Genomic DNA, 279875 nt, shown 5'->3' with positions numbered 1-279875 from the left:
GATTCACAGCAGACTCCATGCGGCTTGAACTCGCAAACTTCGAGATCATGACCTGAGCCGAAGTTGGATGCTCAACTGACTGAGATACCCAGGCATCCTGGAAATTCTCTATTCTGAGAAAGACAGTTAAATGTGGCAAACCTCTAAGGCCCAGATTTTTTTTAATTTTTTTAATGTTTATTTATTTTTGAGAGAGAGAGAGAGAGAGAGAGAGAGAGCATGAGCAGGGAAGGGGCAGAGAGAGAAGGAGACACAGAATCTGAAGCAGATTCCAGGCTCTGAGCTGTCAGCACAGAGCCCAATGTGGGGCTTGAATTCACGAGTTGTGAGCTCATGACCTGAGCCAAAGTCAACCCTTAACTGACTGTACTACTGAGGCGCCCCAAGACCCAGATTTCAAGTAAAGTTGACTAGTGTCTTAGTCAGCTTGGCTTCTATTACAAAATACAATAGATTGGGTGACTTAAACAACAAACATTTATTTCTCACAGTTCTAGAGGCTGGGAAGTCCAAGATCGGGGTGCCATCATGATCAGGTTCTTGATGAGGGCCCTTTTCCTGACTTGAAGATGGCTGCTTTCTCACCATGTCTTCACATGACAGACAGCAAGAGTGTGACTGAGAGAGAGTGGAGAGAGAGAGAGAGAGATAGCACAAGCAGAGCATACTCTTCTTCTTCTTATAAAGATACTTATCCTATCACAGGCATCCCATCCTCATGACTTCATGTAACCAAATTATCTTCCAAATTTCCCACTTCTAAATGCTATCACATAGGGGATCAGGGCTCCAACATATGAACTTGGAAGACACATTCATTCCATAGCACTCCCTCCATGGCCCCTCAAAATTCTTGTCCTTCTTGCATGCAAAATACATTCTTTCCATTCCTACAGTCCCCAAAGTCTTAACTAATTAAGTTAAGAGTCATCAACTTTAAAGTCTAAATTCCAAAGTCTCATCTAAATATCTAATCTGTGTCAGGGGTGCCTGGGTGGTTCAGTCAGTTAAGCGCCTGACTTTGGCTCAGGTCATGATCTCACAGTTTGTGAGTTCAAGCCCCCAGTCAGGCTCTGTGCTGATAAGCTCAGAGCCTGAAGCCTACTTCAGATTCTGTGTCTCCCTCACTCTCTGCCCCTCCCCTACTCATGCTCTGTCTTTTTCTCTCTAAAAATAAATAAATATTAAAAATTTAAATATCATCTATGTCAGATATAAGTGACACCTGAGGTATGAATCCTGAGGCAAAATTCCTCTTCAGCTGAGAACCTATGAAACCAGGTAAGTTATATACTTCAAAATGACAATGATGGGGCAGGCATAAAAAAAAATTCCCATTCCAAAAGAGAGAATTGGGAGGAAGAAAGGGGTAATGAGTTCCAAGCAAATTGAAAACCTAGCAGGGAAAATATCACTATATTTAAGGCTCAAGAATAATCCTTACAGGTTCAGGGCTCTGCCTTCCAGATCCACCAGGGCAGCAGTCTCTCCTCTGTGGCTCTGCCAAACAGGTGGCATCCTGAAGTCTCCAGAAAGTCCTGCAGAGGCTGCCCAAGGCTCCAGGCCCATTGAAACCAAGGTAATAGGCACCCCCTTTGAAACTGAGAAGACAGCTTTGGTGATCTCTGTATCAGCTTTAGGGTCATTCTTCACTTGTCTTGCAGAATAGTGCACATTTGTAGCCAAGTAGCTCTGTGGTTCAGTCCTATAGGATCTTAGAAGTCTAACAACCTTCCTTCATTTTATCCCATCTCTGTCCCCTTCAATGAAAGTTGTAAGTGTTTTTGCTCATGTCCCATAAGCTCTTTATCAAGTCATAATCCAGCCACATTCCTGCTGTTCTCTTCTGAACACACTTTTTTTTTTTTTTTGCAATATGGACAGGCTGAGAATTTTCCAATTTTTTATGTTCTTATTCCTTTTTGCTTAACAATGCCTTCTTCAATTCATCACTCCCTTCTTGCATTTTATTATAAGAAGTCAGGAGGAAACAAGGCACTCCTTCAATACGTTGCTTAGAAATATCCTCAGCTAAGGACACTTGGGTGGCTCAGTCAGTTAAGCGTTCAACTCTTGATTTCAGCTCAGGTCATGATCTCATGGTTTGTGAGATTGAGCCTTGAATCCAGATTTGCAGTGACAGAGTAAAGCCTGCTTGGGATGCCCTCTCTCCCTCTCTCTCTGCCCCTCTCCTGTTCATGTGTGTTCCCTCTCTCAAAATAAATACACTTAAAAAAAAACTGGCTTTGTTTAAAAAAGATCTCCTCAGCTAAATATCCAATTTAATTGCTTACAAGTTCTACCTTCCACAAAATGTTAGAACACGAACACAATTCAGCCAAGTTCTTTGCCACTTTATAACCAGGATCACCTTTCCTCCAGTTTTCAATAACATGTTTCTTGTTTCCATGTGAGACTCATCAGAAAGGCCTCTACCATTCATATTTCTTCTGACATTATACTCATGATTATTTATGTATTCTCTAAGAAGATGGAAGCTTTCTCTACATCACTCCCATTTTCTTTCTGAGTTCTCACCGGAATCACCCTCAACATCCACATTACTAGCAAAACTCTTCCAGCCTCTACCCACAGCCTAGTTCCAAAGCCAATTCCACATTTTCAGGTATCTGTTACTCATCACCCTACTTTTTGGTACCAAAATCATTACTAGTCAGCTTGGGCTGCCATAACATGACACCATTGACTGGTTGGTTTAAAATAGAATTTATTTCTCACAGTTCTCCATGCTGGGAAGCTCAAGACCAAGATGCGGGCCAATTTGGTTCCTAGAAGAGGGCTTTCTTCCTGGCTTGCAATCTGACAACTTTTCATTGTCTTCACATGGGACGGGGGTGGCAAGGTGGGAGGGGGAAAGAGGGGAGTGGAGACAGAGAGAGAGAGAGAGAGAGAGAGAGAGAGAACACACTCTGGTCTCTCTTCTTATAAGGGCACTAATCCCGTCATGGGGGTCCCACCCTTATGACCTCCTCTAAACCTAATCAGCTCCCAAATGTCCCACCTCCAAGTACTATCACATCAGAGATTAGGGCTTCAACATATTAATCTAGAGGGCGGGGACACAAACATTCAATCCATAACAAGTTTTAGCTTGATTTCTTCCTCATTTTTTGCTTTAATCTGGTTTCATGGTTTTTTGCTTTTGTTGTTGCAATCAACCATTAACAAAAATTTTCAGGCTTCAGTATATCACTTGTCATGTGAAAAGCAATTTACAGCAGTTCTGTGGTCCATTCTTAGTTTCAGTTTTTTCCCCTTTCTTTTATTTCTAAGTTTATTAGATAGCTTATCCTCAATAAATTTATTAGAAGTCTGCCTATTATGTCCTATTATGTATTATAGTAAAAATGCCACTATCTCATGAATTAATCTAGAACTAAATATTTTTATTGCAAGGGTGATGAAAAACATTATTTTTTCAGTCAATCTTAACCATCTCTCTCTCTCTCTCTCTCTCTCTCTCTCTCTCTCTCTCTCTCTCACACACACACACACACACACACACACACACACACACACAAATATAAAGGTAAATGTGTTGACACTACACAAGATGGCCAGCTGCTGAACTGAGAAACTCCCAATGACCATGAGATAGTGATTTCCTAACCACCAGCCTACACCTCCAAATCCTGACAAGAACTCAAGGCCCATTTGAGAAGAAGGCTGGGAAGAGCATGGGACCAATGATCTATCATATTCTACACAAATGTGCTTTCCCCTAGGTACATTATGGTGGGTTTTCACAGACCTTGTGTTGGGCATCTTTATCAGTTTTTCCTCTAATATTTGCTGATGTTGCTTCCTGATTTTGTATTTTATTTTGTGTTTATTGTGTTATTTTCTCTCGTAATAGATACACAGAGACTGCTGTTTGTCCTTTACTGCCTTTCCCTTCTCTGTGCCCTTTTTAGAGATGAAAATGTAGCTGAGCGCTTGTCCATCCATGCAGAAATGGCCTTTCTGAGCTGTGCTGGAGTAAGGTGTGACATGTGGGCCATGGGCAGAAGGAATGTGTGCATCTTCTTAGTGTGTCCTCAAAGTTTCACATTTTCATTTTCCCACTGGACATGGTAAATGCATCATGTTTGGCCATAAAGGTGCTCTGAAGAGGGTGGAATCCTCAGGTAGAAGAGGCCTATGACCCTCCAGCTTCAGGAAGACAGCCACCACACCCATGTGGACCATTACAGGAGACCCTGTGCCTTGTTAAAGCCAATGTTTGTTTTGAGCCTCTTTATATCAACTGAGCTTTATTCTAATTCAGAACTTGACACCTGGGAGCAGAGTGGTGCCAAAACAGAACCTAATACATGTGGAATTGGCTTAACGATCAGCCAGTCAGGACAGAGATGTTACAGGTAGAAAGCTAGTGACCCTTGATATGCATGAAAAAGCATTTGGTATGACTCTTGCTTGTGGTGTATTTATAGCCCTAGAAGAAATGGTTGAAAATAGTTCAGAATATTGGCAAGTGTTGGTTACTTCTTGACACTTTCAGCAAAGCCCACCTAGAGACTTAGGTAGAGAAAGGAAGATGGACGAGACTACAGCTGGACAAGTGGGTTTTCTTCTGCCTGTGGCCTGTGATCTGTAAGTCTGTTAAGAAGGCCCCATAGGTTGAAAATACCAGTTGCTTCTGAACCCCACATGAAGCTTTGAGAAAGCAAGGCTCTGAAAAGGCAGCCACATGTGTGCCCCACATTCCTCTCAAATCCTGAGTTCTTAGCCAGATAACAGGGGTGGGTCCAGCATTAAACCAAGTGCTAGTCCTTCCAAGCAGAGGGCTCTTCTGACTGCACCAGATCCAATACTCGTGAAGACAACCCAGTCAAGAGAGTGGGCCTGTGTCTTGCTTGTGGAAGGTCATTCTGCAAATATTTGAGGGACAGTTGGCGGTGCAAGTGGCCTCAAGGTAGCCACCTTGAGCTGGAGAAGCAGAGAAGGATGATGAGCATATAGAGACCAACAAATAAAAGACAAGAATCCTCAGGCTTAAACCCATGACTAGATGAGGCCTTTGCATGTGGAGCTGAGTGGGAGTATGTATGTAAGAAGCTGACCGAGGGACCCAGCTGTCAATCAGGAAGCCCCTGCAAAGCTAGGCAGCTGTGGCTAGGGCAGCCTCTCACATTCCTTTGCAGTTGACCATGAAGATTATGGACAAGGACACACCCCAGAAAGTAAAGTCAGACCTAATGAAGCCCAAAGTCCAGGGAGTTCCTCCCAGCTGAGTTTGGGTGATAGGGTTCTGTCCAGAGACAGAAGGAGACAGAGAATTCAAAGTAGGCTCTGTGAAGTCAGCACAGAACCCAATGTGGGGCTCAAACTCACAAACCATGGGCTTGGGCTGAAATCAAGAGATACTTAACCAACTGAGCCACCCAGGTTCCCCTACACAGTTTTATTTAAATAACCACGTGTCAGACTTACCTTGGACAGTGCCAAGCAGAGTTTGAATGCTGCTGTGTGTTTCCTATTCTTCTCCTTTTCCACACTCCAGGTTGGGGGAGGCGGGGAGGGCGGCACACAACTGGCCCTTCAGTGATAGAACCTGTTGGAGAGCCTGTACCTTGTCCAGAGGGACTGGACTGAGCTGCATTGGGGATTGGACAGAACTTTGGGTTTTTCCTCTTGACCAGGGGCTACATCCTGGTGCAGCAGGTGACCACATGGAAAGACTGTGGCAGAAGCAGCTCATTATCCCTATGATCTGTTCTTCTCCTCTCCTCCAAATCAGCGGGCAGAACATCCTCAGGGGAGGCACTTGGGTCCTTGATCACTGCCTAGGGAACCTGCCATAAAATTTGTGATTTTACATAAGAGAAAAATATTTGAACCTCAAGTGCTAACACTAGTGTGATCCAGGCTTCTAAGTTCTCCAACCCAGCAGTATGAAGTCATATCTCACTGTCATTTATTTGTCTTTCTCTGATAGCTGATCAGCAGAGCATCTCTTTCATCCCAGGGTTTCAAAATATTTCCTGTGTAGTTTTTCTGCTAACCTCATTTCTGTTCACATCAGGTCTTTAATTCATTTAGAGACTAACATTGCACGTGTTGTTAGGTAGGGATCTGGTTCTGTTTTTCTCCATTGAGTGAGCTCATTTTCTCAGTACCTTCTACTAAAGAACCCACCCACCCTTTTGCCATTGATTGTGGTGCCAGAATTATCATCTATTGAATTTCTACCTCCACAAAAGTCTGACACTGATCTCTTCACTGTCCTGCTTCTGCTGTCTGTGTTTTCTTCTGTCAATACTAATAGCACATCCTCCTCTTTCCCTTTTTAGGTTGATTTGGCTATTCAATGATTTTTCTTTTTCCACGCACATTTTGAGTTTCCTCCTAACCAAGTAGAACTTTGACTAGATTGCAGTGAATTTATAGGTTAAATTGGGGGTGGGGAGGAATTTACATCTTTGAAATATTAAATTACCTGATCCAAGAACAAGAAATACCTCTCTATTGACTAAGATCGCCTTCTGTGTCCTATACTACAGTTTCAAATTTTTTTTTTCAACGTTTATTTATTTTTTTGGGGACAGAGAGAGACAGAGCATGAACGGGGTAGGGGCAGAGAGAGAGGGAGACACAGAATCGGAAACAGGCTCCAGGCTCCGAGCCATCAGCCCAGAGCCCGAAGCGGGGCTCGAACTCACGGACCGCGAGATCGTGACCTGGCTGAAGTCGGACGCTTAACCGACTGCGCCACCCAGGCGCCCCCTATACTACAGTTTCAAAGTGTTCACCAGACGTCTTGAGTGCTCGTTAATTACCAAATATTTTATGGTTTTTGTTGCTATCGTGGAGTACATTTCATTTTTTGTTACATTTTCTTGTTGGTTATTGCTGGTACAATGTATTATTCCTTTTTCTAATTTCATCAAATACACGCAATATTAACAAAACTTTTAGAATCTCTTAAAAAAAGCGAGTTTTATCTGAGTCCAAATTAGGACAGCTGCCCTGGGTACACAATATTCACAAAGAAGAGAGTCCTCCAGGACACCTGGGTGGCTCAGTCCGTCAAGCCTCCAATGCTTGATTTCAACTCAGGTCATGATCTTACAGGTTCATAAGTTCGAGCCCCACATTGTGCTCCACACTGTCAGTGCAGAGCCTGCTTGGGATTCTCTCTCACACAAAATAAATAAACTTTTTAAAAAAAGACAGTTTTATGCCCCATAACAACAACGACAAAGAAGAGAGTGCTCCTGGGAAAGAACATTTGGTGCAGGGCTATATACTTTTTTTTTTTTTTTTAATAAGAAGTTAGTTACAAACCATTGGACAAAAATCATTTCAGAAAGTTACAGTTACAGTTATCTTTTTAGTATATCCCATAAGATTAAGTATGACCTTAATCTTATGGGAACTGGAAAGGTTTTGGTTTTGGTTTTACTTTTCTCTTTATGTTTGGAATGCTTCCTTTTAGGTTATTTATAAATGAAGCAGACTATGATGTGTTCAGGGTAGAAACTGAGCTCATGCTTTGAAGTTTTGATGACTATGATGTTAAAATATAGCTTCCATGAGAGTCCATGCAGGGCCTACAAACATTAAAACTTGACAATTTCCTTTTTTTTTTAAATTTCCTTTATTTTATCAATACATTATATATTTTTCTCCGAAAAATATTCAGTGAATTTTATATCTTTTACACGTTATACTGGGTCCCATAGGTTTGAGAATTAAGTGTTTCGCTTTTCGTTGCTTTATGCATTATCTGTACTTTTCTAGCTAGTATCATTTTTTATTAAAAGGTTATGTAGGCTGTTTGTAAATTCCAATACTTACGTTTTTTAAGTCAACTTTATATATTTCTAACTTCGATAATTGCCTGTCAAATACATACCTTAAAACTCGTATTCTTAATGTCTAAGTGTATAATCAACTTCTGTAAATGTTCCATGGACACTCCCACTAAATGTGTATTATCTATGTAAGGAATTTCAGTTTTTCCATCTATCTGCCCCATCATTTACTGATTTAGGGATTCAGTTCTACCACGTGCGCCCTCATGTTTTCATCAAGCTGCAGTCTGTTTGATTCCAGGAATTGGGCATCCAAGTCTCGCTACAGCGGCACGACTCATTCTTCTGCATTTCTAACCGTCGTATTTTCACGTTTAGTCGCCACCGCTCTGGTGGCTCGGTCGACTCTGAAGCAGGAAAGCTAGGGAGCTCCACCTCCGCGCCGGACCAGGGGCGGGACCACCAAGTCGCTCTGGCCTCCGGCCGCCTAGAGCGACGACGTTGGCCCGGAAGTCGGGAGAGGGACTTCCGGGGTCCGTCTCGGGGCCCAGCCGCAGTACTTCTGCGGCGGTGCCGGGAGAGATTACCCAGAGTGGGGAGTTCGAGCCGGCGAAACCCCCACGTTTTGGACGGCGCTCCCGCGTGACTCCGATACCCCAGCGGTGGGTGCCGGCCACGGGTGGTCTAGGCGGGGCGTCGTGGGAAGAGGGGCAGGCGGGCGGCTCGGCCTGGGCGGGGTTGGGGCCTCGGAGGCCCCTCCCCGGAGCGGGCCTGAGGGGCGCCCTCCAGAGGGTGCCCAGGACGGCCGATCCTGACCCGCCCGGGAGCCAGCCTCAAAGCTGCGTGGCGAAGCTGCCTTAGGCGACGGGGCAGGTGTGCGGTGTCTGGCGCATGGGGGTTGGGGTTCAGGAGAGGCCTCTGGACTTGGATGCGAACGTCAGAACTGTACTGAGCTGCATGAGAAGTGAGGTTGTCGCTTGTCGCCTGGAGGCCTCGGGTGATGGATTCACTCTTCAGGTGGCGAAGAAGCTCTGAGGAGAGAGGAATTTATTCTCCTCCACGTGAGTGGGGCTGAGGGATGAGCCATGTCCATCCTGTGGATGCCTGCAGTGGGCTGCTGTCTGCTTGTCTTTCCCAGTTGTCTCTGCTCAGCACCCTGTTGGGCTCTTAGCTGAGAGAATCTGCTTCCAGGCTTGTTGGCAGAATCGAATCCTTTGGGGTTATTGCACTGAAGTGTCTGTTTCCTTGCTGACTGTCCTTAGCTCTTGAGGTCCCAATCTTTGCACAGAGACCTTGCATCTCAGAGCCAGCAAGGGCTTATGTAATTAGATTGGGTCCACCAAGCTAATTCTCTCTGCAAAGTCTCTTTTGCTGTGTAGTGTATCATATCCACAGGTTCCGGGGAGTGGGATGTGGACATGGGTGTTGAGGGACATTCTGTTTACCATAGATTGACCCCATAGATTGGGTTTATAGCCTCCTGGGCAAGTTCCCACATATACTGAGGTGAGAAAAACAAGGTGTAAAATGAGCATAGACTATTCTGGAAGGATACATTAACAACTGGGAAGGGGAACTCAGTGGCTGGCCAGGAAGTTCTTTTTTGCCTGTTCATATTTGAGCCATATTATTGTGCCTCCATTCAGTGACAGTGATGATAATTTCAAGAATTTTATTTTATTTTTTTAAGTTTATTTATTTATTTTGAAAGCAAGAGAGAGCGAACACATGCATAAGCAGGGGAGGGTAGAGAGAAGGAGAGACAGAATCCCAAACAGGCTCTGCACGATCAGAGGAGACGCCAGTGCGGGGTTCAGACTCAGGAACTGTGAGATCACGACCTGAGCCTAGATCAAAAGTAGGATGCTTAACCAACTGTGCTACCTAGGTGCGCCTTCAAGAATTTTAAAATAAAATGAACTGGGGCGCCTGGGTGGCTCAGTCAGTTAAGCGTCTAACTCTTGATTTCAGCTCAAGTCATGATCTCAGGGTTCATGAGTTCAAACCCCACATCAGGCTCCATGCTAACAGTGCGGAGCCTGCTTGGGATTCTCTCTCTCCCTCCCCCTCTCTCTCTGCCCCTCCTGCATGCAAACTCTCTTTCTCAAAATAAATGAACTTTAAAATAAAGTGAACTGAATGAATATTGCAAATGACTGAGTCTCCCCTTGGAAGAGGGAGAGTGAAGCTTCCCCCCATGGAAGCAGCATCTGCTCTGTTCTGCTGCTGCATAGACAAACACCTTAAGTCAGTGCTGTCCCTGCTTTGAATCTTGTCTGTGCCATTCCCCTGAGCACCAGTGTCAGGTTAGTTCTGTCTGTCCTAATACAGAAATGTGGCCGGTGCCTCACCACTCAGGCAGCCAAGGGCCCTAATAGTCTCTATCCCAATGACCCTGCCTCTGAGCTCTTTCCACATCTTTGCCCCATCTTCTCCTACCTCTCTAACCAGGCATTGCCTAAGCCCTTTTCCCTGGGCCTGGTTTAAATGCCTCCCTGCCCCAGGGTGCTGCTCCTTCCTTGCTTCCTCTGTTTCCTGCGGTCTCAGCCTGTCAAAAACCAATGATTTGGTTGGATCAACCCTTGGGGTTCTTACCTGCAACAAAAACCATCAGGAAACTTTCAAAACAAGGGCCTATAGATTAGCACACCTGGAGCCACACAGTGAGGTTGCAAGTAATGAGAGAGAAAGGTGCATGGGCCTAGGCTTCTGCTTTTATTGGAGTTGAGGGTGGACACCTAGGGTTTTGTAGGCTACTCTTTATTGGTGAATTTAAAACATAAGAGTGGGAATTTAAAGTTCAGGAAGAGAAAAATGACGAGTGACCCAAATGACCAGTTATCAGAGTCAACCAAGATTGCTAAAAGGAGGCTCAGTCAGGGGAGGCATCCAGGCTTTTTATCTAGTCCAGTGGCTGGCAATGCATTTATTCTCCAATAACCATCTTTGAAATCGATGCCTCTTTGCAGTGGATGCCTCAGCAATCAAAGCTTAATTCAGGCATGTGCCTTATAAAACAAAACAACACGACTGGGAGGGCTGATACTTCCCACTACCCAGTAGGCAAGTAGTGTCCACAGTGGGCTTCTGCCAGCATTTCCTGATTTGTCTTCTCAGTCTCTGAAGGACAGAGGGGTCATTATAATCTATCAATGGTTCAGTGTGAATAAGGGGCCAAGGGGTATTGCCACAAACGTGTGGGCCACTGAGCAGAGCATGGTGCATTTGAAGAGACAGGGCAGTGGGAGCGGTGGGGGAAATCACTAACTCGGACCCATCATGTGTCATCGAGAATATTTTATCTTCTCAGAAGGAGCATTTAGAGCTGGAGATGAGCCCAAGCTTGGGAATCTTCACATAAGGGTCTTGATGCCTTCCTTAATCAAAGAAATTGGTATAGGTTCAAAAGTGAACCCTGGGGTAAGAACATGAAGAGGGAGATAAGGAGAAGCCTGGGAGGGAGCCACTGGTAGAGTGGGAAGACAGGGATACCCACTGTGGATGCTGCCAGGAGGACACAACTCAGATACCATGGTGGTCCGCCATGAATGGATCAGATGGTCCACCTTCAGGACATTGTGTCAGGAATTAGGGGTGGGCCCATGGTGGGCGCAGGTTTTGTGGGACTATTCTATCATGGCAGGATCCCTTCTAGGGGGACACTGTGCTCACCTTGCCCTGGGGTCAGCATCTTACCCCTTCCTGAAACCTAGCAGCAGGCCCTCCTCTGGTCTCAGTCTGTAGGAGTAGAAAAAGACACCCCTACCTGGTGGGAGGATGGATCCCTGGAGCTAGGCCCCCTGCACATTCACCTACACCCTTGTTGGTCTCCAGGTCCCAGCCATGCCCAGCCTCAGAGCTCGCTCTGAAGAGGCAGAAATGGAGCCCTCAGTTCCTAGACCATCCCCTTGGATCCCTGCAGCCCAGGCGTGTGTGAGTGATGCTCCTGCTGTGACCCACCCTGGATCAACACTCCGTGATCCCCACTGCTGTGACTACACCGAGCCAGGAACCACCCCTTCTCACCATCAGCGGCCAGGTACTGGGAGCAAGGCCCCCACTGGTGCCCTCATTCTAGAGGGACTTTATCCATGTCACCCTGTGCTTACCCCTAGAAGGCAACCATGTCATCATTAGGGATAGGGTGCCTCATGGACTTGAGGGCCAAGGCTAGAGATCAGAACGGAATTTGGCCTGGCCCCAGGCTGTCTTGGTGCCAGAGCAGGACACGTGTTTCCCCCACCTGACCTAGAGGGGTGTGGTATGATGGTCACCAGCTGAGGCCTGCCCAGCCCAACTTCCAGGCTAATGATGGTTGCCTGCATTCAGGCAGGTAGGTACTGCCTGATTCAGTTACTGCCCTACCCGATTCAGGTACTGCCCTAATTCAGGCTTTCGTCCTGCTCCCTTCTGGCTGTGTTCACACTGCTCAGCCACTCTCATCCACTTCAGAACACTGCTAGAGTCCTTTTCCAAAGAGCCCTCAACTAGCTTGCCTTTTTCATGGACCTCTCAGCAGTGATTAGGGTGGATAGTAGTGTTCACTTTCCTTACCGGGATCTGATGTTGGCTATTTTACAAAAGGCACTCTTAAATACAGGGACCTATGGTCATTCTCAGGACATCCAGGCAATGTACAGACTCTGTATGACCAGGGAAGGTTGGGATAATGGCAGTGTTGGTTGACAAACTTGACAACTAACTTCCTGGGTATAACTTAAACTGGCCCCTATACATGGAGGGGAAGGAGAAGCTGAATAACAAGGCAGGCCACCCCGATTGGTAGGTGGCAGCTTAATAAGCAAGAGAACTTACTTAAGAAGCTTGTCATGAGTGGCTGCAATACAAGTAAATCCCACCACCTGCCTGCCAAATCTTAAAAGTTGATATAGTGGCCTTAACTGGGTTTAGTCATATGTACTGTCCAGATGGTCTCAGCACCATATCACTGTCTCAAGGCTCTGTCCTTGGGGCAGCTTCTGGGAGCAGGGAAGGCAAGCAGTATGTACATCCAAGGACAAGTGAGAAGATGGGGGGCCTCCAATTGCCTGGATCCAGCTCGTAAGTCAACCAGTGGTCGCATCCTCTCAGTGACCTTCCCCAACAAGCAGAGGTGGTACAAGGCAGTCCTGGGTGTTTTGGAGCAGGAGAGTGTTAGGGGATGAGAGACATGATGAGGTCCCAGGAAGTAGAAGTAGCCCTGAGAGACAGGTCTGCTGACTGTCCCACACAGAGGCAGAATGTGAACCGAGTGGTTAAGGGTATGCTAGGCAGAGAATGGTGAGCGAGGCCAAGCCCTGCTCCATTAAAAAAGAACAGATTGATGGTAACTTATGTTTTAAATTTTTTTTAATGTTTTTATTTTTTTTTTGAGAAAGAGAGTATGAGCAGGGTAGGGGAAGAGAGAGAAGGATCAAGGAAAGAATCTGAAGCAGACTCCAGGCTCTGAGCTGTCAGCACAGAGCCCGATATGGAACTCCAGCTCACAAACCACAAGATCATGACCTGAGCCCAAGTCAGTCGCATAACTGACTGAGCCACCTAGGCGCATGTTTTAAAAGCCACTGTGGGGGGAGGGGAGCCTCAGTGGCTCAGTCGGTTAAGCATCTGACCCTTGATTTTGGCTTAGGGCATGATCTCATGGTTCATGGGATTGAGTCACATGTTGGGCTCTGTGCTGACAGCATGGAGTCCTGCTTGGGATTCTCTCTTCCTCTCTCTCTGCCCCTCCCCTGCTCACTCTCTCTAAATAAACAAACACTTAAAAAAATAAAAAGCTACTTGTGGAACTAAATGGTGGAGTAGGTGGTTCCAAATACCCAGTCCTCCACAAAAACAAGCAGAAACTGCCAGGACCAACTTCTTCAGGAATCTAGACAATAGGTTTACAGCAACCAAGTGAATGCCAAATCAAGAAAAAGGCAACTTAAAAATGATAGGAAAGCTCTGTGGTGTTTTTACTTGCTCATGTCCCCAAACATCCCCAACAAGCTCAGTAACAGTCTTAAAGTGAGCAGCTTATGTTCCCAGTGTGTGATCATGGTCCCTGATTCCAAAGGGAGCAAAAAAGACCTATTTAGAAATTATTTTGTTTGTCCTAAGCTATGTGGGGTAGGATAAAGTATTGATGCAAAGTGCTTGTCTCTGTTTTGCCTAACTCAGAACTTACTCAGGGCAGAAAAGTAGTGGATTCAAAAACATTCTAAGGGGAACTACCTTCCCCAACCACCTAGGATATCGCTTAACAGTACAGTCAACCACCTAAAGCCTAGGAGGAAAAGCTGGGGAAATGAGGACTTTCAGAAGCACCCCAGTATATCAGGGAATGTAGAAAGCCACATACATGCCCAAGACAGGAAATGTGCTCTGAAAAGACCTCTGAAGATCATAACTTCACCTCTGGATCATCTCTAAGTTCAGTAAAAGCAGAAAGCTAAGATAGTTATATATAGTATTCAAATAGTACCCCAGCATAAAAAATGGGAGAGTGGTATTACTTTTCTTTTACTGTTAGCATTCAAGGAAATCTCTGTCAAAAGACTAGCTGAACACAAGCTAAAGAAACAGAGGCCTCAGTGACCTCACATGACAGACTTGTTTTAGTTTGCAAAACTTGTTTGAAAAGTCACTAGATGAACAGATGATTGTAGCCTCAACAATCAGGAATAGCAAACCCTGGAGGAGGGAGAGACTGATTTACAGAGTTATCACAATAAATATTCAAATGTCCAGCTTTTAACAAAAAATTACAAAGAATACAAAGAAAAAGGAAAATAAGGCTCGCCCTTCAAAGGAAAAAAAATTAAGTGGCAGAAAGTGTCCCTAAAAAAGCACAGATACTTGACAGACTGTAAACCAACTATCTTTAATGTGCTCATGTAACTAAGAGAAACCAGAAAAACAATGTGCAAATAAAATACCTAGAGGTTTTAGATTTATATAATTATACAATATATAGTTACATAATTCTAAAAAGAAACAACAGAAATTCTAGAGTTGAAAGGTACAATAACAAATGGATTCACCAGAGGGTTTCAACAGCAGATTTGAGCAGACAAACCTGAAGAATCAGCAAACTTGATGGTGGAACCGTTGAAAGTATTCAGTCTGAGGAGCAGGAAGACTAAAGGTTGAAAAAAAGTGAACATGGCCTAATAGACCTATGGAATACCATCAGTCAAACCAACATACATATTATGGAAAAAAGAGAGAAAGGGGCAGAAAGAATATATGAAGAATTAATGGCCAAAATGTCTCAAATTTGATAAAAGATATGACTATATACATTCAAAAAGTTCAACAAACTCCCAACTAGGATAAATTTGAAGAGATTCACACAAAGACTCATAATCATAGTGTCAAAAGACAGAATCTTGAAAACAACAAAAAAAGTGACCCGTCCCTTATAAGAGATCCTGAATAAGAGTAGTAGCCAGTTTCTTATCAGAGCCCGTGGAGGTTGGAAGGCAGTGGGATGACCTATTTAAAGTGCTGAGAGACAGAAAAAAACTGTCAACCAAGAATTCCATATCTGGCAAATTTACCCTTTAAAAAATGATATTCTCAGATATTTCCAGATAAAAGCTAAGGGTGTTTATTACCAGTGGACCTGCCCTATAAGAAATGCTAAAGGTCCTACAGGTTAAGATGAAAGGACACTGGGTAGGGACTAAAGGCTATATAAATAAATAAAAATCTCTGGTAAAGGTAACTATATAGGTAATTATAAAAACTATTATTGTATTTTTAGTTTATAACTCTACTTTTATTTCCTAAATGATTTAAAAGACAAATTTGTAAAAATAATTATAAATCTGTGTTATTAAACACAACGTATAAAGATACATTTCTGACAATATGAAAGTAGGGAACAGAGGTGTATAAGAGCAGAGTTTTTGTATGCTGTTGTGGCTAAGTTGATATCAGTTCATACTTGATGGTTATATTCAGGGGATATTATGTACAGCATGGTGACTATAATTAACTATATTCTATATTTGAAAATTGCTAAGAGAGTAGACCTTAAAAGTTCTTACCACAATAAAAGGGGTTGCCTGGCTGGCTCAGTCAGTAGAGCATCTGACTCTTCAATTCAGGGTCATGAGTTCAAGCCCCACATTGGGTATAGAGATCACTTAAAAAAAAAAAAAAAAAGATAACTGTGTAAAGTGACGGATGTGTTAACTAACCTTATGATGGTAATCATTTTACAGTGTACATGTATCAGTGTACAAATAATCACATTGTGATTAAACTTATATGATGATGTATGTCAGTTATGTTTCAGTAAAGCTGGAGGAATAAAAACTAAAACAGCTGGGAAGGGGGGACCATGCTACATTGCTTCAGGATATTAGGATGTTAATTGTCCCCATTGTACAATCCCCATTGTACCACTAAGAAAATATCTTTAAAATATACATAAAAGGAAGAAAGAAGAAAATTAAGATGGTACACTACAAAAAATAACACAAAAGAAGACAATAATAGAGGAAACAAGGGACAAAAAAAGGTGAGATACCAAAAATAAATAGCAAAATGAAGTACATCCTTCCTTATCAGTAATTATTTTAATTGTAAATGGTTTAAGCTCTCCAAAGGCTGATACTAACACAGTGGATGAAAAAGCATGATCCAGGGGTGGGAGGGAGGGGCGGGTGGGTGATGGGTATTGAGGAGGGCACCTTTTGGGATGAGCACTGGGTGTTGTATGGAAACCAATTTGTCAATAAACTTCATATAAAAAAAAAAAAAAAAAAAGAAAAAGCATGATCCAACTATAATGTCTACAAAAGGCTTACTTTAGATCCAAAGACACAAATAAGTTTAAGGTGAAAGGTGAAAAAAGATATTACATGCAAATAAATAGTAACCAAAAGAGAGCTATGCTATAATACCACACAAAATAAACTAAGTTAAAAACTGTAAGAGAAAAGAAGGAACTTATGTTTGGATAAAAGAAATCAATTCATCAGGAAGATATGTTATAAACTTCTACATGCAAAAAGAGAACTCCCAAATATATGAAGCAAATATACATTTGAAGGGAGAAATGGATAGTTCTACATTAATAGTTGGAGACTTTAGTACCTCATTTCCAAAAATGGATAGAACATCTAGACAGAAGATCAATAATGAAATAGGGTACTTGAACAACACAATAAATCAATCAGACCTAACAGACATATATGTACACACCACCCAAAAGTGCACATACTCTTCTCAAGTGTATATGGACATTCTCCAACATAGACCATATATGTTAGGGCCAAAAATAGATTTTAATAAGTTGAAAACAGTTGAAGTCATGTAAAGTATTATTTCCAGTCAATAACAGCAGGAAAATTGAAAAATTCACAAATATGTAGAAATAAAACAACATACTCTTAACCAGGGGGTCAAAGAAGAAATCAAAGGAAATTGGAAAATGTCTGCAGACAAAACAAACAAAAAGTTACAGTATGCAAGGAAGGTAGTGCCAAAGGGGAAATTTACAGCAGTAACCTAATTTGATATCTTAAGGAACTACCAAAAAAAAAAAAAAAAAAAAGGAGGAAACTAAACCCAAAGGTAACAGAAGGAAGGAAATAATAAACATTAGAGCACAGATGAATGAAATAGAAAGTAGAAAACAGTAGAGATTCAACAAAATCAAAAGTTGGGTTTTTTAAAAAGATTAAAATTGACAAACCTCTGACACAAAAATTTAAAAATTCAGAAATGTACATTATTACCAATCTTACGAAACAGGAGTATAAAAGAAGACTGTTAACAGTTCTACACCAACAAATTATATAGCCTCAATGAAAAAAATTCCTAAAAACAGAAAAAAAAAAATTACCCGAGTGACTCAAGAATACATCCCATGACCAAGTGGGATGTAACCCAGGAATGAATACAAAGGTAGTTTAACATGGGGCACCTGGGTGGCTCAGTCATTTAAGTGTCCAACTCTTGATTTTGGCTCGGGTCAAGATCTCACGGTTCGTGGGATTGAGCCCTGTGCTAGGCTCCATGCTGACAGCACAGAGCCAGCTTGTGATTCTCACCCTGTCCCTCTCTGCTCCTCCCCCACTCTCTCTTTCTCTCAAAAATAAATGAACTTTAAAAAAATGTTTAAAGGTAGTTTAACATAACAAAACCAATGTCACCACATTAATAGAATGAATAGAACTAATAGAATGTAATCATCTCGATGCAGAAAAAGTATTTGACAAAATAAACGCTCTGTGATTTAAAAAAAAAAAAAGCAGAAAACTCAATACAGGGGAACCTCCTCAACATGTAAAAAGGCATTCGTGAAGTACCCACAGCTAGCATCATTTAAAGCATCAAAAGAAAAAAAATACCTACAAATAAATTTAACCAAGGAAGTGAGAGACTTGTGTATTGAGAATTACAAAGCCTTGACAAAAATTAACATATACCTAAATAATTAGAAAGACATCAAGTCCATGAATTGGACTTAACAGTGTTAAAATGTCCATGCTATCCAGAGCAATCTACAAATTCAATACAAATCCTAGCAAAATTCCAATGGCCTTTTTTTTTTTTTTGCAGTAATTGAATAGTCCTCAAATTCAGATAGAATTACAAAAGGCCCTAAACAGTCAAAACAAGCTTGAAAAGGGAGAACAAAGTGAGAGAACTCATACTTACTAGTTTCTAAAATTACTACAAAGCTGCAGTAATCAAAACATTTTGGTCAATGGAATAGAATTGAGAGCCTAGAAATAAACCCAGACATCTATGACAAATTGATTTTCAACATGGATGCCAAGACCATTCAGGGAGAAAAGATAACTCTTCAACAAAAGATGCTGGGACAAGTGGATATCCACATGCAAAAGAATAAACTGGGACCCCTACTTCATACTGTATACAAAAATTAACTTAAAATGGCCCACCAACCTAAATATAAGTAATAAAGTCATAAAACTCTTACAAGAAAACAGGTAAATTTTTACGACCTTGGGTTTGGCAATAGATTCTTAAATATGACACCAAAGCATGAGCAGTAAGAGAAAAAGATGGGTAAGTTGGACTGTATCATAACTTAGAACTTTTGGGTATCAGAGGACATTATTGGGAGGCCTGGGTGGCTTAATCAATTGAACATCTGACTCTTACTTTCATATCGGGCCATGATCCCAGAGTCATGAGATCAACATGGAGCCTGCTTAAGATTCTCTCTCTCCCTCTTCCCATCTCCCCCACTCATGCATTCTCTCTCTCTCTGTCTCTCTCTCTCTCTCTAAAATAAAATTAAAAACAAAACAAAACAGGACATTATCAAGAAAGTAAAAAGATATCCTACAGAATGGGTGAAAATTCTGTGCCAAGTGTATTTCTGATAAGGGTCTAGTACCCAGAATATATAAAGAACTACAACTCGGAGTGCCTGGGTGGCTCAGTCAGTTAAGCATCTGAGTCTTGATTTTGGCTCAGGTCATGATCTCATGGTTTGTGAGATTGAGCCACATGTTAGGCTCAGTGCTGATGGCATGGAGCCTGCTTGGGATTCATTCTCTCTCTCCCTCTTTCTCTCTCTCTCTCTCTCTCTCTGTCTCTCTGTCTCTGTCTCTCTCTCAAAATGAATAAACATTTTGAAAATAATAAAGTCCTAAAATGTATTTAAAAAAAAAAAAAAAGAACTCTTACAACTCAACAATAAAAGACAACCCAATTTTAAAATGGGCAAAGAACTTGAATAAACACTTCCCAAAAGAAAACATGCAAATGGCCAAAAAACATATGAAAAGATGCTTAAATGTATTCAGTCGTTTAAGAAATACAAATCAAAACCACAACAAGATTACCACTTCATATCTACTAGAGAAGTAGGCTCCAAGCTGTCAGCACAAAGCCCGAACCGTGAGATCATTACCTGGGCTGAAGTCAAGAGTTGAATGCTTAACAGACTGAGCCACCCAGGCAGAGCCTTTCTAGTGTGATGAGGAACGTTGTGCACATTTCTGCCTTCAGAAAGATGGACACAGCAGCTTAAAACATTGTACCAGGGCACAGAATTGTCCAGCTAACGCCGGTTAGAATTGCAGCTTTTAGGGGGTAAGCGTTGCTTTGGCAGGACAGGGCTCAGTCTCTGAAGGCCTCTTTGTTAACGGGACAGAATCTGATATTTTAGGCAAGTCCCTACTGCAGTTCTTAACCTACTATGCAATCAGAACCACCCTTGCTTCTCTGTATGGAACAGGTCCCTCTGCACCTACCAGCAGAGAGCCTGCCTCTCTGTACTGGTGACTTCTGAGGCAAAGCCTGAATGCCATTAGTTGGTGCTAAGAAAACAAATACTGGCCCAAGAAACATTGTGGGAAAGAAAAAACGGTAGAGTGTTTAACAATATAGCATAAGGCATGTAATGGTGGGAATGGTGAGTGCCTGCATTTGAGGCGCTCCAGGGTAGAGCTCACAAGACTTGCTGATGACCTGCTGTGAGACAGGAAAGGGACAGTTGAGGGGCGGGATTTTGGCCTGAGCCAGTAGGGGGACTACAGGTGATTTCCTGAGATATGGGTCAGGGGAATGAGGGTCAGTCTTGTAGGTTGAATGCCCTGCAGCCTGGTCCCCTCAAAGCCATCCCAGCCCCCTCTGTGGCCCCCTTGAGAGATCTAGGACTACCACCCCTAATGGGTCCCATGTTCCCAGATGTGTCATCTGTATTTTCCTGTTTCCTTCCAAGTGACTGTGTTTGTTATTTCAGATTGGGACACCAGGACTGAGGACAAGGAGTTTCTTCAGAAGAGAGAAGTTTCTGAGGATTTGGAATCACAGGCAGAAGTATCAGAAAACTATACCAGTGATTTTTCCCAGGCTTCTGAGTTTGGAGAACTCTGTGAGGATGTTCTGGAGGGAGATTGGGCAGCCCCTGACAATGAGAAACGGGTGCAGTCCCACTACCAGGAGCGGGGCTTCACACCAGTGGCAGTGCTCCTCAGCAGCACCTTAGAGAAAGAGCTAGGCTGTAATGACTTTGTGAGAAGCTTCAGTCTGAGCCCAAACCCAATGGCATCTCAGGGAATTCCTACAGAAGAGAGAACACATATGTATGACATGTGTGGCCACAGCTTCCAACACAGTGTGGAGTTAACTAGCCATGAAGGGCTTCACGTAGCCGAAAGCCCACTCATATGTAATGATTGTGGGAAAACCTTCAGAGGAAACCCTGATCTTATCCAGCATCAGATAATCCATGCTGGACAGAAGTCCTTCATATGCAATGAATGTGGAAAATCCTTCAGTCAGAATTCATTTCTTAAAAGTCATCAGAGGTCTCATGTGAGTGTAAAACCCTACCAGTGCAGCGAGTGCAGGAAAACCTTCAGTGTGCATTCTAACCTCATTAGGCATCAGATTAACCACAGTGGTGAGAAGCCTTATGTATGCAATGAATGTGGAAAAGCCTTCAGCCAGAACTCAAGCCTTAAAAAGCACCAGAAGTCTCACATGAGTGAGAAACCCTATGAATGCAGTGAATGTGGGAAGGCATTTAGGCGGAGCTCAAACCTCATCCAGCATCAAAGAATTCATTCTGGAGAGAAGCCGTATGTGTGCAACGAATGTGGGAAGGCCTTTAGGCGGAGCTCAAATCTCATTAAACACCATAGGATTCATACAGGTGAGAAGCCTTTCCAGTGTAATGAGTGTGGGAAAGCATTCAGCCAGAGCTCACACCTGAGGAAGCATCAGAGAGTTCACACTGGAGAGAGACCTTATGAGTGTAATGAGTGTGGCAAACCATTCAGCCGGGTTTCCAACCTCATTAAGCATCACAGGGTTCACACTGGAGAGAAACCCTATAAGTGCAGTGACTGCGGGAAGGCCTTCAGTCAGAGTTCAAGCCTCATTCAGCATCGAAGAATTCACACTGGAGAAAAACCTCATGTGTGTAATGTGTGTGGAAAAGCCTTTAGTTACAGCTCAGTGCTCAGAAAGCACCAAATAATCCACACAGGAGAGAAGCCGTATGAATGTAGCATCTGTGGGAAGGCCTTCAGCCACAGTTCGGCTCTCATTCAGCATCAGGGTGTGCACACGGGTGACAAACCCTATGAGTGTCGGGAATGTGGAAAAACATTTGGTCGGAGCTCCAACCTTATCCTTCACCAGCGCGTTCACACTGGGGAGAAACCCTATGAATGTACCGAATGTGGAAAAACCTTCAGCCAGAGTTCAACTCTCATTCAGCATCAGAGAATCCATAATGGATTGAAACCTCATGAATGTAACCAGTGTGGTAAAGCCTTCAACCGAAGCTCAAACCTTATTCACCACCAGAAAGTTCACACTGGCGAGAAGCCATACACATGTGTCGAATGTGGTAAGGGCTTCAGCCAGAGTTCACACCTTATTCAACATCAGATAATCCACACTGGCGAAAGGCCATATAAGTGCAGTGAGTGTGGGAAAGCCTTCAGTCAGCGTTCGGTTCTCATCCAGCACCAGAGGATCCACACCGGCGTGAAGCCTTACGACTGCTCTGCTTGTGGGAAAGCCTTCAGCCAGCGGTCCAAGTTGGTCAAACACCAGCTGATCCATGCTAGGGAGTGAAACAGAACTCCATTCCCGACTCCTGGCCATGTCCCAGCCTCACCCACTTCCCAGACTTGAAGCCAGGCTCACTTGCTGCCCTGTAAACCCATATCCCACTGTCCAAAAAACCTCAACCCTCCTTCCCCTGTCATCATTCCAGCCTCCTGTGACCTCTTGTTTCTTGTTTGTTTTGTTTATACATTTTGTTATCAGACTGCCACATTTAATAGGAGGAAAAGGATGATAGAAGGTGCATATTCATGAATAGAGTTTATTACTATAATCAAACAGAACCAAAAAAGTAAACTGACATTTGGTTCAAAATAACAACAGTAATTCTTTTATTTGGTAATTATTCATAGTGAGTTCTTTTCTATAGTTATAATGATACTCTGTTTACATATATCAGGTCGAGCTTTTCAGTTTGAATTATAGTCATCCTTCCGAGAAGTGGTGTGTAGTCATCACCACCAGTTCCTCACCCTTTCTTGACCCTCCCATACAGTCACTGGATGCAGGACCCCTTCGCCCCCCTTGCCCTTGTGCCTGAGTCTGAGGTCATGCTTTCTGCTTACAGTTCCACTCGGGGTTGCTGCACAAGTACACATGCAGGTGTTTCCCAACTTCCCAGCTCTGTGCCTTATGGTCCTGGCTGTTGGCCCCACAGAGGCCTGCTCTCTCCATGCCCCTCCTGTTCTCCCCACAAGTTCCCAGGTTGTTTTCTCCCAGGCCCATTCATCACCAGACATTTATGGAGGACCTGTGAGTGCCCCCAGTAGGTGGGGACCGGCCTCCTCAGTTTCCCAGAGCTGTGCCCTTCTCCGTGAGCAGGGGGAGTTGGCCCAGAAGCAACACATCTGCCATGAGAGAGGCCCCTGGGTGCCAGCTACCAGGTCTCAATTTAGGAGTATCCTAGGATGGGTGGACAGAGAAGCACTTCCCTCATGGTTCAGGAGGAAAGGCATTAATGGGCAGATGTAGTCAGGTTTGCAGTTGAGGTAGGAAGATAAGGGCTTGGCTTCTCTGCTTTCAAGGATGTAGAGGCAGAGTCATCAGTTGCAAATGAGGAGGGAGAGGTTTGAAGAGAGAAGTATGTGAAAGTTGGATCAAGGGTGCACAGGTTGGTTCCATGGGCTTGGGCTACAGTGGGCTGCCTACCCTTCTCTCAGAGGCCATCAGGGTAGCCCATCACTACTCACTCCCCTCCACTTCAGCCCTGTTTTCCCAAGGCAATATGCTAGATAACAAACTGTCACACTTGCAGTTTGGTGACAGCCTTGCTCTGTTATCCTCGCTCATCTTTCCACTCCATGGAGACCTCCATCTGTTAACCCTCATTCTGTCTCACCGTCAGGCAATCCTTTCTGGCTTCACATTCCCCATTGTCCAGCCTGGATTCCACAACCCCACCCCCACCCCCCAGTGAATACTTGTGAGATACTTACTACATGCCATTCATAGGAACACAGCAAGAAACAAGTCTGTCCTTGAGGTCAGTGGGTAGAGAAAAATGGCCTAATGGTCATGGTTGTCATGAGGTGAAAGGAAAGCAGGAAACAAGGTGTGGGTGTTTTGGCAGATTCTGTTTTATTTTTTTTTAATTTTTTTTTTCAACGTTTATTTATTTTTGGGACAGAGAGAGACAGAGCATGAACGGGGGAGGGGCAGAGAGAGAGGGAGACACAGAATCGGAAACAGGCTCCAGGCTCTGAGCCATCAGCCCAGAGCCTGACGCGGGGCTCGAACTCCCGGACCGCGAGATCGTGACCTGGCTGAAGTCGGACGCTTAACTGACTGCGCCACCCAGGCGCCCCAGGCAGATTCTGTTTTAAATGGGGGCTGTCAGAGCAGGCCTTGCCACAATGCCCTTTGAGTGAAAACTTGAAGCAAATGAGAAAATGACCAGTGAAAATGGGGGAGTGGGGTTGACAGCAAGAATAGCTGGTTTTGTTGGGAAGCCAGATCTGGGGTATTAGGAATGTGCAGATTATGACTGGCTGAGGTGGGACTCACAAGCCACCCACACGGGTTGGCAGGTAGCTCTCTCGTTATCCAAGCTCCTGCTTTGGGAAAGTGAAAACCCAGAGTCTTTTTTGATTGAAGGCACAGTTTCAATACACTTACACAAAGGGAGTAAAGTCACAAGATTTGCTACACACACATCCCAGAAGCAAGGGAGCACAATGATGGAGGGCAGTCCATCATCCCAGGTCATGAGCAAGCAAGAAATAAGAGAACAGGGTAGCAGGCACCTATTACTTAGGAAGTGGTTAGGGTGGTGAGCACTGAATTCACGTTCTTATCTAAATGCCCAGACTCTGATAATAGGGTTATCATACAGTAAAATGCCTAGGCAATAACTGGGAAAAACAACTTTTGTTTTTCCATTCACACAGTACAAAAGCCCTGAGCAGAACAGGTCTAGAGTGTTCAAGAATCATTGGAGTTCAGTATGGCTAGGAGTTGAGTGAGCAGAGGGAGAAGCAGATGGGATGGGTAGTAATGGGCCATATCACAAAAGTCCTCATGGCCATGACAAGGACTTCGGCTTTTACTCTGGGTGAAAGGAGATGTTGGAGGATTTGGATGACTTACATTTTAACAGGGCCACTGCTGTGTGGAGAAGAGGTTCTAGGGGCAAGCATGTCCTCTGTATCACTCCCTCATCAACTCCTTTTGCTCCTTCCCCTGGCCTCCACATTGTTGGGAGACCCCTGGGGCTGAGGCATGGCTGTGGGAGTCTGGAGACAGGAAGGAGGAGTGAGTGTCAAGCTCTACTGGACCCTTGTCCATACCCAGTGTCTGGGCAGAATTGACCACATTTAGGGGCCTGCTATCCGCAGCCTGAGAGTTTTGATTTTGGAATGTCACATTTCCAAAGAGAAAGTCTGGGAAACAAATGGTCAGCCACAATTTCTTTCTTTTGACTTTGATGATGTCCTTGGAAATGTTTCTTGGGAAACGGGCTGAGAGAGAAGCCTGAGTGCCATCCCCTTGGTGCCAGCAGATTTCAAACCATTCAAGTCCCACTCAACAGGAAATGAGCAGTATGTACTGCAGCCTCATCCCAGGCACAGCAAACACCCAGTTCAGTGCCCTTCCATCATTCCTTAAGCCACTTTGGGCCTCCCCAAGGAACCCTGCCCTGCTCACCTCAGTTACGTGAGTAATAAACCATCTCATGCCCTCTTGGTATGTGTGGCATTGTCAGTCTTGACATCTGAACCAACTTTTGGGTGGGGTCCATCCACCATGCAGGTGATGGTAAAAGTTGGAGTTGGCACTGTGAACAGGACATCTAGACAATGGCGTCCACAGCCTTTCAGCCAGTTTGCCTTCACCTCTGAAGGAACATGATATATCTTTACTAGGATGCCCGTAGGGTGCCTCAGCAGCCTCACTGTCACATACAGTCTTTTTTTTTTTTTTTAATTTTTTTTTTCAACGTTTATTTATTTTTGGGACAGAGAGAGACAGAGCATGAACGGGGGAGGGGCAGAGAGAGGGAGACACAGAATCGGAAACAGGCTCCAGGCTCTGAGCCATCAGCCCAGAGCCTGACGCGGGGCTCGAACTCACGGACCGCGAGATCGTGACCTGGCTGAAGTCGGACGCTCAACCGACTGCGCCACCCAGGCGCCCCTGTCACATACAGTCTTGACTGCATCCACCTTCCTCTGGGAGCACAGATGTGACATTACATTGATGACATCCTCCTCCAAGGTGATTTAATTGGCATTCGTTTGTGTGTCACTTATTCAGGACATACAGATACAAAGCAGCTCACCAAAGGGAATGGGCCATTGCCCCCAAATGTAGTGCAAGGCCCTGCCACTTCTGTTAAGTTGCCAAAAATGTTTTGTAAACCAAGGACTGCTCCATCCTTGAAGCTTCAGAAATAATCAGTGTCCCTATCAGCACCCACAACTCTTTTAGATCTTTTGGGGTTTCTGGAGGCAACATGTTCCTCATCTACAGATTTTACTTAACCCCATTTATGTTGCGACTTGCAAATCAGCCCACCTTGGTTGGGGCCGCCTCCAACAAAATCCTCTAGAATCTGTCCAGCTTCCAACACCACATTCCCATTACTGTCCCTCCCACCAAGACTTTTCCATCACAGGGGATTCAACAACCTCCTTTCACATCTCCCAGAGTCTCCGGACCACCCATCATGGCCATAAATTGTCCAAGGGCTTCTGATCCAAGAAACTACCTTCCTTGCCCTATACTACATGCTACCAGAGCTGCAATTGCTGGCCACATACTGGAACCTCCTAGAAATGGAGGCTTTCACAGGCCCTGAGTCTGTGACTTTATCTCTGTACCCAGCTGCCCATTGTGTTCTGGGTTATGGAAGTAGTACACCATGAGCTCAATACAACTGCTGAGGCCACCTTGGTACAATATAAAGCCAAACCTGGGCCCCCTGGTATATTCCACCTGCAGAAGGGGCAGCCTCCTCTGTCCTCTGTCCCTTGCCAGATGCCAGGGTGTTGGAGGGCAGCCCTCCCCAGACCCTTTGGCTACCTGGAGAGCCACCTGGGATGAAGTAAGTTAACAGCAGAGGGAATCCACAGACTATACAAGCAGCACTGCCAACCATCATAGGTGATGGAGCGCAGTGGGGAGCTACTGTTCCTTATTTCTTAACCAGGACTTCCCTAATAAAGAACCAGATCCAAACGTCAGCACAAGTGGCTGGGCTGAATTTCCAGCAATTATCTTAGCACTGGATGGCCTAGCTAATGAATAGCCCCATCTCCACATTTTTACAAACTTTTGTGCCATTGCCTTAAAAGTTGCCCCCTTTAGGGTAAAGAACTCTCAGAACCTCTTACCCCACAGATAGATGCCCCAAAATATCAATCAAGGTCAAGATATCTCTCTACCTATGCTCAGGCCTAAGTAAAAGGTCTCACCAGGACATCCTCATCCCCTCTGGAGTAGCTGAGGCACTCATGTCACTTCTCAGAAAACACAATGCTGGACTCTTGAAAAAGCAATTTAGTGGGACTTTCATCTCCCTCACCAGCCTCAGGCTGCAGGTTGCAGAGAGTGCCATATAGTTTATTTAAACGAGTACTAATTCAATTAGTGTTTCAGTCATCAAACATCAGGGATGAATTATAATGAATGGTCTGGTTCCATTTTTTAGTGTTTGCTGATAGCTTTGGAACCTCATCCTCCTACTTCTCCATGCCCACATTTGGACAAGCTGATAAGAAAGCTGGTGCTTGGGGTGTCTGGGTGGCTCAGTCAGTTAAGCCTCTAACTCCAGCTCAAGTCATGATCTCACGGTTTGTGAGTTCAAGCCCCACATAGGGCTCTATGCTGACAGCTCAGAGCTTGGAGCCTGCTTCAGATTCTGTGACTCCCTCTCTGCCCCTCCCCGGCTCGTGCGTGCTCTCTCTCTCTCTCTCTCTCTCTCAAAAATAAACATTTAAAAACAAATTTAGAAAGAAAGAAAGAAGAAAGAAAGGAAGGAAGGAAGGAAGGAAGGAAGGAAGGAAGAAAGAAAGAAAAAGAAAAAAGAGAGAGAAAGAAAGCTGGTGCTCTCTCTTTTGACACCAGCAGGAGATTCAAACCACACAAGCCCTCACCTATGCTTGGCAGTCCTCCCACCCACCATACCTACTGACCACAATAAAGACCCAAAGTTAACATCCCTTACTTGCTCTCTTAAGCCATTTCAGACCATTCTGAGAGGCCTTCCCTACTCTCCCAAAAGACCTCCATTATGTAAGTAATAAATATTTCCACACCTTCAAAAATATATAGAAACTCTTTGGCCCCCACACCTTCTACTCTTTGGTTTATGGACATAAACAAATTATTCTGTGTTGTGACTTCACTGAAAGCTTCCTTCAGCTTCCTGTTCAAACTAAAACCTGGTTGCCCCCTGACACATGGTCTCCTGAAGCCTTCTCCCTCCCCCATGTACCACTGGAACCAGAGATTAGATGTTCTTTTTGCTCTTTATTTCCACTCCCAGATATTATTCCTACCTTCATCCAACAAACCCAATTCCTTTAATGGGGTGCCTCAGTTGGTTCAGCTCAGGTCATGATCTCACAGTTCATGGGTTTGAGCCCCGCATCAGGCTCTGTGCTGACAGCTCAGAGTCTGGAGCCTGCTTCGGATTCTGCGTCTCCCTCTCTCTCTGTCCTTTCCCCACTCGCACTCTGTCTCTTTCCCTCCCAAAAACAAATAAACATTAAAATTTTTTTAAAAAAGAATAACAAGCAGCCCTAATAGTTGGTAGCTGGCTTGGTACCAACTGTGCCAAGAGATTCATGTGCTTGGTAGAGTGCTGGGGGATCCCCTTCACAGAACCCCACAGTTCGTGCCCCACGAAGTGTTTCCTGCAACTTCTGGAGTTAAATCGGTGAGGGATTAGAGTGTCCCCCAACATCCACAGGCACCCCTCCACACAAGGTGATGCAGGGAAACTGTGGAGCATGGTATGTGCAGAAAAGGGCCAGAATCCCTGCCAATCCTTAAACCTCCATGGATCTGGTGGGAACTCCCGAATCTGAGGGGAGAACAGGGACCTGATGGCTGAGGACAATGCACTCCATGCCAGGACAGTTGTGACAGGAGCAGAGTCTTACCTGGACCATTCTCCTAGGGAGATTGGCAGGCATGGGGCAGACAATCGTCACTGGCCACTGGGCTTCCCTGGAAGTAAGATGAAGGCCTGGGGGCATCCTGGCTCCTGGGTACCCCATGTGGTTTATTCTGTGTGCAGGGTCTTCTTCTGTGTCCATGGGATAGGCTCTGAGCATTTCCACATGTTAGAACATCAATTAGAAGGCCACTCCTGGTATGTACAATATCCAAACTACGGACAGAGCCCAAATGTCCATCAACTGATTAATGGATAAAGAAGAAACAGTATATATATACAATGGAATATTACTTGGCAATCAAAAAGAATAAAATCTTGCCATCTGCAACAATGTGGATGGAACTGGAGTGTGTTATGCCAAACGAAATAAGTCAGAGAAGACAAATATATTTCTCTCATATGTGGAATTTAAGAAACAGAACAGATGCATATAGGGGAAGAGAAGGGAAAATAAGATAAAAACAGAGGGAAGCAAACCATAAGAGACTATTAAATACAGAGAACAAACTGAGGGTTGCTGGAGGTGAAGTGAATGGGATGATGGGCTAAACGGGTGATGGGCATTAAGGAGGACACTTGTCAGGATGAGCACTGGGTGTTATATATAAGCAATGAATCACTGGGTTCTACTCCTGAAACCAATACTACACTACATGTTACCTAACTCGGATTTAATGTTTTTATTTGGTGAGGGGCAGGGGGGGAGGCAGAGAGAGAGGGAGACACAGAATCTGAAGCAGGCTCCAGGCTCTGAGCTGTCAGCACAGAGCCCAACACCAGGCTCAAAACTCACAAACAGTGAGATCATTACCTGAGCCAAAGTTGGACCCTTAACCTAATGAGCCACCAGGTGTCCCTAACTTGAATTTAAATAAATAATTTTTTTAAAAGGAAAAAAATATGCAGAAGGACCAAAGGAGCAGTAGACCTTTTGAAACTGTTTGACAATAATATAAATCATTGTTTTATTATTATTGAAATAATTTCACAAATTAACTCTCTTTGAAGAGACTGGCAATGTAGATGCCTCACAATCAGATTATATAAAACACAGACATTATAAAAAAGAGAAGAAGAAGAAGAAGAAGAAGAAGAAGAAGAAGAAGAAGAAGGGGGAGGGGAGGGAGAGGGGGAGAGGAAGGGAGGAGGGGGAGGAGGAGGGGGAGGAGGGGGAGGAGGAGGAGGAGGAGGAGGGGGAGGAGAAGAAAAAGAAGACCACTCCTGGGATGCCTGGGTGGTTCAGTTAGTTAAGGGTGTCTTGGTGTCTGCTCAGGTCATGATCTCACAGCTTCATGAGTTCAAGCCCTGTGTTGGGCTCTGTGATGGCAGCATGGAGCCTGCTTGGGATTCTCTCTCTCTCTCTCTCTCTCTCTCTCTCTCTCTCTCTCTCCCTCTCCCTCTCTCTCTCTCTCTGCCTCTCCCCCACTCGCACTGTCTCTCAAATAAATAAACTTAAAAAATTATATTTGGCACAAAAACAGACACTCAGATCAATGGAACAGAATAGAGAACCCAGCAACGGACCCACAAACGTATGGCCAACTAATCTTTGACAAAGCAGGAAAGAATATCCAATGGAATAAAGACAGTCTCTTCAGCAAGTGGTGCTGGGAAAACTGGACAGCGACATGCGGAAGAACGAACCTGGACCACTTTCTTACACCAGACACAAAAATAAACTCAAAATGGATGAAAGGCCTAAATGTAAGACAGGAAGCCACCAAAATCCTCGAGGAGAAAGGAGGCAAAAACCTCTTTGACCTGGGCCGCAGCAACTTCTTACTCAACACGTCTCCAGAGGCAAGGGAAACAAAAGCAAAAATGAACAATTGGGACCTCATCAAACTAAAAAGCTTCTGCACAGTGAAGGAAACAATCAGCAAAACTAAAAGGCAACCGACAGAATGGGAGAAGGTATTTGCAAACGACATATCAGATAAAGGGTTAGTATCCAAAATCTAGAAAGAACTTATCAAATTCAACACCAAAAAACAAATAATCTAGTGAAGAAATGGGCAAAAGACATGAATAGATACTTCTCCAAAGAAGACATCCAGATGGCCAACTGACACATGAAAAAAATGCTCAACATCACTCATCATCAGGGAAATACAAATCAAAACCACAATGAGATACCACCTTATACCTGTCAGAATGTCTAACATTAACAACTCAGGCAACAATAGATGTTGGCGAGGATGCAGAGAAAGAGGATCTCTTTTGCATTGTTGGTGGCAATGCAAGCTGGTGCAGCCACTCTGGAAAACAGTCTGGAGGGTCCTCAAAAAATTAAAAATAGAACTACCCTATGACCCAGGAATTGCACTACTAGGTATTTATCCAAGGGATACAGGTATGCTGTTTCGAAGGGACACATGCACCCCAATGTTTACAGCAGCACTATCACCAATAGCCAAAGTATGGAAAGAGCCCAAATGTCCATCGATGGATGAATGGATAAAGATGTCATATATATATATATATATATATATATATATATATACACACACACACACATATATATATACATATATATACATATATATGTGTATATATATATGGAGTCACTCATATGATGACTTTAATACAGAACAGATGAACCTAAGGGAAGGGAAGCAAAAGTAATATAAAAACAGGGAGGGGGACAAAACATAACAGACTCTTAAATATGGGGAACAGAGGGTTAATGGAGGGGTTGTGGGAGGGGGGATGGGCTAAATGGGTAAAGGGCACTCAGGAATCTACCCCTGAAATCATTGTTGTACTATATGCTAATTTGAATGTAAATTTTAAAAAATAAAATTAAAAAAATTTTTTAATTATATTTTAAAAAAGAGAAGACCATTCCCATATGGAAATTTGATATAAGTAAAAGGTAGCATCTCAAATCCATGGGGAAAGGATAAACTTCAAAATATGTAGTGTTTTGGATAACTAGATAGCCATTTAGAAAAACAGTAAAATTAGATCCATTCTTCACATCATATAACAAAATAAATCCTGTTTAAAAAAATCTTTTAACGTTTTATTTTTTATTTTTTGAGAGACAGAGGGCAAGAGGGGGAGAGGCAGAGAGTGAGGGACACACAGAATCCGAAGCAGGCTCCAGGACCTGAGCTCTCCACACAAAGCCTGACGCGGGGCTGGAACCCATGAACCATGAGATCATGACCTGAGGCAAAGTCGGACACTTAACCAACTGAACCACCCAGGTGTCCCTAAATGATTATTTTTAAATTAGGGCTTTATTTTCAACAAATGGTGCTTGGACTATAGAATAACCATATACCAACAAACTGAACCTCAACCCTTACGCCGCATCATATATAAGAATTAAAATATATCGTCAACCAAAAATGCAAAGTAGAAACTTCCATGGGACACCTGGGTGGCTCAGTTGGTTAAGCGTCCCACATCGTCTCAGGTCATGATCTCACGGTTTGTGGGTTCAAGCCCTGCGTCAGACTCTGTGCTAACAGCTCAGAGCCTGGAGCCTGCTTCAGATTCTTTGTTTCCCTCTCTCTCTGCCCCTCCCCACTCATGCTCTCGCTCTAAAACAATAAATAAATAAATAAATAAATAAATAAATAAATAAATAAACAAACAAACATTTTAAAAATTAAAAAAAGAAACTTCCAGAAGAAGACATAATAGAAAACCTTAGTGATCTTAACTTTGGCAAAGATTTATTGAATAGGATACAAAAAGGCATGAAATTTCAAGGAAGGAAATCAATGAACAGGACTTCATCAATTTTAAAACTTTTGCTCCTCAAAATGAAATAAAATGAAAAAGCAAAGCACAAACTGGGAGAAAATATTTGCAAAACATATATCCCAACAAATGACCTGTATCCCATGCTATAATGAAGTCCTGCAACTCAATTAGAAGACAAATGATCCAATAAAAAATGGACAAAACATTTGAATCAGCACTTCACCAAAGAATATACGCAGATGGCTAGTAAGCACAAGAAATGACACTCAATATCATTAAACATTAGAAAAATGCAAGGTAAACGGCAAGACACCACCCCACATCCCCTAGAATGGCCATTTTCAAAACAAATGACTCCACCAAATGTGGGCAATATGTAGAGCAACTATAGCTGTCACATCTGCTTGGGGAGGCAAAGTAGTAAAAACACTTTGACAAGAGGTTGGTAGTTTCTTAAAAAGTTAAACACACATCTACGATACCACCCAGCCAAGCCACTTTAGATGTAAACCCGAGAGAAGTGAAACATAGGTCTACACAAAGATTTCTACATAAATGTTTGTAGCAGTTTTAGTTGCAGTAGCCAAAAACTGGCAACCCAATGTCCATTAACAGGTAAGTGGATAAATGGATAAACAAGTTGTGGTATATTCTTACAATGAAATACTACCCAAGAGTAAAAAAAAAAAGAAAAGAAAAAGAAAAAAACTATTGCTATATACAGTAATAAGGATAAAAATCAAAATAATTATGCTGAGTGAAGAAAGTTAGACCCACACATCCCCCCAAATATCTACTTTGGGATTCCATTTATATCTAATCAGATATACAGGAAGTGCAAAATAAGCTAAAGTGACAGAAAGCAGATCAATCACCAGCAACACTGGGGATGCACTTAGGGCTAATAGATATGTTCATTATCTTGATTGTGGTGATGGTTTCACAGGTATATATTTATGTTGAAATTTTCATCCAAGTGTATACTTAAAGTATTTTCAATTCATACCTCAATAAAGCCATAAAAAAGAAAAACAGCAGTAAATTTTTTTTAAATATTTAAAAAATATTTTTGCAATTTTTAAAATATTTTAAACAACATATTATCGGCTTTATACTGTATTTTCCCCTAAGAAATTTCCTCTGCTCTGAACATGGCATTTCTAAGTATCCTGTAAACTATGAACATTAGCTACATCGAGGATGAACTGAATACTGATAGTTAATGAAATTACGTTAAGATAACAGAAATTAAAATGTAGTTTGAAGACTATTCTTTATAACCATCTCTCTGGTATCAAATTCCTTATTAATTTGTTGGGTTGCATCAAAAAAGACTATACAGGGCTTATTTTGTAATTTTTAATCTTAACTGATAAATTGGTGCATTGATAATAGAGTTTTATAAATATCTGCAACTTATGTCACAAAGGGTTAACATAATAGCATTTCTAAAACCAGAGGGAAGAGACCACCAACTAAGAAAAGAAGCAAGTTCACAGACAAATAAGTGAAGATGATGCTTAAATATATGAAAAGATGCCTGACTCCACCCACAAAAAAAAAAAAAAAGATGCAAAAGGAAACCACACTGAGATGCTATTCTTCTCAGATAGGAAGATTACATATATTTGACAAAATACTTGGCTTACAAGGTTGTGAGGACACATCACAGTGGGAATGCAAGATGGTGCACCCCTAAAAAAGGGAACTGGGCAACATACAGCAAAAACAAATTACAAATGCCTGCTGACCAGGCAATTTCTAGGAATCTAACCCAAAATTAAACTGGCAGAACTATACAAAGATCTGCATAAGACTATTCACTGTAGCACTAAGTTTAATAGGAAAAGACAGGAAACAACCCACATGTCCAGTAATAGCTGACTAGTTGAATACTCTATGGTACATTCACAAAAGAAGGGAGTTACAGCTGCAAAAAGGAACAAGGAACATCCCTAGACACTGCTAATGAGAGGTCTCCAAGATACTGTTAGGTGCAAAAGTCAAAATGCAGAACAGTAGATATAGGCGGAGTCTGGGTGGCTCAGTCAGTTAAGCATCTGACCTCATCTCAGGTCATGATCTCACAGTTCAGGAGTTTGAGCCCCGCACTGGGCTGTCTGCTGTCAGCACAGAGCCTGCTTTGGATCCTCCATCTCCCTGTCTCTCTCCCCCTCTCCCACTTGCAGTCTCTCACAAAATAAATCAATACACTTAAAAAAAAATGCTTACTGATAGGGAGAGGAAGGTAACAGGTGTGTGGGGACAGGGAGAGAAGTCAGACTTCTCTGAATGTACATTGTTTTGTAGACTTGACTTTGGAGCCATATACATGTTTTACATAATCATGAAAAAATTTTTATAAAAACCTGAAAATTTGGGGGCACCTGGCTGGCTCAGTCAGTGGAGCATGCCCCTCTTGATCTCAGGGTTGTGGGTTCAAGCCCCAAGTTGGGTGTAGAGATTGCTTAAAAATAAAATCATAAAAAAAAAAAAAAGACCTGAGGGGCGCCTGGGTGGCTCAGTTAAGCATTTTGATTTTGACCCAGGTCATGATCTCACTATCCAGGACATGGAGCCCCACATCAGGTTCTGCACTAACAGTGTGGAGCCTGCTTGAGATTCTCTCTCTCCCTCTTTCCCTGCCCCTCCCCTATCATGCTCTCTCTCAAAATAAACATTTTTTTAAAAACCTGAAAAACTTAACCCTAAAGAGCATAAGCAAAATGAAACAAATGAACCAGTATATATAACCCCACAGAAACAAATTATTTTCATTGATTTTAAAGTTTTATATCTATTTTTGAGAGAGAGAGAGAGAGAGAGAAACAGAATGCAAGCTGGGGAGAGGCAGATAGAGACGGAGACACAGAATCTGAAGCAGGTTCCAGGCTCTGAGCTGTCAGCACAGAGCCCAACGCCGGGCTCAAAACTCACAAACCGTGAGCTCATGACCTGAGCCAAAGTTGGACGCTTAACCAACTGAGCCACCCAGCCGGCCCTTAATTTACTTTAAAGCATGGGATATAACCTAACAACAGAAAGAACTGCAAAAGAATGTTACACTTTTCAATAATCATATCATTAGTAATATTGGCATTGTTATTCTGACATAATTATATATATATAAATAATAAAGTAAATCCTTGTGTTAAGATAATCAGGATCCAAGATTTTTTTTTTTTTTTTTAATTAGAGACAATGCATGTGCAAGTGGGGGAGGGGGGGCAGAAGGAGAGACAGACTGAATCTTAAAGGACTCCTTGATTAGGGTAGAGACTGACAGAGGGCTGGATCCCGCCACCCTGGGATCATGACCTGAGCTGAAACCATGAGTCCTATGCTCAACTGAGTGAGCCACCTAGACGCCCCCCAAGATTCTAAATATGAGGGGGAAAAAAGATACAAACATAAAATTTTAAAAATTAATAGCCACCTAGCTCTAAATTTGAAATATCACTGTAAACTCATGATGTATTTTTACATTTAAAAAAAGAGTTTCCTACATTTGATAATAAAGGATAATCATTAACACTCACGGGTGATAATAGCTTTGTAATTACGTTTTTAGGGGCCCTTATCTTTTAGACAAATATGAGAATAATTATTATATAAAATGACCTCCTCTACGGGATTGACGAAAGAAATAACCAGAGAAATAGGTGAAGACACTGCCCATTTCAACTGTTTGATGGACACATGGGGTTCATTCATTACACTACTTTGTCTACCTTTGCCTATCTTTGAAAGTTTCTATAATAAAAAGCTAAAAGGAAAAAGGAAAGAGGAAAGGGTGTCACTGTTGAGGGACTCTCTGTCCCCTCCTCAATTTTTCTTCCCATCCCTGCCTGAAGTTAGGGAGTCCTACTCCCAACCCAGGGTCGCTTATCAGAAAAGGCGAGATGGCCAACTCTTCCTCCAGCTCCCCAACCGCTCCTCCAAGAAAGCCCTCACCGTTCTAGTTTTTCTAGAACACGACTAAGCATTCCAGCCGTGGCTGTCTCAGCCACCTCTCCCGGGAGTTGCTACCGCACCGTGCAACGCCCTCACGGACCGAGGCTTCACGGCCCCCCCACCCCCCCCCCCGCCGCCCCCCAAAAAGTCCGTGAACAGCAGTGCAGGTGGTTGAGGAGGCGGTCACTGTCACACGTGACGATCACCGCTAGGTCCTCGGCGGGTCCCAGGGCACAGCAACGAGGAGGCACGTTCAGAGGGGGTGGCACCCGGCTAGGAGCGGAAAAGGAACCCGCCTGGACACAAGCCTGAAACCCGACTCTACAGGCACTAGGTGGCCCGTGGGTCCGATGCTCGGAAGCTTCACTAGAACTTTCCACAGGACCGCCGGAAGTGCGGTAAATGCGAGGCCGGAGCGCGGTGTGGCCTCTCTAGGCGCGCGGGAGATCTCGCCTCTCGGTGGCTCCGCAGAAAGCGGCCTCGCTGTCAGTCAGGAAAATGGCGCCGGCGGGGAAGGCGGGGACGACTGGGAGGTGTCCGCTCCAGGAGTGGTGACCGGGGGCGTGGGCGGGGACTGAGGAGGCGGGGCCCCCAGGGATTGGCGGATGCGCAGACCAGGCGGGGCGTCCCCTTTGTCTGAGTGCGTTGCGGGCGTCCGTCCCTTCGCGCGTGAGGCTGCGGCGTGGAAGGTGAGTTGGAGGTGCGCGTGGGCACTGGCGCCCGGGCACTTCTGCCAGCACGCGCGCTGGAGCCGGGTCGTCCTCACGGACAGGGCACTTCCCCGCGGGCACGCTCCGCTTCCGCCCCTCCTGCCGGGTTCCTCCTGCGGGCGCGCGGTGGGCTCCTTCCCCTCCTCGGACCCCACTCTGAGCCCCCTCTCCCCCAGCGTTTTGCCGCATCCCAGTCCTCTCTCCGCTCCTCACACCCGGGCTTCTCCCGACCTCCGCCCCTCGGCCCCTGCCACGCCCCAGAACCCTCTCCCCTTACCCTTGACACACACCAGGCTGCCTGCGACCCAGTCTCCGGGCCCTCAGCCCTCCGGCCCTGCCACGCCCGGAATTCCCCCCCCCCCAGGCCCTGAGACACCTCACCGCCCCCCTCCGACCCCCCCGGGCCCCCTCCCCCGCGGACGGCGAGCGCTGGCAGGAGGTGGAGGTTTGCGGCAGGGCCGCGGCGAAGAGAACGGCGGCGCGATTGCCCCGGGAAGGGTGGTCAGCGACCCGCGAGTCCCCGGCTCGCTCAAGGTCTCCCCAAAATACAGAACCAGAGGCTGAGAAGCCCATCCGGACCCCGCGGCGGCAGGAGCGCCTGTGCCGTTCGCAGTAAGCCGTTTCTCCGCATCCGAACGGCGTTGGCATCTCGTTGGTTCAAAGTACTTTCCTAATTTTACATCCTTTCTCCATGTTTCTATCCGTGCTCTTCTGCTCACTACCTTGTAAGAGCCCCTTTTTAGTGAACGAGACCAACCTTTTCTAACATGGTTTGCAAATATTTCCCTAGTTTATTATTTGCTTTTTAAGATTTCAGTAGAAAATAACATGCATTTTTTAAAATGTTAACGTGCGAGAAAAATAGAAAAACTGGAAATCGTCGTTGGGAACAGCCTGCCAGTGTGCGCAGAGGCAGCACTGGCTGGTTTCCTTTGTACCCTTTCTGGATTTTGCGTGCGCTGTTTTCTGTTATTCACCTAAAAGGGAAGCTCGGGGGGCAGAGGGGTGGCCATGCTCTATCGGTCGATACTTGTTAGATTTTTCACTTGCAAACTGTCTTCGTGGCGGTGCGTTCCGTCGGTTTTGTACACCCGGTGTGTGCAGGGTGGACTCGGAGGCGGAGTGAGGGGGAGGTTGGGGCCTTAAGACCGCCCGCCCCGCATTGTTGTCACATGGATGTTTTAATTTCCGTTCCCCGATGACTGGTGAGGTTGAAACTGTTCGTGTGCCTTTGTATTTCCTTTTTTGTTTTCCTTTGTATTTCCTTTGTGATCTGCCAGCTCATACTCTTTTCCGTATATGTTGAAAACACCCTTCACAAACTGACATTTGACTCCAGTTATGGTGCTTTGTTCTGGTTTGGGGTTTTTTGAAGAGATTTCAAGTTTTTAATCGTAACATATTTACTCCGAAGGCTTTTGAGCTTTGCTATGTCTTAAAAGGCTTTCCCCACGCCAAGATTATTTTTAAAATAGACTCTTGTTTTTCTCTGGTACTTGTGCAATGCTGGATCCATCTGGAATTTATTTTGGTGTGGGGTGAGTTGGGAATCCAGCTTCATTTTTTTCCTTCTGTGCTATTTCTAACACTACCTACTGAATAATTCATCTTTCCATTGATTTGGAAAACCAACTTTGTCATGCATTAAATTCTTACATGTCTTTGGGCCCATTCTGGAATTTGGTGGCTTTGATGTGCATAAGGTATTAATTTTCATGCAGCAAATGTGGGAGTCTCTGCCCAGCAGGTTTCTGCTTTTGCTATTTTGCTTAGAACAGCCCTTCCCACCTAAAATAATACAAATGTATCTATACTTGTATTCAAGTCCTTAAAATGTGATCTAAAATTTCAACTCTTACTCATTAGTTAGCCTAGTGGATTTATTAGACTGAGATGATCTAATTTTTTCTGGCCAAATTTTTTTGTTTGTTTGTTTAAATCTCTTTGCCTCCCTCTACTTTCTGGGAGATTTGTTGAATTTTATGTAAAGGCTTAATTTTGCTTTTCCTAAAGCATTTAAAAAATTTTGTCTTCGCACAATTTATTGAATCATCTTTCCTGAGCAATTTGAATTGTCTCATCTGTTCTTCATTTGTTTATACAGACTTGGCCCTGCTCTGCCCCGTTCGGTAGCCACTGCTTTTCCTCCAGGCCCACCGGTTCTAGGCACCTTGGTTTTGTGGATACGGTGGGCAGAATTAACATCACATTTCTAAAGTTCATTTTAAGCTTGTTCCTTGTTGCCATTTATGAACAGAATTTTCCCCCCATACGTTTTCTGACTAGGTGTTGCCGGTGTATAAGAAAGCTGTTGGTTTGGATGCTTGATCATTCACTATGGAAGATTGCAGGGTTGTGCTTTGTGTTCGCAAATGGCTTGGAGCTGCCCTTTGTGAAGATGCTTCCACCGTGGAGGTGGGGCAGGGCTTTCCACCAGGAAAGCCTGTGGGTGAGGATGGTGAGGACTGAGGGAAGAAGATCCCGGGAGCCTCTCACCCCAGACCACGCACGTCTGGTATGCCCATGCTAGCCTGTCACTGTGTGCGAGCTCTTTGGACAGACATGCGTGTTCTTTTACATCAGATCTATCAGGGATTACAACAAGGGTGATTAAGTTCCTAAAGCTTAGCTTACAAAACAAAACAATAATAGTAAACTTTAAACTCTAAGCTTTTTGCATCTCTGCAGCCCCTTCTTTAGTTCCTGTCCATGTAGCTGGCTGCTCAGTCATCATGAGAGCTAGATTCTGTTTGGCTGAGTGTCTCACTGCAGTGTGGCTTCTGTCCCATTAAGCATCCAGGGCTGCTGAGAACATGGATCTGTTCTGGTTTTGTTTGGGTTATTCCCTGAGGAGATTTCCAAAAATGGAATTCCTGCATCTGAAGAATGACTGTGATTGGTGGATGGACGGTGCTCTTTGTGCTTGCCTCTTTGTGGGGGTGGCATGGCCTTGCTCACAGTCTGTTAGGGGACTCAGTGGTGGTGATTCTGGCTTGGGGGGTCATCCAAACAGGACTTGTCGTGCCCACCTGTTCTCTCTTCTTGTCTAAACTGTGTTTTTCTCACAGAGCATCTCACAGGGCATCAGAATCATGGAGGTCAGGGTTGGGGAGAGGGCGGCTTGTTAAAAGCCAGTTTGGGTACCCTGGATGACTCTGTTTTCCTGCCTGACAGTTGTTGGTTTTGAGATGTACAGTGTTTTGTACGTCTTTGCTTGAAGTCACAGGCTTGTTCAAAATTAGTATCACTTCTTGTGTTTATTTTGTTCTTTTTTTTTTTTTTTTTTAATCAGAATACAGTCGGGGCGCCTGGGTGGCTCAGTCGGCTGAGCATCCAACTTTGGCTCAGGTCATGATCTCGCGGCCCGTGAGTTTGAGCCCCGCGTCGGGCTCTGTGCTGACAGGTTGGAGCCTGCTTCAGATGCTGTGTCTCCCTCTGTCTTGCCCCTCCTCTGCTGATGTGCGCTCTCTCTCTGTCAGAAATAAATAAACATTAAAAAATTTTTTTTAAAAACAAAAGAATACAGTCATCTTGGTTCCTCGGGCTTCCAGAGCAAATTACTGTAGACTGGGTAGCCTATAAAACAACAGACATTTCTCAAAGTTCTGGAGGCTGGAAGTCCAAATTAGGGTGCCAGCATGGTCAGGGGAAGGCCCCCTTCAGGTTGCAGACTTCTTGCTGTGACCTCACGTGGTGGAAAGAGTGAGAAAGCTCTGTGGGAGTCTCTTCTTACAAGGGCACTAATCCCATCATGAGGACTCCAGACTCATGACCTAAGCACTTCCCAAAGGCCTCACCTCCTAACACCATCCTACTGGGCATTAGGATTTCACCATATGAATGTTGAAAGGACACAAATCTTCAGATCGTAGTAAAAATACTGTGTGATAGTATAACACATACTATGTGATATGCTTTTTTTTTTTTAACTTGGTAATGTGTGAAGGTCATCTAGGTAGAGATCCTTTGTTTCTGTGCTTTTCTAGGACTCCCCCCGCCAGGTAGGAATCTTTTCCTTTGCCCTCTCCACCCACCTCTGTTTCTCACTCGTGTTGACAGCCTGGTTGTTTGGAGTTAGTCTAATCGAATGAGATAACACTTGGTCCAGCGGCATCTGACTCTGCGCCCAGTGGTTCTGAGCACTGTCTCCTCTTGAGGCCCACAGAGGAGGGATGTGATCTTCCTGTTTTACGGGTGAGGACAAAGCACACACATACCCTTCATGGCCCTGGAGTCATTGTTTCTGAAAGAGGAACATTTTGGACATGCTCTCTGTGTCCCATGGTGTCATTTCCCTGTCGTCTATCTAGCACAACCTAAATCTTTCTCTTAGTGGGTCTGTGACCTGTGTGTGGAAGGACTGTGGGTTGGCAGTCACACCATCCTCATCCATTCCAGCGGAGTTCCCACTGTGTAATGGCATGTCTGGTTCATCTACATAACTGTTAGGTGGCTTTTCTGAGACAGGGTGTAGAGTATGGTCTCGTCGATTTTTTAATTTCATTCACTTACTCAGCAAACATTGGCCTGATGGCTGCTTTGCTGAGACAGGAAGGGAGAAGGAGGACTGGGCAAGGCAGAGGCCCTCAAGATAAGGGGTCAGGAAGGGCCTCAATGAGAAGGTGATGTGGCCAAGCACCAGCTAAAGGGAGGGAGCCTCCCTGGCAGAGGGGAGGTTCAAGCAGGGTTCTGAGCAGCCTCATAGCCATAGAGGGGCCGGGAAGTTAGTTGAAGCCAAGGACAGTCGCTATTCCCATGGAAGGCAGATGCATGACCCTGCTGTAACAGGGCCAGGTTCTGGGTGCACTAGGAGAGTGGATTTGGAGTAGACTGTGAAAGAATGAGGAGGAAAGGTAGTTTCAGGATCAGGTCTTGGGTAGAGGTGCCCAGACCAAGCTGGAGGCAGAAATAGGAGCCTAGTGTTAGATGTTAAGTATCTGAGATGCCAAAGAACATCTCCATGAAGATGTTGAGTTGGAGGGAAGGGGATTGCCAGTTCAACTGCACCAAAAAGGAGACCCTAGGCTCCACTGAACATTCAGGCTCGTAGGATAACCATGGCCAGTGCCAGATATGTGCAGGATGTGGGGCAGGAAGAAGCACGGGCAGGAGCAGGAGTTGGTCTGGCTTAAGGCCTTATGGCCACATGTGCCACATGCCTCCTGTGTCATCTGTACCCACTGGGAAGGCCCTGAATGAGGTTCCTATTGGTGTTTATCGTTGGATCCTGGCCTAGTTGCAGTGGGGCCATAGTGCCAATGACTACTTCTGCCAGGTTCCCATAGGACCAGAGCTGTATTATACATGAAGGTCAAATTCTCAAACAAGTGAGGATGGCTGGAGGCCTTGGCTGAGGGAGCAATGTCCAGGAGACTTGGTAGAGACCAACTTGCAGGAGCACAAGAGACCAGTGTCATCCTGTCAACAGGGGGCAAGGATCTGACCACATGGAAGTCATGGGAGACCCTGACCAGGGCCACTTTCTGGTGGGGTGGGGGTACGGAGACCTCTCATGGAGAGGTATCTGGACGAGACCATGGGGAAGATGACTGACAATGAGAGATGGCAAGTCTGTGAGCTGGTCGAGTGGATATGGGTGTTGGATACACTGCCAAGAGGGCAGGAGGTCGAGTGGGTGGTGGAAATGGCTTCCTCATCTTTGTTCTGAGATCTGGTGAGGCAGGCCCACCCTGCCTCACACCCATCTTTTTCAAATTTTATTCTTAATCTATTATCCACCATCTATCATTCATGTGAATTCAAGGTAGTTTTACTCCTTTAAAAGGCACCTGTTGGAATCCTAATTAGAGTTGCACTGACACAAGCACACACAGATTTGGGGGGAATGGACATTCTTGGTGAAGAAGTCCACCATTGTGTTCCGCAGAGGCAGCTGCAGTTGGGAGTTCAGGATTTGTATTCCCGAAAGTTGTCCATGCAAACTTACACATACATCTGATATTCTACAAAGAAATCAAACAAACAGATGAAGCACCCTGTTTGTTGAGGTACCTGCTGAGCTGCATGCATGAGAAGGTTGATCACCATCTTGTACCATTTTTCCTAGAGTGATCTGCCCACTTGGCTTCTGTGTCCCTGTTATAGACACCCTTTGGCACTCCAAAAGATGTGAACCCCATTCCCCCATTAGGAGAGCCTTTGGTCCCCCTTTTTTTCCCCCGTATTTTGAGTATGATAGACATCTCAGCTTAATTTAGCCTGATAAGCCCCCAGAACCCGCTCACCCCCAGGCCTCCACATCAGGTGTTCAGACCAAATCCCTGGGTGACTCTGTACTTAGTCCTCCAGAATCAACCATTTGTCCTGCCTCCGTTCCCAGTCCCTGGTGGAGCCACCACCAGGCTGATGACCCCAGCCTCAGTGGAGCATCAGGGCAACTGGGGCACAACCACATGAGACTGAGGCGTCAGTGGGGCCACAGGAGTTACGGTCAAGCCAAGCATGCCAGACCTGGGGTGAGGCCCCCACAGGAGTGTGGACCTTGAGGAAAGCCTGTCTTCACTGGGAGATTGTCTGTGGAGGCAGCCTGGCCTGGCACCCACACCAGACCTGATGAACATTTCACACCTATGTGAATGCTCTGGCATGGGCCCTTGTGCCTAGACTGTGGGCCTGAGCAGGTGCCTCAGAGTCCTTGCTAGCTCCCTAGCTGATCATAAAGACCCCAGGTCTGGAGAGCAAAACCTTGTGGCTGGGCCCATGGGAAGAGTTCACAGTGGGGGCTGGACTCCCTCAGAACTCAGGGTCTGTGGGGGCAAGGGTGGGCCCCTCATGTGCTCCCTCCTCTTCCTCAGCCCCACAGGCTCCTCTGACTTCCACCTTCCTTGGAAACCTCAAGGGATCACGCGATGGCAGCAGCCAGGCTCCTACCACCACCAGCAGGACCCCAAGTGAGCTGCCTCCAAGGCCTTTGTTGCACCCCTGGATTTCCTCACAACCCTCCCATGCCCAGGGTTCTGGGTGACAGCCTGAGTGTCACTGTATCTCCTGAACAGTGTGGCCCCTTCCTGATGCCACCCATATGCTCGCATGTGTTTCCCCTCCCCCCGACCCAGGGCATCTCCACTCCCCCCACCCACATTGCTCCATCTCAGACATGGAGACTCAATCCAACCTTCAGCAGCCCCTGTCATTCCAGGCCAAGGTGACCTTTGAGGATGTGGCTGTGCTCCTCTCCCAGGAGGAGTGGGACCGCCTGGGCCCTGCTCAGCGGGGCCTCTACCGACACGTGATGATGGAGACTTATGGCAACGTGGTGTCACTGGGTATGGCCCCTCAGCAGGCGTCTTCTGTGTCTCTGTGCTTGGCCAAGGGCAGGGACCTGGGGTGGGGGGTTTGGGGTTGCCTCCAGGTGTTACAGCTCTAGAGGGACGTCACACCTGTCTGTCTCATGCCTACAGGTCACTCAGGTGGGGTAGGGGTGTTCACAGATGTTGTGCTGACAAAAGGCCTTCCTTCCCCATGAGCAGGACTTCCAGGATCAAAGCCCAACGTGATCTGTCAGCTGGAGCGAGGAGAAGAGCCATGGGTCCTGGATGGGCAAGGGGCTGAGGAGACTGGGGGCTTGGGCATTGGCCATTCAGGTGAGTGAAGGGAGCTGGCCCTCCTTCAGTTGGACTGATCAGCTCCTGGCAGCTGTGCACACTGACAGGTGACAGACAGCAAGAGTAGCTTCCACCTGGGGCCTCTTCTGCCCGAGGAGCCTGTGGTCTTAACTCTGTGAATTGCACTTACCTGCTGTAACAGCCAGTGGAGGAAGTTCCTGCTCTTTTTTTTTTTTTTTAATGTTTGTTTATTTTTGAGAGAGAGAGAAATAGAGTGCAAGCAGGGTACGGACAGAGAGAGAGGGAGACACAGAATCCTAAGTAGGCTCCAGGCTCTGAGCTATCAGCACAGAGCCCACCACGGGGCTCGAACTCACAAGCTGTGAGATCATGACCTGAGCTGAAGTCGATCACTTAACCCAGTGAGCCACCCAGCTGCCCCAGGAGTTCCTACTTTTAAAAACTGTTTTGTTCTCTCTTAACTCTCTTTTCTTTTTGCAGATAACTCCAAACGTGACCACATGGCAGCTTGTAGGCAGCAAGACAGTTCACCCTGTCCATGGGGTAGGTGTATGTCTTATCTTTTTAACCCAGTACAATCCCTGAAGGTGTTAATGCTGATGGTTCACGAGAATGTAAAGAAATTCCTGGGGTTCTCTGATGCAGAATGTATGCTCTTGTTATACAATATGTACACTCTATACAAAATCATGGAGAGGGGTTTTTTAAATTAAAAATTTGTTTCAGTGGAATTTTTTTTTCCTTTGTTTTGTCCAATGTAAAACATTCTTCCTAGTCTGTACTTGAAACAACAGCTGAAGCTGTATTGTTCTGAAAGTGAGGGCTCTGCTCTTGCAAGTTTGGTCATGTGTTGCTTTTATGCCATGGATGATTGAATAACCTTTTGTACAATTATTTATTAAAGTCATTTTGCTCATCTCGTTACTTTGGCATCAGGAAAGACACTACCTATTTAGGAAGCTTCAAACAATAGAAGAAATACTTTTCAATGGAAATGGGTAATTATTTCTTTGGCTTGCTAACTTTATGAAGATGAGGCTTCTTAAGTAAAAAAAAAAAAAAAAACTAAACCATGTGTTCTCCAGTTTAAAAAACATATAGTATAACTTTTAAAAAATGAGATGTGTAAAAATTTTATTGGCCATAAACCCAGATTTTTTAAATGAAGAACTTATTGGTATTGCCATTTTTCAAAACAGTGTATACACTTAATAATTGCTCTGAAGAGAATTTAAAAAATGCAGAAATATCAAATAAGAAAAGTGGGCACAAAACTTGAACAAGTTCTGATAGAGGAGGAAATCAAAGGGCTAATAAATGTGAGAACATGCTCAGCCTCATTATTTATCAGTGACATGGAAATTAAAACTGCTGTGATATACCATGTTTGACCTTCAGTATCAAAAAAAAAAAATAGATCTGACATTATCAAGTTTGGTTGAGAATATAAAGCAGCTAATGATGATGTAAACGTGCACATTCACTTTGGAAACCAGTGTGCCATTATCAAATGAAGTTGAAAATATGGATCCCTATGGCAGATGTTCCACTCTTAAGTGTACAGTAAGGACATTTGTGTGTAAACCCCAAGAAACATGTACAAGAATCTTCAAAGAAGCATGTTTCAAGATAGAAAAATCTGGAAACGACCCAGGTGTTCATCAGCAGTAGACTAGACAGATAAATAAGCTATGGTGTTGTAATAGAACAGAATGTACTGTAGTGAAAGGGATTTGATAACTGTTGTAGAACAATATAACGAATCAGGAACACAGTGTTGAGAGGAAATTAAGTTGCAGAACACCAGGTAACACAAAATTCTAGAAATCTCAGAAATATGCCTAATTAAGTTATTGGTTAGAGATCCAACCTTTAATATAAAACTATTAAAAAACCCAGCAGCAACAAGGGCTTCTACTTGCAGCCAAGATGGAGTAAACAGAGATGGTAGTTACCCTCTCACTTGAAACAACTGAAAAACTGGACAATGTATATGAAACCTCGGCTCTCAAGATGTTGGACATCATTCTCTCAGTGGAAGTCAGTCAGTGAAGGAAAGTAATTCCCAAAAGACAGGAAACAAAGGGATGATCCCTACAATTGTCCCAGCTCACCACTTGGAGAAGATCCCAGTGTAAGGAGGGGAACCCTGGCAGAGCCCAGTGGTGTCCCAGACTTGAGGACATTATTGCCAGGAATCCAGAGATGCCAGGGAGGCCAGAAGTCCCACAGGGGAGTCTGTTTGACAAAGAATTCTGGAGATCTGCAGGAAGACTTCTTGAGTATTAGCAAGGAAATCCAAAGCCAGGAAAGAGCTGCCTCTTTAGAAGGAGTAGTAGCTGTGGTAACCAGGATTTAAGATGGTCCTCATAATAGAACGAATTTTTGTGCCCCTCCCCCATTCATATGTTGAAGCCCTGACCCCCGGTGTGAATGTATTGGTGATGGAGGCTTTATGGAAGTAATTAAGTGACCTCATAAGGGTAGGACCTTGATTTGCTATGATTAGTGTTCTTAGAAGAGGAAGAGAGACCGGAGCTCTCTTTCTCAGCACAGGACCTGCCCTGCCTGCATAATCCCCAAGATTGTGAATGTGGATTTTATTCTCGTGATTATGTTACGTTAAGCTTTTGCCTTTAAGGAATGGAGAACTCTTTAAATCGGGGTCTGGGGGGTCTGGGGGTTGGAGACCGAAGCCAGATTCAAAGAATGGAAAGAAGGATTTGATGCACCATTGCTGCCTTGAAGGTGGAGGGGGCCACATGGCAAGGAATGCAGGTAGCAATCAGGAGGTGAGGGTGGCAAAGAAAACAGTCCTCTTAGTCCTGTAGCTACAAGGGGCTAAATTTTGACAACAGTAAGAATGAACTTTGAAGTGCATTTACTCCCTGAGCCTCCACATGAGTATTCAGACTAACACTTTATTTCTCAGCCTTGTGATACACTGAGCAGAGAACCCATATGGAATTCTAGCCTGCAGAGCTATAGGCTAGTAAATACAGTGCCCAATGCTCACATAAGGCTGGGAATGCTATCTGTTCCCAACAGCAAGAGTGGGAAACTTGTAACTCACAGGGAATCCTTAATTAGAGAACTAATGTGTGTGTGTGTGTGTGTGTGTGTGTGTGTGTGTGTGTGTGTGTGTGTTGGGGGGGTGGGGGGAAGGCTGGTGAAAGAGCCCTAAGCACTATTCTGTTCTGGTCTAACAAAGTTCAAAGGCAAGAACCATACATGCTACTTCCAAGTAACTTAACCAAGAATACTTAAGTTCGAGACAATTTCTAGAAATAAAAAATATCCAACATGAAGCAAGGTAAGATCCATAATATCTGGCATTAATAAAAAATTATCAAGCATTCAAAGAAGTAAGAAAACAACCATAATTAGAAGAAAAAACAGTCCTGTTAAACGGACCAGAAGTGACATCAGTGATAGAATTGGAAGACCAGGAGGAGTGCCTGGGTGGCTCAGTCTGTTAGGCATCTGACTTAGACTCAGGTCATGATCCCATGGTCAGTGAGTTCGAGCCTCGCTTTGGGCTGTGTGCTAACAGCTCAGAGCCTGGAGCCTACTTTGGTTTCTATATCTTTCTCTCTCTCTCTCTCTCTCTCTCTTTCTCTCTGCCCCTCCCCTGCTCATGTGCTGTCTTCTCAAAAATAAATATTAAAAAAATAAAAAGATTTGGAAGACCAGGACATGAAAACAAAATAAATTTATTCTGTATGTTCAAGGACTAGAGGGAATATTCAGCATGTTAAGTAGAGTCTTGGAAGATACATGAAAGGCCCAGTTCTGATCTCTAGAGATGAAAACAATGCATGAGATGAAGAGTTTACTGGGTAAAATTAGTGACAGGTTAGATATTGCATAAGAAAGGATTAGTAAAACAAAAATCCTAGAAACTACTGAAAAGGAAAAGGAAGGAAAAAAAGACCACAGGACATTAGTGAGCTGTGGGACAATCTGAAATTGCCTAATATAGCTGAAGCCAATAAAGCAGAGGTGGGAGCATCAGAAAAAATATTCTAGGAAATGATGGTTGAAAACTTTCCAAATGTGATGAAAACCATAAACTCACAGATCTAAGAAACTCCAGTGAACCCCTTACATAATAAACTTGAATAAAATCACTAAGCTATATCATAATCAAAAGAAGTGTTAAAGCTAAGAAGCTGGGGGCGCCTGGGTGGCTCAGTCGGTTGGGCGTCCGACTTCGGCTCAGGTCATGATCTCGCGGTCCGTGAGTTCGAGCCCCGCATCGGGCTCTGTGCTGACAGCTCAGAGCCTGGAGCCTGTTTCAGATTCTGTGTCTCCCTCTCTCTCTGACCTTCCCCCATTCATGCTCTGTCTCTCTCTGTCTCAAAAATGAATAAACGTTAAAAAAAAAAATTTAAAAAGCTAAGAAGCCAACAAAGGAGATAAGATAGAATCATGAGAAGTAACTTAATTTTTTTAAAGGGAGAAAGAAGAGAGAACAAAGAACAGATGGTTAGTGGCTGCCCTAGGGTTCACAATATACATCTCCAAACATTCAAAGAATGCAAACACCATTTCATATGTGTTAGAAGACTGTTGGGGTAGCATACTTGTTTATTGGTCCGTTCAGGCTGCCATAACCAAGCCATGCCATGGGTTGAGTGACTTAAACATGAAAAATTTCATTCTCATAGTTCCCTAGGCTGGAGGTCCAAGACAAGAGTGAGTTGGGGCGCCCGGGGGGCTCAGTCGGTTAAGCGTCCGACTTCGGCTCAGGTCATGATCTCGCGGTCCGTGAGTTCGAGCCCCCGTATCGGGCTCTGTGCTGGCTGCTCAGAGCCTGGAGCCTGTTTCAGATTCTGTGTCTCCCTCTCTCTCTGGCCCTCCCCCGTTCATGCTCTGTCTCTCTCTGTCTCCAAAATAAATAAACGCTAAAAAAATTTAAAAAAAAAAAAGTGAGAATTTGGTGAGGGCTCTATTCCTGGCTTGCAGTATGGCCGCTTTCTGTGTGTTCACATGGCCTCTGTGTGCCTGTGGGGGGAAAGTGAGTAAGCTCACTGAGGTCTTTTCTTAGAGGGCAGTGATGCCATCATGGGGGCCCCACCCTTGTGACCTCATCTAACTCTCAATTACCTCCCAAAGTCCCCACCACCAAATACCATCACATTGGGGGTTAGGGCTTCAACATGTGAATTTGCGGGGAGAGACACAAACATTTGCTCCATTACAACTGTTTTTTTCAGGTTTATTTAAGTAATCTCAACACTCAACGTGGTGCTTGAAGTCATGACCCCAAGAGTAAGAGTCCCATGCTCTTCCAACTGAGCCAGCCAGGTGCTCTAGTGTGTAATCATTTTTGCTTTGGACAATTCTCTTAGAGTGATTTAGAAAACCGTTTTACATAGTCTTTTATATTTACCTTCATTTTAACCATTTCCAAAAGCCTTCATTTCTTGTGTAAATCCAGCTTTGTCGGGTATATTTCTGCAGCCTGAAGAATTCCCTGTAACATTAGTTTGGATTTGATTGTTGGATGTTCTCTCCATTGGTGTTTGTAAATTGACTTGTTTTTTCTTTTTCTGCCCTTCAAGGGTGTCAGTCCATTGTTTTCAGACTTGTTTCTGATGAGGAGTCTACTGTAATTCTTACATTTGTTCCTCTGTGTTGTATGTGTTTTTCCTCTACCTCTAAGATGTTCTCTTTGGTTTTTGGCAGTTTGAATATGATGTATCTAGTCAGGATTTTTTCTTTTTCTTTTTTTTTTAATGTTATTTTTGAGGGAGACAGAGACAGAGCATGAGCGGGAGAGGGGCAGAAAGAGAGGGAGACACAGAATCCAAAGCAGGCTCCAGGCTCTGAGCTGTCAGTACAAAGCCTGATGTGGGGCTCAAACTTACGGACCTGTGAGATCATGACCTGAGGCAAAGTCATATGCTCAACTGACTGAGCCACCCAGGCGCCCCTCTAGTTGGTATTTTATTTTTTTTTTTTTTTTTTTTCAACGTTTATTTATTTTTGGGACAGAGAGAGACAGAGCATGAACGGGGGAGGGGCAGAGAGAGAGGGAGACACAGAATCGGAAACAGGCTCCAGGCTCTGAGCCATCAGCCCAGAGCCCGACGCGGGGCTCGAACTCACGAACCGCGAGATCGTGACCTGGCTGAAGTCGGACGCTTAACCGACTGCGCCACCCAGGCGCCCGCTCTAGTTGGTATTTTAAAAACATGTTTGTAGGGCGCCTGGGTGGCAGAGTTGATTGAGCATTCCACTCTTGATTGCGGCTCAGGTCATGATCCCAGGGCTTGGGAATTGAGCCCCATGGCAGCATGGAGCCTGCTTAAGATTTTCTCTCTCTTCTCCTCCCCCTACCTGTCTCCCCCACTTGCACTTGCGCCCTCTCTCTCTCTCATATTAAAAACAAAACAAAATGTGTGACACTAATATCTTGAATCTGTGTTATGATGTCTTCCGTTATTTTTAGAAAAATCTCAGCCATTATCTTTTCAGATATTTTTACTTCCCTGTTCTCTTTTCTGCAATTCCAACTACATGCAGGTTAGGCCATTTGATATTGATCCATGTCAATTTTATTTTTATGTTTCATACATTTTTGTCTTCGTGTTTCTTTTTGGGTAATTTCTGTTGACTTACTTTCAAGCCCACTGGTCTTTTCCTCATCTGGGTTGAGTCTGCATTGAGCCTCTCAGAGGCGTTCATATGTTGCTATATTTTCTACATCTAGCATTTCCAGTCCTTTCTTACAGAATCTATCTGCTGAGGTTCCCCATCTGATCATTCACATTGTTCAACGTATGGGTCATCTCTAATTCTGGTTCTGTTGGTCACTTAGTCTCTTGATTCTGTGTGTGTGTACACACAAGCAGTCTTTTTCCTTTCTCTTGGGTGTCTTATAATATTTTATTGAATGTCAGCTATCATTAAGACAGGAGATATAGAAGTAAATAGTATATCTGTCTGGGAACATAGCCCCTCCTACTAGGTGGTTAGTGTGAAAGCCTGAGTCAGGAGTTTGGCTGGGTTCTGTTCCCATAGTTGCCCTCAGTATACCACTGGATTCCCGTTCTTCTGGCGTTTCCTTGTGCATAGGGTGGGGACTTTCAGTCTTCCAGATGTGCCTGCAAGAGAGGGTTTTCCTCTGTGCTCTGGCCACCAGCACCCCCCACCCCCAGCAGAAGTCTTCTGTTGCTTGTTACTCAGTGCTTGCTGGCCTTTTCGATACGAGCAGGAGGAGATGACCGCGTGCTCCACTGTTCTGATCATCCTCAATTTTAGGCAGGTGTTGTATTCTTGGGTCACAGCCCTTCCCCTAGTTGAAGCAGACTTCTCAATGTCTGGGCTCATGATCATTTTCCTGCCCCTCCTTCAGGAGTAAAGGGTAGTTTTCCCTTCCCAGCCATTGGGATGTTTGTCTGTGCCCTAGAATGAGAAGTTTGCTTTCCTTTGCCCAGTGACTTGCAGCTTTCATTCTGTCGAGGAGAAGGGTTCAGGTGGGTGCTTGTGCTCTCCTCTTGCAGTCCTGAGCCACCAAAGGAGGCTTCCTCTGGATCTAGCCCCTAGGGGGAAGACCATGGACATGAGCCCCTGTGTCGAGGTGAAGAACTCTGAGTATCTGTGTCCAGAATGCTGCTGAATCTGGGGTGGGTGTGGAGAGCAGGTTAATCTAGCCTGGAGTGGGACCCCAGCCTCTACAAGGCCCCTCACACTTGGGAATCTCCCAACTTCCCACTCCTGCCTCTTCTCAGATGACCCTCTGCTGAGGGTTTGCTTCAGTCTGGCTGCTACCAACTTCTACAAGAAGTATTAACATTTGGTATGTCTTTGTCCCTCGAAGGTAACCATTCCTTGTCTGTCAAAAGGCAACATAAATTAAAACAACTGTATTTTATTTATTTAATTTCTTGTAGTCCTAATTTTTTTTGTAAGTTTATTTTTGAGAGAGAGAGAGACCGCATGAGCAGGGGAGAGGCAGAGGAAGAGGGAGACAGAATCTTAAGCAGACTCCATGCCCAGCGCAGAGCCTGACATGGGACTTGATCTCATGATCATGAAATAGTGACCTGAGCCGAAATCAAGAGTTTGACGCTTAACCAGTTGAGCCACCCAGGCACCCCAAGCATATTTAATTTATGGGCCACCTTGGCCCAAATCTTTTTCTAAACATCAGTCAGAAGTCGTTTTAGAAGGTCCCTTGGCTTGGGGTACCAGGTGACCCACTATATAGCATATGTCTTCCCAGACCAAGTTAGGAACTTACTAAAAAGTGAAGCTTATATCTCAGTAATGCTGTTACCAGCAAGGTGGGGGGCTTATTGGACTTGAAAATATCCTTATTACAGATAGGACACAATTGGAAAATCATTGGTGGTCCACATCATTTCTGGTAAAGAACCCCGGAATGAAGCATACTTGCCACCAGATTCAGGTAGGGAAGGACTTACACAGGCCCCTGTCTTGGAAACTACTACCTCTGTAGGTCTTTGAACCTGAAGGAACATTGCAAAATATGGTTCCCTAAGCTGAGAATACCCAGTTCTTACCCTCATGAACCAGTGAAAAAGTTATTCCACCTCCCCTGGAGAGAAGGGAGAGCCAAGAAGCAGTTCATATGCACAATTGGATGCCATCCTAGCTCAGGATCTCTGGGTACAGCTAGGTTGGCATTTGTAAATTTCCCCTCAAGGCTGCCCCCCTCCCCCCCCGCCCCTGCCCAGAGGGATTCTTACTCTGAAATTCCATTCAAGTGCAGCAGTCTTTAACGCTGTTCCTGGCAGAGGTCTTTGGGAAGCTGGGGTGGCAGCATGGTGTGAGGAGCTGGCCTCCTAAACTGCAGGGTTGAAATTGGATTGGGCACTTGAGAGTCCACAAGGAGGCCTGGCTGCTCTCATGCAGAGTCAGCTCTTGCTTATGGGCCTGACACCCTGTTGAGCATCCTTGATGAAGATCACTCCATGAGCACAGCCCATCCTCCCACAGCATCCCTGTACACCCCTGAGAAGTTTTGGTCTTTGAGTGGCATCTTGTCATCTCAATGGTTTGGTTTCCGAGATTTAAGAAACCTGTTCTCAGGGGCACCTGGCTGGCTTAGTCGGTAGAGCATGTAGTCCTTGGTCTTGGGTAGTGAGTTGAAGCCCCACATTGGGCGTAGAGCTTTCTTAAAAAAAAATTGGGGTGCCTGGGTGGCTCAGTCAGTTAAGTGTCCAACTTCAGCTCAGGTCATGATCTCATGCTTTGTGGGTTTGAGCCCCACATCGGGCTCTGTGCTGAACGCCTGCTCGGAGCCTGGAGCCTGCTTTGGATTCTGTGTCTCCTTCTCTGCCCCTCCCCTGCTCATGCTCTGTCTCTCAAAAATAAATATATGTTAAAAAACTTTTTAAAAAAAGTTATCAGCACATCCTGTAGATCCCCCAACCTGGTACTAAAAACCTCTACCCTAGTCTTCTCTGCAATGCTCACTGCTGCCCTACAGGACTCCTCTCCAGCCTAGACATGGCAAGACTCCCATTGTGTCTCGGTTTCATCTTGCCCCCCAGTGCCTTCTCCACAGTCCCCCATGTATAAGTCTTCTGGTCCTGTGTCTGTTGGACATGCACACAAGAGTTCACACATCTACCAGCCTGACACTAGGCTTCTCTGTTCCTGTGTTGCTGTCAGCCCCACAAAGCTCCTTGCGGTCATGGGTGGGGTCCTACGTGTATTCCTACCACAAGGACTCCAAGGAAGGCGGGACTCAGGTGGTAATGGGCTGTAGCCCTGCTGCTGTGTGACACGTGCACTTCACACGGTGGGGGGCGGGGGATGACTCAAGACTACAGGTCACACCTGTCCCTTAAACTGCCCTGTGAGCCTGGGCACATTTCTAATTATTGGACACAGTTGTGATTTTTCTGCACTGCAGAAAATGTGTAGCCATGTGCGTTCAGGGACCGCACCCCTGATGGCCACCTGTTGTCAGCTAAACACCTTCAGGTTGCACTTTGCTCTGCTGTTTTGAGTGGGTTGACATTTGAGTTAATATTTTTACTTTGGTTTTGTTGTTTCAGAATATGAAAACAAGGGAGAGAACCAAAATAGGGACGTGAGTCGGAAGCCATTTATTTCAGAGGAAATATCGGTGATCCTGGGGAAAGCACCCAAAGGATGGATTGATCAAAAAAGTTATGAACCTGAGCAGAGTTTCTGTGTGAGTCCAAGCCCTGTTGGCCCACCTGAAGTTCAGGTCTTGAGCCAGAGTGTGCCTCTCTCTCAGAATCAGGCTGTTCCTAGTGGGGAGAGACCCTACAAGTGCACCGAGTGTGGGAAATGCTTTGGTCGGAGCTCCCATCTCCTCCAGCATCAGAGAACACACACTGGAGAGAAGCCCTATGTGTGTGGTGTGTGTGGGAAGGCCTTCAGCCAGAGCTCTGTCCTCAGTAAACATAGGAGAATCCACACCGGCGAGAAGCCCTACGAGTGTAACGAATGTGGAAAGGCCTTTCGAGTGAGCTCAGATCTTGCTCAGCATCACAAGATACACACGGGAGAGAAGCCACATGAGTGTCTTGAGTGTCGGAAGTCATTCACTCAGCTCTCGCATCTTATTCAGCACCAGCGGATCCACACGGGAGAAAGACCCTACGTGTGCCCACTGTGCGGGAAGGCGTTCAACCACAGCACCGTCCTGCGCAGCCACCAGCGGGTGCACACCGGGGAGAAGCCACATGAGTGCGCACAGTGTGGCCGTGCCTTCAGCGTGAAGAGGACGCTCCTCCAGCACCAGCGGGTGCACACCGGGGAGAAGCCCTACACCTGCAGTGAGTGCGGCCGGGCCTTCAGCGACCGCTCCGTCCTCATCCAGCACCACAACGTGCACACTGGGGAGAAGCCCTACGAGTGCGGCGAGTGTGGGAAGGCCTTCAGCCACCGCTCCACACTGATGAACCACGAGCGCATCCACACAGAGGAGAAGCCCTACGGGTGCTATGCGTGCGGGAAGGCCTTTGTGCAGCACTCTCACCTGACCCAGCACCAGCGGGTGCACACCGGGGAGAAGCCCTACGTGTGCGGCGAGTGTGGACACGCCTTCAGCGCCCGCAGGTCTCTGGTCCAGCACGAGAGGATCCACACAGGCGAGAGGCCCTTCCGCTGTGCACAGTGTGGCAAGGCCTTCAGCCTAAAAGCAACACTGATCGTGCACCTGCGGACCCACACTGGGGAGCGGCCCTACGAGTGCAGCCGCTGCGGCAAGGCCTTCAGCCAGTACTCCGTGCTCATCCAGCACCAGAGGATCCACACGGGCGAGAGGCCCTACGAGTGCGGGGAGTGCGGGCGCGCCTTCAACCAGCATGGTCACCTGATCCAGCACCAGAAGGTGCACAGGAAGCTGTGACCTCTGCCACTAGGAGAACTCCCCTCCCCTGCCCCCCCAGCCCAGGAGAAGGTTCTGGTAGCTCCGTGGGATGCCATTGTTTGGTCATTTAGTGTCACAAGTAACTCCAAAGAGAAGCACTGAGCATGTTCCTATGGAAGAATGACAGAGCATGCCTGTTTTGTTTTTCTCCACATCTTGAAGTTATATTGAAGAGTAAATGACACAACTATGGTAAATTTTGGTAAAGACACCCATAATTCTTTAACATTAGAAAGTTTATTGGAAGAAACTGAAGGAATTGAAGACATAAGGATTACTATCACAATGAAACTTTCTTACATTCTAAATAAAGATTTTGCTTAGAATATTACATGCCTTTCCTAAAAACAGTAACTATTCTAATTATTCCCTCTAAAATTAGAATTGGATTATGTGCAGTATTCTGTGAAAACACTAAAGTGTATGGATAAAATGATATAAAAAAAGATTGTCATCAAGTATCATAATGTAATATGGCTAGAAATGCTAAGTGTGTGGAACCACTTGTTTTGTATGAAAAAAAGAAAAAGTCTAAATATTAGTGAGAAAACACTTCACCTGGTGTTTGAACTTTATTCAAGATGAGAAGGGATGTCCTAACTTTTTAGTGAAAATTCAACTCGAAAATGGATGCTTGCCTCAAAACCCACCCTTATGACTTACAGACCTTACGCTCTGGAACTCATAGGATGTCTTGGGTTTCTGGACCCCATGTGGGTAGGAAGGGAGCTTTGCCCTCAGAGCCCAGACCTTATAGCTGCTACACCAGCTGGGTGCCTCTTTACACATTGTGGTGTTTCCCAAAAAAGTTTTACTGAAAAGACCGTTCTTTGATACATATTTTTTATGATCTAAAATTTTCATTCCTGTGTTTGAGGTTTTTATTTTTTTACATGCCAAGAAGACTCTGGTATACATTATCATATACTAAAATGAATCTAGTTTATTCATAATTTTTAAGTTCTCTCTCTCTCTCAAGCTTCTCAGGAGAAATGAAGGACTAGAGTTGATCCTCGAGGGCACGGCAACACACTGACACTGATAAAAGCTCCTTTTCCCCTCGCTGTGATACTGCTGAGACGATAACATCACAGGTGAAACTCTGGAAGTTGAAGTAGCTGGTGTTACCTCAGCAAGGAGATAGGCTCCTTCTGAAAGGGACTGATGTCACTAACATGTACTGCAGAGCAGTTGGGATCACTAAGGCGTATGTTAGGAGATGAGCTCACTGAGGTGTCCCTTCACTGGAGTGGAGATCACATGGGTGTTTCTTCAGAGATGGCTGAAACCCCCAAGGAGAGACTGTAGTGGAGTCTGAGGTCATGGGGCAATTCAGAGGAGCTGATCACTGGGTGGTTACTTCAGAGGAGAGAGCAATAGTGTCACTTCAGGGAAGCTGAAGTCCCTCAGATGTTACTGCAGACAGTAGCTGAAATCACTAAGATGAAACTCCAGATCAATAGAGTTCACAGAAGCATTACTTAAGAGAGGAGCTGAGACCAGTGAGGTGCTAGCTCATAAATTCCCACAGAGGGAAGCTTCCGCCCCGTGCTGGTTGAGTTCCTAGCTGGCATCTGACTCAGTGGCTGCCCCTCAGAGCCCACCACTACCCGGGTACAATTCCTAATCATGTGGAAGAGTTAGAATAAGAAATAGGCATATTCCAGTCAAGATGAGAACAGGAGTTCAGTTAAATACAATGTAGAGAAATACTGTTTGGGAAGATGCTGTGTATCACAGGACAACATAAATTACACAGTACAGATCTTTCTGGATCACTAAATCCAAATAATCTAGGGTTTTCAGGGGGACCAAAATGTATAGTTGGCTTTTTTACCTTCTTAAGTGAACTTAATATTCTGCCTTTGCTTGCTATCAGCCGCCATTGACCCACTGGTGAGTATAAGGCTCAAGTGTCTGCAGCTGGGAGGTGGCTTCAGTGCCCTTCTCCCTGGGGAGGATGCCTGGGCCATGCATTTTTGCCACTCACCTCTCCAAGGACCAGGAGGTAGTATATAACCTGCCAGAACATATGGTCAGTCTCCCTTTTTTGGAAGTGGTATCAGGCACCAGAATGACTTTGGGGTCCTTTCACCCTGTTAATCGCCATTCCCTCCCACCTCTGACTGGTTAACAGTATTCCACACTTACTTTGGATTTTTTTTACTTTTATTTAGAAGTTTTTCCATTTTATGCATTTAAATTTTTATCTTATTTCTCCTTACTGCTACCAAGAATTTAACAGTTCTCAAGTTTTCTGTTACTTAGAAAACACCTGGAACTTTATTTCTGTGTACTGTGTATAATCAGACATATTTTCCAATAAAAAAAGAAATGACTAGAACACCTACTTGTGGGTGAAGGAAGATCAGTAATTTTGGCATAAGGATCAACTACAAATCAGTGGGCAGAGGGCATGAGCCAGCTGTTCCCAATAAGGGGAAATACAATAGGGAAAGCTTGAAAAAGGCTAAAGCACACCAATTTCAAACAAAACCATGTCCCCTCTTCTGATCAATTAGGAAAGATTATCCTGTAATACAGAGCTATGAAGGCATATTGAGATGGGTGTGTTCGTGCATTGATGACAACCTGGTCAAGTGTGGGGGCATAATTGCATGATCCATCACTTCTCTGCAGGAAGTTGACTGCACACCAGGACCCAGCTTGGCTGAGGCCGGGCAGTCCAGAGGTGGCCCTAAGGGAGGCAGGAGCACTCCTGGAGGGCATGCTGGAGAAGCTCAGGCCACTCTGTGTAGAGGGGCTAGTAATAAAACCCCAAGAGGATCTTTCCCAGGAGTTGGGCTTGCCCAGAGGAAAAATCACCAGTTGGTGGGGACAGCATTACTCTGGCCCATCTGGGTGAGTTTGGGGAACACTTGGTTTCATGCATAAAAGTTCCTGAGCTAAGAAATGCACGTGAAGTACAGGGGTCCCCAAGACTGCCCACCCCTCTGACACCAATAACAAATTTGGGGATTCACAAGATCACCCTCAAGTTCAGTAATTTGCTACAAGGACTCCTAGAACTCACCTTGAAACCTGATACACACATGGTCACAGTGTATTACAAGTGACAGACACACGTTAAATTCAGACAAGGGATTGCACAGGGATAGAATCCAGGAAAAATACCAAATGTTGAGCTTCTGCAAAGTCATGGGCAGTATTACTTTCCTGGCACTGATGTGTGACAATGTGCATGGGGTATTGCCAAGAAGAGAGGCTCACCTGAACCTTAGCATTGAGAGTTTTTACTGGGGCTTGGTGACACTGACACACATGACCACCTGCACGACTGACCTTGATCTCCAGCCTCCCCACAGATTGAGTAGATGCCACATGGCCAAAAGCGCCTACCATAAACCATAATGTTACCATAGACTGGCTCTGAGTAAACAAAAACACTCCGGGAGGACACTCCAGCCACCCAGAATCCTAGGGCAAAGGCTACCCCTCTCCTGGTGTCAAGTTAATCCTTTCTGCACAAGTGGGTCTTATCCTGGGCCCACTTCTATCTGTTCTGTGACCTTGATCCAATCACATCCCTTCCTTAGCCTTGGCTTCTGACATGTAGATGAGAATATCACCATCCACATCACAGGGCTACCTTGAAAATTAAATGAAATCTACAGGAAGACCAGCCTAGCACTCAGTTCTGTCTAGTCTGTGTTGGAAGTTAGTACAACTCTGAACAGGTGCAGCTATCATGGGAGGCAGGGGACCACAGAGAGCAACAGGCTAGGGGAGCTGCTCACCCACCACAAAGAGACAGAAATGCTCCCCAACCCTAAGTGATCATGGAGAAGCTCAGCCCACAGTCACGCAATGCGTGCAGGAAACAAGCTGAGGCAGGGTAGGGCACAGCTGGTACCGAGCGAGGACTCATTTCCCTCCTCAGCATGAAAGGCCACACAGCCACCTCCAGCAGGGACTCATGGACAGCCTAGAGGTCACTAAACTCAGGGGGCACCCGCAGACTGGTCCAGCCCTTGAGGAAGGGTGGGAGGGCCCAGATCCAGCTCTCAGTGGCCCTCTGGCTCAGATCTGATGCCCTGCCTGGGTCCTTCTGCCTTAGGGGTATGTACAGGGCCACCCACAAAGGTGTGGGCATGGGTACCACACATGCACACTGTGAGCATAACCTTACCCAGACTTACCATGACCTCTGGGTTAGGTGCTATTACCTATTTTACCTGGGGATACTGACTCAAGTCTTCCCTAACAGGCCAGGGTCCTCAGCTGTCTGATCCTCTGACACCAGTAGTTCATCTCCCTGATAACTGCCCAGAGCTATTAACAATTATTAATAATCACCCTGTGGTCTGAAATGACATTGTTCCCAAAGGCCCTTTGCCATCAGCAGGCTGACAACTGTTTCTAATCCTGTGAGCTGAGGAGGCAATAGGACACCTGCAAGGAGTTAACCCACCAGACACCCAGGCATGACTGTACAAATGGCCCAGTGGAAACATCCAGAACCAATGAGTCCCTTTGCCTGCACTCCCTCTCATTCTTAGATGGGCTTGACACTTGGCCCCTGTGAAAATGTGTCACCAATTCATGTTGCCAGCCCTCTTAAGCCAAAACCAAACAGCCAAGAGAACTTGTCAAACCAAATGTTCTCTAGTTTTGCACAATGAAAACCACCAGCATCTTTTTTTTTCCCAGGCATTTCCATTAAATATGCTTCTTCAGACTACACTGCCTCACCACACCTCCCTGGCCCCACTAGCCCTCCCACCCAGAGCTTTAATGCTCCCTTCCAGGCCACAATCCTTTGGGGGTGCCACTGGTTTAGAGGACATTGACACTGATGGGAGGAAGGACCCCCAGAGCAGGGGTTCTTAACAAACAACCCAATGAGAAAACATCTGAGCCACAAGCAGTGACAGGGCAGAAGATATGAAAGGAGAAATGGTTCCTATAAAAACCAACACAGAGAAATACAGGTTTCCTGAGTAATCAGTCAAATGCAACACTAGCCAAAGTCATGCCTATTTAATTAGCAAGCAGAGGTTAAAATTACAATATCCTGTACAGGGGGGATGTGTGGAACTCAGGCATGCTCTACTCAAATTTACATCCTGACACAGAAGGTAAATGTTTACAATGATTCAGTGCTGGTGACATGGTATATTGGGTCAGCCACCCTACTTATATACATCAGTGTCCATGTCATGCAGGAATCCATCCCTCCACCTAAACAGCTATTTGGCTGACAAGAATTGTCTGAAGTAACTATTCTGGAACACCAGAGTCTAGTCAAACACTTATGTGCAGCTTCCGGGAGTGAGCCTGATGAAGACGGTAGTAAATTTCAGCAGATTTCAGTGAAATTCCACCTACCATGCCCACCTCTTATCCCATGGCATGCAGCCATGTGGATAGCAGTCTGCATTCCTGGTGTGGCTTGCTGGAGCCAGGATGGACAATAAGGGCCTGGTCCTCCAAATATCAGGGTTGTGTGTTTTGATGGTTTATTGCCATTTTTTCAATCACTGAGGGGCTGGCATAGGTTTAGCTGCCATTGTTTTAAATGCTGAAATAGTTTCTGGGAGAGAGTAGAAAGATTAGAGATAATGCTTGTTTCTTCCATTTTTGGGAGACAGACACCTAACAAAATCTTTTTCAGGATGCTGGATGACCACACACATAGCAGGACAGAACAGAAACATCAGGAGCCACACACATCAAAGAATAAACACTTTGCAAAAAAATAAATTGAAAAAGTCACAGATGGCTCTAGCCATCAACAAGCAAGATTCATCAATCTCTGACAGGTGGGAGACTCAGAATTTCAGAATGCTCAAAATGTCCAGTTCTCAACAAAAAATATTACAAAATATACAAAGAAACAGTGAAGTATGGCCCATTCACAGAGAAAAAAAATAACTTGACAGAAAACCCTCCTGAGGAAGTCCAGACACTGGAATTATTAGTCAAGGATTTTAAATTAATGGTATTAAATATGTTGAATATGCTAAAAGAAGCTCTAGAGAAAAAAACTAAAGGAAATCAAGAAAATGATATATGAATATTAATAAAGAGACACAACTTATAAAAAGAAACCAAACAAATTCTGGAGCTGAAAGTACAATAACTAAAATGAAAAACTCACTGGGGCAGTTCAACAGATTTGAACAGGCAGAAAAAAGGATCAGTGAATTTGAAGAAAGGACAACTGAAATTACCCAGTATGAGAAGAAGAAAACATAATGAAGAAAAACAGATCCAAGAAACCTATGAAATGTGATCAAAAGTACCAAAGTACACATTATACAATTCCAAGAAGGAAAGGACAGAAAGGAGCAGAAAAAGGTATTTGAAGAAATAATGGCTAGAAACTTCAAAATCTGAGGAGACATGAAAATACTTGTCTGAGAAATTCAGTGAACTCCGAACAGTATAAACTAAAAGAGACCCACACTGAGACACATTATAGTCAAACTGCCAAAACCCAAAGATAATGAAAATGTTGAAAGAAGCAATAGAGAAACAATTCTACAGGCACAAAGGAGCCTCAGTAGGATTAACAACTGATTTCTCTGAAGCCAGAAGGTAGTGGAGGGGTGGGGGGTGGGGAGGTATTAATAAACTTGAAAGGAAAAAAGTTGTCAACCAAGAATTCAATATCCAAAAAAACTATCCTTCAAGAATGAAGGTGAAATGAAGACATTTCCACATAAAGGAGCGCCTGGATGGCTCAGTTGGTTGTGTCCGACTTCAGCTCAGGTCATGATCTCATGGTTTGTGGGTTCGGGCCCCACATCAGGCTCCATGCTGACAGTGTGGGGGACTGCTTGGGATTCTCTCTCCATCTCTCTGTCCCTCCCCCATTTGCACTTTCTCTCTCTCTCTCAAAATAAATGAATATACTTTAAAAAAAAAAAAAAGGAAATGATGGGGCGCCTGGGTGGCTCAGTCGGTTAAGTGTCCAACTTCAGCTCAGGTCATGATCTCACGGTCCATGAGTTCGAGCCCCACGTCGGGCTCTGCGCTGACAGCTCAGAGCCTGGAGCCTGCTTCAGATTCTGTGTCTCCCTCTCTCTATGACCCTCCCCTATTCATGCTCTGTCTCAAAAATAAACAAACATTAAAAAAAAAAAGGAAATGAATTGTTTAGAAATTCTGGAGGTCTAATAACTGTTAGGGAGAGGAAGGAAGGAAGGAAGGAAGGAAGGAAGGAAGGAAGGGTGGGAGGGAGGAAAGTTGACAGAGCTCATTAACAGTACACCTGCTCTACAAAAAATACTTTTCAGGAGGCGCCTGGGTGGCTCAGTCAGTTAGGCGTCCGACTTCGGCTCAGGTCATGATCTCATGGTCTGTGAGTTCGAGCCCCGCGTCAGGCTCTGTGCTGACAGCTCAGAGGCTGTAGCCTGTTTCAGATTCTGTGTCTCCCTCTCTCTCTCTGACCCTCCCCCATTCATGCTGTCTCTCCCTGTCTCAAATAAACGTTAAAAAAATTTTGAAAAAAAAACAAAAAATACTTTTCAGGCTGAAATGAAAGTACATTGCACAGTAAATCAAAGCCATAGGAAAAAATAAAGAACACTAGTAAAAGTAAATAGGTAACTATAAAAGATAGTATTACTTCACTTCTGTTACGGTTTGTAATTTTTCCTACATGATTTGATATTCAACTGCATAAAATAATAATCATAAGTCTCTTAGTGGGCATAAAACATAAATGTGTGATCTATGACCATAACAATGTGAAGGGGGAGGGTCAGCGTTAAATATGAAGAGTGTTTATAGTATTAAAATTAAGCCAGTATTATTCAAACTAGGTTGTTCTATTGGGGCACCTGGGGGGCTCCATTGGTGGAGTGTCCAACTTCGGCTCAGGTCATGATCTCACAGCTCATGGGTTTGCAGCCTGCGTCGGGCTCTGTGCTGACAGCTCAGAGCCTGGAGCCTGCTTCTGATTCTGTGTCTCCCTCTCTCTGCCCATCCCCTGCTCATGCTCGCTCTCCCTCTCTCTCTCTCTCAAAAATAAATAAACATTTAAAAATATTTTAAAAAACAGGTTATTATAAGCTTAAGATGTTAATATAATCCCCACAGTAACCACAAAGAAAATAACTAAAAATATAAATATACAGAAAAGGAAAGGAATTAGAATGGTACACGACAACACACACACAAAGCAAATAGTAATAGAAAAATTGAGGAACAAAAAAACCAAGACATAAGACACATAGAAGTCAGTCTCTCATCAGTAATCACACAAAATATAAATGGATTAAATTATCCTATTAAAAGTAGAGGTTGGCAAACTGGATTGAAAAACATCAGGATCCAACTACATGCATCTATGAAAGACTTCATCTTGGGGCGCCTGGGTGGCGCAGTCGGTTAAGCATCCGACTTCAGCCAGGTCACGATCTCGCGGTCCGTGAGTTCGAGCCCCGCGTCCGGCTCTGGGCTGATGGCTCGGAGCCTGGAGCCTGTTTCCGATTCTGTGTCTCCCTCTCTCTCTGCCCCTCCCCCGTTCATGCTCTGTCTCTCTCTGTCCCAAAAATAAATAAACGTTGAAAAAAAAAATTAAAAAAAAAAAAAAGACTTCATCTTAGATATAAGGACACAAAGAAGTTGAAAGTAAAAGGATGAAAAAATATATTTCATGCAAATAATAACCAAAAGAAAGTTAAAGTGGTTCTAATATTTTCAGGAGACATTTTGAAACAAAAAGGATTAGAAGAGACAAAGAAGGAAATTATGGACTGATAAAAGTTTCAATATAGCAAGATATAACAATTATAAATATACACCTAACAGTAAAGCTCCAAAATATATTAAAGCAAAAATGATAAATTTGAAGGAAAAAAACCCCAGTTCTATAAGGATTGGAGACTTCAATACTCTACTTTTTTTTTTTTTTTTAAACAGAGAGAAAGAGAGCAGGGAAGGGGCAGGAGAGGGAGAGAGAACTTTAGGCAGGCTCCATGCCTAGGGCAGAGCCCAATGTGGGCTCTTAGCTCATGACCTCGAGATCATGACCTGAGCCAAAATCAAGAGTCAGATGCCTAACCTACTGAGCCACCCAGGCACCCCAACTGCACTTTCAATAGTAGATACAACCAAACAGAAAATCAATAAGAAAACCTGAGGTGCCTGGGTGGCTCAGTTAGTTAAGCAGCCAACTTTGGCTCAGGTCATAATCTCATGGTTTGTGGGTACAAGCCCCACATCAGGCTCTGCACTGACAGTGGGGAGCCTGCTTGGGATTCTCTCCCCACTCTCTCTCCCCCTCCCCAACCCGTTCTTTCTCTTTCTTTCAATATAATAAATAAACTTAAAAAGAGAGAGAGAGAAGCTGAAGGACACTAAAACCAGCTAGACCTAACAGACGTCTACAGAACGCTCCACCCAATATCAAAATACATATTCTTCACAAGTGTACCTGGAGCATTCTCTAGATCATACTATAGTCTACAAAACAAGTCAATATATAGATTTTGTTTGTTTGAGAGAGAGCGAGCACACACAAGCAGGGGAGGGACAGAGAGAGGGGGAGAGAGAATCCCAAGCAGGCTCCGTACTTTCAGTGCAGAGCCTGATGCAGTGTTCAAACCCACAAACCATGAGATCATGACCTGAGCAGAAATCAAGAATTGGATGCTTACCCATCTCAGGACCCAGGTGTCCTGAGAGAATCTTTTTGTTGTTGTTTTATTTATTTGAGAGAGAGAAAGAGAGAGAGAGAACAAGCGGGGGAGGAACAGAGAGAGGGCAACAAAGGATCTGAAGCAGGCTCTGTGCTGACAGCAGAGAGACCTATGCAGGGCTGAACTCACTTAACCGTGAGATCATGACCTGAGCCAAAGTTGGACACTTAACTGACTGAGCTACCCAGGTGCCCCCAAGTCGTAATATATTTTAAAAGATTAAAATCATAAATTATCTTTTCCAATCACAATAGAATAAAACTAGAAATCAATAACAGATGAAAAACTGGAAAATTAAACCAAACTCTTAAACAACAAATGGGCCAAAGAAGAAATTACAAGAGAATGTACAAAATACATAGTGACAAATGAAAACAAAAAAACACAAAATACCAAACCTTATAGGATGTGGTAAAAGCAGTGCATTGAAGGAAATCTATAGCTATAAATGCACACATTTAAAAAAAAAAAGTTCTCAATAACCTAACTGTACAACTTAAGAAATTAAAAAGAAAAAAAAAGCAAACTAAACACAAGTTAACAGAAGGCTAATTAATAGTAAAGATCAGAGTGGAAATAATGAACTATAAAATAAGGAAATAGAGAAAATAAAAAAAACTAAAAGTTGGCTCATTAAAAAGATCAACAAAATTGACAAACATTTAGGCTAATAGAAAAAATTCAAATTAATAAAAACCAGAAATGAATGTGGGGACATTATGACCAGACTTAGAGAAATAGAAATTATTATATGAGAACACTAAGATGATTATATGCTAACAAAATACATAACCTAGATGAAATGGACAAATCCCTAGAAACACACAGTCTACCGTTGACCCATGAAGAAGTAGAAAATCTTAATAGACTTATAACTCTAAGAAGATTGAATCAATGATCAAAAACCTCCCAACAAAGAAAAGCCCAACACAGATGCCTTCACTGGTCAAGTCTCTCTCTTTTTTTTTTTTAAGAGAGAGAGAGATTGAGAACACTTGAGCTGGGGGAGGGGCAGAGGGAGAGAGAGAGTCTCAAGCAGACTCCATGCTTATCGAGGGGCCTAAGGCGGAGCTTGATCCCACAACCCTGGGATTCTGACCCAAGCTGAAATCAAGAGTCAAATGGTCAACAACTAAGCCACCCAGAAGCACCTTCACTGGTCAATTCTACTGAACATTTTAAAAAGAAGAAACACCAATCCTCAATATCTTCCCAAAAATTAAAGTGGAAGTTTTACTTGCCTAATGAGGTTAGCCTAATGCTAAAATCAGAGAGACAAAGACAAAAACTATGGACCAATATCCCTTATGAATATTGATTCAAAAATCCTCAATAAGGGGCACCTGGGTTGTCAGTCGATTGGGCATCTGACTTTTGGTTTCAGGTCAGGTCGTGATCTCACGGTTTGTGAGTTCAAGCCCCACATCGGGCTCTGCACTGATAGTGTGTAGCCTGCTTGGGATTCTCTCTCTGCCTCTCTCAGGAGAAATAAATAAGCTTTGAAAAATCCTCAATAAAATACTAGCAAAATGAATTCAATAGCATTTTGAAAAGGATTATACACTATGACCAAGTGGGGTTCATTCCCAGAATGAAAGAATGGTCAACATGAAAATCATTGTAATAGATCCCATTAACAGAATGAAGAAAAACCCCATGGAAACTTTTCAATTGATACAATAAATAAAATACTTAGAAATAAATTTAGCCAAGGAGGCAAAAGACTTGTACACTGAAAAACAGCAAAGATCACGAAGTTAAAGAACATATAAACAAATGAAAATACATCCCATGTTCATGTAGTGGAGGACTTGACACAAGTGATCTACAGATCCAACGCAATCCCTATCAAAAGCTGTGATTTTGCAGAAATAGAATAACTCACCCTAAAACTCATATGGAACCCCATATAGGAATCCCAAATAACCAAAAAGATCTTGAAAAACAACAAAGTTGGGGTATCTGGCTGGCTCAGAAGAGAATGCAACTCTTGATCTCAGGATTGTGAGTTAGAGCCCCATGTTGAGTGTAGCGATTAAACATAAAATCTTTAAGGGGCGCCTGGGTGGCTCAGTCGGTTGAGTGTCATACTTCGGCTCAGGTCACAATCTTCCTGTTTAGGAGTTCAAGCCCCACAATGGGCTCTGTGCTGACAGCTCAGAGCCTGGAGCCTGTTTCAGATTCTGTGTGTGTCTCTATCTGCCTCTACCCGTTCGTGCTGTCTCTGTGTCTCTCGAAAATAAATAAACATTAATAAATAAAATCTTAAAAAAAAAAAAAAAGAGGGCACCTGGGTGGCACCATCAGTTAAGCAACAGACTCTTGATTTCTGCTCAGGTCATGATCTCACAGTTCATGGGTTCAAGCCCCACATTGGGCTCTGCACTAAGTGTGGAGACTGCTTGGGATTCTCTCTCCCTCTCTCTGCCCTTCCCCCTCTCACACGGTCTCTCTCAAAGTTAACTTGAAAAGAACAAACAAGTTGAAGGACTCATTTCCTATTCTAAACTTCCTAGAAAGCCACAGTTATCAACAGTATGGTGCTGGCATATAGGCATATAGATGAACTGAACAGAACCCAGAAATAAACCCTTGCACATATCATCAATTGATTTTAGATAAGGGCACAGACCATTTGTTATGAACTGTTTGTGTTCCCTCCCCCCGTCCCCATTTAAACATTGAAGCTCTAAGCCCCAATGGGACTGTATTTGTAGACAGGGCCTGTCAACTGGTGATAAAGTTTAAATAAAGTCATAAATATGGGACCTAATCTGATAGGGCTGATGCCCTTCTAGAAGTAAGAGACATCTGAGATCTCCTTCTCTACCATGTGAGAGCACAGTGAGAAGGCAGCTGTTTGCAAGCCAGGAAGAAAATCCTCACCAGGGTTGAATCAACCAGCACCTTGATCTTGGACTTAGTCTCCAGAACTATGACAGATTTGTTTTTGATAAATTTGGTTTTTAAGCCACCAGTTCTATGGTATTTTTATGGCAGCCTGGGCCAATACAGGCATACCTTGTTTTCTCATGCTTTGCTTTATCGTGTTTCTTACAAACTGAAGATCTGTGACAATCCCATGTCAAGCAAGTCTATTGGCAGTATTCTCCCAACAGCATTTATTCACTTTGTGTCTGTCACATTTTGGTAATTTTTGCAATACTTCAAACTTTTTCATCATTATTACATTTGTTATGGTAACCTGTGACCAGTGATTATGATTCACATGATGACTACCATTTGTTTGAAATAAACTGTTCAAGGTATGCACACTGGTTTTTTAGACATGCTATTGCACACTTAATACGCTGTCCCGTAAACTAACTTTCATATGAAATGGGAAACCACAAATTCATTTCACTTGCTTTACGGACATATGTGCTTTATCACAGTGGTCTGGAACTGAGCCCTCAAGATCTCTGAGGTATGCCTATACACCATTCAATAAGGAAAGCCAAGTCTTTTCAAAAAATGTTGTAGGATGGGGCGCCTAGGTGGCTCAGTCGGTTAAGCACCTGACTCTTGGTTTTGGTCATGATCTCACAGTTTGTGGGTTCAAGCCCCACATTAGACTCTGCGCTGACACACAGAGCCTGCTTAGGATTCTCTCTCCCCTTCCCTTTGCCACTCCACAACTTGTACTCTTGCTCTCAAAAATATATGAATAAACTTTTAAAAACAATGTTGTAGGGAAAATTGGAGGTCTACTTCCAAAAGAAGGAATTTGGACTCTTACCTTATACCATATTAAAAAATTAGCTTAAAATGGATCAACGACCTAAAACTACAAACTTCAGAAAAAAACAGAGGGGCAAATCTTCCTAACTTCGGACTTAGCAATTTCTTGAGTAGGACACACAAAGCACAGGCAACAAAAGAAAAAAATACACTGAACTTCATAAAAATTAAAAACTTTTGTGCAACAAAGGACACTAATAACAATAGACAGAACTCACAGAATTAGAGTAAATATTTCCAAATCATATACCTGGTAAGGGATTACTACGCAAAACATACAAAGAACTCCTACACCTCAACAATAAGAAAGAACCCAATTCAAAAGTTGGCAAAGGACTAGGACAGACATTTCTCCAAATATGATATACAAATGGCCAATAAGTGCCTGAAAAGATGTTCAACATCATTAGTCATCAGGGAAATACAAACCAAAACCACAATGAGATACCACTTCACACCCATTAGTATAGATATTATTTTTAAAAATGGAAAAATTGGGGTGTCTGGCTGGCTCAGTCAGAAGAGCATGCGACTCTTGATCTCAGGGTTGTGAGTTCAAGACCCATGTCGTGTACAGAAATAAATATATCAACCTTTAAAAAATGGAAAATAACAAACGTTGGCAAGGATGTGGAGAAATCAGAACCTTCTATTCATTGCTGGTGGGACTATAAAACGGTACAGCCACTGTGTGGAAAAGTCTGGCCGCTCCTCAAAAAGCTAAACGTGGAATTACCATATGATCCAGCAATTTCACTCCCAGGATTATACCCCAAAGTACTGAAAGGATCCAAAAAATACTTGTATACAACACCCAAGTGCCCACTAAGAGATGAATGGATAAATAAAACATGGTATCTACAAATCAAGGTCATATTTTTCAGGCATAAAAAAATGACATTCTGATACAGGTTACAACATGGATAAATCTTGAGGACATTATGCAAAGCGAAATAAGCTAGATATAAAGGGCAGATACTATATGACTCCATACCTGAAGAAGCCAGAATAGGCAAATTCAGACAGAAAATAGAACAGACTGTCAGCAGCCGAGAGAAAGGGAGAGTTATTATTTAATGCGTACAGAGTTTCTGTTTCAGGTCATAAAAGTTCTGGAAATGGTGGGGATGGTCATACAACATTGTGAGTGTATTTAATGCCACTGAGCTGTACACCTAAAAACGGTAAAAACGGTAAGTTTCAGGTTATGTGTATTTTACCACAATATCACCTCTATTAAGATACACGGAAAAGCATGAACATTAGGCTAATCTTTTTAAATTACAATATGTAAATATGTAGAATTTTTCCAGTGTGACTTTTCTAGGATCGAGGAAATAACAAAGGAAGATCCTCTGTGCTGCAATGACAAGCACGCAGTATTTTCTTTTGACAACGCGCTGAACTGTGTGAAAGGAAGCTTATGCTAAATCAGCAGTAATGGATTCATTTTCTAAACGGAGGGAATCACAAGAACTTCTTTTTGCCTACCTCTCTCTCAATTTCTCTAAAATGAACATGCACAGCTTCGGGATTAAGGAAAGAGTTGCGTTTGTTTTTAATTAGAAATGCCCTTCATCTGTGACAACACTGTACGGACAATAAATAAAGGGGTGGGGTGGGTCATATGGAGAAGTGCACAGCAGAACTCATGGGCCCTCGTCCACAGTCACCTCGCAAAGTCCTCCCGGAGGTGAATCCTCTGATGCTGGCACATGTTGGAACTGTGCCGGAAGGCTTTCCCACACTTGCTGCACTTGTAGGGCTTCTCCCCCGTGTGGATCCTCCGGTGCTGGATGAGGTAAGTACCCTGGCTAAAGGCTTTCTTGCAATCGCTGCATTTGTACGGCTTCTCTCCGTGGTGTGACCTTTGGTGGTGGATGAGTCTGGAACTGTTGTGGAAGGCCTTCCCACACTCACTGCACTTGTACGGCTTCTCTCCCGTGTGGATCCTCTGATGCTGAATAAGGTGTGTGCTTTGGCTGAAGACTTTGCCACAGTCATTACACTCATAGGGCTTCTCTCCAGTGTGGCTTCTCTGATGTTCAACCAGTTTGGTTTTTTGGATGAAGGCTTTCTCACATTCATTGCATTTATAGGGTTTCTCCCCAGTGTGAATTCTTTGATGTTGGATAAGGTTAGAACTTTGGGTAAAGCCTTTGCCACATTCTTTGCACTCAAATGGCTTCTCTCCAGTGTGAGTCCGACGATGCCGGATGAGGATTGAGCCATCACTGAAGGCTTTCCCACAGTCATTGCACTTATAGGGTTTCTCTCCAGTGTGGATTCTCTGGTGGTAAATAAGGGAAGAATAGGCACTGAAGTGTTTCCCGCAATCACCACACTTGTAGGGCTTCTCCCCGGTGTGAATCCTCTGATGCTTCATGAGGTTGGGCCTTTGGTTGAACGTCTTCCCGCACTCACCACACCGGTAGGGGATCTCCCCTGAATGCATCCTTCGGTGACTGATGAACTCGCAGCTCTGGCCGAAGGCTTTCCCACACTCTTCACACTTGTAGGGCTTTTCTTCGCTATGAAGCCGCTGGTGCTTGACGAGGTTAGCACTGTACCTGAAGGCTTTCCCACAGTAACCACAATGATGCAATTTTTTCCCAAGAGGAATTATCTGAGCTTCTTTAGCCAGATTTGCACTGAAGAATTCCCCAGAATCATGGACTACATTTATCTTTTTTGTCCTGTGTACACGCTTATGGTTATTGAGGTATGATCTCTGTTCAAAACTTTGTTCACATATGTCACATTTGTGAGGTCTCTGGTCAGAGATCGGGCTTGACTGGAAGCTGAGGCTCCCTGCAGACTCCTGGATGCTCTCCTCATTAGTCCATGGGACTGGCCTCAGGCATCTCTGTTCCACAGGCTCGTCCAGGCTGTCCTCTGGCTCCCGGACACACGCACGGGCCTCTCCAGGCTCAGGTCCCTGGGAAACGGCACTCTGGCGCCGATCCAGTTCTTCCCCATCAAGCATTTCTCCTGAAGACAACTCACTGTACTCAGTCCTGGTCCCAAGAGCTGAAACAACAAACACATCTCTGGACCACCTGTTCTGACTTCAGAAGGAAGGTACGAAGATGCTGCCAACCATCGGTGCCGTACCGATTCCACCACCTCCAGGGTTACAACGCCTTGCAGAGAGGAGAGCTGGTAGCTCAGAGGCTTAAAGAACTCACCCAAGGCTGCAGTCATATGGCAGTGCAAGTATTTAAACCAGGCCTGACGAATTCTTCCTGCCCGCCTTCTGCCCACAAAACCTTCCTAAGTGCGGCTATAGGGCGCAGGTCCTCATTACAAAGGGACAGAACATGGAAGCTTCATGCCACCATGGAGACCAGGGGGCCCTGAGAGTCACAGAGGACATCTGACAAAGAAGTGAGTCTGAGGCCACTTAACAACAGCTAATTCACCCCAAAATTCAGGGCAGGAAAACCAGGTGCCTCCTCAGGACATCAGAAGGCCAACCTCGTGCCAACCATGGGCCTTGGTGTCCCTGAGCTCCCCCTCGCAGGCTATACCCATTCCTGTGTCTTTTCTCAGGGGCCTGAGAGGCAATTACCAGCCCCTTAAACTCAAGGTGCCACACAGAATGGTTCCTGATACCCTCAAGCCTCCTCTCCTTCCTGCCTTGACCAGACATTCATACACCAACTCCCCTTGCAGAAACATACCACCAGAAAGGTACTTTCTGTGAACCAAGAGAAACATCCACAACGACCCCAAAACGGGGACAACCAAATGTCAACAAGAATGGGAAATATCTTGGAGTGCCTGGGTGGCTGTCGGTTAAGCATCCAACTCTTGACTTCAGCTCAGGTCATGATCTCACAGTTCGTGGATTCGAGCCCCACATCAGTGTGGAGCCTACTTGGGATTCTCTCTCTCCCACTCTTTCTGCCCCGCCCCTGCTCTCTCTCTCTCAAAATAAATTTAAAAAAAAAAAAGAAAATAATTTGTGGTAGATTCACATGGCAGAACATCATGTGGCAACGAAAGAGAACAAACCGAGTCCACCACAGCAGCCCTCACAACGTTCAGATGCGTGAGACAAGACACAGAGCTGAGGGGCAGAGTGCCGTCCCCAGGAGTCAGAGAGAAGGGTCCTGTGAGGAGCAGTGGGAAATGACAGGAGGCCCAGTGGGCTCCCAGGGAACTAGAAAAGTTCTACATCTTGATCTGGAAGAGGATTTTTATAAAAATTCACTGAGTTATAAACAAGATTTACCCTGGTTCTAGAAGTATTTATATTTGAATAAACAAATTTACAAAAGAGAAATTCAAGTCCTTTGAACCAAGAGTTGCTTCTTAGGACATCACCAAGACGTGCAAAATAACGCTTATCAGAGTTGTTCATGGCAATGAAACTACAGAGCACCCTTCCCACTGGCACTTCCAACAAAACCAGTGACTGACTTGTGCATAAAGATGGACACTCATTGGGGCGCCTAGGTGGCTCAGCCGGTTGAGCGTCCGACTTAAGCTCAGGTCACAATCTCACAGTTCGTGAGTTCGAGCCCCGCGTCAGGCTCTGGGCTGACGGCTCAGAGCCTGGAGCCTGCTTCCGATTCTGTGTCTCCCTCTCTCTCTGCCCCTCCCCCATTCATGCTCTGTCTCTGTCTCAAAAATAAATAAACATTAAAAAAAAATTTTTTTTAATAAAAAAAAAAAAAGATGGACACTCATTGAGTGAAAAAGGAGGTGACAGCAGTACACTTGGGAGCACTGCATCCCTGTCAAGAAGCAACATTCGTATGGGCGTGAAACAGCACGAGAAAGGGGAGAGTAGGAACACACTGGTATCTGGGTGATGACATATTCTCTCTTTCTTGTAATGGTCCGTGATTGCCAAGTGGCAATTTTAGTAAAGGAGAATGAAGCGATGGTCTCCATACTATGGCCCTGCCTGACCCTCCTCACAGGGCATGAGCTCTGGAGGGCAGGGCTCCATGAGGTCCCATGGACCCAGCCTTCCCTCACAGCATACCTGAATGCCCTTCCCTCTTCTCCTCTGCCAACAATGCCCCCTCTCACCCTCCTAGAAGATTCAGCTCAAGAATTACCACAATGAGGTACTCAGAATAATGCTGCCCCAATGCACCTTGTTCTCAATTCCGGAACCATTAACCATACACCCTGGACTCCAACAGATGCCTGTTCAGCAGCTGTTGGGGAAGAGGCCCCCTTCACGCACCTGAGACACTGACTCTCGGTCGCCCTTTCCCTTTGGCACCCTGTGCATCCAGGACCCATGGTTCATCCCCTCGCTCCAACTGTGTGATCACCCCAGGCTTGGGACCTGCACGTCCAGCTCCTAAGAAGAAAACAGGGCCTGGGGTTGGTGCCAAGGAACAGGGCTGCACTGAGCATGATCTCACAACATCTCCTTCCTGTGGCAGGAAGAGAAGCACAGGCAAAGTGGGGTGATGGGGAGTCTGGACACTCTGGAGGGCTGGGGGCAGTCGTAAAGAGGCAAATTGAACACAGGGAACAAAAGTGCAGAGGGCTCTCTCTCCTCTTGGAAGGTACACAATCCCTCTGGGGAGGGACCTGTCTCAGGTCTGGAGCAGGAGGCACTCTTATCTGGGAGCTCAGAGTCAGATGACAGAAGCACAGACCCAGCCCTGCCTGGCCCCTCCTCTAGCAGACCAGGCCTGCCCAGGACCAGGGGGAAGAGGCCCCCAGCCCAACCCCTGCTGAGCCCTCAGTTCCCGGGGCTGTTCCCTGAGCTGCATCCTAGTGAGGGGCCTTACCCAGGGAGACCAGATTCCTGTAGGTCTCCAGCATCACGTCCCTGTAGAGGCCCCTCTGAGTAGGGCCCAGACGGCCCCACTCCTCCCGGGAGAATAGCACGGCCACGTCCTCAAAGGTCACCTCAGCCTGGAATGACAAGGGCTGCTGCAGGCCCAGGTGCGACTCAGCGTGGGCCCTGGGGGCAGGTGCCGCAGAAGCATTCTAGGAGCAGCAGCACAGGGGCAGCTACAGGAATGATCCCCCAGCATGACCCAGGGGAGTGGCCCGGGCCCTTGGCTGCTAAGCCAGCTAACTAAGGAAGGCCAGGGGAATCCCAGGGTCACTCCTCCTCTGCTCAACGCCCCAGACCAGACATGCCTCACAGTGCCTGCTGAGGCAGCAGAAGCAGGAAAGCCCTGTGTGGAGACTTCACACCTCCCAGGGAAAACGGATGCTCACCTGGGGCAGGGCAGACAGGTGCAAAGTTGCCATCGCCTGGTACCCTGGGCTTCCAAGGGGAGGAAGTCAGCAGTAAGCCACACTGGTGCTGAGGGAAGAGAAAGGAACACGTGGAGGCCCAGCCTGGCCTCTCCTGTGGGCACCTTCAGGACCACGTTCATCCCCATCAGGGCACAGCTGGCCTCCCAGGCTGACTCTGCTCCCTGCCTGGGGCTACCCTGCCCAACCTGGCACCCAGTACACGGACACGTGCACAACTCCTCGGGTCATCTGCTCCCCTCAACCTCCCTGACACGCCAAGCTGTCTCATTCAGGAGAAAGATGGAGATACCCATTCACTTTACATGAAAGAGTAAAGACAACACGTTAAGTATCGAGAAGAAAAAGAAAAAGAAAATCAACGGAAGGCATAGAACAAAGTCAAAGTACAGACGGCAAAAAATACAACAGCAGTCGAAACAATTCAGTGGATGAGTAATGATAAGAAATAAAACAATTAAACTCACCTACTAGAAGCACAAGACTCTCCAACAGATGCACACAACGCATCTACATAACCTAAAATAAAGTAACACAAAGGCTGAATATAAGACAGATTAAACAAACACTAATTAAAATAAAGCTGTAGAAGATATATACCTTTTCTTTGCCTTTAAAGCTCTTTATTGAAATATGACATTTATGAAGAAGAGTTGAAAAATCCTGAACACACAGCTCCAGAGGCAATCACAAGGGCCCACACCCACAGAACCAGCACCAACGTCAGCCCTCCTGCCCCTGCAGGCACTGCTTCCTCCCTGCACGCCCAAGAGTGAAGCTCTACCCTGAATGCCACCACCACAGATCAGCTGTGCCTCTGGTGAGTTTTTTATCAAAGGAAATAGAAGCTGTCTATACTCTTGACTTCTTCCCCTCATTCATGATATTTGTGAGCTTTTAATATGCATTGCTATGTGTGGATCAGCATTTATTTAAACCAATTAAAACAGAACTGAAAGCAAAAATTATAGGAACAAAAATAACAATACACGTTAATAAAAGGAAAATCCACCAAGAAGACGTAATTACAGACATGTATGTATCTACCAACAAAATCCAAATGTAGAAAGCCAATGCTCTAACTGAAGCAGCAAAGAGGAACCTGGCAAAGCTCCACTGGAATGAGAGATTCTAACACATATCCCTCAGAAGCAAGAGGACTGAGTAGAGAACAGCCACTTAAAACATAGAGAATAAAGTGTCTACTTTCCAAGATGCACATTCAAAACTATTAAAATAACATCATGAACCAGGCAACAATGAAAGTTTCAACAACTTCCAAAGGCTGACATCATTTGGGAAAACATTCTCTCACCAGACCGCTGTTATGCTGGAAATATATGCTAAAAACAAGTACCCCTTTCCAGAAAACCATAAAAATGGAAACAAAGGCCACCTAACAAAAAAAATACATTCTTTAAAAATTTTGTTTTAATGTTTATTTATTTGGAGAGAGAGAGCACGAGCAGGGGAGGGACACAGAGAGAGAGGGAGACAGAGAATCCCAAGCAAGCTCCGCACCATCAGTGCAGAGCCCAACGAGGGGCTTGAACTCACCAAACAAGAGATCATGACCCGAGCTGAATCCAATAATCAGACATTTAACAAACTGAGCCACACAGATGCCCCGAAAAATGTGCATTCTTTTTTTTTTTAATTTTTTTTTCAACGTTTATTTATTTTTGGGACAGAGAGAGACAGAGCATGAACGGGGGAGGGGCAGAGAGAGAGGGAGACACAGAATCGGAAACAGGCTCCAGGCTCTGAGCCATCAGCCCAGAGCCTGACACGGGGCTCGAACTCACGGACCGCGAGATCGTGACCTGGCTGAAGTCGGACGCTTAACCGACTGCGCCACCCAGGCGCCCCGAAAAATGTGCATTCTTAATACACTTATTTTAGCATAAGAGAGACTGAAATAAACTATCTAAACATTCAATAAGAAATTAGACACAGACTGAGAAAAGTGGATTCAAAGAAAGATTAAAAAAAAAAAAAAAAAAAAAAGAACACCACTCAATTTAAAGAAACAAAATAATATCTGGGGCACCTGGGTAGCTCAACTGGTTAAGCGTCTGATTTGATTTCAGCTCGAGTCATGACCTGACCTCACAGTTTGTGAGATTGAGCCCGAGATGGGCTCCACACTGACAGTGTGGGAGCTTGCTTGGGATTCTGTCTCTCTCTCCTCTCTCTGCCCTGCACCCCCCCTTATGTGTGCTCTCTCTCTCTCTCAAAATAAGTAAACATTTTAAAATACATAAAATAAAGAAACAGAAAATAACACTGGTCCTTTAGAATGCTAATAACAAATATCTGGCAAGTCCAATGAGGGGGAGGCAGCAGAAAAGATAGAAAAAGAAATACTATTAAAAACAAAAAAGTCAGGGAGGGGGGCACCTCGGTGGCTCAGTCAGTTAACCACCCAACTCTTGATTTGGGCTGTCATGATTAGAGGGTTGTGGGATCAAGCCCTGTGTCAGGCTCCACACTGAGTATGGACCCTGCTTAACATTCTCCACCCCCCCCGCCCTCTCTCTCTCTCTCTCTCTCTGCCCCTAGCCCCTCTCCCCTACTGACGCTCTCTGAAATGAAATGAAATGAAATGAAATGAAATGAAATGAAATGAAACACAACTCTACATACCATGCATTCAACAATGGCCATCAAGTGTTGTCCAAAATGCCAGGGACAAAATGGTAAAACTTCACTAAAGGACATCAAAAAGACCTACGGAGAAACAGACAGTATTCATAAATAGGAGGATTCGATATCATAAAAATGTCAGCTCTGCTCAAACAAACCTATTAATTCTGTGCAATCAAAATTGCAACAGGACATAACACGAAATCTGACAAAAATGACTAAATATCAAAATAATGATCCACGATTAACTAAGACAGTGCCAAAAAAGAAGTAAGGTAGGCAGAGGCATGCCCTACCACCTATCAAGACTTACTGTAAGGCTATGGTAATAAAAGCAAAGTGTAAGCAAAGTAAAGAAGATAACGAATAGAGCCATGCATATGTTAATGACATGCTATTCATAATGGTACCAACACAACTGATTTTCCTTAGGAAAATAAAATTCAATCCCTGCCTCCTATGGCCAACAAAAATATATTTTAAGCACATAGAAGCCCTAAATATATTTTTTTTCAAATTACAGCTATTCTAGGAAAATACACAAAATACAGTCCATAGAGGAGAAGTTGCTTAATTTTACTCCAAAAATTTTTCTGTACAAAACACAAAATTAAAAGACAAGATGCAGAGTGAAAGATATTTGCAGACATAATACATAAGAAAAGATACACAGAATATATCTTAAAACACACACACACACACACACACACACACACACACACACACACGGACAAGACCATTCATTTAAGAAACTAAACACAGAATGACTTGGTAAGTCACAGATGATGAAATCAAAGAGTCCAATAAACATTTGAAACGATCTTCAACGTCATTGAGAATTGGAGAAATGCAAATTCAAGACTTCTCTCCCCACAGTTTGGGAAAAATATAAAATGCTTCGCAATATCAAGTGTTGAAGACATAAAGAACAATGAGATTCTCAGGGTCCTGCGGGAATATAAACTGGTACAGTCACTCTGGAAATCCACCTGGCACCACCTGGAAGAGCTGAAACCCTGTAAATTCAGTCAGGAAACCTAATTCTAGGTATGTGCCCTATAAAAACTCTTGCTAATGCACACAACAAGATACACAAGAATGCTACCATGTGGCTGTGTGTACCAAAACAAACAAACAAAAAAACACCCCAAAATCAGAAACTTCAGTATCTACTATCAGGGAACAGTCACGGTCACAGCGATTGAAAGAAATGAACCACATCAATGTCAGAGGCAATACAAAGCTATAAGGTTGAATGAAACTGTTAAGTGCAGGATATCAATAGTACATAATGTACGGTATGCAGACTTTTAAACACAAAAACTCTAGTGGGTATGTAAAGGTATAAGAAAATGTGTTGACAGCAAAATAATAATCAACAGAGTGAAAAGGCACCTAAGGAATGGGAGAAAATATTTACAAACCATGTATCTGATAAGGAATCAAGATCTAAAATATATAAAGACCTCACACAACTCCACAGGTTAAAAACCAAAAACCCAACTTAAAATGGGCAAAGAACCTAAATTTCTCCCTCAAAGCATACAAATGACCAACAGGTACATGAAAAAGTGCTCAACATCACCAGAGAACTGCAAATAAAACCACAATGAGTTATCACCTCACACCTGTCACAATGAGCATTATCAAAAAGCAAAAGATAAGTGCTGGTGAGGATATGGAGAAAAGGGAGCCCTTGTGCACTGTTGGTGAGAACGTAAATTGGGGCAGCCATTATGGAAAACAATGCAGAGGCGCTTCAAAAAATTGAAAATAGAACTAGCAAATGATCCACCAATCCCACATCTTGTTATATTATCCAAAGGAAATGAAATCACTCCCTGAGAGATCTGCACTCCCATGGTCACTGCAGCATTATTCACAATAGGCAAGACAAGGAAACAACCTAAGTGTCCAACGATAGATGTAGGGATACAAGATGTGGTACATATACACAATGGAATGTGACTCAGCCACAAAGAATGAAATCTTGCCATTTGCTACAACATGGGTAAACCTGGAAAATATCATGCTAAGTGAAATAAACCAGACACAGAAAGACAAATACTACATGATCTCACTAACATGTGGTATCTAAGGGCCCAAATCATAGAAGCAGAGAGTAGAATGGTTTGGCTGCCAGGTTGGGAAAAATGGAGACATATCCATCAGAGTACAAACTTTCAGTTGCGCTAGATGAGTAAGTTCTGGAGATATAACATACAGCACTGTGACTACAGTTAACATTACTGTATTGTAACTCTGAAACTTGCTCAGAGGGTAGATCTTAAATATCCTCACCACAGAATAAACAAAAAAAGGGCACCTGGGTGGCTCAGTAGGTTAAGCATCTGACTCGATATCAGCTCCAGTCACGATCTCACTGCTAAGATTGAGACCTGCGTCGGGCTCTGTGCTGACAGCAAAGAACATGCTTGTGATTCTCTCTCTCCCTCTCTCTCCGCCCCTCCCCTCCTAGTGCTCACTCTCCCTCAAAACGAAAAAAAGAAAACAAAAAAAGCAAATGGTGCCTGTGTGAGGTGCTGGATGTGATTATCTCACAATGTACACCTGTATCAAAACATCAAGTGTACATTTAAAACTTCCACAATTCCTGTTTGTCAATTACACCTCCATAAAACTAAAACAAAATAAAAAACTAATGAAACTATGTCCAAACTAAGGGTTGCTTTGGGAAGCAAATGGGACTGGGGACCCTGCCTCTAAGGGCAATTTCACTTCAACAGCTTTCTTAAAAAAATAAAAACAAAAACTAGGAGCGCCTGGCTGGCTCAGTCAGTGGAGCATGCAACTCTTAACCTCTCAGGGTCATGAGTTCAAGCCCCAGTTCAAGACTCTCATGGAGTCTACTTTAAAAAAAAAAAGGAGGGGGGGATGCCTGGCTGGCTCAGTCCCTATAGTATGCTACTTCCTTAACCTTGGGGACACAAGTTCAAGCCTCACATGGGGCATAGAGATTGTTTAAAACAAATAAATAATGTATTTTTTAAAAATTGAAAGCTTGAAATACACGTGGCAAACCTAGTCACTAGTGTTTGCTAATCTATTCTCCATATTTTTAAGTTTTCTCTAAAAAAGATTTTTTTTAATGTTTTCAAAGCACAAAAACATGGCGTATTTTTTTAAATACATTTTTTAAAACGTCTTCAGTTCCTGACCTTGAATAGAGGCCTCTAAGAAGACACATAAAAACGTGGCTGCTAGGGGAGCCTGAGTGGTTCAGTCGGTTGGGCGACCGACTTCAGCTCAGGTCGTGATCTCACAGTCTGTGGGTTCCAGCCCCCATCGGGGCTGCTCCGAGCCTGCTTCGGATTCTGTGTCTCCCTCTCTCTGCCCCTCCCACACTCACGCTCTGTCGGTCTGTCGGTCTGTCTCTCTCTCAAAGATAAAACAAACATTAAAAAAATTTGAAAAAACAAAAACAAAAAGCGTGGCTGTTAAGAGAAGGCCTTGGAGCGCCAGAGGCAAAAGAGGATGGTTAGGAAGGTATATCGGTGGGGCAGGCATTTCGGGGAATTGCTAAAGGCAAGAGGGAAGCGAGGGGCACGGGAAGGGGGATGGTAAATGGGAAGGACAAGAGCCGAGGAGAAAGAGTGTGTTTTGGCATTAACTGACCCAAGCTAGAGACCTGGTGAGGAGACAGATGGGGCTAGGGACAGGGAACAGGACGACTCAGTGGAGAAGCGGGGGGGGGGGGGGGGGGGGGGGGGGGGGGAGAGAGCTGGGGAGGAGTGGGGAATACAACCTGGACCCACATGCGAGGGAAAGACTCGGCTCAAGCCGGGGGCTATGGTAGCGGGGTTTATTTGGAGAGCTGGCTTACCGTCTGCGGGGTGGAGAGGAGCTGGCAAGGAGAGGGCCTCGAGTCACCAGGCCATGAGGGTCCCGGGCATCCCGGGACGCAGCCCTCTAGGGCGACCTGGGAAGAGGAATGCAGTGGAGAGACGCCTAGGCTCCCGGAGTCATAAAACCCGGGAAGGGGAGTCTCGGGCGGGGCAGGGGCCCGGCAAGGAAGGACTCCCGGCCAGGGCGATCGGAGAGCGGGACGCCAGGTTTGGGGAGGACACCAGTCGGGGTTTGGGACCCATCGGAAAACGCCGGAGCAGGAACAGGGCTTTTCGTGAGGACTCCGAGAGTGGGGAGGGAGCCTGCCCGAGGGACGCCGGGCGGGAGAGGTCGTCGACAGCGGGGTGGGCCCCGGCCCGAGCATCGCGTTGCTACAGGGAAGGGCTGGCACCCGCGCCCGGGAGACCTCGCGGTCACCGCCGCCCCCACCCAGCCACACTCACCTCAGCACCGCAGAGGAGCCGCCGCCGGGCCAGGCCCCAATAGCCCCACCCGCTGCAGCACGGCAATCCAACCGGAAGTGACCTCCCCACCCCGCGTCTGAAACCGGAGGTACCCTGGGGCCGCTCTGGGAAACGGACTCCTAGTCTCTGTAGTTAGTCTCCCTAAGGAACTGTAAACTCCGTGCCGGAAGCCGGGAGCGCTGCCACTGGGTGGCAGCCTGGAACCATGACCCCGAAGCTTCAGATCTGAGGCAAGGGGAGGCTTAGGAACCCGTTTCGAAGATTAATAAACTACAGCAATTTTCAGGGGAAAGCTCTCTAGTAATTCCTCAAGGCACTGCCACCAACAAAAGAACAGGTCCTTTCCTTTACAGAGAATGGCAGAGAAGCCACGTGATGACCAAGAAAGACGCTTATTGGTTAGAGCCCCCTTAGTTCAGCACACTGAACGCAAGCTGCGTCCACTCTAACTGGGATAAGGGGTTCCCGGGTGCTTGCTAGTAGAACAAAGCCTCCCTGGGGCCACTTCTCGGCCAATGATCCAGACCGCTTTATCCAGAAGGGGAAAGCAGTGACAGGCAGGTTATTCTACAGATCAGGTGACCAAGCCTAGCCCTCTTTCGTTAAAGAGGAAACCCCAGCCTCCTGTATGTTCTACCCATTACCAAGGCCTGGCCCTGCTAGGTTCACTGTCTAGGTGTGGTGGGTGGTCAAGAGGCCAGTGGAGACTGGGAAAGCAAGACCTGTGGGCAAGGTTCATGCTAGAGACAAGTGCAGACCCCACCAAGAAGCCACCTGGCAACAACCAAAAGGTCTACTCTCTGGTGGGAGACGCCTGACTGCACACAGCCTCTCGAAACAACCCTGAGGTGACTGGTTCTGATGCACTCTGGGAGATGGTCCCCAGGAACTCTCAGTCCCTTGCCTTCCTGCCTGTGGTCTGTACAAGGAGTGTTCTACCTCAACCAGCCACCAACCTCTCTGCCCCCAGCCTTCCTGCTTCAAGGTATCACTTATAGCCCCTGCTTTTTACACAGGTTCACAAAGGGAACTACTGGGGCAGGGAGCTCTGGGAAGCAAGTGTCCCGGTACTGAGGCTGCCATTACCGTCTCTGCGCCAGACTGGCTCAGCATTACCTGCCTTGGATCTACCACCTTTGATGAACTGTCAAAAGTTTGGGACAAGGTACCATGAGCCAAACAGGGAGCCCATTTGTCCTGAGAAGCTAACCTATCCTGGTCCTGGCTTCCCACTGTAGGATGGCTTCCTGGCTCTCCAGCCTGCAGCTTCAGGAGCACCACTCTCACCCCAAAGAATCCATACCCTGACCTAGATCCTCCAAGCACTCGAGAGAAGTTAACACAGATGTGGGCAGAATTCTCTGCTCTGTGTACTGCACGGCACAGTAGTTTCCAGGAATCAAGTTGTGAAGATCCCTAGCACCCCACCTCTTCTTTCCAGAGCTTTCACTGTTCACTGGTGCATCTAACTTCATCTTCCTTCTCCTTACACAAAGAGCTCCATGGAGGTCCTCCTGGCAAAGACCCTTCCCTCTGAAACCACAAGCAAGCACAGCTTAGTGGCAAAAGGACAGATTTTATTGAGCTCCTCATCCCTAGTTTTCTTTCTCCTGCACAGTCTTGGTTCCCCGCAGACGCCCGGTCCGGCGGGCAGCAATAAGACCCACTTTGCGGCCAGCAGGAGCATCTCTGCGGATAGTAGAGGGTTTGCCAATGTGCTGGTGGTTGCCACCTCCAAAAGGATGCTCCACAGGCTGCAAGCAGAAAAAAGTGGTATTAACATAGGGATGTGGACCCCATCTACCTCAGGACTTGGGTAAGAGCAGGATCAACTGACATGTGCCAACAAACCGTAACACAAAAAGGCTCACGTTACGTAACCTCTACCAGAGAGGAGACACTCCAGGAAAGCACCTGTCCATCCAGCCTCCCAGCCCCCAAATCCCTCAACACCCCAACTGCCCGATTTCTGGGTTACTTACATTCATGGCCACACCACGCACACGTGGCCAACAATTCCTCTTCGCCTTATACTTGTGGTAAGCACGCCCAGCCTTCAGAATGGGCTTGTCGATGCGGCCACCTCCAGCCACCACACCTGTTGGGGAGATCAGGCACCTGAGGGAGGTGCACCATACCCTCCCAGAACTTCAGGACCCTATCAGGCTCTGAGCATCCTTGCCAGTACCCCACCCCCACACCAACCACCCTCTCACAACAGTCCTACACCATCACACAGTTCCCAAAATTTCATTAACACCCCAAAACTACCACTGAGCATTAAGACCCTTCGCAACCCAGGAGCCAACATTAAATTTTTCTGGATTTCTCAGGCAGCCAAACCAAGCCTTTCCCCACGTCATCTGTAATGTCGACCTCAACCCATGATTCTCCAGGGAAGCTCCCACTTTGCTGTGTCGGAGCGGATCACTCAATCTAACCTCCAAACACCAACAGGATGGCTAACCCAGCCTGACACACACATCTTGGCCAATTTTGCTTACTTCGTAGTAAACATACACTCAACAGCATCCCTTGAGTTTGCCACAAGAATAAAAAGATATTGCCCAAATAGCAAAGTGAGCCAGGGGTCAAATCTTCCTTAAAGCATTTCCTAGTAGCTTAAAAAAAGTTACACATCCCTGAAAAAGCTCTTAACTACATGGACGTGACAGCAGGAATCACGGAAGGGCAGATTAGGCCACGCTACAGACAAGTCTGACCAACAAGTCCCAAAGCCCAGCTCTAGCTGTTGACTTCACAGGCACAGTGTTCAACTGCTGCCTGCCACTCACCAACCACAGCTCTGTTGGCTGAAGAAATTACTTTCTTTGAGCCGGAAGGCAGCTTCACTCGAGTCTTCTTGGTCTCTGGATTGTGGGAGATGACAGTGGCGTAGTTTCCGGAGGCTCGGGCCAACTTGCCCCGGTCACCAGGCTTCTCCTCCAGACAACACACAATAGTGCCCTCAGGCATAGTGCCCACCGGGAGCACATTGCCTATGTTGAGCTGGGCTGCAAGAAGCACCATAGGTCAGTACAGCAAAGTGGTCCCCCTTAACTACTGCTGATCAGAAGCAATGCAAACCCAAGTCCCCAAGAAGGCCAGCACAGCCCACAACATCCAGCCTCCTCCTACACAGCTCTCTGGGCATCCCCTCTAGTGTGTTTAGCCAAACAGCTCTCACTAGGTGAGACTTCTGCCTGGATGTTCCTCCTGACTTACGATGTAACCCTCCTCCCAGCAACCACAGGTCCAATCCCCTCCCCATCTCGACCTTCCACACCACACGCAAAGCTTACCCTTTAAAAAAAAAAAATTTTTTTTTTTAATTTGAGAAGAAAAAGAAAAAAAAAAATAAAAACAAAAACGTGCGCGCAAGCGAGTCAAGGGCAGAGAGAGGAGGAGAGAGAAAATCCCAAGGAGGCTCCACACTGTCAGCGTCAGCGCCACCGCGGGGCTCGACGCCTCCAACCGAGATCAAGACCTGAACCGAAATCAAAAACCCGACGCTTAAGAGACAGGCAACCCAGGCGTCCGCGAAGCTTACCCTTCTTGCCGCAGTACACGAACTGGCCGGTGTGGATGCCCTCAGCAGCGATGAACAGCTCCGTCCGCTTCTTGAACCGGTACGGATCCCGAAAGACTACCTTGGCGAGGGGTGCACCGCGACCCGGGTCGTGGATGATGTCCTGCGGACCGAGGTGGCATGAGTGGCGGGTCCCGGCGAGGCGCCCCGTGTCCCCACCCGCCCGCACGGGATCCCCGTACCTTCACGATGCCCTTGATGTAGCCGTGTCGCTCAGCGAAGTCCACGGCTCGCAGACGCGCAGCGCCCTTGCGGTGCTTGACGTGCGCGCGGAACACCGAGCCGGCGCCCTTTCTCTGCCCACGGATGACGCGGCCCATGGCGGCTGTCTGAAGGCGGCTTACGGTCAGCGCCCGGGCGGCCCAGGCAGCCCCACCACCCTAGCTTCAGAGTCCCGGGTCCCCAGGATCCTCCCTCCAGGTCCCGACCCTTTCCCACCCCCATCCCTGGCCCTGCACCCCATCTCTCTCTCAGGAATCCCGCCGGGGTCCCTAGCTGACCCCAGGGCAGCGGATGGCGGCGGATAATGCCAGAGCCGCCACGCCACATACACGTCCTACCTGCTGCCGAGCGCGGCCGGAAGAGGAGACACGACGGAGGAGAGCCGCCTTATCTTCCGGGGCGGGGCCGAGAGCCCCTTGACCTTACGGCACGGCCGTGAGCCCAGTGCAGGCCGGGATTTGTAGTCATCCCGCGGGTGCCCGCGGCCCTTACCCGGCCGCCGGGGCGCCAGGTCACGCAGGTGACCGGATGTCCTGCAGCGGGGTCCCTGTGGACGGGGCCCGGGAGGAGGCGGGAGGGATGTCCGGACTTCACAGAAGTCTCACGGAGGACGAGCGTCGCCCACTGAGCGGCCGAGGAGACTCCCCCCTCCCCCACCCCCCCCCACTCCCTCCCCCCCCACTCCCCCGAGAGGTTGGGTGACTTTCCAGGGTTACGCGGACCCGGATAGAACGACTTACTCCGGGCGCGGAGTCGCAGGGGTCCTCTCTTGGCCTGGCGAATGCCCCCTTATATAGCTAGAGCTCCTTGCAAGGTTACTGGCTCCCGTCTAGGGCAACGGCCGCTTTCTAGGGTGAGGCCCTTCCTTGTAGGGTTGTGGGCCCCCTTTTAAAATGGGTGGACGGTTTGGGGGAACGTGGTGGCTTACAGAAGACGGGGGTCTGGACGAAAAATAGCAAATGTTCAACCACCGCGGGTGCGGCCGCTCCGGGCACGTTGCGACTCTGTGCACTGATAGGTTTTCGGAGAGGTCAGAGTGGCCGTACCCGGATGTGGGTATTGGGGAGAGAGACGGGGGCACCCTGGTCTTTGCTTGGACGACCCGGGCAGGGCATGGTTGGCGACGGTCGAGGAGGCTGCCACGGACAGATTGGGCGACAGTAGAGGTGCGGGAGTTTCAGCTGGGATGGTGGGACCTCCAGGGAGGAGGAGTGTCGCCCTCCTGCTCCCTACACCACTCCCTCCCGGGCACGTGGAGGAGGGAAAGTGAGGCCAGGAAATGGAGAGGGCAGAACTGGTGGCTTGGGAAGGGGGAGAAGAAGAGAGTGAACCATGTCACCGCTGCGAGAATGAGGAAAGGGAGACTGGACAAATGACCCTGAGGTGAGGGAACACGATGAGCCTCCTCAGAACCCTATAGGGAGGGGTGGGTGAGGTTGGAGTTGAGAAAGGGAACAGCTGGTGGGGGACCCTTGGAGTGTGAGCTGGAGATAAAGATCAAGTCTACCAGGGCAGGGAGCCCCCAGCTGGGCGTATGCTGCTGAGTGAGGACTTTTCCGGAGTTCTGCCCCAGAGGAGTGGGAGGAGCCTTCAGGAAAGGGTGCCAGGGGTTAAGACCTGGGGGTCAGACAGAGTGAGAACTGCCCACAGGCAGGTCCAGGTAGAGCTTCTTGACTAGGGCTGTGGGTGTGCAGGGGAGACCGGTAGCGGGAGAGGTCGCAAGGTAAGGGGAGTGAGGGCAGGGGTCCCAATGGACAGAGACTTGCACTCAGGACTTTGCAGTAGGGTGTTTGCTAGCAGCAGTGCAGTCAGGTAGGCCTTGGAGGGGCGGTGACAAGAATGACATCGTGAGAAAGTAAGAAGGGGGCCACGTGGCCACATGCTGAAGCGAAGAAGCAGAGGGGACTGGTGAGGCCCCAAGAGAGGCAACAGTTGGGTCAGCAGGGTTGGGGACTCAGGAGGCATCGCAGCCCTGGCAGGGCCAGGGGCTGAGGGTGAGATGGGAAACAAAGGCAGAAGGAAATGGCAGATAAAGTTAAATTTCCTTATAACCCACAGCCCATTGGCAAATACTTGAGGCAGGCAGAGTAAAATGTTTCTCCTTGAACTCCCTACTGTCTTAATGGTAATGCTTTGCTAGAGGGAAAAACAACCTTAGTTTGACAATAGCGGGGCCTCCAATATCCTGTGAGTCTTCTCTAGCATATGAAAATCTCTTTGGGAACTTCCCCTGGACTCTACCTCCCCTGACTCCATGGTATAACCAGTCTCTCATGGTTCCCAGGACAGCTCTTTCTGCCCACGGGTCCTGTCCCCGTGCTTTAATAAAATTACCTTTTTGCACCAAAGACATCTCAAGAATTCTTTCTTGGCTGTTGGCTCCTAACCCCATGAACCCCATTATCACCCCCAAAAACCTCATCAAGGGGCACCTGGGCCTCCTTGGGGCAGAGTGAGGGGTTTTGAGGTCAGCCCAGGATAGGCTCAGAGGACCAGAAAGGCACAGGGAGTGGCAGGGAGGTGGGGACGGTACTTGGACACTCAGGCTATGTGGTCCCTAAGAAGGTCTCAGATCTCTGGGATGAGATATGGTGGAGGAGGGCCCCCCACTTTCTCTTTGCCCTAGAGCTCAATGCAGCCAGAAGGTGGCTAACCAGGCCTACTGCAGGACATGTGTTCAGAGCCTTGCCATAGGCAGATGGTCAGTAATGCCAGCCCAAGAGTTCCAGGGGATGAATGGCAGCTGTGAGCCCCCAGTGAAGGTTCTGGGCCCAGGGAAGCCTCAAGAAGTGCTGTTGGGAGCGGGGGGAGGCTTGCTTGCTTGGATGCTTCCTCCTGAAGGCCCACCTGGAGATGGCAGGCATGGACTGACTTAAGGGAGGGCAGCCAGTTCTGGGGCTCTCTGAGGTGCAGACACTGGCCTGATATTTATTGTGCCCCTGCCTCAAGCTCAGTGCATCTGTCCTTGCAGAGCTGGGGATCCTGGCTGGTGCCCTCCCCCTTCAAAGTCCAGAGACCTCTGACTTGCCTCCATCTCGCTAGCCTGAATGTTAGTCCCCATGTGAGGGGCCGCCAAGTCCGGCACACAGCAGGGACTCCACAAATCTGGGTCACCTGATGATGGGGACCTCTCCAGGGGCAGCCACACTGGGCATGGGGTTCTCAAGCCTTCAAGAGGGGTCCATCTGCCTTTGCTCATGCTGGTGAGCCAGCCACCTTTCCCATGCCATCCAAGGTTACCTCTTCCCAGCATTTCAAACTTTATTCTTAGCTCTTTATTTCCTTTTAAAGTTGCTTTTTAAATATTTTTTTGTCATGTACACACAAGAATAATTTGGTTTAAAATTTTGTTTTTTAACATTTATTCATTTTTGAGAGTGGGAGAGACAGAGCATGAGCTGGGGAGGGGCAGAGAGAGAGGGAGACACAGAATCCAAAGTAGGCTGCAGGCTCTGAGCTGCCAGCACAGAGCCCGACACGGGGCTCGAACTCACAGACCGCGAGACCGAGACCACGAGATCACGAGATCACGAGATCATGACCTGAGCTGAAGTCAGACGCTCAACCGACTGAGCCACCCAGGCGCCCCAAGAGTAATTTGGCTTAAACATGCATGACCACGACTCTCTTCTGTCTTTTTGCACTTGGCTCCCCGCCCCCACATCAGCTGCCCTCAGGCAAATAACAACACTATGCTTCTATTCTTTGTGTGGGAACAATAATACTGTCTTTCATACGGTTATTGTGGGAGTTAAGTGAGTGGATATACACCAAGGACATAAAGTATGCCTACAAAAGTCATCAGGGCTAGAGAAGTCAGAGTGGACACACTTGGACACAACCAGAGAGGTGTTTTGAGAGCGACCCGAAGAGAGCCCTAGGAGGCTTTGAGGTACCCAGACAAAATCAGCTTGTTGACATGGGTGCTAGCTTCACAGGATATTCAGGGTGTGAAAATTCATCTGGCAGTATGCTAAAGGTATTTGTGACTCCTTCCTATGTATTCTACTTTTAAAAATACTGTTTTTTTGTAAGTGTGCATGAAAACTAGTAAAAATTCTTGGGATGTCTTTAGACCTCCAAAAGCTGTGGAAGGGGTGGTGTCCAACTCTGTACCTCCAAGCAGAAAAGGGGAGCCCAGCTAATACCTGGGGTAAAATTGGAGTAAAGGATAATTCTTATATATAAATATCCAAAGCAAAACAAAAATGAAGGAAAATATACATGTTGAGACAAACCAAACAAAATTTAAGTGAAAAAAAGAAGAATCAGTTCTTTCATGCATGTTTTTAGTATCTGAATATATGCGCTGAAAGGTTCTAAGTGTATGTAAACAGGCATACCTCACTTTATTTTTTGCTGATACTGTGTTTTTTACAAATTAAAGGTCTGTGGCAACCCTGAATTGGGCAAGACTGTTGGTGCCCTTTTTCCAACACCATTTGCTCACTTATGTTTCTGTCACGTTTTGGTAATTCTTGAAATGTTTTAAACTTTTTCATTATTATTTGTTATAGTGATCAGTGATAGGACTTGCCGAAAGCTCAGATGATGGTTAGCATTTTTTAGCAACATAGATATAGATACAGATATACATACACATATACATATATATACATATACATATAGTTATAAGTTATTTATGTGAGAGGGAGAGCACAAGCTTAAGCAGAGGAGGGGCAGAGAGAGGGGAGAGAAAGAATCCCAAGCAGTCTCTGTGATGTCAACGTGGATCCTGATGTGGGGCTCCAACTCACAAACCATGAAATCAAGAGTCAGACACTCAACCTACTGAGCCACCCAGGCACCCCTAGCAATAAAATATTTTAAAATTAAAGTATGTATGTTGCTTTTTTAGACCTAATGCTATTGCATGCTTAATAGACTACTGCATAAACATAACTTTGTTATGTACTGGGAAACCAAGAAATTCGTTTGGTTTGTTTTATTGTCATTATTCACTTTATTGCAGTGGTCTGGAACCAAACTTGCAATATCTCCAAGGTATGCCTGTATATATATGTAAATTTATTTGTATCCTGCAAAGTATTTTCATTTTCTTTCAATTCCAAGTATGATTTTCTCTTCCTCCCATGAGTTATTTTGCAGGTTGCTATTTAGTTTCTAAGCATATTTTTTAAAACTATTTAGCCATATCTAAATGCAATATCTTATTTTCAGATAATGTAGTTTGTATGATGCCAATTACTTGCAATACAGATGCCTCCCGGGGCCCCTGGGTAGCTCAGGTTACCATCTCACGGCTTGTGAGTGGCTTGTGAGTTCGAGCCCAAGGTCGGGCTCTGTGCTGACAGCTCAGAGCCTGGAGCCTTCTTCGGATTCTGTGTCTCCCTCTCTATCTGATTCTCCCCCACTCGCACTCTGTCTCTTTCTCTCTCTCTCTCATAAATAAATAAACATTAAAAATATTTAAAATATAGATGCCTCGGGGCGCCTGGGTGGCTCAGTCGGTTGGGCGACCGACTTCGGCTCAGGTCATGATCTCGCGGTCCGTGAGTTCGAGCCCCGCATCGGGCTCTGTGCTGACAGCTTGGAACCTGGAGCTTGCTTCCGATTCTGTGTCTCCCTCTCTCTCTGACCTTCCCCTATTCATGTTCTGTCTCTCTCTGTCTCTAAAATGAATAAACGTTAAAAAAAATTTAAAAAAAATATAGATGCCTCCTTTGCTGCCTTGTACATTTTGGCTCTTGTGTCCCTCTTCAAAAAGGTGGTCTCTGCTTTTGTCCCCCCTCCCCTTTATAAAAATAAGAAAACATTTAAAGAAAAATATACGAGATTTCATCGCATAAGACTAAATAGTTTTGTTTAAGTTCTTTTAAAATTACTATATGTGTAAGCATTTATTCATAAGCATAGATTTGTGCGTGTGCTGGGTCACACTGTAAAGCATTTTTTACCGTGTCACAAAAGTTTGAAAGACACGATCGTAGAGAAGCTTTTTCAACTGTAGGGGAAGAGGGTGAAGGACACACAGGACCTCTCCGTACTGCCTTTGCAACTTGCATGATTTTATAATTATCTAACAACAAAAAGTTGAAAGAGAAAGGACACTGCCTCAGCACCCGGTTGCCTGGAATGATGCTCGACTTTTCCATTGGCCTTTCTCGAGGTCTCGCGTGGACGCGTCTGCTCTCAGGCTTGGGGGCTCTGCGCCGGGATCCCCGACTCCCGCAGCGGGCTCGCCCCTCGGATTTGGGAGTTCACGGGAGATCAGGTCCAGAACAGCGCCCCGCCCTCAGCGGCCCTCTTCCATCACCAGCCTCGCGCCGTAGGAGCCAAAAGGCGCCCACCGAGGCGCGTGGTCCTCCGAGCTTCCTAGAGCGGCGCTGAGACCCGTTTCCGGGGGCGGGCCGGAACCGGACCGCCTGCTCCCGGCGCCCTCTGCGCGCGGTCCGGGATAGCGGCCCAGGGTGAGTAGGTCCTGGCCGCGGGGCGGGGACCGGAGTGGGGGTGAGTGCGGCTCTCTGAACCCGGCCTGGCTGAGGCTGTGGTCCGCACAGAGGCCGCGCTGAGCACCGCGGGGCGCTGACCTGCAGCCGGCGCCGCCCCCTCGCTTTTCCTTCGTTCTGGGCCTTAGGGAGGGTCCGGAGTCCGGTTCCCACCGGCTGGCGCGGCAAGTGTGCGGGCCGGTCCCGCAGAGCCTGGGTGGCTGCGCAGAGCTGAGGCTGCAGTGGTGGGAGACCTGGGAGGACCGGTTCTGTCCGGGTTGCGTCCCCCTCGGCCTCGCGCCTGCAGTTGCCTGAGCACACCCGCTCGTGAGCAGCTCGTGCCGGCTGGCCACCCCATGCGCTGCCTTTCCCCTGCACCCTCGTTTTCCAACCAATTGTCAGCCCGACGCCCTTGCTTTACCCTGTGCGGTTCTTCGCCCCCGCCCCCTCTTCGCGGAGTTGCCTCATTCATTGGACAACTAGCGTTCGGACAACTGGCATACTTACCTTGTCCTGACGACCCTTCTAGTGCTGGGGATACTGCAGTGAAGGGGTAACATCCCTGACTTCATGAAACATCTGTTGTAATAGAAGTGAGGCATTAATGCAATAGAGGCAACAAACAAGAAAGTAGTTTTTTTTTTTTTTCAACGTTTTTTTATTTATTTTTGGGACAGAGAGAGACAGAGCATGAACGGGGGAGGGGCAGAGAGAGAGGGAGACACAGAATGTGAAACAGGCTCCAGGCTCCGAGCCATCAGCCCAGAGCCCGACGCGGGGCTCGAACTCACGGACCGTGAGATCGTGACCTGGCTGAAGTCGGACGCTTAACCGACTGCGCCACCCAGGCGCCCAAAAGTAGTTTTTTTTGAGAGAGAGTGTAATCGAGGGGCAGAGAAAGAGCATCTTAATTAAGCCAGCTCCATGCCCAGTTGTGTTCAATCCCACCACCGTGAGACCTTGACCTGAGCTGAAATCAAGAGACGGATGCTTAACCGAGCCACCCAGGTGCTCTGAGAAAATAGTTTTTGATGATTTCAAGGGCTATGAAGAAAATGAACCAAGAGGATAGGTTTGTGAGAGTTAAGGAGTTAGGGGTGGCTGTAGGTGAGCAGGGAAGGTCTCTGCAAGAAGTTAACATTTGAACTGAAACCTGGTGGCTGACAGGCCTTGCTAAGCCCTTGTAGGCAAAGGAAAGTGCATCAGAATGGCATTGGCTAATTTGAGTAACAGAGAGAACGCCAGCTTGGCTGCAGTGTAGTACGCAAGGGGGTAGGTGAGGGAGTGGAGCAAGGTGCCCCAGTCCCCTGAGGAACAGAGGTTTTATTCAAAATTGGAGGGAAAGAATGACTCCTGCTGGTCCTCCAGGCCCCAATTAAATGTAATCCCCTCAAGAAGCCCTCCCTGAACCCCCATCTAAGTTAGCGCTCCCCTTCCCCTTGATATTTTCTCTCAGGACTCCGAGCAGGAACCTGTTTTGTTATCATTGTATCCTCTCCTCCACTTTTTTCAACTTAGCGCTGTTTTTCTCACATTAAAGACTTATTCCCTGGCTCCAAAGATAGGACTAAAATCAGGTCTTTTTTTTTTTTAACAGATTTTTTTTTTTTCAACGTTTATTTATTTTTGGGACAGAGAGAGACAGAGCATGAACGGGGGAGGGGCAGAGAGAGGGAGACACAGAATCGGAAACAGGCTCCAGGCTCCGAGCCATCAGCCCAGAGCCCGACGCGGGGCTCGAACTCACGGACCGCGAGATCGTGACCTGGCTGAAGTCGGACGCCCAACCGACTGCGCCATCCAGGCGCCCCTAAAATCAGGTCTTTTCCCCTCTAACCAGGTGGCCCCTCCCTGAGGACATGCATTCCCCAGAAATAAGCAAAGAGACAGGCATGGTAACTTACCCTCCTAACTGTGGAGAGCGGTATGTGTTGAGTTGACAGCCAGGTCTTCTCCTGAGATGCTCCTCCTCTTAAGATGCTGTGGCTGTCTTGTCGGGGTGAGGAGGACAATAGCTCTGTCAACAGGGGCAGCAGCAATGGTCCGCGCAGACTGCCCTGGACAGACAGCCCAGTGCCGTGTCTAGTAGTGGTATGGCTCTGCTCTTTGCATTTGCCGTTTGTGCTCTCTGGGCACAGATGACTCACCAAGCCTCTCAGATCATCCTCTGTAGCCTGTTATACTCTCACATGTTAAAAGGGCCTTCCTGCCAGATGTTACCTCGTAGCATCATAACTGCAGGATTTCTGCTGTTGCCAAAAGGGACATCGCTTTACAAAGCGGCAGCTACTTAGGAGGCTCAAGCCCCACAGAAAAGGGTACTCTAGATACCTCCACCCAATACACAGGAGCTCAAGTGTCCATTGAGGAGGGGACACGGAGACCAGAATCTACTCTGAGCACCTAGCCAGAGCAGATTGTATTTACTGGCTTTTATAAATAATTTTTCCTCAACTGTGACACATATTTGAAAAGAAGCAATAAGTCTTAGAGAAATCAGAAAAATGAGAAGAAGGAAAATAAAAACTACCTTGGAAGAAACTAAGGCTAATGTGCTGGGGTATGTGCTGCCGGATTTATTTTTTTGCTTAGAGTCTGCTTATTTCACGTGGTAATGCAGTAACAATGTTTTCTGGTGTTCCACAACATGGTTTTACTGGTTGCAGAATCACCCACTGTCAGGGAACCACTCATTCATTCCACAAATCCTTGCTGTGTATCAGGCCCTCCCCCAGGCCCTTGGGGTACAGCATGAATAACCAGACTGCAGGCCTCATCTCATGGGGGAAGGTGGATAAGAAGCAAGTAAGTTGACTGCATTATGTCCGATAACAGGTGCTATGGATGAAAATAAAACGGAATGAGGATAGGGAAGGAATTCTGCGGTGGGGATGGCATTTTGTTTATTTATTTAAGTTTATTTTGAGAGAGAGCACACATACATGTGAGGGAAGGGTAGGGGGGGTGGGGGGGTGGGAGAGAGATAACCCCAAGCAGGCTCCAGTCTGTCAGTATGGAGCCTGACTCAGGGCTTGAACTCACAAACTGTGAGCTCGTGACCTGAGTGGAAATCAAGAGTCACACTCTTACCTGAGTGAGCTATCCAGACACCCGGGAATATCATTTGAAGTAGGATGGTCCCAGAAGACATCCCTGGGAAAACCAGGAGTGAGAGGTGGAGGCTTGTGGGTGAGCAGGTCTCAGGTTGTGGCTTCTTGGGATGTGAGGGGTCGTCTGGGCTGACCGGGATGTGCTTGCCTCATGTCTCACGCTTTCCTGTCTCTTCTGTATCTGGGTGGTCCTTCTGGGAGACAGGGACAGGGGTGGATGGGCCTTAGGCCTGGGCTCTTCCTACTCAACACTCACCGTCCCCAGCGCCTGCCTTTCCCCTGAAGGGGACCTTGGAATGGCGGTGCCACTTGCGACGCCCAGACTCCAGGTGAGTGTCCCCTCTGAGCCTTTAGGCTGCCTTCATCCCCATCCTCAGCTTTTCAGCCCCGAGGACCTTCCCAGGGGGCCCCAGGCCCACCCATGTAGCTCCCACTCCTGCAGGTGGGTCACAGGGATGGATTCTGTAAGCCAAGGGTCAGCCTCCTCCCTTCGAAGACTCACAATGGCTCTGTCAACTCCTTCCTGAGGCTTTGGGCAGAAGTAGGCTGCCCGCAGTCTCCTGAAGCCCCTGAGCTTCAAGGGTCAGCAAGCAAGGTCAGGGGCCCTGTCCCTCCCCAGCACCTGCCTCCATCTGGTGTGAATGGTCAGACCTTCTTGGTGCACACAGCCTTTGGCTTCTCCACTAAGAGCAGAGAACCAGAGAACAGGACAGGAACTCTCCCCACCAGTGTGGAGGCTCGGCCACCAGCATCTCGAGGGTGCCCCTACCCAGGCCAAGGTTGAGACCCTCACTTCTCCCGTGGCTTTGGCAATAGGGCTGTTCCACTTTTCCTTGGAGAGTGTTGAGGTGTACCCCCTCCCCCCCCATGCCAGGCCTTAGGAATGCAGCAGTGACCATACAGAAGCCTTGACTTCCCAGAGCTGAACAGGCGTCCTAAATATCCCTGACATGGTCTCCGCATCTCCTGCCCAGATAGCCCCAGACAGCAGAGTTTGTGGTTGCAGGAGGCCGTTGTGTTTGAGGACGTGGCTGTGTACTTCACGAGAATAGAGTGGAGTTGCCTGGCCCCCGACCAGCGGGCACTGTACAGGGACGTGATGCTGGAGAACTACGGGCACGTGGCCTCACTGGGTGAGGCTTCCCCTTCCATCCTGGGGCTGGGCTCAGACACAACCCTGCTTCTTCCACCGGCCTCCTGGGGGAGTTGGTTCCTTTCCAAATTCAAAGCCTAACATGTTCAGAGGGGAAGTTGGAGGGGTTCCCGCTCATCTCTCCATGGCCACCCAGCTGCCCTGCTCCTGGGAAAGTAGGTATTCCAACCCACCCCAAGTGTGTGTCCTCTGAGGCCTCCAGCCAGGCAGCCAGACACCCTTCCTCCTGCTCCCTGACACGTGCTGCTCTCCTCCCTGCATGTAGGCTTTCTCGTTGCCAAACCAGCGCTGATCTCCCTCTTGGAACAAGGGGAGGAGCCAGGGGCTTTGATTCTGCAGGTGGCTGAGGAGCAAGGGACTGTGGCCAACCTGTGCCCAGGTAAGTGCAAGGCACAGCAAGGCCTGGCCTTCACACAGCTCCTTGTAGCCCCCTGGTGCTTGGAAGGCTGTGCATTTAGTTCCTCACAGCATGGCCAAATTTCTTACTAAACACCTTGCTTGTCATCCAAGGTCACCCAGGACTAACTTGTACAAGAAACCCAAGTGCATGAACATCCTTCCTGGTGCCCCGAGGTGTCGGGCCAGATCTGTGGGGGCAGTGGGTGTGTGAGGAAGACCCAGCAGGGAAGACCCTTGAGCTGCTTTGATCCTTCCAGCTCCCCGTGGCTCACATGCCAAGGCCTGAGTTTGGGACTGCAGAGGCTGCAGAAAGGGAGGAAAGGTGGCCTGCAGTCCATGGGGCCTGTATGGGCAGGACTCTGACCTGTCTACTGAGTGGATGACCTGTGAGTGAGTGCTGGGAGGAAGAGGTGAGCAAAGGATAGCAGTACCCCACACCCTGCAGGTCCCACTCCTGCATCAGGCCTGCTCCCTACCCCCCAGCCTCTGCCCCAGTACTTTGGGCCAAGCTGTGCCCTCCCCTGTCCTCCTGATGCCCCTCCCTGGTCATGAGTTCCCCTCTTGAGCTAACCTCCCACAGTGCTTAAGCCCTTAATGAACCTTCCTTTGGGTCCTCTTATACAAACCCTGATTTTACAGTTTCTTTCTTGCAAGAAGTTTCCAAACCTCTCTACCACTTTGACATGAGGATTCTGCCTTCAAATCAGAGTTCCTTTTGTGAACGTAGAGGCGAGGTCACCTTTCCATTTTCTGTTCATTCTTCCAGATTCTAGGATGGAGGCCGGGGTCAAGGAGTCATCTCCGGGGAGAGTGTCCTCTAAGCAGTTAGGACTGTTGGGCACAGTTTGGGGGCGCCTCCCCGAGGAGAGGAATGGCCGTCCTAAAGATGGGTCAGATAAACGACAACTCGACCCCCAGGCAGGCGGCCTTGGTGGGGAACTTAGCACATCCCTGGGGACCCTGGAGGCAAAACAGCCAGGTTTGGGCGCTGCAGAGGCTGCTGGGGACAGAGTGTACAGGTGTGCTTGCGGCAAGGCGTTCAAGTACAACTCGCTGCTGCTCAGGCACCAGGTCATCCACACGGGGGCCAAGCCCTACCAGTGCACCGAGTGTGGCAAGGCCTTCAAGCAGAGCTCCATCCTCCTGAGACACCAGCTCATCCACACTGAGGAGAAGCCCTACCAGTGCAGCGAGTGCGGGAAGGCCTTCCGGCAGAGCACTCAGCTGACCGCACACCACAGGGTCCACACGCGGGAGAAGCCCTACGAGTGCGGCGAGTGCGGGAAGGCCTTTGGCCGCAGCTCCCGGCTCCGGCAGCACCAGAAGTTCCACACGGGAGAAAAGCCGTACGAGTGCGGCGAGTGCGGGAAGGCCTTCTGCCGCAGGTTCACCCTCAACGAGCACGGCCGCATCCACAGCGGGGAGCGGCCGTACACGTGCCTGCAGTGCGGGCAGCGCTTCATCCGCGGGTCGTCGCTCCTCAAACACCACCGGCTGCACGCCGGGGACGGCCCCCGAGAAGACGGCGGCCGCCAGGACCCCCAGCCCGGCGGCGCACAGAAGACCGCCTCGGGCGCCAGGCCGTTCGAGTGCCCCGTGTGCCAGAAGCCCTTCAAACACAACTCCTTGCTCCTCCTGCACCAGAGGCTGCACACGGGCGAGAAGCCATTCGAGTGCAGGGAATGCGGCAAAGCCTTCAGCCGGAAGTCCAACCTCACTCTGCACCAGAAGACCCACACCAAGCAGAAGCCCTTTGCCTGCACGGAGTGTGGCAAGGCTTTCCGCAGGAGCTACACGCTGAATGAGCACTACCGGCTCCACAGTGCCGAGAGGCCCTACCGGTGCCGGGCCTGTGGCGGGGCCTGCGGCCGGCCGTCAGTCCTCATCCGACACCAGAAAGTCCACGGGCCCGCGTGTTCCCGGGAGGGTGGGGAGGACAGACGGGTGCCCCACTGGGCTCCCCGTTGAGTTGATGAAAGGCGGAGAACTCATCCAGGAGGGGGCCCCAAGGCAGAAGGCTGTCGGTCCTCCCCGCTTGGCTGTGAGAAGGGTCAGGGCCAGGGCTGTGGTCGAGCAGCCCGAGGGAAGGGCAGGCAGTGAGGAAGGCTGAGCCAGAGCGGGTCCCCCCACAACTGCTGAGCCCAGATGCCCGCGGGAGGGCGGCATTTCTAAACCGTCCAAGTCTGCGCCTGGAGGCACACGCGGGCTCCAACACAAGGGGGGGGGTTGGGGGTGGGTTTCGTTTTCTCTTTCCACTCCTCGGTTTTCCAAATATTGACTTGTGATGGGGGGAGGGGAGCGGAATCTGTTGGCTTTTTTTTTTTTTGGATGTTCATTTGTTACTAGAATTGACCAAGATCAGACTGTTGCCAGGGGACCCAGCCACCTAGTGGGGCAGAGGACTAGAATCCACACAACACCTGCCATGGAGATGTTGGGAACTCTCAGGTAGACCCAGGGTTTGTTGACAAGCCACGGCAAAGCTGGAGGGGTAGTGGTGGCTGAAGTAGGACTCGGGAGTGGGGTCTGCAGGCTCCCAGGCAGTGCCTTGGGAGCCCCAGCCAGGCTAAGTGTGATCCCTCAGCAGGCCTGTCAGCAGAAGGTATTCACTGGGGAGAAGCTTCCCTGGGTGGCCGCTGGTGAGAGGGGCCATCTCTTAGTGACCCTTCTTCTTCATCAGCCCCCCGACCCCAGGAGCCCTGAGAACACTGAGGGGCTTCTACAGCATCTTACAAAAGGTGTGCCAGAAAGGAAGCCGCCAGCCCCAAGGAGAGCTACCAGTGAATGTGTATTTTTTAATCATTTTTCCCCCAAATATAAATTTATTTTAGGACATTTGGGAAATGCAAGAACTTAGAAATGTAAAAAACTGCCCTTTGGTCTCACTCTTCAGAGATCAATACAGCGATGTTTGGTGTGTTTTCTTAGCCTCTTTTTTAAAATTTTAATGCTTATTTATTTATTTTGAGACAGAGAGAACATGAGTTGGGGAGGCACAGAGAGAGGAGAGAGAGAATCCCAAGCAGTTTCTGCGCTCTCAGCAGAGCTCGATCTCATGAATCACAAGACATGACCAAAACCGAGATCGAGTTGGACAGTTAACTGACTGAGCCACCCAGGCACCCCCTTAGCCTCTTAAAAAAAAATTTTTTTTTAATGTTTATTTATTGTCGGGAGACACAGAATCTAACTCAGGCTGCAGGCTCTTGCTGTCAGCACAGAACCCCGACGTGGGGCTCGAACCCACGAAACTATGACCTGAACCAAAGTCGGATGCTTAACCAAGTGAGTCACGCAGGTGCCTCCCCACCCCCTGACTCTTTCTAATGCACACGTATGGTATTTGTTTTACAAATCGGGGTTTACTTTGCTTAGAACCGTGTCCCTGCTGACTGGTTTAGGTAGCAGCTTCCTTACTGTCACACATCTGTCCTTTCCTCACACCTTCACTGTATTTGTTGGCCCCGTAGCAGACCTGTGCACATTTGCTTGTGGCTGAGGTGGACTTTCCCCATCAGGGTTACAGATGTGGAGGGACTGTTTTTAACCATTTGATTAATCATGAAAAATGCCAGTCTTGTTTTTATATTTCTTGGCCTTTTCGTGAGTAAATTCCCTGTAAGCTCTTGTACCTATTTTTATTAGGTTTTTAAGCCTCTGTGTTGAGCTCCAATCCCTTTCCCTTAATACCTGTTTCTTCAACTGTGATACAAACCACAGGTCTTTTGGTGGTGGGTGAGCATGGAAGAGATGGGATGGAAACTGCGTCATACACTTGAGGAAGTGATATATTACAAATATTTTTTCCCAGTTCCTTATTTGCTTTTAGTTATGAGGTTTTTAATAAGAAAAATACATGTTCCCTATGGGCAAAACTGTCTTGTTGTGATTAGAAAGGCCTTGTCCACCCCAGGATTTTATAAAACACTTTCTTTACTTTGGTTAAGTTACAGAAATACTACATATTTGCAGTAAAACAGTAACGAAATCTCAATACAAAAATAGGAAATATTTCCCTCTTCCCTTGTCCTACATTCCCACCTTACTCCCCAGACATACACCTGTTAAGTCTGGGTAGTTCATTCCAGACTTTTTTCTCTACATTTCAAATATTCAGCCTATGTGTGCCTGTGTTTTTACAAACAGGATTACTCTAGTGTTTGAAATGACTTTTAGTGTGTCAAGTCACCGGGCTAAACTGCCCCCAGAATTCCCTTTCAGCTGAATTCCTGAGTGGCAGGCTATGCAGGAGGAAGGAAATGGTGGTCATTTGTAGCTCACACACCTACCTAATACTTAGACACTAACCCAAAGGCTGTTGTGAAGTGATTTTGCAGATGTGATTAAAGCACCTCATCAACTGATTTTAAGTATCCTGGTGGGTCTGGAGTAATCAGTTAAAAAGCCTTTAAAAGCTTAGGTTGGGGCGCCTGGGAGGCTCAGCTAGTTAAGCGTCCAACTCTTGATTTCAACTCAGGTCATGATCTTGGTTTGTGGGATTGAGCCCTGAGTCAGGCTCCAAGCTGCCCTTGCCCATCTCTCTCTCTCTCTCTCTCTCTCTCTCTCTCTCTCTCTCTCTCTCTCTCATTCCTCTCAAAATAAATAAATTAGCTAACTAAATAAGCAAGCAAGCAAGCTTAGGTTTCCCTATGCCTCCAGCCTGTGGAAAAGCATCAGCTGGTGATCTTGTCAGCAAATCCTCGAAGTATTTGCAAAATGTGGTTTTCTCACTAAGTAAACTAAGAATATACTTGAAGAGGTGCCCTTTTTCAAAGCACAAAGCCAGTTTTCAGCCCTGACTTTTTTCCAAAATTTAAAAAAAACTGTGGTAAAATATACACAGTGTTTGCCATCTTAACCATTTTTAAGTATACAGTTTGGTGGTATTAAGCGTATTCATACGGTGGACCCATCACAACCATCCATCTTGAGAACCCTTTTCATTTTGTAAAACTGAAACCATTCCCATTAAACAATTCCCCGTTCCCTTCTCCCAGATCCTGGTAACTACCATTCTACTTTATGTCCCTATGATTTCTGACTACTCTAGGAACCTCATCTTAGTGGAGTAAAATAGTATTTGTCCTTTTGTGACTGCTGATTTCACAGAGTATAATGTCCTCGGAATTTATCAATGTTGTAGCATGTGATACAATGTCTTTCCTTTTAAAAGGTTGAGTAATATTTACTATTGTATGGTTGGACATTTTCCTTATCCACTCATCTGTCATGGAGACTTGCATTGCTTCCACCTTTTGGCGACTGTAACTAATATTGCTGTGAACATGGGTGTACAAACATCTCTTCCAGACCCTGCTTTCAATTCCTTTGTGTATTCACCCAGAAGTGGAATTGCTAGGTCATAAAGTAATTGTGTTTAATTTTTTTACTGTTTTCTACAGTGGCTGCATCATTCTACACCCCAACCAGCAGTGCACGAGGGTTCCCTTTCTCCAAATGCTCGTCAACACTTGTTGTTTTTTGTTGTTTTGATAGTAGCAATCCCAATGGGTGTGAGCCCTGACTTTTTTTAAACAGCAGTATTCAAATGGACACTAACAGGAAGCAGCTCTCCTCTGAAAAAGAATTCAAAAGTATCAGTGACATCTGGTAGAGTGAATTTTGTAAAAGGCGTATCTCTGAGTACCACTTCAGCCGTATTTCAGTTCCATTCTAATTAAACTTGAACTCCCGTTCTGAGTGCAGGAAATCCACGTAATTTTTGGAAATCCTATTTTTCAGTTTTTATGTTCCTTTAAAGAAAAATAAGTTTGCTGACTCAGGTTACTCAGTCTTTCAAACAGGTTTCTATTGAGCATGTGATCCTTGTTGAGCACAGAAGAGATGGATGGAAACATCACAGGCTCTGCCTTTGAGGGACCGGGGCCTGAGTAGGAAAAAAGGAGTCACACAGGAGAGGGAGGAGATGGGGCCTCAGGAAGAGCCTGGTGCCAATAGACAGCCCAGGAGGGGTGGGGACAAGGTCTTTCTGTGCTGGACACAGGCCCTTGTCACCAACCTCCTCAGGCCCTCTTGGCCCTACTTCCAACTCCCTTTTTGTTCTCAGGATTCCCAGCTCCTGACCTTCTCAGGCCGGGGGATTAGGGAAATTCTGCTTCTGTGCAAGGCCCTTGGGTCTATTGGTTCCTCCCACCAGCTTTGGAGCCAAGCAGGCCTAGATCCAAAAGACATTCCTAGAAATAGCAAACAACCCTTTAGAGCAAGGCTTTGATACAAGCCAACAAATCCAGAGCCCACACTCCCAACTATCTCCTTTATCAAACTCACACACCAAGGCAAAGCTCCTCCTGCCCTAATTCATCCCAGAACCACTTATCAATTAGAAATCACATTTCTACCCTGGAGCTTGCTGAAATTATTCAAACTATCTGACCCTAATTTTACTTAGTGTACCTGCCCTGCATTGCCCATTCCTTCCTGCAGAAACCCCAATAAAGGCTCTGGGCCACACTGTACCCTCCCTCTCTCCTGCCTCCTGACCTATGCTGGTGCTTCCCAGTGTGGCCCTTCATGTTGTACCCTGCCTTCTAGGGAAACAGTATAATTATCTTCCTTCATGACAATCATTTCCAAGTCTGCATGTCTTACCATACCAGACTAAAACAAGCCCTAGGTATATTGTAGTATATCATGAGACTCCTGAGTGCCCAAGGATGGCCTGTGGAGAAGCTCTGTTCCAGTTTGTTGAAAGTATTATTGCTCTGGGCTACCTACTAGGATACAGAAAAAGTCCTTAGAAACACATCTTCTTGTAAGTGATTAAGGTAACGACTTTTTCCCTAGTTACATTTATGATGTGGAATCCTATTCCCAGGCTGGAAATAGCTGGAAAGCAATCTGGGCTGGCTCAGAGAAGGGACACACTGACCATTCATAGTGTTTAGGCCTCTGGCCATGAACAGTTGGTTTGTTTGCTCATTGGGCCCAAGGTTCAGTGAGGATTGTGGGACTGGGGCATGGAGGTCCTGGAATGGCCTGCAATGGATAAAAGAAATCCCCATCACTGCTGCCCCGCCCCCACCCCAGCAGCACCTGTAGGGCCTTAGCACCCTGGTATCTGCACCCCCAACACCGCCCAGGTGTGGGGTGGGTGGGTGCTCTGGACCAGGCTCTCGTGCTGGCTGAAACAGCTCTATCCTAAGGGTCTTTGCCTCCCCTTCTTGCTCTTTGAGTCATCTTGGGAATGACCCTACCCATCTACCTAGAACAGGCTAGCCTAGGGCCAGGACTCCCCCAGCTTTCGATGCTGCTGTGTGAAGACTCCAGTTGGAAGGCTCCCAGTAGGTGGGACCAGAAGTGTGCTCAGCGCACCGGGTTTCTTTCTGGAAGCGCCTTGGTTGGGAATTAGGACCTGGAGGGCGGCTGGGAAGCAGGTATGTTCCCTGTCCTTCCCAGTTCTCTATTCACTCGTTTATTCATCATTTGCACAGATGCTCCCTGTGCGTAACCAGAGAGGATGTGGGACTGGTAGAGTTGAGTTAGGAGCGGCGGTGTTGCAGGCTGTGAGCGCTAGGACCGAGAGGCTCGGGAAAGGAGCTGATCTCGCCGGAGAACCCCGCAAGGCCCGCTTTTCCCTAGTACCTCCCCTCGGAGTCGGGGCGGGGGGCTGATTCGGTCCATCTCCTCCCGTAGGGTTTGCGCCAGATTTCACCGCGGCTGTCAGGGACCCCGATATTTGGGTCGTCGACGAGTCGAGTGCTAGGTCTCTTCTACCGAAAAAGTTCTGCGCATTCTCTGCCCCGCCCTTCCCGCCTCCGGGGCGCATTCTTCCGCTTTAGGTGCCCTGCGCCTCCCGCCCAGCTTCAGCGGTGTCCGCGGCCTGGACCACGTGCCCCAACCACCCAGACAATACCTGCTGTCTCCACTCGGCTCCTCTGCCCTCCTCCCAAGCTAGCCGCTCCCCCGTGCCCACTTCGCCCGTGGTCGGGGCGTCTCCGTTGCCCGGTGCCTGGACCGTGCCCAGCGGGAGCTGCCTTCTGTAGAAAAGCCCGGGCACAGATCTGGTGCGGGGTCCAGCGTCCCCGAGGTGATAAGAGGTAGGCGGGGCCGGGCCCGGGCCACCTCAGGCTCTCCACCCGCTTCGCCAGGACCCCCTCCGCCCTTTGGCCTGCACGTCGGCCACCTTCCGCGGGCCCACCCCTCCCTTGACCCCAGCCCCGCCCCTCCCTTGACCCCAGCCCCGCCCCTTCCCCAGCGCCGGGGCGGGGCGGCTGGGAACCATCGAGACGGCCGAGCCTCCGAGCCGCCCAGAATGCCCGGAAGTCTGTGAGAAGAAGAGGGAGCGTGAGCCCGAGGCCCGTTTCCGGTTTTGTCCCGCGTTTCGAGGCTCGGGCGGCCCACGGGGAGGGTGAGTGGGCGCGTCCGGCGCGGACTCGGGTTGCGGCACGTTACGTGCTCATCGCCCTCGGACGGAGTGGCAACCGGCCGACCCCCGCGTCCTCTCGCCTCCGGCACTGCGGGCCCGGCGATCCCCTGCCTCCCCGCTGGGAAGCGCGGATGTCGCGAGCGGCTTGGGGAGGCCATGGGCGCCTGGCGTGGGAGGTGGTCGAACTGCGGCCGCCTTGGCCCGCGGAGGCAGGAGGCATTTGGGCGAGGCCTGCAGGCCCGGCGCGGGATCCACCCGCGGCCTCCCACCAGGTGTAGGCCTGCTCGAGAGGGGATCCCTGATTCTCCTTTCTGCATAACTACAGCTTCTCAAGTCGCCTTTTCCCCTCATTTACTGCCCGTGGGACAGTGGTAAAAAAAAAAGGGCTGTGCCTAGGGTAGGGTGGGGTGTTTCCCTTCTCAGGGCCTGCCCGTTTCTACTGGGAACCTGGGATCCAGCGCTTCCAGATTCACTCTTGGCCCGTCGCAGGTGGGGGCCCACCCGACAGTGCTCACTACTGCCTGGGTCAGCTTCACTATGCCCACGGCCTGGAGCTTCCGCCCACACGCCACTTTCTGAGCCAGAAGCTCCCATAGGAAGCCCACTTCTCATTCAGACTGCCTAGGGGAATGCCTGGGATTGGGGCCAAGTTTATGTAGATTGCTGGGGCGGGGGGGGGGGGGGGGCGGGGATTCTGAATCCGTTCCTTTTCCTACGGTAATCCACTGTTCTGGCGTCATCCTCCAGTCACACCACCACTTCCCCTTGCTGCTTGTGAACAGCTCCATGGACTCATTCTGCCCAGTCTATTTTGCTTCACTCCCTTTGCACATGCCTTCCCTGCTGCCTTTAGCGCCCTCCCTACCTCCATCCTCTTGGCCTAGTTAGCTCCCCTGGGAAGTGACTCATCATTAAACCAGAGTTTCCTAGTTTAAATGCTTTCGGAGTTTTCTTGCACTGGGGCATGGTCATGGTTGTGATGTTGTGTTTGTATCGTTAACCCTTTAGACTGTGCTTCATGATGGGAAAGTTCTCAAGCGTTGTGCGCTGCTACATCCCCATTGCTTAGTCTAGCACTTACCACGTGTGGCAACCACCCCTTCTGTGTCTGGAGTGATTCCCACACACCACACACTCTGAAAGATGAAGCTTTGGTGGGGAGTGGGGGAAGATACTTAAGTGCTGTGGTTATGTTGGTTCCACCTTATGTCCTTGCTAATGAACATCTGGGGTTAAAGGTAAAGGATTGGAGAACACAGTACCCTCTCAGTTAGCCTGGAAGTCAGGGCTAGGGGTCCTCCAGTACCCTGACCTCTGATCCTTTCATAACTGCCAACAGGTCTCATCCAGGACACATGGATGCCCACCCACCGAGCCTCATGGTAGGAGTGTGACTGCCTCCGTTCCCTCACTTGCTCTGTGAGGGCCCCTACCTTTTCTTCTGAGAACCCACCCTGCCCACTGGGCCTTGGCCTAGACCCTCCATTGGCCCCTTGTGGCCATTCCCAAGCTCAGGCAAGCCCATCCTCTGCCCAGACTGGGGCCCATCTGAGGCTCTTGTGGGGGGAGGTTTGTAGGTCTGGCTCCTTCCCCCTCCTTCATACTGCCACTCCCCTTGATTTTAGAGCCAAAGGGGCTTGGTGACTGTCTTGCCCAGCCCTGTGGTACATGTGGCTGAGACACACCATGAGGTGGAGCCAGGATGGGGCTGGCACCCAGGTTTCCCTGGGGTGCTGGTGTATGTTTTTTCAGGAGGCTGTGACGTTCGGTGATGTGGCCGTGCACTTCTCGAGGGAGGAGTGGCAGTGTCTGGACCCTGGCCAGAGGGCCCTCTACAAGGAAGTAATGCTGGAGAACCACAGCAGTGTGGCTGGACTAGGTGAGGCTGCATCTTGGGACCCCTCCCCCTGCATCATTGGTCAGCACCCACCTAGCCAGGCCCTTGTCAGGGCTGTGGTTATGGGGGCCGGCCGTGGGTCTTTGTGGGTCAAGAGCTGACCCTGGGAGGTGTTGTGGTGAGTTTTGTGCGTTGTAAATAACTTTTCCCGTTCTCTTGTGTTTGTTAACTTTTTAAAAAAAAAATTTTAATGCTTATTTTTGAGAAAGCGAGAGAATGCAAGCAGGGGAGGGGCAAAGAGAGAGGGAGACAGAATCTGAAACAGGCTCCAGGCTCTGAGCTGTCAGAACAGAGCCCCACGTGGGGCTGAAACTCACGAACCATGAGATCATGACCTGAGCCAAAGTCAGGTACTTAACTGAATCGGGTGTCCCTGTGTTTGTTAACTTTGTGAGGTCAGATTTTAATGAATCAAATCCATTAGTTTTTGCCTTATGGGTTGTATCTTTGAAATTTTATTTAAAAGTTCTTTCCTCTCCAAGGTCATAGAGACAGTTTGTACGTTCGCCTGTGAACTTTATCTTTCTTATTTAGATCTTGGCACCACGTTTGTGTCTGGAGTTAGGTAGGAGTCTTGCTTTATTTTTGTTTATACACTGAGCCATTTCCTGGTATCACCGCCTAAGCAGCCCATTGTCTTCCGTTGATTTGTGGAGCCACCTTTTTTCATGTGTGTGACTGTGTTTCTGAGCTGGCCTCGTAGTGTGTCTTAATACCTGGTAAGACAACTTCCCCTTTTTATTCTTTCATAAAACTTTGCTTATCTACTCGTGGGTAATAAGGTAATTCTTTCATATAAGTTTATAGTAAGTGAGTTATTCAATACTTGGAACTGGAATTTTTATTGGGAGTGCTTTGAATTTCTAGAACTAACAAGAGAAGAACTGATCTCTTCCTCATTAACTGTTCCCACCCAAGACCATGGAATGTGTCTCCATTTATTCTCTGTAATTTATTAGAATTCTAGAAATTTAGGGGCGCCTGGGTGGCTCGGTCGGTTAAACGTCCGACTTCGGCTCAGGTCATGATCTCACGGTCCCTGAGTTCGAGCCCCGCGTTGGGCTCTGTGCTGACAGCTCAGAGCCTGGAGCCCATTTCAGATTCTGTGTCTCCCTCTCTCTCTGCCCCTCCCCTGTTCATGCTCTGTCTCTCTGTCTCAAAAATAAATAAATGTTAAAAAAAAAAAAATTCTAGAAAGTTATTAGATTTTCTCCAGAGTGGTCTGGTCCCTTCTAGATGCTTTATTTTTGGTTGCTTTGTGAATGTATCTTTTTTTATGTTGCTATATTTTTAACTGAGTATAGCTGCTCTACAAAAATGCTTGTATTTGGTAACTTTGTTGAACTTCCTGCTGCTCTGGTGCTGTATTCTAGGAGGAGTCACCTGCAGCTGAACCAGTGGTGGTTTCCCCCTTGGTGCCCCCAGTGTCCTGGCCTTTAGCTGTGCCCAGAGCCACAGTGGTGTGTCAGACAGGACTTATGTGGATATGCCTGTTTTGTTCCTTATTTAATTTTTTTTATTTGAGAGAAAGCGAACGTGTGCAAGTCGGGAAGAGGGGTAGAGTGAGAGAGAGAGAGAGAGAGAGAGAGAGAGAGGGAGAGAACCTTAGGCAGGCTCCATACTCAACAAGGAGCCCTACTTGGGGCTCGAGCCCACAGCCCTGGGATCATGACCTGAGCCAAAATCAAGAGTTGGTCTCTCAACCAGATGAACCACCCAGGCGCCCTTTGTTCCTCGTGTTAAAGGGAATACTTCAGGGCACCTGGGGGGCTCAGTCGGTTGAACGTGCAACTTCAGCTCAGGTCATGATCTCAACGGTTCGTGGGTTTGAGCCCCATGTCAAACTTTGTGCTTTGGATTCTTGGTCTCTCTCTCTGCCCCTCCCCCGCTTGTGTTCTCTCTCAAAAATAAATAAACATAGAAAAAAATCTAAAAGGAAGATTTCTAGGGGCACCTGGCTTGGTCTGTGGAGCGTGCATCTCCTTCATCTTGGGACTGTGAGTTCCAGCCCACCTTGGGTGTAGAGATTACTTCAAAAATAAATTAAAAAATAACTAAATAAAAAGACCCCCCCTTTTTTTTTAAAAAAAAAGGAATACATTTAATTAACATCAGAAGTTGGCTAATCATAATCGTAAACAAATTCTTTTTCTGCATCAATTGAAGTGTTTGTATGATTTTTTCACCTTATTAGTCTAGTAAATCTTATTAACGTGTTTTGTATTTCTGGAGTAAACTCTACTTAAATTATATTTTACATATAAATTTCAGTACTATTTTGGATTCAGCTAGGCAGTATTATGTTTCAGATTTTTGCTTCCCTGTTCATGAGCAAAATTGACTTTTAATATGTTTCTTTTTATTGTTTTTTGTTGTTTTGGTTTTTTTTAATGTTTATTTTTTGAGAGAGAGACAGACAGAGCATGAGTGGGTGAGGGAAAGAGAGAGAGAGACACACACAGAATCTGAAGCAGGCTTCAAGCTGTCAGCACAGAGCCCAATGTAGGGCTTGAACCCACAGACTGTGAGATCATGATCTGACCTGAGGTTGGATGTTTAACTGACTCAGCCACCCAGGCACCCCTGTTTTTTTTTTTTTTGTTTTTTGTTTGTTTGTTTGTTTTTGTGTTTTAATTTAAAAAAGGTTTAAAAAAAAATTTTTTTTGAGGAAGAGAGAAAGAGAGTATGAGCGGGGGAGAGGCAGAGAGAGAGGAAGACACAGAATCCGAAGCAGGCTCCAGGCTCTGAGCTGTCAACACAGAGCCCGACGCAGGGCTTGAACTCATGAACTGTGAGATGATGACCTGAGCTGAAGTCATTTGCTTAACTGAGCCATCCAGGTGCCCCTATATGTTTTCTTTTTGTGAATTGTTTTTCTATTTTTTTGGCAAATGGCCCTTGGCATATGAGTTTCATAAGATGAACTGGGCACATTTTGCTGTCTTTAATTTCTGGAAGAATTTATGTAGGTGGAATTACAGTGTTTGGTAAAACTCACCGGTAAAACTGTCTGGGCCTTGGGCCCTTGGGAAAGGAAGGTCTTGCGCTAGTGTTTTTTGCTTTTAGTTTTGTTTTTGTTTGTTTGTTTCTTTTTTTTAATGTTTATTGATTTTTGAGAGACAGGGAAGGGGCAGAGAAAGAGGGAGACACAGAATGTGAAGAAGGCTCCAAGCTCTGAGCTGTCAGCACAGAGCCCGACGCGGGGCTCAAACTCACAGACCGTGAGATCATGACCTGAGCCATAGTCAGATGCCCAACCGACTCAGCCACCCAGGCGCCCCTGGTTTTGTTTCTTAGTGAATAATATCTGTCAAGTTTGCAAGTTTCCTTTTGTGCTGATTTTGTCATTTTTAGTTTTCCTGTAAAGTGATGTGTTCGTTTAGATTTCCAAGTTTTTTAGCATCTGTTTGTTCATGATACTCTTTCATTTTTAGTCTGCATTGCGTGTGTAGTTGTTTTCCTTATTTATTTTATTTTTTCACTGTGTTGACCTCAATCATTTTGCCACAAGAGCTGTCGTATTTGTTTTTTCAGAGAACCGGGTTTTGGTTTGGCTGATCTTTCTCTGGGGGTGGGGGATAGTGTTGTTGCCTTTGTTCTCTATTTCATTGAATCCCACCCCACCTTTATTATTCTCTCCTTTTTATTTATTTGAGTTTGCTGTGCTGTTTTGTTCCCAACTTCTTGAGTTTAACGTTTATCTCGTTTGCGTTTCACTGTGCTCATTTCTATAATAAATGTATTTAAAAATGTGAACTTTTATTTGCAAATACTGCTTCAGCTTCATCCCATGAGTTTTGTAGTAAATAGAGCTGCTACTTAGTAATTCATTATTTAGTTTTCTTTTTTTTTTTTTTTTTTTCAACGTTTATTTATTTTTGGGACAGAGAGAGACAGAGCATGAACGGGGGAGGGGCAGAGAGAGAGGGAGACACAGAATCGGAAACAGGCTCCAGGCTCCGAGCCATCAGCCCAGAGCCCAACGCGGGGCTCGAACTCCCGGACCGCGAGATCGTGACCTGGCTGAAGTCGGACGCTTAACCGACTGCGCCACCCAGGCGCCCCTCATTATTTAGTTTTCAAGTAGTTGTTTGTTTTTAGTTTTTTAATGTTTATTTTTGAGAGTGTGTGTGTGGTGTGTGTGTGTGGTGTGGGGGGGGGGGCAGAGAGAGAGAGAGAGAGAAACACAGAATCCGAAGCAGGGTCCAGGCTCCGAGCTGTCAGCTCAGAGCCCGATGTGGGGCTCGAACCCATGAACCGCGAGATGATGACCTGAGCCGAAGGGAGATGCTTAACCGACTGAGCCATCCAGGCGCCCCAAGTACCTAATAGCTTTGAGCTCCGTGTTGTCATAACCTTCACATCCAATTATATTTTGGGTTGGGGCACAGTGTTGTATTGTCCTGTGGGCATGACTCCCTTCACAGTTGGCCTAGAGTTGTTTTCTTTGTACATTCCACATGTTCTTCGAGAGAGCACGTTTCCTGCTGAGCATGGAGTCCTATGTGCACCTGAGGCCTTTATCCTGCAGGGTCTCTCTGCTTGCCCTTCCCCACCCCCACAGCCGGAAACCTGGGGGAGGGAAACCCTGACCACAGGGCTTAGCGCCCTCCGAATTAAAATCCATTCATTTGTTGGCTTATTTTTGTTGTTTCTGTCTTGCTTCTTGGCCACTCCTATCTCCTGGAATGTTCCTGCCCTCTGAACTGAGGGACAGGCCATCTCTGCTGAGGGAGGTGCTGGCAGTGCCTGGCTGCTTTCTCCTAAAGCTAGACCTGGCCTGTTCCTTGCAGATTCTTTGGTGATAGATCCCCTGAGGATCCTGGCCCTGGTGTGGATGGGGATGGGCTGGGAGTCCAGGTATCTCTCATTGTCCAGCTTGAGGAGCTGGACAGAGAGGGCCACTGTGTCCAGACCCTCTCCCCCTGATGTTCCCTGCGGAAGCTCTGCTTGTGTTCCAACAGCCCCCTGCCTCTTAATTCCTGGAAACCAAGAGCATTGGGCCCTGGGATGTACCCTCAGCCATGCTGACATGGTCCCCTTCTCTGCCATCCCCACAGCAGGATTCCTGGTCTTCAAGCCTGAGCTGATCTCCCGGTTGGAGCAGGGGCAGGAGCCATGGGTCCTTGACCTGAAGGGAGTCGAGGGGAGAGAGGTGGCAAGGACCTCCCTTACAGGTGAGGCTTAGGCCTGTGGCAAAGAGGTTTCCAGGTAAAGGAGTGAGGAGATGTTCGGGGAACCCATGCCCAGCAAGGGTTGAGGGTGGGAAGCTGAAGGCAGACCGCAGGGACCAGCCAAGAGGGCATGCCGGGCTGCCTGGGGGCACCACGGGGCCACAGGTGGGCCCGTTGACAGAACTATCGCCTGGTCGTGGGGTTGTATTGGGAGAGACTGAACTACAGAAAAGCAGGGACATGAGACTCTTACGTGTTATAGCAAAAACAGAGTTTGCTTTTCAGGCATAGGTTCAATTTCCAATTTTACTGATGTTCTTGTTAAGCAAAGTGCAAAGGTAATGATCCAAGGGAAGCACTAAGCTTGGCTCTGAGCAGCCTCTCAGTCAAACATCAGTCATCCCTGAGACAGTTGCCTCCCACCTGCCAGCAGCTCCTCCAGAACTGCTTGGGCTCCTGGGTGACCCCAGCCTCTCACATCAGGCTTCAGGGCTGTGTTGGGTCCTAGGGCTGCTGTACCAAAGCACCACAAACTTGAGGCTTAAAACCACAGAGGTTAATTGTCTCACAATTCTGGAAGCCACACGGCCAAAATCGAGGCATCAGCAGGTTCGTGTCCTGAGGTATGAGTGTATGGGCAGGAGTGTTGGGAACATTGACCCCAGCCCCCAGCCTCCTTGGCCTTGCCTTCCTGCTTAGACCCCTTTTTGATCCTTCCTGGGAAGGAGGTAAAGCTGTAGGCTAGCCCAGTTAAAACCCAGCTCCTACTAAGTATTTCCAAGGTGGAGGAGAGATTTCAAAGAGGGTACCATGGCGGAAAAGCTAGCTGGAGCTGGCAGAATTGGGTAGTTCCATGGGTTTGTACGCAGCAAATGGTCTTTATGGTGATGAGGCAGCAGCAAAGAAAACCTCCCCACGATACATGTAGACTTGTCACAAGCCTGAGACATAGGACAAGAGTACAGCCTCACAGATGAAAACATGTGGAGCGTGTCAGAAAAATGTAAGTACCCAGAGATGTTATCTGTGCCTGGCTAGTGCAGCAGGTAACTGAGGAATGGCCCAGAGCGGCAGCAGGTTGCAGAGCCACACCCCTAACCCACCACCACAGCTACCTTTGTCCCCAGCACAAGAGACCTTAGTGCCTGTCAGCCTGCAGGGACAACATCTGTTGTCTGAGGGAAAACCACTTCCAGAAGGAGGCTCTGTTTTTTAACATGTGCTTGTATCCTCTCACAGGTTGTTCAGAGCTTACAGAGAAGGGCTTTCGAGTTCTAGGGAAGGATGAGAACTCTAGGCTTCAATTATGAGTCCCCGAGGGGCCCCGTGGGCAGTGTCATGCATAGATCCACACAGCGAGGCACTAGTTAAAACGGTGAGGATAGATTTTTCTTAATCCATAGTAATAAATTGCAATGGAGAAAGTCCAGTGTGAGTGAACTCGGCTTCCATTTGTTCAGACATGATCAGAGCAGGCAGGGGGTGAGTGGGGTTCAGCTAGAGCCAGGAAGTGATGGATGACAAGAGCGGAAGGGAGTGGACCCTCTGACACCTACCTGGGCTTGCTGACCTCTGTTTGTGGCATTTGGGTCTTGCCCTCCCACAGAAGTTGGGAGACAACCTGTCCCTCAGGTGTGGCTGGAATAAACAGATGGTTCTGACAGCCTTGAGTTTTCTCAGGCACACACCTTAAGGAGGGCTAGGCTCATCCTAGGGAGGAAACCTTTAGCTGTAAGTAGTGACATTAGTCTTTTGTCCTTACGGGCCAAGGATGAGGCCTGGTCGAGAAAGGCTCAGAGGAGCCTGGCTGAGCTGGTCAAGAGAGGGTCTTTGTCAGAGAAGGTGTCACTAGTAAGTAGGGTGACGTAAAAATGGGCCATGCTGGGTACAAGTGTGACGTAGGACCATGTGGCTAGCTGAGCCTGAGGGGAAGCCTGGTGCGTAAGGAGGCTTCTCATAGACTTGGTTGCAGAAAGCCAGATGGAGGCAGACTCCAGAGAGGAGTTGGGTGGGTTTGTGGCTGCTGAACCACGTGGATTATCTTTCTCCTTCCTGTGCAGCGGGAGGTTCTAGGCTCACAACTATGGACGTTTCCACTGTGCTCTTCCTTGGCGTCCATGGGGGCCTTTGTTTTCCAGCAGGAGGGAGAGGAGAGCAGTGCGTGTCCACTTTCTCATCTCCAGAGTGGAGGGAGGCCTGGGCAGAGGACTGAGTGAGCCAGCACCGTATGGCCACTCCTGCCCTGTCGAAAGGTTGGGTGATTGTGCCCCAGAGGCCAGGTAGGAGATGCCCTGTGTCATAAGGGCACAGAGAGGTTGAAGGGGCATGTGTTGGGGGAACAGAATTGGGTTCATTCCTGATTCTGTAATTAGCTGTGTGACTGGGGAACCACACGCTCCTTCTCTGACTCACCACTGACCTCACTGGATTGTCACAAAGACTAATTGAGGAACGGCCAGGAACTAAGTGTTCCTTATGCCCAGGAGATGCTCAGTATGTGATGGCCTCTTCCTCACCCTAGGACTGACTGAGAACTTCAGATCACCGAGCTGGAGAGGGGACTGACATTAAGAGCCACCAGGAACCCTGGAACTGGGCCCCTGGAGGATATTTCTGTGGGGTAGAAATGGACTGGTTATAACAGCGGTTATCGCACTGGTTACGAAGTTGGTTGTGATGTTAGTTATGACCCTGGGTGTGATCACAGACACCAAGGAGGTGTGTGAGTTTAGCAAGGGTACTCTCTGGGACTGCCGAGTAGGAGAGGGGCTGACACTTATTTGGAGAGTCCAGGAGGAAGGCAGATGTCAGGAAGGCCTCGTGGGGGCCAGTCAGGGGTGAGTGGACTGACCAGAACCCCAAGGGAATGAGAAGGCAGTATAGGCCACCGGTTGTGGCCTCCTGGAAGCTATGGGGCTGACGTACACGGTCAGGTGTGTATCAGAGAAGGTGGCTTAGCAGCAGCTGGAGGAAGCCAAATTCGGGTCTGGGGTCCTGCTCAGTACCACCCCCCTTCAGGCTCACCCAGGGTGTGCCCCACGGCAGCTGTCCAGCCTCATCTTCCTCGGAACCTGTCCGTTAACTCCCCTCACCACACCTCTGGATCCAGGAGCCTCTGGCACCTCAAGCCCAACCTGCCTCTTGCCACACTTGCCAGGCTCCCCAGCCCAGAACTTCCTTATGGATTTTCACTCATACCGGTTCCCCACGGGACGAGCCTCTGCTGATGTGTCTCCCCCACAGGAACACACGGTAGTTGAACGCATGAAGTAAAAGTGTCAACGAAGCTAAATCTTGAGAACTGTCCAAGGCCCGACTTCTGGTAGCGTTTTTCCATGTGGGTGTATCCTTGCCTGATGCAGCCTCCGCCACTGCCCCTGGTCTTTGTCCTTTCTCTGAGCACAGGGGATAAGAACCATTTTATTTCCTGTTTATTTCAGATTCTGCAGTTGGGATGGCAAGTGAGCAGGCCTGTGAGGACGTGGATGCTCTAAAATCGGAACCCCGTGTGGCCATGGTCAGAAGCTCCCCACAAGGTTTTCCTCAGAGTTCTGGCTTTAGAGGCACCTCTGATTCTGAGGTCTGGTCAGAGAGTAAGCCAAGCTCCCACCTCCAGAAAAACTGCTTGAACACTGGCACTGTGGCTCCCAGGAAGACCTTCGCCAAGGAGGGTGCCCAGGGACATGGCGAGCCGGAGGGCATTGGCGTACTGGGTTGTCACCCTGACAAAAGTAAGGGAGGTGCTGCAGAAGGGACATCCCGAAGATGTGATATGTGTGGCAGGAGTTTCAGATCGACTCCGGACATTGCTCTGCATCAGGAAGTTAATACACCGAAGAAACCTAACAGATGTCCAGAGTGTAAAAAAAAATTACCTGATTGCTTGCAGGGGAAACCTCGAAGTAACTGCCATGGAGAGAAACCGTATGAATGTGAGGAATGTGGGAAAGTCTTCAGGTTGTGCTCGCAGCTTAATCAGCATCAGAGAATCCACACTGGAGAGAAGCCATTCAAATGCATTGAGTGTGGAAAAGCTTTTCGTCTGAGCTCAAAACTTATTCAGCATCAAAGAATTCATACTGGAGAGAAGCCTTACAGGTGTGAGGAGTGTGGAAAGGCCTTTGGTCAGAGCTCCAGCCTCATCCACCACCAGAGGGTCCACACGGGAGAGAGGCCCTATGGCTGTCGGGAGTGTGGGAAGGCCTTCAGCCAACAGTCTCAGCTGGTCAGACACCAGAGGACCCACACTGGAGAGAGGCCCTACCAGTGCCAGGAGTGTGGGAAGGCCTTTAGCCAGAGCTCAACCCTGGCTCAACACCAGCGGATGCATGCCGGGGAGAAGCCTCAACTTCCAAGAAGCCCAGGTAGTCCCAGCCACGTTGCCCATCAGAGAATTCACACTACAGAGAAACCGTTTAAGTGTGATGAGTGTGGGAAGGCCTTCAGGTGGGTGTCTCGCCTTAGTCAGCATCAGCTGACCCACACTGGAGAGAAACCTTATAAATGCAACAAGTGTGCAAAAGCCTTTGGTTGTAGCTCACGGCTTATTCGCCACCAGAGAACTCACACTGGAGAAAAACCATTCAAGTGTGATGAGTGTGGGAAAGGCTTTGTCCAGGGCTCACACCTAATTCAGCACCAGAGAATTCACACTGGAGAGAAACCCTACGAGTGTAGTGACTGTGGAAAAGCCTTCAGCCAGAGTTCAAGTCTCATTTACCATCAGAGAATCCATAAGGGAGAGAAGCCCTACGAGTGTGTCGAATGTGGAAAGGCTTTCAGTATGAGCACACAGCTCACAATACATCAAAGGGTCCACACTGGGGAGAGACCCTATAAGTGTACCGAATGTGGGAAGGCCTTCAGTCAAAACTCAACCCTTTTCCAACACCAGATAATTCATGCAGGAGTGAAGCCGTATGGATGTAGTGAGTGTGGGAAAGCCTTCAGCCGGAGTTCCTATCTTATTGAGCACCAGAGGATCCATACTCGTGCCCAGTGGTATCACGAATATGGGAATACCCTGGAAGCTTCTACCCATGTGAGCCGTAGAAAAGTCAGCACTGTAAAGAAACTGCATAAATGTAACGAATGTGAGAAAATATTCAGGTGGCGCTCACATCTAATCATTCATCAGAGAATTCACACTGGAGAGAAACCTTACAAATGTAACGAATGTGGCAAAGCTTTTAATCGGAGCTCACGGCTTACTCAGCATCAGAAAATTCACATGGGATAGACCACCTGTCTTTATAAATGTGTATAAATGTGAATAAACCTGCAGCCTTAACCTTAACGTATTTTATATGGGATCATTTATACTGACGAGAATTTAGAATGTGGGGATAGATTCAGAATTGCTCCCTTAAGAAAGAAAATGTCCGAATTCGTACAAAGTGGATATATCTTTGCTGCAACGTGTGACCTCATCCCGCGCAGCAAAGCCCGTGTCCCTCAAGCCAGGGCGCACATGTGTAGACTTTCAAGCTCACAGAAGAAAGACGCCACATCCCGCGGATGAGGAAGTGTCATGGGAAAAGGCCCATGAGCCCTGCCAGACAAGTAGCTGAGAAGTTGCCCAAAGCGTCTTCCCTTAGCAGTTCTTAGTCAGTTCCTCAGACTGGCTTCAGCAGTAAGGATGAGTTAGCTTGTGCTAGTGGAAGCCCAGAGGAAGCTGCCTTCGTCACCTGACTCCTTTTCCTCCAACTCCATCCCCATCGGAGCAACCCGGGGCTACAGCCAGAGGGCCTGGCACCAGCCTCTTCAGACAGGAGCTTGGATCAGTGCAGGCACTCCAGGAGTAGCACCTGCACCCAGGGACCTGCTCTGTGACTCTGGATGCCACTGTTCTCCATGAAATCCAGAGTCTGTCTGCTCATCTGAGCATCGTTACAGGGTGACCATAAGAACCGAATGTGGGAGAGCTCCCTGCTCCCACACTGAGACCCCGAGCCAGCATCTCTAGCGGAACCCAGGGCAGACCTGGCCTCGGCACTGCAGAAGCCGCTCACGTGAGCCCAGCGGAGCTACCCGGAGGCCAGGCTGCTTACCAGACTCCCCAGAACCGCTCCTGCCACACAAACTGCCAGAACCAGGAGGGTCTGCAAGCCGCATGTGAGCCCGTTGCCTTTTCCGGATGCTGGTGGAGGTGGAGACAGACTGCGGACCCGCAGAATGAGGCTAACAGTGTTGATGGTGGCCCCGCCCTCAGGGTCCTGGCCCTGCCAACTGTGAAAAAGTTCCAGGGGACCAGAAGTCTTAGACTGGCTACTATCCACGACCACTCACTCGAGACCTGCCGATCTTTGGTGTCATTGACAGTTATCGGAGGGGTGAAATTTGGGCCAGGGACCCCTCCCCCTTGTCCCAATGGAGAGGCCCATTTCTCCCACATACAGAAAGGTAACCCAGAGGGACACAGGTCAGTCACTTCAGGATTTATTGCAACACTTGATTTGGGTCACCATCACCTGGTATGGTTAAGCCTGTGGGTAGGTCCTTGAGACACAGCCTCAATGGCCATGTGTGGTATGGCCCAACAGCAGGTTCTGGATTTGTATTAGGTGAAAATCAGGCTGGCTGATCCCTCTGTTTGCATTGGGAATTCCCCAACTTTCTGGCATTAGGAACAGCAGAGTTCAGGATGGTCAAGTCTGTGTGTTTGTGTTTCTAACATGGACAGGGATCTCGGTCCCACAGCAGGTCAGCCCAGTTGCCACCCACTGCTGCTCAGCCAGGCACAACGCGTGATATGTTCTTAGGCCACAGTGCTAGTCCTAGGAGTGAAGATTGTCCCCCTGGCCTGTACCCGCCCCCTTGGAAGTGGTGTTCCCAGCCCAGGTGTCAGGACGCCATGAAATCATTGTGCCCATTTCAGCGGCTGTGACCGCCTCTCCACCTGTACCTACTGCACCCAGAAGTGTGTCCAAGAGGGTCATTGCCAGAGGACCAGGGACTTTTCGTGGGCCCACGTGCCTTAGGAAGGCAGTCTGGTCACTGAATGTGCCATTCCCAGAAAGGAAACCTGTCTCTGCCACTTCTGGGTAATGATGGGACAGAGGGGTGGAAAGTTACATGAACTCTTCCAGATTCCAGCCTGAGCATAGCATGGTGCTTTCTGTCTTCTAACAGCAACCACAGGCCGGCCGAAAAGGGCCAGAGGATTCAACCTAAGTCTTCTTCACCTGGATTCTCTCTTTGGATTGATATGGTCCTAGATCAGGAGCTGACAGATTATAGCATATGGGCAAAATGCAGTTTGCCGTCTGTTTATGCAGCCTGTGAAAATATGTACGAGGCCATTAGACTGGGTGACTCTCATCCCTTGGGAACTACACAAGCAGATCAGAAGCTAAGCCAGAGTCCGTTCCTGTAAATGCACTCCTATCTGAGAAAATGAAATTTAAGAACACCTAATCACAGTCAACTAGATTTCCCCAAATAAGGCACCTGCTTAAGCCATAACCAGTCACACAGTTTCCCAGTTTTGCTCCTGCGTCTATAAACACCTCTCCCTTTTCTCCTGCCAGCACAGCACTCCTGATGTCTCAGTGTGGTCCTGCCTGGCTCCAGGCAGTGTTTGTTCAAACATAAACTCTTCAAAAATTTAATGTACCTCAGTTTACCTCTTAAAAGGCCTAAAAGCTAAGAAGGGTTTTTACATTTTTAAATGGGAAAAATGACTATTTTATGACGTTTGAAAAGTATGTTGAAATCACATTTCAGTGTGACCAAATAAAGTTTATTGGAACAGAGCTGGCCCTTTTGTGTGCAGGCTGGCTCTGCCCACTCTTGTATTCAAGGGCCAAGTTCACACTTGCTGGTCTTGCCTGGTTAACTTGGGTAAAATCTTCATGCCCTCCAACCTTTGAGGAATTACTTTTCCTCTCAACTCTCAGTGCGGTTTGTTCATATAAATGTCCCAATACAACCAGGAATTCGATAGAAACCACTCTAGAGTTTACATTCCAGTCTAGAGCCTCCCCTGCACAAGTGTAGGGTGAGGAGTCCTTAGCTGCATCCACGTGAGACATGGGACACTGGCCTGCCCGGCAAGACTTTGTGAAATCAAGCTGCCTCAGCACCTAAAATGCCTGGAGCCCTTGAAGAGCATCTGTGCGTGTCCTGTGAGCTGGTGGCCCTTTGGCAGAGGGGGTGGAGGAGGGCCGCCTGTGGGATAGTGCAAGGTTTTGGGCATTCTGTTCTACTTTAAAAGGTATTTTCCAACATGGGCTTCAGTAGATGTAACAGTGAACGTTTTTAAGAATACCCAGAACTCTATTTCAGAGTAGATATTAAAATACCTTGGATTTTTTTTTTTTTTTGAAGCAATAAGCCCATAATTTTGACTTGAAACTACTTTTTACTCAATCAGGCTAAGCTTTGATTCATGACATTGGATTGGAACCACCAAGCTTCCTGGAAGCTTCACAAAGGTGTGGGGGGTGCAGAGCCCAGGTGAGTTTACACAGTGTGCGTGGCGTGCACTCAGAACCTAGGAAATTTTGTCGCACGAATGAATGCTGCATTTGGGGAGCTTTGAGGTTGGGATGTTAGACACTGTCAGAAGAGGAAATGCACGAGCCTCAAGAGTTTCCACAGAGGGACACCTGGCTGGCTCAGTCAGTGGAGCATGCAGCTCTTGATGTCGGGGTCGTGATTCAAGCCCCATGCATGTTGAGTGTAGAGACTGTTTTTGAAAACTCTTCACAGAGATCTAAATAAGATCAAGAAAATGGAAAAGGGAAATTTTTCCAAGTACAAGTGTCCATTCTCTGTACAAGACCTTGTGCAGGCTGGAGACAGAGGTGGACCTCAAGGCCTGTGAGTGGTAAGGACTGACTACAGATGAGGGTAGACAGTTGCTCTGTAGCCTAGGGGAGTCCTTTGGGCACACAGGATCCACCCACCCCAGCCTGGCTGGGTTGAGGGCGGTATGGCAGAGCCACCTGCCACCTAGTTTTGCATGTCCCCAGAGACTAACAATGGTTTTTAAATGCTTGAAAACAAGATGATTTTGTGACCTATGAAATTAAAATTTCAGTGCCAGTAAGAAAGTAATTGTGCCCATTCATTTACGTAGCGTCTGGCTGCTTGCAAGCAACATTGGCAGAGCCAACAACCCTTGTGACCTGGAAAGCTGAAATATTCCCTTGCGGCCGTCCCCTGCTGCAGCAGCTCTGCGGAGCAGCAGTGGGAAACGGAGGGAAGGCCACCTTGCAGGTGCTGTGGGAGGGACAGCGTGGTTAGGGCTGCCTTGTCCAGCCCACCATGGATGGAGAACAATGCTCTGACCCCACTGTTACTGACTGAAAGACCAAAAGCACAGACTGTCTCTTCTGGTAAAGGGCTGGTGAGTGGGCAGAACATTACACCCCCACGTGTCTGGAGCCCAGCAGGAGCAGATTGCATGTGACCAGGTGCTGTGCCTGCAAGGGGCTGAGGGCCCTCCCAGAGTCTGCTGACTCTCAGAGTGGACACACCAATGCACCAAACTGCCAAGCAATCCCGGTCGGTCCGATGCACAAGGATGGGGTAGGGGGTGGTCCCTGCAACCCACAGGCAGAGCGAGGGTGTGCAGATCTGGGCACTTGCCCACTATCTGACTCCTGTAACTCTGAGCCTCCATCAGCATATCTGTGAGTGGAAGTGTCCTCTACCTGCAAGAACTGCTGAGAGGCTTGATGTGGCTCCAAGTGAGAGCTCTGTCCTCCCTGCGAGGGCCTCTTGAGAAGGAGCTGTGCGTGTTTCTCATAGATGCTGACAGTAGGGTGGCCTGGGAAGTGCTCCTCCTCTCTGCTCAGGTGTATTATTGAGGACCATGGGGGCCCAGCCATGTGGCCCTTTGGTGGCACTACAGCGTGGAGCTTCCTGCTGGGGCATAAAAGCCTGGCTCAGATCCTAGGGCTCCATTCCTGGTTGCACCTACCAAATTCCAAGAATCCTGCACAGCAGAAGCCCCTGAATCTCCTAAACGTGTGTCCTCCTTCTGGGGCCAGTAGCCACTCAAGGCACGTGAGCCAGCAGGGAGAGACTCTTGAAGCCCCCCCGGCTGAACCTCCTTGCCCTTCCCAGTCACTTGCCCAGTCAGTAGACCAGGGACACTGTCACAGGGGAGCCCCATCCAGGTGGGGAGGGAAGGTGGACAGCACCCCCACCAGCTGTTTGACATCGGGCAACTCTCTAACCTCTATGCGTTATCACCTGTGAAGCGGGGGAACTTCACACTTGTGAGTTAAAGTTGTACCTAGACTGCTCAGCACCTGTTGGTTACACCTGTAATTTCTTTGTGCATCACCAGGGACTGGCCCGTGAAGGTTGAGGAGGCTGTGCTTTGGCAGTAATATCAAGGGCTTTAAAATGTTCTGCCTCATCTGTTCCCACTTCTAAACAGTTTCAGTATAAAATGGTTTTACCACTAATGTCACTGTGATTTTTTTAAAAAATTTTTCTGAATGTTTATTTTTGTAGGAGAGAGAGAGCGTGAGCAGGGGAGGGGCAGAGAGAGAGGGAGACACAGAATCCGAAGCAGGCTGCAGGCTCCGAGCTGTCAGCACAGGGCCCTGTGCAGGGCTTGAACTCACGGACTGCAAGATCATGACGTGACCGGAGCTGAAGTCGAACGCTTAACTGACTGAGCCACCCAGGCACCCCCACTGTGATTTTTAAAAGAAAAAAAGAATACAAAAGCTGCTGTGGTCTGTGTCCTCCCACACCCACCCCCCTGGCCAAAATCTATATATTGAAACCCTAATGCCCAATGTGATGCTATGAGGGTTTGGGGCATATGGGAGGTGATTGGGATGGGTTCAGAGCCTCATGAATAGGATTAGTGCCCTTACAGAGAGACCCAAGAGAGCTCCCTCACCCCTTTAACCTTGTGAGGACACAGGGAGAAGTCTGCAGCCCTGAAGAAGGCCCTAACCCAGCCATGTCGGCATCCTGATCCCAGCCTCCCAGCCTCCAGAGCTATGGGCAGTCAATGTTTCAGCCACCCAGCCTGTGGTGTGTGTTTGTCTAGGTAAAATTCAGCACATCCACCGAGGGGAATGGCAGGTTTTGCAGCCATTAGCCACGACTGTCATACTCAGGAGGGGTTAAGTGAACAGAGCTAACACAGACACACAGCATAAGTATGAAGTCTGATGAACACAGTTTCCATGGCTGTCTATGGGCAAAGGGACTTCTAATTTTTTTTTTTTTTATTTTTGAGTTTCTCCAAATGTCTCATGAGTACATATTGCCTGAACATGTCTGATGGTCATGAAAGAAACACCTAGCATAGAAAGCCTCCACTGGTTGGGCACACCTGGCACTTAGCACATGCTTCTAGGGTGGGCCAGGTGGCAGTTTGGATGGCCCAGTCCAGCTCGCATCCTTGGGGAAGCAGGGCCCAAAGATAGCAGCAGATGCTGGATGAGACACACAGGGTGCATCCCTGTTTAGCCAGGTCTGGGCCTTGCCTGGAGGGCTCGGCCTCTGAAACCCTAACTCTGAGTGTGTAGCACCACCCCACCTTGTTGTCAGCTTCCCGTGCAGACGCCTCCTCTCTCTGCCCTCGGTGCACACCTAACTTGCCATGACCCTGTCTCAGGGAGAAGACTCAACAGAGATGGCGGGAGTGTTCTGTAAATGGCAGTGAGCAAGCACTGCTGATCTTGATGGAGCCTGACACAGAGCAGGGGGGCAGGAAGGGGGTGCTGGGTAAGGAAGGGCAGGGGTTCCAACACAGACGCATCAGGGTGACTGATGGGCACCCCAAGATCATTAGCTGTTTTCAGAGGAAGTTTTTCCATGAGACTTGTGACCTGGTCGCCCAGCAGAAAGCAGACCGTGGAGGCAGGGACACTGCAGGGGGAACACGGCCCTACAGCAAATGTCTATGCAAAGAGCAGGAGCCCAAGTTCCCCTACCCGGCAGGGAGGGGTTATGCTGGAAGGTGCAAAGTGGCCATGGGCCCTGAACATTCCCACAGAGTCACCCAGGAAAGATCCCGCTCCCCTCTACCCTGCACACTCTCACTGCTAACGACTGAATCGTGTCCCCCCGGCCAAAGTTCGTGTGGAAGCCTTGACCCCCAGTATGACTGTTGATGGAGATGGTGCCTTTAGGGAGGGGGTTAAGGGTAAATGGAGTCATAAGGGTGGGGCCCTGATGCATCAGGAAGAGAAGAGAGCTCTCTTCTCTCATACACGCACGCTTCCTGAGGAAAGGCTGTCTGCAGACTAGGGACAGAAGCCTCCCACACTGTGATCTCTGACTTCCAGCCTCTGGAACTGTGAGGAAATACAGTTATGCTGTTCAAGCCATTTAATCTATGATATTTTGTTATGACAACCTGAGCTGCCCAAGACACCCACCTAGAGGATCCCAGGAGAGGCCCCCGTTTCCCTCTCCAGATACCAACTCAGCCCTGGCAACAGCCTCTCCACCAGGCTCCCCGCCCCTGCCCTTGTGCTGTGCTCTCAACACAGCATCCGGTGAGATTATTTATTTAATTTTATGTATGTATGTATGTATGTATGTATGTGTGTGTATGTATGATTTAAAGTGCTCCCCTGTGATTTTTTTTTTAAATTTTTTTTAACGTTTATTTACTTTTGAGACAGAGAGAGACAGCATGAACGGAGGAGGGTCAGAGAGAGGGAGACACAGAATCCGAAACAGGCTCCAGGCCCTGAGCTGTCAGCACAGAGCCCGACGCGGGGCTCGACCTCATGGACCGCGAGATCATGACCTGAGCCGAAGTCGGCCGCTTAACCAACTGAGCCACCCAGGCACCCCCCGTGAGATTCTTTTACAACAACTGTCAAGGGCGCCTGGGTGGCTCAGCCCGTTAAGCGTCAATTTCTGATTTCCACTCAGGTCATGACCTCACATGGAGCCTGCTTGAGATTCTGTCTCCTTGTGTCCTCCCCTGCGTGCGTGTGTGCTCTCTCTCAAAAAAACTGGGAAAGAAAAGTTATTAAAGCAATTGTCAGATCCCACCCACTCTGCTCAGAACTGAGGCCCCGGGGGCCTCCACAGCCCCTCACCCAGCCACAGCTCCACGGTCATGCACTGCCAGCTGCCCCTCCCCAGAGCCCCCATTCCTCAGACTGCTCTGTTCCCCTACCTCCTTCAGATCTTTGCTCTTAGACCATGTCCTCAAGAAGGCCCACACCATGACCCAATCTAAGATGACAGCCCAGCTCTTCCATAACCCTGCCTCCCTTCACAGGGACCCTGCTCTATTTCTGCATCTCTCACCCTTCTCTGACAAGATACTGGTCATTTTTTACTACCCATTTTACCATGTCACCCCCTCAGCACTAGAATGTTGGCTCCACGAGGTCAAAGATTTAAGGCAGGAGAATGAACTGTCGCCCCCTAAGACATAAGGTTCATAAAAGCAAATGAGCGGAGAGCTCAAATGCTACATCAAGCCAGGCCGAGTGACCACAGTGTCCGCACAAAGGCCTTGGCCTGGACCCCAGATGATAACCGGACCACATGTGGCCACACCAGAGCAGCAGGTGCCCTCACCCAGCAACACGAGCAACAGCCAGGGGAGGGGTGGCAGTTTGGTGCCCACCCAGGGGAACGTGTTTGGTTTTGTTTTTTTATAGTTGCTTTATTTCCAGTACAAAGGGAAGAAAAAGTTGTCTTTCTTAATTAAACAGAGAATGACATCATTACGTTCAAACATCTCACTGAAAAATGCTTCCTGGAAGGACAGGCTTCACTTTGGAGATGCCTATCGGGGCCAGCCACCCCTAAGTGACTGGAATGGGACTGCAAGCACGGGTCAGTCCTGCAGTTTGAGCTCACACCTCTTCTCCAGGTCCGCCATCTCCTTCAGGACTAGGGCCACGCCGTACCTCAGCTCCTGGAACTTGGCTGTGGGGACCTCGAAGCGGTATGCTGACCCATCTGAAAGCTTCAGCTGCATTAGGACACTCGGCTGCAGGGAGCGGGCCAGGGCACTGGTGGAGATTGCCACATCCACCCTCCACCACAAGCTGGCAACATGGGGCAGCCAGGTCCCCTGCCGCCTGGCCACAGAGTTGAGGAGAAGCCGCTGGCTCCCAAACACCACGCTGGACAAGTCCATGACCAGGTCCTGGGGGATGCAGAGCTCCCGGAGCTGGTCTTTGAAGGCGTCGGGCTTCAGGCTGGCTGGGGGCAGCCGGAGGGCCTGCTGGAGCAGTGTGTTGGTGCCGGCCAGGAGGGCGCCCAGCCTTTCCTCCGGCAGGTCTGCGCCGGCCCTGAGGCGCTGCACAGCCTCCCGACAGTCCTCTCCCTGCAGACTGCTGACCACCAGCTTCAACAACTTTCTGAATGTGCCCCTGTCCAGGTCCCCCAGGAGCCGGGGCATTGCTGCCACTTCTGGGGGGAGCTGGGCCCCCAGGAAACTCACCCGGCTGCTGTGACTGTCACCAGGGTAATGCAGGTATGGAGATGCAGTCCCCACGGCAGACATCGCTGTTTCCTCCCTCGTGATCAGGCAGCCCAGAGGAAAGGTCCCAGCTGCAACTGCCAAGGGCGGAGGGGGAAGAGAAGCCCAGTAACTCCTCTGTCCTTTGAAGGGCCAGCAAATGAGGACTGACATGGTCTCTGCCTTGGAGAGGCCGACGGCATGAACCACTGATGACAGCCCATGTTACGGGAGGCTCCCTGAGAGCAGGTGGCACAGGGGTCCACTCGAATCCCGCGAAGAGGAGAGCCAGGAGTGGGCAGGGAAGGGAGACGGAGTGGGGAGGAGAAGAGAACCAGAAAACAAGAGAGCTCACATAAGATCTCCAAATCCATAATGGAGAAAAGAATGAAGGAGAAGAAAAGTCCAGAGAACACAGGGACACACAGCCATGGCTGCTGCCACTGCCCACGGTAAGATCATTCAACTTTGAATTCTCACAACAGCTCTGCCAGAGCCAGTTCCTATCCTCACCTTGCCTATAAGGAAACCGGGGCTCAAACACAACTGCCAGGGCCTAGAACCAGGCCCGTCTATCAAAACTTCTCACTGTTTCCACAGCACAGGGGAAACCAGACACAGTCACTCAGGCAGGAGCGGCTGAGGTACCTGGAGAAAGGTCTGTGTCATTACCTGAAGGGACAGGATAATGTCATGACACATCGCAGGTGACCGAGCCACACACCTGCTTATACAGGACGAGGGAGCACCGCCCACCTCAGCAGCTCCAAGTGCCTGAACAGAGCTCAGCCGGGCACAGATCCTGCCCCCAAGGCTCCCACCAGGCCCAGGGCGAGATGCGGCACCGCGGAGCGCTGGGGAAGCCCCGGGGGGCACGGAAAGCCCTCTACGGGGTTCATCGTGCCCATTGTCCTCGGAAGGCCGGGCCTCCCCTCACCCTGCCTGTCAGAGATCATCCACTGACAAACAAGGGGTCGTCCCCCACTGCCTGGCCACTATCAGGAACTGCCTTCCACTCGCCCCGGCCGCCGCGCTGCGCAGGCCCTGCTCCCCGGAGGCTGGCGTGCTGCCCCACGCTGACCCTCTCGGCCCACCGGCCCGGGGCAGGAGCTGACGGAGACGGCCCGATTGGAGTCGTGCCCCCTGCTCGCCGGGGCGGCCCTGGCCGCCCAAGAGCCGCCCAAGAGTCAAGCGCTGTCCGGCCCCGCCCCAAACGGCACCACATCTGCCTCTACAGCTTCCCGGATGTGGCGGCCAAGGGGCCGCGTCGCAGTCCGCGGTCCCCTCCCGGAAAGAGCACCCCAAAACCCCGAGACTTCGCCGCACCTGAACGCGCAATCCGGCACCCAGCGGCCTGGCGGAGAGCGGGACCCCTGCCACGCCGGAAGCAGGGCCAGGTCCTCGGAAGCGATCCAGAGACACTTCCGGGCAGCTCTAGGACCTCGGGAGGACCCGGCCCTCTGTGATCCGGGCATCTGTGCTGACGCTGAGGGCGTCGTAGCCGCTAATCTTTTAGCAAATTTTAAGTATATGATACAATATTGTTGATTACAGACACTACACTATATAGCAGATCTCTAGAAATTATTTGCCTTGCAAAACTGCAAGTTTGTACCCTTTGACCATCACCTCCCCCATTTCTCCCTTTCCCCAGCCCCTGGCCACCGTCGTTCTAATCTCTGTTTCTAGGAGTTTGACTATTTTAGATTCCAAATATAAGGGAAATGATACAGAATTTGTCTCTCTGTGTCTCATTTATTTCACTTAGCATAATGCCCTCTAGGTTCATCCTCGTTGTCACAAATGGCAAGATTTCCTTCTTTTTTGAAGCTGAATAAAATTCCGTCGTGTGTGTGTGTGTGTGTGTGTGTGTGTGTGTGCATACACAAATATATATAACACATATAGTTTGCATATATATAAATGTGATATATATGTCATATTTTCTTTATCCACTTGGTTGATAGTTTGTTTCTATATCTTGTCTATTGTGAACAATGCCCCAGTGGACATGGGAGTGCTGATATTTCTTAGAGATCCTGCTTCCAATTCTTTTGGATAAATACTCAGAAGTGGGATTTTTAATTTTTTGAGGAATCTTCATACTGTTTTCCATAACGGCTGTAGCAATTTACTTTCCCACCAACAGTGCACAAGAGTTCCCTTTTCTCCACACCCTTGTCAACACTTGTTAGGTTTTTGTTTTGTTTTGTTTTGTTTTGTTTTGTTTTGTTTTGTAATAGCCACCCTAACAAGTCTGAGGTTTTGATTTACATTTCCCTGGTGATTAGTGGTATTGAACACTTTTTCATGTGCCTGTTAGCCATATGTATAAGTCTTCTTTGGAGAAATGTCTTTTCAGGCCTGTAGCCCATTAAAAAAATTTTTTTTTAAGTTTATTTACTTTTGACAGAGACAGAGTGCAAGCATGAGCTGGGGAGGGGCAGAGAGAGAGGGAGACACAGAATCCAAAGCAGGTTCCAGGCTCTGAGCTGTCAACACAGAGCCTGATGCAGGGCTTGAACCCACGAACCGTGAATCATGACCTGGGCCGAAGTCGGACACTTAACCGACTGAGCCACCCAGGCACCCCAAGAGTCTCTTATGTTTTGTCCCCCTACTTGTTTTTATATTATTTTTGCTTCCCTTCCCTGTGTTCATCTGTTTTGTATCTTAAATTCCTCATGAGTGAAGTCATATATTTGTCTTTCTCTGATTAATTTCGCTTAGCATAATACACTCTAGTTCCATCCACGTTGTTGCAAATGGCAAGCTTTCATTCTTTTTGATTGCTGAGTAATACTCCATTGTGTGTGTGTGTGTGTGTGTGTGTGTGTGTGTGTGTATGTACACACCATATCTTCTTTATCCATTCATCCATTGATGGACATTTGAGCCCTTTCCATACTTTGGCTATTGCTGATAGTGTTGCTATAAACATTGGGGTGCATGTGCCCCTTCAAAACAGCACACCTGTATCCCTTGGATAAATAGCTAGTAGTGCAATTGCTAGGTCGTAAGGTAGTTCTTTATTTTTTAAATGTTTATTTATTTATTTTTGAGAGAGCGAAAATACAAGCAGGGGAAAGGGAGAGAGAGAGAGGGAAACACAGAATCCGAAGCAGGCTCCAGGCTCTGAGCTGTCAGCACAGAGCCCAACATGGGGCTCAGACCCACGAACTGTTGAATCGTGACCTGAGCGGAAATCGGATGCTTAATCGACTCAGCCCCCGTAGGGTAGTTCTATTTTTAATTTTTTGAGGAAACTCCAGACTGTTTTCCAGAGCGGCTGCACCAGCTTGCATTCCCACCAACAATGCAAAAGAGATCCTCTTTCTCCGCATCCTTGCCAACATCTGTTGTAGCCACTCTGACAGGTATAAGGTGGTAACTCATTGTGGTTTTGATTTGTGTTTCCCTGATGATGAGGGATGTTGAGCATTTTTTCATGTGTTGATGGCCATCTGGATGTCTTCTTTGGAGAAGTGTCTATTCATGTCTTTTGCCCATTTTTTTCAATGGATTATTGGTTTTTTTGGGTGTTGAGTTTGATAAGTTCTTTATAGATTTTGGATACTAACCCTTTATCTGATATGTCGTTAGCGAATATCTTCTCCCATTCCATCGGTTGCCTTTTAGTTTTGCTGATTGTTTCCTTCACTCTGCAGAAGGCTTTTATCTGGATGAGGTCCCAGTAGTTCAGTTTTGCTTTGGTTTCCCTTGCCTCCAGAGACGTGTTGAGTAAGAAGTTATTGCAGCTGAGGTCAAAGAGGTTTTTGCCTGCTTCCTCCTCTAGGATTTTGATGGCTTCTATCTTAGGTTTAGGTCTTTCATCCATTTGGAAGTCATTTTGTGTCTGGTGTAAAGAAGTGGTCCAGGTTCATTCTTCTTCGTGTCACTGTGCAGGTTTCCCAGCACCACTGGCTGAAGAGACTGTCTTTATTCCATTGGATATTCTTTTCTGCGTTGTTAAAGATTAGTTGGCCATACATTTGTGGGTCCATTTCTGGGTTCTCTTTATTCTGTTCCATTGATCTGAGTGTCTGTTTTTGTGTCAGTACCATACTGTCTTGATGATGACAGCTTTGTAGTATAGCTTGAAGTCCGGGATTGTGATGCCTCCAGCTTTGGTTTTCTTTTTCAAGATTGCTTTGGCTATTTTGGGGGTCTTTTTTGGTTCCATACAAATCTTAGGATTGTTTGTTCTAGCTCTGTGAAGAATGCTGGTGTTATAAGAATTGCCCCTTGTGATTTCCAAAGTGATAGGAGTGTCTGACACAGACCCTTAGCTCCCTTGGAATTTCCTGGGTTATAGTAGTGTCTTTTGTTCTAATGAGGTGACTCTCAGTGTGCTCCTGAGTGGGTCTGAATGGAAGCTTGGAATGGTCAGTCCTACTCCCCTATCCTCCAAAGTGGAGAGAAATGGAAAATAAGTTAGTTATTGACCATGCCCATGTGATGAAGGCACCATAAAAATCCCCCCTCCAAAAAAAAGGGGGCTAAGTGAGCTTTGGAGTTGGTGAACACGTGGAGATGCAGGGAGAGTGTCATGCCTTGAGAGGTCAAGGAGGGCCCTGTCCCCCTTCCTCACCCCCGTGCATCTCCTCTATCTAGCTGTTCCTGAGCTATATTCTTCATAATAAACCGGGAATCTGGTAAGCAAAGTGTTCTCCTGAGCTCTGTGAGCCACACTAGCAAATGATCAGACTAAGGAGGGGTCATGGAACCTCAGACTTATAGCCAGTTTGTCGGAAGTGCTGGTGACAACCTGGTCTTGGCAATTAGCCTCTGAAGGAGGACTGAGTCCTTAACTTGTGGAGCTGCCTCTACTTCCCCCGTCTGTCCTCTGCGTTTGCACAAGGCTGGCATGGCCATCACTACCCACACTGCCCTGCTCTGACATGTCATTCTCATGCAGGCCTCATGTGATGACTTCCCAAACATGTCTGTGCACAGACCCCTAATTACTCCCCTGACTTTTATCTTTCGGACTGGTTGGGGGGGGTGGGGAGAGCAAGAATTTCATTAGCAAATATTTTCATTAGCAACTTCCTGAACTCATATGCTTTTCCTTTCCCCCAACATAGGCAACAGATATCTTGGTTGGCAACTGTGGTTTCCAGGAGAATGTTCCTAACACAACTGCAATTTCAGAGACCTCATTAATTAATGGTTCAGTGGTTGAGCTCTGAAAGTTATTAACATGTTTGCACAGAGGCCCCACTTCCCAGGGCTCATCCCTACCATCTACTGAGCATGGCAGGGACACTAAGGCAGGCCCATTCCTGGAACGCACAGAATGCCAAGATGGCTGACTTCATCTCAGTAAGTTTGCTTAGATGGCACAAGTCTGGAATGATTCCACCCAAACTTCTCTCCCTGGGTTGGACTTGAATTGTGATCTGATAGCTCTCCCCATCTTCCCTGACTCCTTATTTTTTCTCATGCCAACTCTTTCCCTAATAAAACTTTTGCATGCTTAATCCTGTATTGGTGTCCGCTTCTTGGAGGATCCAGACTAACACAAATGAACCGTAAGTGGGTGGTCAGGAGGACATTCGGGACTGCTTCACCCACTGTCTGGCTGGTGAGGAGAACACTGTCCTGGTTAGTAGTTGGTGCCTGGAGCAAAATGGTGACTCAATTGCTAAGCATGTCACTTGTGGTGACCTGGCCAAATGACCCAGGGGGAGGGAATGCCGTGAGAGATGCAATGATGCAGGCATTTGGAAAATATGGGGAGCATGACAGAATGACAGAATCTTGGGATTTGGGAGTATGTATGGCTGTGACATCTGCAGAACAGAATTATATGCCATTTAAGAACCAGGTCTTGGCACATTCCTGGGCCCTGGTAGGGGAAAAAGTTGCGCTGATCCTGGAACATCAAGGAGCCACCTGTCCATATGCACCTCCCATTATGAGGTGAGGTCCATAAGACCTACAAAGGCATAAAGCTAGGGAGGCCCGGCAGCCGTCCATTATGAGGTGGAAATGGTAGGTACATCCAGAATGATGCCCAAGTAGGGCCAAGGGGACACAAGTAAGCTGAGTAAGCAGATAGCCCAGTCTCCCATGTCTTCTACCCCACCCCCCAGCTCACAGTTATGGCCATAAGGGGGGTTCTGCATGACCAGCTAATGGAGGAAGGAAAGGTCTGAACTTGGTTTCTAGATAGATCAGATCAGTACATCGGTACATGTCAAGAATGGGCAACAGCTGCTGCATTACGGACACACACAAGGGTGACCTTGAAAGACAGTGGGAGGGAGGATATTTCAATGGGTAGAGCTTCAAGCAGTGCACCTGCTCCTCCACCTTGTGTTGAAACCGAAGTGGCTTGTGGTGAGAATATACAGATTCCTCGGCAGTGCCAGTATCCTGGCTGTCTGGTTGGGGGCCTAGAAAGAAAAGGGAGATTGGGAACAAGGAGGTCTGTGGTAGAGACACGTGTATGGACATGGGAGGGGGCATGGAGTGTGCAGATTTTTGTATTATAGGTGAACACCCATCAGAAAGCATCCACTGCAGAAGAGGCACCAAACAACCAAGAAGTCAAAAGAACATGGAATGTTAGCCAGCCTTCATAATCAGCCACCTTGGAGTCAATATAGTGGGTACCTGAAAGAGGTAACTGTGGTAAAAGAAATGGACTCCACATTGGCCCCAGAATGACCCTCCCCCTGTGACAGGGCCTATCTATATAACAGCTGCCCCCTTCTGACTATCCAGCATGTGAGGAAAAAAGTTGACTACATCAGGCAGGCCCCTTCTATCCTAGAAGGGCCAGCAGTTTGTTCTCACAGAGATGAATACTGATTCCAGGCATGAGTATGTATGTCTTTCCTGCAGAACCTCTGCCAGTACCACTCAGGGCTTACACTTTGCTTCATCCACAGGCATGGAATCTCACATAGCATGGTATCCAAACAGGGGACCCAATTTATAGTGAAGGAAGTGTGAGACCCAGTGGTTGTATCCTGTAACATATTATCCAAAGACAGGTGGCCTCATGGAACGCTGGACTGGCCTTCTAATAGGTCAGCTGAAGCACAAGCTTGGAGAAAACACCATCCTTTGGGACAGGTGCATTAAATCATACTTCCTTGCATACTCAGTTTGCAGCAAACTTGCATTGTCCTAATACCGTGTTTTGTCTTACACAGATACTTCTCCTAGGAATACCCTTGCGTGTTTAATCTCATCTTGGCACCTGCTTCCTAGAGCATGTTGACTAACACAGGAAGCTGTTTTCTCGTCACCGTTTACCCTGTCCACTGGATGGGACTGGTCTCATTCTTCTCACTGGGACTTCCTCATTTAGGGCCTTATTTCCACCTGATGCTGACAGGACTCTTCTAACAACACTTGGGGCTACTTTTCTCTTGGGCTTCCCTGGAATGCTGAGTCCACCTACCCCTGGTTACAGTTTTTCATATTGCCTAGGGCCTGCTTCTGAAAGCCTGACAATTACTCCTGCGATGTATATGGTGCTCTATTGGGAACCATCAACCAGTGTTTGGGTCATGCGTTAGGAGGTTCACGTTGTATCAATTTCCATGTTGTGTCTCCAAGAGGGTGTTCTAGACCTGCTTAACTTGAATCTCCATTACTGGTCTATAAGACAAGGTTTGTACAAACAGATTTACACTATTTTGAATGCTCTAAGTGTAAAAACAAGCTTTTCCCGACATCTTTCCAACACTTTGAGGATTTTACAGCAAGATAAAGACTGACATGAAATGGCTGAGAGCTTAAACTGAAGTCTTATCCACATTTCCAGAATTAGTGATAATCCATTAAGAATGCACTATTTGATGATGACATTGATTTAATTTTTTTCCAGTATGAATTGTAGCTATAAGAAAACATGTGGTCCCCAACTACAGGTCTTCCCATATCTATTGTGTATATACAGCTCCATTCTAGAATAAATTTGACATTTAATGAAGTTTGAAACATGAGTGGTATTCACATGTAATGGATCAACAGGGCTTTGTCCATCAGGGTGAATTTTTTTATGTAGAATAAGATACACACTCTAATTGAAGGTTTTCTACATTCATTACATTTGTGCGGTCTTTATCGGGTGTGAACTCTCATGAGTAAGTAGTGAACTCTGACTGAAAGCTTTTCTACATTCACTACATTTGTGCTATTTTGCTCCAGGATAAATGAACCCTCTTGTGTAGTGTAAGCTGGGAGCTCTGGTTGAAGGTTTCCCCACACGCTAAATGCATAAGGTCTCTCCCTGTCTGAATTCTTTGTTGCTGAATATGCTGTGAGCTTTGAGTGAAGGCTTTCCCACGCATACTGCATTTATTGGGCTTTTCTTCAGTGTTAAGTAACTGATGTTGAATAGGGCATGAGCCCCAACTGAAGGGATTTCTCACATTCATTACATCACAGGGCTTCACTCCAGGGTGAAGTTTATAATGTAGAATAAAATGTGAATTTTGAATGAAGGTTTCCCCACACTCTTTACATGTGTAAGGCCTCTCTCCTGCATGAATTCTCTGACGTCTACTAAGGAGTGATCTCTGATTGAAAACATTTCCATATTCATTACATCTATGGGGTTTCTCTCCAGTATGAATTTTTTTTTAATGTGTATTTTGGGGGCACTGGGTGGCTCAGTTGGTTAAGTGTCCAGCTGTCGCTCAGGTCATGATTTCCCAGTCCATGAGTTCAAGCCCCGTGTCGGGCCCTGTGCTGACAGCTCAGAGCCTGGAGCCTGCTTTGGATTCTGTGTCTCCCTCTCTCTCTGCCCCTCCCCTGCTCACATCGATCTCTCTCTCTCTCAAAAATAAATACACATTAAAAAAACTAACATTAAAAAAAATTTTAGGGGCGCCTGGGTAGCTCAGTCAGTCGAGTGTCTGACTTCGGCTCAGGTCATGATCTCACGGTTCGGGAGTTTGAGCCCCGCGTCGGGCTCTGTGCTGACAGCTCAGAGCCTGGAGCCTGCTTCCGATTCTGTGTCTCCCTCTCTTTCTGCCCCTCCCATGCTCATGCTCTGTCTGTCTGTCTGTCTCTCTCTCTCTCAAAAATAAATAAACATTAAAAATTTTTTTAAAATTTTATTTAAAAATTTTTAATAATAAAAAAATTAATGTGTATTTTTAAAAGAGAGAGAGAGGCAGACAGAAGGAGACAGAAGACCCGAAGCAGGATCTGTGCTGACAGCACACAGCCCAATGTGGGGCTTGAACTCCGCAACTGTGAGATCATGACCTGAGTTCAATCACTGAACCACCCAGTTGCCCCCAGTATGAATTATTTGATATAAAATAAGTTGTGATTTCTGACTGAAGGCTTTTCCATATTCATTACAACCACAAGGTTTTTCTACTAAATGAATTCTCTGATGCTGAAAATGACTAAAGTATTTCCTACATTCTCCACACTTCAATGGCTTCTCTCCAGGGTGAGATCTCTGGCATTATGTTGTGAGTTAAGACTGAAAGCTTTTCCATATCCACTACACCCTTAAAGTTTCCTTTCACTATGAATTAGATGATGTTGAATAAAGCATGAGCTACAAAGTTCTCAAATATATATTGCATTTATATGGCTTTTTTCCAGTATGAATGTTTTTACCTCCTGCAAGATTTGAACTTCAACTAAAATCTTTCCCACATTCAGGGCACCTGTGGGACTTTCTTCTAGTATGAATTTGTTGATGTAGAATAAAATCTGAACTGTATTTAAAGCTTTAGGCACACTCATCGCGGGCTTCTTTTTACTTCGTATCTTTGCTTGTGCTACTTCTGCCCCCTTCTGCCATCGTCCTACCTGTACTTCAAGGCCTGGTTCCAGTTCTTCCTCTTCAAGCCTTCCTGACTCTATAGCCATTACCTCCACCGCGCTGTGGTGGAGGTACCTGTGGTACACCCAACAGGACAAATGGAGGGGAGTGAGCAAGGCCTCCAAGGAAGTGCCTCTTTGTGACAACACCTCCTGCTTCTCCCTTTCCCTATGAGGAACCTGGAATTGAGGGCAAGACCCAGAGATACCCCCATCCCTTTTTGACAAGTGTAAGACAACAGCTTACTCCTTCCACCCAGGGCTGGGCATGTGGAGCCCTGAAGCATGTGTGGGCCTGCTTGCTCTTATCCACACTTCCGGGCTTCTCAAGATGAGGCCTCTGAAGACAGGTGCACTTGGTCAGTCTGTGCCTCTGCCTGGTGGTGAAGGAGGGCTGGCCAGATGCATTTCACATTTAGGTTTCCCCGCAAAGGCTTTCCTCCTTTCTCCTAGGATTGGGCCTAAAGGGGGAAATCTAATCTGAAACTATTTTTTCTCTCATTAAACTTTGTTTGAATGGGTCTCAAAATTTTGTGACAGAGTTTTGGTCAAGTTTTTTTTTCCATTAAAAAGTACTGAAAACACCAAATGGTCCTTTCCTTCTGAAGATTATGGTGCATTGTTATTATGAACCAGTCTATTACTATTAAATTTAAATGGCCAATTGAGGCAGTTCTGAGACCATTCTTCCACCACTGGTTAAGAGTGGGGTTGCAGTGGGGAACCCGGGTGGCTCAGTTGGTTAAGTGTCCGATTCTTGATATCAGCTCAGGTTGTGATCTCATGGTTGTGGGATCAAGCCCTGCATCAGTCTCTGCACCGACAGCACGGAGTCTGCTTGGGATTCTCTCTCTGCTGCTCTCTGCTCCTCCCCTGCTTGCTCGTGCATGTGCACGCCCCCTCTCTCTCTCTTTCAAAATGAATAAAAACTTTATTTAAAAAAAATTTTTTTAACGTTTATTTATTTTTGAGACAGAGAGAGACAGAGCATGAACAGGGGAGGGTCAAAGAGAAGGAGACACAGAATCTGAAACAGGCTCCAGGCTCTGAGCTGTCAGCACAGAGCCTGACGCGGGGCTTGAACTCACGAACCGTGAGATCGTGACCTGAGCCAAAGTTGGACGCTTAACCGACTGAGCCACCCAGGCGCCCCTCAAAATAAATAAAAACTTTAAAAAGGGGGGTGGGCAGGTGGCGCCTGGGTGGCGCAGTCGGTTAAGCGTCCGACTTCAGCCAGGTCACGATCTCGCGGTCCGTGAGTTCGAGCCCCGCGTCAGGCTCTGGGCTGATGGCTCGGAGCCTGGAGCCTGTTTCCGATTCTGTGTCTCCCTCTCTCTCTGCCCCTCCCCTGTTCATGCTCTGTCTCTCTCTGTCCCAAAAATAAATAAACGTTGAAAAAAAAATTTTAAAAAATAAAAAATAAAAAGGGGGGTGGGGTAGCAGATATCGGGGACAATATTTATTTAGTCTATTACGCTTTCTGAGAAGACTGGGTGACCTGGCCAGCGACAGCAGCCTTGTCCACTGCCTTGATGACACCCAAAGCAGCTGTCTGCTTCATGTCAAGAATGGCAAAACAACTTGGAGGAAGATAGTCACAGAAGTTCTCAATACACATGGGCTTGCCGGAGCCATATCAATGGCAGCATCACCAGATCTCAAGAATTTGGGGTCATCTTCCAGCTTTTTCCCCAGAATGGTGATCAATCTTCTTCAGCTCAGCAGACCTGCAAGCGATGAGCTATGTGACAACCCCACACAAGTGCATAGCCAGCACTGATTTGGCCTAGATACTTCAAAATTATCGCCTGAGCCATGAAGCTGGGGGATTCCACTGATGGAGCAGTTTTGTTGTCACCATCCACATTGCCGTGATGAACACCTTTGACAGACATATTTTTGACACAAAAGCCCACACTGTCCCCAGAAAGAGCTTCACGCAAAGGCTCGTGGTGCAACTCCACAGACTTGAGTCCGCAGACTTGACTTCATTTGTAATATTGATTTGGTGATGAGGAAGACGCTGCCCCCTGGAATTGACATTCTAATGAGGAGACTGACAATAAACAAATAAATATATGACAGCAGACCAGGTAGTGACAGAGATTTCCTTTGAAAACTGGAATGTTCTCCCAAACCAAAATACAAATGCCGCAAAGACAAGGACAAGGACTTTGCTTGGCTTGCTCTTACCCTCAGCATCTAGAAGAATGCACACAGGTGGCACACAAAAAGCACTTGTTGCATGAATGAATGAAAGGATGGAAGGAATGTTCCAAATGTAAACACAATGAAAAGTTCTGTTCATACAGCTGACCCTGAACAACACAGGGGTTGGGGCACCAGCTCCCCATGCAGTCGAAAATCTGCATATAACTTTTGACTCCCTAAAAACTTACCTACTAATAGTCTGCTGTTAACTGTAAGCCTTACCTATAGCATAGTCAATGAACACATATTTTGTATGTTATATTATTATAAACTGTACTCTTACAATGAAATAAGCTAGAGAAAATAAAATGTCATTAAGAAAATCATAAGGTTACACTATTGGGACTACATCAGAATAAAAAGCTTTTGCACAGTGAAGGCAACCATCAGCAAAACAAAAAGGCAACCTACTGAATGGAAGAAGATATTTGCAAATGATATATCTGGTAAAGGGATTACTATTCACACTATATCTTAAAAACTTATAGAGTTCCACACCAAAAAGCCCAGATGATCCCATTAAAAAAATGGGCAGAGGCTTGAACAATTTTTCATGGAAGACATACAGACATGAAAAGATGCTTGACATCATTAATCATCAGGGAAATGCAAATCAAAATGGCAATGAGATACCACCCTACACCTGTCAGAATGGTTAAAATGTAAAACACAAGTGGGGCACCTGGGTGACTCAGTTGGTTAAGTCTCTGACTCTTGGTTTCAGCTCAGGTCGTGATCTCGCTGCTGTGAGATCGAGAACCGCATCGGTTACTGCACTGACAGTGTGGAGCCTGCTTGGGATTCTGTCTCTGTCTCTGTCTCTGTCTCTGTCTCTGTCTCCGTCTTTGTCTTTGTCTCTGTCTTTCTCTCTCTACCCCTCCCCCCAGTCACTATCTCTCTCAAAAAAATAAATAAACTTAAAGCAAAAGAAAAACACAAGAAATAACAAGTGTTGGAGAGGATGTAGAAAAAAAGGAACCCTCATGTGCTGTTGGTAAGAATGTAAATTGGTGCACCCACTGTGGAAAGCGGTGTGGAAGTTCTTCAAAAAATTAAAAATAGAATTGCCATATGATCCAGTCATTTCGCTACTGAGTATTTACGTAAAGAAAATAAAAACACTAGATTGAAAAGATATATTCACCCCATGCTTATCGCAGAATTATTTACAGTGCGAAGATATGGAAGGAACTCAAGTACCCACCAATAGATGAGTGGATAAAGAAGATGTGGTGTATATACACAGTGGAATATTAGCCATAGCAGAGAATGAGATCTTGCCATTTGCAATAACATGGACGGACCGAGAGGGTATAATGCTAAGTGAAACATCAATTATAGAAAGACAAAGACCCTATATTTTCACTTCTATGTGGAATTTAAGAAACAAATAAAAAGAGCAAACAAAGGAAAATAAGACAAAAAACAGACTCAAATACAGAGAACAAACTGGTGGTTGGCAGAGGGGAGTTGTGGCGAGGATGGGTGAAGTAGATAAAGGGCACCGAGAGTACACTTATCACCATGAGTACTGGGTAATGTATGGAATTGTCAGATCATTATGTTGTACACCCAAAAATAATATAATACTGTGTGTTAATCTTAAAAAGAAAAAAGCAAAAAAAGAAAATAATAAGGAAGAGAGAATAAATTTACAGTACTGTATTGATATTCTGTTTACATTGTCCACTAACAAGATGAATCGTCTGTCAGTACCTATGTCAATACTGTCTTATATGATATAAAACACTGTAGATATTATAGGTGTTACTAACACTAGACATCAAAAATGAAAAGATCATGTGAAAAAGAAATTCATATTTATTTACAGGCATAACAATCCATGCATTGATACGGGCAGTAATGGGATTGCTTTATGGTAGCTTAGTGTAATTAATATGATTGCTACACAGTAGCCTACCCTATGTACTAATAAATGAATTGCTATAAAATTTGTATGGCATAGAGTATTACAGTCATGTTCATAATATAGCATTAGAAACTGCTACTTTAAAAAAAGCACGCTTGGGGCGCCTGGGTGGCGCAGTCGGTTAAGCGTCCGACTTCAGCCAGGTCACGATCTCGCGGTCCGTGAGTTCGAGCCCCGCGTCAGGCTCTGGGCAGATGGCTCGGAGCCTGGAGCCTGTTTCTGATTCTGTGTCTCCCTCTCTCTCTGCCCCTCCCCCGTTCATGCTCTGTCTCTCTCTGTCCCAAAAATAAATAAAAACGTTGAAAAAAAATTTTAAAAAAATAAAAAAAGCACGCTTACCTGTGATAGGCTGATACACATTTTCTCCAATTAGGAGAGAGAGAGAGACATATTGTACAGTAATGTAATTCTTTGAAAGCAATGTTATAAAATAGTAAGAAAACTAACGCATGAATTTTGTATTGAACATCCCTCACGTTATGCCTTTGTTATGCCCAGTTATGCCTAGTTGATGGTGATGACACAAAATATCTCATGAAGTTCTTGCCATACAGTTACTAGATTTCCACACAAGGACACACACACAAGAGGCAAGTTTGTTAATCGGACTGCTTGATGGTTATTTACTATTCATTAAGTGGACCCTCATACAGTTCTCCATCTTCCTCGACTTCACACTGAGTGGTCCGAGAAGGAGGGGAAGTGGAGGGGAGGGAGGCACACGCAGTGTAACCCTGCAGAAATACATCATCATTTCTATCTTGACTTTTTGGCTTTTTCATTTCTCTAGAAATGTTTCAGGGGTGCCTGGGTGGCTTAATTGGTTAAGCATCCGTCTTTGGCTCAGGTCACGATTGTATGATTGGGAGGTTTGAGCCCCGAGTCAGGCTCTGCGCTGACAATGTGGAGCCTGCTTGGGATTCTCTCTCTGTCCCTCCCTGTCTCTCTGCCCCTATCCCCACTTTGCGCCCCCCCATCTCAAAGTTAATAAAATTTAAATTATTAAAATGTATTGTATAGGTGCTCATCCTTCCTCCACTGTTTAAATTCAGGGCCCATATCACAGAAGGGTCAGTGTTGTAAAAGAAGTCAAAAGCAGTCTTGAGTAATCAGAATCTCTCTGCCAGATTGCCTTATGTCCACTTGCTCTCTGTGCTGCTTCTTGTACATCTTCTTCCTCATCGTCTGGCACTGGGTTGGAAACACTCACCTTCATCAAGTTGTCCTCTGTTAGTCCCTTCGGTCTGGTGTCTGTTAGCTCTTGAATTTCTGCAAGACCCACATTTTGAAGCCCTTCACCCCTCACCTTTTTTGCTATATCCACAATCTCGTAATTTCCTTGATTGGCTCTGTTGTAAATCCTGTGAAGTCACGCATAGCATCTGGACACAGTTTTCTCCACAAAAATTCGTTGTTTCAGGTTTGATGGCTTTCACAACCCTTTCTATAACAATAATGGCATCTTCAATGGTGTAGTCCTTCCAGGTTTTCATGTTGTGAGTTCCTACTGGGGTTCTCTTCCATAGCATTGACATACCTTTCCATAGAGTGCCATGAATAATTGAGCCTTAAAGGTCCTCATGGCCCCCTGACCTAGACAGAGTTAGAGACACTGTTTGAGGGCAAGTAGACCACTCCAATGCCTTCAGGATTGAACTCGTGGAGATCTGGGTGGACAGGTGCATGGTCCAATATGAAAAGAACTTTAAAAGGCAAGGTACTTCCCTACTGGCAAGGTACTCCCTGACTTCATGGAGCCAATCCAGGGAACGGGTTCTCATCCAGGCCTTCTTGTACAACCAAAAGACTGGCAGCTGGTGATTATTATTTCCCCTCAAAGCTCAGGAGTCAGCAGCTTTATAAATAAGGACAGTCCCAATCATAAATGAGACTGAATTTGCACAAAACGGTAGAGTTAGCCTCTCCCTTTCTGCCTTAAGGCCTTGCGCTCACTTCTCTTCCTTACTAATAAATGTTCTTTGTGGCATTTTTACCCCATGATAAGGTACTTTCATCTGCATGAAAAACCTGTTCAGGCAGATGTCTTTTCTCAATGGTTTTTTTATTTTTAATGTTTATTCATTTTTGAGAGCAAGAGGACAGAGTGCATGAGGGGCAGAGAGAGGGAGACACAGAATCTGAAGCAGGCTGCAGGTTCTGAGCTGTCAGCACAGAGCCCGATGCAGGGCTCAAACTCACAGACTGTGAGATCATGACCTGAGCCAAAGTGGGACGCTCAACCAACTGAGCCACCCAGGCGCTCTGTCCTTTCTCAATGATTTTCTTAATGGCATCTAGGCACTCACCTGCTGCTTGTTGGTCAGCTGAAGCTGCGTCTCTTGACATTTTTTAAGCCAAAGCTCTTTCAACAATTGTCAAACCATCCTTGGCTGGCATTGAATTCTCCAGCTTTAGATCTTTCAACTTCCTTTTATATTAAGTTGTCCCAGAATGACGTGGCTTTTTTCTCAAATCATATCGGGGTCTACAGGTATGCCTTATAGCAATTCTGCACCCACACAAAAGCTGCATTTTCAGTATGAGATAAAAAGGTATTTCACAATAATTGTGAGGTTTTCAGTCCTCCTGGCAGAGTTGCAGCAACAGCTCCATGAATTTTCTTCACTCTATTTTTAGTTTTTTTTTTAGTTTATTTATTTTAAGAGAAAGAGAGGGAAGGAGGGAGGGCCAGAGAGAGACAGAGGGAGAATCCCAGGTAGGCTCCCCAGAGCCCGACACAGAGCCCGACATGGGGCTTGAACCCACAAACCGTGAGATCGTGACCTGAGCTGAAATCAAGAGTCAGACACTTTACCCATGAAGCCACCCAGGCACCCCTCCCTCTCTCCTTTTTTTTTTTTTTTTTAAAGTAAACTCCATGTCCAATGTGGGGCTTGAACTCACAACCCTGAGATCAAGAGTCGCCTGCTCTACTGACTGAGCCAGCCAGGTGTCCCTTTTCCTCTTTTTATAATGGTTCTTAGGCTGGATTCATTTATCTTGAGATCGCAGGCAACTGCAGCTGCAGAACTCAATCTGCAGCACATATGAAGCAATCCAACTTTTTCTTTTAACATCATTTTTCCTGCTTCCTGGGAGCATCATTAGTGGCAGTTCGTATGGGTCCCATAGTGTTATTCAAGGTTTATACTATTGCACTAAATACAATGAAAAATACATGAGAACCATGAGAGATGACTTGTATTGTGATACACAATTTACTGGAGAGGCAAAATGCTGATATGGGGTAATTAACGTCACAAGGCATTTTCAGTGGACCCTTAAAACACTGGAGCTCACAATAGCAACAGGAGGTGGCTGATATTTATCACAGTGGTACATTATGTGCTGTGAAAAAAACAAAATTTAACCAAGTAAATTTGAAGATCTAATTGTCTTTATTAAGTGATTCATGAATCAACCATGTATCAAGTAGAGCAGAGCTCCAAAAGGCCACAGAAATGGAACGGTTTTTAAAAGCAGAACAGGGAAGTCATAACCAGAAAAAAAAAAAAAAAAGGATTATTTTAGGTGAGGTCACCTTCATTTGGGGACAAAAAGTCCTTAGAAGGTGGATTATCTCATCTTCCTTTGGGAGATGGAGATGCCCATGTGTCAGATTACCTTCCTGGTGCTGACCAGAAAATTTCTAAGACTACATTTCTGGGGCAGGGCGAAAAAGCAATTAGGTTAGGTAGTAAGCCCTGGTTTGGTGACTTGGTCTATGTGATGTCATTTTGGGTCTGTAGCTTTTTTTTTTAAGTTAATTAATTTAGGGGCGCCTGGGTGGCTCAGTCGGTTGAGCGTCCGACTTCAGCTCAGGTCATGATCTCACGGTCTGTGAGTTCGAGCCCCGCGTTGGGCTCTGTGCTGACAGCTCAGAACCTGCAGCCTGCTTCGGATTCTGTGTCTCCCTCTCTCTCTGCCCCTCTCCCGCTCATGCTCTGTCTCTCTCTCTCGGTCAAAAATAAACATTAAAAAAATTTTTTTAATTAATTAATTTATTTTGAGAGAGAGAGAGAGAGATAACGCGTGTGCACAAGAGGGGGACGGGCAGAGAGAAGGAGAGACAGGACTCCAGGCAGGCTCCACACCATCAGTGCAGAGCCCGAACTCACGAACCTGGGAGATCATGACCTGACCGAGATCAAGAGTCGGACACTTAACCAACTGTGCCACACAGGAGACCCTGTAGCTTTCTTTTGAAAAAGACTGCAGCTAATTTTATGCAGTTATGATTTAATACTGCATCTTTAGATTGCTTATATTTCTCTTGACTACGAATGGCGCTATACGTGGTCTGTGAGTATTTGTGTGCATAAGTTTTGATAAATTTTAATTTTTTATAATCTCGTGTATATTTGACAGTAGTAGATGATTCAGTAGACTCGTATCTGCATATTTTATACATTCCTGACACACCTAACCTTAAAATTATTTTTTCATATTTCTAGGCTATGAAGTTTGCAAGTTTTTAAAATTTGTATTATTATTTTTTGATGTTTATTTATTTTTGAGAGAGAGAGAGAGTGCAAGCGGGGGAGAGGCAGAGAGAGAGGGAGACACAGAATCTGAAGCAGGCACCAGGCTCTGAGCTGTCAGCACAGAGCCCACATGGGGGAGGGGGGAGGGAAGGAAGCCCACAAACCATGAGCTCATGACCTGAGCTGAAGTCAGACACTTAACCAAGCCACCCAAGGGCCACTGCAAGTTTTTCTAAATTATCACAAATCTCCAAAACATTTTCTAATATATTTATTGAAGAAAATCCACATATAAGTGGATCCACACAGTTCAGAGCTATGTTGTTTAGGGACCAACTGTATATATTGTGAAACTGAATAAAGTAAACTTCGTTTAAGACGGAGTTGGGAGGCCAGCAGAGGGAGCTCACCACTCCTTGCAGCCTAATACAACTTTCGTGTCCCGAACTCACTTGCAGGTAGATACTCCCTACTACCCACTTTCCTCTATAAAAGAGTTTTGCTCTCCTTTGCTCCGAAGACTTGCCTACGGTTTTGCTTTAGCTTGTTTGTCCAGAATTGCAATTCTCTGCTAGCACCGAATAAGCCCATTTTTGCTGGCAAAATAACTGGCAGTTTTATTTTTAAAGTTACCAATATTGTTAATTACTTGTACCTTCTTAACAGAATGTAATTTCCTTTTTACCTTGGCAATATTTCTCACTTCAATTATTTCACTGTTTCAGTGATATTAAATTTCCACCTGGGTTTTATTTTGGATCATTTCTCCAATATATATTTTCCCATATTTATTTTTTTCCATTATATAAACACTTTCACCTATGTTTGGCAGGAGGTGGGAAAGGAGAATGGAAACACACTAGTAGGTCTACATCTTTTTCCAAGGAAACCTTCATTCACCCTCTCACTTCCTAGTTTACGTGTACCTGGAATGGTGAAGGGCAAAGAATTATGGAGCAGTCATTGGCAGCATCCTAGAAGCCCTGAATATAGGTGTTCGCATCTTTCTAGAATACGTGGACATGTCTTACCTGCTGTCCTTAGCCAAAATACTGACATCCTGTGTGGGGCGCCTGCGTGGCTCAGTTGGTTGAGTGTCGGACTTCGGCTCAGGTCATGATCTCATGATCCATGAGTTCGAGCCCCGCATCTGGCTCTGTACTGACAGCTCGGAGCCTGGAGCCTGCTTCAGATTCTGTGTCTCCCTCTCTCTCTGACCCAACCCCATTCATGCTCTGTCTCAAACATAAACATTAAAAAAAAAACCAACTGACATCCTGCGGTGTTACATGCATATGACACACGAAGTCATTGGAGCCCTGAACTTGTACATCCAGTGCTCCCGTCAACAAAAGGAACTCAGACTCAACATGTGGGATGTTCCTGATAGGATTACCAGATGACAACAGAAAAAAGTACACTGGAGTCAGCAACAAGTGACCTAAATAGGGATGTGTTCCATGGAATTGGAGGATGAGAGGAGAAAGAGGTAAGAGTTGCAGGCAGCCTTTTGAGCAGTACAGCCACCAGGGAGGCTGAGGGGCGGCATAGACCTGGGAGGAGGATATGAAGTTAAAGGAGCCCCCCCTTTTTTTTTGGTCTATTTGTAATGAAAAATATCAGAGTGTATTTGTATGCTCATGGAAATAATTAAATAGAGAAAGACAAACAGACGATTAGGAGAGGAGATAGCTACGCACAATCTTTGAAAATTTAAGAGGGAGCAGGTTCCAGTTCTCCAGGGGAGGGACTGCCTTAGGTAGGAGCAGGGAAATAATGCTTGCACATTTTCAGGAAGGAAGGTGAAGGGCAGAAGATGGATATGGGTGGCCCTTTGGGTTTGGTGATAAGAAGAGTTTTGGTCTCATCTGGGAGGTTCAACTAGAGAGGCCTGAGAAATTCTGGTGGTCACTTGGAGAGTGAGGGACTTGTGCTACCTGAGAACATCACAAGATTGCAGGTGAGTGTGAAGTACTCATTTTAAGTTTAAAGTGAAACCACCTCGCCTGGGTGTGTGATGTTTCTCCAGTGGTCACGATGGAGAATGGTTGGGTTCATCCAGGGTGGGTTTTCTCAGGTGCCTACAATGGAGACGGAGCTCCAGACAAAATAGCAGAGACCACCTGTCCACGCGTTTGGGTATGAAGTGTGAGGATGGCCCAAAAGGGAGGTGCACGAGTGGTGCCACACTCCTGGTCAGAGAGCTCCCGAGGAGACATGGCAGCAGTGGAGCGCAGCAGGAGTGAGCTGCGGCACAGGAAATGGAACTCAGTTGAGGATTTTTTTAAATCGAGCTTCCGGCCCTTTGCGGTTTCTCCGATGGTGGGATGCAGGGTGTGGCCAGGGACCGAGTGGTGTGGGCTTCTGTAGTTCGTTGTGAGAGAGTTTCTGGCTGTTTAGCTTAGAAATAGAAGTCAAATGCAACTTTTAGAAATGGATATGGGTAATAACGATTTTTAAAAGCTTGAAGCTGGCTAGAGACATTAGAGAATGCTGAAGAGAGCACTAGTAAAGATGAAACTGAGCAATTACCAAGAGTTAGGAATGACAGAGCAAAATGATAGAAAACAATACAGACACGGAGGATACAGATCGTCCGACTTAGCTAACAAATTACGAGAGACTACGAGAATGGAGGAGAACCAATATTTTAAAGAGACAAAGGCTGATAACTTTCCAGAATCCAGGAAAAGGGAAATCTGAGATTCAGGGGGTCCGATATGGTTTCCGGAGGTAAAATGACACCAACTCCACAGCGAGACGTCTGAAGCGTCAACTGCACCCACCAGAGGGACATGGAGAGTCTCCGGAGCGATCACACTGGAAAGGTCGGCCAGGGTGCGGGCCGTGGGACTGCCAGGAGGGCTGCGGCGTCTCCCTGGCAGGGGGCCGCCCGTTCCGCGGGGCTCACCTGCCCGCTCGCCTCGTGGGCGGAGCCGGCTCGACCGCACTCCCGCCTCCCGGCAGGCCGCGCGCGCCCTCGGGCCGGATTCTGGCTCCCTGCGGGCCGCACGCCGGCGCACGCGCACCGGGCTCGCGGAGACGCCCCCTGGCGGCGGGAGCGGGGAGGCGCGGGGGCGGGGCCGGAGGCGGGGGGTTGCGCTGGTGACGGGAGGACGCGCGGCTGCGGCGCACTGGGCCGGCGGCGGCGGCTTCGGCGGCGGCAGCGGCGGCTTCGGCAGCTGCGGCGGCGGCGCAGGACGCGGACCGAGCAGGCTGCTCCTGCCGCTGCTCCTGCTCCTGCGGTGGCGGCTGCGGCGGGAGAGCCGCGGAGAGCTCGGGTGCGGCGCTCAGGCCGGGATGAAGGGCTGTGGCGGCGCGGCCCGCGAGCAGCCGGCGGGTGAGAGCGCGGGCGGTGGGCGGCGCGGGCCAGGAAGATGGCGGAGGGGCCGGCGCTGCGGCCCCCGCCCGGCCTCGCCGAGGTCCGGGCCCGCGGCCTCCGAAAGGGCGGACGGGGCTGCAGCCGGGGCGGGGAGGGGAGGGAGCGTGGGTGTGCCGGGCCGGGTTGGGCGGGGGCGCGGGGCGCTGGGGGTCGAGGCCGCGCGGGGGGCAGGGTGTGTGAGGTGGGTGTGAATGTGCCCGGCCCGTGGTGGGCGTGAGTGCGAGTGTGCCCGGCCCGTGGGTGACCGTGAGTGTGGCCCACTGACGGTGAGCGTGAGTGGCCTCGGCCGTGGGTGAGTGTGGGTGTGAGTGTGCCCGGCCTGAGGGCGGGCCCGAGTGTGGGGCGTCGGCGTGGTTTGCGGGGCTCAGTCGGGGCGGGGTGCGGGGTGGGGGCTTTGTCCGGGCGCGGGGAGTCGTGTCGCGCGTCTCTGGGTGCGGGCCGTGTCCGCAGGGCTTCGCAGACCTGGCCTCTGCAGCGCGGCAGGGCGCCCCGGGGCGCAGCCCTCCTGGAGCTGGAATTCTCTCGGTTGCTTCCTGGTTGCGGGAGTGGTGTGGGTGGAGGCCGCGTGTTCCGTGTCGAGGGCTACGAGTGAGGCAGGCTGTGCATCTGGGGGTCAGGACGTCTTTTATTTTAAAACGTGCGGCCGGCTGCGAGGCCGCGGCAGCTGTGGGTGTGTTACATGCTGCTCCCACCAGCAGCTGCTGTGGGCGCTGCGCAACCTTCAACAGCAAAAATGCAGCGCACCCCCCCCCCGTCCCCCCCGCCGCCCGCCCTCCGTTCGGTGTCGTAGGGTTTAACCAAACCTCCAGTGACCTCTGCAGAAACCTACAGTTGCGAGGCTTCGTGTTCCTCCCATGGTGCAGACAATAGGAGATTTGTCTTCGTAGCCAGTGAGAGGAATTAGAGCCTGTGGGTCCGGGGTGCCTCTGTAAACAGCAGGTGGTTCCCGGGCAGCGGCTCCCCTTTCACAATGAGCTAGGTGTGTTTCTTCTCGCTGGGGGAGGGGAAGGAGATTCGATAGGAGGTGTGACTGTAAAACAAGGAGACTCTGCATAAAGCGTCCTGGGCGCAGACTTGATGACCCTCACACGCTTGCTCAGTGAGTGAACAGAGGCCAGTGGATCTCTCGGCCTGCACTTTGTCTAGTCAGCTGTCTTGCCAAGAGTGGAGAAGAGGGCGGGTTCTGGAGCCAGACTGCCTGCCTTTGAGTCCTGACTCTTCTGTTTACTGGCTTTGTACTCTGTGCCTTTGCTTTCTCATCTGTAAAATGGGAACACCAGTAATACTGGCTCCCTAGGGTTGGTCTCGAGGACTCAGTGAATGGAGACACAAACACGTTGTGCCCCGTACATTGTATGTGTTGGGCAGAGTTAGGAGCTGTCACTGCCGAGATCTGGTTTCCAGGGCCTGGTTGCTTGGCTGCTGGCTCTTCAGTTGTGTACTCCTGGCACCGCCTTGGTTTTACACTGACTTGAAGTCTTTGACTCTCTTTTCCTACACAAGCTAGCTGGGGTCATAGTCTTTATAAAGGTAAACAACAAATCTCATGAACTTCGATACATTATTCTGTATAAATAAAATATATATCAATTATTATGTATTTATAATGTATACGTTATGAAAATGTTTTGAGAAGAAGAAAGCTGCTAATGAGCCACTCAGTCCTGTGGTAGTTATTTATTGTCCTTGGGGGCAGGTAGGGTTCTTGTAGACAGAAGTGAGATTTAATTCTCTGAGTTAAACCACTGAAGCAATTGTCACACTTCACTGAACAGTGTTATCCTTGTAATAGGAAAGATGATTTATTAACACACTTAAATGACAGGACACAAGCCACAGAATAAGAACTTGGAATTACCAGTTCTGTAACATTCTGTCTTGCTAAGCTGTTGGAAGGAGTGATTTAACGTGCTTCAGAGCAAAGCAGGAAAATTCCTCATTTCCCAAGGAAATGATTCTCTTTCTCAGATCTAGGGAGAGTATCTTAGATTCTTAGATTTACCATAGATAACTGCATCTCATTTCCTTTAAATCTGTGACACTAAGACTGGGGGGGGGGGAATCCTTTTACTTTAAGTAGAGTCTTTGGACATTTGTGGGGTTTAAGGGTGAGAATGTTTAACGTTCAGAACAAATGGTGACGCAATAGCTTATGTGAGCAAAGTTTAAAATCTCTGAGATAGAGATAAAAATGCCTGTCCTACCTAGCCTTTCCTCCTGCACGTGTGCTGGGGTGGACTCTCCCCCCCCCCCCCAAGGAAATAGAGGGTCTGCTTTGTACTCTGGGTGGTCTCACCAGGGTGATGGTGCCAGCCAGACTAATCCCCTCAGCCTCAGACTTGGCTGCCAGCCTCCGGATGCAGAAGCCCTTTAGGCTTCTCAGACCCTGCATCCTTCTTCACCGTTGGCCTCAGCCCTTTGGTGCTTTGCGACCGTCATCTGGCTGGTTTCTACCTGGAACAGGCTGGTGTTCCTAGGTCTTCCCCTAACCACAACATCTTGCTGCGGGTTCTACTCATTGTACCCGCCAAGTAGTTACCAAATTTATCCTTCCTCAGACTGATCCTCCAGGGCCTGTGCGCTTTCGCATTATGGCTGCCCCTTCTGGGTCGGCCCCCTTTCCTCTGGCTCAGGTGATGTGTTCAGAGCATTGGTTCTCACCCAGCGGTGATTTGTCTGTAGAAGTTTTTCGGTGTCCTAGCTTGGGAGCGGGCGCTCCTGGCACTGAATGTGTGGAGGCCAGCACTGCTGCTAGGGCACCCTGCGATGTACCCGGCAGCCCCCCCGGGCAGGATGCCAGGCTGTGCTCCTCCCTGGCTTCCCGTGCCTCTTACACTGCTCTTTCCTGTGTGCCCTGACTCGCACTCTGCTCTCCAGTGACACCAGCCAGTGCTACAAGGCCGAGCCCTACTCCACGTTCCCTCCTCCCCTGAAAACAGGCAAAGCTTGAGTGACCCCTTCATCTCCTTTGACCCTGATCCCTCCCTTACTTAGCATATCAAGTTCTCCTTCTGTATCCCATGGTGCTCTTAGCTATGCCTTTCTTTGGTCACTGCACAGATGAGAGTTGTCTCCCCTCTGCACAGGGAGGTCTTTGAGGGCAAGAGATGTTTGTGCTCTCAGTGTCTCCTTGCAACATTTTCTTAGAGCATTGACATCAGTAAAGATGGTGGGTTTGGGCAGGATTCACCCTGGAGAGGACTGGCCCTTTATTCGTTTCCTCCATGTTGGCTGCTTACAACTAGCTTGCTTTCTTAAGTATAATTTTTTTAAATTTAATTTTTAATTTACATCCAAGTTAGTTAGCATATAGTGCAACAATGATTTCAGGAGTAGATTCCTTAATGCCCCTCCCCCATTTAGCCCATCCCCCCTCCCACAATCCCTCCAGTAACCCTCTGTTCTCCATATTTAAGAGTCTCTTATGTTTTGTCCCCCTCCCTGTTTTTATATTATTTTTGCTTCCCTTCCCTTATGTTCCTCTGTTTTGTATCTTGAAGTCCTCATATGAGTGAAGTCATATGATATTTGTCTTTCTCTGACTAATTTCGCTTAGCATGATACCCTCCCGTTCCATCCACGTAGTTGCCAATGGCAAGATTTCATTCTTTTTGATTGCCGATTAATACTCCATTGTATATATACACCACATCTTTTTTTTTTTTTAATTTTTTTTTTCAACGTTTATTTATTTTTGGGACAGAGAGACACAGAGCATGAACGGGGGAGGGGCAGAGAGAGAGGGAGACACAGAATCGGAAACAGGCTCCAGGCTCTGAGCCATCAGCCCAGAGCCTGATGCGGGGCTCGAACTCACGGACCGCGAGATCGTGACCTGGCCGAAGTCGGACGCTTAACCGACTGCGCCACCCAGGCGCCCCCACCACATCTTCTTTATCCATTCATCCATCAATGGACATTTGGGTTCTTTCCATACTTTGGCTATTGTTGATAGTGCTGCTACAAACATGGGGGTGCATGTGTCCCTTCGAAACAGCACACCTGTATCCCTTGGATAAATGCCTAGTAGTGCAATTGCTGGGTCGTGGGGTAGTTCTATTTTTAGTTTTTTGAGGAACCTCCGTACTGTTTTCCAGAGTGGCTGCACCAGCTTGCATTCCCACCAGCAGTGCAAAAGAGACACTCTTTCTCCGTATCCTCGACAACATCTGTTGTTGCCTGAGTTATTAATGTTAGCCATTCTGACAGGTGTGAGGTGGTATCTCATTGTGGTTTTGATTTGTATTTCCCTGATGATGAGTGATGTTGAGCATTCTTTCATGTGTCGGTTGGCCATCTGGATGTCTTCCTTGGAGAAGTGTCTATTCATGTCTTCTGCCCATTTCTTCACTGGATTATTTGGTTTTTTGGGTGTTGAGTTCAGTAAGTTCTTTATAGATTTTGGATACTAACCATTTATCTAATATGTCATTTGCAAATATCTTCTCCCATTCCGTTGGTTACCTTTTAGTTTTGCTGATTGTTTCCTTTGCTGTGCAGAAGGTTTTTATTTTGATGAGGTCCCAATAGTTCATTTTTGCTTTGGTTTCCCTTGCCTCCAGAGACGTGTTGAGTAAGAAGTTACTGCGGCCAAGGTCAAAGAGGTTTTTGCCTGCTTTCTCTTCTAGGATTTTGACAGCTTCCTGTCTTACATTTAGGCCTTTCATCCATTTTGAGTTTATTTTTGTGTCTGGTGTAAGAAAGTGGTCCAGGTTCATTCTTCTGCATGTTGCTGCCCAGTTTTCCCAGCACCACTTGCCGAAGAGACTGTCTTTATTCCATTGGATATTCTTTCCTGCTTTGTCAAAGATTAGTTGGCCGTACGTTTGTGGGTCCATTTCTGGGTTTTCTATTCTGTTCCATTGATCTGAGTGTCTGTTTTTGTGCTGGTACAACACTGCCTTGATAATTACAGCTTTATAATACAGCTGAAGTCCGGGATTGTGATGCCTCCTGCTTTGGTTTTCTTTCTGAAGATTGCTTTGGCTATTTGGCGTCTTTTCTGGTGCCATACAAATCTTAGGATTGTTTGTTCTAGCTCTGTGAAGAATACTGGTGTTATTTTTTGATAGGGATTGCAAGTATAATTTTTTTATTCTCGTAGATTGTCTTTATTTTTGCTTCCTAAGGAAAAAAAATCTTTTTTGGAATAGATAATTTATTCACATTCATGATTGGGCACAGTGTTGTGTCTGTCCTGTTTCTACCCCCAGGAGCCTGTGGTCCCCTGGAGGCACCCACTGTATCTCATTTGAGAGATACTTTGTAACTATAAAAGCAAATATATACACTTATTTTCTTTTTCCTACCCCTTTCAAAAAGTTTCTGAACCTTGCCTTTTTAAACTAAATATGTTTGGGAGGTCATCCTGTATCAGTGCATTTCCCAGTTCATTCTTTCTCATGGCTGTGTCGTGTTTGGCTCCATGGAGGTGGTGTGATTTATCTAAGCAGCCCCTACTGCTGAATATCATACTTTGTGCAGTTACAAGTAACTTTGAAGGCACAGCGTTTGGTGATGTGGGAATCTGCCTGTAGGATCCATCCCTAGAAATAGCACTTCTTTCTTTAATCATGTTTATTCCACTAGATTGAGTTTTGCTCTTGTTTCTTTATTTAACTGTCCAATTCCTTTGGTCATTTATTTCTCCCAGTTGTCTACATCTCAAATAATACAGTATTGTCAGGTTAAATGGGGTTCTCAGTTGGAAGTTGGCTTACTTTTCATGTGTTCTCATGGGTAAGAGTGACTAGAACACTCCCACACAAACACTTGTACACAGATATTCACAGCAGCATTTTCATAATAGCCAAAAAGTGGAAACAACCCAAATGTTCATCAACACATGAATGGATAAACAAGATGTGGTTTGTCTGTGCAGTGGAATATTATTTGGCAATAAATACACGTGAAGTACTGATTCATACTATAATGTGGGTAGATCTTGAAACATTGTGCTAAGTGAAATAAGCCAGACATGTAAGTCCGCATATGATCTGATTTCATTTGCATGAAACGTCCAGAATAGGCAAATCCATAGAAAGTGGATTAGTGGTTGCTAGAGTCTGGGGGATTACAGCTAAGAGTCATGGGATTATTTGGGGGGTAATGAAAACATCCTGTGATCGTGGTGAAGACTGTACGGATCTGAATATACTGGTATCAGTATAGTGTACACTTTAAATTTTTAATGTTTTTTATTTTTGAGAGAGAGAGAGAGAGAGGGAGCGCCTGTGCCAGCAGGAGAGGGACCGAGAGAGAGGGAGACAGGATCCCAAGCAGGCTCCCCACTGTCAGCACAGAGCCTGATACGGGGCTTGAACTCACGAACCATGAGATCATGAGCCAAAGTCAGACGCTCAACCGACTGAGCCACCCAGGCGCCCCAAAATGGGTGAATTGTATGCTATGTGAATTTTATCTCAATAAAGCTATTAAAAACAAGAGTGACTAGGATTTTTCAGGAGGGAGCATTCCAAGGTGAGAGCCCACAGGGAGTCTTGGTGTTGACGCAGTCCTGGGGTGGTGGGGAGAAGTCCAGGGGGTAGCATGGAAAGTGAGGCAGTAAATCCCTGATCTTCAGAGCTGCCGGGTGTACCGGATGCAGCACTGGTCCCACTTGAGTTAAGCTTTGACTCAATCCCTGACCAGTGCAGTCACAGATAAATTGCTTAACATCTGCGCCTCCGCTTTTGGTTGTGGCTCAGATTGTATCTATCTTGTTTATTTTTCAGGGGTGTTGTAAGGCTGAAGCATGACTGAGTCCTAGAGGATCCTGTAAAATACCGAGTGTTATAGGCATGTAAGGATTTAAAACCTTAATTTTAACACCAAGAGGCTGATGAGTCAGCAGAGCCCCTCTTCTGTCCTCGTGAACACTGGTCGAAGACCAGCAAAAGCCCAAGTGTTTTTGGCTGCAGTGTAAACCAGCCACCCCAGCCAGGGTGCTGGGGCTCAGACCTGAAAGCCCTCATCGGGCTCCTGGTATTGAAGCTGATTTTCCTTTTTGAATGTACTCTTATGTCCATCCTGCTTCCTCTCTTTGTCTTTCTTTCACATAACTTTTATTACAGTGTATTATTAATAATTGTTGTAGTTTATTATTATGGTTATTAATCTCGTGTCATTTATGAGTTAAACTTTATCATAGGTACGTATGTATAGGACAAAACTTTGTATGTTTAGAGTTGGTTTTTACCTGGGGTTTCAGGCATCCACTGGGGGCCTGGAACATATCCCCGTGGATGTGGGGGAACTGCTGTAATACTTACAGTGGTACAGTATGTATCAACTCCTTCAGTCCTCATAGCAGTCCACTGAGGCCCCCTTCATTACCCCCATTTTACAGATGACAAAACTGGATCCCCTCCTTCCAGTCAGGAAGCTGGGCAGGAGGATCTCTCTTGGGCTTTTCTTGGGGACCCTAGAGTCTCCAGCACTAATCAGAGGGGCTGATACTTCCTTCATGGGTTGAGATTTACAGTAATATTGTCCCTAAGACACTGCTGGTGGTTTCCTATTATAGTCCCTTCAACCATTCCCTGGGATTTTTGTGATGGCCAATATGTTCTTCAGAGCAGTTGGCATTGTGATGAAGCACCTGCAGCCCACGTTTCCCCAGTCCACAGTTCTCACGTTACTTGTGCATCGCTTTGCATATGTTACCAATAAAGGGGAAGCGGCTTCTGAACTGTATTGTTTTTCTATTTGTGGTGTTGGCCATTATATTCTGTATTCACAATTCAGCTGTGCTATTAGGGTTCCTATTTCTTCCAACTCTGGGAAGTCCAAGAAGCAGCCTCTGTTCCCAAAAGCTGGGAGAGAATAACACTGTGGGTCCCAGCCCAGAGACCTTCATTGTAGGGATGTGTGGAGACCACAGGTGGCTGTCTAGGAATAGCATCGGCCTTCCTGCCTGTGGCCACTGGGGCCCAGGATGGGCATTGCTCAGGGGTAGAGCCCTTCTCCATTGGTTTGTTAAGACTTGATGTCTGCTTCTCTGTCTTCCAGGCCCACCCATGTTTATCCTGCTCCTGGTCTCTCCTGTCACCTGCTATGTGCCAGCCACTTGTCAGTCAGGTGACCTGAGATGGAGACAGACCAGACCCCTGGTGGGGGACACACGGGAGTGGATTGTGATACCCTCACGTGGACAGCAGTGGTAGACGCATCTATGGGATCTTGGGAAGAGCCCTGTGGTGGCTGTTAGCCTACCCTAGAATGAACAAAGTTTAGGTAGGCTTTTTGGAGGAAAGGGTATCTCATCTAAAAAGGAGGGGTATCTGTGACTCAGTCTTCAAGGGTGTTAGCCAGGCACAGGAACAGTGCCCCTGGTGGAAAGGGCAGCACGAGGAAGGAAACAGCAGGTGTGTAGAAAGCTTCTAGTAGCACTCTGTGGGCAAGGCAGGGTGGGCAGGGCAGGAGGTCAGCAATTGGGGGCATGTTTGCAAAGCTGAGAGCTTGGAGGGTGCCTCCTGGAGGGGCAGCCCCCTCATCTAGACCCGCCTGCTGTAGTCAGAATGCAATTAAGTTCAGTGAGGAGCGTTGCAAGAATCTTTTTTAGCCCGAGCTATAGCCATTCACTTCCTTTCCAGAAGACATCAGAACTTACATAAAGGTACTATCTGCCTTGATCCACTGTAATGTATTTTACATGATAAAATCACTTGTGAGGGTGGGACTACATGCCTGTTGGTGACAGTGCACAGCTGTGTGCGGAATGCTGTGGGGCAGGGGCTTCATCAGTGCCCCTTTGAGCCTGTGTGGTGGCCCTTACGGAGGCCTCATTTCACGTCACTCATGTAGTGCCTAAAGAATGCCAGCGTTAGGAATTTACAAACTGGAGTTGGCATTTACTCAGGACATGGAGGACCCTGATGGGCATTTGGAGAAGCTTGGCTGCCCCAGGGCTTCGTAAAGCTCTGTGCTTCCTCCCGAGCATGAAGCCTGTCCTGGTCAGGGTCCCTGTGTGGGAGGAGGGAGCACCACCGGCAGCACTGTTGGCGTTGGAGGCGGGTGGTCGTTCCTTTCTCTTCATCCACTGAGTGTCAGGCAGTGCTGCTGGTTGCTGGTAATGCAGGGGTGAGGCCCCTGCCTCCTGGAGCTCAGAGGCCAGTGCAGGGAACAGACATGCACTTGCCCGATTGTGGTGCCCTGCCCTGAAAGATGGGGGTGAGACTGTGAGAGCAAATCTAGGGCACCCTTTTCAGATGACGGGTCAGGGAAAACGCCTCTGGGTATGAGATCGAGTCTGAGGCCACAGTATGGATGGAGAGTGGGGAGGAGAATCAGCCACGTGGCACCCCTGGGGCAGCAGGGCCCTGTGGACTGGGAGCCTGGAGCAGGGGAAGAGATGGGGCAAGGCAGGCAGCCAACCAGATCGTACCAACTACAGGAGCTGCCAAAAGGCTGACCTGAACAGCTGATCTTTTTGAAGCATCACCCTGGCTGTCCTATCAGAATGAATTAAGATGAAAGTACGGAAGTAGGTTCACGTGAGTGAACTTGGGATAGAGGCTAAGAGGTGGGCAGAGGTGTCCCGTTGGTGGGGTTTGATGGGTTGCATGTGGAGGGTGACGGGAGGGAGTGTGGCCACTGGTCTTAGATGCTGCTGTCTTGCTTCTCAGTGTCTTGTAGCACACATCAGAGTTGCATTCCTTTTTATGGCTGAATAATATTCCGTTGTCTGAGTGCCACATTTTGTTTTTCTATCTTTTTAAAAAAATGTTCGATCATTTATTTATTTTGAGAGAGAGAGAACGCACGTGTGTGCTTGCTCGGGAGGGACAGAGAGAGAGAGAGAGAGAGAGAGAGAATCCCAACCTGGCTCCACACTGTCAGCCTGACCTGGGGCTCTGGCTCATGAACCCAAACATGAGATCATGACCTGAGCTGAAACCAAGAGTCAGATGCTTAACAGACTGAGCCACCCATGTGTCCCCACATTTTGTTTTCCCATCTATCTGTTATGGACATTTGAGTTGTTTTCACTTTTTGGCTATTGTGACTAATGCTGCTGTTTGTATACATTTGTGAATAAATGTGCATGTTCCAGAACCAGTGTTTGGACATATGTTTTCATTTCTTTTGGGTATTTGCCTAGGACTAGAATTGCTACATCTTATAGTAGCTAAAGGGCTATGTTTGAGGAAATGCCCAAGTGGATGCATCAGTTTACTTTCTTGCCACCAGTGTATAAAGGTTCCATTTTTTTCACATGTTCTCCAACACTTGTGACTGTGTGTCTTTTTCATTATAGCTGTCCTAATGGGTGTGAAGTACTATCTCATTATGGTTTTGATTTGCATTTCCCTGGTGGCTAGTGATGTTCAGTATCTTTCCGTGTGCTTATTGCCCATTTATATGTCAGCTTTGGAGAAGAGTCTGCTCAGATCCTTTGCTCATCCTTTAATTGGGTTATTTATCTTTTTGTTACTGTGCTATAAGTGTTCCGTGTATATTCTAGATACGAGCCCTTGATCAGATACGTGATTTGCAAGTGTATTTTCCCATTCTGTGGTTCTTTTCCCTTTCTTAATGGTATCGTTAGCACAGAAGTTTTAAATTTAACTTTTGATGAATTCCAATTTATTTTTTCTTTTGTTGCTTGTATTTTGGTGTTGTAGCTAAGAAACCAATACCTAATCCAAAGTGATGAAGATTTACTCTTACGTTGTATCCTAAGAGTTTTATAGTTAATTTTTGTGTAAGGTGTAAGGTAAGTGTCCAGCTTCGTTCTTTTGCATGTGGACATCCAGTTGTCCCAGCACCATTTGTTGAAAAGACAGTTCATTCTTTCTCTGTTGAATCATCCTGACACCCTTGTTAGAAATAACCTGTGTGTAAATTGGAGGGTTAAATTTTTCAACTCTCAACTCTGCTCCATCGGTCTGTATGTCTGTACTTATGCCAGTACCACCCTGTCTTTCTTGATTACTGAAGTTTTACAAGTTTTGAAGCCAGAAAGTGTGTCTTCCACTTGATCTTCCTTTTCAAGGTTTTTTTTTTCCTGAGTCCTTTGAACTTCCATATGAATGTCATGTTCAGCCTGTCAATTTCTGCAAAAAAGTAAGCTCAATTTTGACAAGGGTCTGTAGAGTCTGTAGATCAATTTGGAGTGTTTCGCCATTTTAACAATGTTAAGATAAACATTTCATGAACATGGGATAGCTTACCTGTAGGGGTTCTTTAATTTCTTTAAGGGTGGACGGTGGGGAGCAGTGGGTGGTCCAGGTGGACGGTAGGGAGCGAGGGATGATTCAGGTAGATGGTAGGGAGTAGGGGATGATCCAGGTGGACGGTGGAGAGCAGTTGGTGATCTAGGTGGACAGTGGAGAGCAGTGGGTGATCCAGGTGGACAGTGGGAAACAGTGGGTGGTCCAAGTGGACAGTGGGGAGAAGGAGGTGATCCAGGTGGACAGTGGAGAGCAGTGGGTGATCCGGGTGGACAGTGGAGAGCAGTGGGTGATCCGGGTGGACAGTGGAGAGCAGTGGGTGATCCGGGTGGACGGTGGGGAGGAGGAGGTGATCCAGTGGACAGTGAAGAGCACAGGATGATCCAGGTGGATGGTGGAGAGCAGTGGGTGATCCAGGTGGACAGTGGGAAACAGTGGGTGGTCCAGGTGGACAGTGGGGAGAAGGAGGTGATCCAGGTGGACAGTGGAGAGCAGTGGGTGATCCAGGTGGACAGTGGAGAGCACGGGCTGACCCAAGTGGTCACTGGGGAGGAGGAGTGGTTTTCAGTGCCCGGGGCTGCAAGGTTAAAGAAGCAAGGATGAGAACTGCCAGTGGATTCAACACCAAGGTCCTTGGTGACTTGGAAGAGAAGATTCTGAGGTGTGTGTGTGGTGGGGAGCCAAAACGTGTTGATGTAGACTTAGGGAAAAAATGAAAAGAAATTGGAGGTAGTGAGTACAGGCACCTTTTTTCAAGGATTTTTGCTGCCAAGGGGTAACAGAAGGTTATTTATGCAGGTGTTTTCTAAGATGCAGGAAATTACACCCAATTTATGTGCTGATGGGACTAACCCCTTAGATAGGAAGAAATGATGCAGAGGAGACACTTGCTGGAGTGTGTCAGGTTTGCTGCACACGTTTGGGGGGTGGTTGGCAAGAGGGCCGAGAGGTGTGGTGGTCCATGGTGGCCTTGGGAGTCCTCTTCCGAAACTTTTCTTAGAGGAGTAGAAAGCAGGCTCTCTGTGGAGAATGAGGGTGGGAGAGTTGCTGTTTGGAGCTTTGGGAGGGGAGTAGGTGAGCCCAGGGCTCAGCCCCAGCCCCGCCTCCCCAGATCTCAGGGGGTGGGACTCATAATCCTCTAATCACCTGGTTGGTCCTCTTGGCAACCAGCGCCCCCTTGCATGGGGTCCAAAAGTCACCTTTGTTAGTAATAAGACACCCATCTCACCTTTATAGCTCTGAAGGAGTTTTTTAGGAATTGTGGATGAAGACCAAATATATATTTCTTGTAAATCATTGTATTGTAGCAACTTCATTGAATAGACACTTTGGAAAACTCTCTGTGGCTGCTGTGGGAAGGTAGAGTATGCACGTGAATGTGTGAGCATGTGTGTGAGGGTGAGCATGTGTGTGAGTGTGTGGCCGTATGTGTGAGCATATGTATGTGTGAGCATGTGGCCGTATGTGAGCATATGTGTATGAGCATGTGTGGGAGTGTGTGAGCAGGTGTGAGTGTGTAAGCATGCGTGTGAGTGTGTGAACACGTGTGTATGTCTGTGCATATGCATCTGTGTGCATGAAGGGGGCTGTGGTGGTTCAGGAGTGCCTGTGTTGGAACTGGGTGCATTCTTTTTATTTTGAGAGAGAGAGAGAAGAGAGAGAACACGTGTGCAGGGGAGGGGCCGAGAGAGTTCAGGGGATCCAAGCAGGCTCCACACTGACAGTAGAGAGCCCAACCCCAGGCTCAAACTCACAAAACATGAGGTCATGACCTGAGCCAAAATCAAAAGTCGGACATTTACCTGGCGAGCCACCCAGGTGCCCCTGAACTGGGTGCATTCTGAAGGTGGAGTTGGGAGGGCTCCCTGAAGCCTAGCTGGACTGGGATGTCTGGAAATGGGGGGGACTGGCGATCACCCTACGGGACCCCTTGAGGCCTTTGTGAGGAAGAGCAATGTTCCTCAGGTAGGAGTGGGACTTGGCAAGTGGGAAGCATAATTGAGGAGCAGTTAGTGAGATGTTTTTATTGGAACAGAGTGGAAATAGGAAATGATTCTGGGCCAAGATGGTAAGACAGGCACACTCTCAAGTTGTGCTGTCCAGGAACACAACAGCCACTAGCCGTGAATGGCTATTGAGTGCTGAAAAGTGGCCTGTGAGACTGAATGTTAAACCTTTTTTAATCTTAATTTAAATTCAAAGAGCCATAATGGCCAGTAGCAACCGTTTTGTATGGCAAGTTCTGGAAGATTTTTTTTTTTATTTTAAAATTATTAGTTTTTTAAGTTTATTTTTGTACGTTTTTATTATTTTTTAAGTTTATGCATTTGTGTATTTATTTATTTGGGGGGGGGCAAGGGAAGAGAGAGGGAGAGAGAGAGGATCCCAAGCAGGCTCCACATTGTCAGTGCAGAGCCCAGCATGGGGTTCGAACTCACGAACTGCAAGATCATAACCTGAGCGGAAACCAAGAGTCAGATGCTTAACCCACTGAGCCATCCAGGCGCCATCCCCAGAAGATGTTAGTGTAAGGAGTGTCCTTTATTTTGGGGGCACCATTTGAGGTGATGTTGGCTGGCCTTTTGGGAGATTCTTCGGTGTGGCAGTGGAGGTGAGATGGATTGGGGGAGGGAAGGCTGAAAGCAAGTGAGTCTTCTGTATTTACCCAGAGAGAGGGGATTCTGTCCCGAGTGTGTGCGTGAGGCCGTGAGACGTGGGAATAGGTGACTGGTGGCAAATGTTGAGAACCGCGGACCGGATAGGCAGTGGTGGGGACATGATGCTGGGGGAGAGGCAAGGGAGCGTCACACACCCTTGAGCCAGGGGGCAGACCAGTATGCTGTCACAAACTGAAGCAGGTATGCAGCGCAGTGCAAGCGCGTGCCGTGGTTGGGAAAGAGATCTGAGGAGGAGAGTTCCATTGGGAGCACCATTCAGGGCAGGTTCCCCCAGCATTTGGGAGAGACGTGGTCAGGGCAGAGGTTCTGGACTTAGCTACAGAGAGATTATAGTGGAAACTGGGAAAAGAACCAGCAGTTGAAAGGATAGGGTGTAGAGGGAAAAAAGAGCCTTGATTGACGGCGGGCGGGGTTGGGGGGGGGCTGGAGGGAGGTCGCGCAGTTGGAGGGGCGTGGACAAGCGGATGTGCGTGAGGCAGCTAGGGAAGGTGGGGGAGAGAAGCAGGCTGGCTCAGTGCTTGGGAAACCTCCAGGGAGGGAGTATGGTTGTGAGGTATAGCTGTCAACATGGGGAGCCCTGAAAGCAGAGAATGAGCCAAAGCCAGAGGATTCCTTGGAAGATTGTTTGGAATTCTCTTGTCTCTTGGTTTAGACCCCATGAAGTATTCTACAAAATGTCTTACATTTTTTCGACTCTTGAGCTTTGAACTTGACTTGGTGATAACTTTTGTGTCTCCATACTTAGATTATTCTAGGGCTAGTGGTGACTGAAACTGGAGCATTCAGGGGCGCCTGGATGTGTTAGATGGTTACGCACCAGACTCTTGGGTTTGGCTCAGGTCATGATCTCATGGTTTGTGGGTTCAAGCCCCACATCAGGCTCTGTGCTGACAGTGTGGAGCCTGCTCAGGATCCTCCCTCCCCCTCCCTCTCTCTGCTTTCTCTCTCTCTCACAAAATAAATAAGTAAACTTAAAAAATTTTTTCACAAAGGGGGCGTTTACTAGCCTGAAGGATATTTTGTTGTGATTGAGGTAAGACTCAGTGGAAATACAATACAAAGTTGAACCATGTGAAATTGCAATTTTTGTAAGTTAGAAAAACTGTTAAAAAACAGCAATTTTATATATGATTTTATCTACTGTATAACGAGAGCACTCTTCACATGTGCAGCTTTGAAGCACATGTAGGGAGTTAATCTGGTGGTTTTCCTCCAGCCTTCACTGTGTTAATCTACTTATGTTCATTATACTGTAACTGTCTGCGTTGGCATATTGCTAGTTATCTAGACATCTGCCTTCTGGCTGTAATTATTATATCACATACTTTTGTCTCCTTTCCTTTACAAATTTATAAATTTGACCCTTGGGCAACCTGGGTGTGAACTACGTGGGTCCACTTACATGCAGGTTTTTTGGATATAGTATGATACTGTAAATGTGTTTTCTCTTCCTTGAGATTTTCTTTTTTCTTCTTTCTTATAATTTTAATACATTTCTAGCTTACTTTATTACAAGAGTATGGAGTATACATATAACATACAACATATGTGATAACCAGCTGTTTATGTTACTGGTAAATCTTCCGGTCAATAGTTAGAAGTTACATGCAGATTTTCAAGTGTGTGGAGGTTGGCACCCCTGACCCCACACTGTTCAAAAGTCAGCTGTATTAATTTTTTCTTTTTTAGTCTGTCCATGTTGCGTTCCCTGAGAAACTGACTTTGGGATGGAGATTTGCAGGAAGTTTACTGGGGAGTGCTTTTGAGATCCAACACCTGTGGGGAGAGGAAATTGCATGGGATTAGATAGATTGAACCTTCTACTTCATGAACCTAGTATACCTCTCCATAAGTGGAGATCCATTTAAATTTCTTTCATCAGTACTTTGTAGTACTCTGTGTATCTTTTGCCAAATTTATCCCTAATATTTATTAAATATTAAAATTTATCAATAATACTAAGCATTAATATGTTTTTTAATATGTACAATCATTTTGTCTATGAATAATGGTAGTTTTATTTCTTCTTTTCCAATCTGAGTATCTTTTATTTCTTTTTCTTGCCTATTGCACTGCCTAGGACGTCCAGTAAAATGTCATACAGAAGTGCTGAGAGTAGATGTCCTTTTCTTGTTATTGATCATAGGGGGAAAGCATTCAGCCTTTCACTAGTGTGTGTGTGTGTGTGTGTGTGTGTGTGTGTGTGTGTGTGTGTAGATTTTGTATATATACCCTTTATCAGGTTGAGGAAGTTTCCTTCTGTTATTGCTTTGCTTTGAGGTTTTATTAAAAATGAGTGGTGGGGGCGCCTGGGTGGCTCAGTCGGTTGAGCGTCCGACTTCAGCTCAGGTCACGATCTCGCGGTCCGTGAGTTCGAGCCCCGCGTCGGGCTCTGGGCTGATGGCTCGGAGCCTGGAGCCGGCTTCCGATTCTGTGTCTCCCTCTCTCTCTGCCCCTCCCCCGTTCATGCTCTGTCTCTCTCTGTCTCAAAAATAAATAAACGTAAAAAAAAAAAATTAAAAAAAAAAAATGAGTGGTGGATTTTGTTAAATGCTTTTTCTGCCTCTAGTGTGATGATGTGTTTTTTTTCTTTTTTAGTCTGTTAATGTGGTTAATTACACTTATTAATTTTTGAATGTTATACCAACCTTACAGTCCTGAGATAAACCCCACTTGGGTGTGATTCAGTATCCTTTAAAGCTGAATTCAGTTTGTTAAACTTTTTAAAAATTGAGGGATTTTTAAAAATCTATGGGGGGCGCCTGGGTGGCGCAGTCGGTTAAGCGTCCGACTTCAGCCAGGTCACGATCTCGCGGTCCGTGAGTTCGAGCCCCGCGTCAGGCTCTGGGCTGATGGCTCGGAGCCTGGAGCCTGTTTCCGATTCTGTGTCTCCCTCTCTCTGCCCCTCCCCCGTTCATGCTCTGTCTCTCTCTGTCCCAAAAATAAATAAACGTTGAAAAAAAAAATTTAAAAAAAAAAAAAAAAAAAATCTATGGTCCTGAGGGCTTTTGGTCTATGGGTTTGTGTGTGTGTGTGTGTGTGTGTGTGTGTGTAATATCTTTGGTTTTGATATCAGTATAATATTGGCTTCATAAAATGAGTTGAGAAATGCTTCCAGAAAGTAGAAGTAGTGGAGGAATTTGTACAGAAATGTTTTTTCTCGATTGTTTGGTAGATTTCACCACTAATACCATCTTGGCCTGGAGGTTTCTTTGTAGGAAGGTTTTTACTATAAATTCTGTTTCTTAAAATTTTTTTTTAAATGTTTATATTTGAGACACAGAGAGACAGAGCATGAGCAGGGGAGGGGCAGAGAGAGAGGGAGACCCAGAATCTGAAGCAGGCTCCAGGCTCTGAGCTGTCAGCACAGAGCCCGATGTGGGGCTCGAACTCACAAATCTCGAGATCATGACCTGAGCCGAAGTCGGACACCCAACCAGCTGAACCACCCAGGCGCCCCTATAAATTGTTTCTTTAATAGATACATTGGCTATTCAAGTTATCTACCTTTATAAGTGATCTTTGGTATTTTGTGGTGTTCCAGGAATTTATCCTTCCTTTTCATCTAATTTGTCAACTCTAATAGTATAAAGTTGCTAATATTCCATTATTATCCTTTTAATATCTGTAGGATCTATAGTAATGTCCCCCTTTTTTTTAATTCCTGGTATTTTTGTTACTTTGTGTCCCCTTTCTCTCTCTTTCTCTTTCTTTCTCTCTTTCTGATCAATTTTCCTAGAGGTTTGTCCACTTCATGGATTTTTTCAAAAGTCCCTGGCTTTGGGATTAATAGATTTCCTCTATTTTTCTATTTTTTTTGGTCTCATTAACTTCTGCTCTTTATTTTCTTCTGCTTACTTTGATATTTTGCACACCTTTTGATATTTTGTTTTTTCTTTTTTTATTAAAAAAATTTTTTTTATGTTTATTCATTTTTGAAAGACAGAGAGAGAGCACAAGCAGGGGTGGGGTGGAGAGAGAGGGGGACACAGAATCTGAAGCAGGCTCCAGGCTGTGAGCTGTCAGCACCAGAGCCTGATGCGGGGCTTGAACTCACGAACTGCGAGATCATGACCTGAGCCAAAGTTGGGCGCTCAACCAACTGAGCCACCCAGGTGCCCCTATTTTGTTCTTTTTTTCTGGTGTTTAATGTAGAAGCTGAGATAATGATTTTAGTACTTTTTTTTCCCCCTACTTCAGACAGTCCCCAACTTATGATGGTTTGACCTATGATCTTTCAGCTTTACAGTGGTGTGAAAGTGATACCTATTCAGTAGAAACTGTTTTTCAAATCTTGAATTTTGATCTTTTCCTGGCCTAGCAATATGTAGTACAGTACTCTCGTGATGCTGAGTAGGGGCAGTGAGCCACAGTCAACCACACAATCACAAGGGTGATTCACCGACAGGGTGATGGTTGTGATCACCGACAACCATTCTGTTTTTCACTTTCAGTGCATATTCAATCAATTAAATGAGATATTCAACACTTTATTATAAAATAGGCTTTGTGTTATTTGATTTTGCCTAACTATAGGCTTATATAAGTGTTCTGAGCACATTTAGCTTAGGCTAGGCTAAGCTATGATGTTCGGTAGGTTAGGTGTATTAAATGTGTTTGTCACTTACAACATTTTCAACTTATGATGGGCTTATGGGAACATAACCACATTGTTTGTTGAAGATCCAAATTAAGTATTTAATGCTGTGCATTTTCTTGTAAGCACTGCTTTAGCTGCATACAGCAAATTTTTATTTTTTTTTGCATTTTCATTTTCCTTCAATTTAATATACTAATTTCCTATGTCCTTTCTTCTTGGCCCATGTGTTATGTAGAAGTATGTTATTTAAGTGGGTATTTGGAAATATTCCACCTATCTTTCTGTTATTGATTTCTAATATAATTATGTTGTATTTAGAGAACATAGTTGGTATGATTTCATACCAAGTGTAAGTGTAAGTGGATTGATAAGGTAAGTGGGTTAATAGGACTCATGTGTACTTAGACTAAATTTTTGAGTTTGTCTCTTACTCTTTCAGGTCTGTACTTTTTTTTTGCTCATGTGTTTTGAAGCTCTGTCATGATGCATACACAATGAGGATTGTCATGCATTCTTTTTTTTTTTAATGTTTATTTATTTTTGAGAGAGACAGACTGCAAGTGGGGGAGGGGCAGAGAGAGAGGGAGACACAGAATCCAAAGCAGGCTCCAGGCTCCGAGCTGTCAGCACAGAACCGGATGTGGGGCTTGAAGTCACAAACTGTGAGATCATGACCTGAGCCGAAGTCGGAGGTTTAACTGACTGAGCCACCCAGGCGCCCCAGGGTTGTTATGCATTCTTAATGAATTGACCCTCTTTGTTCCTGATAGTATTTCTCTTCTGGACATCTGCTTTATGTGATAATATATAGGCTTTCAGCTTTCTTTTTAAATTTTTGCTGTTTTTTTTTTTTTAATGTTTATTTATTTTTGAGGGAGAGACAGAGCACAGGCTGGGAAGGGGCAGAGAGAGAGGGAGACACAAAATCTGAAGCAGGTCCAGGCTCCGAGCTGTCAGCACAGAGACCGATGCAGAGCCCAAACCCATGAACCACAAAACCATGACCGGAGCTGAAGTTGGATGCTTAACTGACTGAGCCACCCAGGAGCCCCTTGGCTTCCAGCTTTCTTATGATTGGTGTTTGCATGGTGTGTCTTTTTTTTTTTAACTTTTACACTATCTGTATCATTGCACTTACAATGGCCTCCTTTAATAGCATGTGTTGCTTTTTTTCATAACAGTCTGGTAATCTTTTGCCTTCTAATTGGAGTTTTAAGACCATTTGCACTAATGTAATTATCAGTATGGTTTGCTTTCTGTTTGTCCCATTTTTTTTAAGTTTACTTATTATTTATTTATTTTGAGAGAGAGAAAGAAGGGGAGGGACAGAGAGAGAGGAGGAGAGAGAGAATCCCAAGCAGGCTCCGCACTATCAGCACAGAGCCCAACACAGGGCTCAAACCTACAAACCATGAGATGATAACCTGAGCCAAAACCAAGAGCTGCATGCTTAACTGACTGAGCCACCCAGGCGCCACCCCCACCCCCCAATCTGGTTTTTTTTTTCCTTCTTTTCCTTTATTCTTTTGTATCAGCTACACAAGTTTTGTATACGCTTGTTGCCATTGTTCGCTTATTTGTTATGCCTAATTGTTACAGTTTTTTTCCTCTTTCTGTTCAGGGGGAGTTCAATGATGCTAAGCTGCTTGATAACCTGTTTGTTTTCTCTGTGCTGCTTCTGCTCTCTTCAAGTTCACTGCCTTTCCTCCTCACAGAGTTGAAGGTGCGGTCATTTGCTTCCAGTGACTCTTGGCTCAGTGAATTGCATGCTTGGGACCCTGTCCTTGCCCCCATGGCCTCGAAATGGCTCAAGACAGAAGTGGGGGGACAGCAGGGCTCACCCCTTTGTTTCCCTTTCCTAGCAGCCACAGTCCTATGCTGCCTGTTGCCTAGCATCTGACAAGAGTGCTTTCAGACATCTGGTGTACGTCTCGTTGCTGGAGCAGGAGGACGAGGCCAGTCCAGCCGTGACTCTGGCCCACTGAACACAAGGCCGTCCCTTAGATTTTTTAGGTTGCTTTTCTGCACACGAGGTCTTTGCAGATTAAGTGCAGATGTGGAGGTTAAGTGTCCATGTTTTTAGAGTCTCTAATGATCAGTATTGGTGATGTCACCCTGTGGGGATTTTGCATGTTGGGAGAACACAGCGTGGGGGGCTGTGCTTCCTTAGGGATGGAGGCTCTTTTCCCCCGTTTCAGCGACTTTTACCGCACAGTTAGGCGGCAGGCCTGGTGCTGTGTGTTTGTAAGTTACTATTTCTCGTTTCTGTAGTTTCCTATTAGCACTTCAGCCTTAATTTCTATTTTGTTTATCAGTGATTTTTGATTCTGGCTGTACATGAAAACCACCTTAAGGATTTTAAAAAATGTACTGGACTTTGTCACCAGCTACGCTTAAAAATGAATTTTTTTGAAGTTCACAGGTGATTTTAAATATGCAGCCAGGATTGCGAATTGTTCTTTTATGTACATATTCTACATTTATTTTCCAGTCCACGTTGGCCATTCACTAACTGCCCCTCCTGGGTAGTCTTTATTATTGTTGAGTGAGACTTGTTCCAGCTTTTAGTATAAAAAAGCTTTTTAAACAGGCAGTAATTGAATTTGTCTCATATTTTCCCTGCTTGGCATTGTTTCCCTCCAGCCTGTTTTCTTTCCAAAATGAATCCTTTAGTAGTTTTTACACTGAGGGTCTGTGAGTGCCAAAATCTGATACGACTTTGGTGTTTCTTGGTAGATTGTCTCCAATTATAACAAATCACCCCACAACTTAAGGGCCTATAACAATCGTGTATTGTCACCTGGGGCTGGGCCATCTTCCTTGTACCTGGAGCTGGGCTGGAGAGGCCGCTGGTGCTGGCCATCCCCTGTGGCTCTCCAGCATGGCATGGCACCTTGGTGGCTGGGCGTCTTACTCGGCAACCAAAGCCCGTATCTCAAGAGTGTGTGGTGGAACCATGGTGCCTTTTGCAGCCTGCCTCAGTGGTCACAGTGTCTCTTCTTCCTCGTCCCATACACTAGGACACGGTTGGTAAGGCCAGCTGTGGTCAAGGGCTCGTGTCCAGGAATCCTCCAGCATGTTTCAGACCACAAGTCTTTCTTTTCTCTGTGGTAGCTTGTAGGGTATTTGGTTCTTCGCAGTAGTGAGGCTAGAGGTGGATTTGTGCGTGTTTATCCTGCTTTGCTTTGGAAAACTACCAGCCAGCACTGCTTTGGCTGCATCTTCTCTTGGAGTCCCCTTGGGTATGTGGCAGCTGCCTGTGTGTCCTCTCTGGAGGGCACAGAGCTTCCCTCTGGTTTTTGTGCATTCTGCATGAATTTCACTAATGTCCTCTGGTTCATTTAAGTTTTCGTAGTCTTCAAGGTGTCATTCTTTCCCCTCATCCACTGAAGTTCCTAACCTGGCAAATTTAAAGTTGTTTCCATGTTGCTATTTTGTTTTATGTGGAATGCCTCCCTCCATTCTCACATACTTAGTGCACAGGCAGCTGCAGGCTAGCGGGTGGGCGACTGTGGGCTGCGGAGAGGCAACATGCTAGGTCCAGTGGGAACAGTGAGCAGGGAGCTCATGTGCATGGTGGCACTGGGCAGGGGGCGGGGGGAGCATCCCTGGGGGTCCGTAACAGTGAAAGTGAGGACAGGTGATAGTGTTTGGCACACTGCCACCTTCAGCATGGTGACTATGAAATTTAACATATGGACAGACTGCTTCCCTTCCCTACCATACGGATGCATAATTTTCACATTTTTAGAAGGATCAGCACAAAGGCTTCCAAACTGTTCCCTGTCAAGAGGGAAACAGATGAACACTGCCATCCTGGCCAGGGGTGCTGGGGTGTTCTGGGCACGCCTGGTCCTGGGAATGTGCATCTGCAGTGGCTGTGACTCCTGGGAAGCCAGGACGTGTATTTCCTGGGAGGACTCTCTAAAGAAGTGCCGCCGTGCCCTGATCATGCGCCACTGTTGTGTGTAGGAGGAACAGCATGGGTAAAGGTCCTGAGGTCTACTGTGCCTGGGGACTCTTGCAGTGCAGACACAGAGACAGAGGCAGTGAAGAGTGTGCCCACTGAGGAGAGTTTCCAGCCCGGGTCCCTAACCCTGGACCGACCTTCCTCATGCCTGAACGGAAGTGGTGTCCCTCAGCTTCCAGGGCAGCTGCCCCCCCATGTGCATTCTACCGTGCTGTTTTCTGGTTGCAGGACACGGGCATCTGCAGTGTGGGGCGGCTGCAGTCTGATGCTGAGCAGAGTGACGGCCGGCTGGAGTTTGCCTCTGCTTCGTTGTTGGAGAAGCGGGGCTACAGTGGACCCTTCGTGGAGGAGGCTTAGAGGACATACTGTACCCAGGGCCTGTTTTGGTTCCCTGGGCGAGGTGTGGCAGCCTATGACAGGGGACCCGCAAGGGACAGAGTCCGATGACACTGCGTTGAGTTGTGAGGAGGGTCTAGGTTATCTCAGATTTGGCCTGGGTGCAGAGAGGGGCAGGTGTAGGGCAGAGCTGCTGGCAGAGGGCTGAGCAGGCAGGTGGCGCTCAGAGAAAAGCCAGGTCTCAGATGGGGCGTGCTTGGCACAGTTGACCCCTCCTCAGGCTGCTCGTAGGGAGAGAAGGCCTCAGATACTGGCGCTGAGTGATACGGAGCCCCAAAATGTGTGGTGAAAGCGGGGGGAGGCTGCCGAGAGCCAGCATTCACCCTATAATGTGTTAACTGCTTTATTAAGGTATAGTTTACATAACACAGAATTCACCTGTTTTAAGAATACAATTCACTGGTTTTAGTACGTTTACAGAGTTGTGCAGCCATCACCATATCCAATTTTAGAGCATCTGCATGACCCCAAAGAGATTCTGTGAGCTCATTTCAGTTGGCCTTTGTTCCCACCACCAGCCAGGTGGCAACTCACCTGCTCTCTGTCTCTGCAGACTTCATTTGTTCTGGACATCTGGTATAGGTGGAATCACAATACACATATCTTAGTATGTGACTTTATTTTTTTTAAGAAAGGAAGCATAATGCTTTTAAATGTTTGTTTATTTTGAGAGAGAGCACACACAAGTGCAAGTTGGGGGAGGGGCAGAGAGAGGGAGACAGAATCCTAAGCAGGCTCCCCACTGACAGCGCAGAGCCCCACGCGGGGCGTTATCCCACGAACCTCGAGACCCTGACCTGAGCCGAGACCAAGAGTCTGACGCTTAACCGACTGAGCCACCCAGGTGCCCCGTGTGTGACTTTCTTGCTAATGGGTTACTTTTACTGCCCGAGCATCCTGCTGTGTGGATATCCACCATCTGGTTGTCCGTTCTCTGTGTTTTTCAGGCATTGGCTCTTAGGGGTTGTGCTGCCGTGAATGCCCCCACACAGGGCTTCATATGAACGCCTGTTTTCATTTCTCTTGGGTAGAGTCCTCGGACTGCAATTGCTAGGTTGTTTGGTAAATTTATGTTTTAACTTTTTAAGAAACTGCCAAATTGTTTTCTAAGGAGGCTATATTGCTTTGCATGCCTACCAGCTATGAACGGGAGCCCCATTTCTCCACATCCTCGACACTTGTCATTGTTCATCTTCTCGGTAGTGCCCATCCACGTGGGTGTGAAGTGGCATCTCACTGTGGTTTTCATTTGCATTTCCCCGATGACAGTGATGACGAGCATCTTTCCATTTGCTTTCTGGCCATCCGTGTATCTTCTTTGAAGAAATGTCTATTTGCATTCTCTGCCTGATTTAAGAAAAAAAATTTTAATGTTTATTTTTTTTTTGAGAGAGAGAGAGAGAGAGACAGAGCACGACCAGGGTAGGGGCAGAGAGAGAGGGAGACACAGGATCTGAAGCAGGCTCCAGGCTCAGAGCTGTCAGCACAGAGCCTGACGCGGGGCTCGAACCCATGAACTGCGAGATCATGACCTGAGCTGAAGTCAGACGCTTAAACCGACTGAGCCACCCAGGCATGTGCCCCTCTTTTTTTTTTTTTTTTTTAATTTTTAAATTTTTTGGTAATCTTTATTTATTTTTGAGAGAGAGACAGACTGCGAGTGGGGGAGGAACACAGAGAGAGGGAGACACAGAATCGGAAGCAGGCTCCTGGCTCCACGCTGTCAGTTCGGAGCCCAATGTGGGGCTTGAACTCACGAACTGTGAGATCATGACCTGAGCTGAACTCGGATGCTTAACTGACTCAGCCTCCCAGGTGCCCCTGCCTGATTTTTAATTGGGTTGTTTTCTTCTTGTTATTGAGTTTTTTCCCTACATTGTGGCTACAAGTTCTTTACCAGATATATGATTTGCAGATTTTTTTTTCTGTCTGTGGCTCGTCTTTTCATGGTCTTAATGATGTCACTTGAAGCACAGTTTTGAATTTTGACACAGTCTGTTCTTCCAGTTTTCTCTTCTGTCACGTGTGCTTTAAGCATCCTGTCTAAGAGGTCTTGGGCCTTCAGCAGTATTAGTGCCAGTCATTGGCTTGGAAGTCATGGCACCCACAGAGTGGTGGGGACACAGTTCAGGTTTTTGGGATCACAGGAAGTGAGGAGGTGGAGACCGCACGGCGACCAGAACAAAGGGGAAGGGTCTCCGAGTTGCGATTGTTAATATGGGGAAATTAGGGCCTGACTGAAATCTGAAGGGGAGAGGGAGAGCACGTAGTAGAAACCAGGAATGAGAACGCAAAGCTTCCCTAGGAGGAGGGAGTGCTCCCTAGATTTCTGTTGCTGCTGTGACGAGTTACCACAGATTTGGCAGCTCGAGGTGGCACTGCGCTGGTGGTGCTGAGGGAGTTCAGTCCCTGTAGGGTTGGGCGTGTGTGTGAACGTGCTGAGGGACCCAGGGTTTGTACTGTGATTTGTAACTAAAGAAGTTTTGGTCTCCATGAGGTTCTGACTCACAGCCCCTAAAACCCACCTGAGCAATAAGAGAAGAGGAAGCATCTTTTGTTTCATGTTTGGTCTTTTGTCCTCAGAGCCATCAAGGTGAAGTGGGTGTCTCGCATTAAGGAGGTGACTTTTGGAGAGCCCCTAAAGATGGTGGTCAGGGAACCATCCATGGGATTAGCAAGTTGGAACTGTCATCCCCACCCCCCTGACCTCAGGGGGGTGGGGAGCGGCCGGAGATGGAGTGCAGTGGCCGGTGGCCCGTGACTTCATTGGTCATGCCTACTAATGATGCCTCATTAAAACACCAAAGGACAGGTTTTGGAGAGCTTCTGAGTTGGTGAGCCAGGATGCATCTGTGTGCTGGGAGGGTGGCACACCGCAGACCATGGGGACAGAAACTCCTTTGTTTGGGACCTTGCTTTATGGATCTCTTATTAATCTGGCTGTTGATTCATACCCTTTCATATCCTTTGTAGTAAACTGGTAATCTAGTGAGTAAACTCATTTCCTGTGTTCTGTGAGCTACTCTAGCAAATTAATGGGACCTGAGAAGGGGGGTGTGGGAATCTCCGGTTTACAGCCAGTTGGTCAGAAGCGCCAGTGACAACCTGGACTTGTAACTGACATCTGAAGTGGGGGCAGTCTTGTGGGACAGAGCCCTTAATCTGGGGGAGCTGAAGCTGACTCCAGGTTGATGGAGTCAGAATTGAGTCACATTTGTGGGGCACACTGGTCAGTGTCTGCAAGGATTGGAGAGCTGCTTGGCTGTGTGGAAGACACACACACATACTAGAGAGGGCAAGGGTGTTGGGTGGCCACAGGCATCACAGTGACACGTGGGGGCCTGTGCCCATGCCCCTCCAGGTCGCAGACCGCAGCTGTGGCCGGTGGTATCCTCGGGCCTCTGCTCCCCTGCACACCCTGGGCACAGCCAGCTCCCTGCCTTGGGGGACACTGTTGGGTCCCCATACGGACAGCAGGAGCTTGGTTCTTGGGTTCGCTTCCTAAATAACCCCTCCCAAACCTGCTTTTGGAGGAGCAAACAAAGGCCGTGTTTGAGGGGAAGTTGAGTGATGTGGGGTTGGGCACTGATGGGTAGGCAGCAGTGAGGTCAGGCAATGTGCCCATGTGTGCATGGCAGATATCAGTAGGGACAGCTGGCTGTGCCTGTGCTGCAGGTAGAGGGGCCAAATGGGTGTCTGCACAGGCCGGGGTTTGCTCCTGTGAGCGCCAGGCAAGCCTGGAGGCCACATGGTGTTTCCTCCTGGAAGGGGTTTCTTGCTGGAAGGTGCTTTTGATGTGCTTATTGGCACCTCTCTTGTGTCTGCTGCCTGGAGGGCCCAGGAACTGGTGCTCACAGGTTGGCCCCAAGAACTGAAAGCGGCATGGCCTTTCTACCTGTGACCCTGTGGCCAGGGACCTCTCAGGTACCACATCCCAGATCACCTCTGTGAGGGCTGGTGCCCAAGGAGACCCCAAAGACAAATGACCCCAACCTAGAAGTCTCTTGAGATGCCCACACTAATGGGGAACCAGCTTCTGAGCTGGTGAAGAAGGGGGTCTCCAAAACCACATATGTGGGCACAATTTGTTTTATCGCGCTTTGACTTTTTGCACTTTGCAGATATTATATTTTTTATAAATTGAAAGTTTATAGCGACCTTGCATCAAGCAAATCTATCAGTATCATTTTTCCATTAGCATTTGCTCACTTCATGTCTCTGGTCACATTTTGTTAATACTCACAGTATTGGAAACTTCTCCGTTACTATACTTGTTACAATGATCTGTGATCAGTGATTACAACTCACTGAAATCTCAGATTGTGGTTAGCATTTTTTAGCAATGAAGTATTTTTTAGAGTATGTTTAATGTGTATTTATTTTTGAGAGAGAGAGGTGGAGAGAGAGAGCAAGAGTGGGGGAGGGGCAGGGAGAGGGCGTCAGAGGATCTGAAGCAGACTCTGCACTGACAGCACAGAGCCCGACGCAGGGCTTGAACTCACAAACCATGAGATCGTGACCTGAGCTGAGGTTGGATGCTCAACTGGCTGAGCCACCCAGGTTCCCCAGCAATGAGGTATTTTTTAAATTAAGATCTGTGCAGTGTTTCTTTAGGCGTAATACTGTTGCACACTTAATAGATGACAGTGTAGTGTAAATATGTTTATATGTGCAGGGAAACAAAACAATTCATTTGACTCACTTCATTGCAATAGTCACTTTGTTGTGGTTGGTGGTCAGTAATAACCCTCAGTATCTCCGAGGCTTGCCTGGCTAATATGTTATTAAAAGAATTGTGTTTTGCATTTTTGTACTTACTAGCGTGAATACAAAGATTACTGAGATTTAAAAAATGGAGTTAAATGTGAATTTTACTTTCGTAAATAAGAAAGAACTAGAGTAACGCCAATATAGATGAAAAATGATGTCAGCACACCATCTGTCCTATGCGCCAAAGCCTGATGAGGTAAAAACCAGAACAAAACAGTGGGAGATGCTAAAATTGACAACAGTGAAATGGAAAGTTTGGCTAAATTAAAAAAAAATTTTTTGAGAGAGAGAGAGAGAGAGTGCATGCACACAAGTGCTAGCAAGCGGGGGAGGGGCAGAGGGAGAGAGAATCTTAAGCAGGCTCCGTGCTCAGTGGGGAGCCTGACATGGGGTTCAGTCCCACCACCCTGGGATCGTGACCTGAGCTGAAATCAAGAGTTGGATGCTCAACCCACTGAGCCACCCAGATGCCCCTTGGCTACATTTTTAACAATATTTTGTGGAATGTTTATCTGCCTCAGTGGGTACTATCAAGAAAACGCTGTTCTTTCTTGCAATACTTCAGCACTTTTTTTTTTGTTAAGTCTGTATTGAAATGTTGTTTTGTAATTTTGCCCTGAAAACTGCCTTCTTTGAATCACATTGTGTATGAACTGAGCAGGGTCAGAGGCAGAAAAGCAAGCAAGGGGCAGCGTATTCGAACTTGTCTGAGTTTAGCAAATCCTTGGTATCAGGGAACCTCAAATAGGGCATAGATTTCTTGAACCTTCCTTTTAGCAGAAATAGCTTTCAGTATTTTCACATAACACTTGTAATGTATTCTACAAAGAACAAGTAGTCAAGTATTTTTCACTTAACATTGGTAACCCGTCTTGAAAATCAGATATTCTGTGGGCGCCTGGGTGGCTCAGTCGGTTGAGCGTCTGACTTCAGCTCAGGTCATGATCTCCTGGTTCGTGGGTTCAAGCCCCGAGTCAGGCTCTGTGCTGATGGCTCAGAGCCTGGAGCCTGCTTCGGATTCTGTGTCTCCCTCTCTCTCTGTGCCCCCCCACCTCCACTCACACTCTGTTTCTTTCTGTCTCTCAAAATTGAATAAACGTTAAAAAAGGAAAGAAAATCAGACATCCTGCATGAAAAAGCCAAGTCTTTTCCATCATATTAAATGGGAAAATTAATTCATTATATCAACCAACCAGTTTCTTTAAAACAATGGTAAAACACCTTTTTATAAGAAATAGGCTATCATGTTAGGATGTTAGGATGTCAGAAGTGGTTTCTAGATTTCCAGACAACTGAAACATTTGCCGTTACTTCCCTGTGGTAAAACCCAGGTGCTGTTGTCTGCAGCACTGGTGCAGCACATGCCCAGTTGACACGTGGCATACTTTTTAGACATGCATGTGCAATTATGACTTCTCATTGGGCTAGAAATGCAACTTGCAGCTTTTTTCTGCATGTTGCTTTAGGGAAATTTTCGATTTGGTTTTCTGACATAAATACAAATGTATACCTATAACCAGTAACTGGAATATATTTTAGAGGAATAATATGATTTATGGACTTGTAAATTATGAAGAACCAAAAGACGTGCCACCAAGAAATGTTAACCAGGAAGATGTCCATGGCGTATGCCTGTATTTTTAATATGACTAACGTTAATAGATGATGAGGTTAAGAAGTTATTTCCTTTGTGTTTGAAATAATTTATAGGGTGGGAATGAAATTTTAAATTAGTTAAAAATTATTTCTAGGGTCCAATTGCAATTTTTTATGCTGAAGGTAGTTTTTAAATTTTTAAAAATTTTTATTTTTGAAAGACATGTCATGAGCAGGGGAGGGGCAGAGAGAGAGAGAGAGAGGGAGACACAGAATCTGAAACAGTCTCCAGGCTCTGAGCTGTCAGCACAGAGCCCGACGTGGAGCTCGAACTCAGGAACTGTGAGATCGTCACCTGAACTGAAGTTGGACGCTGAACCAACTGAGCCCCCCAGGCTCCCCTTTAAAGAAAGCATATTGACTTTCAGGTAAGGGTGGAAGATTAAACACAGGCGTACAATTTCACTCTCTCCCAGATACATGCTAAATGAACAGTAAAGTGGTGTTCTAAAAAGTCAAACTTAGAAGGTCGGGTAAAGCGCGAGGGAGACAATAGCAGTAAAGTTTGGGAAGCTGAAAGCAGATGGATAAGTCATAATTCACTTGGCAGATATGAGAAAGCCAGATTCTATGTTGGCAGTGAGGAAATTTGAGAACTAATCCTATTTGCACTACAGAACCCTCAAAAAGCTCAGAATTTAGAGGCTCCGGGGACTTTAAAGAGGTAAAACAGAACTATGAAAATGAGCAGAAAACTGGAAGGATCAGAAGATTTGAAAGAGACCAAATGGAATCTCTAGAAATAAATACTTGAAATTAAAAAAATTAACAGTTACCAGATTATATGCAGTTAAAGAGAGACTTTGTGAACAAACTGAAAGGAGCAAATTAGTCAGATGCAGGATAGGATGAGACCCCTGTTAAGTGTTCTGACTCTTGGTTTCAGCTCAAGTCATGATTTCACGGTTCCTGGGTTTGAGCCCTGAGTCAGGCTGTGTGCTGACAACACGGAACCTTCCTGGGATTCTCTCTCTCCCTCTCTCCTCTGCCCCTCCCCTGTTGTGCATGTACGCATGCATACTCCCCCCCTCCCCTCCCCAAGTAAACTTAAAAAAAAAAAAAAAGATGCAAAATAGGATGGAGAAGGTGATGGAGAGGAGGTAGAGGACACAGTGCAAAAGTTTAAGGTGCATTTGATTTCAGCCCCCAAAAGGAAAATAGAAGGGAAGAGAGGCAATATTTGAAGAGCTGTTGGCTGAAAAATATTCTGGAATTGATAAAAGATGTGATGATGGAAAGATAGTTTATTTCAAACAGGATTAATAGTGTCTTTATTGAGACACAGCATGGTGATGCTCCAAAACACCGAAGACCAAGGGAGGATTTTTTAAAAATATTTTTTGTTTATTTATTTTTAAGAACGAGAGAGACAGAGTGTGGGCACGGGAGGGGTAGAGAGAGGGAGACACAGAATCTGAGGCAGGCTCCAAGCTCCAAGCTGTCAGCACAGAGTCCGATGTGGGGCTCGAACTCACAGAACGTGAGGTCATGACCTGAACCAAAGTTGGACGCCCAACCAACTGAGCCACTCAGGCACCCCTCAAGAGAGGATTTTAAAAGTAACCAGTAGTGGGACTGCTGGCTGGCTCAGTGGGAGGAGCGTGCGACTCTCAACCTCAGGACTGTGAGTTCGAGGCCCATGGTGGGTGTAGAGATTACTTAAAAATAAAATCTTTGAAAAATAAATAAACAGGGGCGCCTGAGTGGCTCAGTCAGTTGAGTGTCCCACATCGACTCAGGTCACGATCTTGCGGTTGGTGAGTTTCAGCCCCACCACATCGGGCTCTCTGCTGTCAGCACAGAGCCTGCTTTGGATCTTCTGTCCCCCTCTTTTGGCACCTCCCCCCCCTCAAAAATAAATAAGCAAACAAACAAATAAGTAAAGTGCACTCAGGAGTAAGAGAGAGGCCATCCCAGTAATGGTTTCAACGCTGCTGGCTGCCTTCTCTGCAGCAGTGAGGCAAGCCAGAAGGTGGTGGAAGTGGTCTGAGATGCTGGGAGAAGACTGGGCGTCCAGCCAGATTATCTTTTGAGAACAAAGGTGAAATGAAGGTTTTCCCAAATAAACCACAGTAGGTTACTATCCACAGAACTTTGTTAAAGGTGCTTTGTTAAATAGTCTGCAAGAAGGAGGGAAATGATTTTGAAAGGAAAGAATGAGCTGTGAAAAGGAATGGTTAACAGGTGGTAACCATGTCTCTAAATCTAAGCATCGCCTGGCGTAATTGCCCTCTGTAGGGCTCAGAAACAGGGAGATTACAGCGGTAGGTTACAAGATGAAGTTGGAGATCTCAGGATGTAGAACGTAGAGCTGGAAAATAGGAGGGAAGAACATTTAGAGGACCTACCTGTCTGGGGAGTCCAGTAGCCAGTAGTGAAAGTTGCGGGCATGGAAGAGTGGAAACATCAGTGACAGAAAGTCACCCACAAAGTCATTGAAGAAAACGCTGTGGAGCCACCAGACATCCAGCACAGTGTATGAAATCACACCCATCACCTTGAAATTCTGGAACAGGACAAGCAGAAGACTCTTGAGGCTTTCCGGCAGAGAGAAACAGGTCAGTTCATGAATCAAGAACCAGGATGACTTTGGACTTCTTAATAGCAATTCTGGAGTTTAGAAGTCCGTGAAGCAATGTCAAAAAATCTGATGGAAGATGATTTCTAGTATACTATCTTTTACCCATTGTAACTTTCAGAGACCTCAGAATTTGCCTCATCCTTCCTTCCCTGGAAGTGACTGAGATATTCTTTACCAAAACAAGGTAGTGAATGGGGAAGCTAATCCCTGGGGTGTGGGAAGGACAGTGTGGCGGGTGACAGTGGGGCACCGGGGGTAGAGCATGCCTCGGTCCTGTAAACCGTATGTGTGGATAGTTTGATTAAAGAAGAAGGTGCAGAGAGCTAGCAGGTGCTATGCATAATGGATTGTGCACAGAAGTACAGGTGAGACTTGAGGTGACCCAGGTCTGTTCTTAGATCTCCTTTTTGCAGATTCTCTGATGGCATCTCAGTATTTCCAGGAAAGGAAGGATGAGGCAGTTTCTGAGTTCTTGGACAGTTTCAATGGCTAATGCCATCTGGGAGCCTTCACATCACTTGCATCATGTGGGGACATCAGGAACTGTGGGGAGTGGAGCTGGTACCTGCAGCTCCCCTCTTCACTCTGTCTCCTGAAATTCTAAATCTTGTCATCTATGTAATCCATTCGTCACCGTTGCCTTTAGCCCGTGCCTTGCCCTGTAAGTCCTAGCTGCATGGCAGCGTGGCCTGGACAGGTGACGGATGTGCTGCACAGCCACGCTGACACTCAGCTCAATGCCCAGGCCCTCTTGAGCAGGCTCCCTTCTCCCGTGGCCTCCCCGGGTCTTGGCCCTGTGGCTCCCGGCTATACTGTAGCATTCCCTTGCCTTCAAATAGATTTATTTATTTTTAAAAACAAATTTTTTAGGTTTATTTATTTATTTTGAGAGAAACAGAGATATTACAAGTGGGAGAGGGGCAGAGAGAGGGAGAGAGAATCCCAAGCAGGCTCCTCATTGCCAGTGCAGAGCCTGACGCGGGGCTTGACCCTGTGAGATCATGACCTGAGCTGAAATCAAGAGTCAGGCACCCCCTTCAAATAGATGTAAAATTTTTTTTGTTTTTAAGAGAGAGAGTGTGAGCTCCTGCAGGGGAGGGGCAGAGAGAGAAAGAGAGAGAGAGAGAGAGAGAGAGAAAATCTTAAGCAGGCTCCACGCTGCCAGCACAGAGCCCAACACAGGGCTTGAACTCATGAAGCCGTGAGATCATGACCTGAGCCAAAATCAAGAGTCAGATGTTCAACCAACTGAGCCACCCAGGCATCCCAGATGGAGAGACAGTCTTAACATGGGGCTCAATCCCATGACCCTGGGACCATTGCCTGAGCAGAAATCAAGAGTTGGACACTTAACCAACTGAACCACCCAGGGGCCCCCCATTTTTTTTTTTAATTTGGTTTTCTAGTTGTCCTCAGCAAGAGTTTTAACCACTGAACGCTCTTCCATTGTTGGATGGAAAGAGACCAGCATCTTAAAACTGGATGCATGTGACTCACCTTGTTTAAAACCCTCGTAATATCGTTTCTTTGTTCTCTCTTAGAGGGTTGGGCCAGCTGTCTGGTTCATTATTCTGACAGAAATGGAAGTCTTTACTCCAGAATATTTCCAGTGGGTGCTGTGGGCTGGTCTCCTGTGTCAGAGGAGGGGCACGGCTCCTTCTCCAGGGCACTGGCACCACACTCGGCTCAGCCTGGCCCTTCTGGTTCCAGGAAGTTGCTTTCCTTCTGTAACGGGGACTGGGCAGAAAGGAGCCTCTGATAGTCAGAGTTGGTGAAATGTTTCTCAAGTTTATCTGCAGTTTTCTGGAACCTCCAGTGAGTAACTGGAAGGGACTCCCTCACAGACAGCAGAAGCCCTGAAGACCGCACTCGTGACAGAAGGGTGTGGCTCCCAGGCCTCACGGTGCTCAGGGCCCTGTGCAGACCCCAGTGGGATCTGTTACCAGTGGCTGCTGGCACCAGTCTGCAGGTGTGCAGGGCTCAAATCTTCCATTTGCTGGTTACATCTGTTTCCTGATGTTTTCTATCCTGCTTTCTGTGGGATTGATAAAATTTTTCTGTTTTATTTTTCTCTGGTGTTTGACATTTTATCATATGCTCCCTCTGAGTCCTCCCAATAAGGAAGTTCATGGGGCGTCTGGGTGGCTCAGTCATTTAGGCGTCTGACTCATGATCTTGGCTCGGGTCATGATCTCACGGTTCGTGGGTTTGAGCCCCTCGTGGGCCTCTGCACTGACAGCCCAGGGCCTGCTTGGAATTCTCTCTCCCCTTCTCTGTCTGTCCACCGCCCCCCCCCCCCCCCCCCCGCCTGAAATAATCCATTAAAAGAAGGAAGTTTGTGGTCACACAGCACCTTTGTTCTCCTTTTGGGCTTGAGAATAACTCTCGCAACCATCATACTAGCTGTTGTGGTTTTGACTGAAAATGTCATTTTATCACTTTGAAAAATACTTTAGCCAATGGTCAGTGTCCCCCACGTGCTTTCCTGCTCCCCGGTCCGCCCTCCTTGCTCAGGAACACTCTTCAGCAGTTACGCTCATGGTGTCTGTGGGTGGGAAGTACTGCTATGGTTTCTGTGTTGGAAAAGGACTTGACTTTACTCCCCTTCCTGAAATGTAATTTCAGGACCTTAGAACTTCATGCTGCTCATCCGTCTCTCCGTAAACTTTTCCACCACACGGACGCGGGCCCCTTGTGGCGGCCGCTCGCAAAATGCTTAGTTTCCCCGAGTGAATTACTCCTTTGCTAGGCCGTGTTTAGCTGCGTGGGTTTATCTGTTCACAGAAATTGGCAACCTTGGCATTTGGGAATATCTGCTGGCCTTTGAGCCGTAGGATGAAGCACTCAGGAGGTGGCAGGCTTTTGTTCTAGAGCTCAGACCTAGTGTGAGGGGCTGTCCCATGCAGGCGGGAGGGTGGTGGCCTGCTTGGTTCTTAGTGCCATCAAGGTGCCCTTGCCAGTGGGACAGGCCAGGTGGGCGGGGGCAGGGAGGTGGGAGGTGGCTCCGATCTTTGGCATTTTCTGTCTAGACGAGAACCAGTGAATGGAGGGTGCTGTTTAGTGTCCCAGTTGCTCACCCTGACCCGAGGGTGCCAATGGTGTCTGTGTCTGTGGGGAGTCTCGGGACTCCCTCATCACTGCCGTGGTCCCTGTCCTTTCCTAGGACACAGGTGTAGAAGTCGCTTCTGGAGAGGCTGAGGGCAGAGTCAGATATGGGGGTATCCAGGGCAGCAGAGCATGTACCCTAAGGGAGTGGGTAGGTCCACCTTGCCTCGAGCCCCATTCTGGCCTGTGTGGGGCCGCCTCTCAGACACCAGGCGGGGGTGGGGTGCCCAAGCTTGGAGTGAGGAGAGTTGCTGGGCACCAGGAGCAGATTGCAGCTTCCTGGGACTCCTTCTCCAAACAGCCCCCATTAGGAGCCAGCACAGAGCGTCTTCTGTTCTAGGGCTCGTGTAGGAAGTTGGAATCAAGAACCTTGTCGCCCACTCATGCCCGGAACTTTCCTGCAGTGTGAGGCGGAGAGCAGTGAGCAGCTGCCCTTGGGGTGGGGGTGGGGGTTGCTGGCTCGAGGCCTGCAGTGCAGTTGGGGCTCCTCCACAACACCAGACCTGCTCTGGGCGTGCCCCTTGCCCACCAGCCATCCTAGCTGCCCCACCACGGCTCCAGGCATCGGCACAGGGCAGGTCTGGGCCAGCAGATGACCCTGGGCTGCCCTCTGCTCATCCGTGGGGCGAGGCCTGAGCAGGACCTGACTCCTGAGGTGGAGGGGAAGATGGCCAAGGCCCGCACGGCTAAGGGTCTGCAGAGGGCGGACGCGCATGCAGCTCCCCGGGACCGATCCCAGGACAGCTGTCGCCACATCACCGTGTGTCTTCACACACACTCACTTGTCCGCACTGTGTTGGTGCTCTTCCAGAGGTGAGGCTGGGGGGCACCTGAGTAGGATCAGGACCCAACAGTCCAGGCTGAGGGGGGCAGCCCTGGCAGTAGCCTCAGTGAGAGCCAGGCACCATTTCTCCACTCAAATGCCACCTCCCCACTGGGGAACATGTCACCCGGGCTGCAACCTGCCCCAGCTGGCCCCCGGGACCTGCTGAGCAGGGGGCAGCCTTCTGCCGCAGGGAGGAGAGCTGGCCCTCCGTCTGTGCTGACTGTGAGGAGGGTTGGGGCCTTGCCGAGGTGCGCCTGCGCGGACTTTCAAGGTAAAGGACATGTGGCAAGTGAGGGGGGCATCTCTCAGGACAGAGTGCAGGGAGCTCACACGTAGGACTCGACGGCAGGCTGACCCAGGGCCAGAAGCCCCCTTTCCTAGCCTCCCTTTACATATTCCTGAAAACAGTCCCAGAATGCATGAGGAAGTTGTGAAGTCAGCTCTTCTGAAGGTCCCTACGAAGTCCCCCCTCCCCCCCCCAGCAGAGGAGAGGGGCAGGGCCGGGTGTTGGCTGCTCCTCCCATCCCCGAGGTGTGCAGGCCACTCTGCCCCACGGGCGGCTGGGACCTGCAGAGGGACAGGTTCAGGACTTTCTGAGGAACGTTGCCGTAGCCTCTAATAGAAATGAAAACATTCTGTTCTATTGAAAATACTGTTTTGGAAATAAGTGCAGATGACAAAAACAGAGCGTAGAAGTAGAGAAATGAAATGAGGGCAGGTGTGGAAACGGCCTGCCTGAGGAGACGGTTCCAGACCCCACCACCGCAAGGCGGAGGCCCCCTGCGCTCCAGAGACCAGGTGCAGCCGTGCCCCTGCGATGAGGGCCGGGCCGCGGGCTGCTCTTGTCTGTGTTTCCAGTTGTCCCTCAGTGTTTGCAGGAGCTTATTTTCCTTCTGGCTCTTCTGTTTGTGCCGGAGTCTGTGGCCTGAGGGCTGCACGCTGCCAGGCCCTGCCCTGCTGGCTGCTGCCTCCCTGGCGCCCCCAAGGGGAGGGACAGGCGAGAAGCTCCCTTAACACCCCCCCCCCCACCAGGTTCCCCGCTCCTCTGCCTGTCACACTCTTCAGCCATTTTTTCACTCAAAAGGAGGCTTCTGTTAAGAAACCAGCCAGTTATTTTAGTTTATTGAGTGTTGACTCACAATGCAGAGGTCTAGGCACTAGTACAGTAGCGAGCAGAAGGCACGATTCTAGTTCAGAGCATTTAAATCAAATTTTTTTTTTAACGTTTATTTATTTTTGAGAGAACAGCATGCGCGGGGGGTGGGCAGAGAGAGAGGGAGATACAGAATCCGAAGTAGGCTCCAGGCTGTCAGTAGAGAGTCCGATGCGGGGCTCAAACTCATGAACCATGAGATCATGACCCGAGCCGAAGTCAGGTGCTTTGGATGCTCAGTCAGACTGAGCCACCCAGGCGCCCCTGAAATCAGAGCATTTTTAAACAATCATGAGATAAAAGTAATAAGAAAACCGTCGTCTACATCTTTCTTTGCAGAGACCTGAGTCTCCCTCCATCCTGGTCCTGCCCTCAGACTCTGGCCGATACGCCCAACTTGCCAGTTGGGGGGCTGAGGCAATTGGGTGGAGTCTCCCACCAGCTGGAGGCTGGCCGGCACCCCGGCCTGTGGGCTCTGGGAAAGGTGACCGCAGGACCCAGAGCTGGTGTCACCCCTTTGTCACAAAACCCTCTCACAGCTGCCCTCATTTCTCTCAGACCCTGGTGGGGTCATGCCATGCTTGTAGAGGGTTTGGGGAACAAGAGGACCGGGCGTGGGGCTGTTCTGGTCACAGGCTGGCTTCTCTTTTCTGACCTCTGGCACCTGAATGTGTGATGCGTATTCTGAATGTGTGATGCGTATTTTGTTCTCTCTGTATGGTCCCGCGGGGGTCCTGGTACAGTTTTGTTGGTGAGAGAAGCCCCGAACAGCAAGGACCACAGGAGCAGGGACTGTGCAGCCCAGCGTGTCTGGGTGTCCTGACTGTCATGGAGCCTCCCGCGACCAGAGGCCAAGTGCTGTCCCCAGGGCGGCAGCTGTCCAAGCGCCCTCAGAGATTCACTCTGTGCTGCACCCAAGTGTCTCCAAACAAGCGTCCTTTCTGTGTGGGGTGTGGTCCAACATCCTTCCCAGAAAAGTTTGAAAAGCTGGTCCTGACCCACAAGTTGATGCCATGACTGGCAGGTCGGGTCACGGTTGAAACCTTTGGAGGGGGTCGATGAGAAGAGCCTTGCGGGAGGCGCAAGCGGGAAATGCCAGCCTGTCCTGGTCACTGAGTGTAGAGAATGGGCCATTGTGCTTCCTGCTTAGAGCCAAGCTTTCAGAACATGAAACTGAGATGCCCTCGTTGTTCAGAACTTGGAAAACTTATTAAAAACAGCATTGAGAATGGAACTCAGGCCTTTTGGAGATGATGGCTGACTAAAGACTTGTTTATTCTACTTCCCTCCCTGAAACTCACTGAAATGAACAGAAAGAATGAGAACTAGAGAACGAGATTTAATCTACAATGAACCCAAGGAAGAGCCATAGCCGGAGGAGGAAGAGACGGGGAGAGGGCGGCAAGAGCCAAAGCCCTGATGCACAGAGAGGATTTAGGGACACGACTGACGGCATTTACGTGACACAGCAGTGGCTGTGGGACAGACCAGATGTGGGAGGCATGTGGTGAGGGAGGTGAGCTGGAGTGAGCTCTGGTGCTGGGCTGCCGCCGGCCCTGAAGCGGCTGTGCAGACAGGCCCCCTGTGAGCCCCAGCTGGGCCGAGGCCACGGCAGTCGCCACAGCCTTTGGGGGACCCTCGCTGGACCAGAGGGCAGGAACTTGTGGCGCGCGGAGACAGCCCGCCTGAAAGTGCCGCCAGCCTGAGCAGAGCGCCGGGGGGAGGTGGCCCTGAGGCCTTTCTGGGACCCCTGCATCGGTGGGGCCTCGGCCCAGACAGCCCCGTTAGGTCTGCTTTCGGTTTGAGTCGGATTTCCGTCACTTGCAACCGAAAGATTCTGGTCCTAATACCAGAAACTCATTTCCAGGGCAGAGCCTGTAAGAAAACTTGGCGATAGAGCATCCTGGAATGATACACCCGGTTTGAGACTGTCTCATTCCTTGTTTAAAGATGAGCAATAATCAGGAGCCAGACCTTATGTACAGACTGAAGAAGGAGAAGAGAAGAGGGAATGAGCACAATTAAACCGTGGGTGAAGCAAACAGAAGAATTAACAGATGGAAAGTTTAGATAGAACTTTTTCTGTATACTAAAAATACAAAATTCAAAACACATAAAAAAGAGCTCAAAGAAAAGACGACATAGCAGGAGAGGAAGTGAGCTGGCAGAACTGAGAAAGGAAACTGAAGTCCGAAATCCATTACCAACATGAGAGCCCCATTAGCAATGACAAAACGGGATGGACACTCCTAGGAGGAATTAGTCCTCCAGAGGACAGGCTGCTTGGAAAGAACATGCTGCGTGGGGAGAAATCAGCAGAAAAGTGGTCAGGGAGAAGGTGCCTGAGCCAGAAGGCTGCAGGGTGGTCCGTTGTGGGTCGGGATGGGTGTGGGGAGTCCAGAGGAGAGATGATGTCCAGGGTGCAAGGGACAAGCAAACCAAGGCCTCCTGAGAGTAAAGGAGGGCCGGCTGTGTACAGTGAGAAGGGTGCATCACGTTTCTGGAAAAAATGGATACGACATGACCAGGCGCTAGAACAGAAACTGGTCGGTGAACTGAGTCTGTTGTACAGGCCCAGCCCACCTCATCCTCTGCTCCGGACGGCAGTGGAGCAGAGGCAGCAAGGTGAGGGGTGAAGAAATGCTCCCCAGGAATTTGTTCTGAGCCAGCGTGGCCTCGGCACAGGCACCCCACCTGGTGGAATTGTGTCTGCCAGGTGCTCCGCTGTGCGCCTTTGAGAGGAAGGGCGTGCTGGAGAGCCATGTCCTTGGAGGCAGAGCATTTACACAGACTGCTCTTTTCAAGGAGAGATGTGTCTGTTTTCCCCACTTCACTTATTTATTTGGTTATTCACTTATATCAGTATGGGCTCAGATATTTTATACTTTGGATTATCATCTCATATGACTTTCCCCCTCACACTGCGCCAGCTTTGGTCGTTGAGAGCTCTTTCAGTTGGCTTCGTTGTCCCTTTGACAGACCCCATCACTGTGGGGCTTTGTCTTTGTTTTAGCTCTTCCTCACTGCCTCAGTGGGACCCTTCAAACTCACCTTGTCTTTTTCCTGCCCCAGGGATTTCAGCCATTTCTCCAAGGAGAATGCTGTCAGAGCCCAGAGCTGGGCACTGGGTATGATCCTCGCTGGGGGCTGTTGTTGTTGCTTCTAGGCTCTCTTAGCTCATGGAACCAGGAAATCTGTGAGTGCACGCTGACCTGTGTATGGGTGTATGTGTGTGCACACATACACACAGAGATCTCTCCAGGTTCTGAGGAACCCATCTCTCACGGGTTCTGACTTTTGTCTCCACCCTAACCGATCCCCATGTGGGGTCATCCTAGCCTCCTCCCCACGCTTACCTGTAACCTGCCATCCTTTTGCTGAATTGTTCAGTTCCCATGTACACATGTAGTGGTATCAGAGTTGGAGACCCATACTCCTGAGAAGTGACTTTATCAACTAGAGACAGTGCCTGTATGTAGTTCCTTTTGTGCTGAGTCTTATATCCTTGCTCATTTCCAAAGTCATTCAGGTTAGCACCTTTCCACCACCTCCTTTGAGGTTGTTTCATACATTTGCAATACAGGTAGATTGTTTTGTCCTATGCTGCATTGCATTTTGAGAAACCTCGACTTCCTAAATTATTTTTTTTAACTTGCATATGTTAAAGTTCACTCTTTATGCTATAAATTTCTGTGGTTTTGACAAATGTATAGTGTCAGGTATCCACAATGGCAAAATTGGACTGAATATGTTCACAACTTTAAAAAATCCCCTGCTCAACCTTCCTCCCTCCCCTGAATCACTGGTAGCCAGTCTTTGTACCATTAATATAGTTTAGTGTTTTCCAGACTCTCATATATTTGGAACCATACGTCGCATAGCCTCGAACAAACATTTTAAGTCCTTAGTTATACACTATGCCAAGATAAATTCCAGGGGATTATGGAATGTGTTTATTCAGTAAATGTTTGATTACTCCGTGCCAAGGATGCAGTGGTTCACAAAGCAAATATCATCCCTGCTCTCATGGAGCTTACCCTCTGGGGAGGAAGGGAAATTAAATATCACAGTTGTAATACTTTATTTGTGTAATTGTGCAGTGCTGAACAAGAGTACCTGCACTTCCTCCTGTTCCCAAGATGAAGCAACAGGGGTCATATTTACCCTCTCACAAGGAACTAATAAAAAGCTGGACCATATATATTTATATTTAATGTATAACATAGTTACATTTTTTTTTTTTTACTTTCTATAATTTGTTTAATTTTTATCATTTACATCCAAGTTAGTTAGCACATGGTGCGACAATGATTTCAGGAGTAGATTCCTTAATGCCCCGCCCCCATTTAGCCCATCCCCCCCTCCTACAACCCCTCCAGCAACCGTCTGTTTGTTCTCCTTATTTAAGAGTCTCTTAAGTTTTGCCCCCCTCCCTGGTTTTATATTATTTTTGCTTCCCTTCCCTTATGTTCATCTGTTTTGTATCTTAAAGTCCTCATATGAGTGAAGTCATATGATATTTGTCTTTCTCTGACCAATTTCAAAAAAGCTGGACAATATTTATGAAACCTTGGTTTTCTAAGTTGTGGGTCTAAGACGACAAACTATACTGATTCCTGTGAGATGAGAGTCGAACAAGGTGAGTCCAGTGATTTCCTGGCTCCCTGCATGAGCAGAGTTTCCAGGTTGTGCTGCAGGGATGCAGGGTCTGGCAGAGCCCCTGAGTTCAGGAGATGGAACTTAGAGTCTGGGGTGGCCACGGTGATGAAGCGTGTAGGGAAGAGCAGCAGAGTGGAATGCTGCAAGTAGAGAGAACTTAGAGGCCTGTGGGAGAGTGCCATTCAGTATGTGGGTGTGAGGAAGCTGGTAGAGGCAGGGAGAATCCCCCAGAAGAGTTAGAGGGAATGATGCTCAGAGCTCTCAGAACACTGTGAAAGGGGTCTTGTCATGAGGCAGACTGAACCTTCCTTCATAATTCACAGGGCACTGGGTTGACTACTCAGTGGAGGGTAATTATCCATAGAATAAATAGTGCTCTGGTGCCCCTAACCAGTGGTAGAAGCAAGAACTGAAGGTTTCACACATTTTCCAAGTAACTGTGTCCCAAAACAAAGCTCAAGAATATTTATAGGAATACAAAGGTTATTATAACTATATTCCATGTGTTCAAAAAGCTAAAGGAAACACTGGATACATTGAGTAGAGACAAGATGAAGTAAAGACTGAATCACAAAAAGATCCAAATTAAACTCACAGAGTTGAAACTAAAATGTCTGAATGCAAAACATACTGGGTGGGATGAACAGATTACACACTGCAGAAGAAAAGCTCAGTGAACTTGAAGACAAAGCAGTAAGATCTATGCAAAGTAAAACAAGGACAGGAAAAGTACTCTCAAATAAGCAAAAGAGCAGGACTGAACTGTGGGACATCTGGCAGAGGACTAACACTTGTGTAATTGTAGATCCCAGTGGGGAAGGAAGAGTGAAGAAACACTATCTGACTAAATATTAGCTGAAATGCTTCCAAATTTGATGAAAACTATCAACTTAAGCAATCTTAACAAACCCTAAACACAAACACAAATACTGTTACACAGGGCACATGATAATCCAATGGCTCAAAATCAGTGATGAAGAGAAAGTCGTAAAAGCAGCCAGAAAACGGGGTGCCTGGGTGGCTCAGTTGGTTAAGTGTCTGACTTTGGCTCAGGTCATGATCTCACAGTTTGTGGGTTTGAGCTCCGTGTCGGTCTCTGCTGACAATGCAGAGCCTAGATAGAGCTTGCTATGAGTTCTGTGTTTCCCTCTCTCTCTGCCACTCATGCTGTCTCTCTCAAAAATAAATAAACATCAAAAAAATTTTTTTACTGAAAATAAAAAAGTGGCCAGAAAACAAGACTACGTACAGAGGAACGACAGTGCAGATGATAGCAGATGTCTCTTTGGAAAGTGTGGGTGAAGAGGCCAGGGAGCCGCTAGCCTGGAACTCTGCCCGTGTAAACACGTTGTTAAATGAAGGTGGAGTAAAGATATCTCAGATGTAGAAAAGCTGAAAATCCGTCACCAGCAGACCTTCACCACAACAGATGTTACAGGAATGGCACCAAAGGCTTCAGGCTACAGGAAAACGAACCCATGTGGAAATCTAGGTCTACCCAAAAGAGTGAAGACTCCTGGAAATGGCAGCTGCATGTCTAGATACACATATACTGTCTTATTATTTAAATCTCTTTAGAAGATAACTATTTGAGGAAAAGTAATAAGATAGCAGAAGGGGGGGGTGGTTATATATAGAATAAGATATGGCAAGAATGGCACGAGGTCCAGGAGAGGAGAAATGCCAGACACATGTACTTGAAGTAGTATGATTTCTCTTGAAGGCAGACTATAATAAATTAAATATGGACATTATAAACCCAAAAGCATCTACTAAAATAGTAAAACAATGAATTACATACAGCTGGTAAGTTAGCAGTGGAGATAAAATTGAATCACATACAATACTTAATCCAAAAAGGAAAAGGGGAATAAAGAATAAATGAGACAAATTTTTTTAAATTAGCAAAATGAAGGCACCTGGGTGGCTCAGTCGAGTGTCCAACTCTTGATTTTGGCTCAGGCCATAATCTCAGGGTAGTGGGATTGAACCATGTATCAGGCTCCACACTGAGCGTGAAGCCTGCTTAGGATTCTCTCTTTGCGCCGCCTCCTCCCCCCCCCCAATAAAAAATTAAATAAAAATAAAAAAATTAAAGTAGCAGAATGGTAGATTTCAACCTAACCATGTCAACAATCACAAATCTAGATGGTTTAAACACCCAATTAAAAGGCAGAATTTGTCAGCATTAAAAGACAGTACCCAAATATATGCTGGCTACAATAAACCCACTTTAAATAGTAAAGACACAAATAGGTTAAAAGTAAAAGGAAGGCAAAAGATGTACAATTCTAACACTAATAGAAAGCTGGATTTGCTGTAATAATGTCAAATATACTGATTTCAGAGCAAAGAAAACTACCAGATAAAGATATTTCATGATGGGAAAGAGGTTAATTCACCAAGAGGACAACATAAACTGTATGTACCTAATAGCAGAGCGACAAAACACGTGAAACAAAAACTGATAGAACTGGAGTGCCTGAGGGTCTCGGTTAAGCGTCCGATTTTATTTCAGGTCATGATCTCACGGTTTGAGAGTTCAAGCCCAAGCGTCGGGCTCTGCAATGACAGTATGGAATCTGCTTGGGATTTTCTCCTTCCTCTCTCTGCATCTCTCTCTCTCTCTCTCTCTCAAAATAAATAAACTTAACAAAGAACTGATAGAACTGCAAAGAGAAATAGATAAATCTGCAATTATAAAGTTGGAGCTCTTGGTATCCTTTACTCAGAAATTGGTAAAACAGGTAGACAGAAAATGAATGCTGCTACCATCAGCCCACCTGCCCCGGTTGGCATTCATCGAGCAGTCTACCCAACACCGTGCTTTCCAGTGCATATGAGCTGTTTACCAAGATGGGCCATTTGTCTGCATCATAAGTTTTTCTGAACCAATAAAGATATCTAGAAAATCACCAGCTACTGGCAAAGTAAATCATGTACGTCTATGTAATCCATGAGTCAAAGGAGAAATCAAAAGGGAAATTGGCAGGTTTTTGCATTAGATGAAAATGAAAATCAAAATTTGTTGGATGCCACAAAAGCTATACCCTAAAGGGGACTTTATAACACTAAATGCCTGACTCACATTGAAACTTTAAAAGGTTGCAAAGCACTAAACTCAATTTCTACCTTAAACTAGAAAAATTTAAATTAAAATTAAAAAATTAAATCCAAAGGACTGCAAAGGAAATAATTCAGATCAAAGTGGAAATTAATTAAAGCAGGCAAAAAAAAAATAGGTGAAAAATTGATGAAGCCCAACACTGTCTTTTTCTTATTCAAGATCAGTATAATTGACAAACTTCTGGCTAAGCCAGATCATAAATTACCAACATCAGGAACAAAAGAGACGGCATCACTACATATTATATTGATCTTAAAAGGACAATAAAAGAATGGCATAGCAACTTTGTGCCAATAAATCTGACACAATTTACACGAAATGGACAAATTCTTGGGAGGCCAAAACCGCTAAACATGACTCAAGAAGAAGTTTAAGAACTGGTTAGCTCTGTATCTACTGAACGAATTAAAATTGTAATTAAAAACCTTCCTGCAAAGAAAAGGACAGGCCCAGATGGTTCCACTGGTGTATTCCGCCAAACGTTTGAGGGACAAATAATAACGATTCTGCACAAACTCTCCCAGCAAATTGAGAGGATGGAATATTCTCAGTTCATTTTCTTAGGCTAGTATTACCCTGATACCAAAACCAGACAAAGATAATATGAGAAGAAATTCACATGGAAATGCAAAGGAGCTAGAAGAATGAAGACAACTTCAGGAATGAAGAGCAGAGTTGGGAGGGCCATCACTGTCTGGTGTCAGACCCGGAGCATTTGGAGTCAGTGGGACGTGGTGTCTGTCCCGGATCGGAGAGCCTTTCTGGATGGAGGGACTGATCCAGGGACGACTTGAGGAAGGAGGGCCAGTCAGGCATCTCAGAGGTAATCTTCAGCGACCACTGTGCCCCCTGCTCTGGACCAGCCTTAAAGGATGGACAAGAACTGAAAGGGGATACGCAGGTGCAGGTGGTTGACTTGAGTTGCTTTCAGGTTATGGTAGATATGTTTTAGCTTTTCAGAATTTTACTAACACTGCTCAGTGTTTTTTTAATGTTGAAGCCATAAAGGAAGGCCACCTGTTTTCACCCAGATGGGCAAAGAGTTAGAAATACTTGAGTTTCGTTTTTTTTAATGGCATTCCCAGTAGTTTTAAGTATTTAAGTAAAATTTGTATGGATATTCATATGGCAGAAAGGAGAAGGCTGGGAGCATTTCTTCTAGGCAGGTGATCTCAGCTCATAAGCCAAGCACCGTCAGGTTGATCTGTGCTGTCTCCATCCCTCTGAGCCTTGGAGAAAGTGTCTGATTGGCTTGTAGTCTCCCGCCCTTGGGTTTCTGGCTAGCTGTACCCCATCTGGTGCTTTGAATCTGTTTTATTTCCCCTTGAATAGCATAGTTGGGTTCTGTGGACCAGCCTCTGCTGGGGAGGGTCAGGGACAGTGTCCCTAGCGATATTCTTGCTCCTCATTCTGCAGGCTTTCTTCCGAAACTGAGACATGTACGTACAGAAAAGCGTGAGGGCACAGGCGGGACACTCTTGAGCTTTCATAAACCAACACTCTCGTAAGTGGAGCCAAGCTGGAAGTCAAATGACACTGCCCTTTGGGCCCCTCCCCTCACTATCTGGCCTGGAGGTGGCTGCTTCTGACTTCTGAGAGCAGAGACTGATTCAGCCTGATTTTGAACGTATTTATGTGAGGGAATCGTACTGTATGCATCTGATTGTGTTTGGCTTTTGTCTTTCACCCTCTGGGAGCTTCACCTAGGTTGTGGGTAGGCTCCTGGAGGAACTTTGAGGGTCTGTTCTACTGTGATGAACATTTGGCAGTTTCTTGTTTTGACCATTGTGACCAGGGCTGCTGGGAACATTGTGTGCAGGTCCAGGTAAGAGTGTGTGTGTGTGTGTGTGTGTGTGTGTGTGTGTGTGTGTGTGTCCTCTGCCAGCCTTTATCACTGTAAGTGGAAGCTCTCGGTGGGGGCCGGGGTGTACGTGCAGCTCTAGGAAGTACTGCCAGCTGTGGTCCTGAGCAGGCTGACCCATCTCTTGAAGCTCTGATGAGCTGCCTTGGCCTTGCTAGCATGTGATGGGTTTCCTTTCCCATTTTAGCCATTTTGGTAGGTGTACTGGTTATGCTTTTTCATTAGCATTATATTTTAATTAGCCATTGGGCTCTTGATGGCGTAAGCATTTCCCTGGTGACTAATGAGGCTGAGCATACTTCCATGTGTTTATTAGCCACATGGATTTTTTTTTTTTTAATATTTGTTGAAGGGTGCCTGGGTGGCTCAGTCAGTTGAACATCCGACTTAGTTCAAGTCTTCATCTCATGGTTTGTGAGTTTGAACCCGGGCTCTCTGCTGTCAGCTCGAAGCCTGCTTTGGGACTGTCTGTCCCTCTCTCTCTCCCCTTCCCCGTGCATGCTTTTCTCAAAAATAAAAAAAAATAAACATTAAAGTGTTTGTTCTAGTCCTCGTCCATTTTTCTGTTGGATTATCTGCCTTTTCCTAGGAATTTTGTATATGTCCTGGGACTAGTTAGATTAGATACGCATACGTGTGTCCTGTGTTGTGCATGTTCTCTGTAGCAAATATTTCCCTTTCTGGGCTTGTCTTTTTACTTAATGGTGTGTTGATAAACAGGGGCTCTTAATTTTATTATAGTCAACTCAATTTTTCTTTGTGCTTAGTGGTTTTTTATGTCTGATTAAGATACCCAAACCTGCTATAAGACTAAAAAACTTCTACATTTTTTTTCTAAAAACCTTATTGTTTTACTTGTAATGTTTAGAACTATAATTCGTCTAGAATGGAGTTTTGTGTATTGGATGAGATAGGGGTCAGGATCCATTTTTTCCCATGTGTGTATCTAGTCACGACAACACCATTTTTTAAAAGTCCACTCTTGGGAGCTTGGGTGGCTCAGTCGATAGAGCACCCAGCTTCAGCTCAAGTCATGATCTCATGGTTTGTGAGTTCAAGCCCCTCGTCAGGCTTGCTGCTGTTGGCACAAGAGTCTGCTTCAGATCCTCTGTCCCCCCCTCTCTCTGCCCCTCCTTCCCTCCCTCCCTCTCTCAAAAATGAATAAATATTTTAAAAAGAAAAGTCCACCCTTTGTCATCAATCAGGTGATCCTGTGTGAGTGTTGCCTGTTCGTGAGCGTTTTCCTGTCTGGGCCATGCCACATGCTTTGTGCACAGCGCTATCGCAGCCCCAGGCGGGTGGTGCTGTCCCTGTTGGAAGCCGAGGACATTGTGTCTGAGAGGTGGCAGCAGCTTCCCCAGGGTCAGCTGGCAAGGGGCCTGGGTGCCCTCCTGTGGGCTGGGGTTCAGGGGCCGGGCACAGGGAGCAGAGAAACTGCGCTCGGGCCTGGATGTTCCTTACTCTGGCCAGCGCACTGGGCTGTGAGGGGCTGGGCTGGGCTGGGCCGTTTCGGGTTCCCCAAACCCAAAGATGTTTTCCGAGTTTATGTGCTTAGAGGCTTCTGCTCTCTCACAGGGCGGTGCCTTCCTGACTGACAGTGGAGGGAGAGTCCCGATGATCCTCTGACTTCTGTCCGCCTGGGGCCTCAGGAAAAGACTGCAATGTCCCAGACGAGGGATTATGAATGTGACAGCCATGATGCTGGCGTGCAGGAGCCCCGGATTTCAGGGTCGAGCACGAGGTAAGCGGAAGCCGTCTGTGCGGGCCGAGTCATCAGAGGACTGGTTTTCTTCCTTTCAGAGAAGGACCAGCAGCCGGCGGGCTGCCAGGGCTTTGCTGCCAGGGGTGAGCCCTGCTTTCTTCGGGATTTGATGTGCTCCCTTGGAAGCCCCGCCCCCGGGTTCCTGCTGCAGAGGGAGGGGGCCCAGATGCCCTGCAGGCCAGCGGTGGACCCAACTCCGTGCGCCCCTCCGGGCACCAGTCCACACCAAGGCAGTTCATCGTTTTAATGTTTCTCGTTTTCAGCTTTATTTGTAAATAATCCCACACTTACAGAAAAGTTGCAAGAGCAGAAACGGTGCACTGGATACTTGCACCGCCTTGCCCTTCACCCTGTGGCCTCTGTGCACCCCCTCCCTCGGCGCGGTGCTGTTTTTGGGGGGCATGTGGGGCACGTCTCCCGTCTCCTCTGTGTCGTGGTCCAGCCTTTGGCAGCTGGTTCCTGTCACCCTTCACGGTGCTTCCAGCCCCTCCTGAGACACTCGCCCTACCGGATTTGCTGCTGCTGTGCGGCCCCTTCGCCTTTTATAATCTGGAAGGTTCCCTGCCTTTTGTGACACCGACACTTTTTAAGGCAATAGTTGCCCTTTCAAATGGAACGCTGGTTTGTGTTTGCTGATTTCTTAGTAGATGCCGCACAGCCGTGCCCTGCCGTTCCCGGGGTCTCACCTCTGCAGACACACGGCCACCTACTGCTCCTCCACTCTCCCCTCGCCACCCTGCCCCTCACTGCTTTGGGCGTTCTGCTCGTTTCTTACACAGTTCAGTCTTTCCTGGGATGCGTGCAGAGCGCTGACTTCCCTGCTATGGAGGGGCCTACAGCCGGCACTCTGCACCCCTTGTCCCTGCTCGTGGATTCCTCTGTTCATTCTCAGTACGGACTCAGAAATTCCTTTCTGTTTTACAGGGTCTGTAGTTCGTTCTTACACTTAATTACTTTGGTGCTTGCATTGTCCCAGATGGGGCCGGTGAGGGTCCTTCTGCTACGTGTCCGTGCCTCTTGGATGCTCCTTCCTTCTGGCTCCAGGCACATCTTGTGCTGCCGCCCCGCCTGCAGGCGGCTGCTTCTCTGAGCAGCCCTGGTTCCTTTCCAGGAAGATGGGTATTGGAGGGCCAGTCTGAGGGCTTGGCATACTCGCGGCTCTGGCACTGTGTTTGCTTCTTGGCCCTTTAAGCAGACAAGAAAATGTGCGTGTGCATCTATGTACACACATTAAAAGTGCTAAGTTCACTCCAGTTCCTCCAGTTCCAGCGCTTTCCCCGAGGGTCTGCTCTTCTCGGCAGCCGCCTGCTCCCAAGAGCATCAGCATGTGTACTCGTTTGCTCATCTGATAGCCTATCTGCAAACCATTTCGGAATTGATTCACCTGTTCTGTATATATATATATGTGTGTGTGTGTGTGTGTGTGTGTGTGTGTGTGTGTGTGTGTGTGTGTGTGTATACGTATATATACACACACATATAAAACACTCAAGGTCAGAATTTCTTTGTACTCCACCCCCCATGTGCACTCTGCTCAAAAACTGAATACAGAGTCTAGTCCTGTTCTCCCTTGGATTAGTTCTTTCCCCTTGGTTGTGGTTGTGATGCTCATTGAAATACAGTTGGGTTCATTTGTTTCCATTTCCATTGAGTTTTTTCCTTCTCCCTTCTCTCCTGTTGCTTTAATTTTGTTTTGTAAACACATAGACCATTAACATGGTTCTAAAAGACAAAACTATGCAGCACATACATTCAGAGAAGGACCACTCCTTCCCAGACCTCTGTGCAGGCCTCTGGCTGGTGGTTTTTCTGGTTTACCTCCTGTGTTTGTGAGGATCCCTGGATCACTCTGTGCATGCCCACCGTAGTGTTCAGCCAGTCTTGAGTTGCGTATCTTGGCAGCTTCCAATGTTGTGCAGTTACAAGGGTGCTGCAGCGCAAAGCCTGTGCTTTGTAATTTTGTGTTGTCAGAGGTATGTCTCCAGGTACATCCAGACGAGGGGCCACAGGGCCATAGATGTGTTGGCCGCTGCATGCCCTCCGTGGAGTCCTGTGTGCTGTGCCCGTCTGCCCACGGCCTCCCTTGGATGGCGCCTGGGGTAGGGGAAATGGGTCTCCACTCAACTTGGGTTTTATGTCTAATACCAGGAGAAGTGGAATGTCTCCTTTTCCCATTTTTCTATGGTATTTTTATGGGGTTTTTTTTGTTCAAATCCATATATGAAGGATTAGAGCCCTTTGTCTGTAATTTATATTAAAAGATTTAATATTTTTGGGGCGCCTGGGTGGCTCAGTTGGTTGGGCATCCGACTTCAGCTCAGGTCATGATCTCATGGTCTGTGAGTTCGAGCCCCACATCCGGCTCTGTGCTGACAGATCAGAGCCTGGAGCCTGTTTTGGATTCTGTGTCTCCCTCTCTCTCTGACCCTCCCTAGTTCACGCTGTGTCTCTCTCTGTCTCAAAAATAAATAAACATTAAAGACATTTTTTTTAATATTTAATATTTTCATCAAATGTGTCCCAAAAAACAAAATATTTTTCACTTTATACTCTATTAATCTTTTCTTTTGGTGCATCTGGACGTTTAGTCACAATTAGAAAATCTTTCCCTTTGTTGAGGTTATGGGGAAAGACAGAGTTTTCTCATGGTGCTGGTATCGTTTTGTTCTTGTGTGTAGAGCTCAGGTCCACTTGGAGCTCATTCTTGTGTTTTGTGAGGTACGCACCTGCCTTTTCCGTTCACCAAATGCTGTCCAGTTGTCCAGCACCATTTATTAAAGGCCCCGATCCGCGATGTCTGTGCTTGGCTTCGTAAGTCTGCCTCCGCCCTTCTGCCGGTTCCGTTGACCTCTGCGTGTGTTCTGTATGTCCTGACCTGGCCACATTATGACCCACAGACCGCATGTGCCTGCTCCTCTCAGGCCCACTCTCCTCGCAGCTGACTTCCCGCGGCTCACGTACCTCCTAGGGCGCGGTCAGCACCGGGCAGGACACATAGCAGCCAGCTCTCCCTCCCATGGTGCCTGTGCCGCTGGGTCCCAAGGGCTGTCCCTGCACTCAGGGCCCTGAAAGCAGCATAGATGCCAGATCCCCCCTGCCCCACTGCCGTGTGCCGGCTCCACCAGAAGTTCCTTCGTGGTTGGTGGTTGGCCTGTCGCTTCAGCATCCGTCCCTGACACCTAGGGAGCGTTGTCTCCTCAGTCTTCTTCCTCTGAGAATAATCTCTCATCCTTTTCTTTCTGCCGAATCATTTGTCTTAACCTTTCTGATTTGTAGGCTTTCCTTTGTACTCTAGGTATGTGATTGGATTACACGCATGGAATATTTTGTCTCTGTACTTACTTTTCATGTTATTTGGTTGGTTTTTGATGAACAAACATGTTAAACTCCAATGTCATCTGTCTCACTGTCTTTCTTGTGCCTTCCCGTCTTTTCTGTCTGATTTCATAAACCCTTTCCTGACTGAGGTCTTCAGGCTCTTCTGGATACTTCAAGGTTTGGATTCGTGTGAATCCAACTGGGCTGCTTTCCGTATAGACAGTTGGCCTAGGTTGTGAATGTCACCTGTCTCCCAAGGGGACAGATCTGTGAGGGGCTTTCTTTTCCATCCATGCGTCTGTGTGCGCACTTGAGCACACAGCCTGCCTTGGCCTCCTGTTGGGCCTTCATATGCCCCCTCCAGCCCTTTTCAAAATGCTTTTGCCTCCTCTTGGTATAAATGATAGTCAGTCTGTCCCCTACCCAGAAAAGATGTCCTGTCGGGATTCTCATTGGCAGTGTATCCAGACCATAGGCTAATTTGGGGGGAAATGCCGGCTGTGATGTGTTCTGGCCCCTGACAGAGGCCCATCATTCGTTCATTCACCCGTGAAGATCGAGTGCCTTGCTGGACGTGTGCCCAGGACCATGTTCTTGCTGGTGTCTTGGTCCTGTGGCACTGTCTGTCATCTTTGCTTTGTCCCGTCCTTTCCCAAGGTGCTAATGTTCCTGATGTCCTTGGTGCTCAGAGTGCCGGTCCTGCCAGGCACAGGGAGTGAGTGGGGCTTGGAGTTGATTCTCATCTGCCCAGTCACTTCTCCGTTTCATGTGGGGCCTGATTGCGCACTGAGGACCGAGAGCTGTGTGGCTCTGCTGTGGCTGTGAGGGAAGGACTGTGGCTGCTGTGGTCGTGGACGAGCAGCCCAGGCTCACACACTGGTCTCAGTGTGGTGTTGTGTTGACCTGGCGCCTCACCCCATGGTGGCTCTGGGACAGTGTGAAAGGAGCTGCTGATGCCAGTGCCACTGGGCAGGCTCAGGAATGAGCACGTGCAAGTGTTCTGGGGCCCTGGGTCTTGCCAAGGCAGTTTGCTGGGGCATCCCTTGACCAAGGCCTAGAAGGGAAGACTGTGTGAGGGAGGGCATGCATGCCTCTCCCTGTGCTCATGGGACACAGACGGTCAAAGAGACTCAGGCTGAAGCTACAGGTCTGGAAGAATAGTTGGACATCGTGGTGGGTCCAACAGTATCTGCCCAGGGCACTGTCAGCAGAGCAGACAAGGCCTGTGAGGTTTGAGCCCTGTGCTGTTTGCTCTGGTATGCTTCATTGCCAGTTTTCTTCAATAGGTGTGAGCTTCGTGTTTCCTGAAACGTAGAAATGCACACCGTGTGCAGAGCAGCACCTGGAGGTGGGCAGGGCCGTGTGCTTGCTGCCCTCCCCTTCCCGGGTGGTGCTCGTGCTCTAACCGAGGTTCCACATGTGCAACCCTTGCTCCCTCTGTGAGGGACCACAAGGCCCAGGCCCCAGTTCAGTAACTGGGCCATGACACTGAACAGAGCCCTTGGTCAGGCGATGCAGAGGGGTTTTCCTTTAGGCAGGGCTGTCGGGCGGGGGACTCAGCATCATCTGGCCCTCCTGCAGGAGGAAGGCAGACGCTGACGGGGCAGCGAGGCCAGTGGAGCGAGGGGACAAGAGGGCATGGCATGCGCAGCCACTTCTTGCTGGGGGACGTTGTGGGCATTCCAGCCCATCCCCTGGTTTTGCTCTTAGGATGCTGTCTGCATTGATGAATTCACTTAGCAGTGAGAGTGGGTTTGGTGTCTGCCAGGGTCTGGGACGTGGAGTCTTTGTGGCCACACTGGCTACAGGCAGGAAGCAGTGGAATGACAAGGCCGCAGCCACACAAGAGGACGTTGTCCGACGATGGGGCGATGGGAGTTTGGGACAGTGTGAATGTGAGGTCTGAGGACAGGCGATATCTCTACTGGGTGCCAACAACCTGTAAAGGGTGGAAGAGGCTGATGTGAACATGGGCGACGTCCCTGCAACGGCAGGCTTTGCGGGCGAGAAGGCGGCACAGAGCAGGGGCAGCACGGGGCGCTGAGGTGGGCAGGCACGCACTGTGCGCAGGACGGGAGGGGGGCTGGTGCCGAGGAGGGGCGATGGCCTGGGGGGGGGGGGCGTTCAAGGGGCTGGTGGGGGGCAACTAGGAGCTGAGCACTTACTGATGTCCTGGTACCTGCTCAGGTCGTGGCCAACTCACACTGGAGCCCAGAGGTCAGTCCCGCCCTGTCAGCCTCTGTGCTTGTCTGTCTGGGCAGCACGAGCTGTGACCTGGGAAGCCTCCGCTCCTCCCCACTGCCTTCTGTGGCAAGCACCCCACCATGCAACCCCTGCTTCGACCTGCTAGGCTCCCCTGAGGTGGCAGTCCTTTTTTTTCAATGATACACAGTTCACATAAATTAACTTACCCTTCAAAGTGTACAGTGTTTTTAGTACGTTCGGGAAGTTATGCAGCCATCACCACTGTCTGCGTTTTTACGACCCCACCAAGAAACCCCTTTGGCAGCTGACCCCACCCCGCCCCCTGCCCCCCGCCCCAGCCCTGGCAACCACTAATCTGCCATCTCCCTATGGATTTTTCTGCTCCTGACGGTTTACATAAATGGAATCACACAACAGGTAGTCTTTTGTGACTGGCCTTTTTTACTCAAAGTAATGTTTTCAAGGTTCATCCACGTCACAGCAGTTTTCGGGGCACATCCTCTCGTGTAGATGCATCCCATGTTGATCCGTTTGTCAGGTGATGGGTATTTGTGTTGTTTCCACATTCTCTCTATTATGACTCACGCTGTGTGAACACTTCTGTGCAGGTTTCTGTTGCTCTCGGGTCAGAGAAATGCCGGGTCATGTGGTAACTTTGTCTTAACTTTCTAGGAGCTGCCAGACTCTGTCAGAGTGGATGTACCATTTTAAGTTCCCACCGGCAGGGTATGAAGGTCACAGTTCCTCCGTATCTTCTCCAATACTTGTCGTTATGGTTTTAAGAAATTACTGTAGCCATTCTACAGTCTCATCGGTGTGGAGTCTCATCGTGGTTGGGTTTGCCCTTCTCTGTTGACTGTTGATGTCAAGCACCGTTTTGTGTGCTTGTTGGCTTTTTGTTTATCTTCTTTGGAGAAATGCCTCCTCAGATTTTTTGCCCGTTTTTTTAATTGTGCATTTGTCTTGTAAGAGTTCTTTATGCGTTCTGGATACAAGTCCTTTATCAGATACGTGATTTGCAAATGTATTTTCCCATTCCGTGGCTGTCTTTTCACTTTCTTTTCTTTTCTTTTCTTTTCTTTTTTTTGGTTTCTTTTTAACATTTATTTATTTTGAGAGACAGAGACAGAGCACGAGTGGGGGAGGGGCAGAGAGCAAGGGAGACACAGAATCCGAAGCAGGCTCCAGCCTCCGAGCTGGAGCTGTCGGCAGAGAGCTCGATGTGGGGCTCGAACCCACGAGCCATGAGATCATGACCTGAGCCGAAGTCAGATGCTCAACAGACTGAGCCCCCAGGCGCCCCTTCACTTTCTTAATGGTATTGTTGGTAGCACAAAAGTTTTAAATTTTGATCAAGTCCAACTTATCTGTTTTTCTTTTGTTGCTCATGTTTTTAGTGTCAGGTCCAAGAATCCATGGCCAAATCCACGGTCATGAAGATTTACCCCTATGTTTTCTTCCAAGATTTATAGCTTTAGCTCTTACGTTTAGGTCTTTGATCCACCTTGAGTTAACTTCCGTGTGTGGTATGAGGTAGGGGTCCAGCTTCCTTTTCTTGCATGCGCAGCACATGCAGCTGTCCCAGCCCCGTTTGTTGAAAACACTCCTTTCCCCAGTGAGTGGGTCCGGCACTTGTCATAAGAATCTGGAGGGCAGAGAATGTGCTTGGTCACTGTTGTGTCCCTTTCACCTGGTCAGTTGCCTGGCACATACCTGACACTCACTACGTTATTTCAGGAAATACTTATTGAACACATCATTGTCTGCAAGTGAGTATCTGTAAGAACCGGGGAGGCTGGAAGGGCCCTCTGTGTCGACCTCGTGCGCACCACTCCCGGCACGCTGAGGGCGCCACAGGCCAGCTTGCCGCTCCTCTTCATGGACTCGCCTCAGATACTGCCGCCAGCCTGTCGCCCGCGGCGTTGGGCCTCTTCTGGCAGGGAAGCCCACAGGGGCAGTCGGAGCACAGTTCGTTGTCACGTGGCTGGTGACTGACTGCGTGTCCGTGCACCATGCCGGCCCCACGGGCCGAGCGCTGGGCATAGACAGCACTTACTCCAGCAAGGAGGTGCTTATCTCCAGGCCGCACAAAGCTCCCTCTCCCCAGCCTGCCTGGCAGGGGTCTGGGTGGGGGAGCCGAGCACCGGCCCAGCCCCAGCTCTGCTGTGTCTCCTCCTTACTCTGTGCAGGGATCCACATCCTGTATGCATTCTCTGCCCTCTGGCTCCCCACGGGTCTTGGTTCAATGCTGTACCCCGGGGGTGACCAGAACGTTCTTCTGAAAAAGTGGGGTTCTACCCACGCACACACAGGAGTGTGCCAGAAAGGGAACAGATGGTATTCTTTGTTTAGAGAGAGAGTTATAGCCATCAGATTCACTTGAAAGTGTATTTAAAGCAAAAATAAGAGTTGGTCTTGCTTCTTTAGGGCTTAGAATGCTCAGTTCAGCCCTTTGGGAGCTTTTCTGCCAGAACAGTCTTTTGGGGGCTTTTGTGGACGTTGTTCTGGTCAAATCCATCACTGTGAGGCGGGATAGGAGAGCAGCACAGCTGTGTGAGGGGGCAGGGTGCAGGGACCACCGTGGGGTGGCCGCCTGGGGGCGCAAGGGTGCCGCACTTCCTCCCCTCAGGGAGCCCAGCACGCAGCCGACCTTCCATACCCGCCTGGGGGTCCGTGCCCCATGCCCAACCTGACCTTGGGGCTGGCTCCTGCCTGGCCTTCCAGAAGTCTCCATCCTTGTTCCCTATGAATCAGCTTGAGTGAGATCATATCAGCCCTGCCGAGAGCCATTCTCAGGGTTTCTCTCTTCACTCAAGCAAGACTCAAGCCTCCTGCCCTGGCCCTTCACTCAAGCAAGCTCCTGCCCTGGCCTCCAGGCCTCTGCATCCAGGTGTCTTCTTGGGGGTCCCCCCACTCTGTCCCTTACTTCCTTTCCTGCCTTGGGTGGAGATAGCCCTTGGTCAGCCGGCCTGTCTTCTTTGAAGCATCTGCGGGTCCCTTTCATGCTCTTTGGCCCGTATGCTTGGGTGCCTCTGAGTACAGGATGCCATCCTTTGGTGTCCCAGTATTTGCCAGGTAGCTGAGAGGAGGTGCCTGTGTAAGTGGCTCTGGGGGTGGAGGCACAAGTGGCCGGCTGTCCTGTGAGGAGAGCTTGGCCAGATCAGGAAGCCGAGAGTGGGAGGTGTGAGTTTTCTGGGAGTGCATGTTGTCCCTGGGATGGCTCAAGCTGCCGAGGGTTTCCCAGGTACAGCGACCCAATTCACAGGGTTAGAATGTTGCTGTGTCTACACTGAGGGGAATGGCCAGCTGGCAGCCAGCCGGGTGCTGCAAGCAGGTGAAGGCGGTTGGAGCAGGGGTGAGGGTCTCTGTGCTAGGTCAAGACCTGCCTCATGGCAAGGAAGAGGGCCACTTGGCACACTCATGTCGCGTGGAGAAGCAGGGTTGGCGCAGTCCCACTCAGTGCCGTGGGGCAGTTGGGGAAGCAGATTTTCACGTGAGCAGCAAACCGGTGGTTGTGGTGGAGGATGGTCCTGGAAGGGGCAGACCGGGAGATGATGAGGGGACTCCTGCCCCATCTTCCACAGCCGCTGGCCTTGAGGGGTGGCTGCAGCCTGGACGGCACAGCCTGCAGGCCTGCCTCCTGTCCTCACAGTTCCGGGACATTCTCTCCCAGCCTTTGTCCCCAGGACACTCTGTTCTTCCTCACACAGGATGACTGACATGTGGTGGGTGGGGGTCGCAGGAAACCACAGAGTCCGTCCCCCGAGAGCAGCCCAGTTTGACCGCAGGCGCAAGAAGGAGGAGAGGTGCAGCTTACAAAGACAGTGGACTCCTCCCTGTGCTGGGCTCTCAAGATGTCCCTGTTGGGTGCGGTGACCCACAGCAAAGCAGCGATTCCCTGAAGGGGGTACTCGGGGTTCTGTAAGTCAGTGGCAGGGTTACCAGCCTGTATGTTGGGTGTGAAAAGTTTGTTGATGGGAGCGTGGGATTGGATGCGGGGTAGGCCATGTGCTCGTGTAGGGTGTCAAGGGCAAGCTGCACTGAAGGGACACCTCCTCGCTCTGGCTCTCTGTGGGGCAACTGAGGGATGTCTGTGGACAGGAGGGACACCTAAACCTGGGCTTCTTTGTGGGGCAGCTAAGGGACGTCTGTGGAGAGGAGAGACATCTCCACTCTGGGCTCTCTGTGAGGCAGCTAAGGGACATCTTTGGGGAGGAGGGACACCTAATCTCTGGGTTCTCTATGGGGCAGCTGAGGGACGTCTGTGGATAGGAGGGTGATGGGAGGCCTGGGAAGCACGCTGAGCATTTTGAAGCATCCCGTGGACAGCAAGGTGAGGGCAGGTGTGGACCCTGTGGAGACGTCGCACTGTGGGGCCAGATTTATTCCCGTAGAGCTGAGCAGTCCTGTTGCAGGCACAGAGAGGGAGCGCAGAGAAGTCAGAGTCAGAGGACAGACATCTAGGGAAACAGAGCATCCGGAGTGAGACTGGCAGGGAGAGGCCCATTAAAGATGCCTATACTGGAATCATCAGTTACAGAATCGCCGAGTTTCCAGAACCGTGAGGAACTTGCACGTGTGAGTGGAGAACAAAAGACCCCGAGGAACGAACGACACTGGAGAAGGACCAGCAGCTTTAACACAGCTGAAGAGAGAACGAATGAAGTAGGAAGAGGGACTGAAGGGGCAATCTGGCGTGGCAGGCAAGATGGAGCGGGATGTCAGGCTCCACGACACGAGTGAGGGCCCCGTGGGGCCCAGAAGGAGGCAGAGCATTGGGAGGTTTGCTTCAAAATGTGGACACGGAGAGTTTTCCAGAGTTGTTTAAAGATGCCAACCTTCAGATCCAGGAGTCCCCCAGATCCTGCGTTTCACTAATTGAAAGTGAACTTGCACCTGAATATATGTCATAGTGAGTTATTTGTTCTGTTTATTTGCCAAATCGTTAACATCGTCTACAAAGACAGTTCCGTTACATTACACACAAATGACAAGAGGGCTCTTCCTTGTTTATTCCCAGGTGAATCTATAGTAAATTGTTAGAGTCAATAGGAAAATTGAGGAAGATTACTTATAAAAGTAATATACAGAAGCACCTGGGGGGCTCAGTTGGTTAAGCGTCTGGCTCTTGATTTTGGCTCAGGTCACGATCTCATGGTTCACGAGTTTGAGTCCCGCATCAGGCTCCGTGTTGACAGTGCACAGCCTGCTTGGGATTCTCTCTCTCTCCCCACCACTCTCTCTGCCCCTCCCTCACTTGCAGTCTCTCTCTCAAAATAAATAAAAGAAAAAATTTTAAGTAATGTACAAAATGTGTTTCTGTACACCATCACCAATCAGAAAATTATAAATTTAACAATGTAAAAATTGGACACTACCAGCAGGTGAGGGTGAGGAGCAAGCAGCATTGCTGGGCACACTTCAGGGGGGAACAAGTCGGGGTCCTCTGGACAGTTGGTGTGCACTCCTGGCACCCAGTGTCTTACCTCTGCAGGCTTCTGCAGCCCCTGCGCAGGGCTCATGGGTGAGGATGTGCACAGCAGAGTTGTGAAACGTAGTCCCAGATGGCAAACCGCTCAGATGTTAAAAACATGTGACCCAGGCACCTGACTGGCTCAAGTCCACCTGAGTGGACTCTCGATCTCGGGATTGTGAGTTTGAGCCCCACGTTGGGTATAGAGATTACTTAAACAAACAAACCGACAGACAAACGTAAAAACACACGCACACAGGGGCGCCTGGGTGGCTCAGTCGGTTAAGCGTCCGACTTCGGCTCAGGTCATGATCTCACAGTCCGTGAGTTCGAGCCCCGCGTCGGGCTTTGTGCTGACAGCTCGGAGCCTGGAGCCTGCTTCAGATTCTGTGTCTCCTTCCCTCTCTGCCCCTCTCCTGCTCATACTCTGTCTCTCTCTGTCTCTCAAAAATAAAAACATTAAGAAAAACACATGCACACACACAAAACCGTGTGACAGCTTCAGGCAGTGCAGCACTGTGCACTGTGCGGTTGGGCGGGCTGCAGCCAGGTAGACGGCGTCAATGGGTTTCGGTTGCAAGTGAAAGAAACGAGACACACAAAAAATAGTTTTATTGCGTGAATGTGTGATTGAAAAATAGACACACCTCAAAAAATTTGTTTAGGGTTATCTTCAAAGATGTTTGGACTATAAAAGCAAGGAAAACGGTTGCCTTAAAACTCAGGATCGTGGTGTCCTCGGGGCGAACAGGTGTGATGTGGCTGTGTCTTGGATGCTGCCTCGTTTTATTTGTTGGTGAGTGATGGCGACACCAGTGTTGAATCATAATTGCTCATTAAACTTATCTCTGTGTTTTGTACATTTGTCTGTGTATGTTATATGTCCCGATTTTGTTTTTAAAAAGAACGTGCTCCGCAAAACAATTAACGTGATTCATCACATCAAAAAAAGGACAAGAACCGTATGATCCTCTCAATAGATGCAGGGAAAGCATTTGACAAAATACAGCATCCTTTCTTGATAAAAATCTCAAGAAAGTAGGGATAGAAGGAGCATACCTCAAGATCATAAAAGCCATATGCGAACGACCCAATGCTAATATCATCCTCAATGGGGGAAAAACTAAGCTTTCCCCCTAAGGTCAGGAACAAGACAGGGATGTCCACTCTCACCACTGTTACTCAACATAGTATTGGAAGTCTTAGCCTCTGCAGTCAGACAACACAAAGAAATAAAAGGCATCCAGATCACCCAGGAGGAGGTCAAACTTTCACTCTTCACAGATGACATGACACTCTATATGGAAAACCCAAAAGAGTCCACCAAAAAACTTCTAGAATTGAGCCATGAATCTAGCAAAGTTGTAGGGTATAAAATCAACGCACAGAAATCGGTTGCACTCCTATACACCAACAATGAAGCGACTGAAAGAGAAATCAAGGAATCAATCCCATTTACAGTTGCACAAAAAACCATAAAGTATCTAGGAATAAATCTAAGCAAAGAGGTGAAAAATCCATATGCTGAAAACTATAGAAAGCTTATGAAAGACATTGAAGAAGACACAATAAAATGGAGAAAGATTCCATGCTCCTGGGTAGGAAGAACAAATACTGTTAAAATGTCAATACTACCCAAAGCAATCTACATAGTCAATGCAATCCCTATCAAAATAGCACCAGCATTCTTCACAGAGCTAGAACAAACAATCCTAAGATTTGTATGGCACCAGAAAAGACCCCGAATAGCCAAAGCAATCTTCAGAAAGAAAACCAAAGCAGGAGGCATCACAATCCCAGACTTCAAGGTATACTACAAAGCTGTCGTCATTAATACAGTATGGTACTGGCACAAGAACAGACACTCAGATCAATGAAACAGAATAGAGAACCCAGAAATGGACCCACAAACGTATGGCCAACTAATCTTTGGCAAAGCAGGAAAGAATATCCGATGGAATAAAGACAGTCTCTTCAGCAAGTGGTGCTGGGAAAACTGGACAGCACATGCAGAAGAATGAATCTGGACCACTTTCTTACACCAGACACAAAAATAAACTCAAAATGGATGAAAGGCCTAAATGTAAGGAAGCCACCAAAATCCTCGAAGAGAAAACAGGCAAAAACCTCTTTGATCTTGCTCGCAGCAACTTCTTACTCAACACGTCTCTGGAGGCAAGGGAAACAGAAGCATAAATGAACTACTGGGACCTCATCAAGATAAAAACCTTCTGCACAGCAAAGGAAACAATCAGCAAAACTAAAAGGCAACCGACAGAATGGGAGAAGATATTTGCAAATGACATATCGGATAAAGGGTTAGTATCCAAAATCTATAAAGAACTTATCGAACTCAACACCCAAAAAGCAAATAATCCAGTGAAGAAATGGGCAAAAGACATGAATAGACACATCTCCAAAGAAGACATCCAGATGGCCAACCGACACATGAAAAAATGCTCATCATCACTCATCATCAGGGAAATACAAATCAAAACCACAATGAGATACCACCTTATACCTGTCAGAATGGCTAACATTAACAACTCAGGCAACAACAGATGTTGGTGACGATGGAGAGAAAGAGGATCTCTTTTGCATTGTTGGTGGGAATGCAAGCTGGTGCAGCCGCTCTGGAAAACAGTCTGGAGGGTCCTCAAAAAACTAAAAATAGAACTACCCTATGACCCAGCAATTGCACTACTAGGCATTTATCCAAGGGATACAGGTGTGCTGTTTCGAAGAGACACATGCACCCCATGTTTATAGCAGCACTATCGACAAGAGGCAAAGTATGGAAAGAGCCCAGATGTCCATTGATGGATGAATGGATAAAGAAGATGGGGTTCATATATACGATGGAGTATTACTCGGCAAGCAAAAAGAATGAAATCTTGCCATTGGCAACTACGTGGATGGAACTGGAGGTTATTATGCTAAGTGAAATTAGTCAGAGAAAGACAAAAACCATATGACTTCACTCATATGAGGACTTTAAGAGACAAAACAGAGGAACATAAGGGAAGGAAAACAAAAATAATATAAAAACAGGGAAGGGGACAAAGCATAAGAGACTCATAAATATGGAGAAGAAACTGAGGGTTACTGGAGGGGTTGTGGGAGGGGGGATGGGCTAAATGGTAAGGGGCATTAAGGAATCTATTCCTGACATCATGCTGCACTATATGCTAACTAATTTGGATGTAAATTTTTAAAAATAAAAAATAAAAGACCATAAAAAGAACATGCAATTTACAATAGTGTGTATGTATGAAGCCTAGGAATAAATCTGATGAAAGATGTGCACATCCTTTAAGGGAGACCTGGATGAGTGGGTACACGGTTTGGGTGGAAGGCACGTCTAACCCTCCTGCGGTGGACCCAGCAGAGGTGCCGACAGGCTGATTCGAGGGTTTGTGGGCAAGAGCAAGGGCCAGGAATAGGCAAGACACACCTGAAGAGGAAGCGGGGACCTCAGCAGTGCAGACTGTCCACAGCTGTCGTGGTGAGGACACCAGGGTGCTGGTCAGATTCACACTGACCCACAGAGCCAGCCGCACACTCAGACGCGGGTCCGTCGTGGAGGGAAGGGTGCCGTGTGCAGTAGGAAGATCACCAGAACCCGGCCCTGCAGACACCTTGCAAGACATCCAGACTGCAAAAGTAAATGTCTGTTGTTTGTGTGCTGCCCACTCCGCCGTGTTCTGTTATAGCACCCTCCGTGGCCAAGATGGTTTCAAAACAAAAAGTTAAAAATGTGAAAGTGAAACGGGGTGATCAGTCGTAGAGGCCCCACTGGCCTGCCTTGGAGGTGAGGTGCAGCGTGTGGGCCCCGTGAGAAGGGGGTGGCCCCATGCTGTGGGTTCAGACTCACCCAGCCATCTACTGGCGTCCCCTTTCCCTGGAGCAGCAGTCTGGGCTCGATCCCCCTGGCACCTCCTGGCACCCACGGGACGGATGGGTCCTCCTCCATCGTCCAGATGGCTGCTCTTTATCCTTGTCTCGAGACAGAACGGCGCACACCATGGCCTCACCACCTTCCCTGTCTGCTCCTGGCTTCCCTCTGCTGTTCAGGTGAGGTGAAGTCAGGTCAGGAGGGCTGTCCGCTTGCTCCCCGCCCCCCTTTCTCTCATGAGCCCTGCTGCTTACACCTCGCCCGCACCATCTGGCCCTTCTGTGGAGACCCACGAGCTGGTCCCGCATCTGGCCCCGCCGTGCTCCCTTCTCTCTCTGCCCGCCCTCCTCCCTGCCCCCCTCCAGCTCTCCGCCTCCTGCCTCTGAGGCAGTGACATCCTCGTGTGCCCCACAGCGGCGCCCCATCCCTTCCTCGCAGACTGGCTCCACACTGTGCTGTGCCGGGCACCCACACCCTGGTGCTGGCTGAGATGGGGACCCAGGACCCACCTGGCCCTCCCCACTGGCTTCCGGAAGCATCTGCTGACCCTGAAAGAGGCCACAGAGCCTCAATGCTGCTGGGAGTACACAGTAAGTTGTGTGGCTCACGCTCTTCCCAGTACGGGGAGTCCAGTCCTGAGAGAGCGAGCCCCCCTGTGCTCCCAGCTGGAGGCCTCCAACTACCCCAGCAGTAATGAGGGTTGTGCCCATCACAGGGTTCTGGAGCAGTGGAAAGACTCACAGACACAGAACCTCCACACGGCAGAGAGGTCTGTGGCATTTAAAGGGTTATTAATTGGTGTGAAAACTGGAAGCAGAATAAAAATGTGCCAGATGTCAGCCAGACACAGCCTGATATCACACATACAGGCATTAAAATTGCCTTATTCATGGGGCACCAGGGTGGCTCAGTCGGTTGAGTGTCCAACTCTTGATTTCAACTCAGGTCATGATCTCGGGGTCATGGGATTGAGCCCTGTGTCAGATTCTCTGCTGAACGTGGAGCCTGCTTGGGATTCTCTCTCTCCCTCTGCTCCTCTCCCCTGCTTGAGTTCTCTCTCCTCTCCTCTCCCTCTCCTCTCCCTCTCCTCTCCCTCTCCTCTCCCTCTCCTCTCCCTCTCCTCTCCCTCTCCTCTCCCTCTCCTCTCCCTCTCCTCTCCCTCTCCTCTCCCTCTCCTCTCCCTCTCTCCAAAATAAAAAATAACAATAAAATGTCCTTGTTCTGAATAGCTTCAGTTTGCATACCTTGTTTTCCAAGTCCTCTTTTGCATTAAAAAACTTAGCAGGATGAAAGCTGTATCCTTGGGGTGGGTGGGGGCACCCTGGGGGCCCCTGGAGGAAATGGCTCCAGAACACCAAGGCACATCCCAGCTGGGCCCACTATAGAGACAAGGGTGTCCACTCCTGCTGCAGGCGGATGGACGGACTGAGAGCAGCCAGGCTGTGTCCAGGTTCCTCCGAGGCCAGCTTGGCACAAGACTCCCCAGAGGGCTCCTGGGGGCTGGACAGTAGTGAGCATGTGGAAAATCTGGAGTGGGACGTCAGTTTGGCTTGGGTTTCTTGTATACGTGATAGGATTTCTTGTATTTGGGAGCCAGTGGTGTGAGAAGGGGTCTGATACTGGGTGCGAGGGTCTACAGACAACCCCCCCCCCCCCGCCATTGGGTGGACCACGCAGCAGCTGGACTGTGCAGTAGCTGGGGACACAGGGGGCACCGCTTGAGGTGCAGTGGGCCTGGGGTTGGAGGCAGCCCTCTTCTCCACTCCAACCTCCCTGTCCTGGGCCAGGCTGCAGGAGCCCCTTGAGCCCTGAGGCCGGGACCCCCCTCTAGCCAGGCTGCAGGAACCCCTTGTCCACGGAAGCCAGCGTACCCCGCTGACACCCCTTTCGCTCTTTCTCAGGCTGGAGTGGGTGGAGATCATCGAGCCGCGCACCCGAGAGCGCATGTATGCCAACCTGGTCACGGGCGAGTGCGTGTGGGACCCTCCTGCCGGCGTCCGCATCAAGCGCACCAGCGAGAACCAGTGGTGGGAACTGTTTGACCCCAACACTTCCCGCTTCTACTACTACAACGCCAGCACTCAGCGCACCGTGTGGCACCGGCCGCAGGACTGTGACATCATCCCCCTGGCCAAGCTGCAGACCCTGAAGCAGAACACTGAGTCACCCCGCGCCTCGGCGGAGAACAGCCCCGGGCGGGGCAGCAGCGTCAGCCACGAGGGCAGCACCAGCTCCTCCCTGGAGCCCGAGCTGGACGCCGGCGAGAAGGTGCAGGAGCCTTTGGGGAGGGCCAGCCGGCAGGCCGCTTTCGGGGCTCTGAAGGAAGAGAGCAGCAGGTGAGGCGGGTGGGTGGCCAGACCCTCAAGTGCCAGGTGGGGCCTGAACCTCATGCAAGCAGCTGCCAGCCCCAGCTGCCACCCTTGCCCCCAGGATGCTCTCGTCTCCGTTTGGCAAGAGCCTCTGCTGGGGATGAGGAGGGCCAAGGTCTGTCCCCTGCTGGGCGGCCTCTGGAGGGATGGGGGCTGCCACGCTTGTCTTTTCCAGACAGGGTTGTCAGGAGGCATTGGGCTGGGGGCCTTCTGGCTAATGACTGTGAGATCATTGGGTTCTGTCCACTGTGGGAAGCATGAATATGGCATCAGCACCCCCCAGATGTGCCCTGTATCCCAGGTGCCCCACACCCCAGGGCCCACACCCAGCAGGCGCTGCTCGAAGCCTGGAACTCAGGGAGCCAAGTCCAGAAGGCATGGTTGGTCAGGAAGATGATGGGACGGTGTGTGCCCTGGTGACAATGAGGTGACCAACCAGGGAGGATGTAGGGTTGCGATATTGGCCTTGGAGGCCAGGCAGGGACAGGGAGGTAGCAATGGGGCAGGCAGGGCCAAAGGCCGGGCAGGCTGCTTCCACTCAAGGACAGTGGAAACCACAAAGTGACCAAACGTGGTTTATGCCTCAAGGTCCATGTTGCTCCTGTGGAAAGGATGTCCAAGGGGCCAAGGGTGGAAACAGGGCTGGTTGGCAACATTGGCAGGAACTGGACATTCCATTCCTTTGTGGCATGGTCAGGTGGGTGTGCTAGCAGATTTGGGGTGCTCTTTGGGGCCGGACAGCTAGCTGTGGTGCTCCTACATGGCTGGGGAAGATGGGGCACGTACAGGGGTCAGACCAGTGTGGATGCTGGCGCTGGGGGGCAGAAATTTCCTTCTTTCCTCCCAGGATTCTTCCAGCTGGGTTAGGAATTAAATTGACAGAAGATAGATTAACGGGAGAAAAAATAAAGTTTTATTTGGTGCACACAGAGGTCCAGTAATGAAATTGAGACCCCAGGAAATGACCAAGGCAGTAGTTCTTATATATTTTAGGCAAAGAGACAATAAATTTGTGAGGAATTGATAGGCTAAAACAGACTTTTGCAGGGTGCGTGAGTGGCTCTGTTGGTTAAGCGTCAGTTAAGCATCTGACTCTTGTTCTTGGCTCGGGTCATGATCTTACGGTTGGTGAGTTCAAGCCCCACGTCAGGCTCTATGCTGACAGCTCAGAGCCTGGAGCTTCGGATTCTGTGTCTCCCTCTCTCTCTCTGCCCCTTCCCTACTCCCACTCTCAAAATAAATAAGTAAACGTAGAAAGAAAGAAAGAACGAGAGAGAGAGAGAGAAAGAGAAAAAGAAAAAGGAAAAGAGATCTTTGGGAGCTTTGCCAGTGAGGAATTCTAAGCACAACGTGAGCTGGAGTAGTGGATTAGTGAAAACACCAACAAGGTCTATTTCTCCAGCTTTCTCAGGTATGAAGCCCATATCTCTGGTGATAAGGGTGTCTTTTTACTTCTTAGTACAGGGAGGGCATTTTTCATGTGGGAGGTTTACTTCCTGCTCTCAGGAGACAGAGGTGTGTCTGATGACCTTGCACCGGGGTTTCTCAAGTACCTTCGGTGCAAAAATAATAATCAGTTTGCCATCGTGGTACATTTTGAGGTGGCCTGCCCTGGGCCCCTGCATTGGACACACCAGAGGTCAGAGGCCGAAGAGGCAGTGGCCAGGTGGCATGAGGAGGTTCAGAGGGGCTTTTGGGGGTTGTCCCCAGAAAGTGGCGCTTCCGCTGGTGAGGTTGAGGAACCCCAGGGATGAGCACTGTGGAGAAAGCAGACGGGTGCGTGGGCTCCACCTCTGGCTCCCTGTGAGGCCCACGCTGTGCAGCAGCCCAAAGGCCTGCCTGAGTTCTCTCCGACCCAGCAGCTCCAGCAGCCTCTGGGCTCATCAGATAAAGTCTCACTTTTATTGGATTGTGGTGCTTTTGAACTCTTTATCCTATTGGTTGCTGCCTCATCTCTGTAATTAGGTGGACAGATTGGATTCTTTTTAGGATTCTGTTCACAAATGTGTCTGTCACCCACACTCTGGGCACCGACTGGAGAAGCGGGCCACCCTGCTCTGCCCTGCACCCTGCTACCTGGGGGCCGGAGTATCCTTTCCAAGTTCCTTGGATGTTCTGTGGGGTTGTGGGGTTACTGGGTCAGTGTGGGGCCAGGATTTCTACAAGAAGCCCCCTTTGATTTGGAGTACAACTGTGTTGAGTTTATGGATCAGTTTAGGGGAAATGGGTGTCTCCATTGTCTTGTCTTCTCCCACGTTAAGATGGTATGTGTTACACTTCTCTCCACAAAGGGCTTGCATGTTTTTTAAGGTTTATTTCCACATGCTTTGTCTATTTTATATTTCTTTTTTCTTTGTTTTTTTGAGATGTTTATTTATTTTTGAGAGTGAGTGAGAGTGGGGTAGGGGCAGAGAGGGGCGGGGGCAGAGGATCCAAAGTGGGCTCTGCGCCAACAGCATCAAGCCTGATGTGGGGCTCGAACTCGTGAACCACAAGGTTGCGACCCGAGCCGAGTCGGATGCTCAACCGCCGAGCCACCCAGGTGCCCCTACATTTCTTTTTAAAGTCCTGCTTGGGGTGCCTGCATGGCTCAGTCCGTTAAGGATCTGACTCTTGATTTTGGCTCAGGTCGTGATCTCATGGTTTGTGACATCGAGCCCCGCGTCAGGCTCTGTGCTGACAGCACGGAGCCTGCTTGGGATTCTCTCTCCCTCTGCCCCTCCTGGACACTTGTACGTACACTTGTTTTCTCTCTCTCTCATCTCTCTCTCTCTCAAAATAAATAAACTTAAAAAGTAAAAATAAAAAAGTCCTGTCTTCTCCTCATTCCTGGTGCATGCACACAGATTGTTACATAGCAGTCTTATTTCTGGGCTCTTGCTGATCTAACACCAGGCCTGGCCTTGTCCCAGCGCTCAGGCTGCATACCTGTAATGCTGTGACACTGTCAGGCACAGAAAGCCCACCTTCTACTGTCAGGTTCTTTACTGTGAGAGGATGTACCATTTTATCAAGTATTCTTTTTGAGTCTATTGATACCAGTGTTATAGGTTGAACTGTGTCTTCCCCCAAGGGAAGTCCTAACCCCCAGGACCCCAGGATGGGCCCTTATTTGGAAATAGGTCTCTTCAGATGTAGTTAGTAGAGTTGTGATGACGTCACATTGGAGGAGGGTGGGCCTTAGGTAGGACCCGTGTCCTAGTGAGAACAGAGACACGAGGAGAACACCCTTGGCAATGGAGCCAGAGACAGACGGATGCGTCTGCAAGCCAGGGGACGCCCAGGGTCGCCAGCACCACCAGGAGCCAGAGAAAGGCCGGGAGTGGTCAGAAGGAACCAGCCCTGCCCACAGCTAGAGCTTGGACTTGCAGCCTCCGGAACTGGGAGAGAATGACTTTCTGTTGTTTTAAGCTGCCAGTTTGCTGCGCTTTGTTACAGCGGGCCCGGGACCCAGCCGCAGTCCGCATTTAATTCTATGTTTCTTGCGTTCCTAGAATACCCGGTCTGTGTCATTTTCAAAATAGATTCAGATTGCTAATATTTTTTTGAGGCTTTTTCCCTGTGTTGATAGGTAAAACTGGCCTGTACTTTCCTTCTTGTGTGTTTGGGAGCGTGTCCTCTGAAACGCCCTGCTTCCAGGTTGTCTGGCTGCACACTTACACACCACCTGGGCCTGTGGCTGTGTGAATACGTTTTTAACTACTGATTCGGTGTCTTGAATATGCACAGGAATATGCAGGTTTTTTGACATCTCAAATCCAATTTTATAAAGTGTTTTTTTTTTTTTATATTTGAGAGAGAGAGGGCGCAAGTGAGCGAGGAGGTGGGGGGGTGCAGAGAGAGAGAGAGAGAGAGAGAGAGAATGAGAACACCATGCAGGCTCCACACTGTAAGTGTAGAGGCCAGTGTGGGGTTTAAACCCATGAACCTTGAGATCATGACCTGAGCCAAAATCAAGAGTCAGACACTTAACTGACAGAGCCACTCAGGTGTCCCCAATGGTAGATCTTTTCTGACTTAAAATTTTTTTTAAGTAATCTCTACACCCAACATGAGACTCAATTTCATGACCCCAAGATTAAGAATTGCACGCTTCACTGACTGAGCCAGCCAGGTGCCCAAAATATTTCTGATTTTAATTAAGATTTCTTCCTTGACTTGTTCATAACTTACAAATGCCTTAATTTTCAAAACTGTAGGGTTTCTTGTTCTTTATTGCCAACTTAATTTCATTTTGGTCAGAAAGCATGGTTTTGTTTTTATTTTTGTTTTTGAGACTTGCTGTGGCTTAAATCCTGAATTTTTGTAAATGATTTTACAAAATTTCAAAATAATTTCAAAAATATTTTCTTTTCCGTGTTTGTTAGGTCTAGGGTTCGTTAGATCAAGTCTGTTGTTTGTGTTGTTGTTGTTGTTTAAGTTTATTTATTTATTTTGAGTGATAGGGGCAGAGAGGGAAGGAGAGAGAGAGAGAGAGAGAGAGGGAGAGAGAGAATCCCAAGCAGGCTCTGCAGTGTCAGCACAGAGCCAGATGCGGGGCTTGAACCCACCAACCATGAGATCATGACCTGAGCCGAAATCAAGAGTCGGCCACTTACCCAGATGTGGCTCAAACACATCAAATCTGTTGCATCGGTCCAGTTTCTTGCTGATTTTTTGTCTGCCTGATGTATCACTTCTGAAGAGGTAGATTCGCCTGTTTCTCCTTTTAATCTGTCACTGCTTCCTCTGTGTTGAAGCTGTGGATTGCACATGAATTCAGGACTGTTACGTTTTCCTGGGGAATTATTCCTTTAGTCATTATGTCATCACGTTTTTGCCTTGAGTTTGGCTTGCTTTGATCCTGGCATAGCATTGCTGTTTCTCATTGGTTGGTATTGGCCTCTTAACATCATTCCCCAAACTACTACCCTTTCCTTATACTTTGAGTGCGTTTCTTCTAAATAATGTATAGCTGTTGGGTTTACTTGACACCTACCTGCCTTTGGTCTGACAGGATGATTGCCGTTCTGTTTACTTAGATCACTGACACAGCAAAAGGATTTAGTTTATCATCTTTGTGTCCTTTCAGGTATGTGTTCTTCACTGCTGCCCTCTCCTCCCCCGGTTGTCCCCATGCTGCTCCCACTCTGTGCACCTGGCATGCGTCTTGCGGGTCCCATGTGCTCCTGTGACGTGTGGGCCGTAGGCTGGGTGCCTTCTTCATGGGTACTGCTTTTCCAACCACTGATGGCGCTGCACCCGCCCCTGCCCCTCCACTGCCGGGGTCTGGGTGGGGGCCCCGGGGTCTGTGCAGCAAGGCCACCAGCAGCCCCGGCACCGGGCTTCAGTTGGTGGGGTGGGGAGCGTCTCACCAGCACTTTGATTTCTGTTTCTTCTTTGCCTCTGATTCTTATTCTTTCTTCTTGAGTTCATTCGCCTCTTGAGTTTTCTCTTGTGTTTGTTGCTTATTTGTTTTTGCTCATTTTCCCACTGGCGTTGCTGGCTTACTTTCTCTGTTAGTTTGCAGGAGTTCCTGTGTTCCTGATATCAATTCCTCATTGCTTTTAGATACCATGAGTGTCCTGTCCTCTGTCACCTGACTGCTAACTGGTCCCTGTGTCCTTTCGATGCAACCAAGTTTGTTAGTCTTTTGGCCTAGTGGTTTATGCTTTTAACGTTTTATTTAAAAAGTTCTTCCTTGGCCTACATCCAAAGGTACTCCGTTCCATGTCTTGCATTTTCCTTACAGTTTATCTTCACATTGAGACCTGCATCTGCCTGGAACTACTTTCCTGGGGGGAGCTACTTTCCTTCTCATCTCCAAAATGCCCAACTTTGCCCCAGACCACAGTCACGCCTGTGTGTCTGCTCACATCAGCGCCCCGAGCCCTGGGTGGTGAGGAACCCCCTTCTCTTCTTGATCTTTAAGACTGTCTTAGCTGGGGGCACCTGGCCAGCTCAGTCGGTTAAGCATCTGACTCTTGATTTCGGCTCAGGTCATGAACCCAGGGTTGTGGGTTGGAGCCCCATGTCCGACTCCGCGTGGAGCCCACTTGATCTCTGTCCCTCTCCTGTTTGCACTCACACACGTGCTCTCGCTCACTCGCTCTTTCTCAACAAAAAAAAAAAGACTGTCTCAGTCTCAGCTGGTTATGTGCCTTACTTTCGTCATATAAATGCTACAGAAGATCCAGGGGGCGTTCTCATTGGACCCATTGACTTGCGTTCTGAGGAGTGCTGACCCCTGACAGGTAGCCGGTCCCCCGTGCCTGCAGGGCCACTCAAGAGGTCTGTGGTCTCTGGTTCCCAGCCGCTTATATTTGCTGCTGCTGAGTGAGTAGTTCCTAAGTTTGTGTCCCCTCATGTTTGGCTGTTACTATTACAGAGAACTAGTAGACTGCCTTTCTCTTTGGTTTTGCCTTTTACTAGGTTAAGTAGATTTGGTTTTATTTTCCCTTCTGTCATGTATCTTACTATTCCACGGAATTTTTCTTCCGTGGTTGTACTTAAAATGTTTGTGGGCATGTGGGACTTACCAGGACTCTGCAGCCAGTGTCTGCCTTGGCCACAAGGTTCCCAACCCCAGGAGGCCTTCTTTCTTTTTCAGTTAGCCCCTGTGTAGATTTGCCCACTTTTCTGTTTCTTTGCCCATGGTTCCTTCTTACCTCATTCTTCTTTAGATAGTTCTTTCCTTTCTCCTCTGTAAGGACATGTTAATGGTAAATTTGCTGTCTTGATCTGATAGAAAATATACCACATTTTCCCTCATTTTTGAGAGTTAGCTGAATCCATGCACGTCAGCCGGGACATTGGCCCCATCTCCTCTCCCCAGGGCTGGCCGCCTGCCTGAAACTATGCTGGCTCATTACCAGCCACCACTTCTGTTCATGGCAGGTAAGAGCAATTCTGTGGTGAGGGTCCAGACGGTTTACACAGCAGAATGTCATCCACTAAAAATCTCCTTGTTTTCAACCAGAAGCAGCTGTCACACAACTCCCAGAGGTATTTTCCCTCTGGGTGCCACGTTTGAACAGAAGAGCCACGCTTTTATGTGGTGGCTGTGCCGCAGGACAGAAGGTCACATGCACAACTTCAGTGCACACACTTACGGATGCACACACATGTGCTCTCACACAACACCCCACGTATAGCTGTTCAGGTGTCTCGGTTTAGGGTGCAAATCAGATTGGGTGCAGTTGGACTGGACTGCTGTGTTGGGTACGTTTGGGGAAGGGCTGCGAGAGCCTCCGGGCTGCTGGAGTTCGAGGGTGCAGCAGAGCCCTAGGCTGTGGTCCCTGCAGCGTGGGGGGCATGGGGGGCTTCGGCTGCTTCTGGGTCTGGGGGTGTACAGTCTGCAGGTCCCGACCCTGCTCCCCCAGAAAGAGGGCCCTGCCAGCCGCCCCCCCCCCCCCCGCCCCCAGCTCTTCTCCCAAGGGTCACCATGCTCAGCAGCTAGGCTGCCCCGGACCTGGCTGTACTCAGGTGAATCTTGTTTTAGTCTCCGAGAGTGTAAATTTATTTAGCTTCTGTTACATATTCTAATCATTATATTGTGTCTAAGGAATAACATCTAAAACGTCTGCATTCTAAAATTTATTGGGCTTTTTTGTTGTATAAGTGATAATGCAATTTGGAAATATTCTGTGGAGACTTGAAAACCAGTGTTCCCAGAGGACCTCAGTGGCTCAGTTGGTTAAGTGTCTGACTTTGGCTCAGGTCATGATCTCACAGTTTGTGGGTTCGAGCCCCATGTCGGGCTCTGTGCTGACAGCGCAGAGTTTGTTTAAGATTCTCTCTCTCCCTCTCTGCCCCTCCCCTGCTTGTGTTCTCTTTCTCTCAAATAAATAAAAACTTTCAAAGAAAAAAATAGTTTTCCTAGTTTACGAATATGAAATCCCATGTTCATTTATGCATTTTCACTGCATCAATGACTTATTTTTTCCTTTTGATGTCACGGGCTGGGCCTCAAGGCCCTATGGGCGCCTTGTTCTGCCTGTGCAATTGCAGCTCTGTGTGCTTCTGCCCTGTGTTAGCCAGTGTGTCAGATTTAATTGTGTTACATCTTCGACATTGAATATGTCCTCTGTCGTCAAAAAAGGACTTTCCTGGGGGCGCCCTGGTGACTCAGTCAGTTGAGCGCCTGACTCTTGATTTTGGCCCAGGTCATGATCCCAGGTTCATGGGTTCAAAAATGCCCTGTGCCAGGCTCTGAGCTGAATGTAGAGCCTGCTTGAGATTCTCTCTCTCTCCCTCTGCACTTCTCCCCTGCTCTCCTGCTCACTCTCTCTCTCTCAAATAAAAAAAGATTTTCCTTCTCATGGAATCCCCTTCAGGTGATGCTCTGGCATTGCTCTAAATCCTTTCTGTTTACTTGTTTGTGTTTGTAGTTTTGCCCTTTTTTTGTTTTGTTTTGTTTTGTTTTGTTTCAGTTTCCCAATTAGCTTTGGTTAGGACTCTCTCGAGCATCATGTGTGGATTTTATTATTTCGCCCAGTATAAGATGCTGTCCTTTTGGGGCGCCTGGGTGGCGCAGTCGGTTAAGCGTCCGACTTCAGCCAGGTCACGATCTCGCGGTCCGTGAGTTCGAGCCCCGCGTCAGGCTCTGGGCTGATGGCTCAGAGCCTGGAGGCTGTTTCCGATTCTGTGTCTCCCTCTCTCTCTGCCCCTCCCCCGTTCATGCTCTGTCTCTCTCTGTCCCAAAAATAAATAAACGTTAAAAAAAAAAAAAAATTTAAGATGCTGTCCTTTTAAGGCAGGATGCTCAGGGCCCAGCCTCTGTCACCCCATGTGTGCTTCTGACAGCTGTCTTCAGCAACCCGTGTTGGTTTTCATTCTCTCTGTTGGTGTGGAGTGTTTGTTGGCATGTGTGTGTCACTTTTGCCATAGTTTGAATGGCATCCGTCCTTTTTTATTCAAGGATATCATTACAGATTTTTATTCTTGTTGAAAACAAAAGAATTTTGTGCTTTTTAAAAATGTTTGTTTATTTTGAGAGAGAGAGCATGCACATGCATGAGTGGGGGCGGGGCAGAGAGTGGGAGTAAGAGAGAATCCCAGCGCAGAGCCCAGTTCAGGACTCGAACCCACGAACCCTGGGAACATGACCTGAGCTGAAATCCAGAGTCTGACACTTAACTGACTGAGCCACCCATGCGCCCCAAGAATTTTGTGCTGCTTAATCTTTTTTTTCCCACTAATTTACTGAAATTCTGAAATTAACCTCTGCCCCATCCATCTCTTTCAATGAAATTCTTACAAATGTGCCCTTAATAACAACAGATCAAGCCATATGAATCAAGGACATTTGACCTCCGTGATGGGGCATTGGGTCAGGCGCTCGGTCTTGCCTGCCCATAGCCCGCCTGGATGCTACATCTCCCCTGCCCCCTGCAGAGTTCTGGAGCCAGGTTCTCCCGGTGGAGCCTTGAGGTTGGCCTCGCTGTCCTCTCAGTCCATCAGTTTTGTCTGCTTTTTTGCTTTTAACCTTGGTTGTTGCCGAGAGGGAAAATGACTCAGCTGTCCACCCAGTGGGCCTTTGATACAAGTTTTATGTAGACTTAGATTTCCACTTTGATTTTTGAAAAGATGCTCCTCTTCCCAGAGGGACAGAAACAACCCCTCAACAGCTTTGCTTCCTGAGGTAGAGGTTTTGGGGTGAGGCAGGTGTAGATTTTTCTTTTTCAAATTGGTGGTAGTTTGGGGCGCCTGGGTGGCTCAGTTGGTTGAGCGTCCGACTTCGGCTCAGTTCATGATCTCGCGGTCCGTGAGTTCGAGCCCCGTGTCGGGGTCTGTGCTGACCGCTCAGAGCCTGGAGCCTGTTTCAGATTCTGTGTCTCCCTCTCTCTCTGACCCTCCCTCGTTCATGCTCTGTCTCTCTCTGTCTCAAAAATAAACGTTAAAAAAAAAATTAAAAAAAAAAAGAAAAGAAAAAAATTGGTGGTATTTTTACTGATCTTTCTTCCCCCCCCCCCCATTATGAAGAAACAAATTTTCACAAAAACCGTTGAAGTAGTCCAGGAAAGCATAATGAAAAGACAAGATCCCGCTCAATGTTACGATTCTGACCTCGTTTCTTCTCAGAGGGGGAGGTGACAGGCATCAACAGCCATGTGTAAAGCATGCATTTTGATACGTGTTGGTGTGTGTGTGTACTTGTGAGACTGCACAGTCGTGCTTGTGCACATGCTGTGGGCCACGAGAGTCTTCTTTCCCTCGTCACCCCAGCCCTTCTTGGTGCTGCCACTCACTCCCAGGGAGCCACCGATCTGCCTGGTGTTATTATGGAGCAGTTTGTGTTCTTCAGGTGTTTATATAAATGGAATCAGACAGCATGGACTCTTTTTTGCCATCTTTCACTCGGTGTAACTGTCTTGAAAGTCATTACATATGTCAACAGCTCATTGCCTTTTCAGTGCTGAATAGTACTCCGTTGTGTGGGCCCTCCTCCTTGAGATGGCATTTCTGTTGCTTCCAGGTTTGGCTGGTACAAATAGAGCTGCTGTGGGCATTAAGGTAAATACCTGCGCACACACACGCTTTGATTTCTCACAGGCAAATAAATGCCCAAGCACGTTGTGTGACCCTGCAGTGCGGTGCACAGACATTTACCACTGTTGTGTCCTCTTGACGAACGGATCCCATTATCATCACGCAGTGCTCCCTGATGCCTCGTAGTGCTCTTTGTCCCAAAATCTGTTTGTGTTAATACAGGCACTCCAGGTTTCTTTTGAAGTGTCACCATGGTATCTCTGTTTCCAGCCTTTACTTTTAACCTGTTGTTATGCTTTTATTGTAGTTTTCTCTCAGGCAGCACATTGTTGCGTCCTGCTTTTTTTTTTTTTTTTTTTTTCATTTTTTTTTTTTTTCCAACGTTTATTTTTTTTGGGACAGAGAGAGACAGAGCATGAACGGGTGAGGGGCAGAGAGAGAGGGAGACACAGAATCGGAAACAGCCTCCAGGCTCTGAGCCATCAGCCCAGAGCCTGACGCGGGGCTCGAACTCACGGACCGCGAGATCGCGACCTGGCTGAAGTCGGACGCTTAACCGACTGCGCCACCCAGGCGCCCCTACGTCCTGCTTTTTTATACAGTCTGTCTTTGCCTTTTATTTGGGGATTTAGACCACTCACATTTAATGTGATTATTTGTTTTTTGTTTTTTAATTTTTTCTTAATGTTAATTTATCTGTGAGAGACAGAGAGAGAGCATGAGCAGGGGAGGGGCAGAGAGAGAGGGAGACACAGAATCGGAAGCAGCTCCAGGCTCCAGGCTCTAGACTCTGAGCTGTCAGCATAGAGCCCAACGTGGGGCTCAAACTCATGAACCATGAGATCATGACCTGAGCTGAAGTCGGACGCTTAACTGACTGAGCCACCCAGGGGCCCCTTAATGTGATTATTTGTATGGTTAGGTTTAGATATGTCATCTTGCTTTTTTTTTTTTTTGGTCCTCTCTGTTCTTTGCTTTTTTGGTTTTTTTTCTTCTTTGGGGTTAATTGAACATCTTTTAAATTCAGCTTTATGCTTTGCTTTTTACTCTCTGCTATGTTTTTAGTTGCTGTTTGGGGGTTTATAGTGCATATTAACTGATCAGACTGGGCCTTCAGGCAGTTTGTAATACATCACTGCACCTGTGGTGTGAGAGCCAACAACACACTCCAGGCTTCCTCCTGGTGCTGTCATAGGTAAACCACTTAATACGCTCATTATTTTTGCTTTAAGCAGCCAGTTATGTTTCAAAGAGATGAAAATAAAAGGAAAACATTTCTTACATTAACATCTAGTTACCATCTCCAGTACTCTTCACTTCTGTTGTAGATTTTTACGTGGTTGATTGACCTCCTCTGCCCGAAGACTTCACCAAACATTGCTTGTAATGTGAGTCTGCTGGTGATATCTTCTTTTACATGTGTATGTCTTAGAAAGTATTTCCCTCTCATCTGTGAAGCGTGTCCCTGCTGGGTCTCAAATTCTTGGTGGACGGTGTTCCCATCTTGCCACACTGCCCTCCTCAGTCGCGTCACTTCTGGTGAAAGGTCTGTCCTCTTCCTCACTTTGTGTCTGGACAGATCGTGTCCTTTCTCTCTGCTTCTTTTAAAATGTTCTCTGTTGCTGGTTGCAAGCAATTTATGATTTGCCTTAGTGTAGTTTTCTTCATGTTTCTTGCTCAGGGTTCATGGGGTTTCTTGGACCTGTAGGTTTATAGTTTTCATCAAGTTTGGGAAATGTTTGGGTTTTTTTTCCTCAGATATTTTTTTTGATCATCCCTGCAGAGCTCCAATCATATGTAGAGTACGCCTCAGCTCACTGATGCTCTCGAATTTTCTTTATTTTCTTTCTTTCCTTTTAATCTTTGTTTTCTCTCTGTTTCATTGGGTAGTTTATACTATTATGCTTTCAGATTTGCTAATCTTGGGACACCTGGGTGACTCAGTCAGTTGAGTGCCCCCCTCTTGATTTTGGCTCAGGTCATGATCCAAGGGTCATGGGATCGAGCACTGTGTTGGGTGCTGCACTGAGCATGGAGCCTGCTTGAGATTCTCTCTCTCTTCTTGCTCCTTCCCTGCTTGTGTGCGTGCATGTGCGTGCGCACACACACACTCTCTGTCTCTCTCTCAAATAAAAAACAAGAACAAAAAGACAAATCTGCTAATCCGTTCTTCTGCAACGCCTGTCCTGTTGTTAAGCCCTTCCAGTGTGTTCTCCATTTCAGATATTGCAGGGTTCTCTGGAATGTAGATTGAGACTTGTTATCTATTCCTTCTCTCTGCTTACCATGTTTGGTCCTTTTTTAGCCTTTGAACATATGGAATACAGTTTTAATAAGTCGTAACATTCTCGTTACTAATTCTGTCCTCTGTGTCAATTCTGGGTCAGCTTTGATTGATGGATTTTCCCCTCACAGTTCATTTTGAGAGAGGGGCTGCTCCTGAAGAGGGAGGGCTCTTGATGTGCTCAAGGAACAGCAGGAAGGCTAGAGGGGCTGCTCAGAGGAATCATAAGGAGTTGCTCTGCCCTACCTTCCAAACCAGTTGTAGGTATTCATCTGTTGTGGCTTGTGATGAGATTTTACATACTTCATCTTTGAAAGTTTCTTTCTACACTGGTGGTTACTGCTAAATGCTGATTATCAATCCATGAGCATCACTTGGAAGGCATTTATCAAATTCTCTTAGGGGCACCTGGGTGGCTTAGTCAGTTAACCGTCCGACTTTGACTCAGGTCATGATCTCCTGGTTTGTGGGTTCGAGCCCCACGGCCAGCTCCGTGCTGACAGCTCAGGGTCTGGGGCCTGCTTTGGATTCTGTGTCTCCCTCTCTCTCTGCCCTTAACCCACTCACATTCTGTCTCTGTCTCTCAAAAATAAATGTTTATTTATTAAATAATGTTATTAATTAAATAAAATAATTAATTTTATAATTTGATGTTATTAATTAAATAAAAATGTTTATTAAATAATAATATTATTAAAAATAATGTTTATTATTAAAAAATTCTCTTAGATTCTCCTCTTGATATTTGCCTTTTAGTGTGCCCTTACATTGCAGATTAATAACTCCTACTGCAAGTGTTTGGAAGCTCTTCAGTTACACAGTAAAGTAGGTTTTGAAATAGGGAAATTTCGTCTGCACTGGCACTTACATGAGGTCTGGAAGTCCTGCTGGAACTATAGTTTGATACTGGAAAATGTGTGATCTGGCTCGAACCCCCTACGGTTCCCCCACTCACTGCCCCTTGCGCCTTAGCACAGCGGCTTCATTTCTGTCCTGGAGGGTGCCACACTCTTCCTCCTTGAGGTTCCTCTGCCTGGTCTCTTGTTTGCCCTGTTCACTGCCCAAACACGCCTCCCAGAGAGCTGCCTCTGACCTCCCTCCCTGGGCCTGCTCCATGTCTGGGTCCTGCAGATGCCTGAGGATCTGGTTCATTCTGTGTTGGCCCCACACTGAGGGCGAGTTCTGTGGCAGCAGAAATGTGTCTGCCTTACCCATCTTGTGTCCCTGCCCCCAGCCCAGGCCCCACATGGAATGCTTCGGCAGCAGTCTGGAGGAGAGGTGAGCCCTGGGTACCGGTGGCTGGAGTTAGAAATGGAAAGGAAAATGTCAGAGTCCCTGAAGGCCCAGGGAAGTGTGACACCATAGAATTCAAAAGGAGGAGGTCTGAATACCTCCAGAAGGTAATGGTGCCATCCTGGTGGTGGAAAAACTGTGTTGGCTTTGGCTTTGAAGAAAAAAGAACTGTGTGTCAACCTGGCCTGGGTACAAGTGACAAAGCCACAATGAGCACAGGAACATACGGGTTATAGCTGCAACTCGGGCCAACCACCAGGTGCTCCCAGCTCTGCGGGATCTCTGTCGGCTTTTGGTGGCCAGCCGGAAGGAGGAGGGATGTACCAACTGAGGTAGATACATGTATAGACACCTTACAGATGTGTTTGCGCACATCACTCTTCATGTTTCTAGCTTTTTGTTCTGTAGCATGATTACATGTTAGGAAATACCACCAGCATTTGCCGTTCATTTATTCAACTTCAACTTCTATTCATTTATTCTCACATTTTTATGGGCGCCTAGGTGGCTGAGTTGGTAAAGTGTCTGACTTCAGCTCAGGTCATGATCTCGCGGTTTGGGAGTTTGAGCCCTGCTTCAGGCTCTGTGCTGACACCTTGGAGCCTGAGGCCTGCTTTGGATTCTGTATCTCTCTCAAAAATAAATACACATTAAAAACATAAACTAAAATAACATTTTTATTACAGAAGCAATGCACATTAGTTGTAGAAAGTACATATAATTACATGGAAGAAAAATTATAAAGCCCATTAAATGCTATGTATCAGTTTTCTGGCATTTACCTTTGCAGTTTTGTTTTCTTAAGTTATTTATTTTGAGAGAGAGAGAGAGAGTGCATGTGCATGAGTCAGCCAGGGACACAGAGAGAGAATCCCACACAGACTCAGTGATGTCTGTGCAGAACTTGACGGAGGGCTCAATCTCACAAACCATGAGATCATGACCTGCGCTGAAATCCAGTCAGACACTTAACTGACTGAGTCACCCAGGCGGCCCCCTTTGCAGTTTAAAAAATAGTACAACAGCAGAAGGGAAGCAAAAATAATATAAAAACAGGGAGGGGGATGAAACATAAGAGACTCTTAAAATACGGAGAACAAACTGAGGGTTGCTGGAGGGGTTGTGGGAAAGGGGATGGGCTAAATGGGTAAGGGGCATTAAGGAATCTACCCTTGAAATCATTGTTGCACTGTATGCTAAGTAACTTGGATGTAAATTTAAAAAATTAAATTAAATTAAAAGAATTTGGAAAAAAAATAGTACAACAGTATTTCCACAATTGCATTCTGTTTCTCAGTATGAACAATACTGAGTGAATATGAGTTCCCATTGCTAGACACGTGATTTGTTTCCAATGTACTTGCTAAGTATGAAATTTTTAATTCCTGTTTACTAAATTCTTATATACGTTTAGGTCAATATTTGTGTTTTCTGCTGCATTCCAGAATCTGTGTAGTTCTCTACCAGTACAGTACTGTTTTAATTATTTGCCTCTATAATATTGTTTGTATCTAATGGTAAAAATTATTACTCCCATTATCATTTCTGAACTTTTTCTTAGTTATTCTTACATGTTTATTTTTTGGGGTTAACTTTCCAAACATTTTAAATTTTAAAATTTTAAAAACATTTCTTTCTATTGGAAATGTTATAGGATAGAATACATTAAATGTATTAACCAATTTAGAAGGTATATCTTCATAATTATTGAATTTTCCAATCCAAGGAAATTTGTATGTATTCACATTTCTTTAAGTACCTCATATATTTATAATTTTATTCATACTGACCCAACATACTCCTTTTTAACTTAATTCCTGGATTTTTAGTTTCTTTCTGTGGTGGTTATTGCTGTGATGAAAATGAACTTCTTTCCTAACCAGTTTCTGCTGAAACACAGATACTCGTCTCTCACTTCATGTGAGTGATACAACATTACAATCTCCCTAATCCTTTTGGTAGTTTTTCCCATGATTCCTTTACTTTTTCTAAGTTCACAACTAATGACAATTTTCTCTTTTTCAAATATTTAAATCTCTTTTTTTTTCTTGTCTTTACCGCACTGACTAGCATTTCCAAAAGTACGACATACTGGCGGTAAGAGGACATGTTCTTATTCTGACTTTAATGAGTATGCTTTCAGCCTTTTACTACTAAATATTATGCAGGCCTTGAGTTTAATATGGATATTCTTGATAAGGTTAAGTAAATTTTCTTTTACTTCTGGGTTACCGAGATTTTAAATCATAACTAGACATTAATTTGCCCACATGCCTTTGAACATCTGCCAATATAATCACCCACTAATTTCTTTCCCAGATAATGAGTGCCTGTTGTGCTCCACACCCCCACTCTTAAGAAGCTTATCATCCCAATGAGAGTATTTCTAACCCTGCTTCTTTCTCAGGTCATCTAGCCAAAGTCTCACTAACCCCATCACCATAGCCTTAGAGTAGAAGCCCCAGTTCCAAGTCATCTAAGCCCCTAACATCCAAGATGGAGCAGTCGAAGTCTTTGTCTGTCCTCCAGCTTCTGGAAGGGGCCACAGCGGGGTTGTCCCTGCTGGAGGGCAGGTGGGTCTCCAGCCTATTCTGTGCAGGCCATGTGCAGTGAGGCAGGCTTAGGGTAGAGGAAATATCCATTTGACGTGGTGAAGGGGATGGCTTTGTGGGCTGGACACTGGGGTTATTCCTGAGAAACTAAAAGAAGGACTCTTATCTTCTTAAGAGTGAAAGGTTTATTGTTTTGAATGTACCATATTTTAAAAGTATTACAGTCATGCTCGTGTCTTTTTTTCATCTTGTTGTGTTTCAGCTCTTCACCACCAGGAGTGTTCCTTGAGAAGGACTATGAAATTTACCGGGATTATAATGTGGATGGACAACTTCTTCACTACAGGTAGAACCCACTGTGTCACACTTGGCCCTGTCTTCTGACTCAAGGGTGGTGTTTCTGGCAGCTCTTAGATGAGCTGGAGAAGAATCTGGCTCAACAAGAAGCAATGAGCTAGGTGTATGCAGCACGTGGGGCCCTGTACTAGCCAGAGGAACATGAGGAAAAGCTGTTGGGGCCACCAGCGCATGGGTAGAGGCCTTTTGGAGTGGCCTCCAGGCTCATGTGGCAGCTTTGGGAAAGCTGGAAGAAGCTTGTCACTGCCCAGTTTGGAGAGCTGTGGAGCCCATTGCTCTTAACAGAGGAGTGAGTCCCTGGGCGATCCTCAGCATGTTCTCTCCTGGAGCCCTAGGCTGTGTGTCACAGTGCTTCCCCAGGCAAAGTCAGGAAGATTGGTGTTAATCGCAAGGAAGGAAGTGGACATTGATTGGTCTCTCTTGGTCATGGGTTGGCCTTGCAGAGTATTGGAAGGTTCCAGAGATGACCCTTAGGACCCAAGGGCACAGAATCTGTCAGACTGGGCAGGGGCCACCCTCAGCCAACTCATAGCTCCAGGTGGGGTTCCGTGCCTCTTGGTGGCCTAGGTGCCCTCAGCACAGACCAACAGGAGTGATACCAGTGTTAAGTGAGGAATTTGAACCCCTGAGGGGTCTTTGGTGGTTTGCTCCGACGTTTTAAAGATCAGTGTTGGAAGTGCTAACTGGGTTTGTTGATAGGGGATGGAATCTGAGCCTGTCTGGGCCCATCAGTGTGGGTGTGTGACTGAGGGTATGTTCTGCACCAGTGTGGGTGCATTGAGCACTGCTCTGGTGGGCTGCCTATCAAAGCCCCCCACACTCTGCAGGGTATGTGTGACCACCTGGGCTTTGGTGGCCTGTTGCTGCGCTGGCCCTGCCGCCCTGGGTGCCATCTGAGCTGGGTATGAGAATAGCAAGTTGTAGTTTCAGGAGTGCAGGCATTTTGCACACGTGATACCCACTTCCTAAGGAGGTGGTAGCAGAGTAATTCCTGGCTGCTGCCGCTGCCGCCTCCTCCTCCTCTTCTTCTTCTTCTTTTTAATCTTTATTTATTTTTAAGAGAGAAAGATCAAGAGAGAGAGAGGGAGAGCATGAGTAGGGGAGGGGCAGAAAGAGAGGGAGACAGAATCTGAAGCAGGCTCCAGGCTCCAGGCTGTCAGGCCAGAACCCAACACGGGGCTCGAACTCACAGACCATGAGATTATGACCTGAGCCGAAGTCAGATGCTTAACTGGCTGAGCCACCCAGGCGCCCCGTCCTACAGCACGATCTTGATGGCCCACAACGGACAGGCCACGCCATGCCTCCTCGGGCCACAGCCCTCAGCACCCTCTGTCAGGCAAGGATCTTTCTTTACCTCATAGCCCCTGAGGGGGGCCTGGCACCAGGGTTGTGTCATTACCTGCTGAGTGATGAAAAAAAGTACAAAAATAATGCTTCATGCTTGTTGAGTGTTTCCTGTATGTCAGTACTGAGCTGAGGACTTTATCATATGCACATTATGTTACTTAATTCTCTTAAGAACCAAGGAGGACACTAAGTCAGTGATGGTAAGTGATATTCCAAGCCCCGCAACCAGGGAGCAACAGGCTGGCATCCAGTCTCAGATCTCTGGATTCCAAAGCCAGCAACCAGGAGCAGAGTTCCCAGGAATGGGAGCCTGCATCCTGAGTCCTGCTACTGTGTGACTTCTCCTCAGGACAGCGAAGCCGAGCTGCTGGGCATCACTGTCAACTGGTGGGTTCGGTTCCTGGCTGTGCTGAGTGGGCCATGTAACTGGCGTGTTGGAGTAGGCTGCCTCACCCACCTCCAGTAATTGGAAGTCGTGGCCTTGTGCAGAAAGATCCAGCAGTAATCAGAGGACAGAGGCAGAGATGGCAAACTATACGACTGGTTTAAGACACTTGGGATTTCTCCTTTTGCAGCGGTAGATTAACTTCTCTGAGACCAGCCTAAACACAGAGAGCAAAATAGACGAAATTGTCCTGAAGATCTACTAAGGTGTGAGGACTTGAGGGCTGAGGAGGGATCAGTACAACGCAGCACACATAAGATACTGCCTCTCCCCCAGGACAGTTGAGAAGCTGAGCCGACCTTTGAGTGGTTCCATGACTCCAAAGTCAGAGTCACAAAAAGGAGCTCTAGTTAACATTCCATGTGGACCCCTGAAAGGCTACCCCCAAACCTAAACCAAACTTCAAACCTAAACCTGATTTCCCATCAGCTCAGTCTGACATGGGATTCAGGTTATCTGCCCTTTCCCCAGCTGCCTGTCAGAAACAAAAATAAACCCAGAGCCTCAAATTATCTCTACAGTTTTTCATACGTAGTCCTTAGAATATCAGTCTAAAAATTATCTATGTAGAAAATCCTAAAGAATTGACCAAAAAACTCCTAGAACTGATAAGTGATTATGGCAAGTTTGCATGATACAAAGTAAGTTTACAAAAGTCAATTTCTTTCCTATATACTAGCAATGAATAAGTGGAATTTAAAATTAATACCATTATGCATTAGCACCCCCAAAAATGAAATGCATAGGTGTAAATCTAGCAAGATATATACAAAATCTATATGAGGAAAACTACAAAACTCTAATGAAAGAAATCAAGAACTAAATAAATGGAGAGATATCCTATGTTAACGGACAGGAAGATTCAATATTGTCAAAATGTCAGTTCTTTCCAACTTGATCTATAGATTCAGTGCAACCTCAATCAAAAAACCCCAGCAAGGTATTTTGCGGATATCAACAAACTGATTCTAAGACTTAATGGAAAGGTGAAAGATCCAGAATACCTAACACAGTATTCAAGGAGAACAATGTTGGACGACTAATACTCTTGATTTCAAGACTTACTGTGAAGCTATCCTAATGAAGACAATGTGGTATTGGCAAAGAATAGACAAATAGGTCAGTGTAAGAAAATAGAGAAATAAACCCACGACAATATAGTAAACTGATTTTGACAATAGGGAAAGGCAATTCGGTGGAGCAAGGATGGTCTTTGCAACAAACAGAGCTGGGACAACTGAACCCCCACAGGTAAGGAGATGAATCTAGACACAGATTTTACTGCATGAAACTTAGCTCAAAATGGATCTCAGAGCTAACTGTAAAACTCAGAACTTACTCATACAAGATGACACAGGAGAAAACCTAGACGATTTTTGGTATGGTGATGATTTTTAGATACAACATCAAAGGCACCATCCATGAAAGAAATCATTGATACAGTGGAACTTCATTAACATTAAAATTTTCTTCTCTGTGAAAGATGTTGTCAGAGAGTGAGAAGACAAGTCACAGCCCGGAACAAAATATTTGCAAAAGCTAGACATGATAAAGGACTGTTACTTAAAATATACAAATAACTCTTAAAACTCAACAGTAAGGAAACAACCTGAATTTAAAATGGGCCAGTGGGGTGCCTGGGTGGCTCAGTCGGTTAAGCGTCTGACTTGTGATTTCATCTCAGGTCACAATCCCAGGGTTGTGAGATTGAGCCCCTCATCGGGCTCTGCACTGACAGTGTGGAGCCTGCTTGGGATTCTCTTTCTCCCTCTCTCTGCCCCTCCCCTGCTCACACTTTCTCTCTCTCTCCCTCTCAAAAATAAATCATTAAAAAATAAATAAAAAACAAAACGGGCCAGAGACCTTAACAAACACCTCATTAAAGAAGATAAACAGATGGCAAACAATCATATAAAAGATGCTCCACATCACATGTTATCTGGGAAATGCAAATTAAGACAACGAGATCCGCCCGCACACCTACTAGAACGCCACAATCCAGAGCACCGACAACACCCGATGCTGATGAGGACGCGGAGCCACAGGAACGTTTGCTCGTGGCTGGTGGGAAAACGGAATGGGGCAGCCACTTTGGAAGACAGTCTGGAGAGTTCTTATAAAATTAAACATGCTCTGGCCACGTGATCCTGGAGTCACGCTCCTCGCTGTTTACCTAAAGGAGATGAGAACTTGTGTCCACACGAGAACCTGCACACGGGTGTTCACAGCGGCTTCATTCAGAGCCCCCAAACCCTGGAACAGCCGAGGTGTCCGTCAGCAGGTGAACGGACAACCTGTGGTCCATCCAGACAACGGGATGTGGGTCGGCACTAAGTAGGAACGGGCTGTCGAGCCGTGAAAAGACCTGGAGGGACCCTAAATGTATATTACGAGGTAAAAGAAGCCAGTCCGAAAAGGCTACGCACGGTACGATTCCAGGTCTGTGACATTCTGGAAAAGGCAAAACCGTGGAGACGGTAAAAGACGAGTGGGGGCCAGGGGCCGGGGGGACGGGAGGGACAGAGGATTCAGGGCAGTGAAGCTACTCCGTGTGACACTCTCAGTATCGGGCACACAGATTACACGTCTGTCCAAACCCGCAGAATGTGCGGGCCTAGAGTGAGCCCTGAGGTAAACTGTGGATGCCGGCTGCTGACGAGGCATCACGATCAGATACCCGTGTCCGTTCACTGACTGGGACGCAGGTACCGCTCTGGCGGGGATGCTGACAGCTGGGGAGATCGCACACGAGTGGGGGCAGGGGGTATATGTGAAGTGTGTGTACTTTCCCCTCAGTGCTGCTGGGAACCTAAAAGTGCTATAGAAAGTTTTCTCGTCTGTGCCTAGGTGCAGAATGTTATGGGTGAGGGCAGAGTTGTAGGAGGGGAGTGTGGTTGAAAAACAGGACCTGAGATGCTGGGGGTGGGGGGGGACAGTGATAGGTGGCCCACCACCCCATAGGAGCACAAGCAGGTACTGAACCCAGGAGTGAGGCCTACAGAGAGATAACCATATTGAATCCAGAGTTAGGCCGCTGGAAGGACCACCCTGGCTATCTGTTGTAGAAATAGTTCTGTGCCCAGTGCTGGGGTGGGACCAGGGCAGAGATGCACACACACAAGCCCTTGTAGTGAGTGTCATGATGGGTACCAGAGGTGGGGGCGGGCCTGGGGGAAGCTGTCTGGGCAGGAGAGCCCCCTGGAGGGGAAGGCTGCAGGGCTGTATTAGGAGCTATGTGCAGGGACCTCCCAGGACAGGAGCACAGCCACTCTAGGCTGCACTGCCCAGGAGTCAGGGCCCCAGCAATGAAGCGTGCACAGGTCATTTACAGAGAAGCCCCCCCAGCAAGTATCAGGCCGCTGAAGCCTGAAGCTCCCATTTAGGAAGTGAGGAGGACGCTGAGAAATGACCAGACCTCTTGGGCCATGACCCCAGATACCTATGAGGCTGAGACTGGCAGGTAATGGGTTCAGGCTGATAGCTGGGCCAAACTTCCACCTCTCCCCAACAGGTAACCTGTGCCTGTTCCCTACCCAGAACCTCCCCCAGGTAACCTGTGCCTGACCCCCCCCCAGAACCTCCCCCCGGAAACCTGTCCCCCCCAGAACCTCCCCCAAGGAAACCTGTGCCTGTCCCCCTACCTAGGACCTCCCCCAGGAAACCTGTGCCTGACCTCCCCCCCTCCCCAGAACCTCCCCCAGGAAACCTGTGCCTGTCCTCCCACCCACCCACCCAGAACCTCCCCCAGGTAACTTGTCCCCCCCCAGAACCTCCCCCAGAAAACCTGTGCCTGTCCTCCCCCCACCCAGAACCTCCCCGCAGGAAACCTGTGCCTGTCTTCCCACCCACCCAGAACCTCCCCAGGAAACCTGTACCTGTACCCCCACCCACCCAGAACCTTCCCCCGGAAACCAGTCCCCCCCCAGAACCTCCCCCCAGAAAACCTGTGCCTGTGCCCCACCCACCCAGAACCTCCCCCCGGGTAACCTGTGCCTGTCCCCCTCCCCCCCTCAGGACCTCCTCACTTCGGTGGAACTCAGGCACCAAGGAGCGTATGCTCATCAAAGTTGCGGACCGGGAGCCCAGCTTCCTCTCCTCCCAGGGCAATGGCTATGCCCTAGACAGCCAGTCTGGCGGCCGCTCCCGCAGACCCTCTGGTGGGCAGCACTCACCCAGCCTGCAGACGTTTGCCTCAGAATCTGATGGCCCCGTCTTCTTCCCTGAGCGGAGGCCATCACCCTTCCTGAAGAGGGCCGAGCTGGGGAGCTGCTCCCCGCTGCTGGCCCAGCCACGCAAGCCTACCAGCGACTCGCAGCCCTCCTCCCCACGCTACGCCTATGAGCCCCCCCTCTACGAGGAGCCTCCCGTGGAGTACCAGGCTCCTATCTATGATGAGCCGCCCATGGACGTCCAGTACGAGGCTGGCGGGGGCTATCAAGCTGGCTCACCCCAGCGGTCTCCAGGCCGCAAACCAGCACCCTTCCCACAGTCACCCAAGCAGGGCTCCGCCTCGCCCTACCAGCAGCTGGTGCTGACCAGGCAGAAGTGCCCCGAGCGTTTCCTGAGCCTGGAGTATAGCCCTGCAGGCAAGGAATACGTGCGGCAGCTGGTATACGTGGAGCAGGCCAGCTCAAGCCCCAAGCTGCGTGCAGGCCCAAGGAACAAGTATGCACCCAATCCCGGGGGTGGCTCACTGCCCCTGCAGCCCAGCCCCTGCCTGCTGCGGGATCAGCGCCTGGGGGTCTCCTCTGGGGACTACAGCAGCATGGAGGGGCCTGAGCTGCGGCATCAAGACGATGCTATGTCCTGGTCCAGCCAGCAGGACACCATGTCCTCAACAGGCTACTCCCCGGGTACCCGCAAGAGGAAGAGCAGGAACCCCTCTCTGTGCCATGTCCCCAGCGCCTCGTCCACCGAAGTCCCCGGGGACCGTGACCTCCTCGCTGAGCAGCCCCCGGCTGAGGAGCGGCCCCTGTGTGGGCCCGGCCTGGCCCCAGTGAAACGTGCAGAGGGCAAGACTGGCGAGGCTGAGCCCTTTCTGGCGCAGGCCCGGCTGGCCTGGGAGGCACAGCAGGCCCGCTTTCACACGAAGCAGAGAGGCAGCTGGGACTCCCAGCAGGACGGCTCAGGCTATGAGAGCGATGGGGCAGTGCCTCTGCCCATGCCTGGGCCTGTGGTGCGCGCCTTCAGTGAGGATGAGGCTCTGGCCCAGCAGGAGAGCAAGCACTGGCAGAGGGGCGCCTTAGAGAGGCTCGCTTTCCCCCAGATCCTACTGGAGAAGAGCATCTCTGTGCAGACCAACCTGGCGTCGCCAGAGCCCTACCTTCACCCCTCACAGGTAGGGAGGTGTGGCCGGGGTCCCTGGGCAGAGGCGGGGCAGGTGGCACTCCGTTCCCGACAGGCATGAGGACAGGCGGTGGGGCTCCCTCACCGCGGTTCCTGCTAAGGCCTGGCAGGATGCTGTCAAGGTATCTGGGGGTCAGAGGCTGTGCCCTGACTCCCTCCAGGTCACGGATGCAGGGAAGGCAGGGGAAACGGGTGGGTAGCCGCCCAACCACTGAGCCCCTGAGCTCCTGTCCTCCCACCTGTGAATGGGCTCTCAGGTGAGGAACTGTGCAGGCGGAGTGTCGGGCACCCTTGCTCAGAGCTCTTCCCAGTGAAGAGGAGAGGCCAGATACCTGGTCCAGAGGCCTGGTCTGGCTTGTCCTTCCCTGCTCAGCGCCAGGTGCCGGCGTCAGTCAGGCCCTCTGAGCCCACGTGTATCTTCTGTCTAGATCATGTGCTGGAGCTTGATGTCTCAGAATTTTGTGTGGGCCAGTATCTCAGTTTTCACCTCCTGACCCCTGACATTTCCAACCAGTCTGCCGTATGAAGCCAAGGCCTGGCATCTGCCCAGAGCTGGCAATGGCCAGAGGGCCTCCTGGTATTGGGCTCCCCACTTCCACCCCCAGTCCTGCCAGGGAAGACATGCCCAAGGGCCCTGTAACCTTGGGACGCCAGTGTCCCTGGGCGGGGCTGCCTTGGTGCCCCTCCAGGCTGGAGAGCTCAGAGCATCATTTCTGTCTGTGCTGAGAAAAGAAAGGGGTGTTACCCCAGTGACACCTCGTACACTTGTGCTGAAGCCATTAAGAAGGCAGGGAGGGGGCCTGGGGCAAACCCTCCCTCCCCAGCTTCGTGGGAGACCAGGCCTGCAGTGCAGGCCCCCTTGTAGGCCGACCTTGCCACTGCACAACCTCACTCTGCCCATGATCCCATGCGAGGATCTTCGTTGGAAGGGTTAGGCTCTGATGGGAAGGGGCAGGCAGTGTAGGGGACCAAAAGTGACATTGACGTGTTCTGTGGAACTTTGCATATGGGCTTTTCCGCATCCTGGCGGGGTTGCCCTTTTCATCTGCTTCCCAACCTCAGAGCCCATAGAACTAGCAGAAGCCAAGGCAAACAGCAGTGGCAAGGCCAGCAGGAAGCAGCATCCTTCCGCCACCAATGGGGGCAGCATTCCCCAGCTTCTTCCCACCTGAGGCCACAGCCCAGAAAGCCAATGAAACACACCCATGGCTTCCTCCTGCCCCCAGACCTGCACTGGACACCCCCCCCGCCCCCAACCAACAACCCTTAGTCGCAAGAGTAGGGAACACTTCCCAGAGGCTGAGCCCCTAGGGTAAAGATTGGACGAAGGGCCTCTCTGGGTCCCCTCGCCAGCTGTGTGTTTATGAGGTGGGTAGAACAAAATGAGGCACGAGCCTCTCCAGCAGCCTCGTGGACAGTGGTGGGGGGGTGGGGGACACACCTCTCTCCTGGCTGGGTCGCGTAGGGCGCACACCCGCCTCATGGCCCCTCTGTCCTTCCTAGTCCGAGGACCTCGGTTCCTGTGCCCAGTTTGAGAGTAGCCGCCAGGCCCGCAGCGTGATGCCCAGTGCTAGCTGTGTGTTCCCCACCTTCACTCTGCGCAAGCCATCCTCGGAAACTGACATCGAGAACTGGGCCTCCAAGCACTTCAACACACATACCCAGGGCCTCTTCCGACGGAAGGTGTCCATCGCCAACATGCTGGCCTGGAGCAGTGAGTCCATCAAGAAGCCCATGATTGTGACCAGTGACCGCCACGTGAAGAAGGAGGCCTGTGAGATCTTCAAACTGATCCAGATGTACATGGGCGACCGGCGCGCCAAGGCAGACCCACTACATGTGGCCCTGGAGATAGCCACCAAGGGCTGGAGCGTGCAGGGCCTGCGGGATGAGCTCTATATCCAGCTATGCCGGCAGACCACGGAGAACTTCCGCCTCGAGAGCCTGGCTCGCGGCTGGGAGCTCATGGCCATCTGCTTGGCCTTTTTCCCACCCACACCCAAGTTCCACTCCTACCTGGAGGGCTACATCTACCGGCACATGGACCCCGTCAATGACACCAAAGGTAAGACTCAGTGCGCGAGACCCCTTGCCCCCCCCCAGGCTCTGCCACCAGCTCAGGTAAGGGCCGTGGCAAGAACGTCCTGGTAGGCGCTGGCAGCAGGTACGTGGAGGCAGGTACAGCACCTCCAAGCAGACACACGTGTCCTCGGGGGGCCATGTCCTAGGATTCCACTAGGATGTGGGGTCCTTGGGGAGCCCCTCCTTGGCACTGAAGCCCTGAGAAGAACCACAGGCAATCCTAGAACAGGGTTCCCAGCCACAGGCCAACAGGTCAGAAAGAAGGAGGTTGGATGAGCACTGGCATCCATGTGTCAGCCAGCGGGCATCCACTGTGCTGAGGCCTTCATAGCTGGTCACTCTGCCTGATGGGAGAGCCATCAGGCAGCCCTGTGTGCTTAACTGCGTTTGCTTTCAGCCATGTTGTGGCCTGGAGGGGTAGCCATCCCAGGGGACTCAGGCTGTCTGTTGTGAGTGGGGAAGAGACTGGAGGGTCCCGGAGCAGGGCTCTGGCTCCTGAGAATAGGGAGGAGCATGGTGACTCAGGCCTGCATTGGCTTAGCCCCAGGCCACCAAGGTACTGCGAACTGACTTGGCCTTGAGCCACCTCAAAGAATCAGAGGTTCGACCAGCATGAGTAGCCAGGTGCTGGTGGCTGCCTGGGGCCAAGCGTGGGGCCACATTCTGCCAAGGGATCCCAAAAGCCATGCATCAGGTTTGTCTGGTCCCAGGCCTGGCCTCCTTGGGGGAGGACTCAGGGCCATGGTCTTGCCAGCCAGACGGTGCCTGTAAAGCTGGCACAAGTCCTAGGCCAGGCAGAGAGAGAGGGGACAGGGCCAGAGATAACACCTGCACCTGCAGCAGGCTGTCTGCCACCCAGACAGTCATGAGCGTCCACAAGGCATGGCATGGAACCAGCTCCTGACACATACGTGTGCAGATACGTGCACAGACGTGCACTTTCTAGGTCAGATGCCATGGGCTGCTGTTCTTTGGGAGCGACTGTCTACCTTGATCTGGCCAGGGCCTTGCCCCAGCCCAGGCGTGTGAGGCCAGGATGTATGCACACAATGATGGGGGCTGCGGCTACCAGGGCAGTGGTGGGTCTTAGGGAAGGCGGATCGAGCACAGGCACCATTCAGCACATCGGCCATTTGGTGGCAGATCTTAGAAGCCATGAGATTCTCATGAGGCATGCAGTTTTTGAAGCAGGGTCACTGAACACAGCAGATGGTTCTCCCCAGGTGGCTCCCACAACATGCAGAACATGCGACCTGGCGGGTGGCCCGGGGCGGCCTGGGTCTGCCTCGGTCTTCTCTGGCCTTTCTAGGACAAGATGGGCCCCCGTTAGCTTTGTGGTTCACTTCAGCGTATTCCACAAAGGCCTTAAAGTGTGTGTCCACTGCTCAACACGTAGCCCTCGGAGGCCCAGGGAGGGCTTGCTAAGTGAAAAGGTGAGTGAGCAGTGAACAGACAGAGGCCAGAGGCTCCTGGGGCCATTCCAGCCAGCTAGCTGGGGCTCCTATGAGGAACTTGAGCTCTGGGCCCCATGCTGGGCCCAGCAGGACACTCATCGTGGCACAGAGGTTTGTGGGCCTTCGTCCTAGTGTCTGCACCATGGGGACAGGGCTGGTGTTTATGGGGAAATTGGTGGTCAGCCTGGACATCCATGACTTTGAACATCCACCCACACTGAGGGAGGCCCAGGTGGTCTCAGCCCAGAGAAGGAGGTGGGGTCTGTGTGGTCCCACCAACAGGAAGGACCTTCTGGGTTGTGGGATCTGATCTCACATGTGACACAGGGCTGCCCTCCAGCCAGAAACCAGCCCCAGGACCATTCCTGGGTTAGCGTCTGCTACACGCTCTGCTCAGTGCTGAACCAGAGGGGAGGTCTTGTGCTTCCTCCCACTGGCGCACCGAGGACATAGGTGCTGCTGGCTGCTGGTCAGGAAGGCAGGCCCCGTCAGTCAAGAAGGTGTGGCCTGTGCTTTGAGAAAGGAAACTGCACCTTGTCTTGGGGTCACTGGCAAGGGCAGAAGTAAGCCTGGCTCCCAAGTGGTGCTGCACCCTGAGCTGTGTTGCTCGCCTGGGTGCCAGCACACGTGTGACATCTGTGTGGTCACCACTGTGCAAGACCAAGGCGCCAGTGCAGTGAACCCCAGTTCACCTGTCTGCTGACCCCCAGCTTAGCCCTGTCTCATACATGGTCGTACCTTTGTGCCAGCCACCAGCAGAATGCTTTCACAACACTTGTCTCCTCAGGACCTCCCTCGCAGGGTCTCAGCAGACATCACCGATTACAGCCCTCCCACGTGCTCCACATAGCAGCACCGTGGAGGGGTGCAGACCCTAAGGAGTTTCCTTTACTGTTAATGCACTAAGACTTAGGGCTTCCAGGTAAAGGTGTCAGTTTTGACACATACAGTTACTCGGACTCCACCTTGAACTAATGAACAGGGAAGGAATTTTTAAAATGAGAAAAAAAAATTTACAAGGGAATGTAAAATGTTGCAGCCACTGTGGAAAACAGTGTGGCAGTTCCACAAAAAATTAAAAATGGAATTACGATAGGATCCCTCAGTTCCACTTCTGGGTATACACCACAAAGAATGGAAAGCAGAGACATGAACAGATAGTTGTACACTCAGGTTCATGGCAGTCTATTCACAATAGCCAAGAGGTGGAAATAGCTCAAGTGTTCATCAGTGGATGAATAGATAAATAAGACGTGGTCCATACATAAAATGGAATATTATTCAGCCTTAAAAAAAGGGAAGGGAATTCTGACACATGTACAACATGGATGAAACTTGAGAACAATATGCTCAGTGAAATGAGCCAATTCAAAAAAGATACTGTATGAGTCAACTCAAGAGGGCCCTAAAATATTTAGATTCATAAAAACAGAAAGAATGGCAGATGCCAGAGGCTGGGGGAGGGACAGGTAGAGACTTGTTTCATGCCTACAGAGTTTCCATTTGGACAGATGAAAAAGTTCTGGAGATGGTTGGTGATGGTTGCACAAAAGTAATAATGTGCTTAGTGCCACTGAACTGTACAATTAAAAATGGCTATAATGGTAAATTTTATCTTCTGTATATTTCACTGCAATAAAAATAATAAAGCCCACAAGGACAAAGGGCATGAACACTATGTTTTGGAAGCTGAAAAGTACACGAACAAGTGGCAGGAAGCTGGCGTGGCCGACCAAGAAATGTGGATCCCGAGCAGACAGTGACAAGGCTTAGAAGCTGAAGTAGGTAGCAAACCCTTAAGAGCTGCACAGTGGGTGGAGCCAGCTTCCTCTAGCAACGGTTTGGAAAGGGTGTGACCTTGAAGCTGGAAACGGAAGGCCTAGTTGAAAGTCTGTTTAAGAAACGGAGCAGCTACCATAGGTGTGCCTGGGTGGCTCAGTTGAGTAAGTGTCCGACCTCCTCTTGGGTCATGATCACACAGTTCATGAGTTCCGAGCTGCTTCTCCCCAGCTCATGTTGCGTGCTCTCTCTCTCTGTCAAAAAAAAAAAAAAAAAAAAAAAAAAAATTTTTTTAAAGAAAGAAAAGCAGCTACCATTAGAATAGGTAGGAGTATAAATTTTGGACCCAAAGCATTTGGACTCAAATCCCAGCCACATTTTCAAGATAGGCCATATTCTGAGCCATAAAACAAGTCTCAAGAAATGCTAAAGAAGGTTAATCATAGAAGTGTGTTCTCTAGTCACAACACAATTAAATTAGCAGTCACTAACACTAAGATATCTGGAAAATCCCTAAATATCTGCAAACTAAAGAACATATTACTGAATAGCCCAATGATCAAATAAAAACCTCAATGGAGGGGGGTATTGGGGAGCACCTGAGTGGCTCGGCTGAGGGCCCAACTTCAGCCCAGGTCATAATCTCACAGTTTGGGAGTTCCAGCCCTGCGTCAGGATCTGTGCTGACAGCTCAGAGCCTGGAGCCTGCTTCAGATTCTGTGTCTTCCTCTCTTTCTGCGCCCCCGCCCCCCACTCACAGTCTGTCTGTCTGTCTCTCAAAAATAAATAAACGTTAACAAAATTTAAAAACCTAAGGGGAAATTAGGACATATTTTAAACTGAAAGAAAATGAAAACAAAACATACATTAATTGTGGGATGCAGCCACAGCAGTTCTTAGAGGGAGATTATTCTTTTTTTTTTTTTTTTTTTAATTTTTTTTTCAACGTTTTTATTTATTTTTGGGACAGAGAGAGACAGAGCATGAACGGGGGAGGGGCAGAGAGAGAGGGAGACACAGAATCGGAAGCAGGCTCCAGGCTCCGAGCCATCAGCCCAGAGCCTGACGCGGGGCTCGAACTCACGGACCGCGAGATCGTGACCTGGCTGAAGTCGGACGCTCAACCGACTGCGCCACCCAGGCGCCCCTAGAGGGAGATTATTCTAAAATGATATCTCAAATTAGTGACCTCAGTTTCTACTTTAATTTTTTTTTTAATGTTTAATTACTTTTGAGAGAGAGAGACAGAGACAGAGAGACAGAGACAGTGCGTGAGCAGCAGAGAAGCAGAGAGAGAGGCACAAAATCCAAAGCAGGTGGTTCCAGGCTCTGAGCTGTCAGCACAAAGCCCCATGCAGGGCTCAAACTCACAGACGGCGAGATCATGACCTGAACTGAGGTTGGACACTTAACTGACTGAGCCACCCAGGCACTCTTCAATTTCTGCTTTAAGAAACTTAAAAAATAAATGCTACCAAGAGCAAGCAGAAGAAAGAAAATAATGAAGATCAGAGTAGAAATCAATAAAAGTGCAAACAGAAAAACAAGGCAGAAAGTCAATGAAACAAAAAGCTAATTCTTTGAGAAGATTAATGAAATTGATAAATCTCTAGCTAGACTAATCACAATGAAAAGAAGATATAAATTATCAATCTCAAGAATGAGAGATGATATCACGACAGATTTAACATGTAAAAGGAAAAGGAAATGTTACAAACAACTTTATGCAGTAAATTTGACAATTAAGAAGAAATGGGCAGGGGCGCCTGGGTGGCTCAATTGTTTGAGCATTGGACTTTGGCTCAGGTCGTGATCTCACATTTCATGGGTTCAAGTCCCACGTCAGGCTCTGTGCTGACAGCTCGGAGCCTGGAGCCTGCTTCAGATTCTGTGTTTCCCTCTCTCTGCCCCTCCCTTGCTCTCTCTGTCTCTCTCTCTGTCTCTCTCAAAACTAAATAAACATTAAAAATTTTAAAAAAGAGGAAATGGAGAGATGCCTTGAAAGACACAAACTACCAAAGATCACTCAATAAGCAACGGACAACCAAAAAGAAAAAAAAAAAAAAATCCTGTATCTATTAAGGAAATTGAATTGTTACTTAAAACCTTCCCACAAAGAAAATTAAAGGCCCAAATGGCTTCCCTGGTAAATTCTACCAAACATTCCATTGTTTGTGTAGCAATTCTTTACAAACCTATTGAGAAAACTGAAGTGGAGGGAATATCTCTCAGTTCATTCCATACCAAATTTATAAAAGGACATTACAAAAAGAGAAAAGCACAGACAGTTCTCCTAAACACAGAAATTGTTAATGATATTAGCAAATTGACTCCAACAATATATAAAAAAGATAATGCATCTTGAATAAGCAGGGTTTATCTGAAGAATGAAAGGTTGGTTTAACATTAAAATTCCATGTAATTTGCCATAGCAACAGTGAAAAAGAAAGACCATGTGATCATCCCAATAAGTGCAGAAAAAACATTTGGCAAAATCCAACATTTGCATTCCTGATATAAACTCTAAACAAACTAGGAACAGAAGGGAACCTCTTCAACCAGATAAAAGGCAAATATTTTTTAAAACCCTTCAGTACCCAAAAGAATGGAAAGTAAGAAGTCAAACAGATACTTGTACAGCAATATTCATAGCAACATTATTCACAGTAGCCAAAAAGTGGAACCAACCCAGGTGTCCAGCACGTGAATGGATACGCAAAATGTGGTCTGTTGATACAATGGAATATTTTTCAGCCATAAAAAGGAGTGAAGCTCTGTTACATGCTACAACACAGAAGAACCTTGAAAAGTTATTCTAAGTGAAAGAAGCCAGATACAAAAGGGCAAATACTGTATAATCCAACCTTTGTGAAATATCTAAAATAAGCGAATTCATAGAGACAGAAAGTAGATTAGAGGTTACGAGGAGCTGGGGAAGGGTAAATGAAGAGTTTTTGCTTAATAGGTATAAGGTTTCTGTTTGTGGTGATGTAAGGATTTTAGGAATAAATGTGATGGCTGCGTGAAATTGCGAATGGATCTAATACCACTCAATTGTACACTTAAAATGACTCTATGGCTACATTTGTATGGTTATATTTTACCACAATTAAGAAACACCTCTAGCCAGCGCCATACATAATGATAAAAGACTGAATGCTTTCCCCGCAAGATCAAGAACAAGGCAAGAACCCCCAACCCCACTGCATCTACTATACATCGTGCTGGAGGCCTAAACAGTGCAAAGTCGTGGAAAAGAAAAGGCATCCAAATTGGAAAGGAAGTGTGCAGTTTTCTTTAATCACATACAACACAGTCTTCTATTAGATCCATAAAAATACTACAATAAGTGAGTTTAGCAAGGTTGTAGGATATAAGACCAATATAAAAGTTAATCATGATTCTACATAATAGCAACACACTACTGGAAATAAACATTTTTAAAATACCATCTGGGGGCACATGGCTGGCTCAGTGTTATATGCGACTCTTGATGTTGGGGTCATGGGTTTGAACCCCACGTTGGGTATAGAGATCGCTTAAGAATAAAATCTTGGGGCGCGTGGGTGGCTCAGTCGGTTAGGCGTCAGACTTCTGCCCGTGTCTTGATCTTGCGGTTTGTGGGTTTGGGCCCTGCACTGGGCTCTGTGCTGACTGCTCAGAGCCTGGAGCCTGCTTTGGATTCTGTGTGTGTCTCTCTCTGTCTGCCCCTCCCCAGCTCACACTCTGTCTCTGTCTCCCAAAAAATAAATAGACATTAAAAATTTTTTAATAAAAGAAATAATAAAAATCTTAAAAAAAAAACCCGAAGTAGCATTTAAAAATATGATAAACTTAGGGATGAATCTGACAAAAGATTTCTAAAACTTCTACAATGAAAACTCCCAAACATTGCTGAAAGTCAGGAAGGCCTAAGTTAATGGAGAGAAATACCATGTTTATGAATCAGAAGATTCAATAGTGTCAAGATGTTACTTCCACCCAAATTGATACATAGATTCAATCCTAATTTAGAAATTAACAGGCTGGTTCTAAAATCCATAGAAAATACAGAGGACCTGGAATAGCCAAAATAACCTCTGAAACAAAAGAGCAAATTTGGAGGACTCACCCTACCCTACTTCAAGTCTTGTTACAAAGCTATAGTAGCCAGGAGAATAAGCTGTCGCCGGAAAGGTAGATAGTAGATCTGTGGGACAGAATAGAGTCCACAACTAGACCCGGACGTACATGATCGACCAGTTTTACACAGAGATGCAAAGGCACGTCAGTGAAGAAAAGGATAGTGCTTCCCTCAAATGGTGCTGGGACAGGTGGATGTCCAAATGCATAAAAAGATGAGCTTCAACCCATACTTTATGTTGTATGCAAAAGCTACCTCAGATCATAAACCAGAATATAAAACCTAAAACTGTAGCTGTGTCTGGACGGCTCAGTTGGTTAAGTGTCCGACTCTTGGTTTCGGTTCAGGTCATGATCTCATTGTTCGTGAGTTCATGAGTTCAAGGGCTGATAGTGCAGAGCCTGCTTGGGATTCTCTCTCACCTGCCTCTCCTCCCACCCCCTGCTCATGCTGTGTCTGTCTCTCTCAAATAAACTTTAAAAAACAAAACAAACAAAAAGGAAAGTCCTAAACCTAAATTTAAAAAGCAAACAAATAAAAAACCCTAAAACTGTAAAACTAGTACAAAACACAGGAGAAAGGTTTTCTTGACTTAGGGAAAGGTTTTTATGTGTGTGATACTTAAAGCACTATCTACAAGAGAAAAACATTGATATATTGGACTTTAACAAAATTAAATCTCCTCTTCAAAAGACACTGTTCAGAGAGTAAAAAGATACAGCAGTTACAAATGAGTTAGAGGAGTCTAGAGGGTCCTGTGGTGGCGGATCACAGTTGGAAGTATTGGTGTGGGGATATTGGAGGGATGTGCATATACAGGGGCTAGTGTACAAATGTATCTTTACTAGCTCTGTCAGCACCCCAAAAGCAATGAGCACACCTCACACCCAGATCTTGGTTCCTAATACCATTTTCCACTGCAAGGAACCAGGGCTCCTTGGAAAAACAGCTGAATCTAGGGCCGGTGCAGGGAGTGTACACGATGCAGTGCCCAAAGTCAAAAAGTGCTGGTGGGACCACGGGGAGTTGGCAGGGTGTGTCAGGACACAGGAGCCAACGGAAAGGGCTCCCAGTGGCCAAAGCTGGAGCAGTTGAGGGAAAATGAAGTCGTATTGGATTATAACTCAGAGTGTGAAATGATACGCCCACAAGTCCTTAGTGATAAAAATAAATGATAGGTAAGATAGCAATCTCCTGTGCAGAAGAATAACAAATAATTTGTGTAAATGGTCCACTGTCAGAGAAGAGCGAAACTCCCAACCTTAGTGTGGGCTGTGCATAGAGACTCCCTTCCAGAGAGCTCAGGATGGAGGGGGTGTGAAGGGCTCCCTATCGACAGTGGTAAGGTTTTTTTGCACAGAGTGGGAGGCATGCCCAGATCAACCCCAGAAGCCTGTTGTGCTGCTCGGCACCTTCTCCAACACCAGCTCAGGAGCCTGGGACCCCTGAGTGCAGCCATTTAGGAGCCAGATGGCTGGGCTGGGGGCTCCTCCAGCCAGCTAGAGGGTCAGGCACTGGCTGCCTCTCCTCTTGACCAGGGTCACCTTCCCTGCATCTTCCTGCCCACCTCTAGCATGAACAGAGCCAGCTTTCTGGTTGACAGTGCTCAGCAGGGCCCCAGTACTTACCCCGGTCACGTGGTCCAGACACGTTCCCATACACAACCACACACACCACATCACTGCTGGGCTGGGTGCTCCTCGGCCCCAGCTGGGCATTGGCCATGGCCCTATTTCCCTTTGAGGAATCCAGCAGGGGTGCAATACCTTCCCAGCTGGTGGGGGTCAGCCTCAAGCAGGCCCAGGGGCCTCCTCGCCAGCCACATCTCGACCCGCGTGGGCATGCATTCCTGGCTTTGTGTTCTGTGGTCCTCATGGCTCTGTTTGCTCCCCAGTGACGCAGCATATGAAAGCGCTCCTGGAAAGGAACACTAAGAAGAAGTCCAAGTTGAGAAAGAAACCCAAGCCTTATGTTGAGGAGCCGGATGGTAGGGCCTCTCCCCACAGCCCCTGTGCGCTGTGTCTGCACAGTTCTGCTCTCCGGCCTAGGCCGCCTGGCCTCCTTTCTCTAACCGCTTCTGGGCTGGAAGGGGTGTTGGTGGGGTGGCACTAACCATCAGGCCTGCGGCCTCCTGAGCCAGCCGGAGGCCCCAGGTCACTGAAGAGGGTCCTGGGAGAGGCCACACCTGCCCTGCGCCTTTCTCCGAGGTGCTTCAGAACAATTTCCAAACTTCACGCTGGGCTCTCAGTGGGGAGGGGCGTGAGAACGAACTGGGCAAGGCCTGCGGAAGCCCCCCTAGGTGAGTGTTTGCTGAGGAAGTGCCCTGAGGGGCAGTGCCTGCCCAGTCCTGACCTCCAACCCAGGCCACCCTGGCCTTGCTTCCCTGCTGGGAGCCCATGGGTTTTCCAACCTCCCCCACCAGCCTTGCCCTTCTCCTGGGCCTGGTCCAAGCTCCACGGAGGCCCCGCTAACCCAAAACTGTACCCTCCCTGCTGGGAGAGCTGGTGGTCTCACTGTTGTCCTGTCAGCTTCCCTTCCCGGCACCGGGGCTCTGGCACCAGCCCCTGCCCCACCCCTGGCACTTCCCTCAGCCTTGGTACACATACCTCATTCCCCAGACTTGCCCCATTTCTGTTTCTCTAATACCAGTCAACCTCAACACCCCTTCCTCTGGGAAGCTCTCTGGATGCATGCTGCCCTTGGACACAAAGGGGAAGCTGCAGTCCACAATTTTCAACTGCCCTTGGGCCACACCCATCTGGAACGGAGTGGAGGGGCTCTGAGCTCCTACCGGAGCCTGTTCACGAGTCGTGTTGCCACAGGCAGGTGGGCCTGGGGGCACAGCGAACGGGCTCCTGTGGGCCTGGGCTTGGGCTAAGCAGGACACTACAGCCCAAGATGGTGTTGGGTAGTGAGGAGGGAGCTAGAAGCCCTGGGACCCAGCAGTGTCCATGCCAAGAGGTGGCAGTGGCAGGTTCTGGCCAGATCTAGTGGCTTCTGAGGCTTGAGGCCAGGGCTCAGGGGCACTAAGGCCCCAGGGCAGGCCTGGATCCCTGGCATAGCAGCATAGACTCAGCTGCTTCTGTCAGTCCCCTTGGGGCCACCATCTCCCCACATAAAGACTGGGCATGGCGTGTCCTGGCAAGGCTAGGACAGGTCAGTGGGCGCAAAGCAGAGCACCCCACACCACCGTGAGAGTCTCCCTGGGTTGGCCGTAGGCCCTGCACATCCTCCCAGGCACTCAGCAGACAGCCCTCAGTCCCGGCCTGGGGAGCTCTGCCCACGGCAGTACAGGGTGCAGAGGGGCTCTTGGGACTCTGGGCATACGTGGCCACAGCCCTGGTCCTCCCTGTGATACCCGCAGCTGCAGCTGCTGAGCTGTGCACCAGACCCCAAGGTCAGCCCTTTACAGGCACCTGTGAGGTAGGTGTCCCTGTCTCATCCTACAGAGGAAGAAGCTAAGGCCCAGAAAGGCTGCCTTCTGACCAGGGTTACCAACTGAGAGGTGGCAGCCCCAGGATCTTCAGATCACAGTCTGTTGGGGAGGCCCTGAGACAGGAGGCATTCGCTAGGCCCTAGCCAGTCTGCTGCCTGCTACAAAGTGCTCTCTGGGCTCCTGGTGGCCAGTGTAAAGCCCAAGGCCCCCTTTGCCTTCCAGGTTCCTGACAGCCTGCCCAGAAAGGCCAGGTCGGCCCGTGGCAGAAGGTTCTAGGTGCTGTGTCCTCAGCTGGCCTGTCAGAGGCAGCAGCTAGGATTCTCTGCCAGGGATCTGTGGATCCCCCCTGGGACCATAGGGAAACAGGTTCTCCAGGGTGTATAAGAAATGTTTGCTTTCACTTTACTCTAAAAGAGAATCCCCTTACCACTTACAATAATAAAACTATCTTGGGATAACTCAAAAAGATTTTCATTAAGCCATGTTTATGTTTTTCACACTGAGGTCCAAAGACCCCCATGTGCTTGGACGTCCACAAGAAACTGCTTCCCTTAAAAGAAGATGGGGGTGTTTGGATTTGAGACTTGGGTGTAGAGGCCTCCCTCTGGCCGGCAGGCACTGGGGCAGGTGGACCCAGCAGGGGCAGGGCTTTCCAGAGAAGGGGCCAGTCCTGAGCCTGGAGGCACACATTACAGCTTTTCTGTCTGTCGGTCCTTGGCACCTATGCCTGGATGGCTCCTCTGGGCTCCGCCTCATTGCGTGTTCTTGGTCTTGTCGCTGCTTCTGTTTTCCCTCCCTTCCCCACCACCCCCCTACCCTTCACCAGGAAGGATGCTGCACACATTTCAAACCCACCCTGTGTGGGATCTCCTCCCCCACTACCTCTCCCTCCTCCCCACCTTGTGCTTCTCTCTCCTTCCCCTCATTTCTGTATCTGGAGAACCTCGTGGCCAAGGTCCCTGAGGTTCTTGCCGTCAAACTGCCACCCGAGCCATCACCCCCATGACAACTAGCCAGAACTTCTGCCAGGGGCAGAGTTTAGAAAAGCCCTCTCCCAGCCACCTTCAGCCCTCGGGCAGAATTTAAAGGTGTCCTTCTGTGGCGTGGCCCTCCCACTGACACCCAAGCTTGGGACATGGGGCACCCTCTCCACATTCATCCCCTTTTCCACTGCGGCCATCTCCTTGGCTTCCCTTTCCATGACTCCTGTCCACACAGCCCTCAACAGACAGGGATGGGGCGCGGCAGGCTGAGGCCCCTCTCCCACAGCTACACAGCATCCCTGGCTGGAGGCAGGGCTGCAGGACCTTTGGCCCAAAGCCCCGTCCCCAAGTGCTGGCCCAAGGCAGAGGGCACTAAGCTCCTTTAGCCCTGCTGCCTGTGGAAATGACCCTTGTCAGGGGCTCCTCGGGGCTAACTTGCAAGGGGAGCATGGGTTTGGAGACCCTGGGGCCCAGGTCCTGCCCTGTCCTGCCTGTGACTCAGTGGGAATAAGTCTCATTCCCAGCCTGCCCTTCCTGGCCGTGAGGAAGTGCGGGTGGGCTGGCAGAGGAGTCGCCTCCCAAGCCTGGCTCCTTGAGGCGAGGGAGTCCCTCTGGCCTCTCGATGTGGGTTTCTGCTTTCAAGGACTTAGCCCAGAAAAGCGAGGACCCACTGGCCCGGGCCCCCAGGGCTCTTGCAGAAGCTGCCTCTCCTCACCCCTGCTGCTGCTTCTCTTGGCCTCTGTGCCCCGCACACCCACGCCCAGCCGACCAGAACCTGCTCTCTTCCAGGGGTGGCGATCAGCACATACGCCAAGTACTGCTACCACAAGCTGCAAAAGGCGGCCCTGACGGGGGCCAAAAAGGTACGAACTCCCGCAGGACAGCCAGGCAGGGGTGGCAGGCTGTGCTGGTGACACCCAGGCAGGGTCCAGAAGGAAGCCTTGGCAAGCCACCCCTCACATCCTACTGAGTGTCCCGCTCACCTTGAGCCCAGCCTGCACATTCGGCTTCGGGGTGGGGCGTGTGACAGTTAACAGCACAGAAAGTGCTCCAGGGAGCCTACCTAGGCAGGCAGCCGGGAAAGGCCTCGGGCAGGGGCTGCACCCCAAGTTGAGGAGCCACTGCAGGCACAGGGATGTGTAGCTAGGCCAGGGCATCAGGACACCGGCCCAAGTGAGGGTGGGACGCATTGCCGCAGCAGCACCAGCCGCCCCAGGCTGTCGCCGTCATACTGGTGCGGGTGAGGGGCAGAGAAAGGCACAGCACGTGGGCAGGCTAAGAGACCACCCTTCCCAGAAGGGACCCTCCCACCCTGGCAGACTGCCTCTGGACCCAGGGGAGGCCCAGCCTTGGAATGCAGGGCGGGCTCAGAAGACGACCATGTGCCCCTTCACTCACACCAGGCCACCCACCTGGCCATGATGGTCCAAGAGCCCAGCCCCACCAGTGGTAGCTGTGCGGGTGGTCCCAGTAGTGTCCCCCCGCCAGCCACTTCCCTGGCCCCCATTCTGCTGCTGGGGCCTCTTACTGCCTGGCAGAGCTGGACAGCCACACCCCTCCCACAACCTCTCATCTTCCCTGCCCTGAGCCCACATTTTGCGGCACCTGTAGAGGGGCCTCAGTCACACCAAACATCTGGACCTTGTTCCCTGGTCTTAGGATTTGTGGCCATCTTCTCCCTTCTGTCCACTACCTCCTCCCTTTCAGCCTACCACCCCACCCCTACCCACGTAGCCCTCAGGGCCTCCTATGCCAGACCTTTCCCCAACTATTGAAGGCAGCTGTCCTGGAGCCTGGCTGTCCCTTCCCCCTCTCCCTTCGAATGCACTTCTGTAGTCCGCCTCTAGAAGCTGCTGCCTGTGCCCACCTCAGGCTTTCCCCCCTCACCTCTACCCCAGGGTGGTTTCACATGGTCCAGGTCAGCCAGCCTGGACTTCCCACTGCCACAGGCAGCTCTCATTCCAGGAGTCCTTCCCCTCTTCCTCCTGTGTGACCAACAAGGGCCACCTAAAAATTTGGGACAGTGTAGATGGCCCAGCAGGTTGCCCCTCCCCCAGTGACTTGGGGACCAGGGAATTGCGGGTACCGCCAGCTCTGACTGGGCAGATGTCTGGAGTTACTGGGGATGAGAGGACAGGGGAGAAGGGAGGGTGGCCGAGCCAGAGGCAGCCCTGGGAGGGGTACAGGGCACAGGGAAGGCTGGGAGCAGGGCGGTGGGGCCACACTGAGACGGAGAGCTGGGCTATCTTGGCAGGGGCTGAAGAAGCCCAACGTGGAGGAGATCCGGCACGCCAAGAACGCTGTGTTCAGCCCATCCATGTTTGGCAGCGCACTGCAGGAGGTCATGAGCCTGCAGAAGGAGCGCTACCCTGACCGGCAGCTGCCCTGGGTACAGACACGTCTGTCCGAGGAGGTGCTAGCGCTCAACGGTGACCAGACGGAAGGCATCTTCAGGTGCCCCGCAACCTGGGCCCTGGGTGTGGGAGCCTCGGGTGGCTGCACTGTGTGTCAGGCAGGCAGGAACCATCAGGCACCAGGACCACTGGGCCTACCTCTTTGCTTCAGCCCTGGGTTTTGGGGTCCAGACCCATGCCCCTGCCCGGGAGTAGCCAGAGAGGCCCCCCACAGGAGGCCGTCATCTGAAGGGGGGGAGGGACACCCTGGGGCAAATGGGCCACTAGGTAGCCTGGAGAGGCAGGGCAGGGCCCTGTCCTTAGGAAGCAAGTCAGAGAGTCGTCCCCTTGAATGGCAGCGCGCCTGACTTTAGGCAGGGGGGTCAGCCAGAGACCGTTCCTGAGCAGAAATGGCCACCAGGGTCCCAGAAGGCACTTGGACAGCAACCACAGGCAGAGCCAAAGACATGAGCCTAGAAAGACACAGCAGCAGCAAGCAGACTGCTCGCCTGTGAATAGGGATGATAGCTCCTGCCCTGCGGGGGGAATGGCACGAGGCCCTCCACCCAAGCCCCCAGAGAACAGCTGGGGAGACAGGCCTGTGGGTTTGATCCTCAGCGGCCTCGCTGATAATGGCATCCGCACGGGGGTGGCTAGCAGAGTGGGGAGGGACAGCAGTCAGCATGCATGGGGTAGGAGCCCCAAGCCACCTCTCTCCCTGGTGGAAAAGAGGCCAGTCTAATGGGGAGGCGCCTGATCAAGGGCAAGACAGATTCCAACTCGGTGAGACTCACCCGTGTATTCCACAGAGTTCCTGGGGACATTGATGAAGTGAACGCCCTGAAGCTACAGGTAGACCAGTGGAAGGTGCCTACAGGCCTGGAGGACCCCCATGTCCCTGGTGAGCCCATTCCCCTAGGAGCTGGAGCAGGTCTGGGCCTTTGGAACAGTGTGGCTCCCGGTCTGTTTCCAGCACAGACACGCCCTGCCCGTCAGAGTCTCCCCTGGGGCCTCCTTCCTGCAGCCCTCCTTCATTCCCTGCACAATCCCCCAGGCCTCCAGGGCCGGCCTGGGCAGCCTACCTGGGCTAGGTGGACTCTTTCCAGTCTGGTCACGCCACTTGCCTCCCCTCCCCGACACATCCCCTGCCTCGCCCTGGCTCCCACTACAGGGGTGCCTGCCCAGCAGGCTGGGCTGAGCCCTCCCCCTCCCCCCTGCCCTGTGTCTGTAGCGTCGCTGCTGAAGCTGTGGTATCGGGAGCTGGAAGAGCCCCTGATCCCGCACGAGTTCTACGAGCAGTGCATCGCACATTACGAGAGCCCTGAGGCCGCCGTGGCCGTGGTGCACGCGCTGCCCCGCATCAACCGCCTGGTGCTGTGCTACCTCATCCGCTTCCTTCAGGTACGCGGTGGGGCACTCCCACCCCCCCCCACCCCCCCAGCACTCAACACGCCGGCCTGGGCCCACCCTCCTCTCCCTTCCGCAGGTGTTCGTGCAGCCAGCCAACGTGGCCATCACCAAGATGGATGTCAGCAACCTGGCCATGGTCATGGCACCCAACTGCCTGCGCTGCCGGTCAGACGACCCGCGCGTCATCTTCGAGAACACTCGCAAGGAGATGTCATTCCTACGCGTGCTCATCCAGCACCTGGACACCAGCTTCATGGAGGGCGTGCTATAGCACGTGGGTCCCAAGGACCAAGGATGGGGACAGAGCCGACGCTCGGGTGTGCGCCCGGGCAGGGGAGCACGCCGGGAGGGGGGAGGGAACGCCCCAGCCGCGGAGGCAGCATGCCAGGCCCCGCCCATGCCCGCCCCAGCCCTGGAAGCCCCCAGCTCTCCCACCCAGGCCCCGGGCCTGAGGTCGCAGCCAGGGCAGAGGGGTTGTGGGAAGGGCGTCTCTGTCCGCACACCCCCCCCTCCCACCCCGCTGCCTCGTGGCCAGTTCTGTGGGCACCGCCCCGCCCACCACCGGCCGGTCAGCCCCGAGAAAGTGCCTTCTGTTTCCTGGAGCCAAGTGACACTGCCCCTCCCGGCCGGCCCGAGAGCACATGCCACCCTCCCCTGGAGCTGGGGCTCCTGCGCTCAGCCTGGCCCTGGCCTGGACCCTGCCCGGCTGCCCCTCTTTCCTCTGCCCCTCCCCGGTTCCCCTCTGTTTCCTTCCTGGCCTGCAGCCTCCTCCTGCCCCCTGCCACCTGTGGCCTCCAACGTGGAGACCGCGGGAATTTGGGGGCCCCAGGGCACTGGGCTGTCCCATCACCAGAGCAGGGCCTGGCAGACTCTCTCTGGGTAGGGAGGGGCCCCCAAACCAAAGTCCTCTGGGGTCGGGGGCAGGGTTGAGCAGGCATTCTTGGGGCAGGGTGGGGGTGGGGGGCAAGAGTATTTTTTTCTTCGTGTAACTATAAATTCAGAATCTATCCAGCACACCAACCCGCCTGTGTATAGAGATATAGAGGGAAAGATATAAGAACTAAATTTGCTAATGACATAGTTTTAACCCAAATGCTATTTATCTCTGAGCCGTCCTAGCCTGTCCTCTGCAGAGCAAGTTGATCTCACTCCTTCATTTTCTTCGCCACTTTCTTGGCTCCTGACCAAAAACCAAACCCTGCCCCATCCCCATCTGGGACCTGCAGTAGAAGAGAGGGAAGGAACCCCAAGCTGGGGAACCAGGGAGCGCCCAGGAGTGCCCTTCCTCAAGGCCAGAGCTGGGGTTAGGAAGTACCTAGACTCTCAGTTTGTACATTTTCCATTTTGGAATTTTGAGTTCCAATTGTAAAACTTAATTTCTCCCCAGTTTATATATATATACATATATATATATATTTTTTAGAGTTGAGTTTTTATTTATTAAAAACAAAAAAGCCCAGCCCTGCCGTGGCCCGGGTGTTCCCTGAGGTAGCGTCCTCAGTCGGGTGGTCTCCGGGCCTGGGGTGGGTGGCCCGGCCACAGACTCTGGCTCTGACGCATGGACTCAAGAGGTGACAACACTTTGTGTGAATAAAATACATACGGACACTTGAGAGCCATGGTCACTTTCTGTCGACTCCTGTTCTTCCAGTCGCAGCAGGGCTGCAGGGGGCTGGTTTGGGGGTTGGGCAGCCCACCACATAAGCCAGCCTGTGGGCTGGCACAGTCACCTGTGTGGACAGACCAGAGGAGAATGCGGGGGGGGCGGCAGCGGTGGGCTGCAAGCAAGGCTGGTTCCTGGGAATGAGGGCCAGGAGGAGGCACCAGGTGGGTGTTGGGCCGCCCTGCGCCTTCTGAGGCCCCCGGGGTATGTCTCTTGACCTCTTTATAAAGGCCTGTCTGCGCGGGGAGTGGGCTTTTTGCGACCCTCCCTACCCTCAATCTGCCATAGACGGCTAGGCAGTGTTGATTCCGAAGCTGCTTGAACACGCAGACTCCGCCCCACCAAGCTGACTTTCTGAGCGGTAGGCCGAGAGGCAAGTGCCGGCGGTCGGCCCCCGAGGGCAGAGGGACAGGGACAGAACCTGCACTCCCGCCAGGGCCCCGTTCCCAGTCCGTCTCGCGTGCGCACCCCGCCGGCAGGCGGTCTCTTCCCCCCCACCCCCACCCCCCACCCCGGCGGGATGGCAGGACGGGCCGCTCCCGCAGGCCAGAGAATGAACAGCGTCGGGGCTGCCCACGGCCCTGGAATCCCGCGCGATCCGGGAAAGCGAGCTCCGCGACAGCTGCCGGAACCAAAGTGTGAGGCCGCGGAGTCGCGGGGAGGAAGCCTGTTCACGCAGCGCCAGTCCCGCGTGACCCGCGCGCCGCTTCCGGTGCGGGAGGAAGATGTGGAGGGCATGCAGGGCGCTGCGGCCCTGCGCGGTGGTCTTGGCGCGGTCCCCGGGGACCCGGGCCTGCGGCGGGGGCGGGGGCGTCTCCTACACGCAGGGCCAGACCCCAGAGCCCCAGACGCGAGAGTATTTTTATTATGTGGATCATCAGGGCCAGGTGGGCCGGGAGCGTGGCCGGAGAGGTGGGGCCAGAGAGGGGGCGCCTGTGAGAGGGGCGGGGCCGGATGGGTGGGCGGGGTCTCTAAAGAATGAGAACTTGACTGCTGAGGTGGGACCGAGAGTTGGACCGCCTGGGGCGCCCGGTCTCAGCCCGAGACGGGTCGACCCCCGCCCCGCCCCCCCCAGCAGCCAACCTGCCACAAGTTGCTGCGTCTCGTGCGCTCTGCATCCCCAGATCCTGCCCGACCCTGTGATCCCCAGCTTCGGGTCGCCCTGCCTGTTTTGCAAGCCCTGGCAGAGGAATCATCCAGCATATCCGGGAGGAAGCAGGTCCGGGAGCCTCCGCGGAGGAGGTGGCACATCTGATTAGAAACTTTTAAGGAGGAAGGGAGAGGTACAGGGAGGACATGGCAGCTCAGGAACCCGCACGGCCCGGAGTGCGGGATAGATGCAGGAATGTTGGCAGGGTCCTCAAGTTTACTTTCCACTCGCCTCCCCGCACACGGCGTGCACAGGAGCGCAAGGAGAGTGGACACTGGCCCCGGCTCAGGCCTGCCCAAGCCTCCCCGCCCTGGGGCCGACTCTGTCGGGCTTCCAGTTGGGACTCATGGGCCACGGCCTGCCCCTCTGTCTGCAGCTTTTCCTGGATGACTCCAAAATGAAGAACTTCATCACCTGCTTCAAAGGTACCGGTGCAACTTCTTCCCCACCTTTCTTCTCCCTTCGGCAAGGCTCTGCTCCCCAGCCTGCCGACTGGCCCGTCCGAAGCAGAGGACTGGGCATCCTGGGCTCATGAGCCCTGCTATCTAGAGTGAGGCCAAGGTGGTGTGCCCACATCCGGCGCCAGCCCGTGGCGTTGCCCAGGGCTCGCCGATTGCCTGGGGAAGTAGGGCCGCGGGTAGGGTAGCGTGGCATGGTAAGCAACCGTGTCCTTCTCCTCCAGACCCACAGTTCCTGGTCACCTTCTTCTCCCGCCTGAGACCCAACCACAGCGGTCGCTACGAGGCCTCTTTCCCCTTCCTCTCGCCCTGCGGCAGAGAGCGCAATTTCCTGCGCTGCGAAGACCGGCCGGTGGTCTTCACGCACCTGCTGGCCTCGGGCTCCGGGCCCCCGCGTCTCTCCTATTGCGGCGGCGGTGAGGCCCTGTCCGTGCCCTTCGAGCCGGCGCGTCTGCTGCCTCTGGCCGCCAACGGCCGCCTCTACCACCCCGCGCCAGAGCGAGCGGGCGGCGTGGGTCTGGTGCGCTCCGCCCTAGCCTTCGAGCTTAGCGCCTGCTTCGAGTACCCGCCCAGCGCGCCGGCGCTGCCCTCACACGTGCGCTGGCAAGGCCGCCGCCTCGCCCTCACCATGGACCTGGCCCCGCTGCTGCTCGCCGCCTCGCGGCCCTGAGCCGCAGGCAGGAAGGCTGGCGGCCGCTGGTGCCCCTGGCCCCGCCGAGGTCCCGCCCTCTCTCCCCTCACCGCTGTGGCCCGGGCCGCGCATCGCTGCGCACGCGCCACCGAAAGAGCGCGCCGGCCGAATGCGCGTGCGCGTGGTGCTCGGCGCTGTCCGAGGTGCTGCCGCGGCTTCGAACGCGAGGAGGGGCGGGGTCGCGGGCCCTTCTACTTCCCCCCTCTCCCCCACCCCCAACACCTCGGGCCTGGGGCGTCCTTTGGTTCGGCCCTCGCCTACAGGGGCAGGGGCAGGCCCCGGCCCCGGCGGCGCGGCTGGAGGCGCAGGGGCTCCAGTACGCGTGCGCGAGCGGCGTCCGCCCCTCCCCCGCCCTGCACTGCTCGGTGGGCCTGGGCGCCTCGGGCTCAGCGGGGGAGCCGCGCCGCGGGAGCGTCAGGTGAGGGGGCGCCCGACCCGAGGTCAGTGGGCATGGGGGTGGGATCGGGGGCCTTCCCGGCTATGTCCCCAGCGCGCATCGAGAAGGGGAGGCGACCTGGCGGGGACCACGCCCTGCCCTGAACTGGCCCGGGACAGACCCAGCTGGAGGGGATGCAGGTGACACCATGGGGGATCGAGGCACGCGACTTGGGCTTCGCACTGCTCCCGAGGGGGTCGCAGGGTTTCCTCGCCGCTCCAGTCTCCGCACAGATGGGTGCCCTGGAGACGGTAACAGCCATCGCAGAATCCTGTGTGTGACGCCCCGCCCCCTGCCCAACCGGATTAGAGGGCTGTCCTCTGGGTAAAAGGATTTCTGGGCTGGCCTCCTCTGCTCTTCCCGCCTGGGCCCCCATCCCTGCTCAGGCCGGCCCTTTTATTCCAATCAGCGTCTAGGGGGTGTCCCTGTGAACAGTGCCCTGAATCCTGAGGAGGAAGCCAAGAAGCCCCTCTACTTAGGAGGACTGGCTGCTGGAGCCTGATTGGGCAAGACCTGAACCAGCCCTTATGCTCAGGGAAGTGGATCCCAGGAGCCCAGAGTATGCCTTTAGATTCTTGGGCTTCACGCACATCCTGAGACACCTGGGAACTGACTCTGCCGGGGCCAAAGCTGTTCCATTAAAACTTTTGCTGTGCCTACCTCATTTCTAGTGACTTTAAATAATCATATGAGTTACAATTTAGAGCAAGATTCGAACAGACATCAAGGGCACTTGGTCCCTTTCCACATGACTCACTCTTGCTAGCAGAGAGACTTGGAAAACAGGCAGTTATTCAGAGTGTGGACCATTTGAGGAAGGGCTGGAGGCTGCATCACAGCACACCCTCAGCTTTGCTGTCCCTGGCTCCAGACTAGCTGGCTTCTCAGCCCATGTCCCCACCTTGAAAACTGGACTCACTGTGCCTGGAACTAGACACAGGTCTTCCCATCTTTATAGGATCACCGGTTCGTGTGCATAAATCCTCAACACACTATATATTCCTTTACCATCCAGGAGGTCACTGCTCCCAGAGCCCACTTGGGAACTATCCTAGAAACCCAGTTGGTGGCCCAAGGCCCCAACCCAGCTGTTCCAGGGCCCTTCCTACTCCCCAAAACAGAAGCACTTTTCTGGGAAACAGCAGAGAGAACGTAGGCCATGGCTCGTGAACTGACTTTCCTATTGTGTATCACATCCCCCAATTGTCTAACTTAAAGTTCCTGAGAATTAACCCTAATTCTGTCTAAGCTGTTCCACCCACCCTCACCCCCACAAGGGCTTGGGCAGGAGCTGGCCAAGCTATGCTTGCATTTTCCTGTGGCTGGTGGCTCCCAGGATCAGTTCTACCCATGTTTCCCATCAACATACATCAGGTGGGTCCCAGGGTCAGGAGACAGAGCATGAGTTCTAGGGATAAAAGGACTAGACTTAATGCTGGGTCAGGGTCAGGTGAAGACAAGGACACGTGGTGTGGGGCCTTGGGCTTCGTCTTGGGGGCACAAGACTTCTGCCCTGGGCTCTGCTTTTGGACGTCTCCATGTGGACAAGGAGAAATGTCTTCCTAGAGCCTCTTCCCCTTCTAGCCTGCACTTGGGTAACTGGGTCCTGGGCTTCACCACCTACATGTTCCCAAGCCCACACTTTGCACCAGCCTCTTGTACCTTAGAGTCAAGGAGTGGCTAATTGCTAGAAAGTAGAGACGCCCACATGCATGAGTGCAAAATCCCTTACGGTGCCAGATGGAAATAGATGGGAAGAGAAGGGGGCTGGGGTGGTGTTGGCTCTCCCCACATGGCCAGTGTGGTAAGACTAGGAACTCTGGAAATTCTAAATTGGAACCTGATGCTCCAAATCTTCATGACTGTGTTTTTGCAAAGGAAAAAAAACAACTTTTTTGTTTCTTGTTTTTGTTTTTATCGGTTGCTTGAACTGATTTATAACTTTTCAGAAATTAGACACAGGGTGTGGGCCTCCATCCATGTTCTTCGCTGGCTCTCAAGTGTTAGGGGCAGGCCTGCCAACCTGTGTTCCAGGAGGCACATCACATCCAGGGTGGACCATAAGGAGGCCCGTCAGGAGGTTGCAGCTTCGTGGTCCGCGGCCGGTCCCGCGGGAGATGGCCCCGGGGGCGCCCACATTGCTGCTGCTGTGGCTGCTGTGGTTCCCTGGCTTCCCGCCCCGCGCTGTCGGCTGCCCAGCCGCCTGCCGCTGCTACAGCGCCACGGTGGAGTGCGGCGCCCTGCGGCTTCGCGTCGTCCCGCCCGGAATCCCACCCGGGACGCAGGTGGGCACGGCTTGGGGCCACTGGGCCGCGGGCTAGAGGCGCCCGCGACACGGAGGGAGGGGTGTGTGAACGTCCCCGTGGGTGCTGGAGAGCCCCAGGGGAGGGAGACTCCCTCAGCAGGGTAAACACCCTCCCACCCTCCCTCCGGCCCGCAGACGCTGTTCCTGCAGGACAACAGCATCGCGCGCCTGGAACCGGGCGTACTGGCGCCTCTCGCCGCCCTGCGCCGTCTCTACCTGCACAATAACAGCCTGCGCGCCCTGGAGCCAGGCGTCTTCCGCGCGCAGTCACGCCTGCTAGAGCTAGCGCTCACCGGCAACCGGCTACGCGGCTTGCGAGTTGGCGCTTTCGCGGGCCTGGCCCAGCTGCGTGCACTCTACCTGGCTGGTAACCAGCTAGTGCAGCTGCTGGATTTCACCTTCCTGCACCTACCGGTGAGGGGGGAAGGTGGGCAAGGGCAAGGGTCCTCCGATACCTCCACCTGCCCTGCGGGGCTAGAGCAGTGAAAGGGAGAAAAGTTAACCCAGGTTAGCTCCGTAAGAAGGGGACCTGGCCGCCAGGGCCCCTTCCCCTGATGATGTGCTGTCCTTCCCTCAGCGACTGCAGGAGCTGCACCTGCAGGAAAACAGCATTGAGCTGCTGGAGGACCAGGCCCTGGCTGGGCTTTCCTCACTAGCACTGCTGGACCTCAGCAGGAACCAACTGGGCACCATCAGTCGTGAGGCCCTACAGCCCCTGGCCAGCCTGCAGGTCCTGCGCCTCACAGGTACCTCCTGGGGAAGGTTCTCATGCCAGGGTATCTTCCTCGGCCACAGTGGTGGCAGTGGGAAGCAGGCCCAGGTGTGGAGTGGGCTTTGATGGCAGTGGCTCTGAATCCCAGACCATCCAGGAGCGCTCTGGAAGGTCATACCATCACCTGGACCCATGGGCAGCTGATAGGAATGGGAGTGCTGGAAGGGGCACAGCTCAGGGACTTGGCCTAAGGATTAAGACAGAAAAGGTAGAAATCCTCTGTTGAGGGACTGGACACTCGGGAGCTATGGGGGGGGGGGGGACAGACAGAAACTGGAAAGACGAAACTAGGGCTGGCATTTCCAGGACACAGCACCTGAGGACGAGGCTGACAGGATTGGCGAGGTCTCAGTGCTGTGGGATGCCTTTGGGGACACCGACTATCCACCCAAGTAATGGGACTTGCTGCAGGGAGAGACTTCAAAGGAGCAGAGGCTTTCTTAGAAATTAGTGAACTGGACCACGCAGCACAGAACTGCAGGGGGAGGGAAGAGCTTGCCCACACTCCAGGGAGCTTGAGGTCAGAGAAGAGGTGGCAGGGGCCCCTCTCCGGGAGGTGGGAAAGGGGTTCCGGTTCTGGCCAGCAGAAGCCCAACTGCACAGGTTGTTCTGGGACCATTCCTGAGCTACCCGTCCGCCACTGCTCTGCCCACAGAGAACCCATGGCGCTGTGACTGTGCCCTGCACTGGCTGGGAGCATGGATCAAGGAAGGGGGCCAGCGGCTGCTCAGCTCCAGGGACAAGAACATCATGTGTGCAGAGCCCCCGCGCCTGGCACTTCAAAGTCTCCTGGACATATCTGGCAGTAGCCTCATCTGCATCCCGCCCTCTGTACACGTGGAGCCGCTGGAGGTGACGGCCAACCTGGGTGAGGACCTGCGCGTTGCCTGCCAGGCTTCCGGCTACCCGCAGCCCCTGGTGACCTGGAGAAAGGTGGCCCAGCCTCGTGAAGGGCAGCCACGGGCCCAGATCCAGCCAGAAGGCGGGGCACCGCGCCCAGGCGGGCCCGGCGCCTCTGACACGGGCAGCGGCATGCTCTTCCTCACCAACATCACCCTGGCCCACGCTGGAAAGTACGAGTGCGAGGCTTCCAACGCCGGCGGCGCCGCCCGCGTGCCCTTCCAGCTCCTGGTCAACCTGTCCCAGCAGCAGCAGCTGCAGCTGGCGCCCCCGCCGCCTCCGGCCGCCGGCCCCGTCAGCCACGAGCCCCTGCAAGAGGCCGGCAGCATGGCCTTCCGCGCCCTGGGCCTGGCCACCCAGACGGCCATCGCGGGCGCCATCGCGCTCCTTACGCTCACGGCGCTGCTGCTGGCGACCATGATCTGCCGCCGGCGGCGCAAGAGAAAAAAGGCGCCGGGACTGCCGGGGGAGGGCGCGCTGTTCGTCAACGACTATTCGGACGGGCCCTGCACCTTCGCGCAGCTCGAGGAGCTCCGCGACGAGCGAGGCCACGAGATGTTCGTCATCGACCGTTCCAAGCCACTCTTCGCCGAGGGCCCGACGGAGGCTGCCGATGGCGCAGCAACCGGGCCGGCGCAGGGCCTCCCGCTGCAGCCGCCGGCAGCCTACGAGATCCACTGCTGAAGAGTGCGGCCCAGAGGGGCGGGCGGGCGCTCGCTGATGACGTAGTCTTCGCGGATTGGCAGGCCCGTGGGCTCGCCCCGCGCATGCTCCAGCGCAGTCAGTAAAGGGTAAAAGCTGCGCAGTGTGCGGCGAGCCATGTGTGGGATTTGGGGGCCCGAGGGCGGGGCGCAGGCACCTGCGGACCCCTAGCTCTGCGGACAGAATCCCTAAGGCGTCAAGGGACGGTGGCCGAGGAGGCTCCCCACGGCCCTACCGAAGCCCTCCAGAAAAGATCCCTCCAGCATCACCCTAATCGCTAGCTCTGCAGGTCCGGCCACTGGCCCGCCAGCCCGCTGGAGGACCTGGGGCCTCCCCAAGGTGGGAGAGGCGAAGGGCTGTGGAGGTGCCCAGGAAAGGGGGGAGGGGGGCAGCAGACCGGAAGACAGCTGTTACCCAGTGGCTACGCTGGAGGGGACAGCAGAGCCAGTGACATGTCATTCTGACCAGTTAGGACAGAAAAAAACACCACAAATTTAAGTTCCAGACACACTGCACATTTGTACCTTAATGACACCCGCTGGCTCCAAAGCCCAGCCAGGTTGTCTCCCGGGTGCCAGGGCAGAGAGAACCATGAAAGGCTCCAGTGCGTGGGGACCCAACCCACCTTGAAGCAGGTCCCTGTTCCAGCTTCAACCCCAGAGCAGTCTGTTCTTGGGAAGGGCCCAGACAGAACACCCTCTCTCAGCTCACCGCTGGGACCCCAGAAACATTCCAAAGAGAGGACCAGGACACCAGAGGGCAGCCAAGTGCACCCAAACCAAGCCTGGCCTTAACAGGCCTGGAATCCAGCCCTTAAGCCCACAGTCAGCCAGTCAGGGGAACAGGTACAGGGCAAAACCTCGCAAGGTGCTCCACCAAGCATCGGAAGGCTGCGAGAGCCCAAGAGCAAGGAAACCAGAGACCAGTGACTCCGTGTCAGGCCTCCAACAGGGTCCCAGCAAAGGCTCTGTCTACCTAAGGCAGGGAGGGGTCTCCAGCAGCCCTGAACACCAGGACAGCCTAGAGGTCATAGACTGAAGTAGTCTGCGGCCAGGCGCCCATAAATGTCAGTGGTCCAGAGCACATGAGCACGACCTGAGGCCAGTAGCAGCTGGTGCAACTCCGCCTCCACACGAGCAAACTTCTCCTCATTGATGGAAGCTTCCAGCAGGACAGAGGCAGGCGGTGGCCAGGGCAAACCCTCATAGCAGTCCACAGGGAAGGGGTGCACCACTGTGCGTAGCTCAGCCTGCACTACCGAATCCCGTAGGAGCTCCTTGAGGCCCGCCATGGACAGTGGGTTGCCATAGAGACCGAGGTAGCGGAGGCTGGTACAGCGCGTCAACACAGGGAGCGTGGCCAGCAGCTGGGTATCAGCAAGCTGGCACTCAGTCAGCTCAAGGTGTAGCAGTGTGGCTGCTGCTGCCTGCAGCAGACCCTGGAAAGGCTCCAGCTGGCTGCCGGACAGGTCATTGCCACTAAGGTCCAACTTCTTGAGGTGGACAGCATGGGGGCTCCGTGCCAGGAAGCGCAGATCCTCGGGCAGCAGGGCACAGAAGGCCAGCTCCAGGCTCTCCAAGGGACTCTGCAGGGTGCTATAATAGGGGACACAGGTCACAACCAAGTAGGACCAGGGCAGGGTCTCGGAAGAGGGGGAAAGGACAGGGCAATAGTGGGGCTTGCTCACCTGAGCAGCTGGTCCAGCCGCCCCGAGAGAAGAGAGGAGCCCATGCTGAGCTCCCGCAGACAAGTGAAGCGGCCCATCTGGGCCAGGAAGTAGCGAAAGTTGTCCTCGCCATCCACAGAGGGCTGCCTCGAGTCCCCATGCACATAGTGCAGCCGCAGGCTGGCCAGGTGCTGGAATCGGGCCACATGTGGGATGATAACAGACAGGCCACGCAGGCCCAAGTTGTTAAAGCGCAGGTCCACACGGCGCAGGCAGCCCGCATCCAGCAGCTGCAGCAAAGCCACAGTGTTGCGCATGGGCAGGTCCTCAGCCCGCAGGTCCCGGCAGCAGAGCCGCAGGGGACTGCCCACACTGCTCCGGAGTGCCTCCCGCAGGAACGAGTAAGAGGCCCGGTTCACCCGCAGGTCCACACGAACCTCCACAGGAATGGGGGCTGGCCCAGGATCCGTAGTCCCGCCCTGCTGCTGTGCTATGCAGGTGCGGGCCACAGCTGCTGTGCAGTCCCACATGCTCATGGTGCCAGGGTCCTGCTCCACGCCGTCATCCAGTAGGCCCGTCATGTCCAGCACCCGCAGGGCATGCTTCCTGGGAGCACGGGTAGGCTGAAGCAGGAGACAAGGAAGCAGAACCCACACCCACTCCCAGCCACCTTGGGACAGAAGCCACATGCCTGTTTCCGCACTGAGCTCTCGCACTCGCCTGGAACCTCAGGGGGGAACCCTCTCTGCACCCCCCAGGCCTGAGAGCCCCTCGGGTGCACCCATACCTGCAGAGAGGCTGTGTGCCAGCCTCGGTCTCTGGGGTGTGGAGCCGGGCTGTCAGCCCCAGGATCACAGCCTGCATGCTCTCTGTGCTGGGGCGCTCTTGCAGCAAGGCCCGGCTGCAGTGAGCACATTCCTGCAGCAGCTGCTGGAAGCTGAGCAGCGGGAAGGGCCATGTGTGCACCAGCTCGCGAAGCACAACAGTCTTCTTGTCCATGAAGGCCACCTTGAACAGCAGGGGGAAGAGCTCTCGAGGCAGCAGGGGTAGGGCCTGGCAGGCAGCTGGCTGACACTGGAGCACCTGCCGCGTGCTCAGGAACACAAGCGTGTGCATGGCGCCGGGCCAGGCAGGAAGCCACCTGCAGGGAAGGGCCCTTCAGCGGGGAGGACAGACCCCAGGCCGCCGCCCGGCCACAGCCTCCTCCATCGCTGGTAGTGGGAAAACCCAGCGTGGTGCTTAGCACAGAGCTGGCACTCCATGAAGGACCGTGGCACCAAAAAGCAAGTGCTAGGTGCCTGACAATGGGTTGAACTGAATGAAAATAGGAACGGGGCCACCCCCCCGGTTCCCTACTTCCAGAAGCATGGTGCCTCTTTAGGGAAACTTAGCCATCAAACGGTACATAAATAGCACAACACCAAAAATGACCACTGGCCTGGGTGTGCTTTTGATGACTGTTGCTCTGCAGGACCCCCCCCCCAAAACATCTGTACTTCAGACCTCACAAAGCTGCTTATCAGAGATCCTCTTTTCTTCAAAACTAGAATAAAGCTCACAAAGCACACAAACACTTGAGGGGCTAAGATACTCCCGAGGGGCGGGAACCTGCCCCACCCTCCTCCAGCTCTTGCAGGTGGTCCTTGGACAGGAACTGGAAGCACTGACGCAGCTTAATAAATACCAGCATAGGTAAAAAGAACGGGGACCCAGGGAACATTGTGTCCAGACAGCCTGAGTAACCCAAGCCTTCAGCACGACCCTCAGTCCTAACTACTATGGTCCAGTAGTACTGCCAAGCATGGAGATCTTTGCAGACTTACAGAAAAACAGAAAGCAAACCTCATCCACCAAAGTGTCTGTCACCTGTCTAAACATCTCCCTTTTCCCTAAAAAACCACAGTGACTCTCACACCTATAGGATTCATAAGACCCCAGGCCAGGAATTGGTCAGATGGGTACAGGCAGCAGCAGAAAGCGCATCCAAGTTAACAAGGGGCATATAAAAAAGGCCTGGGACCCCGGGGGGTACCTGGATATCAGCCCTGTTACTGACTTCAGCAGCAGTAACAGCCAGTGGACTCTCAGCGGGCCAAACATCTCATCCTCAAAACTGCTTCCCAGTCATCCCCCCAGAAACAGATTAGAAAACTAAGCCCTAAATCTTGCCCGGCCAAGGTCACAGCCTGGGCGATGAGCTCGGGGAAGAGGGAGCAGTCGGGCCCCAGAGTCCCTGTTCTTCCGGACCTCATACACAACGAAAGTCCTTAGGGCACTGGTTCTTGAGAAGCCCCGAACGTCAACCCTCGGCCTTGCTCTGCCTGTAGACAATTCTCGCGAGGACGACTCATACCTCGCTGTGACAGGACAGACCAACCGAGCACCTGTCACGAGAGGAAACGAAAGCAGCCAGTGTGGTCACCATGGGAGGAGCCTCTTGTGTGGTGGCCGCCGCCCCCTCCCGCCGGCCCGCGGCTCCCGGCGTTTGCCCCAAGACGCCCCCCGCCCGGCTCCTCCCGGGCTCGGGCCGAGGGACACCATCAGTGCGACGCCCTCCGCCTCCCGGACGGGATATGCCCCTCGAAGCCGGTGCGTCGCCCCCCGGGGCCCGAGGTCGCTCTGCCCGACGCGGGGCTCCAGATCCTTCCCCACCCCGCAAACGAACCGCCCGACTCCCGCTCCCGCCTCCCGGGCGGCGCCCGCCCCGAGCACCCGCGCCTGCTTCGTGCAGCCAGGGAGGGCCGGGGGCGCACGCCGCCCCGCTCCATCCCCAGCCGGCCGCCCGCGCTCACCGGCCCCACAGCCGCTACGACCGCCACCGGCCCCGCCTCACGGTCCGCCGCGCCCCGCCCAGCGCCTCTGCGCACCGCGATGACGTAGCCACCACCCATTGGTCTTCCCATGAGGGTCCCACTGATTGGCTGCCCCGGAGGAGGCTGCCCAGACGCCCCGCCTCCGACCCTGCGGGACGCCCCCATTGGCTGGCGGCCGGCGTCTCCCTCGCGGCGGGAGATTTGCGGAGCCCGCGGCCGCGGGGCGAGCGCCATGGAGCGACTGCGGGACGTGCGGGAGCGGCTGCAGGCTTGGGAGAGCGCGTTCCGGCGGCGGCGCGGGAGGCGGCCGGGCCAGGTGCGGGCTGTCCGGGGACGGGGGTTGAGGGTGCGGCCTCCGGCTGACGCGCTCCCTTCACAGGAGGACGTGGCGGCGGCGCCTGAGGATACCCGGGGTGAGCCCGCCGACGCGGGGCGGAAGGAGGGGCGCAGGGTGGGTGGGGCGACCGGCGGCCCCCCAGTAACCCTTCACCCCATCCCCAGCGCTCTACCGGGAGTACCGCGCCCTGAAGGAGGCCCTGAAGGAGGCAGAAGGGGTCGGACCCCGCGGCCCCAAGCAATCGCTTTCCGTGCAGGCAGAGGAGGTACCCAGGCCTTGACGGCCCAGCCTCCCGGCCAGTCTCCTGCGTGGCAGAGCCCAGAGGAGCCGTGAACGAGCCTGGGTGGGGCACAGAACATTGGGGGAGGACTGGACATGGTGGAGGAGGGCCTGGGGGCTGGGGAAGGGAGCTGGGGACAACTTCGCCCCTCGCACCAGCCTTTCTCTGGCTCGGACTCCCACCGCCTCTTCTTGCAGGTGCCAGAACCCAGCTGCTGGGGGCCCCACTTGAATCGGGCTGCGACCCACAGTCCACATCCTCCTCTTTCTGGGCCAAGCCGGCCAGGGTCTGTGCGGGACTACGGGGAGAGGCTTAAGGCCAACCTCAAGGGCACCCTGCAGGTGAGAGCTGAGAGCCAGGCAGTCAGTGCATCCAACCCGTACCCAGAGCTGCTCTCCACTCAGTGACCGGACCCCCAGATACCCTTTTCTGCTAACCCTTCCACGCACATGTGCCTGTGCAAACGTGCACACGTACGCTCTTGCAGCACTAATCAGGCGGAAACTCCTGGGGGGAGTTCAGGTCTGCGGCAGCCTGGAGACCTGAGTTCCTGCTTGTTGGTCTGTTCCCCCGCACCCCCACCAGGCTGGGCCAGCCCTGAGCCGCATACCCCGGACTCCACGAAGACACTCGTCCGAGATGCCCACCCCAAGGCCACCAGGTGCAGGGGCTGCCCTCATCTCTCCAGAAGAAGTCAGTGAGGTGCCCTTGCAGCCTGCTGGGCCCCAGCTGAGGCCGGGCTGCCTCCAGCAGCTACAGGCATCCTTGAGCCTGCGACTGGGCTCCCTAGACCCTGGCTGGCTGGAGCGGTGTCACAACGGGGCCCCAGATTTTCTGGGGGCTTCCAGGGCCTGCCAGCCTAACTTGGGTGTAGAGCAGTCACAGTCTCTGACTTCACGTGTGCCATCTGTCCCTGGTCCCAGCACTAGCCCTGAGGCTCAAGCCCTACAGACAGCTGGAGTCAGTGCAGGGAGCCCCCAACCTGGCGACAGTCAAGGCAAGAGGTGCACACGGAATAGGGAGCCAGAGGGGAGCCCTGCACAGGCCCAGCAAGACAGTGGCCAAATAGGACCCCTGCCTGAGGAAGCTGGGACTGCAGAACATGCAGAAGACCCTTCGGGAAAACCCCTGTGGGCACAGCGCCCCAGTGGCGCCACAGCCTCCAGGTACCATAGCTTCAGCCTCCCGGAAGGGTCACCTTAAGTCGAGCCAGGTCGGGGCAGGCTTGGGGCACGGCCCACTTGTACATCCTTCTAGAGTAGCTGTGCGGAACGGAGGTAATTACGTGCGGCTCAACATGAAGCAGAAACGCTACGTGCGGGGCCCGGCTCTCCGTGGAAGGCTCCTCCGCAAGCAGGTGAGGTGCTGGCAGGCACTCCCTTCACCCCTACTGCCTCCTGCCACGTGACCCTCTCTTACGGCCCCCAGATGTGGAAGCAGAAGTGGCAGAAGAAAGGGGAGCATTTTGTAGGTGGTCGGCCCAGAGCCACGCTCAAGAATTCTTGCTTCCGGTGTGGGCAGCTAGGCCACTGGTCATCCCAGTGCCCCCAACCAGGTGAGACCTCTGCTCTGGTGGTGGGCCGGGCTGAGGTTTTTGGAGAGGACTTGTACTCTTGGGGGGGGGGGGGGGGGAGTACCTGTAGCTCAAGTAAAAGATTCTGTCTGCTTCTTCTACCTAACCTAGAGCATACCCCAGCCCCCCAGAAGAAAGGTGGTGAGAATGAAGACGACACACAGACCCTGCTCACTTTGGAGGAAGTAGTCCAGAGGACAGGCAGTGCCAGCTGCCGACTCCCTGGTGAATGAAAGGGTGGAGGGCAGGTTGTAGCTAGGTGTGTTTTTGCTAGAATGACCCCACCCCAGCCTGGAGTTCACACACCACCCTTTTCCATCTGTTTCTAGTGAGTGAGAAAGATCCGGAGCCTGCTGGGCCTGAGCTGTTGGTCACCGTGGAACAGCCTGTGCCCCGGGTGCCCTGCCTGCCCCCTGCCGTGCCACCACTTTACCCACCAGGGCCCTCTGGGCAAGTGGCAGGTGAGCAGATGCTTTTCAGCTGAGAGCCTTTACTGGGGGATGGGGGCAACTTGAGGCCATGCTGACCAACACCTGTGTCCACAGAGACGCCAGCTGAGGTATTCCAGGCCCTGGAGCAGCTAGGGCACCGTGCCTTCCGCCCCGGACAGGAGCATGCGGTCATGCGGATCCTCTCTGGTGAGCTTGGCTGTTGGGGGATGGGACAGGGCCAAGGCCCGGCCACAGGATAGCACACTGACCCTTGTTCCCACCAGGCATATCCACGCTGCTGGTGTCGCCCACCGGTGCTGGCAAGTCCTTGTGCTACCAGCTCCCCGCGCTGCTTTATGCCCGGCGGAGCCCCTGCCTCACACTGGTCATCTCTCCCCTCCTGTCTCTCATGGACGACCAGGTGCGCAGACGGGACCCCTCCAGCACATGCAGAAGGCGGGAACCAGTGCCCACGGCTCTTCCGACCCTTTGGGGCTGCTGTCAGTTACTTGGCCGGAGCTGTAGAGAGCTCAGCTATTCTCAGCCTGCCAGCTCTGTCCACAGTCCCCGGCCTGGCAATGGTCCAAGGGCAGCAGGGACACAGCTGGCCAGACCTGGGTCCACCCCCAAGAGGAGCAGCTCTAGGGAGGGAGGACGTCCCCAGTGGGGCCTGTCTGCTCTTGGCACTCCTGAACCAAGGCTCACAGGGGGCTCTGAATCCTTAGTCACAGGATCTACGAGCTGGGACTTTTCTCCCTAGGGAGCCCAGGTTGAAGATGGCAACAGCTGTCAGGCCAAGCACCACTGAGCGCTGTTTGAGGAAGAGCAGGGGAAGGGTGGCTTCCAACTGGTTGTCCTTTTGTACCCACAGGTGTCTGGCCTGCCCCCATGCCTGAAGGCAGCCTGCATCCATTCAGGCATGACCAGGAAGGAGCGGGACTCTGCCCTGAAGAAGGTGAGGGAGGGGCCTTACACAGCAAGATGGGTAGGGACAGAACGCAGGCCCTCGATGATGCTCCTGACCTTGCCGTCCTCAGGTTCAGGCGGCCCAGGTGCACGTTCTGATGCTGTCACCCGAGGCACTGGTTGGGGCTGCGGCAGGGACCCCTGGCTCCCTCCCTCAGCTGCCTCCCGTTGCCTTTGCCTGTGTCGACGAGGCCCACTGCCTGTCCCAATGGTCCCACAACTTCCGGCCCTGCTACCTGCGTGTCTGCAAGGTGAGCCTTCTTTGGGGTACAAGCGAAGGGGCAAGGCAGGGTGGGTGGGGCACCTTCACTGGCTCCTCTCCCACACAGGTGCTGCGGGAACACATGGGTGTCCGCTGCTTTCTGGGTCTTACGGCCACGGCTACGCACAGCACCTCAAGAGACATGGCTCAGCATCTAGGCGTGGCTGAGGAGCATGTCCTCAGAGGGCCAGTCACCATCCCCACCAACCTGTACCTCTCTGTGTCCACGGACAGGAATCCAGACCAGGTGAGTGGACACACCGGGGCCTGGCAGAGGCACTGCCTCTGACAGCCCGTGCTGACTGCTGTCGCCCACCAGGCTTTGGTGACACTGCTGCAGAGTGATCGTTTTCGCGACCTGAACTCTGTCATCGTCTACTGCAACAGACGCGAAGACACGGAACGCATTGCTGCGCTGCTCCGCACCTGCCTGTGTGAGGCCTGGGACCTGGGGCCTAGAGGGGAGGTCAGCAGGGCTGTGCCCCACGGACCTGCCCCAGGAACACGTTCTACCCAACTGTCTGTGTCTTCTCTGCAGGCCAGGCCCCGGAAGCTGTGGCCGAAGCCTACCACGCCGGCATGTGTGCCCGGGAGCGGCGGCGGGTGCAGCAGGCCTTCATGGAGGGCCGGCTGCGGGTGGTGGTGGCCACAGTGGCCTTCGGGATGGGGCTGGACCGGCCAGACGTGCGGGCCGTGCTGCACCTGGGGCTGCCCCCCAGCTTTGAGAGCTACGTGCAGGCTGTGGGCCGGGCTGGACGGGACGGCCAGCCCGCACACTGCCACCTCTTTCTACAGCCCCAGGTTCTTACTTGCCCCACTTGAGCTCCCCCCACCCCACCCCACCCCACCCCACCGCCCCACGTTTACAGCTATTCTTTCGCAGGGTCAGGACCTGCAGGAGTTGCGTAGACACATGCATGCCGAGGCCTCCGACTTCCTTGCCGTGAAGAAGCTGGTACAGTGCTCGTTCCCACCCTGCACCTGCACCCATGCCCAACAGCCCCCAGAGCAGGAGGGAGCCAAGAGCCAAGAGAGGCCTGTGACCGTGACCTCCCTGAGCAAGGCCGAGCAAGCCAGCAACAAAGGCCTAGCCCAGTGCCTGGGTCATGAGCGGGCACTCCCAGTGCAGCCGCTGGTGCAGGCCCTGGACATGCCTGAGGAGGGTGAGGAACCGGGGGCAGGAGTGGGTACCTCCCCGCATCCCCACGTCCCTGTGTCCCCTAAGCCCTGCTCTGCCTCCAGCCATTGAGACGCTGCTGTGCTACCTGGAGCTACACCCACGGCGCTGGCTGGAGCTGCTGGCACCCACCTATGCCTACTGCCACCTGCGCTGCCCTGGGGGCTTCCCCCAGCTCCAGGCCCTGGCCCGCAGGTGAGCACACATCCCACCCCAGGCTGGGGCCAGGGACACAGGACCAGGGCTGCTAATCACATATCCCTTTCCCTGGGACAGGTGTCCTCCACTGGCGGTCTGGTTAGCCCAGCAGCCACAGGAAAACATAGGCGAAGGAAGCTATTCCGTAGAGTTTGACGTGGTTAAGTTGGCCGACTCGATGGGCTGGAAGCTCGCCCCTGCAAAGCAGGCTCTCCGTCAACTGCAGTGGTACCCAGAGCCCAGCACAGGTGAGCTCTGCCCCCAACCCTGCTTGGACCCAGCCCTGCTTGCCGCCCTCCTGCCTGTGTCTCACAAGCTCTCTGGCAGGTGCACATCGGGACACAGGGGTGCTGGTGGAGTTCCGGGAGCTCGCCTTCTGTCTGCACAGCCCCGGAGACCTGACAGCCCACGAGAAGGACCAGATCTGTGACTTCCTATATGAACGTGTACAAACCCGCGAGCAGGAGGCCCTGGCACGCCTGCGACGCACCTTCCAGGCCTTTCACAGGTGCAGGAGAGGTGGGCGGGGCCTGAGGCCACCCCCGCTTCCCCCTCTGGTGAACCGCGCTGACAGATTCCTCTCACCCCAGTGTAGCCTTCCCCAGCTGCGGGCCCTGCTTGGAGCAGCCTGATGAGGAGCACAGTGCCAGGCTCAAGGCTCTGCTCAGCGGCTACTTCGAGGAAGAGGGGCCAGGAGGCATGGAAGACGAGCAGGGCCCAGAGCCAGGACAGGCCAGGGTGAGTGCCAGCCCCTCCTGGGGGGTTGAAGAGAGGACACAGGCCTGCGGTGAGGTCAGGCAGCAAAGTGCGTGCACACGCTTACACACTCTGTCTCCTGCCTTGCACCACGGTGGGCTGTGTGGAACTTGGTGCTGTGGAAGCGTGGGCTGGCCTTACGTGCCTGCCACCCACAGATCCAGGACTGGGAGGACCAGATACGCCAGGACATCCGCCATCTCCTGTCCTCGTGGCCAGACCAGCAGTTCTCGGGCAGGGCTGTGGCCCGTATCTTCCACGGCATCGGTGAGGGCCTGGGAGGCTGGGTTCGGACATGGGCAGGGGCCAGGTCTGGCCCAGAGTCCTCAGGGCTGTGTCTGCCACTCCACCACAGGAAGCCCCTGCTATCCGGCCCAGGTGTACGGGCGGGACCGGCGTTTCTGGAGAAAACACCTGCATCTGAGCTTCCGTGCCCTGATGCGTTTAGCTACAGAGGAGATCCTGCTGTGGGGCCACTGACCACCCTGCCGCAGGCCAGCCCTGCTCCCCCACGTCACACACAGGGGGCTGTGTGGCCACCGTGCCGAGCGAGCCAGGTGTGGCAGTTTATCAGGGAAAAGAGAAGGGACATTTGTGGCCAAGACAGTGACCGGCTACCTGGGCGAAGCCCACCACCAGAAGCGGGGCGAAGAGGCCCCAAAACGCGGAATAAAAAATGCTCAAGTCATTCTCAGGAACCCTCTTTTCTTATGGGGCAGCCCCCACAGCCCGAGGACAGCCTTGCCCATCACACGTCCCAGACAGCTAGGCCGTGGGCACGCTCAGCTTTATTAGGTGGGCTGGCCACCCCGCTCAGGCCAGGGCGCCGGGTGCCAGACCCAGATACAGAATGGGCACGCCTGAGAGAGCAAGGAAGAGGGAGAAGCAGAGATGCAGCCCCAGGCTGTCAGCCAGGGCTCCAGCCAGCGTGCCCAGGAACAGCTTCCCCAGCAGCTCCAGGGTGGCCAGGAGGCTGTAGTGTGTGGCCTGCGGCGGGTGGGGTGGGGTGGGGTGGGGTGTGAGATCAAACGAGGGCTTGCTTGCATCCCAGCCCTGCAGCCCCTGGGCCTCCCAGCCACACCGTCTTACCTGCAGGGCACTGGGTGCCAGCTGGCTGCAGTGCATCATCAGGGTGAATGTGGTGGTTGTAACCAGGCCCCCCAGGAAGTGTTGCAGACACAGGCTCAACAAGGCTGCCCCTGGGAGGGCCGAGATGAGTAGGGCCCGGGACTCTGGACTCCTCCCCTCCCGTGGCCAGCCCCTCACCTCTCAGGACGGTGCTGGGGCCCAGCCTGACCCCCGGGGTGTCCAGGTGGAAGAGCAGGGTGGTCTGGCAGGCCAGGCCACCAAGACGGAAGCGAAGCACAGATCTCAGCAAAGGCAGTGGTTGCCTGGGGTGGGGAGATGGGGCAGGTCAGGGAGTGTGGGGCAAGGCAGGTGTGAGCAGGTGGGTGGGGCAAGCTGAGGAGGGCTCACCAGTGCCTGGCCAGCAGGGCCCCGCCCAGGGACGAGCCTACAATGGAGCAGACCACAGCGCCCACACCGTTCCACAGGCCCAGCTCTGGAGTAGAGATGCCATGGTCCAGCAGGAAGAGCGGAAACAAGCTGCTGGCGCCCTGCTCACCTGTGGGGAGAACGCGAGCAGGGGGGCTGCCCACCTCTCTCCACTCGGGGCCTCAGTTGCCTTCCCCTAGCCAGGCCCCTGCCTTGCCCCTGTCTTGGGCCACGGGTGCCAGGAGACAGCTGGGACTGGGCATCAGCCAAGCATAGGGTCAGCATGAAGCGGCATCTGAGACCCAAGGGGCTATGGCTGGAGCTCACAGAAGCCATGCAGCCAGAGCTGGAGAAGGACCAGAGGCAAAGCCCAGCCGCAGAGCCAGGCTGGGCTCCAGCCCACAGTTAATACCCCAGAAGGTGGCCACAAAACGGGTTCCAGGGCTCCTGGGGATCCACCTGCAGGCTCCCGTCCCTGCTGTTGCCTGACTCAAGGCCTCACTTACCCAGTTTGTAAGTGAGCACAAAGCCTGCTGTCCACAGAGTACCAGGCATGGCCAGCAATTCCTGCAGAAGGTGCAGGGTGCGGAGGGGTCGTTCTGAGGGCTGAGATACAGGCAACTGCTGCAGGGCTGGTGCAGCCCAGACCAGGGCAGCAGCCAACCAATAGATGGCAGCCAGGAGCAGAAAGAGCAGGGGCCAGGAGAGGGTGGGCACGAGGGCCAACAGGCCCCCTCCCGCCAGCACTGCCCCTAGCTTATAAGCGACCACCTGCACCGTGTTACCAGGCCCTAGCTCGGCTGGCTCCAAGAGTTGTACGGCCAGCGTGTCCAGGGCCACGTCCTGCACAGCCGCACCCAGGTTCAGCAGCAGAAGCAGCCCTGCCACGGTGACAGGCAGCCCAGCCTGGCCAGCTTCTGCAGGAGGCAGGACCGCCAGCAGCCCACACACCAGGCCCAGAGCAGCCGTGCTGAGCATCAGCCAGACCCTCAGGGAGCCCCGCGTGTCCACCAGTGGGGCCCACACGAGTTTAAACAGCCACGGCAGGTACAGCACTTTGGCCAGTCCCACACGTGTCAGGGAGAGGCCGCGCGCCCGCAGCAGCACGGGCAGCAGGCCGGACTGCAGCCCATAGGGCAAGCCTTGCACTAGGTAGAGCCCGGCCAGCGGCAGGAGCTTCCCATGCATGGCCAGGAGCGCGGGGAGCCCGAGGGCGAGTGCTGGGGGATCAGGGGCTGGGGCTGGGCCTGGAATCTGGTGGCCCGGGCTGGGTTCAAGGCCAGGTCAGAGCCCGGATCGGAATCAGAGGTCCGGCTTGGAGTAGGGGCAGGCAAAGCGGTTCCGGGTGGGGTCCGCTCCGGTCAGGATGAAGTCAGGGATCATACGGCGTCATGGCTCTTGGGCTGGGCCAGTCAGGTCAGGGCTGTGCAGGCTGGCGTCCGGACCGGTACCCTCGGGTCCAGAGGCGGCGCACCCTCCACGGACCGCTCTCTACGCAGCCGCGAGATGCGGCGGCCACAGAGCTTGAGAAGCGGGCCAGAGCGCCGGCTGCCCTCGGGCGCCCCCCGTGGCCACTCCGGGTGCGGCCGGGGAGCCTTGAGCACGCGCCGCGGGCAGCCTGGCTGATGTTGAGTCTGTGGCCCATCCCGGTCCTTCCCAAGGTTATCAGGTCCGACTCCCAGACCCCCTGGACCCACACCCTAACTCTGCAGAAGTGCTTGCTTCCTTGGTGCCTCACCTGGAGCCTGGCTCTGCAGTGTCCACCGGGTCCTTCCGGCAGCCCCCACGGTCTACTACTGCTTACTTCCGCCGCTGGCACCCTCGCCTCCTTCTGGCTGTGCTTCCGGTGCCTTCCCCTAGCCAGTGGCCACAGAGGACCATGAAAGGCAGGTTTGTGTGAAAGGTCTCAGCCGGAGGGACGCAGCCAGCTGCTCCCCGCGACGCCCTCTAGCGTCCAGTGACA

At 49.2% G+C, this 279875-nt stretch overlaps 13 protein-coding genes across 31 annotated transcripts; 8 read left to right on the top strand and 5 right to left on the bottom strand.

Annotated features, from left to right (window-relative positions):
- Positions 1 to 8349: 8349 nt before the first annotated feature.
- Positions 8350 to 22672, top strand: ZNF16 (zinc finger protein 16). Of its 2 annotated transcripts, none has more exons than XM_047074384.1 (3): positions 8350 to 8839; positions 11613 to 11817; positions 20500 to 22672. In XM_047074384.1, exons 2-3 carry the CDS (start codon positions 11622 to 11624, stop codon positions 22344 to 22346), a joined length of 2043 nt encoding a protein of 680 aa, XP_046930340.1. In that variant the 5' UTR covers positions 8350 to 8839; positions 11613 to 11621; the 3' UTR covers positions 22347 to 22672. The 2 variants fall into 2 exon arrangements, with proteins under 2 accessions (XP_046930340.1, XP_046930341.1); XM_047074385.1 differs by having other exon boundaries at positions 8352 to 8440.
- A 14613-nt stretch (positions 22673 to 37285) lies between these two features.
- On the top strand, positions 37286 to 57170 carry ZNF250 (zinc finger protein 250). 5 transcript variants are annotated; one of them, XM_047074381.1, is made up of 6 exons: positions 37286 to 37319; positions 44156 to 44251; positions 44485 to 44626; positions 44831 to 44944; positions 45407 to 45469; positions 54964 to 57170. In XM_047074381.1, exons 2-6 carry the CDS (start codon positions 44210 to 44212, stop codon positions 56286 to 56288), a joined length of 1686 nt encoding a protein of 561 aa, XP_046930337.1. In that variant the 5' UTR covers positions 37286 to 37319; positions 44156 to 44209; the 3' UTR covers positions 56289 to 57170. The 5 variants fall into 5 exon arrangements, with proteins under 5 accessions (XP_046930337.1, XP_046930338.1, XP_046930339.1 ...); XM_047074382.1 differs by lacking the exon at positions 37286 to 37319 and adding an exon at positions 40817 to 41534; XM_047074383.1 differs by lacking the exon at positions 37286 to 37319 and having other exon boundaries at positions 41542 to 44251; positions 44500 to 44626.
- A 13410-nt stretch (positions 57171 to 70580) lies between these two features.
- ZNF34 (zinc finger protein 34) lies at positions 70581 to 82989 on the bottom strand. Of its 4 annotated transcripts, XM_047074374.1 has the most exons (8): positions 82918 to 82989; positions 82452 to 82547; positions 78608 to 78691; positions 76429 to 76480; positions 75923 to 76010; positions 75484 to 75628; positions 74925 to 75044; positions 70581 to 72751 (listed from the first exon to the last, which is right to left on the bottom strand). In XM_047074374.1, exons 5-8 carry the CDS (start codon positions 75953 to 75955, stop codon positions 71391 to 71393), a joined length of 1659 nt encoding a protein of 552 aa, XP_046930330.1. In that variant the 5' UTR covers positions 75956 to 76010; positions 76429 to 76480; positions 78608 to 78691; positions 82452 to 82547; positions 82918 to 82989; the 3' UTR covers positions 70581 to 71390. The 4 variants fall into 4 exon arrangements, with proteins under 4 accessions (XP_046930330.1, XP_046930331.1, XP_046930333.1 ...); XM_047074375.1 differs by lacking the exon at positions 82452 to 82547 and having other exon boundaries at positions 82918 to 82963; XM_047074377.1 differs by lacking the exon at positions 82918 to 82989 and having other exon boundaries at positions 75484 to 75610; positions 82452 to 82903.
- Positions 82990 to 84494: 1505 nt separating this feature from the next.
- On the bottom strand, positions 84495 to 87163 carry RPL8 (ribosomal protein L8). Its single transcript, XM_047074378.1, has 6 exons — positions 87088 to 87163; positions 86710 to 86856; positions 86489 to 86630; positions 85734 to 85952; positions 84921 to 85036; positions 84495 to 84692 (listed from the first exon to the last, which is right to left on the bottom strand). The coding sequence occupies exons 2-6, from the start codon at positions 86845 to 86847 to the stop codon at positions 84534 to 84536; spliced, it is 774 nt and encodes a 257-aa protein (XP_046930334.1). The 5' UTR covers positions 86848 to 86856; positions 87088 to 87163; the 3' UTR covers positions 84495 to 84533.
- Positions 87164 to 96210: 9047 nt separating this feature from the next.
- Positions 96211 to 101016, top strand: ZNF517 (zinc finger protein 517). Of its 4 annotated transcripts, none has more exons than XM_047074369.1 (4): positions 96211 to 96637; positions 97315 to 97441; positions 97727 to 97840; positions 98627 to 101016. In XM_047074369.1, exons 1-4 carry the CDS (start codon positions 96605 to 96607, stop codon positions 99826 to 99828), a joined length of 1476 nt encoding a protein of 491 aa, XP_046930325.1. In that variant the 5' UTR covers positions 96211 to 96604; the 3' UTR covers positions 99829 to 101016. The 4 variants fall into 4 exon arrangements, with proteins under 4 accessions (XP_046930325.1, XP_046930326.1, XP_046930327.1 ...); XM_047074370.1 differs by having other exon boundaries at positions 97283 to 97441; XM_047074371.1 differs by lacking the exon at positions 97315 to 97441.
- Positions 101017 to 105669: 4653 nt separating this feature from the next.
- Positions 105670 to 121639, top strand: ZNF7 (zinc finger protein 7). Of its 6 annotated transcripts, none has more exons than XM_047074367.1 (5): positions 105670 to 105917; positions 107586 to 107628; positions 107999 to 108125; positions 113204 to 113320; positions 116758 to 121639. In XM_047074367.1, the coding sequence occupies exons 2-5, from the start codon at positions 107602 to 107604 to the stop codon at positions 118554 to 118556; spliced, it is 2070 nt and encodes a 689-aa protein (XP_046930323.1). In that variant the 5' UTR covers positions 105670 to 105917; positions 107586 to 107601; the 3' UTR covers positions 118557 to 121639. The 6 variants fall into 6 exon arrangements, with proteins under 6 accessions (XP_046930323.1, XP_046930322.1, XP_046930320.1 ...); XM_047074366.1 differs by lacking the exon at positions 105670 to 105917 and adding an exon at positions 105962 to 106228; XM_047074368.1 differs by lacking the exon at positions 105670 to 105917 and adding an exon at positions 106258 to 106735.
- A 5264-nt stretch (positions 121640 to 126903) lies between these two features.
- COMMD5 (COMM domain containing 5) lies at positions 126904 to 129131 on the bottom strand. Its single transcript, XM_047074361.1, has 2 exons — positions 129060 to 129131; positions 126904 to 127831 (listed from the first exon to the last, which is right to left on the bottom strand). Exon 2 carries the CDS (start codon positions 127776 to 127778, stop codon positions 127104 to 127106), a length of 675 nt encoding a protein of 224 aa, XP_046930317.1. The 5' UTR covers positions 127779 to 127831; positions 129060 to 129131; the 3' UTR covers positions 126904 to 127103.
- A 20290-nt stretch (positions 129132 to 149421) lies between these two features.
- ARHGAP39 (Rho GTPase activating protein 39) lies at positions 149422 to 258496 on the top strand. 2 transcript variants are annotated; one of them, XM_047074359.1, is made up of 12 exons: positions 149422 to 149505; positions 197679 to 197844; positions 214658 to 215092; positions 231987 to 232070; positions 237891 to 239214; positions 240726 to 241287; positions 250555 to 250647; positions 253869 to 253942; positions 255334 to 255533; positions 256282 to 256373; positions 256704 to 256873; positions 256959 to 258496. In XM_047074359.1, the coding sequence occupies exons 2-12, from the start codon at positions 197765 to 197767 to the stop codon at positions 257151 to 257153; spliced, it is 3309 nt and encodes a 1102-aa protein (XP_046930315.1). In that variant the 5' UTR covers positions 149422 to 149505; positions 197679 to 197764; the 3' UTR covers positions 257154 to 258496. The 2 variants fall into 2 exon arrangements, with proteins under 2 accessions (XP_046930315.1, XP_046930316.1); XM_047074360.1 differs by lacking the exon at positions 250555 to 250647.
- Positions 258497 to 259257: 761 nt separating this feature from the next.
- On the top strand, positions 259258 to 260960 carry CUNH8orf82 (chromosome unknown C8orf82 homolog). The gene is made up of 3 exons (XM_047074358.1): positions 259258 to 259432; positions 260072 to 260120; positions 260378 to 260960. The coding sequence occupies exons 1-3, from the start codon at positions 259271 to 259273 to the stop codon at positions 260821 to 260823; spliced, it is 657 nt and encodes a 218-aa protein (XP_046930314.1). The 5' UTR covers positions 259258 to 259270; the 3' UTR covers positions 260824 to 260960.
- A 2-nt stretch (positions 260961 to 260962) lies between these two features.
- LRRC24 (leucine rich repeat containing 24) lies at positions 260963 to 266452 on the top strand. 2 transcript variants are annotated; one of them, XM_047074355.1, is made up of 5 exons: positions 260963 to 262654; positions 263230 to 263565; positions 263721 to 263999; positions 264163 to 264331; positions 265013 to 266452. In XM_047074355.1, the coding sequence occupies exons 1-5, from the start codon at positions 262583 to 262585 to the stop codon at positions 265939 to 265941; spliced, it is 1785 nt and encodes a 594-aa protein (XP_046930311.1). In that variant the 5' UTR covers positions 260963 to 262582; the 3' UTR covers positions 265942 to 266452. The 2 variants fall into 2 exon arrangements, with proteins under 2 accessions (XP_046930311.1, XP_046930312.1); XM_047074356.1 differs by having other exon boundaries at positions 260963 to 263565.
- LRRC14 (leucine rich repeat containing 14) lies at positions 266453 to 270298 on the bottom strand. Its single transcript, XM_047074357.1, has 4 exons — positions 269873 to 270298; positions 268413 to 268766; positions 267647 to 268231; positions 266453 to 267554 (listed from the first exon to the last, which is right to left on the bottom strand). The coding sequence occupies exons 1-4, from the start codon at positions 269875 to 269877 to the stop codon at positions 266987 to 266989; spliced, it is 1512 nt and encodes a 503-aa protein (XP_046930313.1). The 5' UTR covers positions 269878 to 270298; the 3' UTR covers positions 266453 to 266986.
- A 372-nt stretch (positions 270299 to 270670) lies between these two features.
- On the top strand, positions 270671 to 277108 carry RECQL4 (RecQ like helicase 4). The gene is given in 23 exon segments (XM_047073888.1): positions 270671 to 270851; positions 270934 to 271040; positions 271253 to 271396; positions 271641 to 272249; positions 272252 to 272306; positions 272309 to 272412; positions 272484 to 272610; positions 272740 to 272853; positions 272958 to 273089; positions 273174 to 273266; positions 273344 to 273480; positions 273931 to 274014; positions 274097 to 274276; positions 274355 to 274534; positions 274607 to 274721; positions 274826 to 275088; positions 275171 to 275450; positions 275530 to 275659; positions 275741 to 275910; positions 275990 to 276170; positions 276253 to 276400; positions 276577 to 276685; positions 276774 to 277108. Coding segments are annotated over 23 exon segments (3768 nt in total). The 3' UTR covers positions 276899 to 277108.
- A 79-nt stretch (positions 277109 to 277187) lies between these two features.
- Positions 277188 to 279629, bottom strand: MFSD3 (major facilitator superfamily domain containing 3). The gene is made up of 5 exons (XM_047074354.1): positions 278419 to 279629; positions 277895 to 278042; positions 277685 to 277809; positions 277508 to 277617; positions 277188 to 277405 (listed from the first exon to the last, which is right to left on the bottom strand). Exons 1-5 carry the CDS (start codon positions 279098 to 279100, stop codon positions 277232 to 277234), a joined length of 1239 nt encoding a protein of 412 aa, XP_046930310.1. The 5' UTR covers positions 279101 to 279629; the 3' UTR covers positions 277188 to 277231.
- Between the last annotated feature and the right edge of the window lie 246 nt (positions 279630 to 279875).

Source organism: Lynx rufus, unplaced genomic scaffold (assembly GCF_022079265.1).
Source record: "Lynx rufus isolate CCGP_SWC_20201006 ecotype Redwood Valley unplaced genomic scaffold, mLynRuf1.p SCAF_12, whole genome shotgun sequence".
NCBI classification, from domain to species: Eukaryota; Metazoa; Chordata; class Mammalia; order Carnivora; family Felidae; genus Lynx; species Lynx rufus.
Note: the sequence above shows the minus strand (reverse complement) of the source record. Positions and strands in the feature narration are given on the sequence as shown.

Bases quoted from the DNA above. Each gene is read 5' to 3' on its own strand.
- ZNF16 (XM_047074384.1), top strand. From the start codon at position 11,622: ATGCCCAGCCTCAGAGCTCGCTCTGAAGAGGCAGAAATGGAGCCCTCA. The intron at 11,818-20,499 runs GTACTGGGAGCA...TTGTTATTTCAG, and splicing joins TTCTCACCATCAGCGGCCAG to ATTGGGACACCAGGACTGAG.
- ZNF250 (XM_047074379.1), top strand. From the start codon at position 44,383: ATGCTCGCATGTGTTTCCCCTCCCCCCGACCCAGGGCATCTCCACTCC. The intron at 44,945-45,406 runs GTGAGTGAAGGG...TTCTTTTTGCAG, and splicing joins CTTGGGCATTGGCCATTCAG to ATAACTCCAAACGTGACCAC. The intron at 45,470-54,963 runs GTAGGTGTATGT...TTGTTGTTTCAG, and splicing joins CAGTTCACCCTGTCCATGGG to AATATGAAAACAAGGGAGAG.
- ZNF34 (XM_047074374.1), bottom strand. From the start codon at position 75,955: ATGGCAACTTTGCACCTGTCTGCCCTGCCCCAG. The intron at 75,629-75,922 runs GTGAGCATCCGT...CTGGGCCTGCAG, and splicing joins ACCTGTCTGCCCTGCCCCAG to CAGCCCTTGTCATTCCAGGC. The intron at 72,752-74,924 runs GTGCGTGAAGGG...TTGTTGTTTCAG, and splicing joins ACCGAGAGTCAGTGTCTCAG to CTCTTGGGACCAGGACTGAG.
- RPL8 (XM_047074378.1), bottom strand. From the start codon at position 86,847: ATGGGCCGCGTCATCCGTGGGCAGAGAAAGGGCGCCGGCTCGGTGTTC. The intron at 86,631-86,709 runs GTACGGGGATCC...CTCGGTCCGCAG, and splicing joins ACATCAAGGGCATCGTGAAG to GACATCATCCACGACCCGGG. The intron at 85,953-86,488 runs GTAAGCTTCGCG...TGCTTCTTGCAG, and splicing joins CGTGTACTGCGGCAAGAAGG to CCCAGCTCAACATAGGCAAT.
- ZNF517 (XM_047074369.1), top strand. From the start codon at position 96,605: ATGGCGGTGCCACTTGCGACGCCCAGACTCCAG. The intron at 96,638-97,314 runs GTGAGTGTCCCC...TTGTGGTTGCAG, and splicing joins TTGCGACGCCCAGACTCCAG to GAGGCCGTTGTGTTTGAGGA. The intron at 97,841-98,626 runs GTAAGTGCAAGG...TCATTCTTCCAG, and splicing joins TGTGGCCAACCTGTGCCCAG to ATTCTAGGATGGAGGCCGGG.
- ZNF7 (XM_047074364.1), top strand. From the start codon at position 107,915: ATGTGGCTGAGACACACCATGAGGTGGAGCCAGGATGGGGCTGGCACC. The intron at 108,126-113,203 runs GTGAGGCTGCAT...CCATCCCCACAG, and splicing joins CAGCAGTGTGGCTGGACTAG to CAGGATTCCTGGTCTTCAAG. The intron at 113,321-116,757 runs GTGAGGCTTAGG...TGTTTATTTCAG, and splicing joins GGCAAGGACCTCCCTTACAG to ATTCTGCAGTTGGGATGGCA.
- COMMD5 (XM_047074361.1), bottom strand. From the start codon at position 127,778: ATGTCTGCCGTGGGGACTGCATCTCCATACCTGCATTACCCTGGTGAC.
- ARHGAP39 (XM_047074359.1), top strand. From the start codon at position 197,765: ATGTCCCAGACGAGGGATTATGAATGTGACAGCCATGATGCTGGCGTG. The intron at 197,845-214,657 runs GTAAGCGGAAGC...GCTCTTTCTCAG, and splicing joins ATTTCAGGGTCGAGCACGAG to GCTGGAGTGGGTGGAGATCA. The intron at 232,071-237,890 runs GTAGAACCCACT...TCCCCCCCTCAG, and splicing joins GGACAACTTCTTCACTACAG to GACCTCCTCACTTCGGTGGA.
- CUNH8orf82 (XM_047074358.1), top strand. From the start codon at position 259,271: ATGTGGAGGGCATGCAGGGCGCTGCGGCCCTGCGCGGTGGTCTTGGCG. The intron at 259,433-260,071 runs GTGGGCCGGGAG...CTCTGTCTGCAG, and splicing joins ATGTGGATCATCAGGGCCAG to CTTTTCCTGGATGACTCCAA. The intron at 260,121-260,377 runs GTACCGGTGCAA...CTTCTCCTCCAG, and splicing joins CTTCATCACCTGCTTCAAAG to ACCCACAGTTCCTGGTCACC.
- LRRC24 (XM_047074355.1), top strand. From the start codon at position 262,583: ATGCTTGCATTTTCCTGTGGCTGGTGGCTCCCAGGATCAGTTCTACCC. The intron at 262,655-263,229 runs GTGGGTCCCAGG...ATAACTTTTCAG, and splicing joins TTCCCATCAACATACATCAG to AAATTAGACACAGGGTGTGG. The intron at 263,566-263,720 runs GTGGGCACGGCT...TCCGGCCCGCAG, and splicing joins GAATCCCACCCGGGACGCAG to ACGCTGTTCCTGCAGGACAA.
- LRRC14 (XM_047074357.1), bottom strand. The intron at 268,232-268,412 runs GTATGGGTGCAC...CCGTGCTCCCAG, and splicing joins GGCACACAGCCTCTCTGCAG to GAAGCATGCCCTGCGGGTGC. The intron at 267,555-267,646 runs GTGAGCAAGCCC...CCCCTATTATAG, and splicing joins CGGCTGGACCAGCTGCTCAG to CACCCTGCAGAGTCCCTTGG.
- MFSD3 (XM_047074354.1), bottom strand. From the start codon at position 279,100: ATGCATGGGAAGCTCCTGCCGCTGGCCGGGCTCTACCTAGTGCAAGGC. The intron at 277,810-277,894 runs GTGAGCCCTCCT...TCCCCACCCCAG, and splicing joins GCCCTGCTGGCCAGGCACTG to GCAACCACTGCCTTTGCTGA. The intron at 277,406-277,507 runs GTAAGACGGTGT...CACCCGCCGCAG, and splicing joins TGGCACCCAGTGCCCTGCAG to GCCACACACTACAGCCTCCT.